Source organism: Colias croceus, chromosome 28, assembly GCF_905220415.1.
Source record: "Colias croceus chromosome 28, ilColCroc2.1".
In the NCBI taxonomy this organism is placed as follows: Eukaryota; Metazoa; Arthropoda; class Insecta; order Lepidoptera; family Pieridae; genus Colias; species Colias croceus.
In genome coordinates, this window is record NC_059564.1 from 2,665,128 (window position 1) to 2,953,485 (window position 288,358).

The 288,358-nt window shown below is 32.8% G+C and overlaps 10 protein-coding genes across 17 annotated transcripts in view; 4 read left to right on the plus strand and 6 right to left on the minus strand.

Moving 5' to 3' along the window:
* Positions 1-869: 869 nt before the first annotated feature.
* On the minus strand, positions 870-33,257 carry LOC123703985 (acyl-CoA-binding domain-containing protein 5). 2 transcript variants are annotated; one of them, XM_045652211.1, is made up of 9 exons: positions 32,910-33,257; positions 8,099-8,210; positions 5,655-5,736; positions 4,993-5,143; positions 3,708-3,805; positions 2,611-2,695; positions 2,102-2,202; positions 1,502-1,621; positions 870-1,095 (listed from the first exon to the last, which is right to left on the minus strand). In XM_045652211.1, the coding sequence occupies exons 1-8, from the start codon at positions 32,968-32,970 to the stop codon at positions 1,505-1,507; spliced, it is 807 nt and encodes a 268-aa protein (XP_045508167.1). In that variant the 5' UTR covers positions 32,971-33,257; the 3' UTR covers positions 870-1,095; positions 1,502-1,504. The 2 variants fall into 2 exon arrangements, with proteins under 2 accessions (XP_045508167.1, XP_045508166.1); XM_045652210.1 differs by having other exon boundaries at positions 3,690-3,805.
* A 398-nt stretch (positions 33,258-33,655) lies between these two features.
* On the plus strand, positions 33,656-38,111 carry LOC123704134 (nascent polypeptide-associated complex subunit alpha). Its single transcript, XM_045652427.1, has 6 exons — positions 33,656-33,758; positions 34,704-34,849; positions 35,683-35,804; positions 36,765-36,983; positions 37,392-37,553; positions 37,863-38,111. The coding sequence occupies exons 2-6, from the start codon at positions 34,732-34,734 to the stop codon at positions 37,875-37,877; spliced, it is 636 nt and encodes a 211-aa protein (XP_045508383.1). The 5' UTR covers positions 33,656-33,758; positions 34,704-34,731; the 3' UTR covers positions 37,878-38,111.
* A 2,243-nt stretch (positions 38,112-40,354) lies between these two features.
* On the plus strand, positions 40,355-51,038 carry LOC123703995 (T-complex protein 1 subunit epsilon). The gene is made up of 10 exons (XM_045652225.1): positions 40,355-40,582; positions 43,671-43,905; positions 44,917-45,149; positions 45,615-45,773; positions 46,698-46,844; positions 47,499-47,706; positions 48,048-48,202; positions 49,564-49,718; positions 50,223-50,314; positions 50,881-51,038. The coding sequence occupies exons 1-10, from the start codon at positions 40,475-40,477 to the stop codon at positions 51,015-51,017; spliced, it is 1,629 nt and encodes a 542-aa protein (XP_045508181.1). The 5' UTR covers positions 40,355-40,474; the 3' UTR covers positions 51,018-51,038.
* Positions 51,039-52,316: 1,278 nt separating this feature from the next.
* Positions 52,317-54,386, minus strand: LOC123703996 (actin-related protein 6). The gene is made up of 2 exons (XM_045652226.1): positions 53,497-54,386; positions 52,317-53,248 (listed from the first exon to the last, which is right to left on the minus strand). The coding sequence occupies exons 1-2, from the start codon at positions 54,176-54,178 to the stop codon at positions 52,749-52,751; spliced, it is 1,182 nt and encodes a 393-aa protein (XP_045508182.1). The 5' UTR covers positions 54,179-54,386; the 3' UTR covers positions 52,317-52,748.
* A 2,501-nt stretch (positions 54,387-56,887) lies between these two features.
* Positions 56,888-58,231, minus strand: LOC123703993 (cytochrome c oxidase subunit 7C, mitochondrial-like). Of its 3 annotated transcripts, XR_006753075.1 has the most exons (4): positions 58,039-58,231; positions 57,718-57,840; positions 57,216-57,264; positions 56,888-57,132 (listed from the first exon to the last, which is right to left on the minus strand). XR_006753075.1 is itself a non-coding variant. In XM_045652222.1 (3 exons), exons 1-2 carry the CDS (start codon positions 58,132-58,134, stop codon positions 57,721-57,723), a joined length of 216 nt encoding a protein of 71 aa, XP_045508178.1. In that variant the 5' UTR covers positions 58,135-58,231; the 3' UTR covers positions 56,888-56,972; positions 57,718-57,720. The 3 variants fall into 3 exon arrangements, 2 of the variants coding, with proteins under 2 accessions (XP_045508178.1, XP_045508179.1); XM_045652222.1 differs by lacking the exon at positions 57,216-57,264 and having other exon boundaries at positions 56,888-56,972; XM_045652223.1 differs by having other exon boundaries at positions 56,888-57,264.
* Positions 58,232-64,993: 6,762 nt separating this feature from the next.
* LOC123703992 (protein CDV3 homolog) lies at positions 64,994-70,305 on the plus strand. 2 transcript variants are annotated; one of them, XR_006753074.1, is made up of 6 exons: positions 64,994-65,332; positions 67,179-67,343; positions 68,095-68,235; positions 68,827-69,013; positions 69,157-69,207; positions 69,631-70,305. XR_006753074.1 is itself a non-coding variant. In XM_045652221.1 (5 exons), the coding sequence occupies exons 1-4, from the start codon at positions 65,156-65,158 to the stop codon at positions 69,007-69,009; spliced, it is 666 nt and encodes a 221-aa protein (XP_045508177.1). In that variant the 5' UTR covers positions 64,994-65,155; the 3' UTR covers positions 69,010-69,013; positions 69,631-70,305. The 2 variants fall into 2 exon arrangements, 1 of the variants encoding a protein (XP_045508177.1); XM_045652221.1 differs by lacking the exon at positions 69,157-69,207.
* A 5,581-nt stretch (positions 70,306-75,886) lies between these two features.
* LOC123703941 lies at positions 75,887-76,795 on the minus strand. The gene has a single exon (XM_045652152.1). It carries the CDS (start codon positions 76,793-76,795, stop codon positions 75,887-75,889), a length of 909 nt encoding a protein of 302 aa, XP_045508108.1.
* A 1,121-nt stretch (positions 76,796-77,916) lies between these two features.
* On the minus strand, positions 77,917-116,234 carry LOC123704014 (cullin-1). 4 transcript variants are annotated; one of them, XM_045652254.1, is made up of 21 exons: positions 115,991-116,234; positions 112,116-112,345; positions 95,114-95,196; positions 94,629-94,734; positions 93,575-93,670; positions 93,005-93,151; positions 92,424-92,570; positions 91,207-91,386; positions 90,286-90,420; positions 89,723-89,881; positions 88,397-88,526; positions 87,325-87,458; positions 86,600-86,707; positions 83,982-84,053; positions 83,393-83,545; positions 82,726-82,844; positions 81,709-81,829; positions 80,799-80,899; positions 79,694-79,799; positions 78,969-79,082; positions 77,917-78,035 (listed from the first exon to the last, which is right to left on the minus strand). In XM_045652254.1, exons 2-21 carry the CDS (start codon positions 112,176-112,178, stop codon positions 77,955-77,957), a joined length of 2,355 nt encoding a protein of 784 aa, XP_045508210.1. In that variant the 5' UTR covers positions 112,179-112,345; positions 115,991-116,234; the 3' UTR covers positions 77,917-77,954. The 4 variants fall into 4 exon arrangements, with proteins under 4 accessions (XP_045508210.1, XP_045508211.1, XP_045508212.1 ...); XM_045652255.1 differs by lacking the exon at positions 115,991-116,234 and adding an exon at positions 115,712-115,873; XM_045652256.1 differs by lacking the exon at positions 115,991-116,234 and adding an exon at positions 115,698-115,873.
* A 1,929-nt stretch (positions 116,235-118,163) lies between these two features.
* On the plus strand, positions 118,164-122,786 carry LOC123704055 (LHFPL tetraspan subfamily member 2a protein). Its single transcript, XM_045652314.1, has 5 exons — positions 118,164-118,454; positions 118,677-118,795; positions 119,206-119,316; positions 120,559-120,672; positions 122,252-122,786. The coding sequence occupies exons 1-5, from the start codon at positions 118,279-118,281 to the stop codon at positions 122,392-122,394; spliced, it is 663 nt and encodes a 220-aa protein (XP_045508270.1). The 5' UTR covers positions 118,164-118,278; the 3' UTR covers positions 122,395-122,786.
* An 86,725-nt stretch (positions 122,787-209,511) lies between these two features.
* The window catches only part of LOC123703990 (homeotic protein distal-less), an 87,630-nt gene continuing 8,783 nt past the window's right edge, over positions 209,512-288,358 (minus strand). The window contains exons 2-8 of the mRNA XM_045652216.1: positions 278,262-278,744; positions 266,391-266,578; positions 215,763-215,892; positions 214,928-215,115; positions 214,526-214,606; positions 211,840-211,976; positions 209,512-210,551 (exon numbers count right to left, since the gene is read on the minus strand). Coding sequence (XP_045508172.1) covers positions 210,533-210,551; positions 211,840-211,976; positions 214,526-214,606; positions 214,928-215,115; positions 215,763-215,892; positions 266,391-266,578; positions 278,262-278,586 — 1,068 coding nt within the window. The 5' untranslated portion in view covers positions 278,587-278,744 and the 3' untranslated portion in view covers positions 209,512-210,532. The remainder of the gene's footprint in view (positions 210,552-211,839; positions 211,977-214,525; positions 214,607-214,927; positions 215,116-215,762; positions 215,893-266,390; positions 266,579-278,261; positions 278,745-288,358) is intronic.

The following is a 288,358-nucleotide window of genomic DNA, read 5'->3' on the forward strand; positions in this document are numbered from 1 at the left end:
CGAAATTTATTGTTTTTTATTTATTTTGGGAATAAATGGAGATGTATAGCTGCAGCCCGTGCCGTTACTGTCAATAAAGGGCGGGAAACGAAACGTCACTTTATAACCTATATATCACAAAAATATAAAATTATCATAACCTAAAAACACTTATTTAAAATTTGAAAACTATATTATAACAGGTAACAGATAAACTCATCACTATGCTTGCAAAAAGGTACGAAATGAAACAATTATACATAATATATTATTTATAAGAGTAAATAAAAATAAAATAAAAGTTTTACAATTTATTTGTCCCAAATTAATGCGAGATTTTTATAATTAATTTTAAACCGTAAGCCCAATAAAATCCCTTTCACAAAAAAAATGCAATTTCATCACAACGGGTAGCAACATTTCACCGTTGTTATAAGATATTTTCATATTATAATCACAAATTATGTAACCTACATACAAATGCTTATTTATTTTACAAAAAAAGCACACTAAAGCTCCACAACATGGTTACTATCAATGTAAAGAATATTTTGAAGTGTTACAGTAAAGAATCGACTCGTATTACATAAATACATTAACAGTGAACACTTATAATTTAAGGCATATTTGTACTTATTAAGTGATTGAAAGAATAAAAACAGATACAATTTTCCTACGGATAGACGGAAAAATAAAAGGTTAGGTACAGAACAGAAACGCAATAATTTACTCTGAAGAAAAAAGGCACAATTGGTGCGATTTTTCATTCATTTTTTTTTTCATTTTTTTATGTCATAGCTACTGTCAAAATGACAGTTCACGCATAAGATCTCTTATTTTATATGCTACATAGAGCAAAATATAGGGAAGTGATTAAAAAAAATAATTAATAGCCACTACTTCAAAATTTACTTATTTCCAATTGACTTTTATACGATAATAATGAATAATGAGGTACGTCTTTTTGACAAGTTGGATAAAAACGGAATGTTGCTACTAATAGCCCTAACACAAGTATATTAGTTAAAATAGTATAAGGGCCTAAATAATGATATTTTTGATAATCCAAACAATGAGTTTAGCACGTATGAATCACATTATGGAATCCGTTGACACCTGTAAAGGGAAATTGATTATAATTAAAAAAATTATATATTTTCAACAAAAATAGGAGAAAATATTACTATTCAATTCTGACTCTTATCACATAAACATTAAGAGCGATTATCGTCCACACAAACCAAAACATTTTCATACAATTTTAAACCTTATTACATACTCACTAAGAGCTATTATCCTCTACAAAACATTTCTACACAATTTTGAACCTTAATACATAACAACTAAGAGCGACTTTGCTCTACACAAACCAAAAGATTTTCATTCAATTCTGACTCTTATTACTTGCTCACTAAGATCGAATATACTCCACACTTTTAAACCCTGTTGCATAGTAATTAAGAGCGATTTTGCTCCACACAAACCTAAACATTTTCATACAATTTTGAACCTTATTACATACCCACTAAGAGCGATTCTTCCTCGCCATAAAGCGATATGCGATAAACGGCCAAACGACGACCAAAAACAATGTAGGTGGGCTCAGCTCTTGCCACGGCCAACGCCAGCTGCTTGATACTTGCTGTAAATTTAATAAAAAGTAATATTAGTATGATAAACTCCACTATTTAATGGATGTCATTATACATATAAACCTTCCTCTTGAATCACTCTGTCTATTTAAAAAACCACCGTTGCGTAGTTTCAAAGATTTAAGCATACAAAGGGACATAGGGAAATAGGGACAGAGAAAGCGATTTTGTTTTGAATATTATAAAGAGGAAAGGTTTGTAATTATGTATGTATGTATGGTTTTCACGCATAAACTACTGGACCGATTTCAAAAATTCTTTCACCATTAGAAAGCTGTATCTTCACTGAACAACATAGGCTAGGTTTTATCCAGGAAATCCCATGGGAACGGGAACTATGCGGGTTTATCTTTGAAAACGCGGGCGAAGCCGCAGGCGGAAAGCTAGTATACTATATAGTGATGCTTAGATATTTTATTTAATATTTATCCTTATATGCGGCTTTTTGTATTACTTTTGTATATACTTACATCCAATATCCGCCTATCGCCTTCCACAGCTTTTCTCAACGCAGCTACATCAGCCTCCAACCGAGCGAGTGTACCCGGTAGTTGTTCTAGCACTTTTAGATCTGCAAATCGAGAAATATTTAAGAATTATGTGTAAATATATTATTTTGTACATGACATTTTATAGTTTGTCTGCTAAATTTGAAGTATAATCGCATTATCAACAGGTTATATGTGGGGTATGTATTTTGTTTAAGTGTGTATAATTTTTAAGACTTATACTTGCAATCTTATTATGATAAAAAAAATATACCGGCCGAATTGAGAACCTTCCCTTTTTTAAAGTCGGTTAATTAATAAGAAATAATTTTAACTCATTCTTCTACTACAAGTACATTATTTACATTATTTTTATTTTTACATAATACATTCGTGCAATTCGTTATTATTATTCGTTATTCGGTCTTTCCTGATAAATTATGACATTTGATCATGATATCATAACCAAAAATAATAAAATAAATACATACGTGTTAATTGCGAAGTGATTTGGTAAGCGTGTCCGTTGCTGAGTCTCGGCGCGCTGTGCGTTTGTATCGCTGGTTCGGGTTCCACCTGAGGGAAAAATATATTAATTTTATTATGCTGATGCAGTTAAAATAGTAGGTATTTCAGTTTTTTTTTTTGCAACATAGACATACAGTTTAGTGCAAGTGATATACAGATATTTTTAGTGTGTGATTTCTCTCCATAAAATCATTTGTATGAGAATGTATTAAAAAATCATTAATAAGTGTCGCACAGACATCAATTTACATCCTACTATAATATTATGCGAATGTTTGTGAAGATGGATGTATATGAATATGTATGTGTTTGTATGTTTGTTACTCTATCACGCAAATACTGAATCGACTTCAATGAAATTTAGCACACATATAGAGCAGGTAATTTGGATTAACAAATTGGTTTTATCCCGGAAAACCTATGAGAACGGAAACTATGTGGGTTTTTCTTTGAAAACGCGGACGATGCCGCAGGCGGAAAGCTAGTATACAATAACACACACATACACTCACACACACACAATAAAATACTAAAGGTGTGTAACATGTGACATGCATATATATATATTATATACATAAATTTATATTTACAACCATTCACACACACACACTCTCTTATTACATACACACTGTCCCTCCCACATACGCACACGTAACACATACGACACGGACACAGCGTGCGGCACACTAACATCGACGGTGTCAATGTACTCGTCCATCGACGTTCTCCATAGATTTTGAGATATTCGATGCAATACCAAAATATATCCCTAGACTTTGTTGATGTGTGTATTTCTAACTATTTATTATTAGTATTTTTTTGACGTGACAACGTTTTATAATTCGATAGAGCCGGCTGCACGCACGAAAAAACATGACTCATGCGGCGTTACCTCGCTCTGAGGCGTTCCATGTAAGGCTTGAAGTGCAAATGCATCTCCGATTTCCGAATTGTATGCTAAATAAATTAATAAATTATTCACACACACACACTCTCTCCCACACACACACACACACGCAACGTATACGACACGGACACGTACAGCGTGCGGCACACCAACATCGACGGTGTCAATGTACTCGTCCTCCGAGTCGTGTCGTGTCCGCGACGCCGTCTCCTCCGGGACGGGGGACGACGCGCCGCTCACTGAACGGGAATCTGGAATAAATTACGATATTACATTGAGATATACACTATGATATATAAAAGAGCTAGATACGTTACCCGCTCTCTATTTTGGCAAGAAAAAACTCAGGTAAGTGCCCGAGTTTCACTTAGTCACGCACCATTCAGCGTCGTGGCTGGACGTTCTTTTTGTATTTTAATCGGCAGTTGTTATTACGAAGTACATGAGTGAGACATGTATTATGTCTCGTGCGTGAGAGTGAAAGAGAGAACAACTGTATTGGTGATAATGCGTTAGTAAGTAGGTATGTATTAATTACGCTGTTTTTTAGTGCAATGATGTTGGCGTATGCCGCGTCTACTAGTATAATAGGTCATTGGATATACATATGGAGACGACACCGCCTACATCACTTATGTTCCGCTCAACATACGTCATATAGCGTAACTGCACGCTCATTTTTTATTTGTTTTAAAGTGAAACGCATCAAATATGCCTTCGTGTGTGTTACGATATTGCACAAATAATAAAAATAATACGGAAAAGTGCAAAGGAATAACTTTCATCGGTAAGTACCTACCTAGATAATAATTTTTAAAACTTAGTTAGAGCAAAAAAATGGCGCACAGATTTTCTTCGTGGTGTCTCCTCCATACGTAGTAATATTATCTCAATGGGATATTATGAATATTTTGTTATGTAGGCGTCAATTTTTTCCTTGTGGGATTTAAATTCCAAACGATTAGGTTACTCTGACAGAAAATTTTCATTTTTTTTTTAATTTACCTATATCCTTATAAATTTATAAAGAATAGAAATATTTCGATCACGAGGCGGGACTCGAACCCACATCCTTTCACGCCAATCCGGGGCGGATGCATAAACACATAAAATTAACATAAAACTGAAAGAATAGAATAAATTCGCTCTGGCGGGTCACGTGTGGCTAAGATGGTCAAGCATACGCCCCGGATTGGCGTGAAAGAATGCGGGTTCGAGTCCCGCCTCGTGATCGAATTTTTACTATTCTTTATAAATTTATATGGGAGGTTTTTTAATTTTGTACACGTTTTCGTGTTTTACATTATTTTATTATTGTAAATATATGTTGTTGATATTGTTTTGTAGATTGGTAGGAACGCGGCTTTTATAAATCATTTGAATGCCATAAAACCAAAAATATCAAATTTAAATCTCCCATAAACAAAAAGGAACTCACACATAGGCGAATTGTGTTGTGACTCGGATCTACATCTAGCCAGCACATCACCGGCTACCAACTGCAAATCAGCGCTGGGAAAGCCGTCGCCATCTTCGTTTATCGTGAGGAACGACGCTACGTCAGAGTTGTATGACATCGTTTCGATTATCTGTTGTAATAAGTAAAACGGTTAAATAATTGTTTGATTGTGGAAATTAATGATTGTTTCACACGTGAAGAGATGAACAGAATTGTTGTTATTATAAAAAAATACTTCTTCTTGAATGCGAAAAACGCTCCATGATGATGATGATGATGACGAAGTAAAAAATTATGGAAAGTATCAAGATTGTTCCTCACACGTGAAGAAAGTATCAAGATTGTTCCTCACACGTGAAAAAGTAGACGGAATTGGTGTTATTATGAAAAAAATGCATTATAAAATGATCAAAATTGTTTCTTGAATACGAAAAACTACAATAATTGTGGTTGTTATGAAAAAATTTCAGTTAAATTTTTTTTTTAATAGGTGACAAAGGTTCAAACTGCTCTTAAATATGTATAGGAAATTTCCTTGTTCGCGATGCCATAGTTTTTGTTTAGCCTTTCAAATCTTTTAAAACAGGTTTTATCAATTACAACTATGTTACAGTATAACAGAAAAACTCGACAAAACGCACCTTGTGTAATTCTTCCACATAAGCCTTCATTGCGTCTTCCTTTGACATGTTACCCAGTTTCATCCACGCCTCCCATTTTGCCCTGTAAAAATATATATAATATATCAATATATACAATATTGTATTATCCACTAGCTGTTAGCAGCGACTTCGCTCGTAATTTTTCTATAAAAGCTCGTCGTCAAAGGAAATTTGATCGAGAATGTGATTTTTCATAGCGTTAAAAAAAGCCTATAGCACTCTCTAGCTTCCAAAATATCTCCATGCATAATTCTAAATTCAAATCTATGTAAACCGTATCGTTCAAAATTGCCTTAAAGCGTATCTGCCTGCTATTTGAATCCTGCGGGCATTTCATAAGAGGATAGGCTCGAATAAAACGGCTGATTTAACTAGATAGCTGTGACATATAAACCATGTCAACAATCATATACTTTATGCATTTAAATACAAAACTTGTATAATCGCATTAGCTATACAAATATAATAACAGTGTGTTTATTCGTTTTATTGTTACAAAGTCGCTACAAATGTTAATTTTACCTTATAATATCATCTTATTATCTTGACTAATGAGTTATTATCAACAAATATCACAATGCCATTACATTATCATATTTTGAGAATGTCAATGTATATTTAGAATATCGTTATCTGTTAAAGTAAAAATACATGGTATTCCCTCATATTCATTTATAAAACAGACGATATTTTTAGTTTACAATAAATATACTGAGAAATATACCTATAATATATTTCTGATAATTCGATTCTAAGCGTTTATAATTCAAAACCACTGTTTATAAATACATTCTTTACCATAGGTATAATATTACAAAGCTGAAGAGTTTGTTTCTTTGTTTGAACGCGCTAATCTCAGGAAATACGGCCCGATTTGAAAAATTCTTTCGGTGTTAGATAGCCCATTTATCGAGGAAGGCTATAGGCTATATATCATCACGCTAAGACCAACAGGAGCGGAGCAATGCGGGTGAAACCGCGGAGCACAGCTAGTAATTCAATAAGATTATCCTAGCCACCTATTTCCTTAAAGAAAATCTTTGAAACTGATGTATTCATAATACATCTGCCCATTACCCTACTAGTAGTAGGGATTTTGGGATTTACTCGAGCGCGTCAGATTACTATTAGGGACGGTACCTTAGCTATTCATTAGTACCTCTAGTCAATATGAGCAGTTATGGTTGGTGGGTGCGCTCAGGGGCCCCGCTGGAAAATTTGAATAATCCATAATTCCCTAAGGTTGAGCTCGAATCGTCAGATTAGCGAAATGGGGACTTCTTATATTGTAATTAACCCCCCCAGATATTAATCTGACGCGCTCGAATAATATTACTTTAATTTTTTACCCTTTCTTCATAGCGATTAAATCGCCACTTTAATCGTCAGATTAACGTATACTTTTTTTCAGTGACGTCCTGGAGCATGCAAAATATCAATATCTAACGCGCTTGAGTATTTCCAAGCCATTTTTTTTCTTTTTTAAATTAAAAAAAATCAAAAAACCCTTCCCCACCGCTAAAAGTGAAAACATTATAGGACCTTTTTTTCTCGCTATGGTCTAATCTACCAATTCTAATAAGTTCCCGTGACGCTCGAGTAAATCCACATTTAGCATCCTGGGCTCCCCTACTATAGGGAACATCGGACGTCACTTTTATCTTCTATAATATAAAAATGAATCCCAAAATGTGTTGGTAAGCGCATAACTTTTTTATAATATTCCTTAAAGTTCGAGGATGGTTCTTATGTAGAGAAAACGTGAATATGTACCACGGGCGAAGCCGGGGCGGACCGCTAGTAATAATATAATATTATAAAGAGGAAAACTTTGTTTGTTTGATTGTAATGAATAGGCTCATAAACTAATGGACCGATTTTAAAAATTCTTTCAACATTCGAAAGCTACATTATCCACGAGTGATATAGGTTTTATCCAGGAAATCCCACGGGAATGGGAACTATGTGGGTTTTTCTTTGAAAACGCGGGCGAAGCCGCAGGCGGAAAGCTAGTTTGAAATGAAATGAATTACGTTTATTATGGATACGTAAAAAGATACAAATAAAATGAAACAGGAAACTTTAATCTAACTTAAATATATGTACATATGTCACAAAAGGCCTGCCACTCAGTGTAATACACTGATTTTCAGTGGTTGCCTTAGGATGCCTTGCTGACAGTGGATGTATTTTTTGCTCAACTGCAGTATACGGTTATTAAAAAAAAATATTATAATATATATGTATACTTAATAATAAAATTTATACTTACTTAGTGAATAAATAATATTACACCTTAACTTAGTATTTTTTATAATAAATAAACAAACAAGATTGGGGATCCCCACTCCCATCATCCCCATAGTCAACCTCCCCACTCCCATCCTCCCCACTCCCCACAGCCATCCAGTTTATATACATACCTGTTTATGACATCCCAAAAACCTGGCTTGGGCTTCGTGCATGTGCCCTCTGTGCCCTGTTTGAAGTAGCTGTAGAACTTTAGCATCATCTCATTGCTGGGCTGGTACGACCCTGAAAATAGAAACGACTTTTGTTATGTTTGATCTTCAGAGTCATGCCCTAGAATCTGATTATAGTCGGAAATGCTGATTTCAGAAGTACGAAAAAAACATGACAAGTTTGTAGTATACATATACAAATTATTATTTGCCACTTCATAATTTATTTTTTGGCTGAAAAACATTCTACATTTTGTGTATAGTTTGCCCATTATAAGTTTTTTCACAGGCCGTTTTTGGAATTCATGGTCGAAGCTTTACGTAGACTCCAGATATAAGTAAAATTATTAGTTTCCCGTCTGTTTTGACGTTATATTTCAATTAACCGATTAATTTACTAGCGTTTAAGAGCTAGCGCGCAAGAGCAACTTTTGTCTCCGCAACTATTTTGTCTCGCCCATCAACTCGTATGGGCTAGTAAGAAAGCGCGCGCACGTAGCGACGCAACTCCCCATAGAGTTGAGGAGAGAGACAAAATAGTTGCCGAGACAATAGCTCTAAAGCAACGGTTTGAAGCGATACTATTGGTTATTTATAAACACATTCCTCGCTACACATCCTCGCACATTATTGGTGAAAAAGCACCCTAAACGGTTGGTCAAAAATACCAGCTCTGATTCAATTATTATAGCAAAAGTTAATAAATTAAGATTACAAAAAGTTGAATACCCTATTGAGGTAGGTGATTATCCTAAACATGTTTTAACTACTTCTAATTGACGTCCATACTCTCGGGTTTTTTTATTTTACTCAATAAATTAGGCGCCAAATTTACTTGCAATGTAAATATAGTATGTATCCTATTAGTGGAGCAATAGCGTTTTAATGTGTATGTGAAATGTGCCACCAAGGTCGAATTACGTGTTCTAATGTTTTAGGTGAAGGCGGTATGGAACTTTCTAGATGTAAAATGAGGGTCTAGAATATAATAAAATGGAATAAATGTAGATGTAGCCGTCATCTGATTGAATCTGCTATTTGATTGAATTCTTGATTATACAAAGGGACATAGGGACAGAGAAAGCGACTTTGTTTTATACTAAGTGACGAAGGCGTTTTTCACTCATCATACAAGCAATTTCCATAAAAATGACAATCTTAATTAAAAGTATCTTAGATCTATATTGCAGCTGTCTCAATCAGCTGAGCATTGGCCACATAATAATCTAGGAATTTGATTACAGAAAAATAATTTATAGTACCTATTCAAAAAAATATTTTAATTTCTGTTCCTTAATAAAACTCAAAAGTAACGATGAGATTTTCTTTCCTACCTTCACTTTGCTTAACTTTTTCATGACATGATTATGTGATAACATAGTTAATCATATTATTAGTAACTTTCTTATTTTAATGTGTGGTAATATTTCTATGAATCAGATTATTTTTACCTATTTATTTGAAATCCTGCATCAAATAAATAGGTACAAAAATCATGACACGTGGGATACATTATAATTTAATGCCACAGCGAGATAGTAATTTATATTTTATATACGTGTTATGTATTGATAAGATCATTGCAAACATTGTTATGATGTAGTAAGTACAATTGCATCAATAATATTTTTGAGTTTTAACAACATCAAAGGTCAGACGGCAATCGATACAGGAGTGCAATCGATCAAGGGTTATCACCTGATTTACCAAGTCAATATAAAAGTGTGATTAAAAGTATGGACACAATATCTTTTAATCTATTCGTTTCGAAACATGTGTCACTTATAACGTCTTTGTTCCAAAAAACACAAGCAATTTATTAAAAAACTAGCGGTCCGCCCCGGCTTCGCCCGTGGTACATATTTCGCTATAAAACGTAGCCTATGTTCTTTCTCAGTGTCTAGAGATTGTCTGTGCCAAATTTCATCAAAATCGGTCCAGTAGTTTATGAGCCTATTCATTACAATCAAACAAACAAACAAATAAAGTTTTCCTCTTTATAATATTAGTGTAGATAACTTGAACATTAAAATATCAGATCAATAAAATAATTTGAATAAACAAGAAAAGATCTCTCGAACAAGAAATATTTATTTACCTAACAAGATCGTTGAACTAGAAAATATAAACAAACTCTCTTATCTTTGTATTTATACGAAGAAGTTTATTTGTTTAATTTCATCTTTATAATATAACTAGATTTCCGCCTGCGGCTTCGCCCGCGTTTTCAAAGAAAATGGATAAAAACTAGCCTATATTACTCGTGGATAATGTAGCTTTCGTATGGTGAAAGAATTTTTAAAATCGGTCCAGTAGTTTATGAGCCTATTCATTACAATCAAACAAACAAACAAAGTTTTCCTCTTTATAATATTAGTGTAGATGTAAATAAACATAGTGTACAATAATTACAAATCTTAAATTATGCATTTATCTATTCCATATTCTCTCTGAACAGTTAAAATGTTACGGATTAATCTCTGATGAATTTATTATTTTGTTCGATTAAAAATCAAAAGTGACAACCCTTAAACGTTAGCCTTTACGAATTACGTCCAATCTTGCGTCCAATGAATAATAAACAACTGCGAAATGATTTATATTGGAATGGAAGTCACATGACTGCCTTATAAATGCAACTATTGGCAGACTATTGGTAAACTCCAGTAGCAAGTTATTCATTCATTCCTTAATTGATCGACTTTTCGAACAATGTTATAGGGGGGATATAAGGATATATATAATAGAAAGAGTACGGGTATAATATACTCTGGCGCGTAAAAAGCTGGGGCCGTATTATGACCTCTTATTTCCAGACAGTTTACGCCGTGAATTGAACTGACTGGTAAATTCATATTACCTATAATATAATTAACCATGGCTGGTTATTGCGATCACAATATGATTTTGCCAATCAGTTCAATTCACGGCGTAAACTGTCTGGAAGTAAGAGGTCATAATACGGCTCCTGTTCATTATTATTTAGAACTGTAACGAAGTTTCTAGAAATGTTTAATGTTATGTGAATGCGGATGTATGTATAAACAATAGGCACGTTCACATAGATCCGGCGGCGCGGCCTCGCGAGGAAAATCCTTCGCGAGGCTGCTCTCTGTGTGGATCCGCCTAATGATGTTTATACACACAATTTAACTAAGTATTGTTATATGTATTTTAAAATTACATTACATTACCTTGAATAACAATCAACAAATATTTATTTTTAAATAAATAAATAAAACACCTTGTTATTCTCTTTACTCTTTATTGCAAACAATGCATCAAACCACAACGGTAATAAATTCGTTTATTATTTACTTGATCGTATGTCGAAAACAAACCATATAACATATTCGATTCGATGTACCTAATGAAATAACCTTAGATTATGAATTGGTCTCCGCGCGCGCGCTACGACTAGATACCGCTCCACAAAAACAATAGCTCCGTGAGTGCGGCAACTCAGTTCTGTAGTGTGTGTAAGGCGATTTGTAAGGACGCTAGTGTGTGTGAAGAATTGTACTGCCAGCTACATAAATTTTACCCCATAAATGGGAAATGGGCTATCTTGGAAAGAAGTTTGAAAAATATTTTTATTTCATTTTGGCCTTGCCGGGAATCGAACCCATGAACATTTTTTTTTTTTTTTTTTATTAATTGACATCTGCGATCAGTCAACGGACTATGAGCAGATATTTGGACAGAATAATTTGGCGATTTGAGAACTAGAACCAGTGCCCTAATTCCCCTTTCTAATGTAGCTCAACATCAACATTAGCTCTTTTCAGACGTTTCCTGGGGTTTAGTTTAAGCAATTGCTGGGAGAGTGGATTTGGATGCATTACAAGTCTTTGCTTATGCTTCTTGAGGTATTTAGTAGCTTCTTCCTTAATTGTAGGCATTTCTAAGTACTCATGAATTTCAGAGTTGCGAGTGAACCATGGAGCTGCTGTGAGCACTCTTAAGATTTTGTTTTGCACCCTTTGCATGCACATTAGGTTGGATTCGCTAGCGGAGGCCCAGAGTTGAATACCATATGTCCAAATAGGTTTTATTACTGCGCAGTACACTCTAAGTTTATTGCTTAGAGAAAGTGTGGATTGTCTACCTAAGAGCCAAAGTAAGTTTTTGAAGCGGAAGTTAACTTCTGTCTTCTTCTTCTTTATATGATCTTTCCAGGTGAGCCTACGATCCAAGTAGAAGCCGAGGTACTTCACGCAATTAGACTGTGGTAGAGTTTCTTGGCCCAAATGGACAGGCGGGCAGAGACCATGTCTAAGTGCAAATGTGATGTGATGTGATTTAGGCGCACTTGCTCTTATGCGCCACTTATCTAGCCAATCTTGGGTTTTATTTAGCTGATTTTGAAGAATATAGCTAGCTTTCTCTCGATCTGGATTGCATACTAGAAATGCGGCGTCATCGGCAAATGTTGCTATAGATACCCCTGGGTGTTGGGGAAGGTCGCTAGTGAAAATATTATATAAGACCGGGCCTAGTACAGATCCTTGAGGGACACCAGCTAAGCAAGCGAAGAGAGATGATCTGGCATCATGAACCTTAACCTGGAACATCCTTTCGCTGAGGTAAGATTCAAGAAGTAAGTAATAGGAGTGAGGTAAAAACAGTTTGATCTTGCATAGTAGACCCCTGTGCCACACTCGATCAAAAGCTTGCTGGACATCGAGGAAGGCGGCCGAACAGTATTCCTTATTTTCAAGACATTCCCTAATAATTTGGTAAACGCGATGAACCTGTTCTACCGTGGAGTGCTGGTCTCGGAATCCGTATTGATGGTCTGGAATCAACTGAACTTGCTGTAGATCTGTTTTCAATCTATGCAGAACTACTCTTTCCCATAGCTTGGATAAGATCGGAGTAAGGCTGATAGGACGATAAGATTGTGCTTCATTAGCTGGTTTCCCAGGTTTGGGAACCATTACAATTTGCGATATTTTCCAAAGAGCAGGAACGTACGATATTTTAAGAGAGCTATTTATGAGAATAGTGAGGAAGACGATTGCTTTTCGTGGGAGTTCTTTTAGGATCTTAGCGTTAATCAAGTCGAAGCCTGGAGCTTTTTTGGAGTCCATTATAGAGATAAATCTGGATAGCTCACGTGGCGTTGTTAGGCGCAGGGGTGGACAAAGTTGAACATCTTGCTTAAGGATGGTGTCTATTTCGGAATCCTCGGGTGTATTAGGTTCATTTGGTTTAAAGATGTTAGCTAGGTCCCATGAACATGCGACTCAAATCCACTTGCGATGCCACTATACTATCACAAAGGTTGTTTAAAAGTAAAAAAGCGGTAATAAATAAATAAATAACATATATATGAGTCAGTTAAACAAGGTTAAACAGAAATAAATTATTGTTATTATCATTTTTTTATAATGTGCGTTAGTAATAGTATTGAAAAAAAAAACATTATGAATAAAATAAGTTCAAATTAAAGTGTGTTTTTGGGATATGCAGTACGGCAACACTGAATGGCGTCGTATTTTCGTAAACAACATTTTCAAAGTACAGGTGAAATATCGAATAATACGATTATTCCTGATGGTACGTGATCCCAGTGTCTTTCTTATTATTTGTTGTATTTTTTTTAACAGTTTTATGGCACAAACAGGCATTTTACTTCAGGTTTTGTCCAAAATCTTTAGAAACTATCGGTACGCCCTCTCCACACAATGCTTGTGACACGACTGGCTCGGGTACGCCGATTTCGGCGTACTTTTAGTTGCCGCATTTTTCGAGTACGCCGGCGGTATCTAGTCGTAGCGGGCGCGCGGAGACCAATCCTTAATCTAAGGAAATAACATTTCATCAATATTCAAATTTGCCGCGCTTCGCGCGTTCTTGTTATCTCATATCTGTGGCACGGATTGACGTAGCGGTAAGAAAAAATGGCGAGAGAGGATTAAAGTATTGTGTGCTGGTGTGCAACGCATTTTTAGTAAAATTTAAAGATAGAAGGGATATAATTGGGGATTTATTATATGTGGACTTTAAATGTCGTTTCTTTGAATTTACAGAGAAACAAATTGGTTTTCTTGAAAATCCTCAATGATATCTTATCTTATCTTAATATATATTATAAATCTCGTGTCACAATGTTTGTCCTCAATGGACTCCTAAACCACTTAACCGATTGTAATAAAATTCGCACACCATGTGCAGTTCGATCCAACTTGAGAGATAGGATAGGTTTTATCCCGGAAATCCCTTGGGAACGGGAACTATGTGGATTTTTCTTTGAAAACGCGGGCGAAGCCGCGGGCGGAAAGCTAGTATCTTATATAAATATTTCCGTTACTATTTAAAATATGCATCAGCCATCGACCATAAATACCTAACTTATTAATACCTACTTATTAATCAAACAACACTTAAAACTTAAAAGTCATATCATATTATATTATGTACTTCGAAAACAACATCCTCAACTTCCTTTCACTGTGCAAGTTTCATATCATAGGTACAAGTACATACGAGTATATTTCTAACTACCAACATACAATTTTTGTTTTTCCCTAGTGTTGGTAGTTTCGGAAAAACACCACCGTCTCACCGAAACTCGGTCAATATCAACACGTCGGGGGTACTCAAATGTCAACTTTAATGACTAGTTATGCAAAGTTTGCCAGAGGCGCAGTTTTATTAGTTCCCTTGTCTTTGCTTATCCATGTATAAGAAAGGAAAATTTTCAAACGGCTTCAAGAAAAGGAACATTTTTTTTAAATATAGGTCACTCAAAGAGTTGCGGAAACACAGATTTTCAAACGGCTTCAAGAAAAGGAACATTTTTTTTAAATATAGGTCACTCAAAGAGTTGCGGAAACACAGATCTAGTTGTGCTAGATCTGTGTGCGGAAACATGCTCGAATTTACTACCATCTGTGCGCCGCGGTTTTACCCGCATTGATCCGCTCCTGTTGGACTTAGCGTGATAATATATAGCCTATAGTCTTCCTCGATAAATGGGCTATCTAACATCCGAAAGAATTTTTCAAATCGGACCAGTAGTTCCCAGTATCACATGATAAATAAAATTTATTACTTATACGTCTAAATAGTTATAGATACAAAACAGATATATATTTCATATCAACAATATAAAAGAAAACCTTTAACTCTCAAAGGATTTATATTAACAAAAAAGTGAAACAAATTAACCTTGAAGAAATAAAATAAAAATGTTAAACTGAAAAAATATTAACGAGGAAGCATAATTAAATACTCTGGGGTCATTGTAACATAAATATGTGCATTTAAAATTTTTATTTTCATGAAAATTTAAAATCTCCGTTTATTGCACGCCTCATAAGCGAAGCGTTGAGGTGGGTACTACTGTCACTTCGCGCAAAACATCTGATTTTTCAAACTTAAAATGTCTTTATGTATCATACATTGCACTTGTAAGATAATACATACACACACATATTAAGAAAAAACACTATTTTTAACATTCATGATATTTTTGATGTCATTTTTGTTATTTAAACTAGTAAAAAACAGTTTTAAAAAGTTCTGTCTTGGACGTCCGTGTGTCTGTACTCTGTATGTGCGGAGGATTTTCTTGTTAACACGATAGCGACCGAAATACTTTACTAATCGAGTCTTTTCTTTTTTATATATATTTATAGTGTACTCAAAATTCACCATTATAAACTCGATTCTTTATACTATAAGCCAAGGTTTAAAAAAATAAGTTGGTAGTCAGTCCCTTAAACCTGCGCAGTTTCACATCTAGGTGGGGCCACAAGAAAAATAGCTCAATTATTACGGTACCGCTTTCTTTACTTTTCCAACTGTTTTGAGACAGTACAAGAGCATTGGCACATGAGAACAAGTGTATCTACATACTTATATTATATACACCTTTATAAATAATCAATTTTATTGTAAAGGATGAGATTATGTGGCGTGCACTTTTGGATTTTCCAAACTTTTTTTTTTCAATACCTAATTTAGGTAAGTACCTACTTCAATAAGTCACAGCCTTGTATACAAAAGTAATTATGTAAAATTTTATTCCATTTCTAATGGGTGATTGTTTTCAACTGGATTTGAAGGTAGGTGGTAGGTTAATAATGTAGGAAAAAATCGAAAATATTTTTTGTTTCTTTGTAAGTGTTCGTAATAATATAATGTAATTACACTTCAAAATATCGTTAAGCCCATGTTAAGCCCTTTGAATATTTAGGCATTCGTAAGTTATAAACATTAATACATCCATCCGAACAACCAACTTCAGCATTTTGTGTCATGGATACAGAAATCTATAATGCTATATACATTTATAATGCTTCTTCTTTATAGTTTATTGTATACTAGCTTTCCACCCGCGGCTTCACCCGCGCAGTCAAAGAAAAACCCACATAGTCCCCGTTCCCGTGGGATTTCCGGGATAAAAGCTAGCCTATGTCCTGGGGTAAAAAGTAGCCTATGTCCTTTCTCGGGTATCAAAATATCCCTATACCAAATTTCATGCAAATTGGTTCAGTAGATAAGGTGATTGATTGATTGATTGAGTAACCGACCTATGTGAAGTTGGCAACTAACTGAATAAAAATGAGTGTTTCTCAATTCTATACGATTGTACTAGGTTTGTACCGGATTGTACCGCTTTTTATTTTGTTTGTACCCCAAAGAGGTGGGGAGAAACATAGGGTCGTAGTTATATAGTTCGCTGCTAACTGAATAAAAATGAGTGTTTCTCAATTCTATTCGATTGTACTAGGTTTGTACCGGATTGTACCGCTTTTTATTTCGTTTGTACCCCAAAGAGGTGGGGAGAAACATAGGGTCGTAGTTATATAGTTCGCTGCTAACTGAATAAAAATGAGTGTTTCTCAATTCTATTCGATTGTACTAGGTTTGTACCGGATTGTACCGCTTTTTATTTCGTTTGTACCCCAAAGAGGTGGGGAGAAACATAGGGTCGTAGTTATATAGTTCGCTGCTAACTGAATAAAAATGAGTGTTTCTCAATTCTATTCGATTGTACTAGGTTTGTACCAGAACGTACCGCTTTTTATTTCGTTTTTACCCCAAAGAGGTGGGGGGAAACATAGGGTCGTAGTATAACTACTATAAGTTCGCTGCCGACCTAGAAATACAGATTTTTTTTAAATGCTAACTCAAAGTGGTTGTGTGGTCGATGCTCAAAGCATTTCGTTTGTACCGGATTGTACCGTTATCAGAACCGAAAAAAAATATATTAAAAAACTAATATTCACGTTTATATAAATATACATGAAGATACTAAAGAAAATTCGACTAACTGAATAAAAATGAAAATTCGACTAACTGTGTAAAAATTTATTATGGCCATTTTCTCATTAGGTTAAGTACTTTCGATATCAGTTTAAAGTTTTTTTGATATCTGTAATAGTTACAGAATAATCGCCTGTGCACACTTAACGATTACACCCTGTATATCTGTCAACTGTGGTTGTAATCTTGTGGAATTACGAAAGTTTCCCAAGAATACATTCGTAATCGGTGGTTTTCTCTATTGGAAGAAGGTATGGAAGGTTTGCCCAGCGGTACAAACGATGAGAAACGGAACACTTATCGTAATATTCAATTATCACGTAATATAGTCGAAGTAGGTCGAAAATGAATTGTGGAAGTGGTGCTCTTGAGTGCTCAATGATGATTCAAAAATATTATGTGAATCAGCAAAGAATTAGCGACAATGTTTTTTTACAGAACTATATAACTACGACCCTATGTTTCTCCCCACCTCTTTGGAGTACAAACGAAATAAAAAGCGGTACGTTCTGGTACAAACCTAGTAAAATCGAATAGAATTGAGAAACACTCATTTTTATTCAGTTAGCAGCGAACTATATAACTACGACCCTATGTTTCTCCCCACCTCTTTGGGGTACAAACGAAATAAAAAGCGGTACATTCTGGTACAAACCTAGTACAATCGAATAGAATTGAGAAACACTCATTTTTATTCAGTTAGGCAAATTTTCTTTAGTTTCTTCATGTATATTTATATAAACGTGAATATTAGTTTTTTAATATATCTTTTTCGGTTCTGATAACGGCACAATCCGGTACAAACGATATGCTTTGAGTTAGCATTAAAAAAATGCTGTATTTCTAGGTCGGCAGCGAACTATATAACTACGACCCTATGTTTCCCCCCACCTCTTTGGAGTACAAACGAAATAAAAAGCGGTACGTTCTGGTACAAACCTAGTACAATCGAATAGAATTGAGAAACACTCATTTTTATTCAGTTAGCAGCGAACTATATAACTACGACCCTATGTTTCTCCCCACCTCTTTGGGGTACAAACGAAATAAAAAGCGGTACATTCTGGTACAAACCTAGTACAATCGAATAGAATTGAGAAACACTCATTTTTATTCAGTTAGCAGCGAACTATATAACTACGACCCTATGTTTCTCCCCACCTCTTTGGGGTACAAACGAAATAAAAAGCGGTACGTTCTGGTACAAACCTAGTACAATCGAATAGAATTGAGAAACACTCATTTTTATTCAGTTAGTCGAATTTTCTTTAGTATCTTCATGTATATTTATATAAACGTGAATATTAGTTTTTTTATATATTTTTTTCGGTTCTGATAACGGTACAATTCGGTACAAACGAAATGCTTTGAGTTAGCATAAAAAAATGCTGTATTTCTAGGTCGGCAGCAAACTATATAACTACGACCCTATGTTTCCCCCCACCTCTTTGGGGTACAAACGAAATAAAAAACGGTACGTTCTGGTACAAACCTAGTACAATCGAATAGAATTGAGAAACACTCATTTTTATTCAGTTAGTCGAATTTTCTTTAGTATCTTCATAAATATATGTATAAACGTGAATATTAGTTTTTTAATATATTTTTTTTTTCGGTTCTGATAACGGTTCAATCCGGTACAAACGAAATGCTCTGAGTTAGCATTTAAAAAAATGCTGTATTTCTAGGTCGGCAGCGAACTATATAACTACGACCCTATGTTTCTCCCCACTTTTTTGGGGTACAAACGAAATAAAAAGCGGTACAATCCGATACAAACCTAGTACAATCAAATAGAATTGAGAAACACTCATTTTTATTCAGTTAGTCGAATTTTCTTTAGTATCTTCATGTATATTTATATAAACGTGAATATTAGTTTTTTTATATATTTTTTTCGGTTCTGATAACGGTACAATCCGGTACAAACGAAATGCTTTGAGTTAGCATTTAAAAAAATGCTGTATTTCTAGGTCGGCAGCGAACTATATAACTACGACCCTATGTTTCTCCCCACCTCTTTGGGGTACAAACGAAATAAAAAGCGGTACAATCCGGTACAAACCTAGTACAATCGAATAGAATTGAGAAACACCCATTTTTATTCAGTTAGTCGAATTTTCTTTAGTATCTTCATGTATATTTATATAAACGTGAATATTAGTTTTTTTATATATTTTTTTCGGTTCTGATAACGGTACAATCCGGTACAAACGAAATGCTTTGAGTTAGCATTAAAAAAATGCTGTATTTCTAGGTCGGCAGCAAACTATATAACTACGATCCTATGTTCCCCCCCACCTCTTTGGGGTACAAACGAAATAAAAAGCGGTACGTTCTGGTACAAACCTAGTACAATCGAATAGAATTGAGAAACACTCATTTTTATTCAGTTAGCAGCGAACTATATAACTACGACCCTATGTTTCTCCCCACCTCTTTGGGGTACAAACGAAATAAAAAGCGGTACAATCCGGTACAAACCTAGTACAATCGTATAGAATTGAGAAACACTCATTTTTATTCAGTTAGTTGCCAACTTCACATAGGTGAGTAACCGACAGACAGACAGAGTTACTTTCGCATTTATAATATTAGTATGGATATTTCATTCACCTCGAAGATACAGCCTACAAACGCGTCCCAATGGAAAGATTTAACAAAAAGACCAAAAACCGATAGAAGCATACAATCTATGACGGTACTTTCACCGTCCAAACATTTCGTACAGGGCGACCATTCCTTTCACACAACCCAGAAACAAGATGTGGTAGACTATGTCAACATTCGGCTATTTCGGCACATACCGTATTGTATCATTTGTATCCACTGTTTCTGTGATTAGATAGTAACTTTAGATGGTATGTACATTGTACACTAATAATATAACTAGCTGCTCCGCGCGGTTTCACCCCCGTGGCTCCACCCCTGTTGGTCGTAGCGTGATCATATATAGCCTATAACCTTCCTCGATAAATGGGCTATCTAACACCGAAAGAATTTTTCAAATCGGACCAGTAGTTCCCGAGATTAACGCATTCAAACAAACAAACAAACTCTTCAGCTTTATAATTAGTATAATTAGTATAGATGGGTCAAAAATCAAAATCGATACAAACATACAGGTGAAGCCACGCTAATAAAGCCCTAGGCGTCTTAAACATATATGACATCTATCGTAGAATTTAGAAATTAATAATATCTGTATGTTCCTGACCTATATATTTGTATGATTAAAATGCAAATAGAGAGATTATAACCATATTATAACACTCGAAGGTTTTGTTAAAAGCATATGAATGCTCACACGATAACATATTTTTTGTGTGTCGTGCAGTCTAGTAGGTATCGTCCGGGATTTGCGAAATAGCTTTTTTTACTCGCTAATGCTTTAAAACGAAGCTTTCTAATGCTAACTAGAATTTTTGATATCGATCAATTAGTTTTTGAGCTAAATTATAATACACAAATTAACAAAAAATCCTCTTTAAATCCATACTAATATTATAAATGCGAAAGTAACTCTGTCTGTCTGTCTGTCTGTTACTCAATCACGCCTTAACTACTGAACCAATTTGCATGAAATTTGGTATAGAGATATTTTGATACCCAAGAAAGGACATAGGCTACTTTTTATCCCGGGAAAATGACGCAATCCCGGAAATCCCACGGGAACGGGAACTATACTGGTTTTTCTTTGACTGCGCGGGCGAAGCCGCGGGCGGAAACCTAGTTATTAATAAGGAAATGTAAATTAAAGAATGTAAATACCTACGTCAATGCGTGTAATTTGCGTCATGAAGTTGTTTTTATTTCAAAAAGTTATTTCTAGCATAGTAAAAGGAGAGTATTAAATGTATAAACAATTATTTAAAATATCAATGTGACAAGTGACAACCCTTTATCTGGCGCCTCGCGAGTTTTGGTACCGTGCGCTCCTAAACGCCGGGAGTTCGCCTACTTCTCTCTTTTTACTATGTTTTTATAGTTTGTAAATATAAGGGCATATAATTTACTTAATTTCTAAATAGTGTTAGTATGTACAATAATTCTTGTTTACCGATTTACAGATTTCTATCATCCACTAGAGTCTAGAGTCTAGACAGAGACCGTTAACAGTCCGAAAACTTCAAAACAAAATTTAGATTTTATTTGTCTACGTGTGTGTTTACACTTATACTTAAATACATAAATTATTATTCATAAATATCAACAAAACTATAAGGGAAATTGTTTATCTGTGTCCCGAAAGTTGCATGTTTTCATTACTATTCTACTAAAAATACAATAAGTAATAACTAGGTACTAAATGAATTATCCGTCATAATTAATTACAAGTTACTTAAACAAATCATTATCACGTTTTTACCACACAAACTTCATAATATAATTAATTTTTTATTTATGTTTTGCTTTTATGCTAACTACATACCTACTACCTAGTTTTCGTGACAAATAAATCATTTTTCTAATGTATTATACAACATAGTATTAACATAATATTATTAACATACTTGTGTAGAATTATATAATATGTTGAAGTTTGACCTTAATCTATCGACTCTCACGCGTTATTCTACACGCATCTCGATCCCTCAGCCCCCGGAATCACAGACACAATAGAAAATCTATTGTGTCGTGGTCTCATTGGGCCGCTCGGTGGTCAATGGGTTAATATGAATTTGTATTCTAACTAGCTGTGCCCCGCGGTTTTACCCGCATTGCTCCTCTCCTATTGGTCTTAGCGTGATGATACTAGGTACCTACCTAGCTCGATATGAAAAATTCAATGTTAGATTGAAATCTGTCCCGGAAGGCAATACACTATTTATCATTGGGCTACGACATATAGAAACGGCGCAATGCGGGTAAAACCACAGGGTACAATTACTAGTATCCTATTATCCTACTAATAATATAAATGGGAAAGTTTGTGAGGATGGATGGATGGGTGTGTGCTTGTTATTCTTTCACGTAAAAACTACTGAACCGATTACAATGAAATTTGGTATGTAGGTAGCTGAAGACGTAGGCCAATTTTTATCCCGGAAATCCCAGAGGAACGGGAACTATGCGGGGTTTTCTTTGAAAAGGCGTGCGTAGCCGCGGGCGGAAATCTAGTATAGCATATAGTACTTAGTAACTAGTATGTATAATAATAATTATTAATTAGTAAGGATGACCAGCTCTTAGCTAAATTAGTTAATTTCCCAAAACAAATTATTACGGCCCTATTAAATATTCACACATAATACAGCTTTAATTCTAACGAAGGTTGTGTGCGATCGACGACTCTAATTTACTAGAACGAGGTTAAATGATTAGGGAGCGTGCTTAGATCTACTTAGGTAAGTACTTGATTCTAATTCAGTAACTATATATTTAGTGGTAAACATGTTTAGATTATTGGCTAGATTTTCCGACACTCATTTTTGAAGTGAAACTTTGAGAGTAAAATTTCAAGGTCGCGTCATGGTAATACCGCCAGGTCATGGAGTAAGACGACAATTTTGGTATCTTTGAATCTTGCCAAAGAAGTTTCACGTCTGACACGTGTGCTCGGCTCACACTCTTTTTTTTCCTAACCTAACTAGGTATATTATTTTCTAACGGAGCAATCATTAAGATTAAATGATGTATTGATAGAGCTTCGTCAACTACTATAGACAAATTTATTTCACATCTGTATCAATCGAATGGAAATGTAATGAATTTGTCAGAATTATGGTTAAAAAGTTTTTATAAAATTTAATATTTATATCACGCCGCACAATTTGCCAGCAAATTGGCATACAAATGTTTTTCAATACACTATCCAAACACGTAGTCTGTCAGAAAGATTTACATAGAAAGTCAATCCCAGGGCATCTCTAGGAAAATGAACCTAGAACTGCTCACACAGTAACCTATGTGGGTACCTTACAAAGATTTTTATTAGTTAACGATTGCAAAAAAGAAAAGGTCTTAAGCCCCATCCACACGCTTGACAAACAATGGCAAACAGCCAACAGCAAACACGACGTTGGGTGTTTGTCATTGTTTGCCTGTTTGTGTCTGTGTTGGGCAGTGTTCGGCATCGGTGTCGGTTTATCTTGCCAGATCAAAGGATGCATGTTTGCCGATTCGGAATGTTATGAACGTTCGCCAAGCATGTGGATGGCTGTTTGTGTTGGGTGATTGTGGTTGGTGTTTGGGACTTCGTTTGCTGTTTGCGGTGTTTGTGACAAACAGCCAGCGTGTGGATGCCACTTTATTATTATTCGATATCTATGTATTTTGGGATAGCTTCAAATACAGTTTATTTACCAAATTACCACTTCAATTATATGGATTTTGTCTCGTCTGTGTGTTATTCAACTACAATAAATTGCACTAATTATGATAAACACATTAATGTCCTCTTATCAATAAATACGATAATAATTAGCCTGTACTCCGGACATATCTCGACTATAATAATAAAATGCAATATTATTAAATTACCCACAATCTCTTTGTTTTTCATACTTCTTGTATTCACATATTTATAATTATATTCATTATAAAATCTGTTACCTAGCCCTTCACTTTTATTTATATCTTGTTTCATATTTTCCGTGTGTATCGTTTCTTTGGGATTTTCCTTGTTTTTATAGCCACGTTATTAAAAATTCAAATTGGTCGTACAATCTTTTGTTAAGTTTAAAATTTAAAAGCCTTAAAAAAAAACTTTAAACAACAAATATCATTAAAAAAATAATTTCCATACCTAGGCAATATTAAATAAACTTCCTTGTTATGTCGGGATCGAAGCTCATGAAAGATTTATCACAATTTTTTGCATTAAAAATAATATAATTTAACTGATTTTCGAACTCGATGCATCGCAAAATAGGCACTAAAACCTTTATATTGTATTTAACTATTTACCTACATAAATAATTCGATCGAAAGTTTACACTGTTCATCTTTCTCTAATTACGTACCTACTTTGTAAATAAAAAAAAATTATAACTAATGAGCGTGAGCCTTAACCAAAAAAGATTTTTTATAGTTTTTGGTTGATCGGTCAAGACGTTTGTGGTTTTATTCATACATAGGGTTCAAAAAACTCAAAGAGCTCAAGGTTTTTTCTATAACCACTATAGACTTACCTTGCTGCTATTTTTTGTGCCAAACATGTTTTCTTACATTAATATTTTTGAATCAAATGCTTTTGCGCAAATCACAACAATAAATTGCTACACAATAACTTCACATCGAACTGTAATCGACTAATAAATCATAACAATAGTAGAAAAGGTTGTATAATTATTATTTTCAACCCACTTCAATAAAAGGTTCTTAATTCGCCTGTACTTATTTTTTTGGATTTGTTACCTCAGAAGGTCAGAACTTTCTTTGGGTGAATCAAACTCAAACTCAAACATTTATTTCTTCAATTAGACTTCTTCTAGAAGCACTATTGAATCGTCATTACATATTTTTAACATTTACCACCGATTCGGAAAGCAGTATCTACGATGCAATCTGCAAGAATAGTTGCTCGAAATCGATTTTGATGATTCATTTTTTATTTTGAAACTTGTTGGCCAGCCTTCCGGCATTACAATTTCGTCTATTTCTGACAATTTGATGGGCCCTCTACTCACACAATGGGCAGCGTGGGCCCAACAAATAATCATCGATGTTTGCCGCTATTGCGGCGATCTTGTGAAATCAATATGCGATCTAAAATGACGGCCGATCATAGATATTTAGGCCACTAGGCCCTCTACACTATCCTTAATAACTCAGGCCCCGGAACCACAGACACAATAGAAAATCTATTGTCTGGGACCGATCAGCCGCTTGGGGCTCAATGGGTTATTGCCTCTACTCAGCTGCCCATTGTGTAGAGGGCACATCAAGACAGTTTAGTATTTCGGTAAAAATAATAATTAATTAAATAAATATCATTCAAAGAAGTCTTGAGTCAAATAAAAGAAAGGCATTGGTCATTATCATACACTATATATTCACATAACCATAATGACTTCCTAACTTTAATATATCTTATATTTTATGTGAACAGCAGTTACATAAGACTGTTACACTATTGGAACACATAAGAGCATCTGACCAATATTCTCGGCTAGTTTTTGTGATCTCTACGACCTCGATATTAAGCGAATCGAGGAGAGTTCACAACTAAGCGCATAGTACAATTATGAGTATTTACTAACAGTTAGGAAAGGTAATTGCACTGCCCATCCATTCGAAAAAATATTCCGCGGTTTAAGTGTTAGAAATAGAAATTTTTTAGTCAGTAGTGGAACGAAAGCTTTCAAAATTACGTAAAACGTAGCTTTCCGCCCGCAACTTCACCCGTGTTGTCAAAGGAAATTTCCACGGGAATGACAGATTTTACCACGGTAACAAGTGATAACTGTGTTAAAAACAACCAACTTCAAACTTGCACTTGCAACATTTACAAACACAGACAAAAATGCTCATAAAATAAAAACTACTGGGCCTATCCGAATAACATTTTTATGGGACCAATTCGACACCATCCCGCATCGAACAAAAAAAGAATCACGTAAATCAGTTCAGAAACCTCTGAGTAATCGGTGTACATACATAAAAATAAAAAATAAAAAAACATACTGGCCGAATTGATAACCTCCTCCTTTTTTTGTAGTCGGTTAATTAGTTTTTTGAAATAAATAAATCCATTTATTGTGATAAGCGAGCGATTTTGACCCAATAAAGTAAGGAAATCTGTTAATTTTAGGATTTTTTAGAAGAGAAGATATATTGGCTATTGCTATAATCATTAGTTCATATGTTTCACTATCTATTATATAGTTCCCATGAAACTGTAATTATATATAAAAAGACATTAATCACATCAGAAAAATTAATAATATTACAACTAGTGGAGCTGGAGGAAGCGTGTGTAGCCTTACCACCCATGGACCCTGTTGTTGTCACAAGAGACGACATCAGCGCAGCAGTCCGAAAATGCCCGAACTGGAAAACTCCAGGGGTAGACGGACTTCAGACTTACTGGCTGAAAGGGTTCAACGCATGCCATGCTACCTTAGCCCGCCAATTTGGAGAAGCGATTGAGCACCGCTTGCTTCCAAACTTCCTCACTACTGGGGTCACTTATCTAGCTCCTAAATCCAACCGCTCCGCTGACCCGTCACAATACCGCCCAATTACGTGCCTACCTACCATCTGCGTGACGCCATTATCATAAATCTGCGTGACGCCGAGAAAATTGACGGAGTTGAATGTATGGAGAATTAACAATGGATTACAAAGAAAAAATTCTTCAAACTAATCTGAACCATTGTCGAAGGGCACAAGACTTATTTTTACAGTCAGTTGCGGAGTGGTCCATATCGTTGGCAATAATAGCAGAGCCATACAATATTCCAAACGACCCTCGGTGGTTTGGAGATACAACTAATACTGTAGCTGTATACTGGAATACTACCTCAGTCAATTCTGTGTGCTCATGCTTGGAGAGGGGCCGAGGCTTCATAACAGTTGAATGGGATTCGTTTGTAATCATAGGATGTTATGTGTCCCCGAACTGCAGCCTTGCAGATTATGAGGTTTACCTAGGTGAACTTGCTATCAGCATTCGCAGATATCCCAATCGCCCCATTCTGATTTTAGGTGATTTTAACGCTCGTTCTCGTTCGTGGGGTGATACAGTTGACAATCTGAGGGGAGCAGCGGTGGAATCGTGGGCTGCTGAGCTAAATCTGCAATTGCTTAACAGAGGATCTGTAAGCACCTGCGTGCGATGGCAAGGTGAATCAATTGTGGATCTCTCGTGGGCCTCTTATCCAGCAGCACCGCTGATTTCGGGATGGCGTGTGGCTGAGGAAGTGGTCTCGCTATCTGACCACAGACACATTTTCATTGAGATCACCAAACAGGTTGATCACAGGCATAGAGAGCAATCTCCAGCACGTTGGTCTCTTAAGCGACTAAACCGTGATCTTCTCGTCGCAGCAGCCAATATTATATGTTGGTCTGACTGGCAAGAGAATGATAACCCTGACGAAGAAGCAATGAACTGGAAAAACGTTATGACGAAGATCTGTGATATGTCAATGCCCAGAGCCAAAAAAATCATCAATCGAAGTGTGTATTGGTGGAGTGAAGATATAGCGAAGAAGCGCGAAGTTTGTTTAAGATTCCGGCGTCAGTATACAAGGACACGTAGACGCAGACGAGCAACGGCTGAAAAATTAGCATCAGCGTACGCTTCTTATAGAACTGCCACAATGAATCTTCAATCTGCTATTGCAGAAGCTAAGGAAAAAGCTTGGAATGAACTTCTAGATGGACTCAACCAGAATCCATGGGGCCGTCCTTACAAAATGGTCCTGGGGAAACTAAGGCCTTGGGTTCCCCCACTTACGGAAACTTTACGTCCTGAGTTCACTAGAAATGTAGTTGATGTTCTTTTTCCAGATAACCATAATTCAATAAACTTAATGTCTATCCCAGACCAAAACGACGTACCATGGACTCATGAATTGGATGTAACAGAAAGCGAGATGGACATGGCGATTAGACGACTAAGTGCCAGGAATTGTGTACCAGGGCCTGATGGAATTCCTGGTCGAGCTTGGGCTCTAGCATTAACGGTGCCGGAACTAAAACATAGATTAAGGAATTTCTTTAGTAAATGTCTTAAAGCTGGTATTTTTCCATTGAGTTGGAAGGAATCTAAATTGGTTCTTATTAAAAAACCTGATAGGCCTGAGGATTCCCCCTCTGCATACCGCCCTATATGTTTGTTAGACGAAGTAGGTAAATTGTTTGAAAGAATAATTGCCGCCCGTCTCTATGAACATTTATGCGGCTCTGGCCCTGATATTTCGGATAAACAATTTGGTTTCCGCAGACGACGCTCAACTGTAGATGCAATTTTACACGTACGCAGCATCGCAGAACGCGCAACTAACAGTGGGAGAGTTGCTTTGGCTGTAAGCCTAGATATTGTAAATGCTTTTAACTCGCTCCCCTGGGATACGATAAAGGACGGCCTTGCACACCATAACGTGCCCACTTATCTACGTAGAATTGTTGACGCTTATCTTCAGGACCGGTTTATCTGCTACGTGACGAGAGGCGGACAGAATCACAAAAGAAGAACAAGCTGCGGGGTTCCTCAAGGGTCGGTACTGGGCCCAATGTTGTGGAACTTTGCGTATGATGCTGTGTTACGAGTGGATCTGCCGAGAAGCGTCTCTGTAATTTGTTATGCAGACGACACTTTGCTCATTGCTGATGGTGAAAGTTACCGAGAAGCCACTAATTTTGCAGAACTTGGTATTTCACGGGTTGTAAACAAAATTCAAGATCTTGGCCTTAAAATAGCACCTCATAAAACTGAGGCGCTGTGGTTCCATAAGTTACCGAGAAGAATAGAGCCTCCAAGTTCAAGTCTTAGAGTGGGTAATACCAACGTCAATATAGGCCTATTTGTCAAATATCTCGGTCTCACTCTAGACGGGCGCTGGGACTTCGGGGAACATTTTAATAGACTGGTCCCAAAATTAAAAAGATTTGCAGGCTACTTGCAAAGGTTGCTGCCTAACTTAGGGGGGCCTAGCGAGGAAGTTCGTCGCCTCTATGCAGGTATTATCAGGTCAATGACCATCTACGGTGCACCTGTTTGGGCGAACAGACTTTTGCTACAACGTATAAGGCGAAAAGTCTATAGTGTACAGCGCATAATCTCCATAAGAGTAGTAAGGGGCTACCGTACAATCTCTTATGATGCATCTACGCTTCTTGCTCGATATCCTCCACTGGATATCCTAGCATTAATGGACGCAAGAATCTTCTGTGAGATTAGATCTGACTCCAACATTTCTGTTGATATAACGGATCTTCGAAGACAGGCTCATGCTGATGCGTAAGAGACCTGGCACTACCGCCTTACACAGCCAAAAAGCGCTAGACAGCGGGTGGTGGCGGCAATCTTACCGAATTTCCATTTATGGATTAAAAGACGCTGGGGGACAATTACTTTTAGGATGACCCAAATATTCACAGGACATGGATGTTTTGGTGAATATTTACATAGAATTGGACGGTCTTCGCAGGAAAATTGTCATCATTGCGATGCGATCTGTGACTCGGCTCAACATACACTCGAGGTATGTCCTGCTTGGGATATGCAAAGAATGGTACTAATCCAAAAAATTGGATCTGATCTATCTTTGTCAGCAGTAATTAATGCTATGCTAAGCAGTAGATCTGCATGGCAAAGCGTTCAAAATTTCTGTGAATGCATTATGATTCAAAAAGAGTCAGCGGAGAGAGCTAGAGAACGAGCTAATGCTGGACGACGTTCCAGGTGATATATCACGACCACTATCGTTGATAAGTTTGGATTGAATAACCGGAAAAGGTGCTTTCCTTCTCCGATTTTGCGCTATACACTTAACTACACTGGTAGTTTAGGACCGAGGGCGGTTCAAGGGGGTATTGAGCCGCTTATAACATCTTCCCGGTCCTGTGACTGTCCTACCCACTCTGGGTAGTTGATAATGAGGCAGGGAAGCCACATAGTCTGGCATATAGCTGCGGGAGCTCTGGTGCGTTCTACGAGAGATCCCGGAGTCCCCGCTACCATGCTTTGGGTTTGGCCATCGAAGAGGTTTTAGTGGGTAAGAATCCCACATGCTCTCTTTTTTCCCCAAAAGAGAGTATCTTTAGAAGATTTCCTCCCCGTTAAAAAAAAAAAAAAAAAAAAAAAAAACCTACCATCTACAAGGCATTGACATCTGTACTGGCGGCCAAAATTGCCAAGCATATAGATGGCAATAGAATTTTGGCAGATACACAGAATGGATGTCGGGCGGGTGGTCGCGGAACTAAGGAGCTTCTCCTGATCGACACGGTTATTGGTCAGCAGGTCAAGCGTAACAGACGCAACTTATCCGCTGCCTGGATTGACTATAAAAAAGCATTTGACTCGGTCCCCCATACATGGTTAACGAGAGTCCTGGAACTTTATAAGATCGATCCTTCGATCCGAGGGCTTCTCGGAACATGTATGGGGCAATGGAGTACAATGCTTTGTCTCCAAGGTAAGCGGCTGTCTGACGCGGAGGACCGAATAAAGATACGGCGGGGTATTTTCCAGGGCGATTGCCTGAGTCCTCTATGGTTTTGCCTGGCACTAAACCCTCTAAGCTATTTGCTTGAGAGATTAGGATCCGGATTTCAGCTTCGCAGGGGTGGCCTAAGACTTAACCATCTGCTCTACATGGATGATCTCAAATTATTTGCGCCTAATAGGTCTAGGTTAACGGAGCTGCTAAAAATCACGTGTGATTTTAGCAGCTCCATTGGCATGGAACTTGGGGTGGATAAGTGTGCGGTTATACATGTGGAGCGGGGTAAAGTAACCGCGTCTGATGACATAACACCATCTGGCGCGGCCCATCTTAGGGTACTTACAGAGGCTGAAACTTACCGATACTTGGGTATGTCACAGAATATATGTGTGGAGGGGGTGAGCGTGAAACAGGATGTTGCCGAGGTGTTTTGTGAACGCATGACAAAAGTTTTCAACAGCTATTTGTCGGGCGTGAACAAAATACGAGCGTTCAATACCTGGGTCATGCCCGTTCTCCTGTACACATTTGGCGTACTCAAGTGGACTCAGACCGAACTGAACGCCCTGGACCGGAAAGTCCGCACAACTATGACTCTGCATCGGTTGCATCACCCGAAATCGTCAGTGATGAGGCTGTATATCCCTAGAAGGTGCGGTGGTCGTGGCATGTTAAGTGCCCAATCGCTGCACAATCGGGAGATATGCAAACTCAGAGACTATTTCCTTGCAAAGGTTAGTCATGCAATCCATGCTGAAGTCATAGAATGTGACAAAGGACTCACTCCCCTATCCCTGGCCAAACAGGACTGGCAAAAGCCGGCGGTGCTCAGCATTTCCGACAGAGAGGCCATATGGAAAGAGAAAGAGCTACACGGTAGGTTTCACAGGATTCTGCATGAACCTCATGTAGATTTCTTGTCCTCCGTGCACTGGCTGCGTTTCGGTGACCTCTTTGGGGAAACCGAGGGTTTTGTCTGTGCGATACAGGATCAGGTGGTTAAGACGAACAATTATCGGAGGTACATCATAAAGGACGGGACCCAGGACTTATGTCGTATGTGTCACCGTCCTGGAGAAACTCTCCGACATGTTACTTCCGGTTGTTCCATGCTTGCCAACACTGAGTACTTGCACAGGCATAACCTAGCATCTAGGATTATCCACCAAGAGCTCGCTCTGAAGTATGGCCTTCTTGTCGGAAAAGTGCCTTATTACAAGTACGCGCCGGAGCCGGTCCTGGAAAATAACCGTGCCAAATTGTACTGGGATCAGCCCATCATCACAGACAGGACTATTCTAGCGAATAGACCTGATATTGTGGTGATGGACCTAGCAACTTCCAGGATTTTCTTGGTAGACATCACTATCCCACATGACGACAATCTTGTTAAGGCCGATTCAGATAAACGGCTCAAATATCTGGATCTGGCGCATGAGGTTGTCGAGATGTGGGGCGGTGTGTCTGCCGAGATAATCCCCATAGTTGTGTCCACCAATGGGCTGATTCCTTCCTCCTTAAAACAATATTTAAGGAGGTTGGATTTACCGGTAAAGCCCATGACAGTGGGGATACAGCGGGCAGTCCTGCTGGACAACGCTCGGATAGTCCGCAGGTTTCTCACTCAATCGCCCTAGGCTCCGGCCGTCTGGCCACTCAGCCGGAGTTGTTTAAAACACCGCCGCGAGGCGAGATACTTGCCCCCCACATTACAACTAGAAGATTTAAATAATTTAAACACATTACAAATACCTAGGTATGTGTATATACCTATTTAAAATCTGTATATTTGTTGATCATAAAATTCTCACATTTTTTTTGTTCATGCAAATGCAAGAAGGTCTGAGAAGTCATTTTTTTTAATTAGATTATAAATTAACTAACTTAAACAAGTTCCTTTAAGGAAAATTGTGTTCCTAAGCACTTGATTAATAAAATCTAAGTGAAGTTTTATTATCATTAATTTATTTACCATAATCTTAATCTACTTACTATAAAGAGCAAATATGTAATATCTAAATGCCTAATTTACATAAGAGTTGATAGACCTACTCAGAGTTCAAACACATTTATAATATTATTTAATTGAGCAAAATTATTATACAGTATTTATTCATCAGTAATTATTCCAAATCTATCAGAACATTAATTAATTCATAATTCAAATTTCAAAGGAACATTAAATTATAAATAATCAAAGTTTGTGAAAAAACAAATCATTAAAATGTATTTAGGTACCTTTAGGTACCTATTCAAATTTCAAGCCAGAACATTTAGAACGTTCCAAATACGAAATCGAATAGAACCACAGTACTTATTACACAATAAGTAAGTGGAGCTTTTGTTGTTTTTAAATTATTTTCATAACATACCAGTTTTGGGCAGACTCCTTATCACATTAACAGCTGCATGGAACTTCTCTTCTAAAGACATTTTTGCACAATCACTGAACTCAACGACACTAACGTACTTTGGACTTGAAAAATAAACTGTTTATTAATTCAACACTAGAGACACATCCATAATAATAGGCAGTAGTCACCATACGAAAATCGTCTAGTATTTATCTTGACCGATCGATTGCTAATATTCTATGGTGAAAACGTTAAATTTAGAAATTTAAACTCTAATCGCAGAACTTATTTATTATTTTTTTTGTATTTTAAATAAACAGGCTGCAGTATGTAGGCACGGGGTCGTACATAAATTGATAATTTTGATTGATTGCCGATTGGGTAATGTCTATTGTCATTGCCAAATGCCAATAGACACTTGACAGATAGGTAAAAGTATGTAGTGATGTTCTACTATATTAATAATATATTCAATAATTTTATTGACTAGGTATTGGGTGACTATTGGTATTTTAACAACAAATATTCTCTTGCTTGTTAAATAATTAATAAAGCTTGACCAGATGTTTAATTGAAAGCTTTTAAATGAATTATAAATCATTTAAATAAAATAATCGCAAATGATTTTTAATAGAAGTTCAAAACACGATTTTCTTATAACGAGTTCAATTTTTATCAATTCTTTAAGTTACTTAATGTAGTCTTGATAAATTCAGGATTTAAATTTGTTTTTTATTGTGATATTAATAATTAATAATCTACTATTTAAAACGGTCTATAGTCTATACGCAGGAGGTTTTTTATTCTTTCTTGTCAAAGTCAAATTGAAGTTTAGGCTCCTTTTGCGATATATTAATTTTTGTGAAGGTAAATAATCTGATTTTATTTAAAAAATCGCGTGAAAAATGTGAATTTATTTAATGCATAAGTGATTATTTGTGAATGAGTGCTATAAATGGTGGTTTATTTCTGAGAATATTGTCTAATGAAACATTATATCCCCCGCCCAATTAGCGGTATACCGCGGCTATACCGTATTAGATAGAATCGATATCCTTTTGTTTTACCAAAAAATACACAAGTATTTGTGAAAATTCTCGTTGCGAAAAAATACATATACAAGTCTTGCCTTCCATACAACTGTACTGTACATATAAACTAAAATAATATCTTGCACCTGCAGTCGATTTCAAAAGCATGGCAAATGGTTTCAAATTTAACTAATTACGTATGATAAAGATGCACTAGAGTTACATTACAACCGTTCATGTTGAAACCAGGTTATAAACAAGAGTTGGAAAAAATATTATACCTATATATATTCAATAAACACCGAAAGTACTGCATGAATACTACCTAATTCCGATAGCTCAAAATAGGTAGTAGGTAGAACTAATTTTTATAAAGTATAATAGTATATGAAGTTAACAAATACGTATTATGTAGTTATCATAATATTTCGAAGTTACCTTGATCTCTTGCACTAAATAATTTTTGCCTTCATAATACCCAGGTTATCATAATAAATTGGTCTATCTTTGTTTTAAGTTCGCGGTTTTCCTGTGATAATATTAAATGTGGTTTATATTTATCATAAAAATATATTATTCGAAGAAGTCACATACCTAACAATATTTTTTGTTTAAACAATTTTAATGAGTATAGTGTAAAATATATCGAAACAATCAGGTAGTACAAAAAATTTGGCTTATTATCAGGGCTATACCACTGTTTATTATTTACATTTTTACATACACACACTAAAATAGTGATCACAGATAATTTTATTTTACTTTTTTTTTAATATTACAGGACCATAGAAACCACAATCAGCACCAAAATGCCAGAACTCACAGAATTGGATAAGGCCACAGCATCCATGACTGAGAAGAGGAAGGAGGAAACCGCGTCTTCAGACAGTGACTCTGATGACACCATCCCAGAATTGGAGGATGCAGGTGATTGTGTAGTTCTTGTTATTTTACACAGAATTTGTTTAAAACGAAAGTCCTGTAAAGTGAAAAACTAATATACTGTTAAAGAAAAGAGCAGGCACTCCACAACATTAAAAATTTTAAGAAGGATTACATTACAACAAAAAAAAAATTAGGAAAATCCAATAATATTTCAGCAATACTAAGCTATTCATGACCAGTCTGAACAACTGAAAAAAATATAACTGTACTAATTCAAACATTTCATGCTGCTGCAACTGCTGGAATAATTAAAATATTAAATACTAAATAAATAATGTACTTTGTGTTTTTCTTTTATTTTTTTTTATTAATTGTATTAACTTCCATTACCTACATTAGATTATTTACCTACTTGTTAACTCTCTACTGTCCATAACATATGTATATATAACGCAAGAAGCGCAACTCAGGATCCCAAGACACAAGTATTTCACTTAGTTTGGGATCCACTGTCGTACTTTAATTGTAAAACATAAAATGGACAAATAAATTTATTTCATTTCATTTATTTCATTTCATTTCACTATCTTACCACCCGCGGCTTCGCCCGCTTGGTCTAAAACCTAATAAATTATATACTAAAACCTTGCTCTTAAATCACTCTATCTATTAAAAAAAACACATCAAAATTCGATGCGTAGTTTTAAAGATTTAAGCATACAAAGGGACATAGGGACAGGGAAAGCGACTTTGTTTTATACTATGTAGTGATATTAAATTTACAAAATTTGTTGATTTTTTTTTCTTGTATATTTTGTTTCAATAATTTACTACAATATGCAATTTTAATTAAATATGTCATTTCCATATTTCAGGTGCACCCGGCGCTGGTGGTATCACCAACCCCATCGCTGGCATTGACATTGTATCAAAGGCAAAGCAGTCTCGTGGTGAGAAGAAAGCCCGCAAAATCATGAGCAAGCTCGGACTTAAACCTGTAAGTTATAAGTCTTAAAATCTATACTAATTATTAAAATAGAGAGCCTATTACAGCATTAAAGAATATATGGAAGATTAAAAACCATGGAGGGTTGTCGCGTAAAAACCACAGGACAGTTCTTGGGCATATTATGATAGATAATATACTGTTACATATTTTGTAAAATTAAATTGTAATACTGAAATGATTTAAAAGAGCAACTATGGAGTTTCTTGCCGATTCTTCTCCATAGATACTGCTTTCTGAATCGGTGGTAAATGTTAAAATATGTATTGATGTTTCAAAAGTGCTTCTCAAAGAAGTCTAATAGAATAAATAATTGAGTTTTGAGTATGAATATTATATTGTATTAGCAGTTTCTTGCAGTTTACCCGTATTGCTCTGCTCCTATTAGTCATAGCTTTCTAAATAAATGGACCATCTTGTCAGCCACTGAAATGATTTTTCAAAACAGACCCATGGTTCCTGAGATTAGCGCATTCAAGTAAACAAACTTTAGCTATTGTAGGTTTTGGAAATCATACATTTTCCATTAAATAATGATTCAATTAATTATTGAAGATAAATTCTTAAAATCTGATGATACATAATTTGTTATCTTCAATATTGGAATAGATGATTAAGTTTATCATTTATATGTATGAACATTATAATATAGAACAACTAGCTTACCGCCCGCGGCATTGCCCGCTTTGTCGTAAACCTAATAAATTATTTACTAAAGCCTTCCTCTTGAATCACTCTTTTTTTTTTAAAAATCACATCAAAATCCATTGCGTAGTTTTAAGGATTAAAGCATACAAAGGGACATAGGGACAGAGAAAGTGACTTTGTTTTATACTATGTGGTGAAGCAGTAGTGGCAGAACTGACGATGGTGCTTTGGAGTTTAGTGCTATAATAAATAAATATAAAAATGATAAAGCATACTCTACAAATGTACCATGCTCCCTTTCAGGTACAAGGTGTGAACCGAGTGACAATCAGGAAGTCAAAGAACATCCTCTTTGTCATCAACTCGCCAGACGTATACAAGAACCCGCACTCGGACACGTACATTGTGTTCGGCGAGGCCAAGATTGAGGATCTGTCGCAGCAAGCCACTATGGCGGCGGCTGAAAGGTTCAAGGCACCGGAGAGCGCGGCGGCCGGTAATGACACTACTACTGCTGGCACGGTAAGTTTTATTATGTTAATGCATTGCTAACTTTGAACAAATTAAAATTCTTTATTGGTTTAAAATACATAAAATAAACAACTTAACATAAAAATCAACATTTGCCTCTGTTATTTATGTAAGCAAAATTGTCTGTCCATATTAGAAGAAAACCAATTGAGAAACAACAACAAAAATGCAGATACACTATTCAATAGCTAAAATAAGTTGGTACAACTTATAAATAATTAGGGATGCATTTGAAATGAGTGAAACATTCTGTGTAAATTTTAAGTTATGTTATCAAATATGCTATCTCTATTGACTAATTATACAGAGACTAATTAAAGTATCGTAAATTTGAGTAGCATCTATAAAATAGTCATTTTGAGCCTTTCCATTTTCTCAACATTTATTTAACCATTTCAGACGGTAGCACCGATCGCTGAAGAGGAAGACGAGGAAGGTGTGGACGAGACGGGCGTAGACGAAAAGGACGTGGAGATTGTGATGTCCCAAGCGAACGTGTCTCGAGCGAGAGCGGTGCGGGCGCTGCGGAACAACCAGTCGGATATCGTAAACGCTATAATGGTGAGTTTGTGCATTTGTCTATGGTAACATCAGCAATATAGAACCAGAAATAATAGATCATTTTAATAGAATTCCTTGTTTGTGTCATGCTAAATTTTGGGCAAAAGTTTTCCATAAATTTCCAGTAATAAGTTTTCTTAATTTTTGCCAATACATATGTCAACAATGTTAAAAAAGCATTTTTTTATGTATGCTTTTAATATTATTTGATTAACATAGTTTCACTAAACTGTTATATGTACGACTAAAGACCCCTTTAAATAAACTTGGAAGATCATTACGTCTTATCATTATTTTTTTCTGTTACAGGAGCTGACAATGTAAAGGAGTGCCGGATAGTCACAAGCGTTATTTTATATGTTCCTAGCTTTAAGTCTCATAATAATAACCAAATAAGGATAATATTATCATCCTTAATCTCGATGTCTATTATCAACAGAATTGTCTCTGGTCATTCAATATCTATGGCGCCACCCAGTTTAGGCTTTATGCCTCGTTTAGAAAGGTAACGGAAATGTACATAGCATACATTGAAATAAATTAAAATTAACAACTGTATTTTGTGTTTTCTTTTATAACCCATGTATCTTATTGTATAGTAGTGTACCTAGATAAAACTGGTAAAAATAAAGTATTGGGTAAATGTGAACCAGCCATAAGATTTGGCGAAAAAATAAAAAAAGATGGTGGCACTCAAGGACTGCCGCGGTAAAGCTATTGCATAGCATGCCTTCAAGCCACACCTCCGTGCCCGGCGGAGAGGGGAGAGTGAGGTTTTTTTCGTCACGGAATTTCTGGATTCGGTCCCCGCGCTCAAGGGGCAAATTTGTCTGCGGGCTCAAGGCCCGCGATAGAAGCTATGCAATAGCTTAAAAATGCCTTGTTTTTTTTCAGATAAACGCAAATCTGAAGGTTGTAGTTATGGCATGAGATGGTATCGAAACGAAAATTGAAAATAACATACCTAGCAAGATAGAAGTTACTACATTTAAAGAAAACTTACTTTCGCTTAAAAGCATCGCGTGGTATTATACAAAAGTTTCAAGAATGGATATCTGATATGCTGATTATTGTTATCACAAAAAATTATCGTCTTCGGTTAACATTCAATAGGTACCTACCACAATGGTACCTACGTTAAAGTTAAGCCCGTGTTCATACAGAAACCACACAAGTAAAATCATTGGTTGAGTCTGAGGCCTGAGAGGGACTGAGCTATAATAATTATTATTGTTATTTATAATGTAGGGTTGATGTACCACTAGTTGACCATTTAAGCGGTTTTATCTTTAGCTATATATAAAAAACGGGTTATTTGTTTTACGTTCAATGTTATTTTTGGGACACAGATAATTGAATAGTCACTGCAACTATTGTTCTTAGTATCAATTTGATAACCTTTAAAGGTTTTATGAAAACTACTCTGAAAGTTACTTCTGCTAAAAATACCATTACCTGACCACTGATCACCAATATCTGACCATCATTGCTCTAAAAGTTGACCATTTTCAAAATGGACAAAATGTCCTTCGAACATTAGTTTTGTTTAATAAATAAAAAAAGTCTGTATTTAAATAAGTTTTTTTTATTAAATGTTATAAATCATTCTTACAATACTGTTATTAATCCTTAATGACTATACCTACGTACCATACAATCTTTTCTTCTTTCTCTTTTTCCTTCGACACCCAGTAGTCTTGCCATTTCTTGGAAGTTGTAGCAAAGGGCAACCGCAAGCGTTCAGTCTTCTTTTTTAACGGAGAATCAGAAGGCCATATTAAATGTTTGCCAAAAGCTGGGCTTATTTGCTGTTGCTTTTTAGTTATTAAATCTACTAATTTGGGCGAAGGAGGTTCAAGGAAATGGCTGACTGAAGTTGATGTTGATTCGAGATGCATTGTTGGTGTTGGAATAGGACCTAGACGGCTTATATGGTTTGTTAAATTAGGTATAAGCACAAAACAAAGCAAATCTTTCTTAGCAAAATATAAAGAACCAAGAGCTGACCATACTGGTCAACAATAGGCGAAAAATTGGTTTCGTTGCTCCAAAAGATAACCAGGCCGCTAAAAATCATGATAAACTGTTCATGCCAAAAATGAAGCCGAAAGTCTATAACAGAATGGTTCAACATTATGCCTATAACAAGACATATAAAGAGTAATCGATTGCATTCAAGATAAATTAAGATTTCCCAATCAACTCCCGATAAAAAACTCTTAGTAAAAAATGTGATTACTTACGGGGCACCTACTTAATAACATCTTCGTGTTGAAAAAATGTCAATATTTCTGACCAATGGCACCAAGGTTTGTTTTTATTTTATAGATGATGTTGCTTTATAGAAAAAACAATAAACTATCATCTGGGGCTGCCGTATTTTCTTAATTGGCGCGTATATTTGAATTTTGGTCATGTATTGGTGCTTGGTCAGCTAGTGGTACATTGACCCTATTCTAAGAATGTATTTCATGACAATACTTAATTATGTTCGCATAAAACTCTTTAAAATGTAAACAAAAGGTTTGTGAGAAGGTAATAAACCTGTAAAATAACAAATTTTGATGGTGATACAGTGATGTAGCTTATGTACCAGAAAACATTATGCTATAGCCTGTAGAGTGTAGGAATACCAAGGAATACATACTTAATTTTGCTCAAGGCCGGGTGAAATCCCGCGGCACAGCTGATAGACCATGACCACAACCATGACCAACACGATGACCAATATTATTTACTCTGTTGTTATCAAAGAGAATTTTTTAGAATGTCATTGTCTCATATGATATCTGTCAATATTGAAGTTTTGTCTGTGGTTCGTTTGTTTTCTCGTTTCTCTTCTCTGATGTTTGTGAAATAAAGTGAATCCTGAAACTGAATCCGATTTAATCTTGAGTTTGTGTTATTGAAACTCCACCAAAATGTCCATGTTCCCAGGAACTGTGGCGTTTGACGAGTTCGGCCGTCCATTTATTATTTTAAGGGATCAAGATAGGCAGAAAAGGATAACCGGTATCGATGCACTGAAGGTAGCGATAATTTTAATAAATTGATATAAACTCCTATAATTCGTATTTAAACTAAAGTATATACTAAAAATTTTACATATGCATACATAATTACACATATTTTGTCTCATGAAATCACATAAATAATAGTAACCTTAAATAAAATCGAATATTTCGTCTTTTTACACAGAATTTCTTATTTCTATCGCTATAATTTGTCCTTAATTTATTATTTACCTTATAACTCATTCGGATAAACCCAAAAAACAGCTACTATCCCATAAAAAACTAACAAAAAACGATAAAAAAGATTCAGGTGTTTATGAAATGAGTCACATGATGGTGAAGAAATGTCAAATTTATGATGAAGTTTCCTTTATTTTCTTGATAGAATAATGACGAAAAATAGAAGACACATAACACGTACAACTAATTTGTATCATAATAATATTTTCTTATGAGTTAGGTTATATAGGTATTATTTGGTTCATGTAAAAACAATGGTCTAACTAAGCAATCAGGAAACTATGCTCAGAACACTTAACTTAAATAAAATTAGCACAAAAACAAAGATACCAATGATGTTTATAATAATTCCTACATAATGTGATGAATTTCATTGATATTATCCATATTTTATTCTGAGCCCAGCAAGCACAAAACACCATTATAACAAACTTATGATAGCACGAGTTCATGTACAAAGCATTATAACCAAATCGTATATCGGCTGTATTTCTTTTATACGACTCTTATAAGTAAAATTTGGGCCCCCCCTTTAGACAGCGTTGAGCTATACAAAGGCAATTTAATAGCATTATAATCATCGTATTAAATCATTAATTAAGTCAGTTATGAGCACATGAATAAACAAATGGCATTTTTTGCGACTTCATTACAGTTATTATATAGCTTTTAAAATTACAATCTGTTATTAAAATTTCATAACAATGCTAACTGTTGTAATTCCTTTGTAAAAAAGAAAATCTTATGATTTTAAAAATATATTGATCTGTTTTTGATCGTGCAACGTTATGTGGACTTGAAATATTTAAATGTGAAAATTAATATTGAATGATGGGTAAGTACCGCCTGTATTTCTGAATGTTTTGAGTGAAATTAGCTGCGCGCATCAGTTTGTCGGGTGAAATATACATGTTATTGAGAAAGAATACACGCGCCCTCGCTAATATACTTTATTAGTATATATTTTTTTTATATAATATAACCTATTTTAAACAAATATCACAAAATTTAGATTATAGCAATAGTTTTAACAATTAAAGTACCTTATAAAGGTATTGGTACAAAATACAAATGATTTCATTCCCTTTCTAGTCAGATCTTAGTAACTTGTATTATTTTTGTAAGATAGGAAAAGGAAAGCAAATGGCGACAAATGAAATTAAAGCTTTAGGCATTTGACGATAGCATAATAGTGCTGTTAATTTTAATATGGCTCGTCACAAAAATTAGAGCTCGTATAATAGTGTAATACAAGACACTTATTATGTTCAGCCATATGACAGCACTTCGGAAATATGTTATAATTATAGTCGAGCCAATTTAATAGGCAACATTTGACGTCTATCAATTTTATCTTCGAAGAGAGGTAACCTGCTTAAAAACATCGATTAAAGTGTATTAATCGATACGGATTTGAAACATTTGTCAATCGAATTTATTAATTTATGATGATTTTTATTCACAATTAATCAATGCATTCGATTCTAGATGTCAGATTTCGATTTTTAGAGTAACGTCTCTAGTATTTAAAAAGAAAAAAAGGTTTATTGACACAAAATTGTAGCGACGTCAGTTTTTTAATTCAGAAATTGTTTATTATGTTTAGGATGGTTTATCAGTAAAATGAAATCTTAAAATTACTTGTATCGGTCATTATTATTATAAATATGTAATTGTAATTGAAAAAAGTTAAGCAAATGTGCAGTTCTAACAAAACGAAATATCATGTTATTCTATGTCGTCGTTACTAGGTTACGTTGTTGAATTTTGTTGAACTGTCAGATGTTGCCTATTAAAATGGCTCTACTATAGTGACTGATTTTATCGAGCTTATCAGGGAACCGTAATTACTTGGTATAAAATAAATAAGCCAAGATTTTTAATTAAGCCATTTAAAAAACCAACTTGCTTGTTCTTTTCAGAACCAACATGCCCTGCAAAGTAAAGCGTTTCCCAACATAATATGAAGATGCCGATGAAGAAGCTTTTTTTGTTTACTACAATTATTATTAATAAAATTAGTATACTCCTTTTTAAGTTTTCATTTGAATCCGCCTGTTGTTTAGTTTTATTCAAAGCCTTTTTATCCATTAACCAAATTCAAATTACGATGTTATTAATACTCATAGTTCTAACAATACTTTTATTTCGATCAATATATAGCTATATACTGTAGAGATGAATAAATTTGAAAGAAAACGGAGCAAACGCATTAATTGTTATAAAGTCAATGTTAATATAGGATTAGCAATAAATTAACACAATAATGGACTATTATAAAGCTTTTATTCTTTAAAAAACCAACATACGTTCAAAGGCACTATAAAATAATTTATTTATGCTTATTTAGAGCGTAACGTTATTAAAATTACCAATATAAGATAATAGTCTTACTATAAGTTTGAAAGCTGTTTTAGAAGCTGTAATTTAGAATTATCCTACGTTTATTTAAGATTTTTGACATTGTAACAATTTTTTGGTAACCATTATATAACAGTTAGCATTATTTGATGAAGCAAATGCCTTTATAAAGTACTTATATTTGGATAGTGACGATTTAAATAATTAATATAACTTCAAGTCATAATTCTGTATATATTTTTGGTTAATATACAAGTTATGTGCTTGCTGGGAGGTATCTTAGGTATAGTTTTAATTGAATATTTCTAATTTACCCTAAAAGAAACAATGTGAAATATAAAAATGTTATTTAAAATATATATTATGCCATTATTATAATGCCATGTACATTTCATTGTTCTTTGTTCTAAAAATGCAGTAAGTTTTATTATTTTAATTTCAATGCTACATAACATTTAAGTATACATTCTTGTAGCAATATTAAATTATTCCAATGTTCCAGTCGCACATCCAAGCCTCTCGGCAGATCGCCACCATCCTCCGTACCTCCCTCGGTCCACGAGGCTTGGACAAGATGATGGTATCATCTGATGGTGAGGTGACAGTCACCAACGATGGTGCGACCATCCTGAAGCTGATGGATGTTGATCATCAGATTGGCAAGCTGATGGTGCAACTGGCCCAGAGTCAAGATGACGAGATTGGTGACGGTACCACTGGTGTTGTGGTGCTTGCTGGTGATTATTCAATGATTATTTCATGTTTTGTACAATTTATTTGCTAAAAATGTGGTTACACATATAAACAGAATATGTTATTAGATATCCTGTTATGATATATTTAATTTTTCAGTCCAAATCATCAATTTATTGGCATGCAAATATTAATAATGCTGTATCAATAAATAAAATGTCTATCATATTTGTAAACAACTTCATATTTGTATGAATTTTGTTAACGATAATTTGTACAACAATAAATTTGTGGATGTAACAATATGTATACAAAGGGGTTTGAAACTTTTTGTATGGACGCTGGCATATCGACCCGCCGCCATTTTTATTTTTTTTCAAAATCGCTGCGCACGATTAAAGTGGTATGTATGGATAGAGGACACATAGACGAACAAAAAATGTCTCATAACATAGTACCCTAAAGCGTCACATTACCGAGATATTTGGAGGTAAATATTCACTTATGAGTATGACAAACACTAAAAATAGACTTATTACGTGTCTATATGCATAATATTATCTCCAAATAATAACTCCCAGGTAGATTATTATTATTACAGGAAGAAAGTAGGTATTCATTACATTACTTACATTTTTATGTAATGTATGTATGTTTTTATGTAATGAATCTACCTACTTTCTTCCAATAAACTGATATTTACCTCCAAATATCTCGGTAATGTGACGCTTTAGGGTACTATGTTATTAGACATTTTTTGTTTGTCTATGTATCCTCTATCCATACATACCACTTTAATCGTGCGCCGCGATTTCGAAAAAAAAATCAAAATGGCGGCGGGTTTGATATGCCAGAAAGTTTCAATGCCCTTTCTCTTTATTTTAGTTTTTAGTTCTGTTATTAGTATACATATAATTAAAAATTATCGAAAACATATTTACAGACATCGTTACACTACGCCGCAATAGCTATAGTATCAAATCGTGCCTCTTGATTGACTTTTTACTATTCTATATTTTTTTTTCAAAATAACTAATAAACATTCAAAATTCCAGGTGCCCTCCTGGAGCAGGCCTCCAACCTTCTCGACAAGGGCATCCATCCGATCCGCATAGCCGACGGCTTCGAAATGGCCGCCGCAGCAGCGCTAGAACACTTGGACGGCATCAGCGAAGCGTTCCCCGTGAATAAGGATACGAGGGAGCATCTGATTAAGGTTGCCATGACGACGCTCGGCAGCAAGGTGGTTGTCAAGTGCCACAGGCTGATGGCGGAGATTGCTGTTGATGTAAGTTTTTAGTGGTAAATACTAAACAGAAATAAGTTTTGATTATTCTATTGTACTGTAATTATTGCAGAAATGTTGAGTAGAAAAGTAACGATCAATCATTATTAGAAGCATATGGAATCATTATTTTACAAATTAGTATAAAAATTCGTAAAAGTAATAGTTACGTAAAAAGACGCTTGTATTATGTTAGTAGTTATGATCAATTTACAGAAACAACATGATAAAATAGTGAATGTCATTTAAATTGTACCTAAATTTTCGCAATTTGTTTTATTTTAGCGCAAATTAATTAGTTTTTCTTCTTCCTGACAATTAAGAAATCATTAAAAAAAGAATTGTTGAAATCAGTTAAGTTGTTCATTTTTTAGGCATTGATAGGGATTAATTTTTATATACCTATAGAGATTATATTATTTTTATAGTCATTTTTGCCATTTTTCTTACGTAATTTGTACCTTTCAGGCGGTCCTCTCCGTAGCTGACTTGGAGAAGCGTGACGTTAACTTTGAGCTGATCAAGGTGGAAGGCAAAGTCGGCGGTCGCATGGAAGACTCTATGCTCGTGCGAGGAGTTGTTATTGACAAGACGATGAGCCACCCGCAGATGCCTAAAGTTTTGAAGGTGATTAATTGTATATTATGAAAAATATTATTTACTGTGCATTATTTAGCTGTGCAATAATTCAAGCAGAGATTGGCAACAAGGGATGTTTTTAGCACTCTTTCATACTAATATTATAGTATGAAAGAGTGCTAAAAACATCCCTTGTTATACGACGAATTATACGACAAATAGGCGAAACAAGTAGAGCAGTGGTGGCTCAGTGGTGAGACCTCGGACTTCGAATCGATAAGTCCGTGGTTCGAGACCAGGCGAGCGCGCAGGAAATAAATTGATTTTTCAATTTATCTGCGCATGTTGTAACATCACCACTGCTCGAACGGTGAAGGAAAACATCGTGAGGAAACCGACATGTCGAAGAATTAAAAAGTTCGACGACATGTGTCATCCGCCAACCCGCACTTGGCCAGCGTGGTGGATTATGGCCTGTACCCTCATAGGAGGCCCGTGTCCCAGCAGTGGGAACGTATATGGGCTGATGATGAATGATGAGGCGAAACAAAACACCGATGATGACTTCAATTTATTATAGTTTGTTGATAAATAATGATATCTTCCTTGGCTGTGTCTGAGGTGTTTGTTTCATTTGAAATAAGGACATTTGAAATTACATTAACAAAAAAAATCTAGTAATATTAAACATATTTTTTTATGTGACACAACCTTACAACAAATATCTTTTCTTCCAATTAATTTTTATTGAATAAAAAAAACTGAAATAAAATTTAAATAAAAATAAAAACACGTGTGTCACTCGGGGACTGCCGCGGTTGCGCTATTGCATGCTATGCCTTCAAGCCACACCTCCGCCCGTCGGAGTGGGGAGCGTGAGGTTTTTTCGTTACGGAATTTCTCGATTCGGTCCCCGCGCTCAAGGCCCTCGATAGAAGCTATGCAATAGCTTAACTACTCTATCATTTCCAGAACGCGAAACTAGCGATCCTCACCTGCCCGTTCGAGCCACCGAAGCCCAAGACCAAGCATAAGCTGCAAGTTGGCTCCGTGGAAGAGTACAGGGAGCTGCGGCAGTATGAACACGAGAAGTTCATTGAGATGGTGCGACGTGTTAAGGTGAATATACATTGTTTTTTCATTATTGAATTAAATGATAGAATTAAATTTTAAAGTTAAATAAATATTTTTATTTGAAGTTTTATTGTTAGATGAAATAAAAAATTCTACTTAACTTTGTAAGATTCTTCAGCGCAAGGTTTCGACTTATATTACTCGATAAAATTAAAACGAGTTTAAATTCTCGCGTGTACATTATTGTGAAATTAGTAATCTCAAATTCTGTAATCCTTCCTCTAATGTTTAAAATTTTTTAATTCAAGGACACAATGCAAGAATTTGGATACAAAATATGATTATTAACGTGTTATTACAAAAGCTTGCACACATCAATGATGATTCAAACTTTATGTTATATTATTGATACATAATGATATTTTCCTTGGCTGTGTCTGAGGTGTGTGCACGTTTAACAATTAAAGAGTATTTTCTTTGAAGAATTTTATTAGTACGTTTAGAAATCCGACTCGAAGGATCAATTGTTTTTAAACAAATCTAAGATAATAAAAAATATTGCCACAAGTGTTTGATTCATGTGAAAGTTCGTTTTGAAAAATATGTTAACTAAATTAACATTTTCCTACATGTAATACTTTGTTTGTAATAATAAGTAAATGCGGCAAAATTACCATGAAAAATAAAAATTTCTTACAGGACACAGGAGCGACCCTGGCTATTTGTCAATGGGGCTTTGACGACGAAGCGAATCATCTTCTCCTAGCTGAACAGCTTCCCGCAGTAAGATGGGTCGGTGGACCAGAAATGGAGCTCATTGCTATCGCAACTGGAGGCAGGATTGTGCCAAGGTTCGAAGAGCTGTCCGCTGACAAGCTGGGCAGCTGCGGTCTGGTGCGGGAACTGAGTGAGTTTTTGCTTATTTGATTTACTGTTATTGTGTAAATGGAACTGATGATGAGCAGAAATGTATAGAAAACATTTATGCCACTAGCTGACCCGACAGACGTTGTCCTGTCTTCGTGAAAATTCTTAAACCTGTTTGTGAAGTTTATTTTTCGGCTCTAAGTTATCGCATGTTCTCAATTTTTACCAGCAAATTTCTTGAAATTTTATTTCAGAAGATTGTAGCCGCTGACAATAATGAACACATTAAAATAAATCTTACTTGATGATGCTATGACTAACGGAAATAGAGATTATTTTTTATGTATAGAGATTATAAATTATATTATTTTTTTATTACAGCATTCGGCACGTCCAAAGACGAGATGCTTGTCATAGAAGAGTGCTCCAACTCACGTGCAGTGACCGTGCTCGTTCGCGGCGGGAACAGAATGATTGTGGAAGAAGCCAAGCGGAGCGTGCACGACGCGCTGTGTATCGTGCGCAGTTTGGTGCAGGTGCTGTATTCATATCCTACTAATATTATAAATTTATTAAGCTATTGCATAGCTTCTATCGCGGGCCTTTAGCGCGGGGACCGAATCGGAGAAATTCCGTAACGAAAAAAACCTCACGCTCCCCACTCCGACGGGTGGAGGTGTGGCTTGAAGACATAGCATGCAATAGCTTTACCGCGGCAGTCCCTGAGTGCCACACGTCGTTTTTTTTTTATTTATTTATAACACTTTATTGTCCAAACAAAAATTAGGACAGAATAACATTAAAATACAAAAGAAAGGCATAGTTTGTACAAGAGGCGGCATTATTGCTGAACAGCAATCTCTACCAGGCAACCTGATGGGAAAGGAAATAAATGCGAAAGTTTTTGAGGATGTGTGTGTGTGTGTTTGTTACTCTTTCACGCAAATACTACTGAAACGATTACAATGAATTTTAGCACACATATAGAGGGTAACTTGGATTAAAACATAGGATATGTTTTATCCCGGAAATCCCACGGGAACGAGTTTTTCTTTGAAAACGCGAGCGGAAAGCTAGTTTATTTATATTTGTATATTTATTACATTTAATTCAGCTGACAGACAATATATAACGACTAATGTACAGCCTATAGCTATAGGATTGTGGTCTACTAGCTGTAGACAAATTAATTTTTCAGGAAAAAATTAGATATTTTGATCAGATAAAAGAAGCCTATATCACACTCTACCTTACCAACTGTGTCTGGACACAAAAATCCTGCCATAAAATCGCTCTGTTGAGCTTTTATAAAATTACTCTTTTGAGCTTTAATAAAATCGCTCTGTTGAGCTTTTATAAAATTACTCTTTTGAGCTTTAATAAAATTGCCCTGTTGAGCTTTTATAAAATTGCTCTATTGAGCTTTTATAAAATTGCCCTGTTGAGCTTTTATAAAATTGCCCTGTTGAGCTTTTATAAAATTGCTCTATTGAACTTTTATAAAATTGCCCTGTTAAGCTTTTATAAAATTGCTCTGTTAAGCTTTTATAAAATTACTCTATTGAACTTTTATAAAATTGCTCTATTGAGCTTTTATAAAATTGCCCTGTTGAGCTTTTATAAAATTGCTCTATTGAGCTTTAATAAAATCGTGAAGAGCAGACGTCTCATTTCCATGTGATTTTGTTTCGACTAAGCAAGTAAAACACAGTTTTAGTGTAGGTATAAGAGAAAACACGTACGCTCGGCCAACGCCCAATGTGGGGGGCCTTTAATAATAGTTATTTAGGTGATAATGCTGCTCTGTACTGGTAAAATTTTATAGATATGTGTTTACAGAAACATTTATAGCTATGTGTTACAAGAATATGGCTAATAATATCTATAAATATTGCAGGACTCCCGCGTAGTGTACGGTGGGGGTGCTGCGGAGGTGTCCTGCTCGTTGGCAGTGGGCCGAGCTGCTGACAAGCTGTCTTCCCTGGACCAATACGCGTATAGAGCATTTGCTGATGCCCTAGAGGCTATTCCGATGGCTCTCGCTGAGAATAGGTGAGTTTTATTGTGTAAAATATATTTATTGCGTATATGTGGTTGTGTGTTGAAACATTTTTGTGGTTTGAGCATAAGATAGCCAAACATACGAAACATCACTGTATTATAAAGAGCAATTAACAATCTTTATAATAAAGAGCAATAATCAATTTATTAGACTTTAAATTAAATACTTATGGCCTTACTAATAAAATGTTACCCATTCGCTATGCAATGGATTAGTCATTGCAATAACCTGTCTTGTTTTTATGATTGACGTTTCACGTGAGCAAGAGCAGGACACAGCTATTGTATAAAATGGTAGAAATTTATCCATTGTTTAACTTTTTATTAGTAAGGCCGTTATATTTTTTTTATTTGAAGCAATAGAAAGTAAAAGTCGCCGTTTTATCCCGTCTTAGAATTTTATAAAACATAAATCTTTTGTTTAGTGTAGATTAACTCTTGCATTTAATGTTATATAGAGAAATTACATAATAAATAAAATGTATTCTATTCTAGCGGTCTATCGCCCATCGACACGCTGTCGCACGTGAAAGCGCGCCAAGCGGCTGAGAACAACAGCAATCTAGGTGTCGACTGTATGGGATTGGGTAAATATTATTGTTTTTTTTATAGATTGTATAGGTTTTTGTTTAAATAATATCGCCTTGTATATGTATATGTCGTGGCCATATAGTAGATTTGCTCACTTCATGAAATGATCGCATTGATGTGGGCAACACAGTTCGACCAGATCGTTAAATCGTCAATGTTTTAGGATTTTGTCATCCACATTTGGCCAGATCGTATAAAATATAGGGAGTCGATAAAATATTTAAAAAATTCGGAATATTAAAAGAATTTGCTTCTAATAAAAATTCTAATTGGGAATTAAGATGTTCCGAGCCGCCATTAAGTTTGAATCGTATTGTAGCTAGTGGTATATTTGAAGTGAAACTTCTTTATCGGGGTTGGAAAAAAATTTAGTGTAACATTTTTTCGTTACGCGCCATCTTTTTCTTTCCCTACCACGCGTGATTCTACGTATTTCTGTAAAGTTGCATAAAGTAAATTATTTTTTTTTAAATAAGGTCATAAAGAAGTTTCACTTCTTACGTGTGTACACTAGTACACGCACACATTTTTTTTTTGTTATTTATATATTATCTCTCCACAGATTCCAATGACATGAAAGCACTGAACGTGATCGAATCTTTACACTCAAAGAAGCAGCAGATCGCCTTAGCGACGCAACTCGTCAAGATGATACTTAAGATTGACGATGTACGCTCGCCCACGGATAATATGGAATAAATAATTATTTTATAACCTAAAGAGTTGTTTAAATATCAGACGTATGAATAATTATACTTTGGATTGGCTCGGTTGTATGGAATTGTGACCATTTTTAACACTAACCCATTGAGCCCCGAGCGACCCGCTCGGGCCACGACACAATAGATTTGTGATTATGAATAAGAAAGGCATGTAAATGCTGTCTTTTATGTTGAAAAATGGTTGTATAAAACTTTTGATAATTAGTTTTTAGCAATCAAATGCTTTGTAAACGAGAAATTTAAAAAAATCGAACCCGTGTCTTTCGCCGTATCGGGGCGAAAATTTCTCATTTCATATAAGAAGAAGGATTTTTCATTGTATAATTTTCTTATAGTATGGTGTTTTTAAGAAAAACTCGATTGGTTTAATATTCGTGGGAAGTATGTAAGGTTCCAATAGCTGGCGCTAGTAACACTGATGAAGGGGAAAGGTTATTTTTTTATTTATAATAAAATATAACCTCTTTTGATACAACTATGGTTTTTTTTGGAAGATGTAACTGGCTTTATGGAATTGTCTATGCCTGGATTCAAACGTTCTGAATTTAAATTCTGAATGCAAGGGGTAATTTTTTTTTATGAATGTCCAAGGTGTTTGTTATTCAATAAAATCGGTAATAATATCTTCAAAATGACTAAAATGTTGTATTTCTAGTTTTACTTAACATGTTATGTCACATACTTAGATGTACTGCGTATTATTTTATGTTTAATTTAATTATAATAAAAATATTTTAAACCAAGTATTGTTTTGCAATTTAACCTGACTAATGGCAGATTTTTCATTGGTCATCGAAATATCAGTGCTTTAAAAAAAACAAATAATTTTTAAACAATTTTTGCACAAAACTAAATACCCGCATAAGACAGTATAGGAATGTTAAATTCGTAAAATGCAATATAATAATATTTTGTGGTACTTGGCACCATTTAAATTTTTTATGACTGCTTGCATTTTTATATTAAGTTTGTGCATTTATGCAATGAATGGTGCGATTTGAACAAAGCCTTGAAGTGAATGCTTTATTGTCTTAATAAATTAATTAAATACTCGCCTGTGTTTTATTTCTTTACACTACTAGATATGCAACTAATACTGCTGTTCTTGAATTCAAATTTTGAATTGTTATAAATTATAATCTACTAGCTGCGCCTGTTGGTCTTATCGTGATTATGTATAGCTTTCCTCGATAAATGGGCTATCCAACACCGAAATAATTTGTGACATGTGTATAGGGTTTTGGTATGTGCTTGGTTGTCGTAAATAAAAACAGTCTTGTAAAAATATGTCATATCATTTTTATTACTTATGAATTATTATAGAACAACTAACTAGATACATATAATTAGTTATCTATTTTAAGTTTAGATATTTGATGACAACTGTAAAATTTAAATGTAATGCTGAATGCATACTAGTCACAAAAAAAGTAAAGATCGGCAAAAGCGGTAGAACAAAAAATTGCTAAATGGTTAATATTTTTAAATTATCTATTTTACTAGTACTGAAATTTTTAATTTCTCACAGTTTTTATAGTTCAGATAAAACATACATTCCACTTTCACTGCAATCAATAGAACTTGAGCCATTTACAGCATTCTTTCTTCTTCACAATGTTTTCCCGAATCCAACAATACAATATATTCAAACACCATGTTTAACGAGCGACAGCCTTCATTCTGAAGACTTCCTCGCTCGTTTCCTTCGTTATATATCGAATCTTTCAAACGCCAACGACTTCCCTTCCTCCTCATATTCCTCTTTCGTCATACAAAATGAATAGAAATCGGGATCTCGGAACAATAACTTTCCCCCCTCCCACGCGTAAGTAACAGGATTCTCCCCAATACGAACATTTACGTTAAAATGGTCCAACGCAAATGCACGCACTTCATTATACACCCTATCTCTAAAACCAGGGAATAACGTATTGCCTCCAAACAGAATTATATTTTCGAGCAAACTTTCCTTATTTTCTTCTGGACATGCATCTATAGAGTGCATAATAGCTTCTGATATTCCCATTTGAGGTATACCAACATCTGAAGGATGAAATAACAGTTCAGGAATACTGAATCGTTCATTGTTTAGCCGTAATGTTTGTTGTTCTAAGTCCTCGTCAGGTTTTACGACATCTCGGAGATAACCCCTCCGTAGAGTTGTATAATCAGGAAGTACATAATCTCTTACTATTGTATTTTCTGGAGCTGAAACAATTAATAGTTTTTAATATATCACAGCTTTACTACTACTAAGCTTAGCTTTACATGATACTATGAACATTTTAGATGTAAGGTACTGAAAAATTAAAGTTGTTCAGGTGTAGGGTCCATGATAAATATCAATATTAAGACTTAAAAAATGAGAGAAGAAAATTACAAAACAGTTTAAACTAAATTTACTGTCATAACATTCACTTGTTACACAGTACATACACTATTACCTACATATTTACCTTTCTTTCTTGCTATCTCCATATCTCCCATGAAATCCTGTGACACAAAACATGAGTCTTCTTTAACTTGGTTTATAACAAACCCTTCTTCCATTACATTCAACTGACGATATGACAAAATCTCTTTTAGATGATTTGTAAGAACTTTACCACCAACATCTATGCGTCTTATACCTTCCTTACACTTCTTGCCTTTTATATAAGGAACTATATATGTATTACTATAGCCAGAATCAACAACAACTGTACTTTCATTATTATGAAACTTTCTGTAATGATATTCAGCTAAATCAGTCGAATTTATACGCAATAGCGACTGGCATTCATACTCCTCGAAAAATATTTCAGTCATTGCCTCTTGTATAGAATAGAAATTGAATAAAGGTTCTGTAAGTATGAGAGGTGTTTCACTAAAATTAACTGGACAGCATTCTTTACTGAACATGTAATCCCAAACGTTTTTTTGCGTGTCCCAATTGATGAGGAAGCCTTTTTGAAATGGAAGAATGTAAAATAGTCCAGAGGCATCACGACATTCCTCGATTTGTGATCCGATAAAGGGTCTCCGTCGTTCAGACTTTGCTTTCATGATACAGTTAGGTACGATTTTTGGTTCCATCGAAGACAGACCAACCTTAGCTGTGTAAGCTCCATTGTCCAAGATGTAACACGCTTCACTCATCTTTTTGGTTACCGGCACAAACAGTAGGTACCTATGTGATTATTATGAATGTGGTTTGTTTTTCTGTATTAGATAGGTCGTAATTACATTCACATACTTTTTAGTCAATGCGTTATGCGATATATAATATTCTTAATAATAAGTAATCCACTCTAAAGAGATTTTCTCTAATCTTATTCACTGCTAGAAATCACAAAACACAAAATAAATAAAAGCATAATGTCAAAGTCAACCTATAATATAATACTTGCTCTGTGAAAGTCAAACTTTGCAATTGCAACCATAGAGTATTGCAACTAGAAATTACAATGATGAATGACATAAGCACAGACTACAGCTACAGAGCAAGTAATATGATATAAGCCATGGAACTATAGTCATACTGGAACCCAAACTCCTAAGAATAAATAAAAAACTGATAGAATGACCGCAAGTAACCCCTGTTTTCCCCATAGGGTAGCCAGTGTGATTGTAAATTTTTCCCCTATTGACGTGCATTAAAAATCGACTGTCAGTATAATAGGTCTATATGACAAAAATCATTAATAAAATCCACTAAAAAAATGAAATTTAAACGAGATTCATGCAAGTTTGCTTTTCCATTGAAATAACAAAGGTTTACAACTTTTAAAATGGATTGCTTATCGAGCACGCTCATAATTTTTTTCCCATATTTTGAATTATGTTATGAAAATCGTTGCGCGGCAGCCCCAATTCTAGGTGTCAAATAATGTTAACTGCAAAATGGCGGATGTTTATATTCATTTCGTGAGTTTGTTCTTGTATTTTGGAATTATTCTGAGCCAAAATTAATAGAAATGATTGTAAATATATTATGCGCGGTTGCAAAAGTGAGTGGCAGCCAGGATGTGATATTATATTTCATTCGTAAGTACAAAAAACCATCCATAAACTACGCTTCATGTAAAATTGTAGTTTAGTAATATTTCTACTTTAATTGTTGTTAAATCTGGAATAATAGATCGAAGTTGTGATTATAATGTTAATTTCGATTAGGTTTTTTCCATTTAACATCGTTATTTGCTTATTATTAAATGTTTCATGATTGTAGTAAATATTAGACTAGGGTGTCCATACTTTATAAAATTGTGTATATAATATATTTCGGTACGGTATTTTAAATGAGGTAAAATAAAAGGAGAAGTCTTTCTCCACTGGCTACGTCTTAATTGGCGTGACAGTTAATGGTATAAAAACGTTGTTTACTACTTTTATATAATGATATATTGTAAAATCAAAAACTCAAAGTACATAATATATAGTACCTACCTACTGAAATAGAAGCACTAGACAACAGCACAAATTTTGTGTTTTCTGTATCTAAATGACATTTTTTTATATTTTGCAAATAATCTTCTTTTCTCTTTACAGGTTTCCGTCCAATCTAGCGGAACGTAATACATGGCTAAATAGCTAAATATAGTAGAATTAAAAATATCCTGTTTTGAAAAAGCGAAGATATTATACAACATTCATTTTAAACCCGCACTTGGACAGTGCGGTGGATGTGGCCTGTAACCTCATAGGAGGCCATGTCCCAGCAGTGGGAACGTAATATATACGTCACGGGAAATAAAATGTATGGGAGGGTTTAAAGTTACATTTTAAGATATTTCTTGTTATATTAAAAAAAGTTATTATTGTTATTTTACTCATTAGGTACGTAAAGTTTCATATCGATATCAGTTTAAAGTTTTTTGATACCTGCAATAGTTACGGAATAATCACCTGTGTAATCGTTAAGTGTGCACTTAACGATTACACCCTGAATATAGCATATATTTTGTTTTTTATTGTATGATAGGGAAGCGCAAGACCACGATCTCATATTTCAAGTACTCTTAAAACTATTTAAATACTAAAGGCCCTAAAGGGTATGGAATAATAAAAATATTTTCAGTGAACCGATTTCGTTATTTTTTATTGTTATTGTATCTTATAATTTGCAAATTTGTAAAGGCAGTTGGCATTGTAATGATAAATAAATATTATTAAATTACATTGATCTTTTACTTCATTAATTCTTAAATCTAGTATTACAGTAAAATTTTAATACGAATAAAATTGATGTATCCATAATCTTTTCCTTAATATCCTGAATTTTTTATCTTTATACTCACCCCACGGAAATATAGCTATACTATATATATTTCCATGACTCATCCTAGCTAGAAAGAGACGGAGGGGAAACGATAATTTTCAAGGTCAAATTTCTTGACTGCACTTTTTCTTTGGGAGTGTGGGTTCCAGTATGTATATAGTTCCGTGGATATAAGCACATTATATGTCAAATAAATAGATAATAATAATTATTAAGGATTACACACAATTTTAACCATTACAAATTTAATCATTCAACAGCATTTCATCGTTTTTAGTTTCACCAAACGTAAAACGTCACATGGCCGCAAGGTCGAAGAATAAACTACCTGCAATAGGTACTTGGTAGCCTTCCTATATTACTTGCTCTGTGGTAGCCTTCTGAATCCATAATATTGCATGTTTTGGTAGTTAATACCATACTTTCAAATTTGAAACCATTCTTATTTATGTAGTGTGAACTAATAAGGGTTTTGTTGCTATTATAATATATTAAATTTTTTATCGATAAGAATGATATCTATAGGATTTGGTTTATTCATGTAGAAACACTTATTTTCTACTAGGTGAATAAATAAAACACATACATGATCTTCTAAATCATAATTTATTAAACATAATATACATTGTTCTAGCTTAACCTAAATACAACAGGAAATGTAGCTGCATCAATCTGAAAGGAAACAAAAAATAAATCAATAATAGTACCTATCTTAACAAATTGGTTTTTATTTGATTAGATTTTTGGGGAGTGGCTGGGGAGTGGATATGGCCACAATTGAATGCAATTTGTCTTGTTTTCCCACAGAATAGTTGAACTGTGCCAACTTAATAACTCAGCCCCCGGAATCATAGACACAATAGAAAATCTATTGTGTCGTGGTCCGATCGGTCCCTTGGGGCTCAATGGGTTAATTTGACTGCCTCCTCGGTGCAGTGGTTGACGGTCTAGAACCTCCTTGTCCCTAAGAAAATTATTGATCAGTGAAACAGATGTATGCATAATACATCTGCCTCTAACTCCACTTGGGGACATAGGACTACACTTCAATTTGACATCTAATTGTATGTGCGTTAATGTGCTGTTTTCTAATATTTATGGTTTATTTCTCAAAAAGTGTAAAAGACTTAGTTTTGTGCCCACATTTTCTTACTGAATTATCCAAAATTATCTTGTGAACAAGCATATTATCAATTACTTAAACTTTATTTTTAAAAAAAGCTTTGTAAATTTTTAAAATAAATAATTACTAGCAAGTGCTGGGGTATCCAAAGATACATTTAAAGAGGTAAAGAGTCAGCATTGTCTGCTACGGTGATATTATATAAAATATTATATTTAATAAGTCAAACAAACATACTAATTTCGTTTATTCTCATTCAAAAATCAATTTGAGACATTGATGCATTATACTTACAAATTAAGCCTTCTTAAGCAGTTGGTGGCGGGTGATGAGGAAGGGAGCTCCAAGACCGGATCCAATGAAGACGGTGAACAAAGCGGTCAGCTTGTATCGGTTGTTAATGTCGAATGGCAGATTCTAAGACAAAAATAAAAAGTAAAAATTTTAGGTTATTAAAAAGTTGACTGACAAAATTGGTTCGAAATATGAAATATATTTAACGATAGGTCTAATGAATGGCATTTAATTGATTGTCTAATTAATTATTAGACTGTATAAAACAAAAAATAAACAAGACAAATGACGATTATGTAATATTTTGAATTTAGAACTTACCTCGCCAGGGACACCTCCATGAGAATGGTTGCGGACAAAGTTGGTCATTACATTCCTACCAAGACGGTTAGCAACACGAGATAATGGAGCCTGCATTTTTATAGATTTACTGCCGTGAAGGTTTAACACACAACTTGGATCGAAATCAAATTTTCTATCTGCGTTCTGGACAAGAACTTTTTTTCTGAGAAACTACCATTGCGTTCAAAATTCTTTAACTCATGGTAGTTTTGGTTTCTATTAAAAACTTGAACGCATCCAAATGTAAAAGAAGCCGCGTGGACAAACAAATGAAACTAAACAATTTAATTTTTACTTTTTATTTACTTTGAGAAATTATATACATAATACTAAATAAGGATTTCTAATATATGTAAGTGTGCTGCACAGGTACCTGGAAAGAAAGTGAATAAAAATCATCAAAAGAATAATTACTGCGAAGAAGAAACGGCAATCACATCAGTTTTAATATTTAAAATCAAAATTGGCGATCGGAAAATTACATGAAATAGGTAAAACTATGAATTTTATGTTAATATTGCAGTTATTTACTAGTAAGTAAACCTATCAAATAAAATAATATTAACCAACAGTATTCTTAGCTAAATAAAAAGAAACTTTGACTATGTCGAGCGATTCCAAAACCCCCGTGAATCCCCCGTCCCCGTTAATATAGTCTTTAATGACGTCACATGTTGTAGTCTTTATAACATGTTTACCACACTTATTTTTTTAAGCTATTGCATAGCTTCTATCGTGGGCCTTGAGCGCGGGGACCGAATCAAGAAATTCCGTAACGAAAAAACCTCACGCTCCCCACTCCGACGGGCGGAGGTGTGGCTTGAAGGCATAGCATGCGCCATGCAATAGTTTTGCCGCGGCAGTCCCCGAGTGCCACACGTCGTTTTTAGTAATATAATTAATAATAAAAGATAAAGGTGTGATAAACTGTAAACATAAAACAGGCAACATTTACTATCTAACTACTACAACATCCTATGAACAATGGATCATAAAATTCATACATTAAATTGTATGCTAGCTCAAGGTTTATCTCCAACAGCATATTGGGTTTGTTCTATGTAATTTTAAAACCAGATAAAATAAAAGTTGGAAATAATAACTAAAAATACACAACCCATAAGTTGCGACTTTGTTTACATGGACCAAGATAGTAGGTAAAAAAAATTCATCACAATCCGTTCAGCCGGTTTATTGTGATCAAATAATCAATCTCAACTTGATTGTAGAATTATAGCGTGATGAGAAAGAATTTAAGTATTATCGTATCAATTTACTACGGACTGTCTGTTTTTAATATTGAAATAACCGATTTTTACTAAGTATTTCTCAAGTCAAAGTCTTAGTGTAAAAAGTAGAATAAATAGGTAATGATAAAAGGTGCTAAAAAAAACGGTTAGAAAACTTAATTATTGTTTCCTTATACGTGTTGGATCCGAATTGAATAGAGTACGAACTATATCGATTTTTCTTAGAGGACAAAAAGGTCAGACTGCCTAAAGATTGCATTTATACACGCCATAACGTTTGTATCGTAGTATTAATTAATTACAGTACAGCTATTAGAGTATGTAATTGCTATGTTTATACTTTATACGATAAAGTACCTATTATTGGCAAGTATAATATTTAGGTAGGTCAGTCCGTTCAACCGAGTCTGCTTGATTATAATAACTCTTGTGGAGTGGCAACGATGTTTGTATCTTTGAATCTAGCCAAAGAAATTTTACTTCTGACACGTATACTCGTGCGTTCTTTTTTAGTTTTATCGCGGTTCAACCTAGTCTTCATCCTGATTCACCAGGATTAGCGACTAGATAGTAAATTTAGAGAATGGATTTTGCGGTAAAATTAAATCTATTTTTGAAGTTTCTGAATTCGGCAAAGTAAGTTAGGATACAATTAAAAGCTATGATACAATAAAACATAACGACCCAATATACGATGAAGTTATTACTATGTCAACCAATTAACGTAATGGAAGTGAATACCTATAGTTAGACGCAAACATGTCAACAAGGATAAAAATACATTTTCCTTATAATTGAGCATCATATTGAGTCATCAAATAAAGCTTGGGTATTTCAGTTTTATGCCTATTGAGTGAGACTTGTATGAACCTAGCTTTTTCCCGTGTCTGCTTTTATTTGGTATATTATTGTTTTCAAATGTTTTTTGTGTCCAAACATTGTTATTGAGTTATTGTGTTGAATATTTGTTTATTGAGCTTTCCGCCCACGGCTTCGTACGCATAAACAAATGAAACTCTGCTTAGTTCCCATTCATGTGGGATTTCGGGTATAAAACCAGTTCTTAATAAAACTATCTTTGTAGCAAATTTAACCGAAATCAGTTCGGTAGTTAAGGCGTGAAGAAAAGACCGACAGAGCGATACCTAGATCGAATTACTTTCGCGATATTAATATTAATTAGGGGTTGCCGCACTTCTCTGTAGCTGTTTTTGGTTTGAAAAGAACATGAATGCTATAAAAAAAAGTAATAACTTACTCTTATTTATTCTTGTTCATTTGGTATGCGACGATGATGAAAGGAGCAGAAATACCAGTCAGCATGTAGAGGAAAAAGTTTGCAGTTAAGCGGTATTTGTTGTTAATATCGAATGGCAGATTCTGAAATGAGAAAAAAATATTTAAAAAAAGGTGAAAAAAGCGTGAGTTTGAGGGTTTGCTTGTTGCGTGATAGCTTTGTTGGTATTCCAATCTGGGACACTGATTTATGTAGTAACTTAAATCGATTGATAAGTAGGAGAAGATAACAAAATTGTTGAAAATTAAATGAAAATACATACTAAAAACTGTACTGTTTAGTGTGAACTGAAGTACCTACCTGAAAAAAAGAAATCGCAGTACCTACAATTATTTAATGCTATTTTATTTTAAATCGTGAATAAAGTAACTATTTCATGATAGTCCTAATAACTCAAAATTATTAATCATAATTATATATAACTAGCGGTCCGCAAATAAATACATATTTCGCAATAAAAGGTAGCCTATGTTCTTTCTCAAATCTCAGGGTCTAAAGATTATCTGTGCCAAATTTCATCAAAATCGGTCCAGTAGTTTATGCGTGAAAACCATACATACATAATTACAAACCTTCTTCTTTATAATATTAGTATAGACACGTGCGAGTTGGTTGAATTTTAAAATAATTTAAAATAATATTATAATACTAAAGTACATAAAATAATTGGTATTCAAGTTGAAGATTGGATAAGAATCCAGTCTACTTTATTTAATTTATGAATATATTATTTCATTATTAATAGTCCATAACAGTTAACTCTAAATTATAAATCAAAATTATTATATAACAAGAGTGTGAGTAAAAAGAATAGGTAGGTAGTTATCGTTACCGTCTATCATAACCCCCCTTAATTTCACATATCACTGAAAATTACGTAACAAACTTACCTCTCCAGGAACACCCCCATGGGATCCATTTCTGATGAAATTCCTCATAACATTCCTGCCAAGGAGCGTCGTTCTTGCCACGGTACCCAACATTTTAGCTTCAAATTTTTATTAAAAATGAGACCTTTACCAGGTAGATTAGATAAGGATATTGACTATCGACGGGTGTCGATACGAGCGGCCCGAGGTGTGGTGACTGATAAAGTAACTATAATCCGTTTGAATTCAATAGGTGATTTCATACTGAAATGTGAAGCCTGTTTACGCTTTTTCCTTAGTTGCCTTCCTGTATAGTTGGATTATTTTTCCTGTCCATCGTCAATGGATGGAATATTTATCTTTTTATTTATTAGTTACTGTTTATCTATTTATGTTCAATCAATATCATGAACCATTCTAAATAATACATGCTGATCATTCTATTTCAATAATAATATACTGTTTCCATTGATTTGATTTTAAGTTTCATACTTCTTTATTAATATTTCTTATATTGTTTTATGTACATTTTCAAATTTGTGTGAGTAATAGCTCAAGAAGATCCAATAAAACATATTTTGCCTCCCCTAAAATAATATATTTTATTCAATTTTTTTTATAAATACTTGTTATAATTATGATATTAAACGGATTTAAAACAAGATTTATTTTATGTTTATAGTTTGCTGTATCAGTGACTTAGGACATTTAAAAATTGAGCACAAAAAAACCAGTGCAAACTTAGCACCCCATCTATGGAATTTTGGGTCGAAAATGACCTTGATCGTTAGGTCCCCGTTAGGTCCTTTAAGGTCCCACAATTTTTTCGTTAGGTCCCCTTTAGTTTTTTTTTTTAATAATTTTTTAAATTTTAGGTATAAAAAAATGCAACTTTAGCACCCCATCCATAGAATTTTGGGTCAAAAATGACCTTAATCGATAGGTCTCCGTTAGGTCCTATAAGGTCCCACAATTTTCTCGTTAGGTCCCCTTTGGTTTTTTTTTAATAATTTTTTTTTTAATTTTAGGTATAAAAAAGTTACACTTTAGCACCTCATCCATAGCAAAATTGGCTAATTTTATCAAAATCGTATTCTTTACCGTTAGGTCCGTATAGGCTCATCATTGAAATTGTTGAATTATTTATTTTATTAAAATTATAAAATAATAAAAACCTGCGCATGCGCCTTAGAGCATTAAGGCATGCGCACATCATACATAAACAGCGCGAAATTTAAAATGGTATCGTTTCATTTATTAAATAAATCTATTGTTCTGAGAGTGCTTATTTATTAATATATACACCATAGATTGACACTACTTAATACACTAATAGTTATTTTAATTCTAGGTTGAAAAGTAGGTTTTACATAATACTTAGTACATTATTTTGATAAAACTCGTAGGGTTCAGCCTGCGTTTGCAATGTAAGCGGAAAACATGTAATTTTTTACGACATCACATTAGAAACCTCAAAAATAACAGTACTTCTCCACTATTTAATGGATGTTATTATACATATAAACCTTCCTCTTGAATCACTCTATCTATTAAAAAACCGCATCAAAATCCGTTGCGTAGTTTCAAAGATTTAAGCGTACAAAGGTCAAAGTGACATAGGGACAGAGAAAGCGACTTTGTTTTATACTATGTAGTGATACTGATAGAGTCCGGCTAACGAATGAAAAGGCGGCAAATTCAAAAAATCATCATATGGTAACTTAGGTTATAGTTGGAAATAAAGTTTTGATACTTTAATTTATTATTACGAGCTTTGTTTTTTTGAGAGATTAACAACATCTTCATCTATATAATATTATATATATGTAATCTGGTACAGTTATCTGATACAGATAAAAAAAGAACAGCTAGTGAAAGTAAGAAAAAACATAATAAAATACAATTAAATTTTGTTTAATCAATATAATCATATTAAATCTAAAAGCCGCGTTCAGCCGCGAATAAAGAATAAGAATCACTATCATTATCTCTGACATCATTAACTCTTCCATGTCTGCAGTTATTCCATCTTGTTTTTTTTTGTACTGCTCTTCAACATGAATAACCGTTTGGTCATAGAATAAATCTCGTCGAGATACTGATTTTGTGTCTTTAAACATTTTGAACGGACAGATCGTTCAATTTCATATTGTTGCTTGAATAGTTTTTAACTGGATTACTGGTATCATCCATGCAAAATAATAATAATAATATTAAACAAATCATACCTACTTATAATAATGTGCAATGCAATCAAGATGAAAAGCATCAAAATATCAAGTCACACTTAACAATGCATTGAGATATTTCTCATAAACACTCTTGTTTTTCCTTGAAAACTACATCTCTTTCAAATTGTTTCATTTTAAATTTATTAATCATAGTTTAAAGTTTTCGTCATGTTTTCAACTCAGTTTTCAAAAATATTTTTTTTTTAATTTTTTTTTTTAGAAATCACTAAAATCCTAAGCTAAAATCGCAGAAAAAAAAAATCACTTTGACAAGCTTTGACACATCAACAACTCAGGTTTTAATGACAGATAACTGTCAAGTGTTGCCAAATAAATTTTCGAAATAAAAAGCCAGTTTCATCTTTCGAACCAGACGTGACTAGTATAGACACAAGATTTATTTATTGATTTAAATTTAATAAATGAAACGATACCAATTTAAATTTCGCATTGTTTATGTATGATGTGCGCATGTCTTAATGCTCTAAGGCGCATGCGCAGGTTTCAATTATTTTATAACTAGTGGTCCGCCCCGTTTTCGCCCGTGGTACATATTTAGTATCCTATATCCTTCTCCTGGCTCTAAACTACCTCCCTGCCAATTTTCAGCTAAATTGGTTCAGCCGTTCTTGAGTTATAAGTGGAGTAACTAACACGACTTTCTTTTATTTAATATATAGATTTTAATAACATAAATAATTTAACAATTTCAATGATGGGCCTCTACGGACCTAACGGTAAAGAATACGATTTTGATAAAATTCGCCAATTTTGCTATGGATGGGGTGCTAAAGTGTAACTTTTTTATACCTAAAATTTAAAAAAAATATTAAAAAAAAAACTAAAGGGGACCTAACGAAATAATTGTGGGACCTTATAGGACCTAACGGAGACCTATCGATTAAGGTCATTTTTGACCCAAAATTCTATGGATGGGGTGCTAAAGTTGCATTTTTTTATACCTAAAATTTAAAAAATTATTAAAAAAAAAACTAAAGGGGACCTAACGAAAAAATTGTGGGACCTTAAAGGACCTAACGGGGACCTAACGATCAAGGTCATTTTCGACCCAAAATTCCATAGATGGGGTGCTAAGTTTGCACTGGTCACAAAAAAAGGATATTACCTAACCACATAATGCTATCATGTATTAACTAAATATTGATTTTATTTTTTAATATGAAATGTTATTTTAATTGAGAAAATAATATTGTGTGGGTGGTGTGGATAGTAGAATGTGGTAGAAATTTGTTTATTACAGTTGTCTATGCCATTAAAGATGGCAACTTATCATCCTGCCATTTAATTAAAAAAAAAGAAACAGTCGGCCACGCTTGCCACAAAAATCATTCCGGGGGATTAATCACATATTTCCCCCATTTATTTTATTCTAATATTGCTGTTTTTTACGTTATACACAAACATACACGTAGCGATTCAAAATTAAATATGGCTGATTTGGACGATTTCTTCGCGAAAAAAGATCGCAAGAAGTCAAAGTCGGTCAAAAAGTTTGCGACGGCAGATGAACTTACGAAAAAATTGGACGACGGCAAACAGAAAACGGATGTGAGACCTAAGAAGGAACGACCGGCACAAGAAGGCGAAGAGACTGGACGAGGACCGGTTAGTAGTCGTAAAAATTAAGTCTAAGTGTAAAATGTGATACGTCAAATGCAGGTGCTTAGTGCTTACTTGTAACTTATCTTCTGCCTGACTATAAAAGCTCGGATTATTTTCATACAAAAGCAAGCATTCTGAATGTCGACGGTGACTCAATACTTTTCGACCAGCTTCTCGCAGTGACACGACACTGACACTCCTTTGGCCTAAATTAAAGGTTAACAAGTGATCACGTAAATTGCTTTTGTTTCCTTCTACATAATAATATATTATTTAGTATTATTAAGTCTCACACCTTACTTCTAACAGTGTACAAACAACGAAAACTTGCAGGCAGTAAAGTGTATAGGAAATTCATCTTACTATAGAAAATCGTAAAATATATTAAAGATAATTTTGACCTACATACGCTTTCATTGTGCGCTCGTAACTGAAATTTCAAAGTCACGAAATATCTGATACTATCAGTAATATACATATTCAATACAAAGCTTGACTTACCATCAGATACTTCTTTGTTATTATAGAAGCTATGTAAAGAACATGTATATATGTTTACAATTTACATTTATAATAGCTTATATATAAATGATGTGTGTATGTATAATAACAAATACATGAGTCATGTGTTATCCCACTCCAAATATCTGGGACGGTAAAAACCTACACAACTATTTTTGAACTAATTTTCTATGAATTTTTTTCAAATTACCTATTAAGTGATAGATAAACCAATAACGCTAAAAAAATATATCATAAAATGAATTTGTGGTCGAAGACAGTTGTTTAATGTAAAGATGTAGAATGTAGTAAATAAATAAATTAAATTAAATGTTTGTGTTAAAAATTATCTTAATGCTCGGTAGTAATAAAATGACATTCGTTAATAATATGACTCAGATGTTAAGTGCTTAGTAACATTGTAATTTTATTTTATTTGATTGTATATTTTTTATTTATTACACAGAAGTAGCTTATAAATGCATTTAGCAGTGATTTCAAACTAGGGTCTCAAGATATGTGTCCAGGGTGGAACAAAATTTGTAATACACCTTTTTTTTAGTTAATATGACATCACATAAGTTATTTTAGTGTTTCAAATAATAATATTGTGATGTATTTATCTTAATAATAGGTATTATATAATCCTATCATATCATTATATGATAGGTATTAATTACGTCAATTATCTATACATATCTATACTATAAAGAGGAAAGGTTTGTATGTATGTATGTATGGTTTACACGCATAAACTACGGAACCGATTATAATGAAATTTAGCACACATAGAGGGTAACTTGGATTAACACATAGGTTATATCTCGGAAATCCCACGGGAACGGGAACTATGCGGGTTTTCCTTTGAAAACGTGGGCGAAGACGCGGGTGAAAAGCTAGTAAATTATAATTAAACTGTAGGAGATGGTCTGTTGTCAGTGTTTTGTGCAAAAAAAACTACTGGACATATTTTGAGGCTGATATAATACATTTTTAAGAATTTAATTTTCATTTCTATCTAAAGTAGGTATTAAGTTAAGAGTACTTTCCCTTCAACTGGTGCTATAAAATTTCATCCTGTACAATATAGCTCACTATATGCTACTTATATAAATGTGAAAGTTTGTAAATATGTTGCTCTTTCACTAAAAAATGGACTATGGATGGATTTCATGAAACTAAGTAATAACGGTAACATCAGTATAACACATGAGCTATAGAAATAGTGGATTTTGCTTGTGGGTTTGTCTGCAGGTGAAACTGCGCAGCACAGCATATTATCATAGCATCAATACTAGATTCATATAATGAGAATCTCAATAAAAAAATTTCTCTATTCAAAACGCAGGAAGAGGAAGAATGGAAGGAGTACGAGGAGCCAGTCAAGGACTACACAGGGCTCAAGATCCAAGTGCTGCAGGGCAGCGCGGGTGTGCAAGAGTCGGGAAGGGACTCCTCCGCAGAGGACTCAATGCCCGATAACCCTAAGAACAAGGGACCATGGAATAAACCTGTAAGTTATGATGAATTATGTAAATAACCTTTTTAAATAGGTTCTTATTAACTTTAAATGTAAAAAAATCTGTGTTAATTGAGGCTTATGTAATTTATGAATATTCTATTACTGAGCTAGTTTTACATGAATTATTAACAAATATTATATTTAATTGTTGCATTTTTGTTAATAACATAGGTATATTTATTTATTCAATATATTTATTAAATAGTAACTACTAAATATTAATTTCCGTAATTGTCGTTCAATGGCGACATTGAACTCAATATGGTCTAAGATCTGGGATAAGAAATATATAGCCTCATCTGTTAATTAAATGAAACAGTTTTTATAAATTCACAACATTGAAATCAGTGTATAATTTTTTTTTCATCTAATTAACATATTATGAGGGTATATTTTAATTAACATATTATGGCTTATAATCTTAGGCTAATATTACGTTTTGAAGCAACAATATATAAACACACAGTTTGTATTCCGCTGCCTAAACAACCTCCTTGGTACAGTGGTTGACGCGTGAGCGTAGCACCGAGGGGTCCTGGGTTCGATTCCCGGTGGAGACGAAGAAAAAAAAAATGTCTCGGTCTGGAAGGACACAGAAGGCTGATCACCTACTTGTCCCTCAAGAAAATCGATCAGTGAAACAGATATATAATGTATCTGCCCCTTACCCCACTAGGGGACATGGGACTTCACTTTTTTGCCTAAACAACACATTATAAATTTTCACCATTCCTCGCTCCAGCAAGTGGAAACGGAACAAGCGCCGGCCGCTAGGCCTCCGCCCCCGCCGGTGGAGGAGGTGAAGCCCCGCGCGCCCACCGCGTACGTGCCGCCCGTGGCGCGCAACCGGCCCTGCGACGGGCCCGTGCGTAGGACGCAGAACGTGAGTATTTTATTAACACTAGTTGTTTGGCCAGACTTCAGTAGATCCTAATACTAGTGTGTTCAAGAAACAAATAAACTTTTCAACTTTATATAGATTACTAGCTGTGTTCCGCGGTTTTACCCGCAGTCCTGTTGGTCTTAGCGAGATGATATATAACCTATAGTCTTCCTTGATAAATGGACTATCTAACACCGAAATTATTTTTCAAATTAGACCAGTAGTACCCGAGATTAGCATGTTCAAATAAACAAACTCTTCAGCTTTATTATACTGGTACAGATTATTACAGTTTATAGTTTTTGTTCGCTTTCTGAATAGAAGCGGTACACTTACCACAGAAGCATATGAATTGTGTTCTATATCTTTGGTTGTAAAAAATTTCATGTTACTTAGTACTAATGTAGTCTTTCATAATATTGTATTTTTTTTATAAAAGCAATCGGTTTTTCTTTTGAGTTTATTCCTTACAAATTTCCAATAAATAGTCGCTTTTCAAAACTTATTACACAACACGATTAACTTATGTACACAACACGATCGGTGTTAATTAATGTTAATTAATTCATTAATTCCATAATGCAATTGCAGAAGAACCCGCTGGACATCCACAACGAGGACTACTTCCCGGTGCTCGGCGCGGGGGCGAAGCGCGGCGGCGGCTGGAGCACCGCGGGCACGGGCGGCGCCGGCGGCACGCACACGCGCCCCGCAGCGCACGCGCAGCCCCTCGCGCTCGGCAACCGCTTCACCTCGCTGCAGGACGACAGCTAGCCAGGTGACACACACACGTCACGGACGAATTCTACAGGCTTGACGGAACACAGTGGGGTTTTGGTCGGTAGGAATCCGACATAACCCACGGCCCTTTCCCTGGAGGCCGTGGGTATCTATGCAAGATTTCCCCACTTAAAAAAAAAGGTGACACACACACCAACCGCTTCACCTCGCTGCAGGACGACAGCTAGCCAGGTGACATACACACACACACAAACATTAACATTTTATTTTTCCATTAATAAAAAAACACACATACACGGCATGTTGCAAAAGACAACGACAGATAATAGATTTGGACCAGGAGCGTAGCTAGCCAATCATATTTATAATATGCCTCTTACAAACAAACAAAAATACTTGTGCATTGTGTAATTCATGTATTTGTCTAATTTTGTATGATTTTATAACAAATCCCTCCAACAATAGCTACGCAGCCCACCACTGGGTTTATCGCCCTACACATTGTGTAATTCATGACTAATTTTGTATTTTTTAATCAAAGTGTATTGTTAAAAAATTCCCCGGATAACTTTCTCGAAGCATAAACCATGTAACAATACGAAACTAGTTTATTATTAGCATAAAACAAAATAATCAAATATTTTTCTTCCGCAGGTCACAGAAGGCAGTTCCGCAACGATAAATATTAAAGTGAAGTGTCATTATGGACTTTAAGCAAGCCTGGCATAGCGATTCCCACATTATACATAGCATACAAACTGCGCACTTCCAGTGTTATCAACTCTGTTAAATATATATCCTCGACGGTTGCTGACCTCATTTCCACCGTGCGACAGTTTTGTCACAAAAAAAAAAGAAAAAATACACGAAAGTCAGTGTGGGCTACGCCTCATTATTGCTCATATATTATCTGTGCAAAAATCGGCCAGTACCTATGTTCCAGTCATAGACAATAAATATTCCATATTCAGTGTTGCTAGCTAAAATATTAATAAAAATGGCGACTGTCAAAAAAAATCGAAAAACCCGAAAACGGAAGTGTGCCTTTAAGTTTGTTACTTTTTTATGTTTATATTTAAAAAGTAATTAATACAGTGTCATGATTGTTGCGTGGATGAGGGAATTTCGATGAATTATAAAATGGCGGATTTTTAGTGTTAAAGCGTGGGTCGACTGCGCGGAAATTGTTTGATAGAAAGATTGAAAATCCGATATATTATTATGAAATAGTTTGGTTGGCTACCTCTGTATGTTGAACAGTAAAAATGTTTATAAACTTGTCGGCAAATCATTCAGAACATGTACCATAGAAATAAATTATGTATTTAACTTTTTTGTGTTTCTTTTTTACCTTTAAGGTGGACTTCCGACCACCGCGGCTCCGGCGTCACTAACGCAGCGACAGTGACGCGGCGACAGAGCGATAGTATTATACAGTACGGAAATGTATGATGGAACGTTCGAGCGCAGCGTCACTGTCGCAGCGACAGTAACGCTGCGTCAGTGTCGCGCGGCCGTAGCGGCCGTGCTATGCTCGCGCAAGCACTGTCGCGTGGCAGGCTGCAAAAGCACGTTGATTTAGGTTATTATCGAGTTATTTTCGAAAGAATATCTAAAAAATGGACGTTAGTAACATATTTACGCACATTACGCACATTACATGCAATTTTGTACGATTTAAGTGAAACGGGCTACAAAAACCAGCCTAAAAATGATTCTATATTATTTTTTTTCTATATATCTATATTATTTATTCTATCTATATGATTCTAATAATATTTTTTTAATTTTTCGGTTCATTCCTACTGTACCGCACAACCGTCAGGTATGGACTAATAACTGTGACTGACGCCGGAGTCGCGCTGCTCGGAAGCCAATCTGCGTCTAAGCCGCTGCGACAGTGACGCAGCGGCTTAGACGCTGCGGCCGTTGCGATAGAGCCGCGCTGGTCGGAAGTCCACCTTTACCCTACACCTCTACACACAAACATGGGTATATTTTAAACTAGCTTACCGCCCGCGGCTTCGCCCGCTTTGACTTAAACCTAATTAATTGTATACTAAAACCTTCCTCTTGAATCACTCTCTCTCTCTCTCAATCTATTAAAAAAAACCGCATCAAAATCCGTTGCGTAGTTTGAAAGATTTAATTAAGCATACAAAGGGACATAGGGACAGAAAAAGCGACTTTGTTTTATACTATGTAGTGATATCTATACTTATTCTAGTAACCTGGCGGTTAGAAATATGCATTACTACCTATTGTGAAACCCCACAAACAAATAATTTTTAAAAAAACGGTCACTACCGTGCAAACACAAATTTACAAGAAGTAGATTTTTTAAACAGCATGTGCGTATAACATATTCGTTGCATATGCTTAATCAAACTACTGAGGATCACTAAAAGTATAAAGTATTTTAAAATATGTACTTAATTTGCCTGTAATATAATAATAATATAATATATAATATAATCTTTATTTATTTCTTCCTTTTACAATACATATTATACATACAGGCAACATATACAAGGTGTAGAAAGCTGGTGCCTGTGGTAGGTGTAAAACCTGTAATACAGGTCACCAGGTCTCCACCACTCGGATGAACAGAACATTAAAATTAAGCCAAAGAAAGAAACTATGTAGCTTAAAAATTAAATTACTTTAGTTACATTAGCAAAAAAATATAAAAAAAATAATACAAAAAAAAAATAATAATAATAAAATTAAACATGCAAAAGTCTACCCGGATGAAGTGTGAGTGATTGTGACGAGTGAGTGAGTGTGTAGTGTGAGTAAGTGTGAGTGAGTTTGAATGCGTGTGGTAAACATCTGAAATCTTAATTTGAACGAATTAGATAAATGAGTCTAAAAAGGTCTCAGTCTCAGCGTATGAAAGTCCCTGTAGCCAGTTATCAAGTAAAATTTTCAGTTTGTGATAGTTTAAAGAATGTACAGATAGAATATTTTGGAGTTTATTATAAATGTAAGGGCCAAGAAATAAAAAGAATCTGTGACTGAAAGAAGTATTTAGTCTAATTGTCGGAGCTAATAAATAATTGCGACGCTCAGTAAGGGGATTGTAAGGAGTAGAACTGTGTTGTTTTAACGCGATTTTAAGAATAAATAATTGGCGAACTGTTAGTACTTGAGATAGTTTGTATAATTCTGCTGTTGGATATAATCGAGGCTTATGAAAGCAAACCTTTAAAGCTGCCCTTTGGGCACGTTCAAGCTGAATTAGATAAGATTTATATGTACCACCCCAAGATTCAATTCCATACAATATAACAGACTGGCACAGCGCTATATATACCATTTTCATAATTGAAATGTCAGCTGATGAGCGTAGTTGCTTAAAAATGTACATAAGTTTTCGTATCCTATTACCAACAGTTTCTATATGCTCCTTAAAAGCTAGCGAAGAGTCAACAATGATGCCGAGATATTTGATAGATGATACTCTTTCGATAACAGCTGGACTCGATGGATTCATGATAGAAGGAACTAAAATTTGGAGGTGATTAATATCAGATTTGTCATTGCGTATTGCAAAATTTACTAATTTTGTCTTTTTGACATTTAAGGTCAGCACATTTTTATCTAACCAATGTAAAACAGAATTGAAGCCTTGCTGTGCAAGATTATAAGTTTCGAGCCAGGTTTTAGACGAGAAAGCCAATGCCGTATCATCTGCATAAGAGAATATAGCACCATTTTGCAATTTAATATCACACAAATCGTTCACATAAATTAAAAATAGACTCGGGCCGAGGATGCTGCCTTGTGGCACGCCATAAGAAATAGGGTGCTCGGAGCTTGTAAGAGATCCAATTTTAACACATTGAGTTCTGTTAGTGAGATACGACTCAAACAGCGATAATTGAAGATCTCTTATTCCAAGGGCCTCCAATTTCGTCAGTAAGATTGGGATCGAAACTGTGTCGAAGCTTTAGCAAGATCCAAAAACAAAACCATACATTTATTATTTTTGTCCATTTGTGAAACAAGGTGATTAACTAAGTTGTGAACGGCGTCTGTGGAAGACCGATTTTTACGAAAACCATATTGATTAGGCGAAAGAAGTTTGCGACATTCTAAATAATTTACGAGTCTATTGTTTATAATCTTTTCTAAAATTTTGGACATAGCTGGAAGAATGGAAATAGGTCTATAATTTTCGACACAGTTCCGGTCCCCAGACTTGAAAATCGGAAGCACAAGGGCTTTTTTGAAAGCGTTAGGGAAAGTACCGGTAGTAAGGCATAGATTGAAAATATGGGTAAGTGGGGCAAGAAGAACCTTAACATGTTTTTTTAAAAAAGCAGACGAGATACCATCCCATCCAGGGCAGGAGTCACTCTTGATACAATTTATGATATTCTGGACTTCATTGTCATCCGTCGCTAAGAGAACAAAAGATTCAGAGTGGTGAGCAGGAGCAACGTAGCTATGTTGAGAAGACGGGATTGCTTCCGCTAAGTTTTTTCCAACATTGGCAAAATAATTATTAATGGCGCAGATAGAGGTATATTCATTTTTAGATATTAGATTGTGAGCTGTAGGTTGCGGTTTATTAGAATCAATAACAGATTTAATGACCTTCCACAATTGTTTACAGTTTTTGCCTGCCTTAGCAAATTCAAGTTTCTCATAATCTATCTTAGCTTTACGTAATAACGCGTTACAAAAGTTGCGATATCTCTTATAGGTCAGCTTTAATAAATCATCATTTGGGGATTTTTTATGTTTTTTGAAAAGATTATCTCTATGACGCATGCATCTCAATAATCCTGGAGTTACCCACGGTTTGAGAGGCCTACGTCTACGGGGTAATGAAAGGACAATAGAGCAGGATAAAATAACAGAGGTGATAATTTCTATAAATACGTCTGCCGCCTGATTGGCATCTAAGGTAGAAAGAACAGGGTGAAAGTCAATTGAGTTTAGAGCAGAAGTTATTTTATCTTCATTTATTTTGGTGCAAAGAGAGTCATTCGCTACTTTCCGTTTTTTTTGTGATAAGCATAATACAATAGCAAAGTGGTCGGTAACCGTTGATTCCAAAACAAAGATCTTCGCCGGAGAACGGGTCTTAATGTTGGCATGGTCGAGGCACGTTAGTCCGTGAGTAGGAAAAGAGTGGCCCGGAATAAGACCGTGGTGTCCAAGAATTTCGAGGTAAGACGATGTGTGATTGGATGTATTATTAGGCCTAATATCAATGTTAATATCACCAATCAACACAATATTCCGATAAGATTTTAGGTCAGATAAAACTTTATCCAACGAGACTAGAAAATTTGAGGGATCTAGAAAAGCATAGGGTCTGTATAAAGCTAATATAACTAAATCACAGCCAATATATATAAGCAAACAGTTTGCTTCGTCAATATGAAATTCAACGATTTTTACATCTTTTATTGTGTTTTTATAATAAACTATAACCCCGTCGTTTTGATTAAAGTTACACGAAGTTGAATGGGAGCAGTAGCCATCCAGATTTGGAATAATAGGATTACAAGATAGCCAACATTCAGATAAAATAATAAGATCACACGATACTTTTACTCGTTCTAGTAAGGTTACAAGTCCCAAAAAATTCGCCTTGATGCTACGTATATTTTGTGATAATATTGTAAGGTTAAGATGATTATTATCAGAAGATAGTAAGTGGGAGCAATCCTCAGGGGAGCAAGATATAGCTTCACAAAAGGAGGTGTCGTCCAAATTATTTATGTAGTCATTAATCGCCGCGAATTTGAAATAAAAATATACACAATGTATCTACAACAAAAACCTCAAGCCAAGACGCAATAATTTTAATCAAAATAAATAATGTAAATCGATATACAATATAAGTTTTAGTTAGCGGTGTATTATAAATGGTTTTAATTTTACGATCCTTAAAAAATAATACTATATACGTTACATAAGTGTCAAACACAGTAAAAAAGCAGATGAGCATTAGGCCGGAATAAAAATTTGTCACCAGAAAACAATAATTAATCCTTAGTGAGTTTATGACGGAAATTTGGTAAAATGCAATTTGTGTGTCAAATAAATAATTTGGACATAAAATTAAGTTATTCGAGTAAGATGAATAAATACTCACAAACAGGTCCAATAACTTAGATCGATAGATTTTTAACATAAACTGTTTCAAGTTATAAGTATAGTTTAAGTCATTTTCTGGTACCAAAAATCTAGTGAAACGACATTTATCTTTATGTAACTGAGCTTTGAATAAAAAATGATAAATGAGGTTATAACTTGACTTACCAGAAATATCATGATTTATAAAATTAAATCTCAAGGCCCCGTAACCGTCGAACACACATGATGAAGATGACTGAATTTTAATTTCCACCAAACACAAAGCAATTGAAAAATCTATAATTATTGTATTTAGTATCAAATAAAAATCCATAATTAACTTCGTTGATTTTTTGCCAAACATATTATACCACAGTATTAGTGAAGAGACCGAAATCTGTTTTAGATGTTTAACAAACTGCAATTCAAATAAATGATTTAATAAGACTTTAGTGTAATATATATGTAATGTCACCACAAAACTATTGAAGGCTATAAAGGCTACAAATAATATTATAATGCACTCAAACTGTAATGTTAAACGCTTGTTTTGAATGATGAAGAAATTTATAATTTTACGATTTGTGTAGTTAAACATGGTAATTGTATCTTCTGTAATTGCAATAGGGTACGGAATGTAATAAGTAACTATGTGAGTTAGTGCGGGTAGACGTAAAATACTTTTACAATGTTGAAAGATTGTGGTAAGGATTTGGATACACTGAGAAAAGTACATTAAAAATATATCAAAGACTTTAAAATACATTATTGGAAAACTAAACACTACAAATGTAAATTGGCACAAGTGATATAGTCAGGTTGACTTTAACTTTAACAAATCAGAGTCCGTTTTAATTTCATAGCGAGGGTTACCTTCAGATTTACGCACAAAAATTCTTCCCTTATTAGTCCAACAGAATTTGAAACCTAATTCTTTACTTTTGTTACGCGCTACAGCAAATAGCCTTCTGTCTTTGTCTGTTAAACTCTCAGATACAAATATTGGTGAGCTTGGACCAGGTAGTCCTATAGACGAGGAGGTTAATTTTTGTGAGTTATCTTTGTTATACTGTTTCACTGCACTTAGAATGTTATTTCTAGTTAACACGGATGTAAAGTCTGCAATAATTGTTGAATTACCAGATTTTCCCTTAATTCGAAAGATATCCTTTATGTCATATTTTTGTAATTCGATATTTAATGCATTACTCATTCTTTGAACAATATCAAATAAATCTTGTTGTGTCTCAGACTTTATTTGTTGTGCTTGAGGTAAGTTACGAAACTCCAAAACTGTGAACTTCGCCTTTTTTTGCATATCATCAATTCTATTATCTAAAGTAGAAATGTGTAGCAATTGTTCACGCCTTTCTTTATCCATACAAGAGAGTTTTTCTTTGATATCTTCATACTGTTGTGACAAAAAATTGATAGACTTTTCTAATTCTATATTTTGGTTTTGTATTCCAGTTAACTGTTGTTTCAACTCAGCAATTTCAGTTCTCATAGCTTGGAATGTCGTATCTTGATCCTTTTTCCAAGTAGTAAGCATAGCAAGTAGTTCTTCTTTCAAAGATTTCTCCTCGGAGGAGTGAACATCGGTACGAAGCCTCTTTTGCCTTCTTCCAATTAAGGTATTTTCGGGATCAAGTCTAGTAATATCATTTTCAGACGAGACATGGTGCACTTTGTTTCCGGGTGGAGATCTTTGTACTTTAGACATTTTTGACAAAAGTCCGTAGTTTAAGTAGTCAAGGTAAACCGGTTTTATAGAAGCGGCGCAGCAAAATACACGTCTGAACACTAACACAATCCGAGCGGAAGAGAATCCTGAAATCTTTGAAACCGCTTTCTTAATATTTTAAATTTGTGCCATTTTGAAAGACTGATTTAGTAACTACATTATTCTTACATCTTAAACCTGAGTGTGATAGTTGTTCATTTCTTTTTCACGTCTTGTCTTAGCAAATGTATGGTATGATTTTCGTGTTTTGTTGTAGCCGATAAAACACCTTAATGGGGAGATTGTATTGGATTTTAAATTTACCAATTTACTCTCAATATTTTATTAATTCCGATAGATGGCGCTGTTAGGTTATTTCACACAATTTCTGCGTGGTTGCATACGATACAAAACCTTCGTCAACTATATAAAATATCCTCAATAGATGGCGCTTTATAAAAAGTACTAAGGTACCAAGGCTCAATCCATACTTTTTAATTTTTTTAATTGGAGTACCTAGTTGGAGTTTTTGATCTAAATATTATTTTGTTTCAATTCATAATACTTATGTAAGATTTACTACATTAGTTTACCAAAACTTGTTATTAGTCAATGCCTTTTAGCAACAGTAAATTTTATAGAAAAAGAGCCAGATTTTTAATGTGTGTAATATTTATTTTTTAACAATTTTTGAATAAAAAGTTATTTAAAAAAAATGAGCTATCTTTATAAACTAAATAGCGGTAGGTAACAAATTAAATCTCTTGTAAATACTGTTTCTACAGCCATAAAGGTGTGGTAACAAAATTAAACACAGTTTAAAATTTGCGATAGTTATAAACAAAAATGCGGTAGGTATCAAATTAGATCTCTTGTATAAGTAAGGACTAGTTCTTTAGCCATAAACAAAGTTAGGATAGGTAACACAATTAAACGCAGTTTAAAACTCGCAATAGCCCCTATTAAAGATGCGATAGGTAACAAATTAAATATTTTGTGCAACTTAGTACTATTTCTACAGCCATAAACAAAGAGATGTGGTAGGTAACAAAATTAAACGCAGTTTAAAACTTGCGATAGCTTTAAAAAAGGTTGTAGTAGGTAACAAATAAAACGCAAAATGATAATATTGTTACATTTATTCTGTTACAACGAGTGATCACGCGAGATAGCTGTACGTGTCCTTCTCGCCCTCCGTGCGCTCTAGGTACTCCTTCTCGATTAGTATGTCGATACATTTCTGGAACAAAACCATTATTTTATCAATTATACTAGACACAAATTATAAAATGTATTTATTATATACTAGCTTTCCGCCTGCGGCTTCGCCCGCGTTTTCAAAGAAAATCCCGCATAGTTCCCGTTCCCGTGGGATTTCCGGGATAAAACCTAGCCTATGTTGCTCAGTGAAGATGCAGCTTTCTAATGGTGAAAGAATTTTTGAAATCGGTCCAGTAGTTTATGCGTGAAAACCATACATACATACATACATAATTACAAACCTTTCCTCTTTATAATATTAGTATAGACAATACATAATATGTCAGAATGGATGTAAAAAAGGGATAAGCTGTAAGGAATCTATGTATGTAAAAATAAAATAAATAAATAAAATTTTCATTTTTTATTTTATAAAAGAAAATAAATTCTGTATTATTCAATACAAAACATGCTTATAATCCAAATATTGAGTTCTTTTCTATGCATATTGACTATTGTAATCGGTTTTACGTGCGCCTACAGATTTTCTGAATAACTTTTTCTCATGTCAAGTAATTTTATAAAAAATACTAGCTTTCCGACCGCGGCTTTGCACGCTTTGTCTAAAACCTAATAAATTATATACTAGAACCTTCCTCTTGAACCCTCCCTTTTATACCAAAAAAACAGCATCAAAATCCGTGTCGTAATTTTAAGCAATGTACTTCAAACAATGGGGGCCACTGAAAATCAGTGCTGTGCTGTTGATGGCACAGCTAAATACTGCTACCCTTTTTGCTAAAGGTCTGCCACACTTTTGTCTTTTCTCTGTTTTGTATTTTTACTCCTTCTTTTTATTATATCTGTTGTTGGCTTTTGGGAAAATAAATTATTCTTCCTTTTTTTCTTAAAGATAAGCATACATAGGGACAGAGAAAGCGACTTTGTTTTATACTATATAGTGAAACTTTACCTTTATAACGGGCACGCGCGGTTTAAACCGCGACGACAGTTGGTTCAACACTTCCACCACCAAGTGCTGGTGCTTTAGCGTCTTCCGCGTCTTCATTATACGGACTATGGCGGCCTGTTGACAAATATATTATTATTTATTATTAATAATTATAAAATGTAGGTAAAAACGTAGTTACTTAGAATAGAACAAAAAATCTAATTATATATGAAATAAAAAAATATATTAAAAAATCAATTCAATCCCACTAATAATATAAATGCGAAAGTTTGTATGTCTGTTTGTTACTCCACGCAAAAAACTACTGAACTGATTAGTCATTAAATTTGGCATATGCATAGAGGATAACTTAGATTAACACATAGGATAGTTTTTATCCCGCTAGCTTTTCGACTGCAGCTTCACCCGCTTTTTCAAAAAATAGTACCCGTTCCGGTGAGATTTCTGGGATCCAAGTTCACATTCATATGCGTTACAAATTTCATGAAAATCGGTTCAGCAGTTTTTACATGAAGGAATATCAAACAAACATACAAACTTTCGCATTAATAATATTAGTAATATAATAAGTAGTATAATACCTGTGTTGAGATTTCTGGGATCCAAGTTACCTTTTATATGTGTTACAAACATGAAATTCGGTTCAGCTGTTATTGCGTGAAGGATTAACAAACAAACATACAAACTTTCGCATTTATAATATTAGTAAATAAGTATATAAATACCTGTATGAGCATCTTCCTGTCCTCCTCAATGTGTTTGTGTGTCGCCTCTTGTTCCACCTTCAGTTCCGTTTTTAGCGGTATGTTTATGTTCACGCGCAGTTTTTTGCTGAAATTCATAATTATATTTTATTTATATGAATAAATATTAAATCTGATTATAATATACCGTTTTAAAGTTTATATTTATTTACACAATTAAAGATCAGTCTAAAGATCACAGTTTTGAATTATTTAGGATTGGATGTTATGGATAGAAACTATAAAACCCATAATACATACAATATATCAATAAACAACCAAATAAATAAGAATTATTATTTTCTATACTCTAAACACTTAAGATATAATATGTAAAAACAGTTTGCTATCTGGGTTTCACGCAAATTAGTCGGATATTTATGAAACTTTTCTTACATAGGCCCGTCGGTAAATTATAATCCATAATTTATTTTGAAGTGAAACTTCCTTAGGCGCGTTGAGAGCAAAATTTCAAAGTCGCGTCATGGCAATACAAATTTTGTCACCTTTGAATCTTGCCAAAGAAGTTTCACATCTGACACTTGTGCTCGGCACACGCGATTTTTTAAATTAAATCTATAATATAAAAATGAATCGCAAAATATGTTGGTAAGCGCATAACTCGATAACGGTTGAAGCGATTTCGTTAATTCTTTTTTTATAATATTCCTGCAATTAGTATGGATCTTATGGAGAGAAAACGTAAACATGTACCACGGGCGAAGCCGGGGCGGACAGCTAGTAAGTAATAAAAAAATGTGTGTGTACACACGTAAGAAGTGAAACTTCTTTATGACCTTATTTTTCAAAAAATAATTTGCTATATGCAACTGTACAGAAATACGTCAATCACGCGTGGTAGGGATAACAAAAAGATGGCGCGTAACGGGAAAATGTCACGCGTAACAAAGAAATACCCCGGGAAATAGGATAGGATAGGTTTTATCCCGGAAATCCCACGGGAACGGGAACTATGCGGGTTTTCTTTGACTGCGCGGGCGAAGCCGCGGGTGGAAAGCTAGTAAGTTTATAAACTACATTTTTTTCCAACTCCGATAAAGAGGTTTCACTTCAATAATATACTCACTTCTTATATCCTAAATACAGTTCAACAACCGACGACTCGGTTAGCTCCGACTCATCATCCGCGCACACCAGCAGTTTCGCTTTTAGAAGGATTTGTAACACCTGCAATTATTATATAAATAAATAAATTAAATACGTTTTTGGTATTTTGTCTGGATGTTGGCAACAATAAGCCAATACTGCCAACATCCAGAAAAATACTCCAATTAATAACTACAGAGAAATAGGTGGATGTAGTTCACGAATAGCAATTTTTGAATGAGGGTCAAGACGTATAACATATTAGTCTCCCCGTGACCACGTTAGCTGCAAAGTGTGCGAAATGCCGGGAATCCATACTAATATTATAAATGCGAAAGTAACTCTGTCTGTCTGTCTGTCTGTTACTCAATCACGCCTAAACTACTGAACCAATTTGCATGAAATTTGGTATAGATATATTTTGATACCCGAGAAAGGACATAGGATAGGTTTTATCCCGGAAATCCCACGGGAACGGGAACTATGCGGGTTTTACTTTGACTGCGCAGGCGATGCCGCGGGAAGAAAGCTAGTATAATATAAATAAATCGCTTTTAAAATCCGTTAAAATATTTAATTTCTAAACAAAATACGTTTTTGTATATTTAATATAAAAAGACAAAAAAAAAATGTACATGAAAATTTTTGGCCTTTGACAAAATAAATGATTTTTTCTTCTTTCTTTCCATTTTGTACACTATATTCCCAATCTAACCTGTATCAGATAATCCCCTTTGTTCCATCTTTACATACATTATCAAATATGTTATAATAAAAATATATCTTATATTTATAATGTTACTAAACACATTTTCAATACATTTCCAAACGAACCTGAATCAAAAGAACATAATATTTTCTACATAATAAGTACATATTTCCATACGAACCTGTATCAAAAAGTCCCCCTTGATACCAGTATGATGCTCCAACTGACGGACACTCCACGACGTGTTGTCGTTGTACTGCAGGAGTACAGCCATTTGGAACGTGCTCGCTTGTAGTGTGTATCTGTGTGATTAGTAAGTAATCTATAATATAAAAATGAATCCCAAAATGTGTTGGTAAGCGCATAACTTGAGAACGGCTTAACCGATTTCTAGTTTTTTTTAAAATAATATTCCTTGAAGTTCGAGGATGGTTCTTATTTAGAGAAAACGTGAATATGTACCACGGGCGAAGCCGGGGCGGACCGCTAGTAAGTCATAATAATTAACAATCTATTAAGTTATTTTGTTTTTACTCTAGATAGGGAAGCGCTTGACCACAATCTCGCCTGATGGAAAGCTAAGATGCGGTCTAAGATGGTACCCGCTTCCCTAGTAGGTACCGGTTCACTCTTCGCTTGAATAATTAATCTATTTATTATATTAAAAAGAACGCGAAACATTATTATGGCAGGGGAGAATGAGATTGACCTTCTTACCAATAGATCTGTGAAATAAATCTTCAAATTTCAAATTCAAATCGTTTATTTGTTCGAATTGTGGCAATACAGTACAATACAAAACGACGTCAATCTAGTTTTCTCTTAATAATTTCAAAATGTTTTATTTGATTTTGGCTATCTACCTACCCATTCGTCCCTATGAAACGGGATATAAACAAAAATAAATATATCTTACGCATCTCAGAACTAAGCTAAGCTCAGCAACACAACAGATTTCTATCGATGAAGGCGCTTTCCAAAATCAACAAAAATTAATTTTTACTGAAAAAACCAAACACAATAAAGATATAAAAAGTATCTATTTGTGATAGAACTTTTACACAAAGTACATTCCACAAAACACTTAGTGCAATTTCATACCTATTTTAATTAGTCTATTTTTTTGGTATTTATTATATTAGCCCTTTCATACCTATTTTTGATATTTTGTTAGGGTTGTCACAAAAGAAAAACACACCTGTTCTTAAAACAATTGGTGACAAGCTCGCCCTTGCTCATGTTATAGAGCCAGTTGAGCTTTCTGCCCGAGTGCTGAGACGAGTAGAACGTTGTGAAACGGTGCACTGAACGCTCCAACTGGAATATGTTACAAAAATTAATTAAATATATGCAGATATATTATGTATAAATTATTAAAGAATAGAAAAAAATTGATCACGAAGCGAGAATCGAACCCGCGTCTTCCGCCAATCCGGAACGACAATCACGCCTCGTGATTGATTTTTTTTATATTCCTTAAAATTTTATATGTATAAAGCATTGAATGCCATAAAAACCAAAATATACATTTCAGATATATTATATCGTTTTTTTAATTTTATAAAGTGAGGACATATTAGTATAGGGTACTTATGTATTATTACTAGTATACTAGAAGTTTTTGTGTTTCATCTAGTTATTTCTTCTTTTGATATAATATTTATGAAATTTTCGATTAGATGAACTTAAATGTGGACATTGATAATAAATAAATAATTTTTTTTTTTTTAAATATAATAGAAGGTCCATAAACTACGCTTTTAATGTTTCGAATGAGATACTATCTGTTTGACTATCTATCTGTGTGTGTGTGTTTGCGTATGTGATTTTCCAACAACGTGTTTATATGTTTGTCCATCGTATACCTCGGTGGGCAGCTGGAAGGAGGTGGACTGCTGGAAGGGCCACGAGCCGGAGGAGAGCACTTGTATGCTGAAGTCAATGTGCAGCGGCGCTTCGCTGCTGTTCGCTATGTGCTTGCGGAAGTTCTCGTTCAGATCCTTCGATACGCCTATGTCCTGTTATACATTAAAAATTATATTTAAAAAAAACCTTGCAAGTCGAATTGAAATGTTCGAAGTCTGTTAAAATAAGTACAAGAGTGCGCGCCACGAAAAAAGTCCCACGGCGAAGGTATGTACTAAATTTGACAAGTCAGTTTTTTTTTGCGCATAGAGCGCAATGTCTACGGGACTTCTTTCGTGGCACGCGTCTTCGGGACTTCTTTCGTGGCGCGTACTCAACGATTTAACATAAGATAGCGTTTTCTAAGATGGCGGCGTTAGTTCTGAATGCTCGTCATCGATGCAAATAATAATAATTAGCCGAAATATGTTTGATTAGTTTAACTACTAAGTGCACAAAAAAAAGGGAAAGTGGTCGATACATTTGGAAAACTTTATTGATTGAAAAATATCCATTAATGAAAAATAAAACATTTAAAACGTAACTTACCTGGAACATTCTTTGCAATTTGCTTGTGTATTCGAAACCGCACGCCTGTTTTAACTTTGAGATCATTGAAGCCTGTAAATAAAACATTTATTATTTTAGAATTACTGTAATAAATAAATAAAAGTATTCAGGACATTATATTTTTTTACTAGTGGGAAGCTACAGTATTCCTGATATATTTAATTTACAATTTAATGAATGGAAAAACATTCAGTATTGATGCGGATCGAATATGATTTTATAGTCTTTAAAATTTCCAAATATTTATATATTGCATCTAACGCGAACGTTATAAAAAACAAACATATTTTATTGAACATCTCGCACCCTTAAAACATAAATGGCACTAAACGAAAATGTTAATTTTACAGTACGGCCGTTTTAAGATTTTTTAAAAATTGAATTGGTGATATGGAACTAAAAAAATATAAATATAGACTTGTGATCGGATTAAAATAACAGTTTGACTAACGCTGTTTCAGTATCCAGTGGCAAACAATAAAATTATTGATTATTTATTAATGGAGAAGCATTTTAAAAAAATGTTTAGTATTGTGTCAGTTATAGTTTTCTAGTTATTCAAAACTTTTTGCTTAATGACCTCTAAAATGTTATTTTCCCTACATTGTAATAATAACAAATAGAGAAATAAAACAGTAGAATTACTAAAATAATAAAGAATTATATTTATTTGGCACATGCTCATAGTTTTCGGTCAAAATTACCACACATATTCATAATTAACAAGTCTGTTTGAATCTAGATAAAAGTATTGTCATAAATAACATTAACATTAAAATCTTGTTCTTACTACTTACTAATCAGTACAGTTATTAGAGGTATTTCAATTAATTTGCTAAGATCAAATTCTTTCCAAGTAGGAACTGTTAAAGTTACGTAAAAATCAGCGTATCAAAGGTTTAATTATCACGGGTCAGTAAAAATCTTGCAGTAACTTCGTTAACCTTCTTCGGTTTTCTATTAGAGTTAATCTTTTTATATATTTTATATCTGGACTTTATCTCTGTTAAGTTAAAAATAAGTTTTCGTGACTCTTCAGAAATTCTATCTGCGATTTTCAGACGACATGTACTTCCACAAGGTTGCTTAATCATTTTAGCTGGAAAAACGTTTTGAGTTTGAAACATATTTTTGCCTGTATTTATTAGTATCTTCACAATATTTGTAGTATGTAACGATCTTATTCTTTTTCGTTTTCTTGTAATTGCATCAACTGGCTGAGTTGGAGCTTCTTTTGCAGTATCGTTCATCGTTCCTGTGTCATTTGTATTAAAATGTATGATTTCGACGTTATCAGCAGGGTTGGAAGAGGCGACAAGATAACCATCATTCGGAGCAAGACTATTTTTAAGATTCGAATCAGCAGGAAGATGATCACTTATTTGATGATTATTAGAAACTTCAACAATCTGAGTGAAGGAAATGTCATCAATTTTTGCATTTGGTCATTCCTTTTACTTTACATTTTGGGTTCTCTGTTTCGTCATCCGGATTAGAAGGGTCGAAATTATTACGTGTGTCTATAGTACCTACTTTGAGTAATTTGTTGGGTTAGGTTATGGCCTTTGTATAGACAAAGCTGAAGCTGAACTGGATGATGTGCTTGAGGACGAAGATGAGAACGAGCTGGACGACGAAGACGATGACGACGAGTTTGAGTTTGATCTCCTGCATTTTTTATTTGATGGAAAGTTTGTTCTGTCATCGTCTCAGGCGAGAAAAAAGTTACCATCGTCAGTGTTAGTTTGGTTGTGATAAGAGCTTAAAGGATGAACTTCTCATGATGTTCAAATCGGACGCACTCATTGTTGAAAGCGGTTCAACAATATCGGAATTTCTTTTAGAAGCAGGCTTAGTAATTTGAGATCCATCATCGTCATCATTTTCTTTTTTTCTTTGATTGTTCTGAGTTGATAATTCTATTATACTTCTACATCTACTTCTTTTCGGATCCATGATAGTATAATACAAAAAGCCTTAAACAAAATGCCTTTTTTATTATTAAATTCGAATAAAAACAAAGTCCTAATTAAAGTTAACATAATATAACTGACACTAATGTAATTACGCACAGCGAAAATTTAAAAGCATATTTATTGATTAAATGGCTCTTTAAAGAAAATGCCCGTTATTGAATTTCGTATAAAAACAAAATCCACACTAAACTTATTAAATAACTGGCATTATATTCAAACTGCCACTTATGCATTTACTCACTGTAAATCATAGTTACTATACTCTTTGCTGTAAATATTCGAAAGCAAATTAATTAAATAAGTGGCACTTTACACAAAGTGCCAGTTTTTGACTCACCTCGACAAGGATTTCCACCGGAGACTTGACGCGAAATGGCATAGTGCCGGTTTATCAATTACCGACCGGACAAATTGTGACAAATTCATAAGTGACACTAGCGACATCTAGCAAAAATTTGACGCATTAGAGCTACCGGGATCTTTGCGTTAGGCGCGTTTCGTTTTATGCCTTTTGACTGCATACTTAACTCAAAAATGAATTTTTTTGTATAGTGCCACTTATGTTTTAAGTGTGCGATCTACATACTTATATATAAATATGTATATTTATTATTTATTTACCTCAGCGTCATCGCTAGCAGACATATGCTGCACAAGTCTCTTGGCCAGCATTTTACTGTAGAACTTTTGGAAAACGTCCTTGTCCTCTATGTATTTGAATACAACCATCTGGAAAGAAGAAATTTAATTTATATTTGTATGTAGAATAGAATGACTACTATTTAAAAATAACCTAATGTAAAAATCTTGTTCAAAAATTTAACTTTTACTTGTATTTATTATCAAGTATCTTATGTAAGTGACTGGCATAAACAATACAATATGAAATTTAAAATAATTTGATATTTTAAATAAATATTATAAGAAACAGTTATAAACATTTTGTGGATATCTATTTTTTTGCTGAGGCAGATTTATCACAATATCACTACATAGTAAAAAGCAAGGCCGCTATTTCCGTCCCTGTGTCCCTTTGTATGCTTAAATCTTTCAAACTATGCAACGGATTTTGATGCGGTTTCTTTGATAGATAGAGTGATTCAAGAAAGAGAGAGAAGAAGGTTTTAGTATTTAATTTATTAGATTTTATACAAAGCGGGCGAAGCCGCGGGCGGTAAGCTAGTTTATTATAAATAGAAAACCGACTTTAAGTAATGTGAAATTCCATACATATTTTACAACTTCAAAACATTTATAGGTCAAATAAGAGAATTACTCACTAATTGTAAGCTCATTTTTAAACTTAATTTTCAATAAATTAATAAATAAATACACTAATTACTAACCACTTGATTCAGCGTATCTTCCAATTCTGCTTCCTCTGGATTCTTGCTAGATTTCTTCAACAACAGATCGCAATATTTGGCCAATAGCTCCGGGCTTTTGGACGACGAATTCGCCGCTTTAGTCACTGCGTTGCCTGTGGGATTTTTTTTAGTAATTACAGTAAATATTTATTTTTAAATTTTTATTTTGCATTTTTAATGGTGACGTGTTGAAATAATAATTAATATAATATCCATACTAATATTATAAATGCGAAAGTCACTCTGTCTGTCTGTTACTCAATCACGCCTTAACTACTGAACCAATTTACATGAAATTTGGTATAGAGATAATTTGATACCCGAGAAAGGACATAGGCTACTTTTTACCGCGGGACATAAGGATAGGTTTTATTCCGGAAATCCCACGGGAACGGGAACTATGCGGGTTTTTCTTTGACTGCGCGGGCGATGCCGCGGGTGGAAAGCTAGTAATGAATATTTTTGTAGCAGCAACGGAAATAACTAATCAGTCATTAAAATAAGCTTATATTCATGGAATCGTCAGAACTAAACATACGCAAAATTGTTTATTATTTTTATTAAAATACTAGAGGTTTTAAAAATATTGCACGGATCATCAATCAATGAAATCCAACGAACATTTTTTATAGCTCCCATGATTTAAATTTCTTTCTATATCTCCTAAAATACAAGCTTGGAAAGATAAGTCGGTATGGCAATCATTGTCAAAAGCAGTAATAAAAGTTGAGCAGCTTTTCAGTTTATTCGTAACAAACAAAACATTCCTCATTATAAATCTAGTATAATCCATACTAATATTATAAATGCGAAAGTAACTCTGTCTGTCTGTTACTCAATCACACCTTAACTACTGAACCAATTTGCATGAAATTTGGTATAGAGATAATTTGATACCCGAGAAAGGACATAGGCTACTTTTTACCCCGGGACATAGGATAGGTTTTATTCCGGAAATCCCACGGGAACGGGAACTATGCGGGTTTTTCTTTGACAGCGCGGGCGAAGCTGCGAGTGGAAAGCTAGTATAGTATATATACACAATACTCACTGTTAATAAACCGTCCGCAAGCCTTGTCCAAAGCAGCTACGAAACCAGAGTCATTGTTGAACGCTACCAACACTAGCGCGTTATATTTCTTGTGCACTTCCAGTATAGTGGACACGTATACTTTGGGATCCTGGAACGGGAAATTATTATTAATTTTTATTGTATTTTTAAAATGGATTTAAAACATGGTTTACTTCATGTATTTTTATTTTTTTCATATATTTTGTAATGTACCCTGTTGTATTGTAATGTTATTGTTGCATTGTGGCATTTTGTGTTGTACTGTGTATTCTATGTTGTACTGCAGTATTCTGTGTTGTACTGTGTATTCTGTGTTGAACTGTGTATTCTATGTTGTACTGCAGTATTCTGTGTTGTACTGTGTATTCTATGTTGTACTGCAGTATTCTATGTTGTACTGCAGTATTCTGTGTTGTACTGTGTATTCTATGTTGTACTGCAGTATTCTGTGTTGTACTGTGTATTCTATGTTGTACTGTGTATTCTGTATTGTACTGCAGTATTCTGTGTTGTAATGTGTATTCTGTGTTGTACTGTGTATTCTATGTTGTACTGTGTATTCTGTATTGTACTGCAGTATTCTGTGTTGTACTGTGTATTCTATGTTTTAATGTGTATTCTGTGTTATTCTACTGTGTTATACTAGTGTCGTACCGTGTGCACGCTCTCGCCGAACGGCTGGTTTGTTTATGTATGTTTATCGCATGTTTTAGTATATTTATGGTGTATTTTGGTGAGTTTTTGATGTGTTTGGTGTTTATGGAGTGATTTTGGTGTTCATGGCGTATACTGATGGCACAGAATACATAATAGTAGCTAAACGCTACAGAACGGACACTCTCCGCCTCCCGCCAAAATTAAACACTTACCTCACCCCGCACGATCAGCCTAAAAATGGTCCGTATTTTTCTGCAAGGACGATACGCAACGAAGATTGACAACATTAATCAAATTGACTTAAAGTAATTTTATTATTTTGGATTTGCGATTATCGTTTTTCGTAGAAAATGGTTAGATATTGTGCTGTTTACGGATGTATTTCATCAGAAAACGCGAATTTTTTTTACGCTAGTCACAAATGTGCCAACCATAAAGCGTTAACACACACATTTGCAGTTTCTACAGTGTGACTGTCAAAACGATAATTTTGTATGGAGTGTCCGGAGTGTGCTGATGAGTTTATGGCGAGTTCCGGTATGATTTGATGTATTTGTTTTGGTGCTTTTGCGTGTTTATGGCATGTTTTATAATGTTTTTACATGTGTATACAAGATGTATTTTTCGGAGTTGTTGTACCGTACATACCGTATGAGCGCTCTCCCCGCACTTGTCGATCGCCTGCAGCCCCTGCGCGTGTATGTGCTGCTCGAGCAAACGCCGCAACTCACACAGACCGTCCGGTATACGAGCCACCAGGCTGTACATACGACCTAGGTCCGCGTTCTTGTCAGCGTCTAGGAGTTTCTGGAAGAAAATATATAGATAAGAATCAAAATTCGAACCGATAATAGTACGATTAAAAACGTGTTTCATAAGTTAAGATTATTGAACGAAGACGACCCGGCCAAACGTAGTTGTTAAAATCTTCACTCGGTATTAGGCTGGGTTTCCACCAGAGATGTGCGATGCGTAGCGTTCGTTTAGCGTTACCAGCGATACTAGGTATTGGTTTTTTACAAACTTTCTTATATTTGACTAGCTTACCGCCTGCGGCTTCGCCCGCTTTCTCTTAAACGATTTGAGATTTAAACTATCCTATCTCTCAAGTTGGATCGAACTGCACATGGTGTGCGAATTTTATTATAATCGGTTAAGTGGTTTAGGAGTCCATTGAGGACAAACATTGTGACACGAGATTTATATCTCACCTGGAACTCAGCGTGGAATATCTCCAGGTGTTTCTCGATGAGAACTCTGTCGCAGGTCTTGGCCAGTCTTTCCATGGTCGTTTCGTGGAGATACACTTGCACACGCCTCTGTTCCTCTTGTAACCTTTGTTCCGCCTGCAATGTGAGAAAGGGGTTAGTTTTTTTTGTATGGCTTTTTTGTTTGAAGTCATTGAGATATACATATGGAGACGACACCGCCTACATCACTTATGTTCCGCTCAACATACGCCATATGGCGTAACTGCACGCTCATTTTTTATTTGTTTTAAAGTGAAACGCATCAAATGTTTGTATACGCAGTGTGTGTTACGATATTGCACAAATAATACGGAAAAGTGCAAAGGAATAACTTTCATCGGTAAGTACCTTACTAGATAATATTTTTTAAAACTTAGAACAAAAAAATGGCGCACAGATTTTGTTCGTGGTGTCTCCTCCATACGTAGTATTATTATCTCAATGTTTGAAGTAGTGTTTGTTTTGTATGACAATGTGTTTTAGTTAGGCATTTATTATACAATTTTTTTTAAGAACATGATTTTGTTTGATTCCTTGTTGAGTTAATTGCTTTTCCGTGTTTCCCGCCTGGGATTTTTGTTTTAGTTAGGTAATTTAGTTTATTACGTGATGTTTGAGATCGACTTCTATGTATTTTAAGATTGTGTTTGAGTTGCTGCAGACTTTATTGCCTTTGTATGTAAAAACTAATGACGTTATGTAGATATATATGAAAAAAGAGAAATTTCTTTGTTATTGCTCCATTTCACATCCGATCTTTCGCTTTTACAAGTTATCACTATTACTTGTGTAATGCATGTGTAGAGGTCAAATAAAGATTTATTTTATTTTTATTATTTTTTTTTATTACACACTTTAATCATATTATCAATAAATTCCCACCTTAATCATATATTCAGTGACCGGATTGTTCCTCAGGAAATCCGTACTTTCTCTTGTATAGAATCTCTCCGTGTCCTCAAGGAAGATGGCTTCGAATGTCTCCTTATACACGGCGAGGTTCTGGCCTCGAGCTGATGGTTCCTCTTCGTTGAGGCCAAGGGCTACATAGCAGTTGATTACCTGAAATTGATAATGAGAAAGTTATAAAAGTGAAGTCCCGTGTCCCCGTAGTGGGGTAAGGGGCAGATGCATTATACATCTGTTTCACTGATCGATTTTCTTTAGGGACAAGTAGGTGATCAGCCTTCTGTGTCCTGCCAGACCGAGTCATTTTTTTTTCTTCGTCTCCACCGGGAATCGAACCCAGGACCCCTCGGTTCTACGCTCACGCGTCAACCACTGTACCAAGGAGGCGGTCAAGAGAAAGTTATAGCACTAAAATATATGTATAGAATAAATTATTAATGACCAAGTACTATTTAGTAGACACTAAATTGTATGGAAGAAAGGTATTGATTATATAAAAATCATTTTTCAAATACATTTACTACATGGACAGCTAATGTAAGGGATTGAAAATATGTGTTCTGTTTGTCTCTCGCTTACTTAAGATTTCTGTCAATAATCCAACGAAATATCACAGTTAGACAATTGAGCGACGCCATTTACAATACCTTTATTGAGTTATACAATGCAAGATTTTACAATTATAAATTTATAACACGAGAAATGTTAAATGGGAAGGAGTTCTGGATACAAACTGATGGAAAGACCATACCAATAGATCATACTAAATTATGAAAAAAAAATACATAAAAAAACAACAACAAAGGAACCAAAAAAATTGATGTAAACTTTTTATATCAAGCTGCATAATGTTTATCTTTTATTATAATGCTATTTCTTACAGTTATGATGAGAAATGTGTAGTGTGAACTATTTTATAAGCCTTCACATGTATCAAAGTATAATGAGGGACAATTTATCTTTGAACAAATCTATACTTATATTATAAAGCTGAAGAGTTTGTTTGTTTGTTTGAACGCGCTAATCTCGGGAACTACTGGTCCGATTTGAAAAATTCTTTGGGTGTTAGATAGCTCATTTATCGAGGAAGGCTATAGGCTATATATCATCACGCTACGACCAACAGGAGTGAACTAGTGAAGCCACGGGGTTGAAACCTCGCGGAGCAGCTAGAAACATATAAAACTCACCCCAGAAACGAGCCGAGTGTTGATCGTCTCTCCGTTCCGCTCGCGTTCAATCAATTTCAGCACAGCATTCGTCACCTGTTTGTTTAGGCACTTGAACAGATTGTCGCGCCACGTCACCAACGCAAGTTGATATATTTCGTATATACCCTGCGAAAAATAAAAAAATAACTTTTTAATGGTTTTAAATGAATAGAGGTTAGGTGAAACGAGTTTTTATCTAAGTCTGGTTATTGAAGAATATTTTTTCCATTGTTTAATACCATAGATGTCCGTGTCAATTTTTTTTTAGATATAAATTTAAGTCTGATTGCGTTTGGTAACTTGAAACAAGAATTTAAAATTGGGTTTTAAAAGCCTTTCAAATGGTTATCAATTGAATGTGGTAGGTTTGATTGTCTGTAAATAGTCAACAAAATTGATGAAAAAAGTAATTTAAAAAACTATCTTTAAATTTCAGGTTTTTATTGTATTTATGGTGTTGCCTTTATGTAATTTGTACTAAATATTTTATCTGAATATAGCATATGTGGAAAATGTCAAATTTTATTCGAATATATAGGCAACAAGTTCTTTAAGCATACCTTCCTGCCTTCTTCACACTCCCGCTTGACCCAATGCCTGTTAAGGTAGGAGCACACGCCGTTCAGTACGCGAGACGAGAACTGATACTCCTCCCACTGTTTAGTGTAGAAGGCTAGCACATCTTCGCCCATGAGGTCTGCGCCGTTCTGTTGTATACAATAACGTAATATAAACATCTAGTCGCCTATTGAAAGATCGTCAAGTATGTATTGTATATAACAAAGATTTATACATAGAAATTAACACCTTATTTCGTGGCTGTAATGTTCAAAGTATATTGTATCACTCATTTTAAAACTCTGCCTAAAGGACGCGTTAGCAGAGTTTTGCAAAGGACATTTTTTAAGCCCGATGGTGAGTCTGCGTAACTGCGCCATTCTATTGTTTATTTCAATTACAGTATTTAATAATGCAAATAATAGACGCAAATATCGGAAAATCTATGAAATAAAAACTGAACAAAAAAAGTGTTTTAAAATAACACAATGTTACATAATTAATTGATTCTCGAATTAGTAAACTATTCGAATAGTAAACTAGACGAATATTCAAAATGAATATTAACATACCTTCAACAAATTTATAAGATACATTCTTAGGAATTCCCTCAGCCTCTTGTAGAGTTCCAGTCCAACCAATTGCGCGCCGCCTGGCACTTGACCCGTCTGTAAGTAAAATAGACCTTAACGTTATTACAATAAGAATTAATTTGTTGTGAGATCTTATAAACTTCGTTTTGTTTCATGCATAGTGCATTATTGCAACAAAGAAATTTGTTTCTGCTTTTTATATAAAAAAAAAACTTTTAAATATATCGATGAATTCGTCGAGATGTTAAAAAGGCTCCTAAGACGGAACTTTTTCAGTCAAAGTATGTATGCTTAAACAAAATTCAGTATTAAACAAAGCAGACTTATCAAAACGACACAACGCAGAATCAACTAACATACTTATGCCGATATCATGTATATTTTCTTTGTATTACAATTTTAAATCAAATCATTATGTTTCGTCTATGGCCTAGGCCCTAAGTGCTCTTGCTTTAGTGTTCGAAGTCAGGTTAAATGAAACCATTTCACAAACACGTTTTCAGTTTTTCTTTAATTCTATAAAACTTGCATAAAGTGCAATCGAGGAATTCCAAATGTACCCCACAATTCGGAAAATTGTGAATTCAGAGCATCATATTATTGTGGGTATCGTTAAGGTATCGTATGAAAATGAAGGAGTTTGGCAATAATGGCATTCATATTCGAATATTTGTTCAATCAATCACTGGTTACGTATTTATTTAACATTATTAATTGACCCTGACATTCGGAATTACCCTATTAATGTAGCATACAGTGGTATGCTACATTAATACTTAGTGAAGCACAGGAATACTATGCACAGTGAGCTCTTTTCGTGCTTTATACTTGCTTTCCGCCCGCGGCTTCGCCCTCTTTGTCTGAAACCTAATAAATTATATACTTCAACCTTCCTCTTGAATCATTCTATTTATTAAAAAAAAAAAAAGAATTGAAATCCGTTGCGTAGTTTTAAAGATTTTAGCATACAAATGAATACAGGGACAGAGAAAGCGACTTTGTTTAATACTATGTAGTGACTGTGATTTGTTACCATTTTCTTGCCACTCCCAAACGGAAGTCTGCTCGAGGTGTTGCTACCCCTACTCACGGGCCCACCGCTCTGCTGATGTACGGACGTACAGTAGTTGTATACGTGCCTGTTTTTGTGTGTATAGGAAATTTCATTGTTTTTTTATTTCTACGTGAAGACAAAATGGCCAAAATTTTCACTAAGGTTTACAGTTAAAACCGGAATTTTCTTTTATAAAATTATAATTGCCTGTGTACTTTCTGCACTGCCAAATTTCAGTGCATTTATTAGTTCAGATATTAGTTCAGAATGTATGATCGGTATGTAAATTGTATTTGTATGATATTCGAAATCTTTCTCTCCAATCTTCTTTTAAATAGGAAAACATATTATTAGTTGACATAATTCTTAAAGTAGATAAAGTACATATTTTAGGTACCCTAAATCCCTATTGTATTTAGGCCAATGCTATACCATATGGCGTATATTTATATTAAAAAGGATACGTATATAATTCCATATATCTCAACTTTGACATGTGTTGCCTCTTGTATACTTGTTCGATGCCCTCTCGCAGGTCGCCCCATATCTGTAACAATATATATAAATGATTATTAATAATAATTATAAATAGCACATTTTAAAGTAAATTTTAGAAATATCTTTCTATTTATGTATTTGGATGAATCAGAGCTACAATTTAAGCGTTGAAAGTAACTATGATTTACCTGTGTTATTATTATTGCAAGTTATTTTGTCGTTATAATACATAGGTAAGAATAGAGAGGTGCGAAGGACGATAGAGTTTAATTTTGCCTAGAGCAAAGAGGATCCTAAATTGTTTATCTTTATTCTTCATTCATTTTTAATTGTTTTGGTCTCTTGTAAGAGATTCTTCGTATCTTTGATTTTAAGACTTTATTTCACCAAGGTCGAAATTTTGGTCGAGGCTCACCGCTCAATTGATGCATTATAATTCTCGTAAGGATTATTAATTCGTAGAGATCTTATAGAGGCTACTCCTTAGACAGAACTATTTCAGTCAAAGTATGCTTATTGCTAATTTGCTATATGACATTCAGTATTAAACAAAGCAGACTTATCAAAATAACACAACGCAGAATCAACTAACTAATTAATTATCCATTGTTTTCTTCAATAGAATAATTATTGTATTTCTTGAGAAATAAGTTTTCTACGCAACACTTCAATCTGGGTTAACTAATATTGTCTTGGCTAATTGATTTTTATGTGCATAAAGCATTAAAATACGTATTATTGCCGATATATTTTATGCAAGGAAGACATATAAGTGATCTGAATGCCGTTTAAACGATATCGTAATGACGTTTATAATAATAAACCAATTAATAGTATCTATGGCGATTTATTAAATTGGCTTTTATCTTTATATGCGTGTTAAGTATCCGTTGTTACAGTAGATTAGAATATAATGAATTCCATATGAAGTATTGGCGAAGGTTTTATATTGTAACTAGCTGCTCCGCGCGGTTTCACCCGCATTGCTCCACTCCTGTTGGTCGTAGCGTGATGATATATAGCCTATAGCCTTCCTCTATAAATGAGCTATCCAACATCGAAATAATTTTTCAAATCGGACCAGTAGTTCCAGAGATTAGCGCGTTCAAACAAACAAACTCTTCAGCCTCAATATTAGTATAGATAGTAACACGTTTCTTTATTATGTATTATTTTTTCTACAAATCATCTTAGTTCATAGCTTTATTAATAACCATTGTAACGTTAAAACATGTTTTCGTTAATCAGTTTATTACCTTGTAATTGATTGAATATTATTATCAAAAAAACATTAACTATTTTATATTTTCTAAAATATAGGATTAATCATACGTGTACAGTGATTATAACACTGTTCTATTATCTATATTCACTTATACACAACTATCTATTCATTTATTAAATAGTACATCCAGTGGGTATTATTCCTAACTTATCGTATACGTTTCACTAAGTCGTGTTTACACGAGTGCACATATCGCTTGCGGTTTATCGTTACGACATCGTGTAAACGACGCGCAATAGTGGGTTTATTATCTAAAAATAAGAAGTCGACCGATATATGTAGAATTTTTAATCATAATCCGTTAAGTTTCACTTGGCAATATTCCAGCGATGCATTAATAATAACATCGCATTGATATAATATTATAATGACTGCAGTTTTTATGTTATTTTGCGTTTTTCGTTTCTTCTGCTACGATATACGTGTTACTAATGTTAATCGTAAGTAGTTTTAGAATAAAGTGTTGATGATAAGTACCAACTGCCATTGCCACTGAGTGGTATAATTTAGACATCGATGGTGGTACGGTATATTACGATATATTTTTATGTCGGTTGATTTAAAATTAATCACAATACCTAAGACGTTATGTCCGACTTGTAATAACGTTAAAAATCTACTTTTAGTTTTAAAATTTACTTTTATTAACATGTGAAAATGATGAGAATGATGTGCATTATTATTTTCAATATTATGATAATAAATTTAATAATTTATCCTTACAAAACAAACAAACGATCCCAACATCCAACAAACAGCTGTTTGAATAATAATTTGCACGATTAACCTCATCTTTGTTCACCATACAGTAGATTTTATTGCAATACCTAATACCCACATACATATTTAAAAAAAAAACCTACATATCCATATAGATACATATCCATATATATAGATAGTAGATACGTTTTCAAACACGTCAAGCCAGTCCCTTTAAGGCAACGATCAAGATCAACACACGCTCGCGAAGCTAACGACCGATGATCAACAATGGTTGTTGTTTGATGAGTCTTTACAGGTTATAGTAGCTGTATGTCATAAAAAGTGAAGTCCCGTCACACCCCGGACACTCCATACAAAATTATCGTTTTGACAGTCACACTGTAGAGACTGCAAATGTGTGTGTTAACGCTTTATGGTTGGCACATTTGTGACTAGTGTAAAAAAAAATTCGCGTTTTTCTGATGAAATGCATCCGTAAACAGCACAATATTTAACCATTTTCTACGAAAAACGATAATCACAAATCCAAAATAATAAAATTACTTTAAGTCAATTTGATTAATGTTGTCAATCTTCGTTGCGTTTCGTCTAAGACGTCGTTGGTATCGTCCTTGCGGGAAATGGGTACCATAACATGGCTGATCGTGCGGGGTGAGGTAAGTGTTTAATTTTGGCGGGAGGCGGAGAGTGTCCGTTCTGTAGCGTTTAGCTACTATTATGTATTCTGTGGTCCCGTGTTCCCTAGTGGGGTTTGGGGCGGATGCATTATGCATACATCTGTTTCACTGATCGATTTTCTTCAGGGACAAGTAGATCGGCCTTCTGTGCCCTTCCAGACCATTACTTTTCTTCGTCTTCAGCGGGAATCAAACCCAGGACCTCTCGGTTCTTGTGCCAAGGATGCGGTTAGCGTACGTCAGTAGTTAAGTATGTACGAATATTGTAAACTTATAATGTATCTATACGAAAAGCTCAGCTTAGTCGCACAATTTATAACTGAAGAAAGGCCGAACGATTTTTTTTCTGGATTTGTGTTCGTTGCATGATGATTTTATTACCACAAAATCCCCAGCCTTTAAGCCTATTTATCAAAACGAACAAAATTTAACATTCGTAATGATTCTACCAATTATTGTTCTTCAAAAAATTATAAATTAGAAACGACTTCATTCAATTCATTGCATTCAAGGCCTACCTTACATTTATGATTTTAGTATAGATTTAATAGCTTCAGCTTCGTTGCAAACTTGCTTCACGACGGACAAAAATAATATTTTGAATGGAGTTATAAAAACGCATGAATGACGCATATATTCAATGTACGCACTTATCCAATGTATGTGAGATATTACATCAGATAATATATACTAATATTATCTGATAGTTTATTTGTGTGGTGTGAAGAAGTAAGTATGTTGGTTGCTCTTTTAAGCGGAAATCCGAAATTGCTGAACGGATTTGGCTGAAATTTCGTACGCTGCAGGGTCTGACTAATCTTTATTCGATAAATATCATACATATTATGTAGACAATAGGAAACTATACAAATAAAAATAATATAATGTTTGGAAATACAAAATAATTATTTTTTTAAATTGTAGTAAAAAAGAATCTGTGGAAATATTCCGGGAAATTACTGTAACGGCTAAACCTATTTTTATGAAACTTTCACAGACTATTTACAAATTCTTCAGTATTTAAAATTTACATATAAAAAAATATACCGGCCGAATTGAGAACCTTCTCCTTTTTTTTTGAAGTCAGTTAATTAAACGCGCGATACGACTGTTGTGCCCTGTTGTTTGTTGTCTGAGCTTTGATTTAAAATTTAAATTAATAAATTTATAAGTAAGTACCTAAATAATATCTTCATTACCAAATTATTATGATTAAATTTGGCTAGTATGTACGTACAAAATCTCATTTACCATAGTTAACCATGGCCGAGGTCAACAACTTTGCGTTTCGTTCCGGTCAATTTCTGGTAAAAACTTCCGGAAGACATAAAATTGTATGTGTTTTATATCTAAAATTTATTTTGCTCACAATTTAATATATTAGCACGTCGAAAAAATAGTACTCCCTTATTAACAACTAGCTTTCCGTTCGCGGCTTCGCCCGCTGTTCCAATAAATAATATACAAAAAACCTTCCTCTTGAATCATTCTATCTATTAAAAATCCATTGCGTAGTTTTAAAGATTTAAGCATACAAAGGGACATAGGGACAGAGAAAGCGACTTTGTTTTTTACTATGTATGATGATGATGTCTTGTTAGACGTTTGACGATATTTCACATAGAAATTACAATGCACATACAATTAGTTACATTGCACTAGTAATCTAATAAAAAATCGTTTAGATTTTAGAAAACTAACATGTCTACCAATTCAATAGAAAATCTGTCCCATTTTCTCTAAAAACAAACGCAAAATTTAAGACTACCCACACAATATCAACTACAATATATTATAACGAACATCCTGTTAATCATAAACTAGACATACATATTCTCGTCATTCGTAAGCGAAATTTATTAACGTAGAAAGTAAGTCCGTTATATTCCAACCTATAGGTTTACTTAACTTTACCGCTATTTCTAGCACTTAAACACTAGAAAAATACTTAAACACCTGTAGTAAGTTAAAAGACTTTTAACGGATTTAAAACACGATACATTCATGTTATTTATCCCGACGTTTCGAATACTTTACAGCAATAGTGTTCATGGGCAGACTGGTATAATAAAGTATAAAACAAAATCGCTTCAAGCTGTCTGTCAGTAGGTATGCTAGATCTTCAAAACTACGCAACGGATTTAGATGCTGTTTTTGTAAATGATTTTAGTTAGAGAAAGTTATTCTCGAGGAAGGCGTAGAACAATGAACAAATCATTATAAGTTTTAGAACAAGTTGGTGAAGCTAGTTATGAATAAATCGCGTTAAAATGTCTAAAATTCTTATACCTACTCTAAGGAGATTTTAGTGTACTTATAATTCGTTAAGTTTTATACAAAGCGTGCAAAGCTGCGGGCGGTAAGCTAGTGATAAATCCATACTAATATTATAAATGCGAAAGTAACTCTGTCTGTCTGTCTGTCTGTTACTCAATCACGCCTAAACTACTGAACCAATTTTCATAAAATTGGGTATGGAGATATTTTGATACCCGAGAAAGGACATAGGCTACTTTTTATCCCGGGAAAAATTATGCAAACCCGGAAATCCCACGGGAACGGGAACTATGCGGGTTCTTCTTTGACTGCGTGTGCGAAGCCGCGGGCGGAAACATAGTAATCAATAAAGCGCGTTAAAAGGTATTCAATATCTCAATCAAAACACCTGCGTGTAATATTGAAGCATAGTCTGAAGTCTAGACGTTATCGACACACGGCTAGCGTAGAATTAATTAAACTCAAATAAATCGATTTCCACCTATACCGATGACATTGACCCCGAATTCTAGTTCACTTTAGTGTTATATGTTATGTATACACTGGGCTGTGTCGAAATGATAACCTAGATAAGCCAAGTAACTATAACACTGTAAAGAGAAAAGATTTGTTTGTTAATCTATACTAATATTATAAAGCTGAAGAGTTTGTTTGTTTGTTTACACGCGCTAATCTAAGGAACGTATGGTCCGCTTTGAAAAAATATTTCGGTGTTAGATATCGGCCATGCTCGATAAATGGGCATTTATCGAGCATGGCACTAAGACCACATAAAAATATGTACATAAATACATAATATGTAATTATATTATACTAGCGGTCCGCCCCGGCTTCACCCGTGGTACATACTTCGCAATAAAAGGTATCCTATGTTCTTTCTCAGGGTCTAAAGACTGTCTGTGCACAATTTCATCAAAATCGGTCCAGTAGTTTATGCGTGAAAACCATACATACCTACATACATAATTACAAACCTTCCCTCTTTATAATATTAGTAATTTAGTATAGATTGTAAAGCATTAAGTGAAATTACTCAACTCAGAACCATTTAATGATATCCCAAAGATCAAAATTCCATTAGAATACCTATGTGGAATTAGGTATCTATTAGTTAATTACATAGTTAAATAGCTACTTTCTTTTTGTGGTAGTATGTTGTCTAATTAATAAAATCACTAACACAAACAATACTGCTTCAATTAATAAGCAGTTCTGTAGACTGTATGCAATTATGAAAATTTCACAATAACGTTTTGATTGTTTGACGCCCGATATTTTAATCCTTCGTTAAAACATCCATCGAATAAAGTATTATAACAATAGTAAAAATCGGACACTTTTAAAACGATTCTGTTACGAAATATATTTCGTATTCGTATATATACGAATATATATATATATATTAACGTTATTTCGTTGCGTGTGCGCCGAGTACATTGTCTGAAGTGAAACTTCTTTGGTAAGATTCAAATATATGGTATACCAAAATCGTCACCTTACTCCTTGACGTGACTGTATTGCCATGACGCTACCTTGTAATTTTACTCTAAACTCTCCTAAAGTTTGAAGTTTTGTTTCACTTCAATAAAAATGTAAAATGTAAATACGTGTTATTTTCTTTCTTTATCCCATACTATATCTAGGCTTTATTTACTTCGCAGTCTAGTCTTCAGTGTATATAGGTCACGCTCGTAGCGACGCAATTTACCAACCTCCGACTGCGAGACGATCACGATTGCCTACGCTGCGTCTTTAACGATTTCGCCTTGGATAAATTCAAATGCAGTTATTGCTTGAATAGTTGAACTATTTTAATAGCGAATCTTCAATAAAAAATACTATTGTTATTTTCCTTCGTAAGTTAGAGTACTTTTTTCTACCTAGATGGTCATTGACTCTCCTGGGAGGAGGTACCACTTCAAATTGTACCACATGAAAATATTTTTCGGGAACTTCGATTAAAATTAATTTTTTTTTTCTTTTATACAAGAGGAGGCAACAGAGCAGACGCGTCACCTGATGTTAAGTGCACTGCGTCGCCCATAGGCACCAGCAATGCCGGGGACATTATTAGTGCGTTGCCGGCCTTTAAGGTAGGAGTACGCTCTTTTCTTGAAGGTCCCTAAGTCGTAACCGTTTAGAAACACCGCATGAGGAAGTTCGTTCCATAAACTCGTTGTGCGCGGAAAGAAGCTTCTTTTGAAGCGCGCAGTCGTCGATCGCCAGGAGTCAAGGTGGTGTGGGTGATATTTTAGTTTGTGGCGTGCGGTACGATGATGGAACTCAGCGGCAGGTATTGTTCCAAACAGCAGCTAACAAAATATTTTTAAAACACTAAAAATAATTTCCTGCTGCATTGTTTGGATCCGCGTCTTTGAACATGCTTTTTTGTTTCACCTATATGTTATGTAGGTAACAGCCAGCCTTCTTTAGACTCGATTTTGAACCAAATAAATCTAAACAGACAGATTTAATTCGAACTTTGTATACTTATCAAGGATCGGTAACAATACAATATTCAGTGAGTTTTTTTTACTACATTTAATCATTTTTATAATAGACATATTTAAGACTACTACTCTAAAGCATCGAATATCTTCTATCCTCCTATATTAAGCGACTATACAGATTTAACCGGTACCACAGGTCACCAGTTCGTTGCTTCAGAAATCCGACACGATTGGAGGCTTGATCCCTGGCGTTCAAACGACAGGTGTTCTACGAGACAAAGAGATTTAACGTTCTACAGAGTAAAAATCCTACTACCGTTATGAACGCGAAGTTTATTATGGTTTATTTTTGTATTTATACGCAAATACGACTGTTATTTGAAAGAAATGCTGCTGAAACGCTGTTTATCTTGGTATCTACAAAAAGTGCTAGGTTGAAGCTAGTATAACAATTGATTATATTATATCAAACAATATAATATTAGAGTAGCGGCTTGATTTATTTAATTAAATTTCGATTGCTACAAAATTCCTTCATTCCTAAGGATGTAGGAATAGACATTTTAAATAAATGTAGACTTTGTAGTAAGACGTAGATTTCGGTTCGAATCAAGAAGTTTCGTGAGAGACAAATAGATATTTTTAATAATATTTTCGGGACAATATTCACACACGGCACGATCTGATCCCATACTAAGCTTTCGCTTGTGTTATGGAAACCAGATGGCTGATAAACATACATATACAATTTTAAATAAATACTTATATAGATAATTAACACCCAGACACAGAACAAACATCTATGTTCATCACACATGACACAAATATTTGTCCCGGGTGGGTAGCGAACCCACGACCAGTGGCTTGGAAGGCAGGGTCACTACCAACCAAGCCAACTAGCCAGTCAAAATCAGATCATTCATATAATCAATCTACGAATACGCTAATATTGTCTATAATATGAGTAAGCATTTATTAATTACATATCTGCTATGCATCAAACCCGTAACCGGGTTAAAGCAATCCACACGTAAACAAATTTCAAACAAAATTATAGGTAGGTACTTTCTCATACTTTTTAAGTACTTTAACCGTTTGCCGAGTTACTAGTATCGAATGATTGATCGTTTTATTAAAAAAAATTGTATTATCGAAATCGTATTGCAATTTTAACTTTAGTACTAGCTTACCGCCCGCAGGTTTTCCCGCTTTGTCTCAAACCTAATAAATTATAATATACTAAAACCTTCCTATTGAAGCACTCTATCTATTAAAAAAACGCACCAAAAACTGTTGCGTAGTTTTAAATATTTAATCATACAAAGGGACATAGGGACAGAGAAAGCGACTTTGTTTTATACTAACTATGTAGTGAAGTATGAAAAGGATATTTAATAATCTTCAAAAACATGAAACAATCGAATACTAATTATAAATTGTAATTTTCTGACATTGCAGTATTTAACGAGTAGCTGTGTTAAATACTTATGAATATGGATTAGATTACATAACATAACGTTGTGAATATAAAAGTTTTTGAATTAATTTGTATCAAATCTCAAATACGAATAACATTTAAACGAAATCATTGCAAATTACATCCTAATATTAAAGTATTAAGGTACTTTATCGCATAAACGTGTGCAGTCATGTGTATCGACATGAGATAAACAAAAGAGCGCTATAAAAGCTACTCCCGATGCAATGCAGTAAGCTTAGAGCTTATCGACACAGTATACATATAGAACAGTATGGAAACTCTATACAATACGTTCGATACGACTTAACTTTTATTTGTATAGTTACTTGATTTTTACAATTATATTATTTTGATTCCTTCAGAACTACAGAATATTATTGTAATAAAAAAAAATACCAATCGAATGGTCCGAAGTGTCATGACTGTAGTTAAATAAGTTATAATCAAAACGAATGTTCGCCCTGGCTTCGTTCGTGGTACATTTATATCGTTTATATTATTGGTACAGACATGTTTCCATGCGTAGCGTGTTTTTTTGCGGCGAGACATTTGAAAATCATCAAGCCCTTCGTAGTACTTAGGGCACTTTCCACCCGCAGTCTAACTAGCGTACACACCTCGTTATCTCAAGCCACTTATTCCCCATACAAATTCCATCCCCTATTTCACCCCCATTCAATTGTGTGTACCCGACAACAAAGAAAGCAAATGTTCTTCTAAAAAGAGCGTGTGTGCCGAGCACACGTGTCAGAAGTGAAACCTTCTTGGTAAGATTCAAAGATACCAAATTTATCGCCTTACTCCATGACGTGACGGTATTGCCATGACGCGACCTTGAAATTTTACTCTCAACGTTCACTTAAATGTGTTATTTAATATTCAGATACATACCTATAGAAAAGCGTTTAGAGGAAAAGATTTATGGAAAGAATTACAATTATTCGATTAATAATAAATGTCACAGTAACTATTTGTGATGGTATTTGGTATGAAAATAGTTGAAGATTCAGGGTCAAACTATAAGCATTGAAATAGGACATGCAATGCTACCTATGTACACCTTTTTACTTATAACATCATTGCGTAACACCGCGGGGTATAGCTTATAATAAAAAAAAGACGTGTGGCACTCGGGGACTGCCGCGGTAAAGCTATTGCATAGCATGCCTTCAAGCCACACCTCCAAGCCCGTCGGAGTGGGGAGCGTGAGGTTTTTTCGTTACGGAATTTCTCGATTCGGTCTCCGCGCTCAAGGCCCGCGATAGAAGCTATGCAATAGCTTAACAGAAATAAAACTATTTCACGAAAAAACAGATAAGGTGGTACTATCGCTACAAGCACATGTCTACATTTCACGAGGATGTAACAACTAACTATTCTTCCTATGATCCTAATTCCTATCCTATAGATATGGCGGAGCGCAGCGCTGAGAATTTTTCATTGTCAAAAGCGCAGCGCGCTACCTTTTTCGCATGTGACGTTTCGCTGCTCCTCGGCAATATTACATATTTTAAAGAGGACAATGTCGATAATAGTTTGACAATGAAAACTGCGCTCCGCCATATCTGCGCCAGCCCTTACCTAGTTACTATCGACACATCAATTGCTTTCATGGTATCCTACTAAATCCTACTAATATTATAAATGCGAAAGTTTGTGTGGATGGATGTATGTGTGTGTATGTTTGTAACTCTTTCACGCAAATACTACGGAACCGATTACAATAAAATTTAGCACACATATAGAGGGTAACTTAGATTAACACTTAGGATAGGTTTTATCCAAGAAATTCCACGGGAACGGGAACTATGCTGGTTTTTCTTTGAAAGCGCGGGCGAAGCCGTGGGCGGAAAGCTAGTATACTATATACTAAACATACTAAAGCCTGATTATAGAGCCACAATACATCTCCATCAAACCGACAAACCATACGTAATACATCAAACGAGTGACACGGCTCGGTCACACAACGGGATCCATCGCGGACGCATCAGTTGGAAATTGCTAGAAATTGAATTGTGCCCACATTGTATTCACATAATGGTTCTGTTCTGAATGAAAGCGACTGAATGAAGAAAAATCGACAGATTTATCAAAGTGCATAGTAATTTAACAGTTCTGTTTTGTTTGTCCAGTATATGAATAGTATGAATAGACAAGCTTGAGTATTCAAGAGCCTTTTTTTTTTTTAAGTGGGGAAATCTTGCATAGATACCCACGGCTTCCGGGGATAGGGCCGTGGGTTATGTCGGATTCCTACCGACCAAAACCCCACTGTATTCTGTCAAGCCGCATCAACGACGGGGCCACGGGTATAGGTAGATTTCGTCCGTGACCCCATCAGCAGCTGCCCGTCTCCAGGCCAACACGAGTATTCAAGAGCCTATATAAATTCTTCCCAGCTCTTCTGTGGACTTCTGTGTTCTTACGAAATAGACGTAAATTTTAATTTATGTTTGATGACTATGTAAATTCGTTTTTTTGTCAGAACCAATTACTTGTTAATTGTTATGTATATGTGTGTATTGGTCTCACGATTGATCCTATCAAAATGTCACAAAAATTAATTCTTTTGCAAATTTAATTTTTTTTTAATTCTTCATTTCTTTGGCAAGAAATATGATTTATCCCACTGAATCTTTTGCGTAAAGAATAACCCTCTTCTGCCTTCAGCCTTTGACGAAAGTGAAGGTGGGACTTTGAACTGAAGTAAAATGTTCAAAGAAAAATTATACCAAACATGTGGGCCATCAGTCGTATTGATTGCAAACCATGACATTCATGACCTATAGTTAATTTTAGAATTTTCGTGTAGGAAAAATCGATATTTTATTACTTGCTTAAAATAAGTGAACGAGCTTATCTCAGGAACTGTATTAAAATTCAAAAGTTGTTGTGGAGGATAGTAAATTTACCGAAAAAGGCTATGTTATAACATCACGCTACGAACAATTGGTGCAGCAAGGAGCAACAATGAAAAATGGGTCATCTAGTATTATATAGCTAGGGAACTATGCGGGTTTTTCTTTGAAAACGCGGGCGGAGCCGCGTGCGGAAAGCTAGTGGTATATATATGTATTATGCACATATTATGTACATCTGATATTATATAGTCTTCTGTTGAGAAATCCAATACCACCGGAAAGAAATCACGCACAAGACCGATAGATTTACGTGCTCTTCTGCGCGAGAATGTAATTGATGCTACTTCCTGATTGCGATTTGCTAATGATATTTTATATGTTTCGAAATCAAGAAACATAAAATCCATATTAATATTATAAATGCGAAAGTAACTCTGTCTGTCTGTCTGTTACTCAATCACGCCTTAACTACTGAACCAATTTGCATGAAATTTGGTATAGAGATATTTTGATACCCGAGAAAGGACATAGGCTACCTTTTATTGCGAAATATGTACCACGGGCGAAGCCGGGGCGGACCACTAGTATACGTATAAATGTGTAATGTATTGCTAAAGATTAGTAATTATTCAGCTTAATTGGGAACGATCTGGATATTTCATTATTTTAATAAGATTCTATTTCATGGTTTCAAAGTATTTCACGGTCCTCGATTAACACCGTACCGTGAGGCTTAACTATTTACGAAACATAACAAGGTAAATACTTACTATTTTTTATAATTTATTACCTAACTGCACTATCAGACATAATTTAAAAGGCTGATACGATGGAAATTGTAATTTTCGTATTTTCAATAATAAATTTTTCTTCAGAATAATTAATATAACGTCATGCCGGATAAACTCATCTCGAAGCTAGTTACCAAATCTACGTAATTCAGAACTCCAACAGTAATCTATACTAATATTATAAAGCTGAAGAGTTTCTTTGTTTGAACGCGCTAATCTCAGGAACTACTGGTCCGATTTGAAAATTTCTTTCGGTGTTAGATAGCCCATTTATCGAGGAAGGCTATAGGCTATAATATCATTTCGCTAAGACCAATAGGAGCGGAGCCACGCGTGTGAAACCGCGGAGCGCAGCTAGTTAATTATAACGTCCGTGCATGCCGGATAAACTCATCTCGAAGCTAGTTACCAAATCTACATAATTTAGAATTCCTATAGTAATAAGTATTATAATTATTTCGTTTCACGACACGAACATACAAATTCACACAACGGTTCATTTATCCCAAATTTGTTACTGAACACCGTTAATGGTCGTAACTGTAACTTTTTGTTTGAAACAATGAAACATTGTTAACAAGCTGTTAGCGCGGTTTTCATTGTTTTTCGAATGCAAATTAAAACTGATTTATTGGATTAATGTCGAAATTGGTTTTACAGTAGAGATTATTTTAAGATGAATTGAATTGTTTGGTACTAAAATAATATTTGTTATTATTTTTTTGGACAATTTATACTCCTATGTTTTGACTTTAGGTGCACTTTTAAAAATTGCGTAATTGAATATGTATACAGTTAGAGAAAGCTACAAATGTGCATTAAATTTTTTTTTATTGATTATATTATATAGCATTTATATTTTCTAAACATATATATGTATTTGTAAATATGTTTGGCTTTACTGTAATAACAGCACAGTCTCAGAACAAGATCCAAGTGAACGAAGTGGAACCACACGGGAAGAACCTACTTTTATCAAGATCGGTTCACCCGTTTCGACAGCTGTTCTGACGTAACAAACCAAAAAATACAGTCGACTTGCGCACCTCCTCATTTTTTAAAGTCAGTTGAAAACATTACAGATCTTCTATTACAGACATTCTATATCGATCAAGGTCCATTATAATTCACAGCCAGGTAGCGAGCTACGCGGGTCCCTGTTTAGTCGCAAGGCATGGCACGTGACCAGGTGTCTGAGACAGGTATCTTGAGAAGATTCGTATGGATTTTTACTACAACTAGCTGCGCTCCGCGGTTTCTCCCGCGTGGCTCCGCTCCTGTTGGTCTTAGCGTGACAATTTTATTATATTCTCTTTCTTCTAGACGGGAAATTTATGGTAATAACAATATGCAAATTCAAATTATAATTAATGTTATTTATGTTGGGTCATTACTTTTTTTACACCGCATTAATATTTTACATAATTATTATTTAAACGAAACAAAAAAAAAAATGGCTAGAAGAAGACATATTGTACTATTGTAGCATACCAAAATACCTACAACTCCTTTTTTGGAGTCTATCGGACTTGCTACTAATAATAAGGATACACATAAATAAATATTTATAAACACTTTTCCAGTTTGATTATTTACCGATATCGTATTACTACTTAAAAGCTTATCTACTCTAGAGATGACTGCTTCAATTTCCAATAAAAAAAGAAAACACCATACTTAATAAAATGAACCAACTAGTTACAGGGAATAAATAAATGTGTAAATAAAGATCTAGATTTCGATTCCTGAGGGAGATAGAGGGGAGAAATGTAGGTCTGGCACGGAAGGCTGATCACCTAGTTATTCGTAAAGAAAATCGATAACTAGATGATGCAATAGTGAAATATTTATAAAATGAAATGCATTTATCCTATATCTCACTAAAATACATATAAAACATAGGTGTAACAAAATATGTACACATAGATGAATTACAAAATACTACATGGGAAACTAAAGTTGAATTTTCACTAGTTTTAGAAGAAACTAATTAATGTCATAACCAAAATTTTGTTAATATTTTCATAGACTATAGGTACTTTGATATACAGTTCTCTTTAAATCTAAACTAGGTATCTGCTTTTTGAACTCCTTTTTATAAGTCGTATGATAATGATGAAATAGTATGAAAATATAAAGACATGCACGTAATTATCAATTTGTAGAAGCGACTAAAAATTGATTCAATATTTAACATTGAGTAACTCGAATACTTTCATTTTATGATGCAATTAATATTGCATAATTAGACGGCTTCTGTTTCTGCTTTTAATTATTAGAGTAATATTGTATGAAAAACTTTAATAAAATTCGCAAAATGACAATGTTTTGAATAGCAGTGACATAATAAGTTACTATTTTGTAAATAATTTAGATTTTTGAATTTTGACCGAAGTAATTTCGATTCAACTAATCTATGTTAATATTATAAAGCTGAGGAGTTTGTTTGTTTGGAGGCGCTAATCTCAGGAACTAGACGTCCGATTTGAAAAATTCTTTCGGTGTTAGATAGCCCATTTATCGAGGAAGGTTATAGGGTTTATATCATCACGCTATGACCATCAGGAGCGGAGCCACGCGGGTGAAATCGCGGGGCGCAGCTAGTACTTTTATATACGAAGTTTTTTAAAAGTATAATGACTTCATAACGGAACATTTGGCGTAATAATGCGTCATTTCATACCGTCAGATATACGTACGTCTGCATTATTTAAATCTCTGAGCATATTACACATTAATATTAGGATTTAAAAATATATGTCTGATGTAGGTAGTTGTATGTGTAACTAAACATAAGACCTTCTGTAAACTGTAAAATGTATGTGTCATGGAAATTGGGATGATTGTTTCCAAAACACGATTGGAAAAATTTTGCTCGATAAAAAAAATCCTGAAGTTACCTCTAAAATAGCAAATATCTATAATTAATAATTATATAATATGCTCATTACAACCGTATTTTACGAAAATAATTCGTATAAAATCACAATAGGTATTTACCTTCTCGATTTCGTGACTGTTTTAGATTTAGAAAATACTAAATGTTGAAAATACTTTATTGTAAAATTTTAATTTATTAGCCATTTATGCCGACTTGTTGAAATTAAGTTATTTATATTAGTTATTTTGTCCATAACCACGCTCACTAACTCATTTTTAAGGTACTTATTTAATGTTAAGTACCAATCCTACGTATTAATGAACATAGAAGAATACGTACATTAAACCATACAAACGAGCTCAAGAGATACACAAATAAATGTGACACGGCCACCGCCCACAAGCAGTGTATTAACCCGAGTCTTTTTATAAAGCGAATCAATTATGGCAACTTATTATTCATCCCTTTAATTAAAATGTTGTTAACTGTTATTCTTCTTACTAAGTATGTATGTTCGATAGTGGGGTTTGATAACATATCGAGTTAAGAATCAAGAAGTATCTACTAGGTACTACTATAGTACAGCAGCTTCGCTCGCGTAGGCAAAGGATTTTTTTGGAAATTAGTTCATCATGAACAGGCCACTACAGGGACATAAAGTTTGTTGCCGATTATTTTCGGTAGAAGCGATATTCCGGACAAAATCCACCATAACGCATATGGGCTTGGCAATTGTTACATTTTGTCATTTTTTTGGTCTGCCTACGATAGCGTTAGCTACTATTAAGTATTCAGTGCCTATGGCTTGCTGATTTCCTTCTTTCACCTATCTATGTAATGTTGTACATGTAAGGGCTAGCGCACAAGAGCAACTTTTGTCTCCGCAACTATTTTGTCCCTCCCATCAACTCTATGGGCTAGTAAGAAAGTGCGCGCACGTAGCGACGCAACTTCCTATAGAATTGATGGGAGAGACAAAATAGTGGCGGAGACAAAAGTTGCTCTTGCGCGCTAGCTCTAATGTGTTATGTGACCCATATCATATTTGTTACTTTCATGTTATAACAGAAACATGTACACGTCCATTTCAGTTTATAAAATTAAATCGATACTTAACTATTTTTATTAGAACCATAGTTATTGTTTTTACCTATAATAAATAAAATCTGCACGATACGAAACTCCTTATATAGCGATGTAGGTAATAACAATAAATAAAGTTTTGTCGTTTTGCGTGATTTAATAAAAAACAGATACCACACTTTCACTGTTCCACATTTTATATTACAAAATTGTCAAAAAAAATGGCAATCTTTTTGTCGTTATTTTTTGCGTTTTCCTTTAATTCTTGCACTCTATGTCTATACTTAAATATATATAAGATATATAATAATATATAATCAATTTACCAATCACTTTTACAATCCGTTAAATCAGATGCAATATATCGCATTTTTTATTATTTTTCTTTTTCATCAATAAGCTCTCTTATGTACCAGTTAGCAAAAAAATATTTAAATATTAAAAAAACGGCACTCACCTGGTCCAAATCGATTTGCCGCAAGGGCGGCGGCGGCACCGACATCCTAACGTTCGAGCTCATCGCTATATTATCATACACACGATTGCACCAATTTCACAAATCACAACTCGATTATTATTATCATGCGATTATATTACACTAATACGAGATCACGATCACTATATATATTTACAGTAGCATAATTTTGGGTCATTCAACGCCTGTCAGCTGGGTCGTGCTTGGAGATTCTGAAACAAGAAAATTTTTTTTGTGAGATTTTTTGATTTTTTTTCGCATATTCTGTGGAGTTGGTATCACATCACCATTGAAACATTGCATAATTGAAGATTACTACCTACTGCCGTTGATACTAAATGTTACATTTGAAAAAATAAGCTGGACCAATCTTGTGTACATATAAAAATCCGTACATTGTTTTGTGATAAATACAGTTGAAATCACATTTTTTTTTTATAAATACACAATACAGTTCTAAAACAGACTAATTTTTTTATATTGTCATTACTTATTTTTTTTTCTTATCAGCTGTTTAACAGATAGATTAACATGTAGGTATTTCTATTTATAAAAGAATGTGGACCTCATACCTGAGATAATCATGAACAACATAATGAATATTCAATTTGAATTTAATTCTATGTTAAAAGTCTGATAATTGACAATTTTAAAATAGTTATATTGTGTTTGAATAGACCAAGTTCCAAAGTGAAAGTTGAATCATTAGTCTTTTTTCTTTTATATTAAGAATCTTATTATGCTTGTAGCATAGTTAAATAATATCAATGGATAAATTGATAAAATGTTGAAAGAAACAATTTTGTGCCTATTATTAGGCTCTGCTCTCGTTGAATAAAAAATATGCTAAAAACACAAACTACAACCTTAATATTGCAATTTTAATGTAACCAATGAAATCAAGGAATAAACAAAATGGTAAAGTAGTGTTCATATTGAAAATGTAAATTCCTCTCTGTATTATAATTTTAAGTAGTGAAGTCCCATGTCCACAAGTGGGGTAGGGGGCAGATGCATTATGCATACATCTGTTTCATTGATTAATTTTCTTAAGGGACAAGTGGACAAGTGTCCTGCAAGACTGAGACTTGTTTTTTTTTTCTTGCCCAGTAATTGAACCCAGGACCTATCACTTTTACACTCATGTGTCAACTTTTGTACCATTGAGGTGGTTATTATAATGTACTTAAAATAATGATAAACAGAAAAATAAACACAAATGCTTCTACTTATGGATTAGAAATTAATTGCAACAGCGAGCATTATATAATTTCTTAGAAAATGCTGTATTTGGAGTAATGGAATATATTAATAACTGTTGTTGGATACATATATGTATACATCTAATATATAAAATTCCCATGTCACAATGTTAGTACTCCTCCAAAACGGGTGGACCAATTCTCATGAAATTTTCTGTGCATATCGGGTAGGTCTGAGAATCGGCCAACATCTATTTTTCATACCCCTAAGTGATGGGGGTGTTGATTGTTGATGTAGGAGTAAGGCAGAACAATGTTTGCCGGGAAAGCTAGTACTTGTATATAATTTTGACTGGATGCACTAAGGAAATGTGTTTTTATAGACATCATAAAACTAGTTAATCTGTAGACATAATCTGTAAGTTACTAGGCTTCATTATATGAACCCATTATATTACCCAAACACAGAAGACCTATAAAGCATCTATATTGGTATAACTATGTACCTAGGCTAGGCTAACTATGTCTCTAAAGCCTTGTTTCCACTTGAGCATGCTCAGGCGAATGAGCGGCTCATTTGGCCGAGCTGCTCAAGTGGAGACGCCTGAGCATGCTCGGGCCGCGCGTGCTCACCGATGAGCCGCTCATTCGCCTGAGCATGCTCAAGTGGAAACAAGGCTTAAAACTATGAGAATAAATTTATAATATTGTTGAAATTAATGATTTTAATTTTTTTATGTATGACACTGAAGATGGTTATAATTTTGACATGCTATGGGTATTTTTAAATTAGCTGATGATTCTCCTAAAATATAAATAACTAGATTTCCGCCCGCGGCTTCTCCCGCGTTTGCAAATGAAAACCCGCATAGTTCCCGTTCCCGTGAGATTTCCGGGATAAAACTATCCTATGTGTTAATCCAAGTTACCCTCTATATGTGTGCTAAATTTCATTGTAATCGGTTCAGTAGTTTTTACGTGAAAGAGTAACAAACATCCATACATCCATACTTACAAACTTTCGCCTTTATAATATATATTAAGAATTAAGATTTTGTGGAACTAACTTTTATTTATGTCTCCCAACTCTAGAAGGGCTGCATACAATTGGGACACTATCTTTTTTTATATATATAATAGAATGGGCTTGTGGAGCGCCTGATTATTAGCTTGTCCCACAACCATATTCATCTACAGAGGGTTCTGCAGATGCGTTGCTGACTTTTAGAGATGGATGAAATTTATTTATCTAGACTAAGCTGTATTATAAAGAGATAGCTCTATATGCTATAATATTGTTATCAATTTGTGTTTCTTACAATTCAACTCAAAAACTACAAGGAATATCAATTATCAATGTTTAACATCATTTTAGCATTACAAATGGTACATCTTTAAATCTATATCTATACTAATATTATAAAGAGGAAAGGTTTGTAATTATGTATGTATGGTTTTCACGCATAAACCTCTCAACCGATTTTGATGATATTTGGCACAGACAATCTTTAGATTCTGAGAAAGAACATAGGCTACCTTTTATTGCGAAGTATGTACCACGGGCGAAGCAGGGGCGGACCAGCTAGTATCAAGTAATTGAAGGGACATTTAATTCTTTGAAATAAGGTCAGTTATATTATTTAATAAGCACAATATATATTTTGATTTGTTTGTTATTATTTATGTATGTATAACAAAAAAACTATGCCTTCTCAGTGTTTACAGTAAAGACAAAGACACTATCTGACTGATAACAGATACAGATCTATAATTATCAGCTACTCAGATAAAAAATAAAACATATACAAAGGAATATATTATATGTACTAAGGTATTAAATAGGTACATCATATTTTTAAAAAGAAGACCCTCACACATCTTTCTAAAAAAAAGGAAGTGGAATATTAATTTAATAAAGATTGTGACACTAAAAGTATAGTTTGATATTTTCACACAATACATTCACATTACTTACATAAGAAATATCGATTTCTACCAAATAAAAGACATAATACGGCTGGATGCAAGTGAAAAAACTCGTCAAGATAGCAATCAGGTATAACTGCATTTGTAACTCATCAAACAACAGTTAAAGTCTTCACTCAAGCGTAAACTGTGTCATATTACCATATTGTTAACAACTACGCAAGAAAGTTAATTCTGCGACAGTCAAATACTCGAATCACACACCTAACTTATTCTATCTACCCGCGAAAATATAATTGCAAACTAGCGGGAAAATAACGTCACAGTATCACGAACAATGAACGTTGAAAAAGTAAAAGTGTATAACATTCGACAAAGGAAGAGATTTTGCAATCAACAAGGGCAAATCAAAACATGTTTTTTTTTTATTCCTTACCCGTCTAGACATACCTCTATTGTATAAAGATAGATCACTCTATATGGCACTGTTTTGGACACAAAATATACACTGACAACGTACAATTTATTAGAACAATTTCATATTTTATCAACAGATTTCGATCTCTCAACTTTTTCTGTAGATAGGTACACTGTAGACTTGTGCATCACCTGAATTTACCTTCTGTCAATTGTCAGTTTGATATAATACAACAGAATAAAATACGACTCCAAAGCTACAGCCTGCATGTATATTTCACGTAAATCTCAATTTGTTTAGATTATACTTACGTATCAAGCACCCGTTTTACACTGTCATCGACCACATTTCACTTTAGGATAATATAACACCAAGTACAAAAGTAATTTATTTAGATTACTCTACGTTATGTTGCAATATCTTCTTGTGAAGAATAAATTTGCATTACTGTGAAATGTTAATAAATAGGCCTTGTTTCAGTTAAACCATTTCACGTAGTCAAATCACCACAAATGAAAAGAAAAATACATGAAAGAGCAAGAAAATGCCAATGTTGAGAGAAGAATATATTGATTATGCATATCAACGATAGGTGGCGCTATTGACGAGTACATTTAAGGCTGCATTCAATATTTCATAATATGTCCTTATTTATAAAATAAATTTTGTCTAAATGTGTTTTTAAATTATTAATTTATTTGGTAACGCAAAAGTTAATATAATATTATAAATAAATAATAAACGTCCTTTAATTTTTTAGATATTTTTTTCAATCGGTGTGATAAACATATAATACACTGGAGATTGCACTATGACCATTAACTTGAAACAAGAAACTATGACATTCAATGACGTCAGTCATGTTATTTGTCTCTTTCTGTCGAGTGACCACGCTGGTTTGTAAATTCAGGATTTTTCAAAATAGAAAAAACTAAAAATCATGGTCTATAAATAACAACGACATATATTTTTAACAGTATTTATATTATAATATTATGGTCATACTTTATAGGTAGGTACATACAATTTTAATTGGTATAGAATGATAGTTATAAATAACTTTTGGCTACAAAGCTTGGATATGAACCGATATATAGCATTAACATCCTTTGTAAATAGAGGAAAGTTGTGTTTTGCATCAGATGCTGTTTACCAAATTGTTAACTACTCAGATCTTCTTTTTAAACGCGTTGCTTCGACGGGTCAATTTCAAGCCAGAATCAACAAAGAAAAACTGTTTATAGCAGCCTTGCACCAATTTCAGCTAACTTTACAAAGTTTATTTTTCAAAAGGTATTTTTTTCTGGGTCGTAATCCTCAGTAACCTTGATGGGCACATATATTTCTTTTTATTTTACTTTTTGGAAAGCTGAAATACGTAAAACAAAAAAATATGAGGTAAGTTAAAAAAGTAAAAATTTCAATGTAAAAACGAACAATCTTATAACTACATGTGAGTGCAATACCGATGTCATCTGTTGTTTCATTACTAGTAACAATCTTTAAAATGGTGTTCTAAATTTTCATCATAATATTGTTATTACAATATATTCTCTTCGCTATCCATAAAAACTCGTCATCATGGTTACCTTACTTGTTAAATCTGTTTATTGAAAACTTGTTGAAAAATGATAAAGTATTAGGGAAATAACAAATTTAACATGACTGCTTACTAAAATGATGCTAAATTAGACAATTTTTGCCATTGAAATGATTCTAAACAGGTAAATGCAGGAGTATTGAGGAATATTGTAAATAACGTAAATATACACTTGCCTGTGAAATTCTATGCCAGAATTTGGTGTCCAAACACTTCTGCAATTTTGCACAATACAATGCATTCTTTATATTCGGAAAATATTCATTAAATAAGCAACAATATTAACTTAAATATTCGAAGCGACGCAATTTTTTTGACACACATGCCATATTGACAAAGTGAGAGTTGCTACAATTTTATTATGGTGACTACCCATAATCAGGGAGTATCGCTTTTTAATAATTGGTCCAGATACTTAGTTTATTTAGCATAAATAATAATTGCCTCATCCAACAATTCTTCTGAATGACGTTGTTGGCAATTTATCAACAAACTCATGTACAAAAACTAACCTTTTGCACAGAATATTACAGCATACATAGTAGCCTTGGGAAAACTTCGTATTAACAGTGGCAATACCAAGTTAGGTGTGAAAGTGATAAAAAACATGAACTGGGCAATATTTTCTTGTTACACGTCAATGTTCATACCGAAATCTCCAGTGTATTAGATATAAGCTTCTTGTATAATACTATAAAGATTATGAAAAATGAATGGAAGTAGAGACTGAGAATATTTAATTTCTTTTTAAATCTTATAATTAACTTATTAATTTAGATCTGCATCTTTACAGAAAATATTATAGTCTGGCTGATACATAGATAACAAAGCGGGGCTATTGTTGATTGTTATTATGACAGATTTGACAGCTGATGTTTTGAAATTATGTGCATTGCAAGTGCAACAAGTAGGTAATAAAAAATTTCACATCTTAGTTAATGCATATAATAATAATAGAGTCGCTGACCCAAATCTAAGTATAATAATAATAACTAAACAATGTGTTACGTGATTATAACCGGCCGCAGTCTAGCATGGCTACTTATAAGTTTGGTTGCATTTATGCTAATTTTAACCGGTATTATGACGCCCAAGTGGTTAATGGGTCAGCCTATTGTGGTGAATGAAAACAACATAACAAGCTTCTATGTCCCTAGCGTAGGGATATACAATCGGTGAGTGCAGTTTTTGCTATTTCGTTACGTACCCGTTGTGCCCTATTTGAAACTACTTCCCGTCCTACATCCTTATTAAATCAATTCATGATAATAAGGTTATTATTAATGTATAACTTTCATCCTGGGACTTCAATAAAAGATATTCGTGACTACCTATGTGATTTAAATGCACTATGAATAAAAGTTCTATTTTTAAATTATTGATTTCTTTTTTTTCAGATGTATTCGTATGGCACACGACCCAAATAACTGTGCTCCGTTCTCATTTTATGGTCTGGCAACAGATTCCAATGTATATCCAACACCATGGAAGGCAGCTATGTTTTTCTTATCTTTATGTAAGTTTTATTGAAGTACCTATAGTTATATTTATTATATTTATATAGCTATATTTATTGAAAAGCTTAAATTATCTTAAGATATAGGAAGATACTAGTTTTTAAAGTTTATTACAAATGTATTAATTATTCTGTGATATGACTATATAAAATAATAATAATAAACAATATTTTATACTTATGTTATCTCAAACATGTTACACAGAATAGTTAAAAGAAAGTCTATGCCACACAGTTATTCTAAAGTTAACATAGCTAGAAGCTTGCTGCTGATAAAATATTTTTTTTAATTGGCCCAGTTTTGGAGCCTATTCAATACAAACAGACACACTTTCAAATCTTTCCTCATTATAATATTGTGTACTTAGAATATATTTATGTTTAGCATAGTGTATTCATGTCTTTTCTAGGTTCCGCCACACAATTTTCCACAGTGCTAGCCGGTGTGCTTGCATGTTGCGTTCAATCTGTGTTTAAGAAGAGTGTTATATCACTGGCTGGCGCTACACAGGCTCTTGGAGGTAATTTATTATAATATTATGTGTATTTTTACTGTAACATTGTAAACACAAAGATGATAACGTAACTTTTTGGATAGTGACTTGTTAAAATTTGTGTACAGGGTACGTAATTGTTAATTGTGCACACTGCAAAGGCGATTATTCCGTAACTATTACAGGTATCAAAAAACTAAACTGATATCGAAAGTACCTTACCTAATGAGTAAAATAACAATAAAAACTATTTAAAATATAAGGAAAAATTACGGAATAATCGCCTGTGCAAACTTAACGATTACACCCGGTATAAAAATGGAAATTATTCAATCCAAACATTTTATTTAGCTATGCATGTTTAGAGGTAATAGATTACAAGAATCTTGTTATGTGGGGATGGTGTAAATAAAAACGCCAAATTAGCCAAATTTTGTTTATTATCCATATACTGGTGAAAAAATACAATCGTCCATAAAGGTACAATTCCGAGACAGGCCGCAGACTGCAACCGCAGGCGACACTGTGGCTACCGGCTGCAGTTACCGCAATGCTGCCTGCGGTCGCTATTCCATCTGTGGCTGCATGCCGTGGCTGCACAATGCACAGAACCGTGTCTCAGTTGTTCCAATACGGTCTGCGGCCCGTCTTGGACTTGTACCTGTACTTTTACAACCAAAACACACAGTAATCTACCATAGATGATCTACAGACAACATATTCATAGATTCTTAATAGAAAAATACAGACTAAAAATAAACTAGTTATGAAATATTTATCTTATATTACTAATCTTAAATCTTAATTTAGATAATTAATCCTATTCCCACATATATTATGTATATGCCACAGATAACTGATAAAATCAGCCATTTCATGAATAACCTAGGTTGTGAATAAACAGTTTTATTTGATTTACTTTTTGAAATCCAGTGATAGAGCATTTGAAGAAAAATAATTTGTTTGTTGGTTGTAGATATAATTATGTATTGTTTGTGTTCAAAGTTAACAACATTATTCATACACTAGCGGTCCGCCCCGGCTTCGCCCGTGGTACATATTTCGCAATAAAAGGTAGCCTATGTTCTTTCTCAGGCTCTAAATATTATCTGTGCCAAATTTCATCAAAATCGGTCCAGTAGTTTATGCGTAAAAACCATACATACATACATACAAACCTTTCTTCTTTATAATATTAGTATAGATATACCTAGGTCAAAAACAACATTATAATATTTCTGATTCTATCACTATTTAAAATAATTCCAGGTCTATTTGGAGTCCTAGGGCTGCTACTATACCCATGGGGCTGGGGTGCTCCTCGCGTGAAAAGGCTTTGTGGAGAATACTCTGAACCGTATATACCTGGAGATTGTTCTATTGGTAAGTTATTTAAATAAATACAGTTAAAAAAGTTAAGAGTAAAAAAGTTTGGAAAATCCAAAAGTGCACGCCTCATAATCTCATCCTTTACAATAAAATTGATTATTTATAAAGGTGTATATAATATAAGTATGTAGATATTTATGTATATGGTGTAAATAAAGAATATATATACTAAAATTATGGAGAACAGTCGATATTTTTTTTTGTTTATTTAATAACAATTAAACCACATCGAATCAGACCCTGAAAAATGAAAGGGTTCTATTCCTGAGCATACTCAAGCGTAAGAGAAAAAAAAAGACTCGATTAGTAAAGTATTTCGGTCGCTATCGTGTTAACAAGAAAATCCTCCGCACATACAGACACACGGACGTCCAAGACAGAACTTTTTTAAACTGTTTTTTAACTAGTTTAAATAACAAAAATGACATCCAAAATATCATGAATGTTAAAAATAGTGTTTTTTCTTAATATGTGTGTGTATGTATTATCTTATAAGTGCAATGTATGATACATAAAGACATTTTAAGTTTAAAAAATCAGATGTTTTGCGCGAAGTGACAGTAGTACCCACCTCAACGCTTCGCTTATGAGGCGTGCAATAATAGTGACCGGCTCCTTGGTACAGTGGTTGACGCGTGAGCGCAACACCGAAGGGTCCTGGGTTCGATTTTCGGTGGAGACGAAAAAAAAAATGTATTGGACTGGTAGGACACAGAAGGCTGATCAGTGATCACCTACTTGCCCCTAAAGGAAATCGATCAGTGAAACAGATGTATGCATCTGCTCCTTACCCCACTAGGGGACATGGAACTTCGCTTAAAAGAATAGTAAAAATTATTTTAAACTGCGAGATTCGAATCCGCGTCTTTCGCCATTCCATTAAATAAATACAGTTAAAAAAATTCTTGACAATTGATTTTTGAAAGATTTTATCTCAATAACTTCCGATTTGTAGATTTAACTAACGATTAAGTACTAAAAACGTATATTTTTTCACTACTAACCTCTATGACCATTTATCAGTCATTTTTTACGTTATCGTTAGTAGTAAATGTAAAATCTTGGAATCGGAAATTTTGAGATAAAATGACACAAAAATCGATTTTTTCGATTATTATATCAGTCATATTAACGTGTAAACTTTATAGCAATCTATAGAAACAATCAAACACACACAAAATAGGTTTCACTACTTACTACATATATAGAAGTCTTTCAAATGAATACAAAAAATGTGAATTTTTTTAAAAGTCGGGTGCCAAGTTCACATATCCTACATTATTTTTTGTGGTTATAATAATACTAGCTTTCCGCCCGCGGCTTTCCGCGTTTTTGAAGAAACCCCGCATAGTTCCCGTTCCCGTGGGATTTCCGGGAGAAAAACTATCGTATGTGTTAATCCAAGTTACCCACTATATGTGTGCTAAATTTAATTGTAACCGGTTCTGTAGTATTTGCGTGAAAGAGTAACAAACATACATGCATATTACATACACATCCATCCTCACAAACTTTCGCATTTATAATATTAGTAGGAAATCACTGATTAAAATATTTTTTCTTTTTTTTTCAGGTTGGGCTCTCTATGTCACATCAATGGGTGTGGCCCTCGTATTCTTGGCAAGTGCTCTCTCAAAAACAGCGGATAAAGCAGCCAACTCTGATAAGGTACAATTCCAAATGGACGAAGGGAAACAACTTATATGCCTTGCGTAGAGAGTTTGGTAATTAGTGGTATGTGCTTTTGATAAACAAATAGGTTTTTTTACGAAATGATTTAGTTTTTATCAGTGTAATTTTTGTGGACTGATTTTTTACAATTTTAATTAGATCTGACTAGATTTTTTGTAAGTGTCCATGAGGTTCAATATAAAATATGTCCTGTATTTTGAGAATTTAGTTTGAAAATGAACAATAGAGTGAGAAAGAATAAGGTGTCTTCGAAAATTTTTTCTAATTTAAGAATCTCGTTAAAAATACCATGTATTTAATTTTATTCTTAAATCAGGGAGATTCTTACTTCCTCACTAGTATATTTCTAAGGAATAATAATAGTTTTAAAAAACTAAAAAACACGCTTTTTATAGAAAACCGAACTAAAAAATAGAAAATTTTATCAAATTAGTGTATTGTCATCGGTCCTCAATAAATCTACAAAGTTTGAACGAAATCTGGCCATTTAAAGTGGGTCAAAATCGCGCCCAAAGAAGTCGGTTACAAACATACAAACATACAGGTGAAGCTAATATAAAGCGTGTAAAAATCGTGTAGTGTTTGTGAATAGATACAGCTATACTAAATAAACAATGAAATAGACTGAAACAGGCTTCCATTTTGATATTTTGTGCATTTACAATATATATTTTTTTTATATAAAATAAAACTAATGTAATAGTTTTGTACTAAATATTTAAGATTTAATATGATAATACTCATGTTTTATGTCAGTGAACTTTAAATATAAGATACTAATTTATACAATATTTACTTGATATAATTTTTTTATATTATACTCTATAAGTAAATAGGTTTATTGTCTCAGTGTTTTGATTCCCGATATAAAAAATAATAATCTAGCATATTAAATAGATTCATATTGTTGGAACAAGTGATAACTGCGTTAAAAACAACCGACTTCAAACTTGCACTTGCAAAATTTACAAATACCTACAGACAAAAATGCTCATAAAATAAAAACTACAGGGCCTATCCGAATAAAATTTTTATGGGACCAATTCGACACCATCCCGCATCGAACAAAAAAAGAATCACGTAAATCGGTTCAGAAACCTCAGAGTAATCGGTGTACATACATAAAAAAAAACATACCGGCCGAATTGATAACCTCCTCCTTTTTTTTGAAGTCGGTTAAAAAATGTAAATGATTTCAATATTTACTTACAGTAACAGTGATAATCCGCCTTATATGTATTTAATTAATAAATACAATTTTCATTTATATACGAATTTTTAACGGATTTTAAACGTGATTTACTCATTTTATTTATTATCTATCTTGACGTGGAATTTTAAACCTATTTGATAAAAAACGGGATTACTCATTTTTTATTAGTTTAAACTCCGTAAAAAAGTATCTTAATATTATACAGGGTGACCTATAACAATAGGTGTAACAGTTTTAAAGGGGTGAAAGTACAGTTCATTTGGAGTAAAAAACGTATACATTACCCAGCCAAAAATTTACTAGTTTCATAAATATTTGACATTTTAAAATTTGCCAATTTTTTCGGGAAATACAAGGCACCCTGTATAATACTCGCGTAAAATCAAACACAAGTAATATATTAAGATTAACTCTTTTATAATCTGTGCCATTTATTTTAGTTTATTATTTATTATTAAATACATTTGAAAAGGTGCCTTTAAATATCTTTATATATTTTACTAACTAAGATGAAAAATTAAAACTATAAGTGCTGATTTACACAGGGTCAGTAACTGACTACAAATTCGAGGCAAATCAGTGCTGACCCGAAAAAAAAACCCTGTGTAAACAGATTTGAAGTCAGTACAGAGGCTAATAGTCTATGTAAACAGTTAAAGTCAGTCGCGGCGCCGAAATTCGGCGCCGCGACTGACTTGTCTACTGACCCTGTGTAAATCAGCACTTACATACATAATATTATGATATTTTAGAGTTGGATAACACACAGTGAGTGTATTTTTATAACTTAGTGGAAAAAGATACTATGAAATTTATCGACAGATTGTATTTTTCAATTTTCTACACCTATTTTTATATTAATTATAAAAAAGGATAGATACGAAAAATGAAAGCGTTTGATTTAATTTTTTATAATGGACTAACTTTACGAGTGATTTTGACATAATAAATGACATTTAGATATTTATATGGTCTGTGCTTTGTTACGTAGAAATAAAAAAAAGTGTGTATTTTTAATTTGACAGTATTATCTTTTGGTTGATAAAATTCGGTGTTTAAATTATCGAATATAGTTTTAAGAATGTATTGAAATTTATTTTGTGGCCGTATGATTCTATGGTGTTGCAAAAATGTAAAATAATAAGTGTGCATTTATAGTCTGTGAAAGTTGGATACAGATACAAAATAGTAATGCTTAATTAAGAAAATTACTAATCGAATAGTGTAACCTGTAACTTTTGATTTATTTTAACATGAAATATGTTTTTTTTTTTGCTATTAATACACTGACAAATTCTGCTAAAGCTCGGATTAAAATTTTTGTAATTTCAATAAATAACAATATGACATACTAAACAATATATTTCCTGTTATTTTTATTCAAAAGCTTAATAATAGTAGATTTTATCTTCTGCTATATGTAAAAAAACCATATGTGCCGAGCACAGGTGGCACAAGTGAAACTTCTTTGGAAAGATTCAATGATACCAAAATCGTCGCCTTACTCCATGACATGACGGAGAAAGCGCATGCGCATAAAGAAGATTCACTTCAATTATTATGTCAGTGTCATATTTTTTTAATCAACACAGGTTCCTTTATTTTGTGTTGCCTGTTGTGGCCATAGACAATTTTTTTTAATGTACACAAAATAACAAGGATTGTATCATGAAAAAAAAAACAATTATTTTTAGTTATTGCATTTATTAATCACAATGTTTATATATCTAGGTTAAGTTTATATACTTTTACATAATATTGATGTATTTTGCGACTGTTTTACAAGATATACAACTTATACACTAGTGTTTATAAAGAAATATACTTTTCAAACTGATTTCTTGTTTTATTTTGAACCCTAAGTTAAGGTTAGACTTTACCAGATACTAGCTGTGCTCAGCTCCTGTTGGTCTTAGCGTGATGATATGTAGCCTTTAGCCTTCCTCGATAAAATATGGGCTATCTAACACCGAAAGAATTTTTCAAATCGGACCAGTACCTAGTTCTTGAGATTAGCGCGTTCAAACAAATAAACTCTTCAGCTTTATAATATTAGTACCTATAGAATTTTCCAAGTAAATCAATACAACAAATATATACCTATTCGCAATCGTGTGGCTTATCATCGCTATTAACTTACATTGAATTATCGAAACAAATTTCGATACCTACTTATCTCTTTTACCATAAAATCACAATAAAACTCATAATTCTAATAAACTATGCATGAAGAAAATACATTTAACCACTCTTTAAACATATCATCTTCGGAGGCTCGCGGAATATGACAGTTGCCGAACAGTGACGAATTTTTCTATGTGCATTATTAGTTTGGGAGTACTGTACTGTACCTAGGGCGCGGTACAGCGGTTGCGGTCAAGCTATAGTTAGTAAGATCATGTAAGATACATAAAACATTTCAAATGTAGCTTCATACCGTCAAAGGGTTAAATAATAATACCAACTACCTACTACTTAACCTAATCAGTCAAAATATTAATAAAACTTCTTAGTTTAGGTAGGTACTTCTTATAGACTACTAATCAAACCACATAGGTAAATCAGGTATGGCTTAAATATTTCACGAAGCAGAAAATAACTATACTTTATACTAATAAAGCTGAAGAGTTTGTTTGCTTGTTTGTTTGAACGCGCTAATCTCGGGAACTACTGGTCCGATTTGAAAAATTCTTTCGGTGTTAGATAGCCCATTTATCGAGGAAAGTTATAGGCTATATATATCTTTACGCTACGGCCAACAGGAGTGGAGCCACGGGGGTGAAACCGCGCGGTGCAGCTAGTAGTACTATAATTGTACTAAAATAATTATCACACAACTATTCATTTGTCTATAATATAGTTAACTACCCTAAAATTAAAAAGATTCTTACATATCTCTACAATTTTCCCCTACATACGAACAAATCGTGTGAATTAACATAAGTTCCTATGCATATCTACCGACAGGCAATTGTTAAATAGCATACAATTATATGGGCGTTCGTAATTCCTTACCAATGTATTGGTTGTATTTCTAAGGGTCGTTCCTTCACTTGTCAAGTTTATATACTAAGGTACCTACCTAGCTTAGACTTAGATCGAATACCTACTTCGATAACAAAAAATTTAAATTATATTATTACAGGCCATCATTTAAGTATCCTAACATTTATATGTATGAAAAAGTAAACGTCCGTCAGGTGTTTTAAAGTAACATACCTAGCGCCTTAAAATAAGAGAAGGTTAATTTTCTACTTATACTCTTACACTACTACATATCCTTTACGGATGATTTCCGATTTCTCCGCTTACTGTAGTGTAGACCGAATAAAAAAAATACTCTTATCTTTATGTAGGTACTTTCTCTGTTGATTCCGTAGTCCAAAAAAAAATGAATTTCGATTTTACCGCCATGGCGCCATATCATGGACCCAATAAGAGTATGTTGGTCCATGGCCATATTCAACAAATTCTCGTTCTCACATTATTATAAATAGGTTTTAGTAGAAAGGATTTATAGGTATTAGAAGCTGATTCAATTAATAGGTATACATTTAGGTAGTTATATCTATATTTTCAAAGAAAAGCAATAAATTATTATTATTCCACAGTAAACAATATGTCAGAACCTAAACTCCACGTAGCTAAACTCTCATGCAGACTGCAGTTACAATACCTATGTCAGCACCTTAACTCCGTGTAGCTAAAACCCTCATGCAGTTACATTACCTACTGATTACCTCATAATTATAAAACATAACGACACTTATACATGCCTTGAATAATACACTAACAAGATAGATTACTTACTGTTACATAATTGTGAAATTTGTCGTGTACTAGCCGCGAAATGAGCTGGGGTTTGAATAATAAATTAATAAATTGCCCGCCGCCATATTGTGATTTTAAAGCGACATTTTGTAGTTCGATTTTTTAATTTAGAATTATTTATTAAGGCATGTAATAGGCTGTGGTAATAGGTATGTATTGACTTGATTAGAGGTAATATTATATAGTAGGTTATGAGTGGTTATGAGTGTAATGTGTATCTGCCCAACGTATATTTTCAATTAAATCTATTTTTCGTTTAACTACCTAAGTACTTAGAGTTAACTATTATATATATATTATATTTTTTTTAAGGAATGACCGTTACAAAAAAATGTGCCTATCGTACCTACCTAGTAGTGCTACGTATGAATCGTTTTTCCTAATATAATAAGTAAAAAGATATCCTAGGTTTTCATTATCTATATTACCTAAATTCGAAAATCAGATAGAGCAGATGTTCATGCGGTGTTCGGAGACTTGTCATAAGATCAATATGAAATTTTTATTTTTATTTAAATTTATCTTTGCACTGCAACTGCTACAATCTTTAGGATATTAGGTAGGTACTTGATCAAGAAATAAAAGTAAGTATATCTTATATTTATATATAGTTATATTTTTTTTTATGCAATAGGAAAGCAAACGAGCAGCAACTTCTCGGGAGCAACTTCTCGGGGGAGCCTGACCCCTAGAGAACGCGTCCCCAGGTGGCGGATAGGGGAATGCTCTGTAGATATGCAGGGTAGGAGGGAAATACCTCCCGCGGACCAACAGGCACAAATGTATTCTCTGCTAGGCCGATCTGACATATTCGGATTAAGGGTTAGTGGAGAGCAGCAGCACTAGGCAGGGTGTTGTGTAGAGGTCGGCGGCGGATGAACCTATGGAGGTCAACGGCGGCGTCCTAAGCCCCAGTTAGCAAGGGGGGTTACTGTCTTGGCGTCAGGTGGCAACCGGCCGTAAAACAAAAAGCCATTTTAAACTTCTCCTCATCATGAAAAGTAAAGTTAAAATTAAGTCGAGACAAAATGCTAGGGCGTACCCCCGAAGCGACGATAGAATTATGGGCGATGAAAATGCTAGGGCGTACCCCCAAAGCGACGGCACAGTCATGGATGTTCACAGACAGAGCAAAAAGATGCGTATAGCAACTTGGAACGTAGGCTCCATGACTGGACGCAGCGCAGAACTGAGCGAAGTACTTCTCAGACGCAAGGTTAATATTTGTTGTATACAGGAAACCAAGTGGAAGGGGTCGAAGGCGCGAAATATAGGAAATGGATATAAACTCATCTACCATGGCAGTACTTCTAAACAAAATGGCGTAGGCATCGTAATTGATTGTGACTTGCAAGAGCGTATAGTAGAAGTCAAGCGCGTGAACGACCGTATTATCTCAATAAAATTCGCATTAGACAAACAGCCCTGCATGAATATTGTATCAGCGTACGCACCACAAACAGCTTGTGGTGAAATGGAAAAACAAGTATTCTGGAATGACTTAAATGACCTGATGCAATCCTTCCCTCTAGGCGAAAGCAAATACATTGGAGGAGACTTAAACGGTCACGTCGGAACCATCTCGCTTCCCCACCAAAGAGTACATGGCGGTCAGGGCTATGGAAACCAGAATACTCAGGGTATCGATATCTTAGATTTCGCAATCACGCACGATATGGCCATAATTAATACATTCTTTAAGAAACCAGACAAGCATAAAATTACGTATCAAAGTGGAGGAGCAAGCACCCAAATTGATTATATCCTAGCTGACCGTTCTAGGTTACATATTTTTAGAGACTGCAAGGTGATTCTAGGGGAGCCTCTCACTTCACAGCACCGTCTGCTAATCGCCGATCTTTTAATGCCAAAAGCCACAAAAGTCTTCAAACAATGCACGCCTAAAATCCGATGGCATAAGCTATATGAAGTAGAAGGAGATAACCTTATAAAAGAAATGGTATACTATGTAGACAAGGAACTGGAGAGTAACAATCGAACAGCTGATATTATGTGGAGCAGCTTCCAAAATCACTGCTTGCAGAAAGCCTCAGAAATATTCGGAATTTCAAAGGGCCCTCTAAAGAATAACAAGCAAGCGCGGTGGTGGAAAGCAGAAGTAGAAGAAAAAGTCAAGACGAAGAAGAAATTATTTAAGATCTGGCAACTAAGTGGAAGTGAAGAAGATCGTAGTAATTATTGCATTGCGAAGAAAGCAGCTAAACGAGAAGTCGCCTGCGCAAGAGCTTATCACGACGAAGAGTTCTATGAAAAATTAGAAAGAGCTAAAGACGACAGGGAACTTTTTAGAATAGCTAGACAAAGAAGAGCCAATAATATGGACATTCGTAATACGAGATACATCAAAAATAAGAACGATCAACTATTGACCACTAACGCTCTTATAAACGCAAGATGGCATGAATATTACTCACAACTTCTGAATCAGACGTATCCATATGAAGAACCACCACACTTACCAGCTGTCGAGGGACCAATACAAGAAATTAGCCCAAATGAAGTTAAAATATCCATTGGAAAAATGTCTAACAGTAAAGCCATGGGGCCTGACGAAATACCCGCTGATCTATGGAAAAAGTTGGGTGAGAGAGGTGTTCTTTTCCTTACACAGCTTTTTAATAAAATCCTACGCGATGGAATCCCCACTGAATGGAGGAAAAGCTTCATAGTCCCTTTTTATAAAAACAAAGGTGACATAAGGCGATGTGAAAATTACCGTGCTATAAAACTCATGTCACACACACTAAAGATATGGGAGAGAGTCATTTACAACCGACTCCTGCAGCTGGTAAATATCACAGAAAATCAATGCGGCTTCACAGCGCAGAAATCAACCACTGATGCCCTGCACTGTGTGAGAATTTTACTAGAAAAGCACAGAGAAATGAAGAAAGACATTCACCTCGCATTTATAGATCTGGAAAAGGCTTTTGACCGAGTACCACGATATTTGATTTGGGAGTCTTTGCGTTCACAGAACGTTCCCGAGTACTATATCAATGTTGTTGCTAATATGTACCATAAGGCTACTACTAGGGTGAGAAGTCCAGCAGGGTTAAGCAAGGAATTTGAGGTGGCAGTGGGTGTCCATCAAGGGTCGGCGTTAAGTCCACTGCTTTTTAATGTCATCATGCATTATCTGACCGCAAACCTGCAAAGAGAACCTCCCTGGGATTTGTTATACGCAGACGATATTGTACTGATCAGAGACAGTGCCGAAGATCTTGAAAAAGCACTGGAGGACTGGAGATACGCCTTAGAGAATGCGGGTCTTAAGATCAATCGCCAAAAGACGGAATATATGCATTGCTGCTATGGGTCAATTGATCAAGATCGGACTATAAAAATTCAGAACCACCCACTTAACACCGTTGACCATTTTAAATACCTAGGCTCTGTTATATCTAACAACGGTACCATCGACGCAGACGTGACCAACCGCATCAACACTGGATGGATGAAGTGGAGGGAACTTTCAGGTGTACTCTGTGACAACAGGATGCCGGTGCGTGTGAAGGGAAAAGCATATAAAACAGCGATCCGCCCAGCTCTCATCTACGGTAGTGAATGCTGGCCCATAAAGCAGGCCCATACACAAAAAATACACACAGCGGAAATGAGGATGCTCAGATGGGCTGGAGGCGTTACCCTTGCCGACAGAGTGAGAAACACTTATATCCGAGGAAGCTTCAAAGTCAGATCAATTGAAGAGAAGCTTTCGGAAAGACGCCTCCAATGGTATGGCCACGTGATGAGAAGACCTGAAGAGCACATGACCAAGCGAGTCTTGGCCATAAACTCTGGCCCAAAAAAGCGAGGAAGACCTCAACAAACTTGGATGTCTGTTATCAACAAAGACCTGAAGAAGGCTCAAGTAAATGATTCGACGACCCGGAACCGATGTCTCTGGAGAAGAATGACGAGGAGAGCCGACCCCAAGTGAACTGGGATAAGGCTAGGCACAGTAGTAGTAGGAAAGCAAACGAGCAGGCGCGTCGCCTGATGTTATTTACATTACTGCCGGTTTTTCAGGTGCTTAAAGCCTTAAAGGCACTCTTTTTGAAAGTCTCCATGTTGTTTTTATTTTATTTTGTAGTTTTTACTATAAGGCTAGTTAAGTATGTACATCAGTAATTCTATATTGAAGGACGGTCTACGCAGGTAAGCAGTTGTAATATAGATATACTATATAGGTACATATTACAGATCAAAAATTCGCAATCTTTGCAATTGGTAGAAGACTAATGCCTAGCCTAGTGCATACAGAATACACTAACTATATTATTTTATAATACCCAACTGACGTCTATATTCAGTTTTCAAAACGAGTATATTTATTGCAAAAACAAAAAACACAGATGCGTGCGTGTTTTTTTGAGTTCAATTAAAAACATAATAATTAGCGGTCGAACGAAACAAAAGCCTGCGGTGTACCGACTTGCATATGCTGTGCAAATGTCACTGAAGATAATTATGTGCAGTTTTTGTAGGTAACACTTGGTATGACAAAAATTTTTGGTTTTCGTTATGGAAGTATTTTGGAATTATAAGTTCAGTTTAGATTTATCTTTGGATTATTCTGATTTGCGGTAAATTTGTTCTAATTAAAATGGTTGTCCCCCAAAAAATTGAAATTTATTTTTCAATTCATACGCATTACAACGAGGTAGGTATACCTATGCGTACGCGCACAATTCAGCTCTATAACAAAGTAGCACCATGTACCTAGCGGCTAGCACTAAGATTATGAAACATCCAGCGCTACGTTGTGTTAATACAATTATAACGTAATTAAATTTGATGTAAGATTCAGGCAAAAAGCGTTATAAAATTTAAAAAAAAGATATCTATCATTCTATGAAAAATGTCACAGATCTAGATGTGCTAGATCTGTGAAAAAATGTAAATCGTATTATCAAATGAGCTTTGACGTGTTTTGACACATTAAGGTCATAGAAAGGCGTTCCTATTTTTTATTCGGATCAAACAAGAAGCTTATATCTAAAACATATATAAAATAAATAAATAAATAAATAAATATTTCAGGACAATTTTCACACACGGCACGATTTGATCCCATACTAAGCTTTCGCTTGTGTTATGGAAACCAGATGACATATACATAATATATAGTAGGTACCTACCTACAGTTCCAACACGTATCCAGATACAAAAACACGTTAATATCTATACATTAAGTACTGATACACAAAACACTCGGCACACGCAATAAAACGATTTCTAAGAAATAACTCGCCGCAAAACCAAATAAAATCGTGATTGATGCCGATGAGGAGCCGCGGGCGACGTCGGGCGTAATCACTAGCTAGCATTGATTGATTTACTGGGCACTGCCTATGCATGTGTAAGCGTAAAAATGTTTATAAAATTATAAGGTAATGTAGAATATTATATTTAGCTAGCTCTACTACAGATTAGGGAATAGGTACTCTACTAATGGTCGAATATTTTAGCCAGTAACATTGTGAAGGTACAGCTAGGTACCTTCCGTAGTAGGTACTAGGTACCTATATTAGTTATTACAAGGCTACATCGGTACTGTGGTACCGATGTACATTATACATTACACAATATACCTAACTAGGTACATATTGTATGTAACATATTTTACACGAATTGATAAGATATTACCAATTTTTTACTTTAATTTCACTGAAAATTGTTTGATAGTTCAGATAATAATGCTTTATGGTTTACGTGAAAAGCCGTGTATTGAAAATAGCGTGTAAAAAGCGTGTGTGGCTTGTTGTAGGTATTTTTAATGGTCATTTTAGCTACCTAATTGTAGATGAAGGTGTTAATTGAATTGGATAAAGGCTAAGTATTGAATAATTGATAATATAGTCTCTATGAGTATGAATCATGCAAATAAAATAAAGGTTGACCTAGTTAGATAAGTCATTGTTTAAGTTCTTACTGAACCTTCCTTGTCTAGTTTGAGTTTGAGTTTAATTTCATTAATATTTTTCTATCGCTTGTTAAAAAGAAAAACCATAGACAACTCAGAGATATAAATAAGCGGTTAGTTAGGTTAGCGTTTAGCTACTATTATGTATTCTGTGGTTAGGTATTTAGGTACCAAAACATCTTTGTATTGGCTAAACACAAGCTAAACATTTAAGTATTTGAATATATTTAAGTCCAACCGCCAAGGCCATTGTAACAATGACAAATCGAACGCATGAATAATTTTCAAATATGGATACCAATCGTGACCCGCCGGCGGCGCGCTTGCTTCTCATTGGTCGAATGTGACATGCACCACAGATGGTGTAGGGTTTCTATTGTAGTTTGAGGTTTTATATAAATAATAATATATGGGAATATCGGATAACCTTATGTTATTTATCTAGAGGTATGAACGGCATAGCGTGTTATAAATGTGGAAGCTTATAGACTCTTCCTGAATACCTACAGAGCGATTGTGATTTTTGAATAAACATAGGTACATGATACATGTACCTAGTGGATATCTGGGTATTTCCATATTATGACACTAGCATCTGTAACAATAGAGCGAGATATCTAATATCTATGCCTATGTAAGGCCTATGTCATCATCACACACGCATCATGTGATTCATGTTTTTGCTTCCTCTATAGATAGGAAGGCGAGGTAGCTAAATGACGTAATTCAACGGCGTCGTCGAGACTTATCAAAATCGAAAGAGAAAATAATTTCGAAAAGAAAAGCTTCTATGGTAAAATCATTTTAGCGGTGGGTTTGGCGAGTACGGATTTTCAAAAATGTAAAAAAAACAGTTACTTGGGCATTCTCGAGCGCGTCAGATATTCATACTACGTATGCCCCAAGTCCCTCTGATAACAACGGTATACTAATCTGCCGGTTTGCGTGGTGGGGCTAGGCATATAAATTCGTCAAAAATGCACAAAAAAAAAATTTACTCGAGCGCGTCAGATTTTCGGAAGGGGTGTTAAGTAGGCCCCAAGGAAGCTCCCCTTAAAAAAACTGACGATTACGACATGACGATAAGTTATGATGAATTTTTGAAAATGCAGAAAAAAAGAGTCCTTTTGAAATACTCGAGCGCGTCAGATTTTCATAGGGGAGGTTTATCTCGGTATCCTGAAAGCATATTTTCTTAATCTGACAAAAATGTTGGTGGGTTCTCTTAATCTGACCGAAAAAGGTTTGTGGGTTTCTTTTTTTTAATCATCGTTATTTCATATCAATTTTTCTTAACTCCCTCAGTTTTCGAGATATACACAAAAAACCGGGAGTTTGACTTTTTACGATGCTTCAAGTAAAAAAAGTTTTAACTTTGGACAAAAATGAAAAGAGACCTTTTTTTGTAAAATAAAATTACCTTTTTTGTTTATTTAAACTTTTTTTTTGGAAAAAGTAAAGTTCGCGACTTATATGCTGCAACGCGTTTTTCGGAAGATGAAATGGCTCCTCCAGACTTCCGGTCATGCGGAAACCGGCAGATTTTGTATTTTTAGTAAGTTTTAGATTATATTCTTCAAAATAAAAATAAAAACAATCGCGCTCGAGAATGCCGGATTAACGTTTTTTTTTACAAGTTCGCGACCCTATAACTCGGCGGCGTCAAGGACTTATGGTCAGATTAGTTAAATTTAGTCTTAAAACACTAAAATCAACCCCCAATATCTTAATCTGACGCGCTCGAGTATTTCAGACTATCGATTTTTTTTTACTAATCTGATCGTCTATCCTAGGCGCGCGTCACTACATATAGAGCTAAATAGTTAACAAGGTAGTTCTATTAGGTCTAAGGTATCTCTCATATCTTAAACTGCCACGCTCGAGTATTACAGAAAATTCCCCTCTTCGCCTCCCTATCTACTAATAAAAAAGTCAAGAAAACAAGCTTAGTGGTTGTCACCCTACAATAAAAAAGAAACACTGAAAAAATCTTATTCTGCCTATTCGTGCATGATACGATAACATGACGATAATGCGTGGAAAGGGATCATTAATTAGGTCCTTAGTAAAAAGCTAAATTCTAAATAATTATATTATTTGTGTACGATCATGAGAACTAACCTAAGTAGGTACTACTTGGTAATTATTAGCTAATAATTACTTAGTTATCTAATAATTCCTTCTTTATACGATATGGGTCAATAATCCTTCAAAAAAAGTGCCTACGCATCATTGAAAGGCTGGCAAAATACATAATCGCAATGTTCCCGGACGTTGCAATTGCTTATGGACAGCAGTGATCACCTAACATCAAATGCCCCAGCAGCTCCAGCTTCATAAAAAAAACAAAATTAAAAATATTTTCTTTCATTGGATTCTATAAAAATGCTTTTACTATTAACACTTGATATCTATCATCACCTACTAATTCAATAATATTCCAACAACAACTGCTCGAGTTTAGGTACCTACGCATATAATTAGCAAATGAAGTTTAGGTAGAGGTCATTTTCAAACATAGGATAGTAGGTATATTACCACGAATAATATAATACAATTCTGTATAACAAAGACTAATGAAACGATAAATGTCACACATATATAAAACACCTTCTCCAATAAATGAGAAATGTGATGAGTACGATATTATCGCTACAGTTCAATAACTATGCAAATTTTATGGCTACCTGTTTGTCATACCATTATGAATATTTATTATATTTTGAGTATGACTTATACAAGAAGAAATAAATAAATAAAATCCACTGAAAAATCAGACAATAAGTGTGTAATTAAATGAATAGGTATAACAAAAATCATACGTTTTCAATTTTCGAAACCACAGACTGTCAAACACAATTATGTCAGCTGTCACTATAATTAAATTTTCTCTTGGCGGGAACGGGCATAGACAATTTTATTGACACAGAGTATAAAATCAAGCGGTTCAAAGCGTAGTATTTGATTACACGCGTAATATATAAACCAGTCCGTCTGTACGCTAATTGCGAAGCACCGATTGGTTGATTGCTGGGTTCTCGAGTTCTCACGGGTGTCTGATATATGGGTGTAATGTATGAATTTTGGTATATGGGAACTTAGATTGAAAACTATAGGTATGCGACTAGTGTTCCGACCGCGGCTTCGCTCCGTCGTTTCATATTTTTATCTTAAAAATTATTTTCCGCAACATTTTCTTCAACTTATAAAGGGTTGATTCATGACAAAAAAAATATTTCTATGATATAAATATGCAACATCAGTTCTATAGTAATTTATCTGAGTAGGTAGGAAATAGGATCACATTTTTACTCATAATCCTAGACTGTAGAGTGATAGAGTCTCATCTATACTAATATAATAAAGCTGAAGAGTTTGTTTGTTTGAACGCGCTAATCTCAGGAACTTTTGGTCTGATTTGAAAAATTCTTTTGGTGTTAGATAGATCATATATCGAGGAAGGCTATAGGCTATATAACATGACTCTAAGACCAACAGGAGTGGAGCCACGCGGGTGAAACCGCGCGGTTCATCTAGTGTTAGATACAGCGAAAGAAAGGAATGATCGGTGCAGACGAGGAAAGCCTTAGGTAAATACCTATTCTCAAACTCAAATATTTATTTATTCAATAAGACTTCTTATAGAAGCACTTTTGAATTGACATAACGTATTATATCAACCAATAACCACCTAATATTAGAATTAAAACTAGTTAAGGCACATTATTTGAAATTTCTAATTCCCTCTCAATATTATAAATGCAAAAGTATAGCCTTATCACGCCTAAGCTACTGAGCCGATTTTTATAATAGGTAATTGTTACAGATTATCATAAAAACTAAACAAAAAATACCCAATTTCCCTACCTTGATTTTATTACAAGAAGTAGGTAACCTACCCAAATGAATTTGACTACGTTTTGTAATAAAATCAAGGTTTAGTGAAATGAAAATAGATATCGTAAGTTTAAACTTTATCCTGCGAAAATAGCCAGGTTTGGTTTGTATAAAATTAAGTAAAAATACCAATACCAACAGGATTATAAACACGCATTTTTTATTGAAGACAGAACAAGTTATTAGACGATCTAATATTTTGGAAGAAAATTAAGTGATATGTTTTTTTTATAACTATAACTATTATCATAAAAAAACACTGTCAATATCACAATTAAGATAATATTATACCTACTAAAACGGTTCCCCACTATTTAAAAACCTCCGAAAAACATAAACCTCCTTGCCCTGTCAAAAAGGCAGATCAATTTCCAAACGTAGAAAGATTCACATAAAAAAAAACAAAAAGGCCAAGGGTTTTCGGAATGTACATTTAATTGCGGCTAATTCAGGGCCTGCGGTAACGATTACACGAGAATAGAACGCACGACCCGTATCATAATCATTCTTCTGTAAATCAGAATCGTCTGTGATTTATCGGTTAGAAAATCGGTGTTTAATCGGTGAAAAATTTTAAATGTCAGTTTTTAAATAATGGCGGGAGTTTTGATATCTAGTTAAATTTAATTTAATTTAGTTTTTAATTTTAATATCAAAAGGATTTTATGATTATTCTAAACCGCAATAAAATTAAAAGTATCTAATACAAATTATTAACGTCATTTTAATCATCATTCATCATTTTATTTAGACTCAAACTTTCAGTACCTTACCAGACCTTACCGAAGACCAGTAACTAAAAATTTCCTAATAAAAAAAAATAAAAAAACACCTAACTACCTAAGTATAATATTATGATGTATGAGCAAAAATAAGAGATATTATTATATTTATTATGATCCTTCATTGAATTGAATTGATAACTAAAATTAAAAACATTTTGTGAAAATTCTGCACTGTGAAAGTAAAAGTTCTGTCTATCCAATAATAGATGGCGCTGATACAAGTAAAAAATTAAATTTAAAATTACTTGCATAATTCATTTGTAAAAACTAACTATGGCAGTCCTGAATAAAAATATATTGTTTAGTATCTATTATATTGTATTCACGTAGAATCTATTAAAAAATATATATTTATTATATTATTTACTAGCTGCGCTCCGCGGTTTCACCCGCGTGGCTCCGCTACTGTTTGTCTTAGCGTGATGATATATTAAAGCCTATTATAGCCTTTCTCGATGAATGGGCTATCTAACACCGAAAGAATTTTTCAAATCGGACCAGTAGTTCCTGAGATTAGCGCGTTCAAACAAACAAACAAACTCTTCAGCTTTATAATATGATGATGTTTTTTCTTAATTGATTTTTTGTATTTTACTATCCTATCGGCTATCTGTGATATAATCACAGTTTTATTTCGGATAGGATGTATTACCATTTTTACGTGAAAACACACTTTACCTACATGGATTAATTACCTACGAGTTATAGTTCCTCTAGTTCCTGAGATTTCCGCATACAAACTAACAAACAAATTCTTCCGATTCATATTATAAATAATTTTTGATAAGTACTTATAGATTAACACATTTACTTTTCATTAAAAATTTCCGATAGCTTCATTCAATTATCACTACTAAGTCCATTTATTATCTAAATATCAAATACATCCTATCCAATTTTATATGTATACCTAATCATCATTTTAACATGATAATAATTTTACCAGATTTTTACTACGAAAACCACAGTATTCTAACCACAGACTAAACAATCTACAAATCAGATAATCAAAGCCGAGATTAACAGAGTATTGCGAAAAAAATCCCATTTCCCAGACCGTCACGCGAGTACAGATAAAACAAAGAATAAATAAAACAGAGAAATACGTAATTGGTTGGATACACGCTAAAGCCGCACGCAACAAGGCTTCGTTGTCACTCGGGTCACTCGTGTGTTGAAGTAAAAGCACATTTTTATATGTATTCCTTAGAGTAAATTGTAAAAAAATATATTCGTAAGGGATTAGAATGCATAATTTTTGGCAGGATATCATAACTTTTGCTATTGTTTAAAAGTTAAACTTTTAATCATGTAAACTTTTAAAATTTTAAGCTCAGATTTCAAATAAATATTTATTTATCGATTTGTTGTTCTTTTATTTATTTCGTTAAAGCAGCAAGCAGCTGTGTGATAATAGAGAGACACTCGTAAAGAAAAGAATGAAATCATGAATTTTTATTCAATTAGGTATTTTTATGCTTTGTATTTAAATGCTATAATATTGACATTATTTACATACTTCAAAGTTGCTGCAAGTTGCATCATCAATAAGCATCAATGTATCTAACCTCATCGATATTGCATTTAAAAACATTGTTAAAATTATGAAAAAATAACACGAAGCTAGATCAATAGATGTATTGTTGATAATTATACGTTAGCACCAATATATTGGGTTTAATAATACGTTATATTTATCAAGAAAAAAATTTAATTTATTACCCGAATCAGCTTGATTGATCGGTGATGAATCGATAGTACGAAAACTGTAGAGTCGCTATTGTGTTTAGAAAATAAAATTGGATTCGTTCATTTTAGTAACATATTCTTATATTATTTTTTATATTATGCTACTGATTCAAGTTAGTAGTTTTCATTGAATATAATATAGTCCAATAACTAATATAAAAAATTGACAATCTATAACTAAACAACTGTTATGTCGAGTGTTTTTAAACATTGCATAGGTACTATCTTGTATTATTACTTTAGCTCATATATTAACACACAAAGTATAATCAAAATAAGTTCAATGAAAAGAGTAAAACATACATACATCCATACTGACAAAATTTTACATTTATAATATTAGTAGGATTTAATGCTCTTAGGATGTTGTTTTTCTCGGCTTTCGATGCAAGATCTAAGTATGAATTTGATATTTGGTGGTCGACATTCGAAATTTCGAAATTTCGAAATTTCGAAAGTGGCAATGGGCTGGGCACATAGCCCGCAGAACCGATGGCCGTTGGGGCAGAAAGGTTCTCGAATGGAGACCACGTACTGGACGACGAAGCGTGGGACGACCACCCACAAGATGGACAGACGACCTGGTCCGAGTGGCAGGGAGCCGCTGGATGCAGGCCGCCGGTGACCGGTCGTGGTGGAAAACCCTGAGGGAGGCCTTTGTCCAGCAGTGGACGTCCCACGGCTGAAACGACGACGATTCGAAATTTGATAATCATATCAATCAATTTTAATGTTAATCATGGTATCGTTTTTTAACAGACGAAAATAAGCCTCAATGAAAGAAATAAAAGCATGCTCATTTGCTGCAGTACCTACCTAACATTGTAATTTCTTTAAAACTTAAAAATAATGTCTCAAAAATGTTATCAATACAACCTTTTAGCCTATTTACTCGCTCGCTGGTAAACTGCATTCTGCAACTTATTTTCTCATCTATTCTAATATTATAAAGCTGAAGAGTTTGTTTGTTTGTTTGTTTGAACGCACTAATATCGGGAACTACTGATCTGATTTGAAAAATTATTTCGGTGTTAGATAACCCATTTATCGTGGAAGGCTATATAGGCTATATATCATCACGCTAAGATCAACAGGAGCGGAGCCACGCGGGTAAAACCGCGAGGCACAGCTAGTAAAATATAAAGTTATAACAGCGACTCCACAGCACCTCCAGAACAAAGTTTAATTGACGCATCGTTTCCTTCATTCTTATTTTTCGACATATTAATGTTTCGAATAAAATTTCTGAATGCCTTTTGATTTAATGCCTCAAGCATATGACGTTATCGGCTATGAGTTATGGATACATTTTGTATTCGATCATATTTGATGCATATGCATTTGGTAAAGGAATTTGATAAAATATAGTTACTTGGAAAATGTAGCTATCTATGTATTCAAAGTAGTAAAGTCTCAAATTCTCGATACCTACTTAGTTCTCACTACTAACCTTTGGAACGTTTGGAATCAAAATTATTATTGCTTCAAAATTGCTGTTAAAAACATTCGAAAATTTGCAAATAGTTCATAATGTTTTTATATTCATATCATTACTTTACATTGAAACTATCGTTTCAGTGTAAAAATATACTCATACTGTGCATTTACATCAAACGAACATAGAGCTAGAGCTGAGAAATGTTTTAGTGAAAACGAAAACTCGTATTCAGTGTTTTTCAGTATAAGAACATTGCATAGAATCTTTTCGAACGCACTAAGAGCAACGAAATAATGCTCTACGCCCGTATATTGACATAGTGGGGTAAGAATGAGAATTCGCTCGTTTGATGTAAATGCACCGATACACATAAAGATCGAAATCGAATTATTATCTTAATATGTAAAAGCTCTACATCCAATTAGTAAGCCATCTATACTAGTTCAGGATACATCGCCCATTTTTGCAAGTGACTACTATCAAGCTGATTTTCCGTTTGTAGCTTTATTTTGATGAGACACCGAATAATTTCGTGTACGAAACTCTCGATTGTGGTAGCTAACAGAGATAACAAGGATAATTTTTTTTGATTTGATGGTTCTCAAATATTTATTACGCAATTTGTAGGACAATATGTCTGTTGAATTATATAAACATTAACTAAGTGAAAACAAAAAAATCAGCTTGTTAGTAATCATGTATGATGACCTCGTTATCGATACACTTTGGAAAGGGGGACTCTTTGAACAAACCATAGATTTTGTAGGACAAATATTTTTTCGAATAATTTAGGTAATTATCTTGAGATTGAACAAAAAAAATTCATTCAGTTGGTAATAAATATTTGAGAACCATCAAATCAAAATTTTTTATCCTTGTTATCTCTGTTAGCTACCACAATCGAAACTTTCGTACACGAAATTATTGGGCGTCTCATCAAAATAAAGCTACAAACGGAAAATTAGCTTGATAGTAGTCACTTGCAAAAATGGGCGATGTATCCTGAACTATACCTTTTACAGTAATTGTAAACTGGAAAATACATAGGATACCTAACTATCCATGAGCAAGTATAGAAAATAGTCTTTGATCTACATAAATTTAATTATTTCTTTAGTAAATTTATTGATTTATATTTATGTTGATGTCTCAATGCATTACAAAACGAATGTAAGCTTATTTTCTTTTCCTTCATTGCTTTCTTATGATTTTCTCTCTATTGTTGCATTTCCTTGAACTACTAATGGCATCTTAGCATTACTCATCGTATCAAATCCCGGGATTCTCAATAAAAACAGCAAAAGGCAGTATCTAATTTCCAAAAAACATCCCGTCGAGATATATTCACGATAAACTCATAATTGTCGGTTATACCGTACATTTATCAAATTAATCTATCGACTTTTGTGGAATCGACGTGCGTTGGCTTCCGATCGAATGTTTTAGCTTTTTTATACAATATATTACCTGTATAAGTATAGGTTATTTTATTATTGAAGTGAAACTTCTTTATCGGGGTTAGAAAAAAATTTAGTGTAACATTTTTTCTTTACGCGTGACATTTTTCCGTTACGCGCCATCTTTTTCTTATCCCGACCACGTGTGATTTGACGTATTTCTGTAAAGTTGCATATATAGTAAATTATTTTTTGAAAAATAAGGTCATAAAGAAGTTTCACTTCTTACGTGTGTACACTAGTACACGCACATAATTTTTTACTAGCGGTCCGCCCCGGCCTCGCCCGTGGTACATATTTCGCAATTAAAGGTAGCCTATGTTCTTTCTCACAGGGTCTAAAGATTATCTGGGCCAAATTTCATCATAATCGGTCCAGTAGTTTATGCGTGAAAACCATACATAGGCTCATACATACAAACCTTTCCTCTTTATAATATTAGTTTAGATTATAACAGGAATGTCGTACTATAAGAAATAAATTGGTGAATAGTGCACATGTTGGTTGGTTACGGAATAGTAGGAAGCCTGCAACTGCTTGAAAAATTCAGAAGTACCTATGGTGATTTGCTGTTGTAACTAGACTGTAAGTATCATTTTATTTTAGAAAAACTAAATAAATCTGCATGCTGTCATCTAATTTATCTATTAGGTATTAACATAAGATAATAGCATGTTAAATTAAATCCCGTAAAATAAGGTGTCAATACTAATATAGCTTTTCATTTTCATTGTTAGAAAATTTTACAAAAATTGGTTTTGTATTTTTTGTGTAGAAAAAGCAGTATTTCTTTTAATGAATATGATTTATCAAAAATACAGATTTAAGATCAGTAGTAGGTATGTTACATAGATATAAAGATGAAAAAGTGCTAGTGAGTACACACGTTAGAAGAGAAACTTCTTTATGACCTTATTTTTCAAAAAATAATTTACTATATGCAACTTTACAGAAATAATCGAATCACGCGTGTTAGGCATCAGAAAAAGATGGCGCGTAACGGAAAAATGTCACGCGTAAAGAAAAAATGTTGCACTAAATTTTTTTCCAACCCCGATAAAGAAGTTTCACTTCAAAAAGTATAGAAAGGCTACGACGGTCATAGTTAATTAAGTATTCTTTTTGAAGTCTTGAATGTAGAGGAAATAATTTTATTTTGTATAATTTTTTCAACAACATTTAACTTTACATTTTCATTCGGCGCGACTTTGCGGTCAAAGAGAATAAATTATTGCTTCGCTGTCGATATTTCAAAGCAAATTTACAGCAAAATCGACTCTACACTCTAGATATAGAGTTAAAAATAGTTTGAAATTAGCGATTAATATATTTCATTGGATTCCCTTATCATATTTCGAGTCGTGTCATCTTGTTCACTCCTGAAAAGGTGTAAGTAGGATTTTTCTACTTAATTTTCAACTTTATTCTAATGGAATAAGGTTAGTTTTAGATTTTTACTTAAAAAAGTGAGGTTAGGTTCGTACGCCTAAGGCGTTATGTACGGAGTAAGGAGTTATTGCAGGGACTTTGCGTGTTAAATTTTTTATCAGTTTTTATAGAAGAAAAAATATAATTATGTGGTTTTCTAAGTCATGCGTAATTTTATGGGAACGAACAACACGATGTAATGTAAAATGTAGTTATAAAATTAGTTTGCGGTTGTTCAATGAATTTTGTTACCTAGTTCTTTAAGTGACATGATCTAATAAAAGATGGGATGGAAGGATAGGTAAAAAGGTTAGGGTAAAATAAAACAATCAATTGTAAGTAATTTATAATTTTATTGAAAGTTTTGATAAAGGTAAGTACATAATATGTACCTATTTATCACATTCATACAAGTACCTAATATAAATTAATGAGCATGATTAATAAAAAATCATCACAGATTTTTATAACTGCTTAATTCATAATTTTTATACTTTATTCACATACCTACGTCTCTCCCAAAAAAAACGCAGCTCACACACATTACAGCAACATATACCTACTATTTTTAGTGGACAGTAAATTAATCCCTTAATTACATATTATAGAAAAAATAAAAATACAATTTAGTTCGATCGTTGACATAAGCACGATAGTTTAATCACACTTTTATTAGATACACCTGTATGTTTGTATGTAACCGACTCGTGCAGACTCGATTCTGACCCACTTTAAACGGACAGATTTAATTCGATATTTGTACATTATTAAGAGTCGATGATATTACAATAATTTCATGAGTTTAAGCATGTTTTTCATGTTTTAAACTATATTAATTATAATAAAACTATATTAATTACTAGCTGCTCCGCGCGGTTTCACCCCCGTGGCTCCCGTCCCGTTGGTCGTAGCGTGATGATATATAGCCTATAGCCTTCCTCGATAAATGAGCTACCTATCTAACACCGAAAGAATTTTTCAAATCGCACCAGTAGTTCCCGAAATTAGCGCGTTCAAACAAACAAACAAACAAACAAACAAACTCTTCAGCTTTATAATATTAGTATAGATTGGCTCACACTGCCGAAGTTATTAGGTATATTTTTATCCTCTACCCGACGGTTGCCTGGAAGAAATGGCTTATAGCCATAAGGCTGCCCATTGTATGCCGATTGTATATTTTATTTTGTGTTGTCTTCATTTTGTTTTTCCAATGAAGAATAAATAAATAAATAAAATAAAATAAATTTGAATTTACGAACTCTTGATTCTTCATTCCTGCAGGTACAATCTATATCTTGGTCTTAGAAATTACTTAACTTGGTAGATCGCTGTCAGTAACGACACCATAATTGAAGTGTAATTACTACCACTAGTTGCAGCCTGCGGCTTCGATCTTATATTAACAGATAAAGTAACTTTTCCTATTTTCAAATTCTTATATTTTGTGTTAAAATCATGTCAATTTGTTGTTGCATAAGAAATGTGGTAGCTTTTGGAAGAAAACTAATGGTAATAAATGGTATTAACTAATGGTATATTATCAAACATGGTAATTCATGAAGACCTTCCTCAATTAAAATTAACAGTATATACCTATTGAGTTATATGGCCCATATATATCCAGAATCTAAATATTCAGAAAAAGATTTTTGTGTTTTGCTCCTCATATACAAAGCATTTCCCTTTTAAACAGTATATTTACTTCATTCTTTTTAAATTCTTAATTCAAGTGACTCTTCTAGGAAAATATACCTACGTCCTACTTACATAGTTAACCTAGCTGATATAATATGTACGTTTATCCAAAAACGAAAATATTTAAGTAAATGAAACAGTTACTTATAGGTACCTACTTGAAATAGTTATCTCCATGGTTCTAGGAATCTATAGGTAGATACAATAAAAAAATCCATTAATTGGAAATACAGAAACAGACACTAAGATAATAATAGAAGAGGTAAGTATTATAATTAAGAACACGCTGTACTTATATCTTGAAACAAGAAAATTTTAAATAGAATACATTTTAATAGATTCATAGGAAGCAGTTACAAAATCCAAGTCTGGTTTACCCTTTTTATTCATAATAAGGTATCGCTTAGAGCAAAAATATCATTATAATATTCCATTGCCCAAACGGCAGGCGTGGTTTTACTGTAACTCCGGGAGTTTGTGGTACAGGGTGTTCAGAATTTTGTATTTTTGTAACTATTTACATAACACTTTAACACTAATAAGGTTGTACAAACAGGGGATCTTACACCTATTCACGGAAAAAGCCACAGTACAATTTAATTGGCGGTCTTATCACTTATTGGTGATGTCTTTCAGGCAACCAAGGCAAGAAGGTCACTACCTATAAATATCCAGTGAAAATAGGTAGAAGTTGTAGTTGTATTAATACAAAATCATCAAAGTTACTGTTTTTAACAATAGCTATGTCCTACTCGAAATCTGTACTAAATTAGTGAGCCGTTTTAGAATGAACGGATACTAGCCTAGCCACTATTTTTAGTTAACAACAACAACAACAACATTTGTTTTAATGTCTTGTCTTTAATCTTTTGCAAATGGTGTCTATTCTTAAATAATTAAAAAGCTTCTAAAATTATCTGTATTATTAAAACATTCAAATTGCCACCAGAAGAACCAAGATGTTCAATATACTTTTTTTTTTTTTTTTATTGGTAATAGGGAAGCGCTTGACCACAATCTCGCCTGATGTTAAGCTGAGATGCGGTCTAAGATGGAACGCGCTTCCCTAGAAGGTACCTGTTCACTCTACGCTTGAAGACCCCCATATTGTACTCGTCGGGGAACACAGACTCAGGAAGCATGTTCCAGTCCCTCGCGGTTCGGATAAAGAAAAGAAAATTACTCAACTCAAGTTCAATATACACATAGTACGGAGTACCTAATTATAAGAATAATTAAACCTTACCTTTGTACATTTCAGACAAAGGTATTACGTACTACATACATTACCTACGAACAGTTCTATGTAGTTTATCAGCTATATCACACACTAGCTGATGCAGCTCTATGTAGTTTATCACACACTAGCTGATGCAGTTCTATGTAGTTTATCAGCTATATCACACACTAGCAATGCGGGTGAAACCGCGGGGCGGTTTCACCCGCATTGCTCCGCTCCTGCAGTTGGTCTTAGCGTGATGATATATAGCCTTTTTATTTATTATCCTTCCTTTTCATTAGCCTTCGTCGATAAATGGGCTAACTAACACCGAAATAATTTTTCAAATCGGACCAGTAGTTCCCGAGATTAGCGCGTTCAAACAAATGACGACCATGACTGCTCATCTATAATATAAAAAATGCAAATCTCGAGAACAGCTGAATCGATTTCGTGAATTGTTTTTGTATAATACGTATTCCTTGAAGTACGAGGATGGTTCGTATGGAGAGAAAACGCTAACATGTACCACAGGCCAAGCCGGGGCGGACCGCTAGAAATTCATAAACATGCAATACATTTATGATACTTTTTCAATATTTTTCCTATAGAGCTCCCTGTATACCCCATAAGCAGTTACCCGCAGGCTCAGTGCGCACTGTATAATTATCAGACCTTTCGGGGAAGCTGGTCACAGCTACCGACCTTACTACCTTAGATCTTGCGATATTTCTTGGAAACATCCATGTTGAATATCTTAAATGTGTTTATGTTTGAGCTATGAGCTGTTTGACCGATTTTGAAAGTGAAATTCCGAAATAATCATATATTAAGCCACTAGATGACTAGAATATACAAATTTTAGTTCCATTCGCTTGCTGCTCGCGTAGACAAAATGAATTCCCCATGAGAATGATGTTTTATCGCGGTTCAAATTAGCCTAAGTTACTCTTTAATCTCTTAAAATATATCGTCAGACGCAATAAAAATCGCTCTTTTACTACGTGAAAGAAGCTAAAATACACTATTGCATTTATAATATCAGTAACTAGCTGTGCCTCGCGGTTTTACCCGCATTGTTCAGCTCCTGTTGGTCTTAGCGTGATGATATACATATAGCCTTCCTCGATAAATGGGCTTTCTAACACCGAATGAATTTTTCAAATCGGAACAAGTATTTCCTGAGATTAGTGCGTTCAAACAGACAAACTCTTCAGCTTTATAATATTAGTAAAGAATATAGATTGTTTCCATTGCAGGTACACAGGCCTCCTATGAGAAATAGTGCAGCAAGCTGGCCAAGTGCGGCTCGAATTCTGAAATAAGAAAGGAATCTGTAATTTATCTGGAATGTATCGGATAGTAAAAAGTATTGTAAAAAATTAGTTACTTGTATATAAGTCGTATGTCTCAGTTTATTGTTTCCTCCTCTTTTATAAAATAAACGTGAAACAGATCAACGGAGTTTTCTTTTACCTATTCACAATCTACAGCTTCAACACAACTTTTATGTTATTGTAATTATAATTCTCATATACCATTTATATACATTTAAACATACTATTTTACAAAAAATGTGTACTTATTAGTAGAATCGGAATTAATAGGTAAATCAATTTTACATTGTATAAATTATAATTAATGTTTATAAAATAATAAAAATTGTAAATATTTTAAAATCTTAATCTCTGGAATCTATTGTACAACCTTTGGTGCATAATAGTACAGAAAAATGTTAGTAGTATATAGGTAACAAATATGAAATCAATGTACCTAGTTGCCGTCCTGCAGCTTCGTGTGTTTCTTCACGCATTTCTCAGAAACGATTATATCAATTATCTTTGATGTTCTACATCAATTTCTTCAACTTAAAACGCATTAACGTGCAGTGTCAATAATATATAGTTTAAACGGAGTTAAAATAAACAATAATTTGATTTTAATTCATTTATTACCATTTTATTATCAACACTGCAGGTGTTAACAAACTTTTAAATTAGCTTATTGTTTTTACAACTTAATTGATGTTTATAGTTAGTTAATGGTATTTAATTTGGTTTAAGAAGTGCTATACTATTATAATTCGTAATGCATAATAACCTTTGCTGATGCACATATTGTTAGGCACATGTGCCTTCTACAAAATCGTATAACTGTTATAATATTTAATATAGGTATCTAATAAGTATATATATTATAAAGGCGAAATTTTGTAAGTATGGATGTATGGATGTTTGTTACTCTTTCACGTAAAAACTACTGAACCGATTACAATGAAATTTAGCACACATATAGAGGGTAACTTGGATTAACACATAGGATAGTTTTTATCCCGGAAATCCCACGGGAACGGGAACTATGCGGGTTTTCCATTGCAAACGCTGGCGAAGCCGCGGGCGGAAATCTAGTTCAATAGTGTGTAGTCGAAATTCGACCTTTTTCTCTCTATTGAAACGAACATGCAGAACACATTCACTTTGAAATACTTTAGATGTACATAATATGTTATATGATACCTATAATCTACATAAACTGCTTATGCTTATACGAATCAACTATTTTTTGAAGTGAAACTTCTTTATCTTCGAGGTTGGAAAAAAATTTTGTGTAACATTTTTTCGTTACGCGTGACATTTTTCCGTTACGCGCCATCTTTTTCTTATCCCTACCACGCGTGATTTGACGTATTTCTGTAAAGTTGCAAATAGTAAATTATTTTATGAAAAATAAGGTCATAAAGAAGTTTCACTTCTTACGTGTATACCACACTAGTACACGCACACATTTTTTATATGAGATATAAACTAATTTTATAGTAATTACAAATGGTACATTTTTCACACCATACATGAAAAAACAAATGAAATGCGTAAAAATAAATTTATTGGCCATATATATATCTTGTATTTAACTGTAGTCTGTAGATTGATTGTATATAACAAGAAATAAATAGTTTTACTGTGATTAATTCTCAAGTAAATTCTTCTATGAAGTGAATTTTGCATCAATTTACCAACACCTAACCTCGCCAAATATTTGATGTAAACAAAATGGACACGCGAGCCCAGTTAGGTATCTACGTGTGTTATGTCATAGAATGGATGTTACATTTTCGTTTGTGGAAATTGGGTTGGGTTTTTATTTAACTTATACGGAGTTAGAGATTTTACCTTTGTGTAAACAATAACTAACTTATGTACGTAACATATTACATACCTATCACTACATAGTATAAAACAAAATTGCTTTCTCTGTCCCTATGTCCCTATATCCATATGTATTTTTAAATCTATAAAACTACACAACGGATTTTGTTACGGTTTTTTTAATTGATAGAATGATTAAACAGGAAGAATTTATTTATTTAAATTTATTAAATATTAGATTATATTATTATTCATATGCAGAAACACACGAACTTTGATATTTAAGTGTATGAGTTATTTATACGGAAAAGTCATAGGTAGGTACCTACATAAATAATCAAATAGATACTTATTTTAGTGTTTTGGTACTATATTATTTTAAGATTCATTACATTTTGTTAACCGTTTTTTAGCATTTGACATCAAAACATTTGAACATTGTAATAAATATCATTATTTTAGATATTGTTATCCTCTTTTTTGCCGTAGGAACATATTATGTGTTGTGAGTTAAGCTTGGGAATTCTTTCATATTATATATATTGAACTGCTACATATATACTTTTACATTAGTATAGTAATAATACATTACAACAATAAACACACGATATTTTGCTTTGAATCAGTAAATTTAATTAATTTGTAAACATGTTCTATGGTAAAAAAACAAGATGGCGCCAGTCACACCTCATGACTTTCAAATTTTGAAAATTAGGGGAAGTAATGAAGATCTCCTAATATATTTACGTCCATACATAATATTACTTGATCGTTTAAATGTTAATTAATTTGATAATTGAAAACACAGTGTTGATGTCTTTATTATCCTAATGCTATTCTCTAATAAAAAGGAATAGAAGTGATTTTTTTGGCTAAAAAAAGTATACGTTTATCTAATTATTATAGCTTTGTTTTATTTGGTTTCAATAATACCTATTCTAAAGTTTTTAATAGATAATTTGGTTTTCTTGATAGGATTTTGTAAATGATGACGAGTAAAATATGTAAATTTTGTATAGTAAGAAGGTTAAGTCAAATACTGTTTTATACATATCTATTAATTAAATTATTTTATAGGAACATAGCAAAGCGAAATATTTAAAATGTACAAGCAAATGTAGTTCTCCCTACTCCCCAAGAGATGGCGCCACGAGTCATACAACGCGTTAATGAAAACGCACTAAATCATTTTAATTACTCAGTACAGCGAACAAATTGACAAATGCGAATTAATTTTTTGCCACCGCGATTCGTATTGTTATTATGTTATTAAAATTATACCGAGAAACGTTCAGAAATTAAATAATCGTGAGCAAATTAACACATCAGTATGGCATATCTTTTTATTGCGTGAAGTGATTGCGTTTTAATTGTAATACCTAGTTAATAATCATTTTATGTTTTTCTCACTTATTCATATGAGTGGATTGTTGTATTTTTCTTAATGAAATCTACAATTTATATGCAAAATAAATCATCTTGTATCATATTATAGGTAGTACAAACTGGTATAATTTTCAGACGACCTTAGGTTTGAAATCAATTTGTATATCCATACCAAAAATATATAAATCGTAGGTATTCATATAAGTTTTACAATTACGATTCGATTATTATTATATTATAAGTATCGGTCATAAACTGTTGCACTATTTATTTTTATTATCAAAGAGTACGCCCGGCAAACTTCTTGGCATTTTTCTTCTTCTTCGTAGCGTGGTGGGGGAAGTTAGCGCATCAAGTTTTAGCACATTTTTAGGCGCAAGCTTCCTCCACCGCGCTACTTTTTGGCCAAGAAGTTTGCCGGGTGCTATACCAGTGGAAAGTAAGACTCTACCTACTTATTTTGTTTTCAGCCATTTAAGGTCTAAATGGGTATGAAACAACTTTTATTATTCAGGATTCAAATCAAAAAGAATACAAATTATTATTCAAACTCAAACTGAAACATTTATTTATTCAATTAGACTTCTTCTAGAAGCACTTTAGAAACGTCATTACATATTTTTAACATTTACTACCGATTCGGAAAGCATCTACGGAGAAGAATCGGCAAGAAACTCCATAGTTGCTCTTTTAAATCATGTCAGTTTTACAATTTAATGTTACAAAATTATTATACCTAGTTATACCATATTGTGTAAAGTTATTTACTTTTAAGTTTGTATTCGTGTAAGTTGGCGAGTCGTAGGAGCAATATATCTATACAATTATACATATTTATTTTATTAGCTTCAGATCAAAGTTGTTTCCTTTTTTGCTAGATTAATTGCTAGATTAAATTGAACTTAATTCTATTTCCATGCCCTATCATCCAAAATACTTACGTCCAAAAAAAAAATAAGATTGCTCTTTATCTGAAAATGAACAATTTCAAATGAAAAACATTAGATCGTATAGGTTTTAACACTATGCGAAGCAATTAATTTATGATAATTTATGATTCTTTAAAATCATCCTACAATAGACCTCTGAAAAGTATTAAAAGTGAAGCCCCACGTCCCCTAATGGGGTATAGGGCAGATGATCAATTTTTCTTACAAGCCTGTTATTCTTCTGCGTCCAGCCAAACCGCGACATTTTTTTTCATAAGCCATAATTTTTTCATACCTGTAATGTAATTAATACTCACGTGTTAACTACAGTACCAAAGAGTTTTCTAAGAATCATTAATTATAAATGAAATTTTTACAGTACACTAATGAATAGGCCATAAAACGGTTAAATCAATGATATTTATTGTAATTAAATCTAGACAGTGCTAGTAATGGCGAGGATGTGTTTTTGTGACGGTGTATCAAAGGTCTAGAGTCTGGAAGATCTAGTATGTAGATCATAGATTATAGGATAGATGCGATAGGTTATGGTGTGAACATTATCGGAATTGTTGTGTTATCATTTAAATGTATTATTATGTTTTTAAAAAACTAAGACCAATATGAAATTGGGTTTTTCGTGTGTTTTTTTTACATAGGTACAACTAGTTGAATGTATTTTTTATTTTATAATTTTCCTTATGATTTAAACACAAGTCCATTATTCAATCAATATTATGATAGCATCTTAATTAGCGATGTTACTTACCTACTTTAAACTACGCAAAAACAAAGTAGGTAATAAAACTTGTTACTTTTATCCAACACCATTTGATGTTTCTTTATTGTAGATGCTCTATGAGGACAGCAATCGAAAACAAAATTAGTAGGTACCAATTTGTAAACATTTAGTGGTGTAAAAATAATTATACATAATTGTACAACAGTGCACCGATCCTTGTCAGATGAATTGGTATATCTAATTACTAATATAAATTGAAATTACAAGTTCAAAAATCTTAAGGTTTTTGATAGAGCTTTTCTCAAATAAATCGATGACATTCGATTTCAATGTGAGGAAAAATGTCTTTATACATAGTATTTTCTAGGGTTTGATTTTACGCGAGTATTATACATTTAGAAATTAAAGACTTTTTAAGCGTGACCACGCTCGCTGTAAAGTGTTCGAAACGTCGGGAAAATAATATAATGATTAAATCGCGTTTAAAATCCGTTAAAAAGTCTTTAATTTCTAAATGTCTTTATACATATAAATGATAAATAATATTTTAAATGATAAACTTTTAGATATGATTAATAGATACTTATTTATAACATTTTAATACACTACGATACTACGATACATGATGGAACTACAACTAATTTCGAGCCATTTTCCTTTGTACATATTTACTAAATACTGAATCATTATAAATAACACATCTATTTAATAATCTTTGCCCACCAAGCAATGCCCGGCGCGCTGTCCGCATATCTCGCTATCCCGCTCTCTTGCCTCTCACTCGCACCAGACGCGCCGCGCTTTTTGCACAGTTCATTGTCATTACTGTTCGATTGTACTTGCGTAGATCTGTGCTACTTTGAGAAGCTGTTGATCCGAATCCTACCTACTAATATTATAAATGCGAAAGTTTGTGAGGATGGATGTTTGTTACTCTTTCACGCAAATACTACTGAACTGATTACAATGAAACTTAGCACACATATAGAGGGTAACTTGGATAACATAGGATAGGTTTTTTCCCGGAAATCCTACGGGAACGGGAATTATGTGGGTTTTTCTTGGAAAACGCGGGCGAAGCTGCGGGCGGAAAGCTGGCATTATAAATGCGACAGTTTTGTGAGGATGCATGAATGGATGTTTGTTACTCTTTCATGCAAATACTACTGAACTTACAATAAAACTAACTTACATACTACAGTGAAATTTCGTATGTAGGTATAAGATATATGCGGGCTATATACTTTTTATCCCGGAAATCACACAGGAACGGGAACAATGCGGGTTTTTCATTAAAAACGCGGGCGAAACCGAGGGTTAATATGAGCCTTTTAATATTATAGATATGTTTTGTGAGGACGTATGTTTGTTAATCTTTTATGGGAAATTACTGAACGGATTGAACTAAACAGTAGTACTTACTTACTTAGTAGATGTAGCTTATATCAGAATAATACATGAGCTAAAGAAATACCTACCTACTTACTTTATTTTTTGGGTTCTTGCACAAATTCCTATGACACTTCCAAAACTATTAGCTGTCTATTGATAAATGAATTGTCAGCATTGGATCATTACTTCAGAAGGTAACCAGCTACAAACATACAAAATTAGAAACTTTACCTCTTTATAATAATCGTACAGAAATATAAAATATATTAAAGCAAAACATAAATAATTATTTTGTATAACGCTTCTAAGCATATTCCACTTCCCAAAAGTCTCTGCGAGATGAAAATTCTGGACCTGAAAGAATAATTTCTTTCGGTTAGTACCTTAGTAGGTACCTACCTATCTGAAACTCGTGATTTCATGACGTACGCCGTAAAAGTAGCCTATGTGCTAATCACGACTTATAATCTATCCTGCTTCTAAATTTATTGCGGATCTTATAAAGTTGCACATCTATAAAGATACTTTTAATTTTATAAAGTTGTAGAGTTTGTTTGTTTTAACGCGCTAATTTCAGGAACTACTGATCCGATTTGAAAAATTATTTCAGTGTTAGATAGCCCATTTATCGAGGAAGGCTATAGGCTTGGTCTGTTGGTCTTAGCGGGATGATATATCCCGCTAAGACCAACAGGAGAGAGCAATGCAGGTAAAACCGCGGGGCACAGCTAGTTTATTATGTAGGCAAGTACGGTAGTATCGTATTAATTAAATATTGTAAATAAATACAGCTTATGATGGAAAATACGAAGATGTAGCTTTTCATTGGCGAAAATCATTTGAAAATCGATTTTGTACTTCGAGAGATCAATTTTACATATTAAGTAAGTCGTATATTTACAAACTTGACTTCTTTATAAAAGTAAAGATAAATAAAATTAAGTAAAACAGGCAAGTGTTATTATAAAGGCTTACACGGTGACAGTTTATGCATTTTATTATCCTATTTTTACATAAAAAACCTTTAAAAGCTCGAAAATATCGTCATATAAATGATAAAGATGTTGTATTTTACTGTCATTAATTTATAATATCATAAACATCATTTAGACGGACATAATTAATTGTCTAGTCTACACTAATATTATAAAGAGGAAAACTTTGTTTGTTTGTTTGATTGTAATGAATAGGCTCATAAACTACTGGACCGATTTTAAAAATTCTTTCACCATTCGAAAGCTACATTATCTACGAGTAACATAGGCTAGGTTTTATCCCGGAAATCCCACGGGAACGGGAACTATGCGGGATTTTCTTTGAAAACGCGGGCGAAGCCGCAGGCGGAAAGCTAGTAAATTATATTTTGAGTTTTCTTCTTTAAAATACTGTCCACATAATATCTAAAAATATCTCCTACGAACTCAACATAAATATGAATACCGGAGTAATATAAATAATACCAAAGCTGCTCTTGAAGTCCGCTGAAATAAATTAATTAGGTACCCATTTTTGCCTAATTTTAAGGCGTAATTACAGCGTGACGTCACACGTGACGTCACAGACGGGCGAGCGTTTTGATTGGCCAATTGCCCCGATAGTCGATGCAGGGGTGTCTAGTGTTCCCAATGGGGTGATTTGGGGAATATTCTTATTGCTGATATGTTGAAATACGCCCAAAATTTTAAACTGAAAAAATAGTAATGTATGAAATGTTAATATCTATACCTACTAATCTATACTAATATTATAAAGCCAAAGAGTTTGTTTGTTTGAACGTGCTAATCTCAGGAACTACTGGTCCGATTTGCAAAATTCTTTCGGTGTTAGATAGCCCATTTATCGAGGAAGTTTATAGGCTCTATATCATCACCCTAAGATCAACAGGAGCGGAGCAATGCGGGTGAAACCGCGCGGCACAGCTAGTATTACATGTCTTGCTACTAAGCAACTACTTACTGCTTTGTGGTTTACTAAAACTACAAAGCCAGGCTCTTTGTAGAGACTGCTTTCTGAATCGGTGGTAAATATCAAATAGTTTTTTAACGATTTATTATCGCTTCAAGAAAAAGTCTACTTGATGAATAAATTATTGAATTTAAAAGCTTTTTTCATTCAATTTCACGTATTTTATCGCATGCGATATCAAATTGTTTAGTAATTTTAGCGGTATTAAAGAAAATCCACTTGAAAGATGAAGAAAGAAAATCTTTAATTTATTTACAAATTATGTAACAAAAATTGGTTTAAAATCAATTATATAATTGTATTCTGTAATGTATCTTAAACTTTTTTAAATGACGTAGGTAAGACTTTAGGACGGATTACAATGTATTTCACATGGCTAGACTAATTTATATACTGTGAAACACGAGTGAAACCGCGTGCTAAGCTATATTGACATTCTACAACAGTATACACTATATATATGTATAATAATAAAATAAATAAAAAAAACATTTATTGAACAATTTGTGGGTTAGGTACAAACATGTAACATAATATGGACCCCAAACTAGGACAGCCTGTATTTTGGGGTCCAACTTCCTTAATGACACAATACCTAATAACAGAACTATAGCATAATATTAAATTAAATAATGATTTAGGTAATTTAGCTATTTTTATACAAAAATATACAAAATAAAATTTTAATTATAGGTACATACAATACAAAAATTTTATTTTGCGTTTGTTTGTAATAAATTGTAAGTACATTACGGGTTAGTAAGTTTGAATTTTTCCCTAACCTACAAAAAAAATCGCAACAATGAGAACCATTAACATCAAAAACCCTATAACAATTGCATTATTAAAGAAAGATTGGTTAATCAAAATATAAAGTGTCAATGGTTCCGAATAGACAATTAGACGACACGTGCTTATAATAGGATCATTCCAATTGGTTAGGTGGGAAACGGGGGTCTATTATGGTTGCGTTTATTTTGCTATTAGAATAGGTACTATATAAAATAAGAGCGTGTCACGTGTCAGAAGTGAAACTTCTTTGGCAACATTCAAAGGTAACAAAATCGTCGCCTCACTCCATGAAGGGATTAGGGAAGTTATTGTAATAACGCGACCTTGAAATTTTACTCTCAACGCGCATAAAAAATATCACTTCAAAAATTCGCGTTGATTTCTTTTAAGGAGATTGGGAAAAGTCTTGATATTAAGTACAAGAAGTTGTTATTTTAATTATTTTTTAAAGAATTATGTATTCGGTAGGTAGGTACCTACATTATAATCTTTTGGAAATATTGAACTATATTAATTAAAATGCAGTTTTCATTCTTCATTCTTATTCTGGAAAATGTAAATACATAGTATACTAGCTTAACGCCCGCGGCTTCGCCCGCTTTCTCTAAAAAGATTTGAGATTTAAACTATCCTATCTCTCAAGTTGGATCGAACTGCACATGGTGTGCGAATATTATATTATAATTGGTTAAGTGGCTTAGGAGTCCATTGAGGACAAACATTGTGACACGAGATTTATATATATATTAAGATTGATTTTAACCACTGTTCTTAAAATCAATGAAGATCTTCATTTCGTTTCGTTTCTTTTTTAAATTAGATAAAAATAGTGTACCTACATTAGATTTGGCGTGGCATTTGTCATGTATTTAAATGTTATTATTTGTTATTAGGAAGCAGAAACTTGTAACATAGTTTTGTAGAGTTTTCCTCTAATAGGGTTTTCCTTTAGAAATAGTGTTGCCCAAATTCAGTCTTGGTCTTGCAGTCTTGGTCTTGCGTCTTGCGTTTTTGCAAGACCAAGACCAAGAACAAGACCGCGTATTTTTAGCAAGACCAAGACCAAGACTGACCGTGCAATACTTGAGCAAGAACAAGACATAGCCTGCAAGACTCTTGCGTCTTGCAGCTAGGACTTAGCGCTATTTCACTGAGTAGTTAGGTGTAACAGTTCGGTGTATAACTAGGTAGGTACGCTTAGGAATTCTATGAGACGCAAAAATTTATCAAAGAATATGAAAAACTGGACCTATGCGCATTACTAGTTATTTATTAATCTGCTTGATCTTTACTATGGCTATGTTAATTCAAGCTCACAATGTTCCAATTCTAATACGTTTTTCTAAGATTTAAAGTAAACTTTAATAAATAGTAATAGACTAATAGGTAATTGCAAGACTTGCAAGACTTGCAAGACTCTTGCTGCAAGACCAAGACCAAGACCAAGACTGGGAGCGCAAGACCAAGACCAAGACCAAGACCAGGTGTATTGGCGCAAGACCAAGACCAAGACCAAGACCAGATGTATTGGCGCAAGACCAAGACCAAGACTGGCTAAGTCTCGTCTTGTTCTTGCATTTGGGCAACACTATTTAGAAACCATATTAAAAATATTAATAAAATCGACTGTATCTTACCTATCGAAATTATTTGTCGTAAAATCGTAGATACTACACTACTTCAGTCTATAATTTCAAACCTTATTACGAACCCTCATTTATTCGCAGTTTAAAGTCTTTGTTTCAATTAGCTTATAAATATTATATATCTAACTTGTAAAGTGGATAACTTCCCTAAATGTTACTTAAATATAGGCTGTCAAATAATTGTTTAATAATAGGAAAAAATAATTATCTGTACTTTAATTTCGAAATTATATTAAGGGGTTGAATTGGAGAAAAATTGATTTGAGTGTATTTTGGATTAAAAGTTCTTTTCTTTTAAATGGGTTATTTGTACAATTAAGGACGTACTTAACAATTTAATCCTATCGTAAATTCAAACTACTTTTAACTACAGAACTAGAATACTACAGAACCGATTACAATGAAATTTAGCACACATATACCTAGATGGTAACTTGCATTAACACATAGGATAGGTTTTATTATATGTATGTATTCCGGAAATCCCACGGGAACGGAAACTATGCGGGTTTTTCTTTGAAAACGCGGGCGAAGCCGCGGACGGAAAGCTAGTAATCCACATTGTCGTAGGTATCTAGTAAATTTATCCACAAAAATATTTTAATTCATTGAAATTTTTCTGATAAGTTTTTACATTCCATCTTATTGGCCAGTGATTTATTTATTTATTTACACTTTATTGCTGGCAAACCAAGTTACATACATTCGACATAATATACCGGAAGGAACTGGAACCTCACCTTTTTCTGTCCCCTTGAAGTTTTTAAATCAGCAAAACTAACCACATCAATCCATCCTTGCTTCCTTTCTCAAAACGCAAATAGGATCAGAGGATACCGCCTAATCACAGTCGTAAAATTTTTATCCGTTCCGAAAAATGACGTTTCTCGAAGCGTATTTTTTTGTCTAAATGACACGGATACGGGAACAAAATACACGTTCACTATAATTTTCTATAATTCCACTTTTTTTTTGTTTGCGGATACGTAATTATGAACGGCCAGTATTTTTTATCAATGAATGTGTGTTGCTTTTTTTTGTGTCGCAGTGCTTTTTTTGTGAAAAAGTTTTTATGTTTGGTATGGTTAGGTACAGTAAGTTTTCTTTGTGCAGTGTGTACTGGTTAATTTATTAGTTTTATGTAAAGTAAAGATTATTAAATCTAAAGTAAAAATATTACCTACATTATTGTATCCTATTTCAAACATTTAATAATCAATATGAAATTAAATATTTTAGTTTTATCTATTACCAATATTTTAGTTTGTAAGTAGGTACCTACCTATTTTATATAGGTATTTTACTTTTGTGACCATTACGTTGAAGTAGTTACAGTTTATTATTTTATCAAATGAAACATCTCAAAGAATATTTTCATCATAATCCAATTAAAATCTAAAAGTTGTTAAGTAGGCACATACCTATTATTTATGTTATTTAATTATGTTATAGCGGTTTAATTATTTTATCGAGATTATTTTTTATTGATACAATTATTACAAAATTCCTTGCAATGAACAATGAGCAATTAAAAGATATTTACATAGTTATCTTACGCTACGCTACATGTGTATCTATAAATACGAAACGATTGAACCCCAATTGATGTAAACAATAGTGAGACCACAATAGCACTCCACGGAGTGGAGTACGCTCGAGCAATTTGCGATTCGTATTGATTGGAGGGAAAATGTTGCCAAGTCGGAGTTCTTTTTTAATCTGTGCGATTCGAGTGACGTTTGGTTTTCTTTTTTCGGTTGACAGTTCTTTTTTTGTAATTTTCAGTAAAGAGGTGTGTGGATTATTGGTTGTTATATTTTATAGTGATGATGAGAGTAACATTGAGATAGATTTGTCAAAATTTAACTTACAAATTTCAGGTATTCTTTTATTAACTAGCTTTCCACCCGCGGCTTCGACCGCTTTGTCTAAAATCTAATAAATTATATACTAAAGCCTTCCTCGAGAACCAATCAATCTATTTAAAAAAAAACGCATCAAAATTTGCGTTGCGTAGGTAGTTTAAAAAGATTTAAGCATAGGTTCATGCATGGGGACATAGGGTACCTATATAATAGAAAGCGACTTTGTTTTATACTATGTAAGTAGTGACTAGTGATAATATATCTGTACCTACCTATTGTTTATTCGTATTTGTGTTAGGTATAGTAAAAAAAGAACGTAAATATCCTTATATTTTTTCATCGTGTATTATTTGTTTTAACAATAATAGTGCCACTGAAAAGATATTTCCATTTGTCGGTATTTTTTACATCAACTATACCTAGGTACACTTTTACACGCAACACGTCCCTACATTTTCAATTTTTTTAGGCTTTCAAACCAATTCAATTAATAAATTATGTGTGCACTATGCATCTAAGATGTTGAAAATTATTTAAAAAATGCCATTGATTCTAACATCATATAAGAAGCAAATTGTCAGGAAAACCTTTATTTTCAACTTGCCTCATTTTACAACCCGTTCCCTGAACGAATAGTATAAAAAGGAAATTCTAATCGGGATTTTCTTTATGTTTCATTTAATTATAATTTAGCGTGATGATAAGACAGATTTATTCATTTTAGGTAGTCAATATTTTAATTTGTATTTCTGTAAATTTGAATTAGGTTTATGTTATACAACAGTAAAAAAGAACTTACTTTCAATCACTATTTTCGACTGCATTTTAAATCTTTTCTTCTTTCATTTAATACCACAAAATAAAACACAGTATCGAATAGACGTAGCAAATTGTTCGAGCACACTCAACACAGCAAGAGCCATTGTGGCCATTGTTTTTAAATTCAACCGCCATTCCACAGCGCGGGTTAATTACGCCATCTGTCATGTGACGTAATATTTTGGCGGGAGTTTTGTTTTTTCTTTTTTCTACAAATTTAAATATTGAATTGAATTTTTCTTTTTTTAAGAATGTGATACAGATTATAAAATATAAATTAAAAAATGTTGTGTGTCGCCTTCTAAATCACAGAAAAATATAGTCAAAAAGTGCTATTTAAGCTTTATTAAGCTGGTTTTTTTTTATCTAGACAATATTGAGCTAAAATAAAAAAAAAATATTGATCGAAACATTTATTTTCCATTATGAAATGGTCTATGAATGTTTTCACTTAAAAACATTTCTGTATTCTACATTTAAACTACTTACTTCTTTTAGAAGCAATTTTGAATCGTCATACATATTCGATAGATAGTTAGATACCTACGTACCTACATGTTTTGAATTATTTGTACATAAAGCAGTTCCTGTGCAGAAGAAGAGCAGGTATGTATTTCTTATATTTTCTTTCCTCATCACGTTTTTTTAAAGTAAATCGGTCTGACCGCCATAAACGCAGAAACTACCTACCTACTTGCTAATAAATTGAACGATCAATCATTGAACTTTGTTTTATGCGAATTAAATAATTTTCCAGTTGTATACTTTATCTAAATAATTTCCTACGAGATCATTAAATTTAAGCAATTTGTGTGTATTTCGAGCATTTATTTATTAAATAAGAACGCCAGTAAAATAGCAATAGAAAGAAAATTATACATAGGTAGATACGTAAGGCGGGAAATTTCATTTTTAACTCTCAAATCAAACCTTATTTTACAGTTTACACACATAAATTTTATAACCACTCAACAATTTCATAATATTTCTTACTTATGTACCTATACGTTTTACACATAAAGCAGTACAAACAAACATCTATTTAAATACATAAGTAAGTAAATTTAGAGCCTCCCTCAAATATATTCGTTATATTAAGGCGTCGTCGGCCCCTAGTAGGCGTTGCTATGGCAACCGACAGGGTGGAAACCACCAATGGGGGTGAGAGGGAAACTAGAATTTTATGTTCAATTTTAGTGAGTTTTTCTAATAAGTTTAGATATGCACTTCTTCATCACTAGATACATATTATAAAACAAAGTCGTTTTCTCTGTCCCTATGTCCCTTTCTATACTTAAATCTTTAAAACTACGCAACAGTTTTCGATGCGGATGCATTTAAATAGATAGAGTGATTCAATAGGAAGGTGTTAGTATATAATTGATTAGGTTTGAGACAAAGCGGGCGAAGCCGTGGGCGGTAATCTAGTTTATGTATAAATAACAACGAAAAATATTGTGTAAATTCGTGAAAAAGAGCCAACGTGCTATAGGTAATCTATCGTTGTGCTTGACTAACGAAATCACAATATATCAATTAGTACAAAAATTTCACCTCAATAATTCATCGTGGACATGTTCATCTCAAAAAGTGAGTCAGTTCATCAAATAAATATTGTTATGATCTAATTAAGATAGTTATTCTGGAAACAATATCAACCAAAGAAACAATCTTCATCATATTTAGGTAGATATTACCTACTTTTTAATCTCTATATATCTTAATATATATAAATCTCGTGTCACAATGTTTGTCCTTAATGGACTTCTAAACCACTTAACCGATTATAATAAAATTCGCACACCGTGTGCAGTCCGACCCAACTTGAGAGATAGGATAGTTTAAATCTAAAATCGTTCTAGAGAAAGCGGGCGAAGCCGCGGGCGGTAAGCTAGTTATTATATATAAAAGTGAATCCCTATTTCTCTTGATCACGGCATCACGCATGAACGGCTGGACCGATTCCGATAATTCTTATTTTTATGTGTTCGTTATTGTCAGCCGTCAGGGAATCTTATGTAAGAAAAACTCAAGAAATTGGCTACAATAAATTAAGAAAATGCGAAAACAACGGCCATATGGCATATAGTTAGGTACCTATAAACTTCAAGGATTTGACAATTTGCATGAGGACTGCAGGGCAACGTCTGTTAGGTCAACTAGAAAAATTTGAACCGTTCAAAAGACTGAAATCTGAATATTTTAGACTACCTGCGTTTTGTGGTTTCACCCGCGTGGCTCAGCTCATGTTGGTCTTAGCATAATGATATAATATAGCCTAGCCTTCCTCGATAAATGGGCTATCTAACACAGAAATAATTTTTCAAATCCAGTAGTTCCTGAGATTAGCGCGATCAAACAAACAAACTCTTCAGCTTTATAATATCATTAAGTACCTATATTAAGTAGGTATTGATGTAAGTACCGTATCGTACCGTACTACATATATACTTTTAGGTACAGGTAATAGATATCTACCATATTGAAGTTTTTCAGTAAAATGAATTTATCATTTTTCAAAGTCGGTTAACGTTCCCAGTTTCAACCCCATACACAACAAGCGTGTGTAAATGGGTACATTCAAAAGTGGAATAAACGCGTTTCCATTTTTATAATTTTCGATCCTACATTGTTTTAGTTTGTTTCGTGTTTGCAGTTTTTTTCATTGCAAAAAGAATTGGTTTAAACTTTTTGTTTTAAGAATAAGATTTAGTACCTAAAATAAAAATGTGTGCGTGTACTAGTGTACACACGTAAGAAGTGAAACTTCTTTATGACCTTATTTTTCAAAAAATAATTTACTATATGCAACTTTACAGAAATACGTAGAATCACGCGTGGTAGGGATAAGAAAAAGATGGCGCGTAACGGAAAAATGTCACGCGTAACGAAAAAATGTTACACTAAATTTTTTTCCAACCCCGATAAAGAAGTTTCACTTCAAAAAAAAAAGATCAGTTTGCTCTATGGTCTGTATGAAAAAAGAATGATGCATTTAAAATATTATAGGTATTCAAACGTCTTGTCTATTTCGTAGCAGGTATCTATTGTTTAATTCAAATTTCTTATCAATTATACACAAAAATATTATGTCCTTTTTACATAAACAATTGTAATATTCATTAGGTTATTCTTTTTAATAATTTATATATGGATTTTATAGTAAGTTATCTTCGAACACAAGCTAGATATGTTTTTGAATAAATATATTGTTTTATTTTGCATTCTATCTATCAATAATTCATCCAAAATTATTCAGCGTTTCAGGCATTTTGACATATAATATAAACAGTGTTTTTTCGCATTTTTCATAGATAGGCCCTTACTTGCTGATCCAACTGATACCTACATACTAGATACTAGATAGGTCCTTACTTGCTGATCCAATTACTGATGTTATTCTGTTTTACAATAGTTCAGATTAAAAGCCCATAAATAAATGATAAAAAACTTAATCGTGAAATTCTAATTTCATGCAAAACTCGCGCAATTTTAACCTAAACAAGAATCATCAAAGAAGATGAAAAGGGAAATGAAATCGGTAAATTCTTTCTTTAGTATGATCAAGGGAAAAATATAGCTTTCTGAGTTTCTGCCAGTGAATTAACTTCTCAAAATCGCTTAATTATTTACATTTATGTTACATATTGGTATTAAAAAATAAGATAACAATAAATATGTAGCAATATGTCCTCTTGTAATATTATTTTAACGATATTATACAAGACGCGTTGCGTTTTTTTTATTACTAGGTATATGTATCTAGATTGTAAATACCTAGTTAATTGATAATCTCTTAAATTAAAAATTTCAATTGTTTAGAAAGTAAAAAGTTCTGTACATACGATTTTCAAATGAAGTTTTCTCAATGCGAGTTAAAGTGAAAAAAACGCGAACGCATTTTAATTTTTAACCCTTTCATGCTCGTAGTAATGCAACAAAAATTCACATAATGAAGTCTCATATTTCAAATTAACTAACCGTCCTTTTCTTACATAATATTCGAAAATACTTAAAAACGAGACAACATTATTCCATCATTTCCCGCCACATCTGATAATCATATGCAACAGAAAATCGCCTTTCACGCTCTAACACATATTATAATATTGATTAAAGCGAGACAGATATACATTTATGAGTGTACAGTAGAATCGCATTAAAGCAATACCGACCATATTATTTTGAGCTCTTGTCGAGAAATTTTGTTTGTTTTTTTTATTAAACTTTTATAGAGCTAAAGGGGACGCGTGGTTCAAAAAATAATGGTTTTCTGTTCTTGAATAATTTTTCATGACTGCTACTAATCGCTCGAATATTATTTACGTTGAGTTGACAGGGAATTCTTGTAAATGTTGTTTTAATGGCGTCACTCTGAATGTGATTTATTATCGCCATTTGACTTCAATCGAATGTTACGGCATTGAGTTTCTTATGTTTTTTATTAGAATTATGTTCTTTATAATATCTATTGTTCGTTCATTAGCGCAGAGAGCTTTTTTTTACAGGGGTAGTGCGTATTTTAGGAACACATTTTAAGAAAAATATTAATATTAATTAATATAGCTAAATTAATTTCGTGTTTAATAAACTAAAATAGGGTCATATATATTCGACACGTAGCTGTAAAACATTCTTAAAAAGGTTTAGAAGACGTATTTTATAGAATATAGATGAATTGACTTTCTTTATGCTTATAAGTTACGTACCTATTACACTTTCAATATTATACTTAGTTTTGTCTCCGAAGTACCTAGGTACTGGAAAATTATTCAGGGTATAAGGAGGACTATTCAAAGCCTACAAACAAGGTTCTGAATTCGGTTTCCTAAAATTTTAGTACATACTTGTTTTCATGGTTATACGATTAAATAAAATAAATAGCATCCTATTTTATGTGATTGTCATTCATTTAAGTTACTTTTGGTTTTCACCTCTGAAAGCTAGATACTTATTCTTTAGTGACCTAGGTTATATTTGGATCAACCACAGCAAATTTTCTTAATTCTATATTTATATTTTATAATAAAACTGCATGTAGGTAGATATAAATTGTCACATAGTTAAAAATATATAAGAATGAAATGAAATATGCATGATACTCCGCTGCAATAATGTTTGTTTTTACAGGTGAAAGTTTTTACAAAATTGGTTAGGTAAATAGTTTTTAGATGTAATTTCTCCTTCATCTTGTAAGTTAAATAAATACACCTAGATAAATTCGATATGGGGACGTTAGAGTATATTTTCTATGATATAGTATCTAGTTTTAATTATTTTATATGCAGGTACCTTTTTATTCAGCTAAATTAAAATTTTCCTACAGCAAACCACAATATGTATATTTTTACAATAAACTCATTAGCCTACAACTATGAGATTTGTTTCTATTTGTAAAGAAGTTCAGTTAAAAATACAGCCCCACGTCCGCACCCCGCGGCCGCTTCCGAGCGACTGAGCGCGCACAATACAACTGATTCGCGACTACCCTCGCATTCCGAACAATAATAACCAAATTGGACGATGGGTCAATTTTACGATTCAAACTTGCGGAAAATTCGCTCCTTGCCTCTTTTGTGAGCCACTCGAATTTGTTGCGAATATTATTGCGATAAGCTCTTTGTGTTATGTATGTTCTGTACATATATACATGCATATTTAGATACAACTTCTTAAATTTTGTTCAGAGGAATAATTATTGTCATCTTAGCGTGGACAAGGAGAGGCCTTTCTCCAGGAGTAGACAAACAAAGGCTGGTGATGATGATGAGAATTGAAAGTTTTAACGGTAACCGCTATATTATAACAATATAGTGGTCACTTTTCCCGTTAAACGTGATAAGCTGTCGAATTCTATAAAATGTCGCCTTGCTGAGAAATGGGGTCGAATTCGTAGGAATTGTAACTTGATGCTCGAACATAATATTATACTAGCTTTCCGACCGCGGCTTCGACCACAAAGAAAAACTTTTCAAAGAAAAACCCGCATAGTTCTCGTTCCCGTGGGACTTCAGTGAAGTTCCCTCTATATGTGCTAATTTCATTGTAATCGGTTCAGTAGTATTTGCGTGAAAGAGTAACAAACATACATCCATCCTCACAAACTTTCGCATTTATAATATTAGTAGGATTCTGTGCTGTTGTTATTCACAGTTTGACCTAGTGTTGCCGAACTATCGATAGTTTGACTATCGATAGTTGACCTTGAAAATAAGTCAGAATATCGATAGCACTATCGATAGTATCGATATTATCGATACTATCGATACTATCGATAGCGTTAATCATGGAATACTATTGATGAACTGCAATAGTATCGATAAAATCGATAGTATTGATTGCCAATAGTTGCTATACTATCGATACTGTCGATAGTATCGATACTATTGCTACTGAATATTGCAACTACAATCGATACTATCGATAGTACTGATACTATCGATAGTTTTGAGCTATCGATAGTAGTAAATTGTGCAATAGTATTGTTCACGATTTCTTGGTATAATGGGTCAATTTAAATTAGAAGACACTAACTATGCACAAATGTACGTGGCTTATTAGATTACGAATTAACGAACTAAAAAAATGGATTGTACAAAGCTCCAATAGATAACTTGAAAAGTATTATAACCAAACATCTAACTAGTTCTCTGTCATCCACTATAATATTATTGATAAAGCAATACTATCGAGAAAAAGGTCACTATCGATGGGACGATATTATCGATAGTATCGACACTATCGATAGTATCGAAAGTTCGTTCGATATTGAGCTTCGATAGTATCGACACTATCGATAGTATCGATAGTTCGTTCGATATTGAGCTTCGATAGTATCGATACTATCGATGGTATTGCTATGTGTCGATAGTATTTACGCTTATAGAACTATCGATACTATCGATAGTATCGACACTATCGATAGTATCGATAGTGCTATCGATACTATTGCTTTTCCCCAACTATCGATAGTTAATCGATAGACTATCGATAGTGGACTATCGAGCGGCAACACTAGTTTGACCCAACTACCATCACTTTGTTAATAGTCTGTGACTGGCTGTCATTTGTTATCAACTGAATACACCAATTAGGCAGTTGTATAGAATCGCAGTGCATTCTACCTTCAAACTTAGGTATATTCTACGCCCTCCTTTTTATTCCTAACAATAATTTATTATAAGCTTTGTACTCGTTAGCACTTTATATTCTTTTCTATTAAAATATAAAGTTGTTTAAAAATCCTTTAGATACAAAATAATATGTCCATTTAAACAATTCTTATTTTCGATGAAAATTTAGTAACCCTCTCAGTTCATTATCAAGTTTGACAGGTCATATTTTCAACAGATTCGATTCGATACTCGCGAAGGTAAGCGATTTTTCGGAAAATTTTAATATCAGTTTTCTTGCTTTTATATATTAAAGCAATGTTTCTTTGATTAAAATTTTCTGGAGTACCTATTAAGAGTACTTTCCCTTCGGGTGGCATTTCAAAATTCCACCTGTAATATAATATAGAGGGGGGTATCAAATAATGAATTTTACACAGTAATTTATTGTAATGTAATGACAATAATAATTTTAATGAGTTTCGATGGTGGCCGGTGGGTGCTTAGTATTGCCTGCTTCGAAGAGACAAATTACCTATAGCTTATTTTTAAACATAAAACAAAAATATTTAAAGTACTTATTACTCATCCCAAATAAGACGAATATAACAACGTATAATGTTTGATCCTTATTATAATAAAATTAAGCGTAAAACGTTTTTAAATTATCCAAAGATCAGACAGTCTATGATACGTTTTTAATGGCTGCCAGGATCACCTTAAAGTCGGCTACTCACGTACCTGCAGCAGGGGCAATTTGACCCTTTATTGGCTCCTTGGACCCTTAATTGTGACGTGTATAAGTAAGCAGGGGCAATATAGAGAACAACTGAAATTGCCCCGACCGCCGACCAACCGAGATTGTTCCAATATTGCCCCTGCGGCAGGTACGTGTAACGTGAGTGTAAGTGTAAGTCCCATGTCCCCAAGTGGGGTAAGGGGCAGATGCATTATGCGTACATCTGTTTCACTGATCGATTTTTTTAGGGACATGTGTGATGTAGGTGATCAGCCTTCTGTGTCCTTCCACACCTAGACATTTTTTTTTCTTCGTCTCCACCGGGAATCGAACCCAGGACCCCTCGGTTATACGCTCACGCGTCAACCACTGTACCAAGGAGGCGGTCGAGGTACGTGAGTAGCCGGCTTTAAATTTTTGGAAAACGCGTAGGCGCCGCACGTCTGTCGCGACGGCGGTTGAAGTCATTTATTTGTGTGTAAATAAATAAATAAATAGGGGTTGTATTCTGTATGGGGTTGTTTGTGGTTACATAATGAACGGTGTCAATCAAATGTGGGAATCGATTTGCTTGCTGTATTATCGATTTTATCCAATATCTATTTATAGGTATAATATGTATATTTGTATTGTTGTTGCTATTGGATTTTCGATTATAATGCATTTCTTTCAAATCAAATTAATGATGAGTTTTTTTTATTGAAATTGTAAGTTAGAAAATATTAGTTTCTTACATAACCATGGTAAATTTTCACAGAAAATGCAGAATATTCGTTCTTAAATTTCTAAACTGCATCAAAAACCAACCTATACCTACCTAGTACCGTAATGTTATTAAGCGGAAAGATTAGATTTTTCGATTGTTTGTTTGTCACAATTTATTTTATAACCTACTCGATCGGAAAAATAATATCTTTTGGTCAATAAATGTAGATACCTATGTAGGTAATATAATATAATTGTGTTATAGGCTATAAATGACTAGCTGCGCCCCACGGTTTCACCCACGTAGCTCCGCTCGTGATGGTCTTAGCATGATGATATATAGTATATAGCCTTCCTCGATAAATGGGCTATCTAAATCTAATATCCAAAGAATTTTTTAAATCGAACCTGAGATTAGCGCGTTCAAACAAACAAACAAAAAACTCTTTAGCTTTATAATATTATAAGTATGTATTTATTTATTTATTTTACAATTAGAAAAACAACATCTAAGTATACCAAGTAAAACGTAGTATTTATTTAGTACTAGAGGTCCGCGCCGGCTTCGCCCGTGGTACATATTTCGCAATAAAAGGTAGCCTATGTCCTTTCTCGCGTATCAAAATATCTCCATACCAAATTTGATGCTAATTGGTTCAGTAGTTTAGGCGTGATTGAGTAACAGACAGACAGACAGAGTTACTTTCGCATTTATAATATTAGTGTGGATGAGGTAATCTGTGGTAACACAGGTTATATTTTTTATCTGTTTTCATCACAGATCAACTCAGACAAAGTCGGGACCCTTGACTAGTGACAAAGGTATATTATTAAACGTTAAACCTATTAGCATAATGTATCAAAATTAGGATAAAATAAAACTAGGACTCTATAATAGGTCAATTTGGTATTCATGAGTTTACCTGTTCCGTATATACGGAGAAACATTTAAATAAAATTTACTTTTTCTATTTTAAGCACTTCCTACTAATATTCTACTTCCTCCATACGTAATGAATGTGAAAGTAGGTAAGGATGGATGAATGTTTGCTACTCTTGTAAGAACGGCTGATCGAATCATGATAAATTTAGCTACGGAGATAGATGATATCAGAATTCAGAAGTTACTTTTATCCAGTTCCTAAGCGAGTACATTATTACCTAATATATAAAGCAAGTAACTATAGTATATTATTGTTGCTATATTCAAATTAAAATTAAAAGTAGGTACCTACGTGAAATTACCTATTAAACTCAAACTCAAACATTCATTTATTCAATTAGAGTACTATTTAGTAGCACTTTCGAATCGTCATTACATAGGTAAGTATTTTTAACATTTACCACCGATTCGGAAAGCAGTATCTATGGAGAAGAATCGGCAAGAAACTCCATAGTTGCTCTTTTAACATCATGTAAATATTACAATATATGAAACTTATATCTAACTACATAATATATCATAATATGCCAATGAACTGTCTTGTGGTTTTTACGCGACAACCCTCCATGGGTTTTTATCGTCCATATATTCCTGAATACTGTAGTACGCTCTTAGGTATATACCTACGCTATTGGAGAATATTATAATTAATAAAATCCACTTTAACTTAACGGATTTAAATCACGATATTTTCACTTCTACCGTCATTGGAAATACACAGATCAAAAATCACATGTTTCTCTACTTTTTTTACACACCAATTTCCCGAAACACACTTGTACAAAATCCCCGTAAAATTCCCGTTAAATTACAAATAAACCGGTTAAAATCGAACATGACCGTCATATTCGAAGGGCTGTATAGAACTACATTGTGCGACGATTACACTAAATTGGTTTCACAATTTGCGGTTATTATGATCATGATTATTTTTATTTGTTATTGGTTGGGGAGGTGTAATTGTACATATGTCGTGGTCATATCGTAGATTTGATCATTTCATGATATGAGTGGCCATTTCACGAAATGGTCGCATATCGTGAAATGGCCAATTTAGTTTGGCCACATCATGATGTGGTTTGGGCAGATCAATGATAAGAAATCGTTTCACGATATGGCCAATTAACGCACGGTTTTTTCATGAAATGATCAAAATTATTTGATCATATCGTAAAATAGTTACATTAATCGTTGGTAGAGGCGCTGCAAGATCTGTGTTTATGTGATAAGATGGCGGCCGCTGACAAAAATTAAATTATTCGCAGTTAAAAACTTCATAATTCGTTTGATAACAATATTATGAAGAAAGTCATAGCAAAGAATTTACGACGAAGAGGTACGAGTACTATGGAAAATTTGGATATCTTATATGTATTTAAGAAAAAATGCGACTTAAATAAAATAATTTAAGAAACTACTACTATATTATTATAATTGTTTGTTTTTTAAAAAGCGATCCGCTTCTGGCACTCGCCGGCCGCTGCCGCGGCACGCTCGCTTTGCTCGCTCGGCTCGTGCGTTGTTTATCAAAGTCTAACCTAACCTAACCTAACTGTTTTCTATTGCAAAAACTATTCGCTTCTGGCATTCGCCGGCCGCTGCCGCGGCACTAACTTAAATGACATTAAACAAGTTTTTAGAATATAGTTATCCTGAAATTTTTTAATATTTTATGGACTCTTCATATTTTATACGATCTGGCCAAATCTGGATGACCAAATCGTGAAACGTTGACGATTTAACGATCTGATCAAACTATGTTGGCCATTTCACGATATGCGACCATTTCGTGAAATGGCCACTCATATCATGAAATGATCAAATCTACGATATGACCACGACACATACATGTAGATTGATATAATGATCAATATACTTAGGCGAGACAACGATAATTAAACAATAGTTAAATATATTATCATCATCATCATCAGCCCATATACGTTCCAACTCCTGGGACGCGGGCCTCTTATGAGGTTAAACTCAAACTCAAACATTTATTTATTCAATGAGACTTCTTCTAGAAGCACTTTGAAGTTTGAATCGTCATTACATATTTTTAACATTTACCATCGATTCGAAAAGCAGTAGGTACCTAGTAGAAGAACTGGCAAGAAACTCCATATGTCAGAATTACAATTTTACAGAATATGTAACAGCATAATAATATAATATAATCATAACACGCCAAAGAACTGGCCATCATCCACCACGCTGGCCAAGTGCAGGTTGGCGGATGTCACATGTCGTCGAAATTTTTAATTCTTCGACATGTCGGTTTCCTCACGATGTTTTCCTTCACCGTTGGAGCAGTGGTGATGTTATCAACACGCACAGATAGACTGAAAAACCCATGAAGTCCTGCACGCTTTTCTGTGCTATAACTGTTGACTTAACTAGCTATGCCGCGCGGTTTCAGCCGCGATCGAAGCTTTAAAAACAAGTATATATTCTATAGCTTATGTATTATCTTAGTAAACATCCTATTTCATTGCTAAATATCATGAAAATACGTTCAATAGTTTTTGCCTGAAAGAGTAACAAACATACTCATACATTTTTATATATTTTCGCGTTTAAAGGTAGATAGGATAAAGTTCGATTATGATACTTTAGCAAAGTCTTTGTTATATTATAGCCTATATATGCGGAATGTTCCGAAGCTCTCTTTGATTATGATTTCAGCGGATATAGGTTCTTACTAAAATAAAAATTTAGAAAATTCGGTCAACGTGTTTCTGAGTATTTTTCGGATATTATTCATATTAATAAGGACGAACCATCTTGTTTGTGTCATAATGTTTTCATTTTTAATCAAGTGTACGACCTCAAAGTAATTTTCCATACATTAAAATTAAAGTATCCTAAAAATTCCTTCCCAGAGCCTTTTTGGGAATTTTAATTTAAAAGGATAAACCATGTCTGGTGGACAGATGGCTATCATTAGCCCGAATAAGCCGAAATCTAGCTTAGCCGTATTAACATAATGATAACTTAAGTTGCACAGAGTAATGTGGGTATAGACGCATTATTTAATAAATTATATTATAGTGGAATGTGTGATTTATATAGTGTGTCATGTGTGTATAGGTAATGTCTGATTTATGTGGATTATATTAGAATACTGACAATTGTATGTATTTTAAGTACCTATCTGAAAAGGTATGTCATTCATGTTTTCAAAATACGTGTGTGTTTTTTAATAATTAAGCTCCTAGAGAAATTATTTAAGTATGTACTAGGTTTTTACTTTTTAATTGATAGGACAAGACATAAGATGATTGAAATAATAAATAAAATGGCCATAAGTGGATTTCATTTCGATACACTTGTCATAAAAGCAAGCTTATTATAATACTCTATTAAAATCTAGATTTGATATCTATACTTTCGGCATTGCCTTAAAAGGATAACTAATATATTAGGTACATGTTATTTTAGTTTATAAAATAACTGAGTAGATAATACATTATTACAATTTATCATTTAATAGTCGTAGGATAGAACAAATTAAAGTTAAAAAGTGCCTCTTATCTATTGATAAAATAAACATTGTTTGTATTGCGAACTCTCTATATATTTATTACTCTATACTATCAATGTCAAAGTACACATAATGTATATAATATGAATATGTTCAAACATCACAAGATAATCACGTTTGATACAAAATTATGAATATTAACTCGCCGGTACAAGACGAATCTTGTTTTAATAATGTATTGGATTTTATAATATTTTGGATAAAGCTTGTAGTGTAGTGCTGTAAGCTATTAAAAGCTATGTTAGGAAAATAGCCCACGAGTCACAGTCGACTATGTGTTTAATGAAACTGCCCTCTGAAAGATTATTAATAATTTTTATGTTATCGTTTTCAGTATTTCATATAACAACAACAAATACGACTAACAAATGGATAATACAATAACTATGTCATTAGATTTATAAAATAGATATGGTATCCCTACTACTATACCTATAATAAATGCGAAAGTAACTCTGTCTGTCTGTCTGTTACGCTTTCCCGCTTAAACCTCTCAACCGATTTTGATGAAATTTGGCACAGACAATCTTTAGACCCGGAGAAAAACATAGGCTACCTTTGCGAAATATGTACCACGGGCGAAGCCGGGTGGGACCGCTAGTTGTTTATATAGTTAGTTGTTTATAGTGTTAACATTGCTCTTCTTTCAGGACACATATCCAACCATTTTGCTTAAAAATACATTATAAAATATATATTTTATGATAGTACTTATCACTTTGACTGTGGTACCTAATAAAAAGGAAATTGAGGTTGAATTTCTACAATAATTTGTGGAATGTAAAACAAATGATCTACCGGTGTATCGTTTATACAATTATTTGTTTTTTTATTGATTATTTATTTTGAAATAAAATAAAGTATAGCTTTTACTGGTAGCAAGGGGTGAATATAAAATTTCGATTTAAAATTACAATATTTCCGATATTGTATGGGAACTCAGAGATGTGGTTTTTAATATATTTTGACGTATTTTCAAATATGTTTTATAATGAAAGGGCTGAGTTGTCGTTTTAAGTTTTAATCATAGTTGAAATGTGTTGAGTGAATTTTTCTTTTATTGGTCATTTTAGCACGAAAAGTGTTTTAATAAGAATTTTATCCATGGTAGAGCGTGGTACCATATTTATTACTAAATACGAATAAATAATAGTCTCAGAATAGCAAGGGACGTGAGACCCTTTTCGAATAATTGTGCAACATTTTATCTTATAAACTGTATATATATAGGTATAAGGGTATATAAATTATCAATTACTAGGTATTTTATTGCTTTTACTGCTATTAACGTCTCGTAAGAAACTATAAAAGGCGTCGAAATGTTTTATTCTGTATCGTATATTTAAAATTATCAATATTTCAAAACACAAAATAAATAACGACTTGCTTTCGCATTTTCAATTTTCCGTTTTTAAAAATTAAAAAATATTCACTTGGAAATAAACCAATAGTTCTCAATATTGATAAACCAATAGTTCTCAGTATTTGTTCAATTAAAATCACAATTTAAAATAGTTCACACATCATTTACACTTGTTATGAAATATAACACATACAAAATTGTCAACTCGAATAGAATCGAATCGATACAAAATCGATATGCACTTAGATACAAACCCTAATCAATACGAAACCCCGCCATCTAGCGGCGAATAGCGGAACACTACACTAGCGCCACGACACGCTACGGTAGTTTCTGGAACTATTCAGCCACGCGCCATCGTAATTAGTAATTCGCTCCAAATTAACAAAATTTATTGGTCACTAAAGCTAAACGGCACTTAACTAAATTCAGTAATTGCTTATAATCACTGTAATAATTCTTTTTAAGTGTAATAGTTGAAATAAGAAGATTTATTGCATAGGTTTTCGTCTAAATTGTTATGTAAAACATTTTTTCCGTGATTATTTATTCAAACTGTCCGTGAATTGAAGATAATATGTTTATTAAATAGCGATTATTACATAGTTTGGATGTTTGCTGTACTGTTCAACACCAATTTGCAATAATAAATATATTAAATACTCTATTAGAAGCATTATTGAATCTGTATCTATTGCAATATTATTTATTTGTATTTAAATATTTATTGCTTCATATAATCCATACTAATATTATAATTGCGAAAGTAACTCTGTCTGTCTGTCTGTCTGTTACTCAATCACGCTTAAACTACTGAACCAATTTGCATGAAATTTGGTATGGAGATATTTTGATACCCGAGAAAGGACATAGGCTTTTTATCCCGGGAAAATGACGCAATCCCGGAAATCCCACGGGAACGGGAACTATGCGGGTTTTTCTTTGACGCGGGCGAAGCCGCGGGCGGAAACCTAGTTACCTATATTGTACCTAGTATGAATGAATAATGCAATATTTGGTAATAAATGATTCTTATTATCTAAATGTAAGTTTGTTATAATAGATATGTATAATATTATTGAGTATTTATTATCTATCACTGACACGGCTAACTTTGTTCAAAGTCTCAAACTCTCACATGTGTTAATAAAATAACTAGCGGTTCGCCTCGGCTTTGCCTGTGGTACATGTATAGCCTCAGACATTACGTAAATATCCAACAGTGTAAGAATTTTTGAAATCGGTTCAGCAGTTACTATAAAGATCAACGTGTTCAAACAAATACAAACGTTTCAGCTTTATACCATCTATAAGATTGTACGATATACCTAATATTATGAAGGACAAAAATGATTTACCAAAAACAGAAACTTCACGAAAATCGGTCAAGCCATTACGGAGGAGTATCGTTACAAATACTGACACGAGTTCCTATTGGAATGAGTCTAGTGGGAACAATTTTTCTTACTAGATAAGTAATAATAAATTGGAAAATAATAGATAGATGCTACTAGAAAAATTAAGATTTTAAGCGGCTGTAACAGCTGAATTTTTTATAGAAACAAATAAATACCTACATTTTTAACAAATATGGGTCTGGCCGTGCGGTCGCTTCACTCACGTGAAAGAAGCTTATGTATATCTAAATCCATAACATAATTGATGTAAATTTGGGTATATCCAAACAAGAACCATTTTCGAATCCTACAAAATTAAAAATAAAATATCATGCGTTTGAAAAAAGTAATATACTAAAAGAACATGCCTTTAGTTTATTAACACCATTCTTATTATAAAAATGTTATAGATTCCTAATTTAAGTGAAAAATATCATTATCAGTTTTATTTAGTGAAAGTTTATTTTAATAAATATACAAAAATGTAATATAATTATATTTATTAATTAACAAATAAAACACAATACTACCTTTTTACCGGAGCTTTAGTGGTAAGTTCTTGTGTTCTGAGTGAATATATCTCAAAAATGATTTTAAAATAAAATATGCTATTAAAATTCATCACAGAAGTAGGTACGATAAATTGTTCGTGGTAAATGCGTGAACAGACAAACAGTTGGCTTGTCATATAATATACCTACCTATATTTATTATGTTCCTACACTACATATATATTTTATTTTTCAACCAAGTACTTCGTCTTTAGTTTCATAATCATAATATTGAGTCAATATCGAGGTGGGATTTGAACCTGCGTCTTTCGCCTTACCGGGATTGTTTCTATTCTTAAAAAAAATTCGATTTATAAAGTATTTGAATGTTATAAAAACAAAATATCACATTTAATATATAACTTTGTCACGACATGAGCGACGCCAGCGGGCAAACATAGTGAAGTTGCTTAAAGAATGTCGAAGAACGAAATGTCGTGCGGACGCTTGTCAGAGACGGATTCGGAATTATTTAATTTATTAATTAATATAATCTAATTGAAAATCCAAATCGATTGTTTATGTTGTACTACGGACAGCCTTGGAATGATCTCTTTTCATATGGGATAGAAGGCTTTGATGCACTCTCTATTGTAAATAAGAAATATTTTTTTTCTAATATAATAGAATATTCGAACAGTATTAATTAATTAAGCTACTGTAATGTAATACTACAAAAGCTAAATTATAATAAGCTATTCAAATGAAGGTACTAAACTAAAACTCAAACTCAAACATTTATTTATTCAATTAGACTTCTTCTAGAAGCACTTTTGAAACGTCATAACATATTTTTAACATTTACCACCGATTCGGAAAGCAGTAGGTATCTACGGAGAAGAACCGGCAAGAAACTCCATAGTTACTCCTTAGTAACTCCATACTACTTAACTAAATCGTATTTTTATAATTTGAGAGGAGGTAAGATCTTCTTGATTGTTAAAAAGGTTTACGCTGTGTCAATTACAAATGTGTTAATGTAAATTTAAAAAATCTATCCAAATGTGCATTACAATGGTCATATTGAATTTGGAAAATAATGCAGTTGAACAATTCATAACTTAATTTTAACGCGTATTATATTATGTTGTTTATTACTACATACATAGATGAATAAATTTTTGGACTGTTGGAATTTGTTTTAAAAATTTCCCTGGACCATGGAGCGTATTGCTGTGAAAACGAAATTGCGAGCGTCATAGTTTATATTATGTAAATTTAGCAGTAAGCCGTTTATTACTATCTACTAAGGGCTGATTTTTCACACCTCGGTTAATTCGTCTAATAACGTATTAAACCACCATTTCAAAATGTATTCTTATTGCATACAATTGACAGTTTACAAGTGACATTTTAATATTATCGTGCAATACTTTATTGGACGGGTAACTTTTAACCAATGATAAAAAAATCGGCCCTTAATTCAATTAATTTACTTAGCATTTTATGCCAGTACGTATCTGTCTCGATGCCGTGGGATCTGCCATTTGACACACGCCATGCCGCCGCGACAGAGACAGCACATACATCCGTCTCTCTCACTTTACGTGTTAATAAATTGGAAAAACTTGAGAATTTTTTAAAAGCGAAATTTCATTCGTTATAGTTTTTTAATTATTTTATGGTAAGTTTTAATTATCATTAAAATGCTATTTCGCGGTAATTGGTCGGTATTCGGCGCGGTCTGTCGCATTGAAAACATTAAGAATAATGGTGTTTTTTAATTATTTTGACGTATGGTAACCACCTCTTTGAAGTATTATCTGCTATGTGAAAAGAATGCTATAAAATTGTATACTTTATTAAGATTTTTTTATGAAACAGTTCGGTTTAAATATGTGTTCGTTAAAACTATTGTTCTTTGTGTTTTCTAATTTGTACTTAGTATTTACATTCTCATTCATGGAGGTAGGTAAAATAAAAATACATAATATCTAAGTAGATAAAAATAATAAAGCTTAGGTAATTGTACCTATGTAGTTTCTAATGTTTGTAGAACTACCTATGTAGGTACCTATCGTATAATTTACCAAAAAATTATAAAAAGTTACCTGAACATTATAAATAGTATTGTTTATTAAATTCACTTCATTATATAAAACTACATACCCCTCCCGACCCCCTACATGACGTTATAAAATGAAGATAAATATAATTATAATACTGGTTATGTAGATAACATACCTAAACATAGGTACATAATTACAGATAGAAAAAAATATTATGAACGTTATAGAAATAGCATATACCATGTTACAAGTTTCTAAATTATTATTTAGTTAGACAGATATTACTAAGAATATAAAGTGAGGGTAGGTAATTTCTTTTTATCGATAAGACAATGTGCAAAGTGCAACTGGGGCGAATGCACAAAGATAAAAGATAGGACCTTTTTTCTTACTATTTTAGTGCATAGGTCATTGAAATCATCTTCTTTTGATATCATTTTTATTATTAACCCACAGGTACTTAGTAATAAAAATTGACCTATACATATTCTAGTTTTTTAAACATTAAAATTTTAAACCATGATAGCTATAATTATTATGTAACCAAAAAACTTATCTATACTTATATTATAACGCTGAAGAGTTTGTTTGTTTGTTTGAACGCGCTAATGTCGGGAATACCGAAAGAATTTTTCAAATCGGACCAGTAGGGTCCGATTTGAAAAATTCTTTCGGATAGCCCATTTATCGAGGAAGTCTATATTATATCATCACGCTAAGACGAATTACAGGAGCAGAGCCACGCGGGTGAAACCGCGCGACACAGCTAGTTTATTATAAAAGTTGTCTAAAAGAAATTGCATATAATAGCGATAGGTTTGTTTATATTTATACTAGATTTCCGCCCGCGGCTTCGCCCGCGTTTGCAAAGGAAAACCCGCATAGTTCCCGTTCCCGTGGGATTTCCGGGATAAAAACTATCCTATGTGTTAATCCAAGTTACCCTCTATATGTGTGCTAAATTTCATTGTAATCGGTTCAGTAGTTTTTACGTGAAAGAGTAACAAACATCCATACATCCATACTTACAAATTTTCGCCTTTATAATATGTATAAATATTAAGATATTAAGATTATTGGAGAGAGTACATTATTTGTCTGTAACTATAAATAAATAAATAATTCGGATAATAATTAGTAATCCTTAGTTAATTAAATTAGTTCAAGTATTCACCAATAGATGGCGCTAGTTGTAGTTTACAAAAGTAAGTTCTTGCTCATTTTGCGATTGTAGCGGCCCGCCCGGTTTCAAATTAAGATTTGTATTTACCCGTGTAAGACAAATATATATATATTTTTAACACCAGGGTTTTATAAGAATTACTTCTTGATGCAACATTATATTGTTGTTAAAAAGTTATTTGATAAATTAGCTAGCTGTGCTTCTTGAAATTGAAATATCTTAAAAACGAAAACGGAAACAGCTAGGTAAGTGTTTTCATTGACACTAAGTATTGTTTAAAAATTTGCTTTTAAGTCAGGTCAAACAACAATAATATCGTGTTATATTCAATTTTTAAATCCTCTAATTTAGACCCAACTGGAATGTTACAAATTCGCCATAAAGGACAAGAAAAATAATTGACTGAAGAGATAGCCATAAGTACCATATATTATCATGGCTTCAATTGCCTTACACCAGGATACTCATCCAGACTATAATCTATCTCTCTGCCACATTCCGTCTAGATCTGATCAGCCATTTTGGGATTAAATTACTTAATATTTATAACACATGCGTAGTAAGAAACTTATTATTAAACGAAATCTTGCCAAACTCTATCCTACATCTGGCCTTAGAATCCATACTAATATTATAAATGCGAAAGTAACTCTGTCTGTCTGTCCGTTACTCAATCACGCCTTAACTTCACTGAACCAATTTGCATGAAATTTGGTACAGAGATATTTTGATACCCGAGAAAGGACGTAGGCTACTTTTTACCCCGGGAAATAGGATAGGTTTTATCCCGGAAATCCCACGGGAACGTTCCGAACGGGCACTATGCGGGTTTTTCTTTGACTGCGCGGGTGAAGCTGCGGGTGGAAAGCTAGTAAAACAAATAAGACTCAGATTACAATACCAAACCTCCAAACTTACGTAATAAATTCTATAAAGAAATTAACCTGAATTTGTAACCTAATGTCAGCGGTATTCCAACCCGGGACCGTTTAAATTTGATTTACAGATCTATTTACAACAGTTGACAAACAGAACATCTTAATCGAATTAATTTGATTTGGTGCACCCCTGTTCCGTATCTAAGTCAAATAGGACAGCGAGAAACACAAAAGAAAATTAACCCTAGCAGTATGAAATAGAGTTCAAATTCCCTTACCAAAACTGACTTTGATAACTGGTTAGACGGAATTGAAAAGTAACATCCACCAGTTGTTATGTCTGCGAAAAGGAATTTTATGTTTTTGGTTATAAGGTTGAGATTTAAAAGACAGTGTATCAAGTGCAATGGAATTGAGAGGAAGATCCAATTACTGTCAATTCAGGCGATTTAGACAAGGAGTGGGATTTTTGGGACTCTTGGCTATCAAGGACGATGGACCTACTGGGGCATGGGGACAAATTGATAAAAAACATTAGTACCTATGTATGTCGTTTTATGCCCGCAGATATTCTAATGGGAGAATAGATGACTACTAGTTACTTTTTACTGGTTTTCACTGGAATGGTCGAACCTTAAATAAATATAAATAAATAAATATTATAGGACATTATTACACAAATCGAACTAGTCCCACAGTAAGCTCAATTAAGGCTTGTGTTGTGGGTACTAGGCGACGATAAACATAATATTTAATAAATACATATATAGATAATAACACCCAGACCCAAGAACAAATAATTGAGTTCATCACACAAATATTTGCCCTGACCGGGGATCGAACCCGGGACCGTCGGCTCAGTAGGCCTTAGGTCTTAGGTCACAATGTATGTGTAAGAAAGATAATTTATAAGATTTTGTACAGAGGAAACTGTCTAGATTTATTTAAATGACGATCTAGAAAAGTGTGAACCAAGTAGGTAATGATTGAAGCTCTGAATAAGTTACTAAGTTCAAAATGGATTATCTATTATGCAAAACATAGGATTTTATAAAATACTAGATGTAGATTTAATAAATATGTAGATTTAATAGTAAAGAAAAACATAATAGAAATATTTGCTCAAGCTAAAGTGTTACTAACAATTAACATTAACACTATTGGTCTTAGCGTATTGATATATAGCCTACTAGCGGTCCGCCCCGGCTTCGCCCGTGGTAAATATTTTCATCGCCTTTTTCGCAATAAAAGGTAGCCTATGTTCTTCCTCAGGGTCTAAAGATTGTCTGTGCCAAATTTCATCAAAATCGGTTGAGAGGTTTAAGCGGGAAAGCGTAACAGACAGACAGACAGAGTTACTTTCGCATTTGTAATATTAAGTAGGAAAAGTAGGATAGTTTTTCTCGATGGGCTTTCAAACACCGAAATAATTTTTCAAATCGGACCAGTAGTTCCTGAGAATAGCGCGTTCAAACAAACAAACTCTTCAGCCTTATAATATTAGTATAGATTAGTTTTGCATTAACTTCACTTCTATTTACGTCACCAATAAAAGAATAAACCAGTTCAATCAACCGGGGTATACTTCCAACCTCAAAACCCATCAATAAACGAACTAATTCTCTAACCAGCGATGAAAAAGAGGGTAATGTAACAATACAACCATCAAGTGCTCTTAGAGTCTTTCAATCGGAGTCAGCCCACTTAAAAATCAAACTCAAAATAGCTCTTATTCCGATTGTAATAAGGGTGTAATCTTGGCAGGTTTGAGTGCTCTTAAAAGTAGTTTCACATCTGTGACAGTAATATTAAGAGCTCTCGAAATTAAACAATACAAGTATTATATTGTGGGTTTGCGTTGTTTTGGTGAATTATGTGCTACTGGATTTAATATTTTCATTGTCAGTTTTGTCGTGTTTGTAAGGATATTCTTTATTCTCTTTTCCTTAAGATATAACATTTTTACTACCATTTCTGTCTATGTTTATTATCTGTGTATATTATAATGTATCTAAGCTGCATATATTTTTGTATAGTATATATACAATAAAATTATTGTTCTGGCACTTTTATTTATTTTGCACCACCATGTTATTGACTCATTTATATTTTCCTCGTCTTTTTCTGGGTTGCTTGGTAGAGATCGCTGCCAGCGATAAGGCCGCCTATTGTTAAGTTTGTCAAATATATTCTATAAGCCTATAAGGTGTAAGTATTTTTCATTCATTCATTTATTCATTCTGTCTACTATAAGGAGACTGGAATATTACTTCTTTTACAATTGCCGTAACTGAATATGAGCATAGCTTTCTGATACCAACATTAAATTGATGCCTGACCATTTTAATGTTTCTTTTGCCAGTTTGTGTCTAATTTTAGGTTCTTCAGTAGTTGACGATTATAATATAGGTAGGTAGGTATATTGTGTACTTGTTATCTTTGATATTTTTCTTTATCTGTGATTTTCTTGGACGCTTACTTTAATTATCTGGAAAAAATAATCTCATATTATACTATTGTTTAGGTAATATTCTGTATCTTTGTCTGTCTTATGAACACTAGATTAATTAGTAGAAGTATCGATTTTTGAGTTTCTATCGGTAATATTAATTCTTGTATTGTCTTTCAGTGTGCTGTTTAACTAAGGGCCGATTTTTCAATCCTTAGTTAAAATTTAACCATCCGTTAAAGTATTACAGAATAATATTAAAATGTCACCTTTAAACTGTCAAATACGGGCATTTGAAATACGTTTTGTAATGGCAGTTTATTATAGGTAAACCAGAATCTGATGGCAATTTGGGAAATCAAAATTTTGAGTGTGCAACCCTAGGGAAAATGGACTGAACGATCTTGATACTGCTTATTTTTAGTTTGTTCTCAATATCATTAGTCACATTACATAAGTGGACAATACTGTACCTACTTAATAATGAGATATCCACTTAATATTATGTAGGTACATACTTACATGTATAATATACATATGACTTTTACACAGGTGATACATATTATTATTTACATATACCTATATTTGTATGTTCATTATCATTATGCCATGTGAAAATATCGATGTTTTATCGATAGAAAACTAGACTGCTTATAATTTTTTATAAAATAAAATAAAAGTAAAATAAAACTAGGTATGTTTATTTTCGTAAGTATTAACAGATACACACATTATAAAATTGACTTGGACAGCTTGGACTTGACGAATAGCCGTATTGGAAACTCCTGTAATAAGTTTTCATAAAATTATATTCCAATCAACAAACAATATTATAGTTACCTACATATCATATTTTTTAATTAAAAGTATCAAAGCAGGTAAGTCCAATTTACCAATAAAATCTTCTAAATTGAAAATTGTGATGTGTTTGACCCTTCTTCATCAAATATTTTTCTATACACATTATAAACAACACCTCTTGCTTGTGATCACAGCGGATTTTTCGACATTTTCGAAGATTTTTTAGACAAAATCCTAAAAATTATTTATCAACTGCAAAAAAGACAAATAATTTGACAATCAATTTGATAGTTGTCAAATAAGTTGCCACATGAAAATCTTTTATTTCTTAAATATAAATATGCCATCAGATTCTGGTAGACCTATACCTACGTTATTCGACGAACAAGTTTGACCCAGGATTAAAAAATCGGTCCTTATTCGTAGGTAGGTAGTAGGTACTTAGGCTCTATCCTTGTTAATTGTTTCCTATTTGTTTGTTACATTGTTACATTGTAATATGTATGATTGTTTATAATTGTATACTTAGACGTATATAATTTTTTTACATTTCATAATCTATGTAATTTTTCCATGTTTCCTTGGATATTGAAACTACACTATCTAAAGGTAGAATTATATTTATATTGCTTCTATAATTACTGAATTTTATTATTTTACTTTTAACTATCTGTAATACTTCATTCCCCCATTTCATTAATAAATCTACCAAAATCGAAATTTCAAGCATACAAATTCGTCACTACAATAAACATTCTTCCTCCAATAGGATTCGTTGTAAATAAAAGTAGAGGCCATCTTTATTATGCACAGCCCATTCGCGTAAAATGAAATGCGACGTGGTCTTTTCAAACGATATTTACAAAATATTTGTTATACATTGTTGTTTGCCTTTGTCGATGTGTTTGATTCACACGGGGCGCTTTTTTATTTATTTTTATAGGAAATCTATTTAAGAACATTTTTAAAAGTTTATGTTAACTATCTGATCTTCTTGATTATCATCCTGATAATTTTCGCTCAGTTATCATTAAAATGATAACTCTCTCTCACTCTTTCGGAAATAATTCTTCGTTTTAGACAAATTAGCAAAGACAAACTACCTGATTGTTATTATGTTAAACTAGCTGTTCCCCGAAGTTTCACCCGCATTGCTCCGCCCCTGTTGGTCTTAGCGTGATGAAATATTTAGCCTATAGCCTTTCTCGATAAATGGGCTATCTAACACCGAAAGAATTTTTCAAATCGGACTAGTAGTTTCCGAGATTAGCGCGTTCAAACAAACAAACAAACTCTTCAGCTTTATAATATTAGTATAGATTAATTATTAGGAATACTTACCTACAAATACGTTACTTACTGTATGGATAATAGTAACTTCGTGAATTTTAAAGATAAAGGACCAGTTTCACTTCTTGCTAATTAAGCATCAGGGACAGGGATGTCTTTTTTTTTAACTCTTTGAACGTATGATTTCATAAATAATTGTTTGTAATTAGATTTCTACGGCTTTCTGCGTTTTCAAAGAAAAGTCCCGCATAGTGCCCGTTTCTGTAAGTATTTCTTTTTATATTTTTTGCTTTTCCAATCTTCATGCTATTAGTAGGTAAGTTCTATCAAAAATCACGTAGTGTGTACAATAAACACAGGTAGCAAGTACAGTCGAAGCGAGCAGCGCTCAGCGGCGCGGTATAAACCTATTGTTGAGTATAATGCTATGGTTACTGGTTAGTACACGGCCTAGTTCATTGTACAGTTGGGTGCAGAAGTGGTTTGATTATTTTTTTTTATATTTTACTTTGAAGTCAAACTTCTTTAGGCGCGTTGATAGTAAAATTTCAAGGTCATCATGGCACTACCATCATATCAAGGAGTAAGATGACGATTATGGTAAATTTGAATATTGCCAAGGAAGTTTCACTTCTGACACGAGTGCTCGGCACACACGCTCTTTTTTATTTTTAAATTCGTCCATTTGAAACGTTTTAGGCTTTGGGTATTATTGAGAATTTGAGACTTGTTTGGAAAAAAATTTATTTATTTCCTTAAAAAACAATGAAAAATATCAATTTAAATTATATGAAAACATACCATATACTGTTATATGAACATATTCTGAACAGCGATCCTCAACAGCGATCCTTTATATTTTCTTTATTACGACATGATATTATGTTTATTAAGAAAAAGGTACTGTAATTGTAACAATCGATTGCTCTTTTAAGAATTGAATTATTATTATATGACCTTGTAAGTAATTTATTTTTGTCCTTTTCAGATAAAACTTCCGTACACGACAGTACAGAGTTATAAAGTATGAACAGATTATGACGGATTTCGTAAAATAAATATAATCGTGTGGACATCTATTGTTATTTAACCCTTTATAGTTCCGACCCAATGTACCTATATATTATCAAAACTTAGAATATGAAATAAAACTGTTTAATTGTCCCGCCTCTCCTGATAGAACTATTTTGATGTATTTTGGTAAATGCACTCATGGGGTAAATCTTTGAGATTTTGTATCCCTGTAAATTATATGGTGTGAAACGAGGATGTATGCTAGAACAAAATATATATCCTTATAATATAGTAATACTAGCTTACCGCCCGCGACTTCGCCCGCTTTCTCTAAAACGATTTGAGATTTAAACTATCCTATCTCTCAAGTTGGATCGAACTGCACATGGTGTGCGAATTTTATTATAATCGGTTAAGTGGTTTAGGAGTCCATTGAGGACAAACATTGTGGCACGAGATTTATATATATTAAGATTGTATTTATTAATAATTTAACTATTAACGTATTTGTAAGTAAGGGTGGAGAAGAAGAGTCTTTATATGCATTTTTTTCATCATTATTTTGACCTTGTAGAATTTTATAGGCTGCACAATATTATATCCTGACATGTAAAAAAAAAATGTGTGCGTGTATTAGTGTACACACGTAAGAAGTGAAACTTCTTTATGACCTTATTTTTCAAAAAATAATTTACTATATGCAACTTTACAGAAATACGTCGAATCACGCGTGGTAAGGATAAGAAAACAATGACGTGTAATGGAAAAATGTCACGCGTAACGAAAAAATGTTACACTAAATGTTTTTCCAACCCCGATAAAGAAGTTTCACTTCAATAATATTCACTAGCTCCTTATCCCTCTTCATAATCTTGTCTGTCTTCCAAGCAGGAAACCCCATTCATTATCTAATAACTTTTTATCAAATTTTTGAACCTTTGATAGACAAGAAACGTTAGTTCATTTCCGATGAAGCAAATTCGCAAAATATAAACAAACGACACTTTATAATTAAAATGCGAAACATCAAAAACGTCGACCGGAATCACACATCAAATCAAAAATCACTGGATCCATTAAAATGTTACAGAAACACGCGCAAATCCATTGTTTCTTGTCGCTTACGATTCGTTTATATTGAATTTTGATAAAAAGCGACCTTACCGTGGTGTGTTCCACTTGGTACCGTGGCTCGGCCTTGAGGCATGTTTAATTGATGTTTCATAATATGTTTTGTATTAAGCTATTGCAAAGCTTCTATCGCGGGCCTTGAGCGCGGGGACCAAATCGAGAAATTCCGTAACGAAAAAACCTCACGCTCCCCACTCCGACGGGCAAAGGTGTGGCTTGAAGGCATAGCATGTAAAATTAGCTTTACCGCGGCAGTGCCCGAGTGACACACGTCGTTTTTTATATTTTTGTTTGAATTTGTATTCGTTGATAAGGTAGATGCTGGAAGACTAAAGATGGATTCATAATTTATTTCAGTACCTTTATATCTCCTAATTATCGTATGCGAAATTACATTTCGATAATACGGATACAACAAAGAAATAATAATAAAACTAAATTTCAGCAATTTGTAGCCAATTTGTAGATTCAGTCTTACCGCTTCCAAAAATAGTACATTTTCGCTCTATATATTTTTGTAATAAGTATAAAATAATAATTAATCTCAATTTAGTTAACGTCTTAAATTACTATCATGGGTAAAGTATAAACAAAAATATATATATATATTCATTCATAAACCGTCTATTTCTATTAAAAATAATTTTGCTTACAGGAATTATTGCCAAACAACGTGTTGAACCTCGATCGTCAAGTGTTTAAAAATATTGAAGACCCAAGTGGAACACGACCTTCGCTTCGTTTCGGCAACATTGGGCGCTGATAAAAAAGACATTTCTATATCAAAAGACCCATCAAAAGTAAATTAATGTGGCCATACACAAGCGGAAAGGATAGCGGCTTTTTATTTTTCGGATTTTGTACTCTGTGGCTAATATTTGCCATTGATTGTTTTACAGTGTTCATGATGGGATTGACACCTGTATCGGGTACCTATTGAATTTTAAGGTTTCAGATATTAGTGATAAATACCTTTCCAATTGGTTTGCTTTCGCGGAGATGTAAGTTTTAATAATATTATAAATGCGAAAGTAACTCTGTCTGTCTGTCTGTTACTCAATCACGCCTAAACTACTGAACCAATTTGCATGAAATTTGGTATGGAGATATTTTGATACCCGAGAAAGGACATAGGCTACCTTTTATTGCGAAATATGTACCACGGGCGAAGCCGGGGCGGACCGATAGTTATCTATAAATTAACAGTTTTTAAATATCTTCTGCATTTCACACGTGATTTTATTCACAGATATAATATAGAGTTAACAGATTTTATTTTATTAAACTTGTCCTCTAGGTATCAAATCGAGCTATTTATTTTAATGTAAAAAGCCTTCATATTTACTTGTTTGTTTCATAGCAATGCGTCAGAAAATAAACAGCTTTATTACCGGATATATTTTTTTTATTAGAGCATCTAGGATTAACAATATTTATCACTTAAGATAACTTGTTAACACTATCACATCTTAATATAATATAGTAGCTTAATAAATACAGATTAATTAAAACCCCATAACATACGGATCCCATAAGGCCCCATACACACAGTTCACAAAGAGACAGCGGGGCGCCAGCTTACTGCTAATGCGCTCAGCGGGTGACGTGTGAACAGGGGCTTATGTACCAAGGGAACGGATGAACCGATTTTGATTGAGTTTTGATGGTGGATAGCGGAAGTGGAGGTGAGTGTTGGTTGTAAGTGCAGATTTATTGCTAAATAATTTTTGTTTTTGAAGGTTTATTTGGTAAGTATTTGAAATCTATCTATCGGTGGTAAAATGTTAAAAATATGTAATGTTGAATCGAAAGTGCTTCTAAAAGAAGCCTAATTGAATAAAAAAATTTTTGAGTTTGAGTCTATATTGTGTATTTTTTAATAAAAAATTTTGTTGTTGTTATACCTACAGCTATCATGTCAAATCCGGCATTGTGATCAAAATTGGCGCAAATGGTATGTAATATCCCATGAGGTTGCTTAAACTAACCAAAAATATCCTATTTTTTATTTAATTGCGCAATTATATTAGAAAACTTCGAAAAGAAACAAAAAAATAATAATTTTATCCTCTAAAAATATATAACCAACATATACTTAGTATCATTTTACTATACTATATGTCATTAAAACTAAACTATACATTTCCAAACGCCTAATAAATAAATTTTCACATTATAACCTTCAAACCGCTACAGCCTATACCTTAAACGCTTACCGTTAGTCTTTTTGTGAGTATAATGCAGTGTCCCTAATGTCCTACTGTGTAAAGGTGCACATCATCCTGCTAATCCGGTAGTGTGAACGCGGCTTTATGTTTTTGTCATCGAGTAACATGTTTGTATGAAGTAAACAGAGATTCGATCTTTATAAGACTAGCTTCCCGCCCGCGGCTTCGTCCGCGTTCTCAAAGAAAAACCCGCATAGTTCCGGTTCCCGTGGGATTACCGGGATAAAACCTATCCTATGTGATAATCCAAGTTACCCTCTATATGTGTGCTAAATTTCATTGTTATCGGTTCAGTAGTTTTAGCGTGAAAGAGTAACAAACATATACACATACATACATCCATCCTCATAAACTTTCGCATTTATAATATGAGTAGAGTAGGTACCCTTGATTAATAGGATAGGATAGCATTGTTAGTAAATATATTGAGAAGAATAAATTATTGTTAACTTTTGTAAAGGCATAAGCTTTAAGCTTTAAAGTATCAAAATAATTAAGGAAAAGGTCACTGATCGTACGATTTTAATATTTTGATTTTTCTTATGAGTGATCTCAGTTTAAGTTTATCCATTCAAATGATGAGCTATAGTAATATCAATATTGTGTTTATCATTTTATAAAATACTAGCTTTCCACCCGCGGCATCGCCCGCGCAGTCAAAGAAAAACCCGCACAGTTCCCGTTCCCTTGGGATTTCCGGGATAAAACCTATCCTATGGGTATCAAAATATGTCTATACCAAATTTCATGCAAATTGTTTCCGCAGTTTAGGCGTGATTGAGTAACAGACAGACAGACAGACTTTCGCATTTATAATATTATAGTATGGATAAATTACATAAGGATTGCAATAATTCTCAGTCAGTCATTTTATTCCTTTCTCATTTGTTGATAAGTATAGCTCTACCTGGGCCATATTATGACGTCTTATTTCCAGACAGTTTACGCCGTAAATTGAACTGACTGGCAAAATATTTAACTAGCTGTTCCCCGCGGTTTCACCCGCATTGCTCCTTGGTCTTATTATTATATAAAGCCTTTAGCCTTCCTCGATAAATGGGCTATCTAACACCGAAATAATTTTTCAAATCGGACCTGATTCCTGAGACTAGCGAGTGCAAACAAACAAACAAACAAAAAATGAATTTGCCAGTCAGTTCAATTTACGGCGTAAACTGTCTGGAAATAAGAGGTCATAATACGGCCCCTGTATAACTATTTCATAAGACCTGTACAAATATTACAAGCTACCACAATAAATTTTAACAAGTAAAAACCGCCGATTATTTCTAGTATTACAATATAAAAGATCGATAAAACATCTCACTTCCTATCCGGAATAATATGGTAAAAAATTTCAAAGGCGTGGTCAGTAAAAAGCATTTTTAAAAGGACGTATTGTTATTTGCAACACGTGGTTCTATGTCCTGTACAATAAAGAATATAGTAGGAAACGTTTCTTTTATAATGAACTAGCAAACCGGGCGAACTCCGTTTCGCCACCAGAGACTCCTTTTCTTTGCTATAAACCTCACGGAGCCCGAGACCTTTCCAACGAATGCAAAACCGTGGAAATCGGTTCGTGCATTCTGGAGTTATAGCGTCAGGAAGGAAAACCCGACTTATTTTTATATTATAATAGATGAAAGATTAAAAAGAGATCAATGCCTGATAGATAGTTCTTAAGTATGTATTTATAGTGCTCTTCAGAATTTAAAGAATGAAAAACCATCACATCATCCTGACTTTTGTCATGATTATGTGATTTTTTTAAGTTGGAACCTAAATAAAGATGCCTACAAGAAGAAACGGACCTGAATAGGTTATGTATATTATAAAGAAATACCTAGAATACAATATAATTCTGAACATCATGTGAATTAGCTTAATTTACACTTTAAAATGTTTTTCTAAAGTTTATTTAAACTAAATCTGCAAACATTGCCATATAAAATAATTCATTAAAAGCCAGGTAGCAACAGATCGCGATTCCATAGCCATACAAACCAGCCACACCCAGGAAACAGAGGTTCGTATTACGCATTGTACTTCATTCGTAAGAAGTTTTTTGCCGTTTGGAATATGTGGGATATCCGAAATGAATACTTGTTGTGAAACAGTATTTGTAATTGTTAAATTAAAATGTCTTGTGAATGCTCTGTTTAATCCATACTTTTAATATTATAAATGCGAAAGTAACTCTGTCTGTCCGGCTGTTACTCAAACAGGCTTAAACGACTGAACCAATTTTCATGAAATTTGTTATGGAGATATTTTGATACCTGGGAAAGGCTACTTTTTATCCCGGGAAAATGACGCAATCTCGGAAATACTACGGGAACGGGAACTATGCGGATTTTTCTTTGACTGCGCGGGCGAAGCCGCGGGCGGAAACCTAGTGTTCCATAACTATGATTTTGATAAACAAGCTTAAAGCAAGATTTAGGAATTTTTTACAAGGATCAACCTTCTACTCTTTCGCAGACGAAAAACTTTATAATCCATCTCCAAAGGCGATCGTACCGGTTAATCTATTACGTTATAAAAGACTAGATGAAAAATTACTAATAAAAAATATTTAGCTAACTATGTATCTTTAAAGTTTAACTAAAGATATTCCAAGATTCAAGTGTCTCGAATACTCTTCGGTATAACAAAACGAACTTATTTAGGTCTGTTGCACTTGCAAATAGTTGTTTGACGTTAGAAGTTTGTTAATCTTATAAAATATAGATAGTAGAGTCACAGTATTGCAATATATTTGTACCTAGAGTTCTGAATTTTGGTTATATGCAATCTTGTAATATAAAAATGAATCGCAAAATGTATTGCTAAGCGCATAACTCCAACCGATTTCGATTTATAATATTCCTTGAAGTACGAGGATCTTATAGAGAGGAAACGTAAAAATGTACCTACCACGGGCGAAGCAGGAGCGCACCGCTAGTTTCAAGTAAAAATATATTTTTTAAGTTCTATAAAACTAAAATTTTACACATTCCAGATGTTATGCACATTTTTACATAAGAGCGAAACCTCCTTTAAACTCAAAGAGCAGTTTTCACATAAGCTTTAATAAGATTGAAAATATTAGTAGGTTTGAAATTTTCTGCAGATGTTTCCTTATAAAGTACCGTTAGTCCTTCAATAAAATAGCAATATTAATCTCCCTACAATATATAAATCGTCAAAGCACGAGCCAAAGCTTCCATCATTATTTGTAACTCAATACCATAAAATTAAACGCACTCACAAAACACGCGTCAGAACACGACACTAAAATTGGGCGCCATTTTGTTTTGGGTAATTGCGTACCTTGTGTTTTGAATCATAGAATTTGTTATATTTTTTATTTTTGAATTCTATTGTAACAGTATTTTCAGTTGGCACATTATAATCTACGATATATTTTTATTTACGTAAAATGGTAATCTAATCAATCATGACTTCAAATTATAATACCCTAAACTAACAAAATATAAATACATATTTTAATTGCAAGCTTTCGATCTAAAAGACAATTTATTTTTTAAATGAGTGCTGAAGAGGTTTTGGATGTAACATCTATTATGTACATCTATTAATAAAAATATAAAATAATATCTTCTTACTAGATGATTTCCAAAAAAAATTACTGTCCAAGAACATTCTTCTACAAAGAATGAAAAAACATAAAACTAATGACATCTAACTACATTTAAATTATGATTTGACCCCGAAAATATTTGATATCGATTCATTTAATTCTCATTGAAATAAATAAACAGACCCCCAACAAATTAGACACGAGTTGCCACGAGCGAAAAATAATAAATATGTTTTTTTAAATTGGACAATCAGGGTTGCAAGTGCATCATGCTGGGCCTGATTGGTAAATTACAATCATTTTCAACCCTGGCTACCCTCCCGTGGTTCTGCAAATAAGCTAATTTCATAAGTTTGTTTGGAATTGATTTAATTTAAATCTGGGTTTTATATGATAATATATTGTGTGTGATTGAAAGATGTTATAGAGACTCGACTTCATATAATTTAATATTATAATAGCTACCATCTTAATATTTGATACATCAATAAAATATTTTATTGATTGATGTACATTGATTTGTATTTAAACTGGAGTACGTGCAACTTAGACATCATGAATTATATACTTAAACATACCTCTTGAATCACTCTATCTATTAAAAAAAAACTCCATCAAAATCCATTGAGTAGTTTTAAAGATCTAAGCATACATACAGACAGACAGACGCGAGAAATTTGCTTTATACTATGTAGTGATAAAACTAAAACTATAATACCTATGCCTTATTCTATATCTGCGTGTCATAAAAGACACAAAACATTTTCCAATAAACTTAGTTTTACTATGTATCGGTTCTCTTTCTATTAATAATAATAGAAGGTTCCATATCTCACAAGGCATGTCATAGCTCGGTAAGTACAGGGTTACTAAGTTCTAGTACTTAATTTTAGGCCATGAGCAGAGGTATAAAATTTATTGTGACGTAAATATCAAGCAGAGAGGTGGTGAGAATGTGTGAAACTTGGATGTGCCATTTTTATTGAATAAACTAATATTTTATGTGAAATGTGTATTTATTAGTAATACGGTGTTTATTAATAATATTACGATGATTTAAGAGTTGCTCATTTCTACACCAGTTTCTTTATCCATTTGCTTATTTGCTCGACCATAGTAGATTGCATATATTGATACATATTATTTTAACAATGGCTCATGTTTATTGCTGATAACCACAAGAAACTGCTTCAACGAGTGCAGGAAAATGTCAAAAAGAAACCAGCAAGTTGTTTTAGGGCCGATTTTTCAATGCCCAGATAAACAGTCTAATAACTACCCCTCGAATAGATTTATTCAATTGCTTATCTAACTCATAACGGCTCGCCTATTTTTCAATCGTGATTTATTTGATGAATAACTATCTGACCAAATATTTCCATATTGGCAGCTCTGCTCTTGGAGTGGCGAAACAAACATATTAAATTAGTCAGGTTAGAGCGGGATAGAGTCAACTTGCAATATGTCAACAACCGTCATTATGACTCACGTCAGGAGTGCATTTTAAGTTTATCTTGTGTTCTATGATTGTTGATTATTGTTTTGATTCGAGTAAAGAGTTTTGATTAAATTTGTGTTAAAATTTATATATTTTACGATGGAAACGACATAAAGGCAGCGTCCGGCAAATTTTCAATGGCATGATCATCAGTAGGTACTATCAAAAACATCAATTTCAATATGATTTTAATTGATAATTATTTTATAGAAAGAGGCTTTATTGTAAAAATTCTACGCTCTATGTTATTACATACGAAAATATCCCAAATTTGACGCGTCAGTTGTCAACTCAAACGTCTAATCGTCGAATAGCACGCTATCTGGCCGTTGGAGCAGCAGATAGATTTATTCCTCAAATAACGTAGTTATTCGATAGATAAGTCCTATTCGTCTATTGAAAAATTGAATATTTTGTTAATTGAAGAATAAAGTCTATCTAGCTGTTTATCTGGGCATTGAAAAATCGGCCCTTACAAAAATCTACATGTGACATCTGCCAACCCGTACTTATAAGCGTAGTGGATAATGGCCTTAACCCTCATAGGAGGCCCGTATCACTGGAACATAATATTACCTATATTGACTGATGATGATGATCTTTTCTTACAGAGAAAATAAGCTTTCCTTTGGTCTATGTCGGTAAGTAGACGTAAAGGTTTGTAGAAAGAAAATAAAACAAATAAATACATCAAATAATTAATTCAAAAATATATATTTACAATATTGATGGTGTAATATACATATTTTACTATACACTATAGACACTTAAATTATATAATAGAACACTGTTTTGTCGGTAAGTATATAAGAAACATTACGAATGGATATTTTGATATTACTAATTACAAAATTAAAATAATAATAATACATTCTAATTAAATTAAGAAAACAGTTGAGCCTGAAAAAATATATTCGTAACCTTACATTACACCCAGATAATTTATTATAAACGTAAATAACAGGAGGCTCTCTTATTATCTCTCTCTTATAAATCGAAGGATTATATTTGTTTATAGCATTAATAAACTAAACTATATTTTACTTTTCAACTGTGTTTCCATACTAAGCTTTTCCAAATCTTATACAATTTGCCACATCCACACTCTCGCATTATCAGCTCTTGCATCCTGTTCGAGCACGCTTTGAGGTCGCCGCGCAAGTCTCAGTATTTCTCTGGTTTTTTACACTAAAATAATTCTTTCTTACGTCGCCCGGACAGGCATGCTGGCTTTTAGAGATCCGTCGGAGAGTGAGGGAAAGCCTTAAAACAGTTTTTTTTAACGGTTTCTAATTGCAAATTATTGGAGTGAACCTTCTTTAAACGCGTTGAGATTAAATTTCAAGGTCGCGTCATGGCAATACCGTGGAGTAAGGCGACGATTATAGTATCTTTGAATCTTGCCAAAGAAGTTTCATTTCTGACACGCGTGTTCACACACGCCCTTTTGTTAATATGTATTTTAATAACAGCTCGTGTTATGTTCGAAAAGTTATAGATAAAATTTTGCTTTAGTAACACAAATCATAAATCACAAACGACTGCACTGGTTTTCATGATATTTAATTTTGTAATATGATAATATTATATTAGAAATTACACGGGAGGCCGGGTTAAATATTAGTTTGAATGTAATAAGAATGTACTGCGATTCTGCACAACTGCTATGTTGGTTACCTAGCGTAAAATCGTAGTCTTGTGTTCGAAGAATAAATAATATATAAGTGACATGAAATACATATAAATAATAAATTATAATTTATAAGTGAACACTTATGAAGTATGATCTATTTCTTTTCTATAACAGAAAACTCTACTTTTTTATCTTCCTCATAACCTATCATAAAAATAGGACAATAATAAAATGCTCTTTTTGTTTCAGAGCACATACCGATTAAATCTAGATTAACTGTTTTCTACTATTTAAATGATTTTTACTATTTTAAATGCTGTCAAGGATAAATTAATACTATTAGTTAAATTATTCCCTAATTTGTAGTGTTCTTTGTAATAAAAATTTGATTTAAATCCTGAGGTTCATTATTATGAATATGTACTTATTTTGAATATTTGTTTTAGGGTAGAAACATTTAAACTCAAATTCAAACACTTAATTATACAGTTAGACTTATTCAAGAGCACTTTTGTATTGTCATAATATACTTTTAACATTTAAAACGATTCGGAATTTTTTATACAATACAATTAAATTTTAATAAAAAACGATGTGTTTATTAGCTATTATATTAGTATATTAGCTATTGCATGCTATGCCTTCAAGCCACACCTCCACCCGACGGAGTGGGGGGGCGTGAGGTTTTTTCGTTACGGAATTTCTCGATTCGGTCCCCGCGCTCAAGGCCCGCGATAGAAGCTATGCAATAGCTTAATAATCTGTACCACAGAATACTTAATAGTGGCTAACGCTATCTGTACATAAACAGAAAGAAAATATATCAGCATCTTTTATTACCATCAAACGGACACAGGCATACCTACTTACTAAGTCAAAGGAAAACCCGCATTATTTTCGTTATCATTGGATTTTCGGGATAAAAGCTATCCTATGCCTTAAACCAAACAACCATGTGTGGGCCAAATTTCATGAAAATCGGTTTAGCAGTTTTTACGTGAAGGAGTAACAAACAAACTTACGTATTTATAGATTGTACTAGCTTTCCGCGTTTTCAAAGAAAAATCCCGCGATACCGTAACCCTTAGGATTTCCGGGATAAAAACTGTATCCTAATTGTTAAACCAATTTACCCCTGTGTGTACCTACCAAATTTCATGAAAATCGGTTTTGCAGTTTTTGTATAAAGAAAGTAATAAACAAATATACAAACTTCGCATTTATAATATTAGTAGGATATAATCCATTACGCCAAGTGTGGGTTGTCAGACATAAAATTTAATTAATATAAAATTATTTGGTACAGGCTACTAGTTTTATTCACTGAACGAGCAACTATGGAGTTTCTTGCCGGTTCTTCTCCGTAGATACTGCTTTCCGAATCGGTGGTAAATGTTAAAAATATGTAATGACGTTTCAAAAGTGCTTCTAGAAGAAGTCTAATTGAATAAATAAATGTTTGAGTTTGAGTTACAGAGAGTTTGAGAACAAATGGCCGTAGATAAGCAAAAAGGATCCAACCCACAACATGACCGAAAATGAGTTAAATATACCAAACTGCTCGTCTAGGTCTATATTTTCGATTAGCAAAAACAATCCAAGTAAAATATGAATATTTTGACGTTAAATTGACACTGGGTACCAACCCACATGTATGGAGAAGCCATATTTTAGTTTCGTAAAAACGATCCATTCTTCTTGGATCATATTGTAAAACGCTCAGTCTAAGAAACTAACACAAAACTAAAATGTTTAAAAAAATCCAAAGCATGTGGATCCTTTTAGATATTTAATTTTTATGATATTATGATGCAATAGATAAATCACTAAAAAGATTCAGAAAGCATGGATCTCTTTTGTTAAACTGAATTTTGTAGAAATGTATACTGGTTTAATAACAAAAACGATTCAGAACATTTGGATAGACTGAATATTATGTATTTAAAGCTTGAGGCGTTAGGCATGCATTAAGTTCACACTCCAAGTATCTTGATCGGGTCACACATCTTTGCCTTTTTTATACCGATTTTTCTAAAATAGAGGCACTTTGAAAATACCTGAAAAAATTTACGAAGCTGACGAATATGTCGAAGTAACAACAAGTGATAACTGCGTTAAAAACAACCGACTTCAAACTTGCACTTGCAAAATTTACAAATACCTACAGACAAAAATGCTCATAAAATAAAAACTACTGGGCCTATCCGAATAAAATTTTTATGGGACCAATTCGACACTATCCCGCATCGAACAAAAAAAGAATCACGTAAATCGGTTCAGAAACCTCGGAGTAATCGGTGTACATACATAAAAAAAAAAAAAATATATACCGGCCGAATTGATAACCTCCTCCTTTTTTTTGAAGTCGGTTAAAAAAAAATTACTCACACAACTATCAATCACGCTCTCATGTGATCTTTATTACCTTCATTCAAGAATTGCCTATAGAAGACTGTAAGGTTTGTTGGGGATATAAATTATTAAGACTGAAATCGATTGAAATCGATTGTATGCGCACCTCCATCGACTAAACAGTTTAGTCATGTTGAATTCAAGAGGAGAATACAGCTCGACACATCAGTTTAGTCGCTGCAAAAGTTGATAATGATTTTCAATGACTATGGCCAAATGTTAAAGAAAAGCCCAATTAGACGATTTGGAGTCAATCTTTGACTATTTATCTAAATACTACCTGGATTTCTATAAATCAATCCAAGGGGGCAATCCAAGACTTCATGACGATGTAGATATGGCGATGAACCGGACTTCGCACACGAAGAAGAATAGTAAATCGGATAGAATTAATATGTTTTATATAAATAATGAAAAAAAAAAATTGAAAGTTAGTTGTTTTATTTATGAAATTAAAAAAAAATAAGGATCTTAGTAGCAATTAGCTACTTTGAATCGTTTTTGCGAAATGAAAATTCACTTATCATAATTGAAAATAGGTTTTATCAAAAAGGATCCTAACACACATTTAGCTGAATATTTCAAGAAATAAAACTAAATTCAATAAAATTTGTTTGTAAGAATAAAATATACATTGACACACACACTTTTCCTTAGGAAGCAATTAACACAAGCAAGTCTTTATATGAACAAACACAGGTTAAACTTCAAACTTCAATAACTCAAAAGTAACATTTTGTGGGTTGGATCCTTTTTGGTTATCTACGGCCAAATAAGCACTATTATGAAAGCAGCGTGGATGCAAACTATCTGAATATAGGTACATCTTAATTGTAAATATTTATTTAATAATTAATATTTCTTGGTTTTAAAAAAAAACAGAGACTATTTTCATTTCTTGGAGGTTTTTATTTTACTGTTTTTTTCGAATTCGTTTTTAAAAACACAGGTGAAACTGAATTTAATTTTATAAGGTGCACAAGGTATTTTAGTAGTATATAGTCCGTGTATTATTACAAAATAAGTGAAATGTTGTAATTTATGTTAGTAGTAAGTGACCTTGTCAATGGAGATTCTTGTGATCGATTCCGTTTGTTTAAGGGCCGATTTTTCAATCCTTGGTTAAAATTTATCCGTCCAATAAAGTGTTACACGAACATATTAAAATGTCACCTGTAAACTGGCAAATACGGACGATTACAATACATTTTTGAAATGGTAGAAAAAATTAATTAATTAATTCTCCGTGAGCTCGAAACGTCTGTTTTGGGTCTCATTTCACCTTAAACGTTATTCGATTTATATTAACTTCAAATACCTAGCGCATAATAGAGACTTATCGAGAAATTATCACTACATCGATCTTATTAGAAATTCCTTTCAGACAGCGTCGGGCACACACTAGTCAATAATCCAGTTTTGACGGTGATGATTTTTACACGTATCAATTTAAAAATTTTCAGCATAGCAATCGAATTAATGTTGCTATTAAATTAAAAATTAAAGGTAAAATATCTTAACTTGGAGAGCAGATGTCCAAATACGTTTTTTTTCTTTTGTACGAGCCCTTCGGAAGGGACTATTTTATTATTTTTTAAAGGGTTCCGTGGGCGTATACTTCCTGCGTTTCCATAGATTGGGGTTTCGATTCCCTTTTTTAATTTTTTTATTAGAATGTGACACTTTAGGCGACGGGGGCGTGCTTAGCATATGCTATGCTTTTTGACGTGGTTAATAAAAAGATTTTTAACAATGGTTTTTATGCAAAAAGTGATTTGAAGTCTGAGAAATTTAAAGCAAATTTGTTGTATCTATATATAAATATGCATCACGTATGAAATATTCATGAACCCTGTTAAAACATACGAACATCAGCGCTTTTTCTATCCGAATGAAATAACTACTTCAATTTCATAAAGCCTACAAAAAAATCACCTAAACATACAGTTTATCTTATTTCTTAAAAATACCAGACAATAATCCGAAAATACTGAATCTTAAATGCATAACTATTTTTACAAATTCTGATTAAAAAAATATTTTCAGCAATGTTCATTTTCCATTTTTGATTTAGAAAGGAGAACAACCACCACTATCCATAAACATTTGCCAAGATAGGGCTTCGGTAAAAAATTATTGTCAACGACAAAAAAAGTAAATTAATAGGAAATGGATGAAAAGGTTATAGCTAGAGGCCTACACTAGAACAATTATTTGTTTATTCATTTTCATCTTCATTTCCACTATTTAAAGTTGAAACTAAGGTTAAGAAAATGTAAAAGAAAAGCTGGACTCATATTCTGTTTAATAAAATTTCATATCTATACATATAATAAATCTGTAGAAGGGTCAATTCTGTACATTGAAAATATTGAAAAAATAAATACCAGGGGGTGTTACTGGATCGATACCAAACCCAAATATGTGATTAAAAAAATTTTTGTCTGTCTGTCTGTCTGTCTGTCTGTCTGTATGTGAAGGCATCACGTGAAAACTAACGGTTCGATTTCGATGAAACTTGGTATAATTATACCTTATTATCCTGGGCGTAAAATAGGATACTTTTTATCCTGGAAAAATACGTAGAAAAAAATTAATCTTAATTTTTCAGTTTTATCCATAGACGTTGTTCCGTAGAACCGCGAACACACGTTGCGTATTATTATAGGATTATAGCCATAGCCGTATTTGGGCCAATAGATTTATAAGATGTCATTTTCAGAGTTACTCAAAATGGAGAAATAAACCATCCACGCGAAGACCGACATCCGCGCGGACGGAGTCGCGGGCGGAAGCTAGTCTACAATATATCTTTAAAGTTACAATAAGAATTACATTGTCTCTCATAGTCATAAAACTAATACTACTATCCTAGTTCAGCCAAATAAATAAAAAAGAGCGAGTGTGCTGAGCACACGTGTCAGAAGTGAAACTTCTTTGGCAATATTCAAAGATACTAAAATCGTGAAAAATGACGTGACGGCATTACCATGACGCGATCTTGATATTTTACTCTCAACGCGTCTAAAGAAGTTTCACTTCAATAAAAGCGGCAAGATTTCGACAATACAATATATGTATTATTATGTACCTAATGTTTATGATATATTTAACCCCTATTAACGGAACGGCCTAATTTGATCGTCAATGTGTCATTTTTTTGATCAGCCAACACATATTTATTACTTATCGACCTTTATGAAACGAGTTGTATGTAATTACCACTTAATATCTACATAAACTTTTGACGTGGTGAAATTTTTGGCATTTTGTTATTTTATAATTGTCATAACTCTACGTAGTACGTGGTTAAATTTGCTCTTGATTTTTTCAATTTAGTGCTTCAGTTATAATAACAATTTAATCTAAACATTGGTGATAGAATATGCTTATATTTGAAGCTCTCTATCTTACCTATACTTTTGATCTGCTTGTATCTAACAGAAAACTAGTATCTAAATATATTAGAACAACTATATGTCAACATTATATTCTAAATTTAAAACAATAATAATTCGCGCTTAATTATAGCCCCCATATATTTTAATTGCGTTTAAAAAGCGACTAAACAATTTCCAAGCGCTAGCGAGTACCAACTCCGGAGTCACGTATGTCATTTGACAAACTAAGCCAACCAGCCTACAACGCGGCAAAAACAAAAATCCCTTTGCACTACGCCGCGATGTAAAAAACCTCCAACATCTGCGGGACGTTTCAATAAAGGCACATTATAATTGGCTGCTGATCGACATTTTAATTACACTACATTTTGCGCGGGACGCACCGCAATGGCGGACATCTTTCTGTCAATGTCATATTTTTTTTAAATCCAAATGTGGGCTAAGGCACGGCTGAGGCACTAAGTCATACTGGCTGTAACGACATGTGACATATCTTTTAATCGTTATAAAAAAAAGATTATTTGCATGTAAAAATGGTAAGCATCGTCGTCTATTTATTGGTCATAAAGCGACAAATGCAGCGCGCTAAACGCATTACAAGGATCATTAGCAGTTATATTGCTAAATATTTATTCACAACAAAACGAAGATTCCCAGTCTGTCTGTTTGTTTACCAATGAATATTTTCTATAATTGTTATGTTACCATTTAAGACATGATATTTAGCACACATTACAACAAACACCAGGCGAGTTGAACATTCTTTTTGATAATTGAAAAATAGCGAACAATCAAAATATTATGTACTTAATTAATGTTTGCGTTACTTCTTGGCATTAAACTATTACTTTGTGGTTTTTAAATAAATACTTTTACTGGTGTGTTTTATTTGAATTCCGACACTGCTATAAGTTACTTAGACTTTAGTATAAAAGTAACTGGAAAAATGCAAGTAGCAATGCAAAGCATATGACATATAGAGGTAATAGGTACCCTAGAATGCAAAGGCCGACTATACACTCTAATATTTGCAGATAAATAATCTAAATTATAGATGAGACATGATATTAATATTTTAAATAGTAGGTAACTTTTGGGGTTATCAAATGCTAGTAAGTAAAATTTTGTAAAATATAATCTCTATAAACAAATTTTGCACATTATATTTAAAAAATAAGCTTTTAACTACAAAATGATATATTAAATAAAAATGATTGTTTAAATACGTATAAATCAGTCAAGTTACTTCAGTTACAATGTTGCAGATATCAACACAAAGAATGGAAGGTGTCGGTGAGCCATTAACTTGAAGGATCTCTCTTTTTATATATCTGTGCACAGATATCAAATAAATATCTTTGTTTTTTTCTTAATCGCCTGAAACTTTGAAATGTTTATGTGTGAAGAATTGAAATTTAAAGTTCGAACAGTGAATACCTACATATTAGGTACAATTAATTGTTTGTTAATTTTACGCTAACTATTGGGAATACATACCTAAGCCTGGTAATTTACCCGGGAAAACAATGACAACAAATATGTTACTCAGTAATCATGTATAATGAAATTGTTTCTCTTAATGAAATTTGTATCTTTCCTATTCCAGGTTCATTAGAAGTAATTATCACCACCATTAAAAAGCTGAGGCACATTATATTAGGTAATAAGATGTAAAATTTCTAGATGGGACCTTACATTAAGATAGTTGCAGAGAGAATAAGAAAACTCTAGGACTCTACAATTCTACAAAGTTCGCGTGTTCGTCGGTTTGCGTGAACAGAACAACGGTAGTCGGGTCAGCTTATTATATTTATCTAATTCTACGCAGTTATAACAGCTAATTTTTACTTTCTAGCCGAGTCACGACACAATAGCAAGTACCTATTTTTATAGCTTGTGTTATTCTAAGCTACAAAAGCCTCATATTTGCCAAGTGTCATCATAATCCGTACAGTGGTTTTTCGTGTAAGAGTGTCCACCAAACAAATTGTTAACTAAAATCTTCCTCAAGAACCACTCTATCTATAAAAAACCTCATCAAAATCCGTTGCGCAGTTTTAAAGATTCAAACCTACATGGGGACGAAGAGACAGTGACATCGAGTTTGTTTTAACTTTTATACTACGTAGGTATACTAGCTTACCGCCCGCGGCTTCGCCCGCTTTGTCTTAAACCTAATAAATTATATACCTACTAAAACCTTCCTCTTGAATCACTCTATTAAAAAAACGCATCAAAATCCGTTGCGTAGTTTTAAAGATGCATACAAAGGGACATAGGGACATATTTATGTGAAAGAGTTATCCATCCATAGGTACTCTTAAAGGATAAAAGAAATCACGCAATTTTATTTAATTTAGTTGTTTATATTATGTACTACGAAAATTAATTGCATGAAATTAAAACTAGCTGGTTGATTGTTCGAAGGATTACTAGCTCGTTACAAGTTTGTTTACTGTATATCAAATTATTATTTACCGACCGCTTGATTGATTATTTAACAACAATTACCTACTAATTATATGTTTTACAATTACAATTAAACAGCCTTTTTTTGTTTTTGACCCACTTTAAACGGAGAGATTTAATTCAAACTCTGCACACTTATCGGTATATATACAATCGGTGACAATAATTTCATGAGTTTAAGCGTGTTTTTTTATGTTTGTAACTAAGTATATTATTTATGATTGATGATAAATGAAATCACTAATTGAGATTAATTGATTCGGATTAAGTTGACGTCTTAAAACAATAATTATGATATGTCACACGCAACTTCATCTGTTCTAAAAAGATAAATTTTCTCATTTATGCTACATGTCTTGTTGCAAGACGAATGTTATCCAATTTTTGACAAATTCTTCGGCAACATTAAGCATTACAGATTTCTTCTCTTTCGTGTGAAAGTAGGTACTTAATAACAATTTAAAAAAATACAATATTAGACTAATAAAGAAAAAAAAACAAACTCTTTTTTATTTATTATAGTCTGTGTCTAATAAAATAAAGTGCATTACTGTAAACAGCTTCCAAGTCCCAACCAATAAAAATTACCAGCTTGAAGAAATTTCTTTTGATCTATCTATTATTTAATTATTTGCAATTATAAGTGTGCCATAACAATAAAGTCAAGTAATTGTCATGCTTAAAAACAACTATTTTAATCATACAGCATTGATGTGCTTCTCGTAATTTGCATTTAAAACTTAAATGGATATGACAACACTTAGGCACGTAGTATGCAAAGTAGCAATTGACAGGATACAAAACTTTTTTTTTTCACATATCTTATGTAATTCCCTGTAATATGCAACTAGCCTTTGAATTTCTTTGCGTCTATGGTCTGTGCTGCAGCTGTCTGAAAAAAAAGAAACGTCACATTTGGCGGGAAAGTATGAAAATTTTCAAATGTCATCGACGGTTACTTTAACGGCCGTAAATTACATTAAAATAATTGGTCTTCAATTATCGAGAAAGCTAGACATATGTGTTTTATCTTTTTGAGAATATAATATAATGATGGTAATATTTATTTCTGCTCATTCTAAAAGTAAATCATTTCTAAACTAGGTACCTTTCGTAACTATGATTTTATTTAATTATTTCACCCGATTTTATAACAGACTAGCTCCACTGCACTTCTTCATTTTGAAACATACAAACAAACTTTCAGTTATATAATATGTAGGTATTCGATTGGTAATCTCTCCTAGAAAAGAACTCTCTCCTACATAATACGATACTAGCTTTCCAACCGCAGCTTCGCCCGCGCAGTCAAAGAAAAACCCGCATAGTTCCCGTTCCCGTGGGATTTCCAGGATAAAACCTATCCTATTTCCCGGGCCTAGTTCCTTTCTCGGGTATCAAGATATCTCTATACCAAATTGGTTCTGTAGTTATGGCGTGGTGAGTAACAGACAGAAAGAGTTACTTTCGCATTTATAATATTAGTATGGATTTTACTTTATATTATACTAGCTTACCGCCCGCGGCTTCGCCCATTTTGTCTAAAACCTAATAAATTATACACTAAAACCTTCCCCTTGAATCACTCTATCTATTAAAAAAAAAACCGCATCAAAATCCGTTGCGTATTTTTAAAGATTTAAGCATACAAAGGGACATAGGGAAATAGGGACTGAGAAAGCGACTTTGTTTTGTACTACCTATATGTAGTGATGTAGTGATTAGGTACGCTACCGCTTACTCTGTTGTTTTAAAAAAATTGTTACAACTAGCTCACATGATAATGAAAGTAATATTTTTCGACCAATAATTTGATAACTAGTGTAGGTAACTACTGTGAATTGCAACTTTGATAACCTTGTTTCATTTTTGTCTGTCTTTTTATAAATAAAATGAAACCGAATGTTTTAATTTCATTATGGGATGATTTTTCAATCCTTGTGTAAAACTTATTCGTAAAATAACGTATTAAACTACCATTTATGAAATGTATTCTAATTGCCAGTATTTGACAGTTTACGGGTGACATTTTAATATTATCGAGTAATACTTTATTGGACGGGTAGGTTTTATCCATGGATTGAAAAATCGGCCCTTAAGCCTAGTGAATGTATTCGATTTTCATCTATTGCGATGTATTGTAAACGTCGAATTATATACATAAATTTCTATGAAAAGCGGGATTCTAAAAATGTAGAGTCGACATATTTGCCTCAGGTATAACGTACTTATGTATTTGGTAAAATATTGTTATACATAATGTAGGTAGGTATGTATGATAAAATTATTAAAATAAATGCTTAGTTTACCATTGCTGTACATAAGTAGTATCAGAATCTATGTAGTTCCTTTTTTCATGTTTTACTAATTAAGGCACCTAACTAGGTTACTCTCCGCTTTTAAGACAAGGAAATACAATATTTTATTACTAATAGGTCAAACATTAAGTTTTAACGATTATAATTGAAGAAAAATAAAGTTCGATAGGTACCTAGGTTCGTATTTTTACCACATATGTACTTACTTCTCTATTAAGTTACAAAATCTTGTTATTTTCTTCTTACCTTACTTTACTTACTGTTATTTTCTTATCCAAATAGACTTTTCTAGCCTTCTTCTAGCTCTCTGCATGCAAACTTCCTTGGAATGTTCTTCAGAAAATCAATATACCTACCTATGTATGTATAATGTATAAAATGTACCTATAATATGTTCTGTGCCTATTAGTTGTATTGAACTCATTAGCTGAAATTAATCTCTATACATACTATGATACGGTAATAAAATGCCTCTGGGTCTCGTTTTAAGATATCTTTTTAGACTTGTTTCTGTGTGCCAACATAATAAAATGTAAATAAAAAACAAAATGTGTTTTATTTCTTCGATGAAAATGTGTTTTATTTCGCAATTGCTTAGTATTCATTTTATAATAAATATTGTTCAAAATTGACTGTACATTTTACTGCCATATGTTTGCAATATTATGTACATATACAATTATAAAGAGACAGTTCGCTGAAATAAGTAACCATAATAGGTAGGTGCATTTAGATCAAACGAACAGAGCTAGAGCAAGTGCAAGAGCATTCCTTCGTGTTTTTTAGTGTAAACGAAAACTCGTATTCAGTGTTGTTCAGTATTAGAACATTGCATAGAATCTTTTCGAACGCACTATAAAGAACATAAAAGAATGCTCTACGCCTGTTTACACTAAGTAAAATAATTTGACTTAGTGGGGTTAGAATGAGCATTCGCTCGTTTGATTTAAATGCACCGTAGAATAATCAAAATTAGTTCAGTCTTTCTTGAGTTTGAAATGAGTTGAATAACTACGTACTAAGTATAATGAAACCTCTAAATAAAAATATTTTTTATATTTTAATATTCATCGATATATTATATCTATTGGAAGATAGTGTAAATAAAATACAAGGGTAATAAAATGAAAACACAGCATAATCTTTTCCATTTTTATTTGACAAAAGAATTAATTCACTTTCCTCTTAGTTCCACTTTCCTTATTATACATTGAAATTATGAAGTAATTAATCTATCTATATTTATATGTATATTATTTTCTATATTTTACAAAACATATGTACAAATCATCCCGTAAAGACCCTTATATTCTGAAATCAATTTAACGGACTTTCAACCAAAATAATTATATTATATCAATTATTTATACTAAGTAATTCACAACTAATAGGTCAAAAATTTAAAATTTAAACGGTTCAAAATCCGTTAAATTGATTAAAGAATTAAAATAGATAGAAATATGAAAGTACATTCGTTATAAATACAAATTTATGCGTCCATTTTTGCACATGCCACGTTACTCGAAGTATTTTCTACATAAAAAACAAAAAAAAAAATCTTAAAATTATTTATCACAACAGAAAGGTTTGTTTTCCCGTTTTACTAAATAAATAGATAATGGTTTTAAAGCTTAAATTATTAATTTTCATATAGTAAGGTTAACGTTTTAAAAATAAATTATCTATAGCGTATACGCCACAGATTATAAAACTGTTTGACGTTGACAGTTTGCTTTTTTTATTAGAAAGTGGCAATGTTATACAGTACAATAAAATAAAATTTGGAAATCATTTATCCATTTTTACATAAGTTGAACACTGGGACTTGATATAATATTATGTACATTATTGCACGCCTAATAAAAAATAAAATATCTATACAAATATTAAGACATTGCCAAATTTGTATACGCATAAGATTACAATGGCATACACAACTCAATGCCAAGATGGCGACAGCGAAATTATCTGTGGCAACTTTAACGCGTGTACATTAAAATAACCTATAAAATAGCTAAAAATTTACATTTTTTAATTGTTAAATATATCTTAATATTAAAGTTGGTTGTGTCGTGTTTTCCACAAACGCGAGAGGGGATTATTTTTTAATATTATTATATAAATTTACTTCCTTTTATTATTTTCTGTAAACCCAACGGTGTTACACGGCCGGCCAGACCCTGTTGACAAATAATTTTTTGTATTAATGATTTTTTAACAATAAAATAGGAAGTAATTTGATGGTATTCATATATAAAACATCCGGCCAGATACAATAAAATGTATTTTTGGGAAAATTTAAATAATTAGATGTGAAATGAATGTAAAAACTTAATGATTTTAATTCATTTATATTGAATGTGACGACGGCCAACACCTTGTTATCTAGGTAATATTTATTGAATTTTTTTTTTAAATTGACTGTATTAAAAATAAAAATAAGAGACTTTTTTGTAAATGGTCAATAACAAAAACAAATTTCATTTGAATTTTGAATAAAACAGTTAAGTTTTAACTTGAAAGTCTGGCCTTTTAAATACTGAAAAATAAACCCCCATTCATGATTATGTGTGCCATTGTAAAATTAAGCGAATGTACATATAAAAAAAAACAAAGATGAAATATCATAAAACGCGCGTGTGCATGTAATATTGAAAAATTGCTGTTTTTTTACAAAAAAAATTGTGAAAAATACATTAAAACTAAGCAGATCTTCAGCTATCGTAATTTTGTTCATTTGGTCCTAAAAATTGACTCCGTAAACCCATTCGATGGAACAAGGCTAGGCCGTTTTCACTGCAAATAATAAATAAAAATTGATAAGTATTTATTTTTATAAGCTATAAAGTACATAAAACAAAGATATAATAAAATGCTTGTTGTTAGAAACACATAAATCTTAAAAAATTATATTTATAATAAACTTAGTAGTAGAAGCTTTATGTAGAGTCCTTGTAGAGGCAGTTGAAGTGGCACTAATACATGATATAAATATGTACATAATATGATGTAGGTATTATTTCATTAATTGACCGATTGCTGAATGACAAATGCATAAGGTACCTAATGTGAGTTCGATTCCATAAGTCCAAAATGTAATGCAACACCCAAAAGCAATTCTATAGTAGAACGTTCCGTCATTTTGCCAAGCCTCCATTTTTATTGCTTTCCCTTCCTTTTTCCCTCTTTTCCTTCTCCATCTATACTTACGATAGTATTTCCTGTTTACCATTTATTTTGTCCAAAATACTCACATCAAAAGCTCCAATTACTGCTACAACTAAGTTAGTCACAGCAGCGGAGCCACTAGCCCTTTTTTGTCCCCCCTTTTATTCTCTTAATTTCCCCATACAGATACTTACGTCAACAGGCCCGTGGTCACCTCAGCTTTTAACCATCTATATTTTTCCCTATTTCTCGCGCTCCCCCCACCTTCCCCCACTTTTATAGCTCCTTTTAGATACTCACGTTAGCAATCCAGGGTTGGCCTCCGTCTGATACCACGAGTACTGCGGCACGTAGGGCGGGTGCGGCTGTGGCGCGCCCTGGTGGTGCAGCGCGTGCGCGTGTGCGCCCTTCATGTCCCATGGCCCGGGGGGCGCGCCCTGAGAGAGAAATGTGTTATTTACTTATTTATCTTTGGGAAACAATACAATATTCCTTATAAATAAGAGAAACTAAATATATAAAAAATACTTTATCTTAATATATATAAATCTTGTGTCACAATGTTTGTCCTCAATGGACACCTAAACCACTTAACCGATTATAATAAAATTCGCACACCATGTGCAGTTCGATCCAACTTGAGAGATAGGATAGTTTAAATCTCAAATCGTTTTAGAGAAAGCGGGCGAAGCCGCGGGCGGTAAGCTAGTCTATAATATAAAAATGAATCCCAAAATGTGTTGGTAAGCGCATAACTTTAGAACAGCTGAACCGATTTCTTTTATTCTTTTTTTATTATATTCCTGGAAGTACGAGGATGGTTCTTATGTAGAGAAAACGTGAATATGTACCAGGGGCGAAGCCGGGGCGGACCGCTAGTTTGTTATATACATGTGTTCTATGATATACAGACTATACAGTTTATGTTATAGAATAATTTTGAAAGTAAAATGTAAAAGGATATGTGTTATATACGTGTCTTATTCTGTTGTTATATACATATTGTTGAATTAAAAATTAATCACCTACACATTATAAGAATAAGTGTTTTATTTATAATCTTACTTGAGGACGTGTAAGAAAGACATACTAATAAAAAGATTAATTACAATACCTACGCTAATAGTATACCTAAGCTTAAAGTCGGCTTGTAACTTTCAAAATTAGTTTTGCTGATATGTAGGTACTTATTATACAGACTGTGTACAAATAATTTGTATTTGATTTTTCATCATATTTTTTCGATGCTCTACAAATTTAATATCAGAAACATTATTGATAAAGAGCAAATAACATAGAAAATCATCCTTACACATTCGTCATAATCATTCTCACTAACTAATATTAACTATCTCAGACCCCCGACTTTCCCAGAAACAATCAAACCACTGATCCACTCTCCCTAATAAAACATAGTGCTATGTAATTATCTATATAAACAACGCGTATTGCGTGATCTACGTACAATTTACCATGCTAGGTGTGGAACCGCACCTCTATTGCTACTCTGTTTAATAACTTTTATCTAGTGGTAATTGTTATTGTGTTAATTCATTATACGCATATAATATAGGAAAGTTTTTCTCTACAAACACATCTTCATATGACGATGTTAGTGAAATAAATATTATATTAACGTAAAATTAGTTATGTAAGTATATTTATTTCTATTGAAAAAGCGTTTTATACAATACTAGCTTTCCACCTACGGCTTCGCCCGCTTTGTATAAAACCTAATAAATTGTATACTAAAACCTTCCTCTTGAATCACTCTATCTATTAAAAAAAACCGCATCAAAATCCGTTGCGTAGTTTTAAAGGTTTAAGCATACAAAGGGACATGGGACAGAGAAATAAGCGACTTTATTTTATACTGTGTAGTGATTCATAGATAAAGCTTGTATTATATAGATTGTAGAATAATTTATAAGATATATTTAGCAGGAGCAAAATTTTGTTTATGAAAACAAAACAATAATAGTATGTTAATTATATTCCCCAGGAAATATAATGAAAGAATTATGAAAATCGGTTCAGTCTTAAAATTTTCAAAATCATAGTTTACATCATCATCATCACTACATAGTATAAAACAAAGTCGCTTTCTCTGTCCCTAAGTCCCTATTTCCCTTTGTATGCTTAAATCTTTAAAACTACGCAACGGATTTTGATGCGGTTTTTTTAATAGACAGAGTGATTCAAGAGGAAGGTTTTAGTAGGTATATAATTTATTAGGTTTTAGACAAAGCGGGCGAAGCCCCGGTAAGCTAGTTTTATGATAAGTCAAAATGAACCTTCTAATTCTTATAAAATTTAAATTGTGTTTAAAAGTATAAACGTCAACCCTGCTTCAATTCTTACACAAAAGAAAAAAAGGTGTTAACCACTAAAAAGAAAAAGTTCTCATGCTAAAATAGTAACACCGCCCTCGACGTCCTAGATCTTGGAGAGCCCTTTCTCTTACATTGTTGAATTCTACCACTTTACCACATTTGAGTGATGTAATATACGGTAGTTGGTAAAATTTTTGACATTTCGAATACTTATTTGATTTTACACGAATTTAAAGTTAAAACTCTAGTTTGAAATATTTGTGAAGTTGTTTCACTTTTAGGTGAATTTTCGAAAGATTTTGTATGCAGATAGATGTCATATTCATGGTAATAATTTTATAATGTTATAGTATTTTTTAGAAATGCCATTTTCTAAAGTTATACAACTACAAAAGACAATCTATTGAAGCAGCGTTTTGGTGAAGGTATATTGTCACGAAATCATACAAAGTCTTTTCAAATTAATATTTGAAAAGACGTCCTATTACATTATTTATCTTTCGAAAAAGCTCCATAAAAATTAATTGTCTTGTGTATAATGCAAAATAGACGCAAAAAGGGACTGTTTTTATTATTGCAAAGTTAATATTGTATATTAAAATAAATAACATCTTACATATACAATCTTATATAACAATTTTATAAATACTTACGTATCCAACCCTGGGATCCCACGACTGCTGATGAGGTTTAACATCACATGAGGTACCGTCAGGCGATCGTCCTGCGTTTGGCTGTAACAAACATATTTATAAGATTTTTTTATTTATGCATTGTTTAATTAGTTACTAACAAAAAATTTTATGTTTTTAATAGAGTCATTGCATTATTTTAAAGTTAAAGTGAAATCTAAATCTAATCGAATTATTCAAAAACATCCTATTTAGGTACCTACTTATGACGGCAATTTTCACTAAACAATTTATCGATCATGCGATTTAACTAAGAAGGATAGGTAGTCCTTAAAGAATCGATAACAATAGGTCTTATTAGGTTCTATATTAAACTCAATTTTCTCTAAATATATTGTTTAAATCTTCAAAATATCCTCTTACATATCCAACCTTCACATCCCAAGACTGTTGGGGCGGCTGCTTCACATCCCAGGGTGTCCCCGTGGGGGACAGGCCCGGGGACAGTTCTGATACGGGCGTGGAGCTGGGCGTGGGACTGTGGGCTTGTGTGGGCCCACTCTGGTACGCGGAGGGGGAGTGCTGGGACCCGCTAGAGCTTCCGCCACCACCTGGGAGCAAAGAGCTATATGTAACTACACATTTTAAACAAAAAATGATCTGAAAAATTCATTAGGAATTGAAATTATTTCTCCTTATGTAATCAAAAACAAGCGTGTGTGCCGAGTGCACGTGGCAGAAGTGAAACTTCTTTGGCAAGATTCAAAGATACCAAAATCGTCACTTTCCGCTACGCTAGGACGTATACGGACTACGGACTACGCGAATAAAAAAGTTTCACTTCAAAAATGAAATGAAAATAAGTGCGAGAAATTCAGGAGCTTGTTCATTTTTTGAACGTCGGTTTATTAAATATCTCTATCCATCTTTGTGTTTGGGAATAAATAAATATACTATAACTAAAGAACACGCTTTTGATAAACTCTCGAAATTATTATTGTACCTATTGTCACCTTTATATGAGTCAAAGTATGAATTAATTGTTAACTATGTATAGAGCTTAAAGGAGTCAGTTTCATAAAAACATACAAAATCCATACTAATATTATTATAAATGCGAAAGTAACTCTGTCTGTCTGTCTGTTACTCAATCACGCCTAAACTACTGAACCAATTTTCATGAAATTTGATATGGAGATATCTTAATACCGTTTCTTTTCTGGAAATTACAAGCAAAAGTACTAATTCAATAACTTACCATGTAACAATTGATTATTATTCGGCGGACTTCCAGGGGGGAGGCCTAAGCTGGGGGGCGGCGCGCCCACTTGGGCGGCTTTCATCATCTTCTTGTATTTGCTTCTACGGTTTTGGAACCAGATCTTCACCTGTGGAGTAAATTGTTTGTTAGATATTGATTATTATATGTTATTATGTAGTATTTACAAAGAGGATACATTTTAAATAGTAAATACAGCAGTCGTTGCGTAAAACTTTACTAAAAAGATTAAAGACGCTAGGGAATATGCAAAGATTTGTATTGGTTGGTAAATGATGGCTGCAGATACGATGATGATTTAAGAACTAGGGAATGGAATTTATAATTCAGTTTGTATACAATGTCCTGTTTATATTAATTTATGTAGCTTCTATATTAGAAAACTAGCTTCCGCCCACGACTTTGTACGTGCATCCCCGTTTTTCCCCGTTCCCGCAAGAATTTCGGGAAATCCTTTCTTAGGGGACGCCTACGTTATAACATCTACCTGCATGCCAAATTTAAGCCCGATACGTCCAGTGGTTTGGGCTGTGCGTTGATAGATCACTATATCAGTCACCTTTGAGTTTTATATATTTATATATAGATTTAGTAGAATAAGATATAGTTTAAAATTAAGCTCGAGAAAGCCAATAAATTAAAAAACTATACCCCTTTTATCAACCGAAAACCTTCATATCCTAATTTCTATCTATTCAGAGGTTCTATAGTTTACATATAGTAAAATTTTCTCTATCCAACAAAAACAACTTTCCGTATTACATAATACAGTGTTATTACCGCGACCTCGCCCGTTTTTGCGTGTATAATTGTTTGAGGAAAAAATAATCATAGCCGATGTACCGTGCTAGTAATTATATTGATACTTCTGCTTCATAGAATGTGAAATAATAATATATTTTTCAATGGCGGCAAATGCATCCGGGTGATTATTATTTTAGATACATAATGTAATATTTTATTCCGTCAAGAAAATTGTATTAGATAAAACATGCTTAACTATCTTGAAGTACAAACTACAATCGTGGTTTGATGACAACCAGATTTAAAATCTTAAGAGCCTATTTAATTCAGATAGGCCTTTTTTCATAAAAGAGTAACAAACAAGATTCGTGAAACCAAATGATAAATATTGTATTTTTCCCTTATAAATTTTACATCGCGTCTATAATAGCAGTAGGATATCATCAGACATATCTTATAACCTTTTCTACTATAAATAATAATAATAAATAAATATTTCGGGACAATTTTTCATACACGGCACGATCTGATCCCATACTAAGCTTTCGCTTGTGTTATGGAAACCAGATAAACATACATATATAATTTTAAATAAATACTTATATATATAATTAACACCCAGACACAGATTTGCCCCGGGTGGGAATCGAACCCACGACCTCTGGCTTGGAAGGCAGGGCCACTACCAACCAAGCCAACCAGTCAGTCAACCAACTATAATATTTATAAATCATAAGAATTTTTATTTTAACTCACAAATAAGCTAGAAAGAACATATCCAGAATGATTGAATAAAGGATTTGGAAGGATGGACTATTAAGTAATTAAAAAATATATAAGTACATTGCTTTTACGTACAGTACTGAAAATATTAAAAGTTACCAAGAATTAAATCTAGTATATTCACACACAAGCGAAGTCGCGTGCTTAACATAAGCTAACCAAACTTACAATGGCTCTAAATTCTCCGAACCACCCCTACGCATAGTGATGTACTATATTTATAGATGTCATGTACGAGGGCGGAGCTTGGCAGTCGTTACACCGTTAGTGACGTGACTGTGTCGATATTATTTGTCGATAATTAATTTTATCGATGTAAAACAAATTAGTTGATTAATTTGTGTATTCTATTAGTGAGAACACGATTCAATTAGTATTATGGTATCGATTATAATCATTGATGGAGAGATAAAATATTAATTTATTAAAAGTGAACGTTTTCTTTAACATAGAAACTGGTATTTGTTCTTAATTGAGCATATATACAATATTTTATGTTTTGAATACATTTAATCATTTATTATATTCTTACTATATTAGTTATAATAATTTTAATGATTTTACTTATAAAAATTAATATGCAGTCCCGTTCTTTTATATAATAAACCACAGTATTAAAATTTTACATACTAAAACGATCCTTATAGTCAAAAGATCCGAGGAGACAGTAATAACTTTCTTAATAACCCTTCAATCATAATTAATAACCAATGATCAGCATAATATATTTAATAAAACTTAAATAAGACCTTTTCCCAATCAAAGAACGAAAAAACACTATTTGTATACCTTTAATTACCCACCATAACCGGTTTACTTCAAAAGTCGCGACACGTTAAAATAAACACTTTAACCGTATTTAAAAATAATAATTATCTTAATTAAGTGCACCATCAAAAACATTCATTCGCTCGTAAGGCGCGATGACAGTCATTATAAAATGAAATCTTATTAACGGTACGCAAAAACGTGATAAAAATAACAATTCAACCAAGATTCGTGGTTATAATTATGTATTACGTAACCTGAAACTAGTATTGAGGTATTTTAATCAATGGATATAAATTTCACGTAGTAAATATTGGCTTATATATCTTTATTGACGATTCATTCTTAAAAAAGTCAAGGCTTGTATCGTATCGATAGAATCTAGAAGCTTATTTAGTATTTGGTTCGCAGTGACAGTTTTTTGTGATAATTATATATTATTTTTTCTGTCAAGGTTATTTTTAAAGTATTATGACGGGTTTTCTTATAATCACTTCATTACCTGTCAAAATATTATTGATGGTGTTTTTCTTAAATTTCATTCTACATAATTCTATTCAATTTTTATGCACGTTTCGAAGTAAAAAACAAAGACATAAGAGGGTTGTTAATTAAATTTCACTATATGTAGTAAAAATATTTCAGTTGTATGCCATTTACCTCAAGTGTAATTAATAAATTTTCGATAATCAAGTATCAAGTACATGATTAAGACACTGTATACATGTTACATTAGCTGTATGAAATAAACATTTATTAGATTTATGAAGTCCATTTGAAAATCAATTGATTCTATTCAATGTTACATACCAATTGGTGTCAAATTGATTATTGAACTTATGGCTTTAGTCATAATATTTAATGGCTTTTTAAATGACGCCAAATATAGTTGTTGCTATTTGGAATATTACCAGATTGCTCTTTATGTTTATTTATATTGTTATTAAGTATCATATATTTTTTTTAAATTTTACCCTTTAAGTTTGGAGATATAAATACCTACCTATAGAGTCATTTATGAATAAAAAACAAATCAAATATATCAAATTTCCCTTTTACTAAGTTATGTACGAATAACGTATACGTAATTAAAATTTATTAATGTAAATGCTAAATCTAAGTAAATTAATCTAAGTAAAGTTACTTATTAATATACGTAAACTATACCAGTCACCAAATAGTTAGTAAAGCAAATTATATCGACAATAATATTTTATCAAACATTTATCGATATAAATGACACATCCCTACGCGTGACCCCACCCCTATTACGCAGGTCAATCTACGCGTTAACCTCGATACCTATCTTATTCTATTGGTTATAGCTTTTATTACGTAAGCTTTTTATTAAGGGATACAACACATTAGCAACTAATTTAAAATATTTATTAGTGTAGTGGTCGGTCACCTTTAATTTAGCGTAAGAGGGATATTCGTCATTGAGAAAAAATAGTCATACCAAAAAAGGGTCTGCAAATATTCGTGAATTCGTACATACTGTCCTATTTGGCAACAATAAAATTATATCATGGAGCGACATATTTAATTTTCGGGTACCAAATGTCATAAGAAAACTGTGGGCTCTGTACTTTTGCAATAATTTTTAACACCGTTCCACTACTTTTGGGTCTTATTTCGTTCAAATAAACGAGCAGACATAAGAGAGCGAGGAATTGAATTTTCCTATAAGATAAAGTTCCCAATTTTGTATCAAACCTAGGCTTTGTACTTTTTACAAGTATTTTTCAAATCAATCTTTTAGAGCTTATTTCGTACAAACAAAACTTTTCTCTCATTACTACCCATAATACCTATTTAATACAACTCTCGTTAGTTGTTTACCATATTAGATATAAGAAGCTTATATCTAATACACTGGAGATTTCAGTATGAACATTTAACTTGTAACAAGAAAATATGACATTGAATGACGCCTGTATGTTTTTTATCCCTTTCACACCTAACTTGGTCACCCCCACAGAAAGAGATAAAAAAACATACAGGCGTCATTCAAGGTCACATTTTCTTGTTACAAGTTAATGTTCATACTGAAATCTCCAGTGATAAAAGCTTCTTGACTCTTACCAAGTATAGTATTATATTATCTGTGCTCTAACTACACGTATACACCGCTACTAAAAAGCCAGCACATTCAAGCACTAAGTCTTCCCACATTTCGTCACTGGACGACGGTATGCAATCCGCGGCAGCATACCTACAGTCGGCGAGTATAAAGCGGCACCGACATAGACCGCATAGCACTCAGAACTTCGGATACAGCTATTCGAACACTCGGGATGTGGTTATGCGAGAGGGAATTTAAATCGTGGTAAAATGTATTTGTCACTACATATAGTAATGTTGATTGAATTAGTTGTTTAATTTAGTTAGAACTAGCTTTCCGCGCGCAGTTTCGCTCGCTTTGCCTAAAACCTAACAAATTATAAACCAATGGTATAGTACTTGATCGAAAATCTCTCTATCCATTAAAAAGAAAAACTGCATCAAAATTCGTTGTGTATTTTTAAAGATCTAAGCTTACAGACACACAGACGGCGGAAAGCGACTTTGTTATATACTCGACTGTAGTGATGGTTAAAATGTAAATTTATGTTATCTGTTTTAGAGGAGTGTCAAATTGTGTTTGCGGTAAATTAGCAACCAAACCAAAGTAATGTTCATTTCTTTAGTTGTGTTCGATTTCGAATTGTTGGTTATATATTTAATTTTGAGATAATATAGATACAGTTTCGGAATGTATTTTTATATCCTGTCAAAATATTACTCAGAACAAGCCTTGTAACGTAGTTTTACGAAAATAAGCTTTGGTAATCGATTCTACGCAAACATTTAGCCAATTTTGTTAGAATCTACCACAATGATAAGTATAAAATTTTTATTATAAATAGGTATGTAATACAAATGAACAAAAAACAATTTGCCTAGTATTTTTTGGTTCAACTAACTGTTAATGGTGGTTTAATTAAACTTTGGATAACAAACTGTTGTATGAACAAGTTATGCATAAGACATAAAAACACGAAGTTAAATGACCTTAATGGTTACCCATCGTTAAACTAACAGTGCTGTTGCTTAACCTGTAAATTACTTATCAATCATTTAGTGCAATCAGCCATTTTATCCATAGTATTCGTTGCTAGTTACTATCTCAAATTGTACATCCATTGCGTACCTACACACTACCATACAAACAAACATATGAATAAATCTATCAGTCTATCACAACTCAATTTGTGAATGGCAGCGGAATAAATAATTAATAATATATTAATATTAATGCGTGCTCGATCGTGCATAACGCGGTTCTTTAGTTTTTTGTAGAAAAAAACAGTAGCTACAAAACTGCATGCCATGGACGTTGAGTGGCATGGAGTGGATTTATGCTTAAAATTAAATTTGCAATGAAAACAAACAATGGAGTTGCTTACGCACTATTTGTGGAATTACATAAATTATTATAGTTTTAATGATGATTGGAATATACATTGTATGAAACCATTTTAAATTTTAAGTCAGTTTTTATTGGCGGTGTTTCCTACGTTATTAATTTATTTAGGAAAACTTTTCGGCGATATATAAATGTTTTTAATTAAACACACAATCTATTCACAGTTTAATTATACAATAAACAATTGCAAAAATTAATTGCACATAAAACAAAGCACTTCAAAACACTACCGTTGAAAACCATAAACGTTTTTATTTACATAACAGCTGTCAAATTAGTGTAACTTACATAATACGAAAAAAGATAATCTCGTTCAATTTTTTCCGACCATAGACACGGGGCATTTACATGCTAACCATTCATAGACAACCTACAATTGTTTATGCTAATACATCCCGTGACTAAATGTAATACAATGTCTAATAGTATGTTCTGACAAGAACTACTGTTTTTAGTTTCCCAGTTTTATAATAAATGCAAATAAAAAAATGCTGCGCAAGAAACGAATTAGCATGATTCGACTTCTCACGAAGATAGCTTGATATGTAAAACTGTGTATTTATTTATAGTTTTTTAAATTGTAAACGATGGTTTATGTGATAGATTGATTTGTTTCGTATACACACCAAGAGATGGCGTTATAGGTGTATGAAAAGGTTAGATATGTACCAATCTATATTTCTACGACATGTTAGGAAGAAAGGTTCTGGATACGCTAAATTTAATGAAAAGGATATTTTTATTGTCACTAAAATATGTAATACACAAGCATGAAAATAACAACAACTCTTATCATTTTCCCATAACGCCATAATTTCTAAATCAATAGTCATCCCTTGAAATCTAAATACATTATTGCATATTAAAATATTTAGCACCAAATTACTTAAATCAAACTCAAGAAACTACAATTGCAATACCAATTCACTATGTCTCACAACACTTCTTAAAAAAGTAAAATTCCCAACACAAAAAGTCATGGAGTCGCAAAAAATAAGTATGTCACAGAGGTAAAATTAGCATGTCGATAAAGCAACTTGACACTAGCCAGTAAACTAGATAACGAGCCGTCAGTTTTATGCGCGATGTAAACATTGATATAATAATATAAATATGCATGAATTAGTACTAACTTGCGGTTAAGATAACGCGGCACGTTTGTCATTATATATTTTCATTTATAATTACGGATGGATTAATGTTTTGCTAAAGGGATTGCTTCATTTGAAAGGAGGTAGAGTTGTCTTTGGATTGCTACAAAGATGTTTTATTTGAAAATCATTAGACTAAACAAAATAATGATTCAGTGTATAATATAAGTAGCATGAAATGAATGACTAAATAAGGGTACATTATACATTTGCTAACATTTCTTTTCTTATTCAATAGGTATATAGTTATATAATATATACCTTGTTTAACAACATTTAAAATTAAAAAATTGACTCAAATATAATCGCTCTATCGCAAATACTTCTCTATTTAAAAAAAATCTCGCAAATATTATGGAAACATAATCCAACAAATAATAATTATAATTAGCAGGAAACTCCAAGTATTTCTGTGTCCATTTGGCACAAATACGTCAAGTGGCCTACGACGGTCACACTGGCTCGACTCTACTTGAATTTGTCTTCAATAATAATATAATTTATTAATAAAATAATTATTGCATTCGTTATAGCAATTTAAGTACGATTTAACAGAATACATTGGTTAATTTTAATGTATTTATTTGTTAAAATACAGACTGGTTATGCCCGCAGTTCGTATTAAAAAATAATTTTTCATAATCAAAAGAAAATGAAGAATGCATTCACTGATAACGTTATCTATAACTGAAGGCTATTTGAAAACTGCAGCAATAGTTGTAATTTTTTAAATAGTGTAGAAATAACTCTATTTCAAAAAATATGCTAGTTGTTTGAAAGAATCTCTGGAGATACTGAACCGTTTTTGACTATTCATTCACCATTAGTAAGCTAAATTACTATAAAATATCACAGGTGATTTTTTGACAGTTTTTAATTTTTATTCAGGACTAAGTTGAGTAGAGTCGGTAAGGAAATTTATAGTGGTCAAGTTCATAATTTATCACTTAATATAATACCACATAGTTATGGGCTAAGTATTCTTATTCTTATCCAACCGAAGTGAAGTCAACTTTATTCTATTACCGTTTTTATCTCACTAGACTTTTCACAATTATTGCTCGACGCACACAACAATTAATAAAACGCATCGTAAAATATTTTTTGCAACGTCACTTGTCAAACATACACACCACAGTGTCACAGATAACATAAATTATTCATTAACGACTCAATAGTGTAAAATGGATCATTCATTCATTGCTAATAACTCGGTAGGTATATCGATGTCGATGTTTTTCTAACGCGCGTCACTAATGGATCAAATGAATGGTGATCTGTTAGTTCTTTTGTATAGGACTTTAGATGGGATGGATTCGAATGGGATACTATTTTTGTTGAGGTATTTGACCTGCGTATATCGTTGTAAACGACCTAGACTTTTTGTCAAGGGCATGGCTTCTATTTGCCTTTATTGAGGATGTATTGTTTTACAAATTTGTGTTGAATTCTTTTATTGGTAGATTACCTTCAATACAATTTTATTTTTATTTCTTCGAGCTTCTACCGGCACTATTAAACTCAGTATTTGGTGCAATTATAAATAATAATGTCTTCTATAATATGTATATTCTTGCTCTTGCTTATACAGGAAACGTAAAATTCTAATCATCGTTCACATTACCTATATTTACTCTGACGTATTATAAGAGAAGCAATGTTTTATCTGATTCAGAAAGAAATTCATACACTTACAAACAGTGCAGTCATAAAACATCGACAGTCGACAACATCACACGCGCACCGAGCGCTCAAATCGCTACACGCGCTCATTTAGAATTTCACAAATCCCGCTGTAAGAATCGCAGTTCCCAACAAAAACGAACCGCCTTTTTGCGGCCGGTGAAAGCCCGCTCGCATCTCCCGCAATGTCTTTATATTCGCCGACGCCGGTTTATTTGCGATGCGCGGGCATGTCACTTTTTCCGGCACCCCGTTTTATCGATAAAAAGCGCTCGGGGCTCGCACATCACTAGATTTCGTTGCGTTTTGACACCTGCCCTGCCTGTTAGCTTGGTTATTAATATTTATCGCGTTGATAGGTCGGGCTTTTTTGACCAGTTTAAAACGTGTCTTATTTCGTGCTCTTTGGAAAAAATGAAGAAAATTTTCTTGTAAAGCTCGACTAGAATGTTCTTTGGATGTCGATCGAGAGAAAAGTAGTAAACAATTTGGTAAAACGGATATATTGAAAGTTCATTACAAACTCCGGAAAAATCGCTTCTAGAGCCTCATTTATAGCACAACCACCCACTCAGAATAAAAAGCACTACCAAAACAGGAAAGTCACATCAAAATCGATATTCCTAAGTTGCAATATAACCACACGCAAAAGTTTGTTGTACTTACTCTAATATATATCGCATTTAAAGTCTCGAAAATCAATAATAATTCATTATTAATAGTAAGCTGTACTCTAATAGAGCTTCCAAAGTTACGTATATTAATAATTATTAATAGTGCATTTCATTCTTACAACCGAACTTACCCGAACAACCCACCATCAGATAAATTTAATTAGTCAATGAATATGTACAGAGCAATACCACAGCCAAATTGAAGAGTAAATAATTTTTTGCAGCTATCTCGTATTGACACTAAAGATGAGCAAAACCGATTTCATGAATTATTCAATGTATTATGTTTACGCACTGTGCGACGACACGCGGCTTGTGAAGGTTTTAAAATAATGAGTAAATCATGTGACATATTATTATGGTATTTATTGAGGTTTTTGTGTATTTTATTTTTCATTTTAATCAAGATAGGCTATTATATAACAATTCAAATTGAATTTTTCAATAAATACAAAATGCTTAACTATAAATGAAGGCAGAATAATGTACGTATTACACAAGAAACTAGATGACCCTTTTACAATATCTACCTCATTCTTCTTATAAGTTTAAACCTTTCTCTATGAACATTTAATAAATACACACATCCACACAACAATCAGTTTCGAAACAAGATCTCGATGACTTTCATTGGTATCGACCGACGTTTGCCCAGTGCGTAAGCGTTCCAGGATCCTTACCATTTTAGGACAGTAATTGAACTTTTTACTGCGATATATATATCATTCCCGTCACGGTTAAAATTAATATAAGAATAAATATAATTATGGGCACGTGCCGCTCGTCAGAGCATTTAAGGAGGAATGAGGAAATTCAAATTCGAAATGATTGCGTATTTAGTACCTTCATTCAAATTTTGGTTTTGAGTCCCTAAGTCTCTGTTTTTAAAGTTTTATATAGGTTCGCTATAGCAGTTTTTGATATATTTTAAAAAGATATGCCTTTGCCCTTTCCTCTCATCTATTTCGTGTTGTGACTTTTCTTTTGGTTTCTAAATAAAATTATTTTGAAATAATAAATACCTAATCTGTTATTTTACTCAAACTTTAGAGGTAGATATCCTCACCCCATTAAAATCATCTCAAACCAGACAATGATGATTTGATTAGCCCCAAGGGCTGTCGCGAATAATGCTATCAGCTAATTGTAATTATAAAGGGAGTTTTCGCAACCCTAGCGTAGTTAGAGACCAGATAATTTAGACATATGGTTGAAATTTGAAAGGGCCTAATTGGACTCAATTTTATCTGTACAAATTATGGGGTTAGATTTTACGTTTCGCGTTTGATTTAACTTTAGACTGCTTTCTTTAATTATTGAAGGATATTGAATAAGTGGCTTTGGATATGGAAGATTTATATAAAAAGGTTAAAGTGAATAATCCATACTAAGTATGTATACTAATATTATAAATGCGAAAGTAACTCTGTCTGTCTGTCTGTTACTCAATCACGCCTAAACTATGAACTAATTTTCATGAAATTTGGTATGGAGATATTTTGATACCCGAGAAAGGACATAGGCTACTTTTTATCCCGGGAAAATGAATTGTATGATAAATTAATATTAGATGGAATAGATTTTAGAGTGAAATTGAACAATAGAGATATTTAGTTAAGACATACAGAGAACTTATAGATATAGACTCTATATTACAGAGTATGTAAATTTATTATAAAATTAATTGTACAGAATTTAAATACAGATTCATTTATATGCTTAATATGTATCTAAGCTCTTTTTAGTGTCAGAAATAATATTAATGCTATAAAATTTAAAGAAATTACTATTAGGTACCGTAATCCGCGCCCAATGAAAGTAATGTTTCCAAAACTAGAGCAAAAATAATAGATAAATATCTACATATTATGTACTGCATAGATAATTGACAAAACATTTATTGTAAATATTTTCTTTACCAAAAAACATACGTTAAACATTAAACGAACGAACGGTTCACCCGATATAGGTAACCCACCCCAAGGGATCGGATCGCAAAATAACGAGGCCACTTGATCTCGCTCGGGTTAATTGTATACAATATGAGACCTTCATCAGCTTATTAACATTATTGACTAAATTGTTTTAGATAATTTTGTAATATTATGTGTTTGTTTGTCTTTCTTTCACGCTGCAATGGAGCGACATTATATTAAAATTAGAGACTAGTGTCGATTTCCGCCCGAAGCTTCGCTCGCGTTTTCAAAGACGCATAGTTCCTGTTCCTGTGGAATTACCGGGATAAAAATTAGCCTATGTCTTATTCTGTGTCTTCAGCTACCTACATACCAAATTTCATTCATAATAAATAAATAGACACATTTATTTAAAAGGGTTAAATTACAATGAGTGAATATAATACTAATAGCTACACATATCTATTTATTGTAGTCGGTTCAGTAGTATTTGCGTGATATAGTAAAATACATTAATCCTCACAAACTTTCGCATTTATAATAATATTATTAGTAGGATTGTATGAAGCAAAGTAGCTTTACAATGTCTTAGAATTTTAAAACTACATAACGGTTTCGAAGCAGGTTTTTTAATAGATAGAGTAATTCAGGAAAGTATATATGTATATAAAATGCATAATTGCTCCCGGGGTGGGTGACTTTATAAACTTGCTTTCCGCCTGTAAAGGAAATTTCTTGTGGAAATGAGATGTTACACCCCGGTAAAATTATATAGCCTATAATATTCTCTAGCCTCCGCCTCCTGTCTTTAAATACAAAAATCATACTATTAAATCTTTCTGGATCGACGTGAAAGAAACACAAACAGGCTATATTTTTTTTCTATACCTACCTATCTACTCGGCGAATTCAGGATAATTTTTGCTTATGTGTATAACAATTAACAAATGAGTTGCAATAAGTACCTAAGTATAACTTTATAACCTGTACCTACCTATATAATATAATTGTTTATGCAAACTATATTATGATCACTTTTTATTTCTGGGAGATCTCTATTCCAAGTTCGTACTTTTATATAGTAAGACAAATCATTTTCTGTTTATTTTTCATTTTTTATTTCGTTGAAAAAAAATTTATTTCATGTCCATTTCACTATTTGAATGGAAAATTTGCGGGATTATGTATTAGATTGTTATATACAAGTTCGTTTAATAAATCCAACATAACCTCAGCATTACGATATCCAAAACTGAGAATGACAGCAATTTTTTATTTGGACACAAGAGTCACGCGATCGATTCAAAAACAAGTTCACACGGAGAGAAACGGTATTTCCCAAGCGATTTTCAATCTTAAACACAATTTGAAATATTTAAAATAAATCGCGTGTGAAATGGTACTTTGCTTTGTTGGATTTTTGGTGTGGATAAGGTCGAAAATTGTGTGTGCAAGCTACTTATATTTTTTCGGCATTGTTTCTATGAAACACGCAAGCGGACGATTGTGTTTTTTTTCATGGCGGAAGTGGCTAGCCACAATTATATTCGAATTAGTCACAATTCTAAGATTTCGTTGCTGTCTGTACTTAGTTGTGTCGTGTGAAACTCATCGTGCTGGAAAATTGGGGTGCATTAGGTTTTTTTTTTGTCTAAATTGCATTAGGAAGTAGGTTAGAAATTGAAAAGTAACAATTTTTTTGAGACATTTTTATTACTTTCTTTTACTTGTGTTTGTGCAACGATATTTTTCTAGAGCCTTATTGCAGAAGAGGCAAGAGCTGATGTGAATAATATGCAAGTAAATTACAATTTTAGTTCAGTTTTTGCACAATCCAACCTGCGTCTTTTATTGAAGTCAAAGCTCTATGATAAAAACTTTAAATAGATAGCTTGTTCTATCTTACATAATTAAGATTAAAGTGGATTCAAATAATTAATTGACCATCTTTAATAAACTCGAGGTCGATTCCTTATCACTCATTAATATTATCTCAATAATATATATTCTGTATCTTTCTTTTATAAAGTACGGTGTGAGATGGTACATATTTAGTTATCTTTAAAATATTAGTCAACTAGCTTTCCGCCCGCGGTTTCGTCCGCTTTGTCTAAATCCTAATAAATTATATACTAAAACCTTCCTCTTGAATCACTCTATCTATTACAAAAAGCGCATCAAAATCCGTTGCGTAGTTTTAAAGATTTAAGCATACATAGGGACAGAAAAAGCGACTTTGTTTTATACTATGTAATGATAAGTTAGTCCTTGTATATTATAAATCATACTATAGGCATGTTAAATGTAGAACTATCTGAATATATGTATTTGAAAGAATTCTATTGTACCTATTTGTAGATTGAAGATTTTTTTTAGTGGAAATAAAACTTGAAGATATTTCATGTAGGAAAAAACGGAAAGCTCTCTTTGACAAGAAATACTCAAGCGAAGTCGCAGATAGGAAACCAGCTTATAAATTATGGTATTAAAGATCTTATTATATGTCATAGGGTTCGTAAATACGCCTATAAAATGGCTTGAACGATTTCTATGAAATATGTGTATTCGCTAGAATAACGTTTTTCGAGTCAATTATTGGATCAAGTTCATTTTTTAGGTATAGGATCATTATAATAAAACGATGTCCTAAGTTGAAATAATCAATTTTTAAATGTAACTTAATCCTTTTTCGATTACAAAACTGTAAAATAAACGCTAGTATTTAATAGATACGTTATAAACTTTAATCGTAAACTTAGGTACGTAGTATTTGCGCATAATAACGTGAGAAAATGTTGTGATCTAATAAACGGGACCTTGAGTTTACAGTGTACCTACTTACAATGCAATAATTCTTTGTAATAATAGTCCTGTATATCCTAATAGTTAAGTTATCTGATGGATTAAGATGGCTATTGATTAAATAGATTGAAATAATAATTCATGTTCTGTGAAAAGTATGTTGATTTTCAATTTATCAACATACTATCGGCTACCTCTTTTCAAAGTATGTAGTTTAAATGATTCGTCTTCCAAAGGCTTTAGGTATAGTAGGTACCTAACGCACAGTATGGGCGCTATGAAATAAAAAAATAATAATCAGGTACTTATTTTTATCTTACACATTATCACACCCCGGACACTCCATACAAAATTATTGTTTTGACAGTCACACTGTAGAGACTGCAAATGTGTGTGTTAACGCTTTATGGTTGGCACATTTGTGACTAGCGTAAAAAAAAATTCGCGTTTTTTCTGATGAAATACATCCGTAAACAGCACAATATTTAACCATTTTCTACGAAAAACGATAATCACAAATCCAAAATAATAAAATTACTTTAAGTCAATTTGATTAATGTTGTCAATCTTCGTTGCGTTTCGTCTAAGACGTCGTTGGTATCGTCTTTGCGGGGAAATGGGTACCAAAACATGTCTGATCGTGCGGGGTGAGGTAAGTGTTTAATTTTGGCGGGAGGCGGAGAGTGTCCGTTCTGTAGCGTTTAGCTACTATTATGTATTCTGTGACATTATGCCAAATAAATATAGGGATGGAACAATTTAAATTGTCACTATTTAACTTAATAAAAGGACAATAATCTAGGTACCTAGCTATAACAATTTTGTAGGCACTTTAACCTATTATTATATACCTCAGCAATTTGTATGTTTGTACACGTATCACGCAAAAACTACTGAAACGAATTTGATGAAGTATTTGCCGATGTATTACAAGAATATTAACTAAGTATAATAATATAACCTCTATATTTGGCACATGAAATAGGGCTTGTTGTAAGAAGCTAGTCTTCTTTCTATCCATTTTAATTATCTATTTTGGTAGAATTTATTGCAGTATTCCGACTCGCACTTGACTGGTTTTATTTTTTATAGATCGCGGAAAACGGCCGGTCCATCTCCAATACCTTATGCGCGCCTGGTACTTCGTCAGATGCGAGATAATATTTAAATTTTTGTAATTTATTACCGATTCTTATCTTTTCCTTGAATTATTATGATGTATGCGTCAAGTTATTATTTTTATGTAATTATATTAGACATAATGTATAACAAATAAAATAGTTTCTGTCTGTTTCAAACATTAAATATCCTATATATTTTCTTCAGTGACACAGGCTTCGTATGAGGTTTCAGGAGGTTACCATGATGGCTTAAAGCAGTATTATTTCCAGCATGGAAAAATTTTACATCAGAGATGGTACCTATATGGCAACCATCTAGGACGCTCGCCAAGTGCGGGTTCTTGGACATGTCATGCCTATTTCGTAACGATGGTTACCGATGGTAAATGTTAAAAATATGTAATGACGATTCGAAAGTGCTTCTAAAAGAAGTCTAATTGAATAAATAAATGTTTGAGTTTGAGTTTTACCTATTTCTGAGTTTTTAACAATATGCTTTATTAGGCATATTTTGCCTTCAAAAGTAGACGGAGCTGGGAAAAGCGGCTAGTCTTACATATAAATTAATTAAATAGTCCGCTTATTTCATAACGATGTATCAACAAAAAATAGATTTTGAAAACGAAAGTCTTGCATAGATGGTTTAGATAAGAATGTAATTATTTTGTTCAAAGTAATGTTTCTTTACCGTTTGCGTAATTGCTTTCCTAGTTCATAATCTCGTTAGTTAGATATGTGTGATATGTGTATCTTGTATTGAATCTTGGGTTTTAACGGATTTAAAACGGGTTTGATTTGTGTTATGGAATATATTTATGTTTGTTACGACGTTAAATCGTGATTTAAAACTTTTAATTTCCAAATATATTAACCTAAAACAAATAAAATAGAGCAATGAAAGCTTTTACGCTCCTTTTTGTTTTTATATGATAAACGGCATTGAAAAATTCGTTCGTATATTGAAATTGTGATTGAGTCTAGGTAATTGAATAGTAGGTTTCTATACTAGAGGTCGCCATATTAGATTTTGAGTGATCTGACATAGCTTAAAGCTCATTTAAACTTATTTTAATTAAAAGCTTTGTGTATTGTTAAATTCTGATCACTTATACTTTCATGCCATGTCACTAGCAGGCTGTATGCAATATGAATTAATAATAATCAGACTACTTCTTCTTAAAATCTATACTAATATTATAAAGCTGAAGAGTTTGTTTGTTTGTTTGAACGCGCTAATCTCAGGAAATATTTTTTCAAATCGGACCAGTAGGGACCGATTTGAAAAATACTTTCGGTGTTAGGTAGCCCATTTATCGAGGAAGGCTTATAGACTATAAAATCATTACGCTGAGACCAACAGGAGCGGGTGAAACCGCGAAGCGCAGCTAGTATTTGATAAAAAATCGCTGACATTTCTCTCGAAGCTCCTAGACATCTTGGATTTGTTATGACGATTCACATCCCATACATTTTGAAACCCTATACATATTATGTATAGTTTTTAAATGCTATATGGTTATAAGGTCGATTTTCGCGCCATTTACAAGCACAGATAAAGTATGCACGTACCCGATCTGTCATTACAGTGATAACAGTCTGTCTACGTGAGAGCTGGTAGTGTTGTGGTTATCGGTAATGGTGAATCGATAAAAAAATTCGAATCGATTTTTTCGTGATTATTTTTTTTTTCAGTTTTGAGTAAATGGAAATGTAGATTGTAGAGGTTAAGTTTAAGGCTGTTATCTGTTTAAAGTTCATTTCATAGCGATGTTTTTTTAACAGTATATTTATTAGCCGCACTCGTTTGTTTTTTGCTGCATATTTTATTAATTGTCATTTATTTAATTATTAAATGAATACATTAGAATTAGTTGTATTATAGGTTAATTCAAACAAATTTTTATTTGCAAGTGCAACCCTAGTGCAAGCCTAGTGCAAGACTACCAAAATACAACCATATATACTTTCTATGTATCTATAAATCGATGCTGATTTAACACAACCAAATTAACCGCCAAATTTCTCATCGATAATTACAAACATCGATCAACAGCACATCCCTACTCACTACGGTAAAGGTACAATGTGTTTGTAAACATATAATTACTTGGTAAGTTGATGCATATCATTTTTTTATGTGTGCGTTTGTGATTACGTTGTTTGCATGTGTGTGTTAACGTGTATGTGTGAGAAACTAGTTCTGCGAGAATATGAGTGATTGTAGCATGGTTTAATTTTGCCGACCACACAGCTTAGCATGTTTATTTAATTAATTTGTTTATTGTTTTACAATATTTATGTTTATTAATGATTTTAAAATTTGTTGCGTAAATATGCGATAGTTTTGGAGACGTGAGATAGTATTTTGGTAGAGGCAAATAACAATTCGATTACGTTATAGATGTATCCTTGCTTTTCCGTTAATATAGAGCTTTATGATTGTAACCATACATATTAGTATTACTACATGCAAAAATTGTTTTAAGTGTTTTAAAAGTTTGTTTAATATATTTCTTTACTCAATAGCTCTAATCAGCTAAATAAATATACAACAATATGCACAGAGGTAACCTAAAATCAAGAAATAAGCGTGCAATTCATAAAAATGGCGGGAAAATTAATCGAAAGTGACAGAACACAGCGCGGATATCATAGACAATAAAAAAATAATAACAAGAGTTGCCAGTTGCGAAACAAATGAAAGACTTTAACAATTTAATGGCCGCGATTATTGTGTATCAGATTTTAATCAGCTTTTAGTGTAATTGTGTTAAATTACTGTTTTTATGCGTTTAGCAAACTTTGCATAACTAACGGCCCATGTAATAGTTTTTTTGTTTGCTTTTCGGAAACCATTTTTGGCAAGTTTGACATGTGATCTGTTATATTTTCATGGACACTATGTAAGTAATTAAAATTCGATTATTTTCGTTACTTACGTACTCTCTAGTATTTTATTGTATATTAGACATTCAATTAAATATTATAAAGTAACTAATGTTTCGCTTAGTGTCGTAATTAAATATACCTATATATGGAGATAATTCATGTAGTCACATGAGCAGAATACGTCAAAACTTTGTAATTTTTATATTACAGTATAATTAATGTTTTTAGATATAAAGTAGGTAGGTACGAGCAGAGTATTCTCTCGTATGATACCTTTGAAGAGTATCTAGCATTCAGAATCAATCTGTTTCCATTCCATACATACTTGAGCACGTGTTTTTTCCTAAAAATTAACAATGTTCCTTCCATTCTCACAAACTTCCGACATTAAAAATAACTCATTTGAAAAATCATAAAAAAACGCTACAAAACTCCGTCGTTTTGGCAATGTCGGTTAAAAATGCACACCAAGTTGTGCAACGAATTAACATTTAAGAGTGTTCTTAAGATTTAAGATATAACAGTATCTAAAAATCGTGAATGCATGAATTTTGTGTATGTCAGTGACCCACTCTTTGGTGTTGAATTTGTAGGTTAGTAAAAGGGTTCCCAACTGTTGTATTTCACATTTATTTAGGTTTAGGTTAAGTTCAACCTGGTTAAAATGATTATATGATTGATGATTTTAGCTATAACAAAGGCTTAGCTATCCAAATACAAATTATAACTAACAATGACTATAACTAGCTGCGTGCCTTATGAAAAGTTCAGTAGTTTTTTCGGTAACTTACAAGTTTTTTTTTTTTTATAATTACCACTTGGATATTTTCTCGGTATAGAGACTAAAATCCAAGACCTCTTTAATCAATGTACCAAGAAGTCATTCAAATATATTATGTACAAAGATTTACACTACACTTAAAAACAAAAAAAAGATCACTACACGTACAATATTCAGGAATGTCATTTCCAATATACAGGATGTTTTTTTTCGCAAAATTTCTCGCTACCACATTTTATAAACGTGTGATTTTTGTAAATAACCTTTAAAGTCTCGTTATCCTCACGATACTTGACCTCCGAATCGCCCTCAGACAGAGTCGGTTCCGCGCGGTGCTTTTTTAATTGATGTTCATATACATGCCGTTGTGTACAGGGTGTTGTTTTTTTTTTTAAATTAAGTTGTGATGCAATGTGATTTTGTTTTATTTTTAACCTTGACCACTTTTATTAAATGTGTATTTGCATAGTTCCATGCTTATATACGCCTTTGCTTTTTCTATTTAATTATAATATACCTACGCGATTGGTCTGTCTGATTGATGTTTGTCGACGAAATTTGCCATTAATTTAGTGTTTGAAAATGCATGTCTAAGTAATCTATAGCTCCTTAGCTATTAACTATATTATGTCATAAGTTTAAAAGTCCATTAATTTCTCCAAGAGCTTTAAAGTTTCAATTTCAAGTTTTGAATCGTATTCAATGCAATTTATAAATATATGACTGATTTAATTTAAAGCCTTATTTTCATATACTCTTTATATATCAAAGATATTTTTTATCAGTTTTCTGGAAACATCGAAATTTAGAAAGCCCAAAAGCAATATCCCATCATCCTATATATGCACACTGACAGTGAACTCAGCAGTGCGTAAATAAATTTTGTACGGACAAAACTGTTATTTTAAAATAATAATTGATGTGTAGTCACATTGTGTTCGTCCGGATCTGTATTGTCATTTTTTTGCTTTTGTGGTAAACGTTATTATAGCTTGAATGCAGGGGAAAATTATTTTCCGTTCTCCACCCCAAGGCCTGCAGCACAATGATGTTCTCACATATATTATTATTACATGTCATTCCAAGCAAGAATATTATCTATGCTCGCTGCTGGCATAGACAACCGCACGCTATTTATCATTGTTTTTGAGTCTATGATTTGACGTTTGCGATTTGGCTGTATGCGGCGCGACCTTTGCCTCGTACTGACGATTCCAATAATTGCATTATGGTTTGCGTAATGTGTTTTTAAAAATATGTTAATTCCATTGAGCATCTGTGCGAATTTTAAAAGCATAAACACGTTTGCACTTTGCATATAAAACTTTAATGCATGCACACTTTGTATTTTATAACTATTTAACCTTTTATGTGGATATTTGTAATTCTTACGGCGTCTTTTAAAAATATTAAAATGGAAATGGAGTATTAATAGCGAGTTTAAAAACAAATTGCATCTTAATTTTTATTATGACTTTATTCGTATTACGATACTGACTGGAAAGTAAGACATTAATTTGTCGTAAATTTGAATTGATCGACATTTAAACAGAGGCGTTCCGGAAGACTTTTTAAGGGTACAAATTTGTTAAGAAAATATCAAAAACGCAAATTAAATTAATATAATGAAAGTTTCATAATACCTAACCATGTTTTTTCAATAAAGATGTCTACAATAATTCAATTAAAAAAGACGTTTTCTTTTGTAGTACGTCAATAGAATAAAAACTACAAACAAGCATACTAAATAAGATATTCCATACGATAAAGTTATCTTGTAGTTCTACAAGTTCATTAAAAATTACAAAATTTCACAAAAACCTCCACTTGTCTAGCTGTTAATATAACATAATATTTTCGTTATTGAATTAAGTACAACCAATATGTTAGTCTCATTAAAAACGCATAAATAAATAACATGATACATCTGTTCGATGTTCCCTTTAATCGTAGAGTTTAGCAAATTTAGACATGCCACTTGTAATAAAATAATATATTTTAAATTGTTTGCAATGTGATGATTGTATTATTGGAACATACATGTTGTTTATAATTATGAAATAGCATGTGATTGTTATCACAAATATCTTTGCGAATGCAAGTAATAGTTATTTACTTGAGTAACGTGTATTAAGTAGGTAAGGACGAATACAAAGTTATAACTGTACTAAACTTTAAAAAGAATACCTAAAATTGCTAGAAAACAACGTAGTAATTAATAAATAGCTACTTAGATCACGATTTTTTATTTTCAGTTATTCAATATCATTTCTACGGTCTGCCTGCCTTTTGAGCAAACCAATGTACCGAAGGAAAAATTAACACCTGTCTAAAACTTGTTATATCTATATATGTTATTTCATGTTATTGCAAGGTGTTGATCAGGGTCCAGAATAAAATAACACACGTGTTTATACAAGAACATGATTCGGAAATTAATTGTATCCAATATGTATTACAAAAAGCATATGAATTGAGTCCACATGTCATGCGATTGTAGCTACGTTCTAGAATTTCTATTTTGGTATTCTAAATTTGAAAATGTTATTTTTAGCGCGATTTTTTTCTTTTTTGTGTTTAGTTTTTTCTTGTTGCCAGTTCACGAAAATGCTTTGTAGGTGTCAAACATCAAAACTCTTACGAGTAAAATTTTTGATACATAGAGCCCTAGAGAAATGGCGTAGTAATTATTATTTATTATTGTATTGAAAATAAAATATGTAAGTACATTATTCTAAGATTTACACTATTAACTAACAAAAATATTACAATGTAACAGCGAACACGAATTCTTTGGTTTTAGAATGACACTTCAATTACAACGGGTAATTTATGAACAGTTTTAAAAACTAAATAAAGTTTTATACATTAATCAAGCCACGCTTCGGGTAACATGTGAACAATTCCCCCTCTCACTAAGAAATAAGTGATTCATAAGCGATTTCATAACGAAAGTGAACAAGTTTCTTAAAAAAATGAGAACATTTTTGTGAAACTCAACGTTTCGAGGCAAAGGGCTATGTGGCATACAGACAAGATCGTTTGACATTTATGTTATGTCAGGGAAAGGTTTTATTTTTAAAAACAATAATTGGAGCATTGATAATATTATATAATCGAAAGTGCATTGGAATCGCATAGGGAGTGTTGAAAGAACTTGAAAATTGCAAATGTGATGAGGAAAATCATTATAGTTTTATTTTTCTTAGGAATTACGGCTTCGTCTTTTATATCATATATTTAAGTAAGAAAAATGTATGACATGTACACAGTAATTATTGTTAACTTTGTCTATGGAATTTATATTTCTATTTTAAATCTGTTGACGTCCAACCTAAGGCCAAGTTCGCAACAGCGCGGATGCACATAAGGCCGATGCCATACTTAAGATAAAACTACCATTACTGTGTTTGTCACCCGTGACGCCGCCATTTTGTCTATTATCTATGGTATACAGCGTAATAGTGGGAAAATATGGCGAAACAGAAAAATTGGATTCACATTTTTATTCTTCGTTGTCAGATTTATTATAAAGCCGCCGAAATTAATTTCAGATTGCGTCACTACCATTTCTTAATGTATGTCATTTGGCTTTTCAGGTATAATTATTAGTAGACTAAATCCAAACAAACCTTTTTGGGGACTCCTCAAAAACCACATACCTGTAACAAATTGAAAACACGATGAGCATTATGCAATCAATCCAACAGAACAAATAAAAAATCTAATTAAGTTACTGAACTGACATTTGGCGGCAAAACAGACGCGGGCCGTCATAAATTCTAGTCTAATAAAAAAGCAATTTAAAAAACATTCAAATTCGAGAACTATTTTATTCGGCCAGCTTTTCTTAGACTCTGGTTGAGGGAAACGTGACTTTATTACGTAAGGAATAGAGGTTAGTTCGGGAAAACGCGGGTCGTGTTAAAATGGACGCATGGCCAGGCAAGCGTGACGTCATTGCTCGGTAACCACGCTGGATGCACAAGCGTTATAACTTTACTATCACGAGATTATCGATAAACTGTACTTTTATTTCGCATAAAACTTTTATTTATGCTTTACTCATTTCCATTGTAACTGACAGATTATATAGGAAAAAGTAATATAGGTACATTTTGTGCGTTAACGTGACTCTACTTTTATATACATAATTCGTTTAGAATTGGTCTGCTATAGAAATAGACTTTATATAGGTACTCAACTATTGTTACCAACTAAACTTTTAAACTCAAATATTAACCTTTCTTCGAATTAATAAAATATGAAAGTAAAATATAGAGCATACGTAAAAAGTATCAACCATGACATTTTGACCAATGACATATTTTGTTTTTTAAAGTCACTAATTAATCGTGGCTATGGCCGCACGTCAATTTATATACAGATAACGTAATTGAGTGTCAGTAAGGTGTTATTTCCGAATGCAAATCGCGCCAATATATCTTCTATAAGTACTCGCATTTATGGAAACAAGATCAAACGACAATTCCTTGCCTTTTTTAATAAAAAATGATTAAGACATTATCTATTTAAAGATACTTGCACTTAGACTTTACACAAAGTAGGTATTGAATCCATTATGACATCATTTATTCCCGCTTCTTTTACCACAGATTATGTCTTAAAAATTTGAACGTAGAATTAAATAATTCGGTAACAGAACGAGCACCGTTAAACACGAAAAAAAAAACTGTATTTTGATTCAAAACATTCATTAAAAATAAGTAACGCCTTGGCGCATGACGGGATCTCAAAATGACGTTTTTGACACATCCGGTTCCTATGGAGTATGGACAGACAGACAGACTGTTTTACAATTTTATTGCTTAAGAACGGGACTAAGGAAATTAGTTTTTTGCTTTGGATTGTTATTTTGGATTTGTAGGTAACTTGATTTATATTAATTTCAATTTTAATGGAATTATAAATGTACTGATAGATAAATTTAAACTCTATTCTAGAGCATAGGTAGGGCTATTTTTTAAGCATCTACAATAATTTTAACTCTATTCTGCTAGACCAAATTTATTTCCATAGTATTTCGTAAGATATTAAAATGAAATAAATGAAAGAAGAAAATAATATGTTATGGTAATTTTTAGATAAAACTAGAGCCTTGAAAACGTTTGATGACAACTTTATTTTATCCAATTACGAAGATATTATTAGTTTAAAACAAATAATACGCTAATAAGAACCATTCCAAATGAATTCATAGAGAAACAAATTATCATGACATAAACCATCATTAAAACTTAAAACACACATTAAAATAGTTAATACGAATTATTACAAGTCTAATTTATTTAAATATATTACGTGTTAATCTTATCTGTGCCCGTAACAAAAGGCGCGATATTCAAATTTCGAATTATGAATGGTCAGCCATTTTTTATCCAATTCTTTTTTAATAGAGAATGATTGATAGCCCGTGGCTTTTTTGTAATGTCATTAGTAGTTAATTAGATATGGACTAGATCATTTGTAATCTTTGTTTGTCGGAAGCTAGGAAAGGGAACGTTTTTATGTCAATGCGGGTGTTTTTTATCGTTAAGGCTTTGACGTGAAATTGGCTGTTGAAATAACGGTAGCAATAGATAGAAAAAATGAGTCGTTGCAATTTTAATAATATATTGTTTAAACGTAAAATTATTATATAATTATTACAGTTTCGCAAAACCGCCTTCTACAAACTCAATTTTTAATTTGAACCCCTTAATATTAACTGTATTTTATTCACAAAACAATTTAACCTTAACATTGTAAAAATATAATTGAAAAATGTAAAAAAAATGCAAAAAATAATGCGCCGTCCACACAGATTGCCACAATTAACTTCTACTTGAGTTTGATTAATGGTTTACTTCATGTGAATGGTAACAGCGAATAACCAACAAGTTAATCCAGATATCAGTGCCCTTGCTATTTGATTTATTACTGGTAAGTATTTGAAAAAGTATTTCGTAATATTCGTAATATAGTTTAGGTACTTAGTAACCATGAACTCATGAACTGAAGACTAAGATTTTTGTTAGCGTTCTAATCATTGAGTAGCTATTTATTATCTGTGGCATTGTGTAGGTTGATTAGTTACTATGTTTTTTGATGGCAATTTTATACTTAACTTCAGATGTAAGACGATGCATGTTTGTAAGGAGGTAAAATAATGCCCTATGACGATAAAATACAAAAGAGAATTTCCTAACAAGAATACAGAGACAACAGTTTCTATGTATACGAAATTTAATAGACTCTTTTGTTAAAAGATTTTATACGACCGATATACTATTTTATTTTTACATTTGTATCAGAAAATTGGGAAAATTCAAACTACCTTCATCGAGCAATGCCAATAGCAATGTTTTCTTTCGCTTATAAGCGTCCTATCCCTATACCCCTATAGGTACGAGTGAAACCAATGAAGGGCGTATTTTATTATAAACTAGCTAAAGATAATTCCCTCGCATTGAAAAGCCAACAGACACGCATCAGTGCAAATCATTCCATTACATAACAAATCAAAGAGAAAATATTCGGATGAGCAGTCGAGGTCACGATTTTGACGCAAAGTTACAACACCGACAAAGTCTATAACCTAACCTACAAACACCAGAACACGGCAACCGTCTTGGGCAAGCATCCGGTGTATCAATCGAGCCAATATACCGGCTAGATTAGCTTGACCTCTCCTACAACAGCGTCATACCCCGAACACATCCACCAGGCATACAGAAACGCGGGGAGGTACAGCCCAACATAAGCTGGTTCAGTTAACTGTTCGTATCAAACGAATCTACCGACCGGTCTAAGATGACCCCTGCTATAGTACCGAGCTGTCCCTCTAACGTCCAACTCTGAAGGTGACAGCGGGGAGGTGAGGGTCAAACTATACTAGCACTTGTTTAACAACGAGAGAACGTCACTTGAGCACATTATGGGTTTAATCGGGACTTCCTACTTATGCCCCGAGCGCGTCGCACTGAGATTTGTTCCAATTTCACATTTGTTTATTCGATTTAAGCCGGTTCGAACGCACTTATAATAAGATTAAACGAAGATTATTGACTAATGAAGGTAAAAAAGTAACAGAAAAACAACTCATTGTTTCCACTCTAACAATGCAAAGACAAAACGAATAATTCAGATGTGTCTATAAAAAGGTATTTATGTTTATGCAACGCATATTTATGTAGTCATGACATTAAAGTTATAAAAGCAATTAAAACTACCGGGTTTTGAATGATACGTAGCCGTTATTGCGAGAAGAAATCGAAAAGTTAATAAAATTTATTCGATGCAAGAGTTCATAGATTATAAATATGAAGCATATTAATTTATTGTCTATGGAGAATTGAGTTCTATTTTTTATCTGTGCTTGAGAATGCGATTGGCGCGTTCTTTCTTTTCCGCTGTTGGATGCATTGTTTTATAAATTGTGAAGTTTTTAATGAAAGATAAAGACATTATGCATGAGAAAATTAATGGTGCATGCATTGTGACATGTTTAATCTATTTCTACGAATGCGATAAAATGTTATTGTTTATATAATATTTGTAATTTGAGAAATATGAATTACCGACGTATAAGTATTGTAGTTCGTTGATTTTTGAACTAAGTTAAAATAGGAAGTACTTAATCAACAATAGAACTATTATTAATAAAAATCTGTCCAAATATTAACTTATGAGAGTACCGACATAATTTATAATGACAGATCCTTGGTTTTAAATGTACTTAATACATACGTTTAAAAGTTAAACCGCCTTTAGAGCTGTTATCCAATTTGGTCCTTACCTTCATGCACTTAACACACTCATCTAAACCCTAGGCAAAACTATCATTTAATCTCCCATCCTCATCTATAAACAAATAATAAACTCCGATTACGAAACTTTATTATATTTACATCACTTCGATTAACCCTTAGCAGGTATCGTGGGTCAAATTTGACCCAGAAGCGCACATTTTGGGTTATAATTCTTTAAATATTTATGCAACGACTGTGCGCTTCTAAGTATTCTCAGTGCGTCGCTAGCTGCAGCGGGGGGTGGATGTGCAGGACCGTGACTATCTTAGGAGTGGAGGTATGTAGCTTTCTGGGTCACGTTCGACCCACGACACCAAATAAGTAACTTTTTTCACTGAGTGTAATTACTTACTTTTTTGTTTTATTGTTTATTTGTACTACATTGGAGGGCTTTTTGAACGACAGACAAATCGAGGAGTTGATGGACGACTTAAGTGATGATTTGGAATTGAAAAATGAAAGAATACCAAATGTAAACCAACTTTGTGACGACGAAATCATCAGCGATCGAGACAATCCCTAATCTGTTAGTTGCTCAGAAGACAGTGTACTTGGAGTAAGTTCTGACGACAGTGAAAACGAAGAAGAGATACGAGAATAATAGAAAATATACGTGGAACGAAAATACGAGAGATGAGAGTGATGAAGATGAGGATGATATTTGATGGTAGAAGTCATTTTGGTTTTGGTTGTCATTTTTTTTATTTTATGCTGATTTCAGAAGCAATTTATTTTTTTGTTATAATAAAGATATGAGAAGTGCCATAAATATATTTTAGTTAAAGTTTTTCTAATATTTATATTTTTTTTTTATGTTTTAAGTTCACACTAACCAAAAAGTGCCATAAAATAAGGTTAATTACAAATCCGTGTAAAACATGATATTTTTTATATATTCTAAAATTAAATAAAGTTAATTTTGTAAAAAAATATTTTTTTATTTCTTATCTTACCATATTTTATACAAATAATAAAAAATCTACGTTCTACAACAGATTGTTTGGTATGGGTAGAATTTGACCCACGATACCGGTAGTGTTGCCAAAAAAGGCGATACCAGCTAAGGGTTAAATTACCCACGTTATATAACATAATTTCTTCCGTCATATTTCGCGAAACTGTCATTGCATTATGTCAAAGTGACATTTCTGAAACGAAAAACTTAAAAGGTCACTTACGGCGGCAAAAAGTCACAAGCCATGTTGTAACTGACTTACAATTACAGTATAGGCCCCCACATATAGTTGATTATAATCCTATAATGACATTATTGAAGTTAACAAAAACTACATTAAGATATACACCCTACCCCGACGTTTATTAAATTGTTACACGGGGAAGTGTCCTTTAAAACTATGGGTGTTGGTTTCAATTTGCCATGCGCATATTGGGTACGGAAAAAATGTGATAGACTATTAATAATGCAGTTAAAGTAGTACGACAGATGCGTTTTCAAGATGCTATCTTGTTTTCTATTAAGCTTCGGGTTAAAAAATAGGTTTTTAATATAAAACTTATACTAGACCGCTTCTCTTTTTTATTTTGCGACAATTTCATTTAGGAAATCTTGTTTTTATACGTTTTACGCGGATTATATTACAGATAAGTAATTTATCATATCGTATGGTTATAATGTTGCCATAGAGAAAAGGTTATAGGTACTAGTTACTTAAGTTGGCTTAAGTAGACATAATAGAAAAGTCGGATAAAAGGATTATGTATTTTGAGTGTATGTTTATTTTTCACACCTTATAGCTTTCCGGAAATAACTACCAAAAATAACATATAGGTATGTACGTAGTATATATCTGTCAACTGTGATACCTATATAGGTTTGAGTTGAATACCAACTTGCAACAGTTTGAGTTCCTTAATCCTACTCTAGATACTAGGTAATAGATAACATTTATAATAATATTATGTACCTACATATATTTTTTTTAATAAAAATGTATGCGTTTGTTTCCCTTTCACAGATCTTAATGAAATTTGACATAGAGATAGATTATACTTTGGAGAGCACATTGGCTACTTTATACATGTAACACACGAGTAAAACCACAGGCTTAACCTAGTTCCTTGTATAACCTGATTTCTTATATGAAATATTAGCATGATTCTCTCGTAAAAGATCTTATTTATATTTTTTATATAAAAGTGAAGTATGACTAACAATGCATAATAATTATTAAACTAATTAATATTACTTATGACAGGGAACCTGATCTATTACGCACTATGTTTATGTTGATTGTTTTTTTTTTACAATAACATAGTAACATTGTAAAGAATTTCATAATATTTAGAAATAGTAACACATTTAATACATTTTATTCAAATAAATATTCATCTTAGGCTTGGTATGCGTTCTAAAACCCATATTAATATGTTTTAATCTTAAAAAAATTGGCTTCTTAGTTCCTAAAAATATAACCTACTAAAAGCTCTAACATCTAAGTACTTAGATACAATTATATTTGCAGTCTGTTAAAATAATATTTATTACTAGCGGTCCGCCCCGGCTTCGCCCGTGGTACATATGAAAAATAGATGTTGGCCGATTCTCAGACTTACCCGATATGCACAGAAAATTTCATGAGAATCGGTCCAGCCGTTTCGGAGGAGTATGCAGACTAACATTGTGACACGAGAATTTTATATATAAGATTTACTCCAAAAATAGATATCAAACCACGTTATCTTATTAAGAATTTAGAACTATAATCGCGTGATTAAAAATGAAAATAGTGTTAAATTCTTACCGAGAAGTTATGTCAGGTTTGATTCATTATGATGAATTTATTTGAACGTAAATATATTAAGTATGTTTTTTTTTAATAATGTTATTTTTATGAAACGTACGAATTTTTCCGAGGAAACCGACGCGGTTTGCGAGTGTGGCATTTTATTAAAGGATGTAAAAATGCATTTTCAACGAAAATTCCCGAATACAAAAAATGTTTGATAAACAATGCGTTTTCAATATGAAAATTCCTGATTTTGTTTAATACCATTCAATCTTAACACACTTTTTGTTTGTGAAAATAAGCATAACCTGCCCCCCTAGACAAGTGGCTTTCTGTTAGCATAAAGTTTGGTAGAATAGATTGTGAATGTATGAGATTGACGTAAGCTGGAGATACGTTTATCTACAGCTTACGTCAATCTCATACATTCGTAGTCTATTCTATTGAACTTTACGCTAATAGAAAGCCACTTGTCTAGGGGGGCTGAAAATGTATGGAAATTTTTGACTGGGTACTAAATATTTGTGTGCGTATTCTTAGTTCTTACTGCATCATAAATATATTTACCTCCTATTATAAGCTCCATGACAGTCTTTTACACTATAACTATAATCAAGACTTCACTTTGACGATGAGATTTCGTAGGATTTGTCGTACATCGTAAATGTTATCAGTAGAAAAAGTAAAAAATGTTCCGTAAAATAATAATGCGTGGCTGCATTTATCATATCGTTTTTTGGTAAGGAATAAAAAATATTTTTCGAAAAAAGAACCATGTGGGAAATATTATCCCTTTGCCTTATTAAGGGTTAAAGACTTAAAGTACCTAGTTAAATCAAATGATATATAGGTAACTAGATTTCCGCCCGCGGCTTCGCCCGCGTTTGCAAAGGAAAACCCGCATAGTTCCCGTTCCCGTGGGATTTCCGGGATAAAAACTATCCTATCCAAGTTACCCTCTATATGTGTGCTAAATTTCATTGTAATCGGTTCCGTAGTTTTTACGTGAAAGAGTAACAAACATCCATACATCCATACTTACAAACTTTCGCCTTTATAATATATATTAGATATATCATCGATTATTTGAACAATACTCCATACTATCCGACAACGGGTTTCCATTCATAGGTACCAATCCCAAATTTGGCGCCAACAGAACCTCCTAAATAAAGTTGTAGTTATACACAAAAACGTTTTCTAAGAATCGGTGCAAAAATTAAAACGAAGCTATGCTGGTTTCTCAGTAATTTTTATGCAATGCTTTTTATATAAAAACAAGTTTGTACACTCGCTATGTTTTACTTCGTGTTACACATGGTGGGTTCCATTTTTTATTTGAAGAAATATCTTTTCACTGCTATTCGTTGTTTTAAGTAATTGCTGTTTTATTAAGTTAATATTTTACAACGCGGATTTATTGTTTATTGTAGTGTATTTTTTATGCGTAAAACTGTTCTTTTTCGACGAAATCACGAAATTAACTTGCACTTTGCAGGTCATTATTTGTAAGAATATCGTAATTTATTGATTGCGAAGACACACACACACACTAATAAATCAAAACTCACACTAACGAACATCACAAACTCAAACTTACAAAAATAAAAGCAATAAACAACAGTGACACCACCACTACCATAAAGAAAATTCCTCTTTAACCATTTTTATTAGACAAATTTTGCATAAATACCACCCCCGGGGAAAAGGCCGTGGGTTATGTTAGAATCCTACAGAAAACCCCGCTCCCGTCGAGCCGCTAACACAGCGCTACAATAACGCAGTGACATAACAACTACAATAAAGCACAGCCTCTTAAACTTTTTTTTTGACAAATTTTGCTTAAATACGACCCCCGGGGAAGAAGCTGTGGGTTATATCGAACACAGCGCTACAATGCGCAAATTCCTCTTTAAACTATTACAATCGAATAATTAGCTTACTGCATAATCCCCTTACTATTATTAAGGTCACGTGTCAATAAAGAGCTCATTCCATCCCGATAGATGGGAAATTGTTAAGCAATTGTTACATTATATTATGGGGTTGTTGTGACAGAGGGATTATGACGTCATAACATGGGATTTGTCATTTGGTGTATTGTTAGCTTTTGATTCCCTGCTTCGCTGTCTTTATAAGAGGTGTGTTAGTTTCATAAAGATTTATAAAAAGGATGTAATTATGTAATTTTTGTTTATTCGCGAAGTACCTATTTAATGATTGTATATTTTCTTATCTATTATTAAATTATGTTAATTAATAAGAATTTAAAGACGTGTATCTATAGCATAATAACCTAAAATGTTTTTGTAAAATCTATTTTCGCGCTTACATTATGCTACGTCTAGTCCCTTTTAATTAGTCTTAACTCTTACCACAGACTAATAATAATGTACCTACTACGTATACAAGTCTTACAGAAAAATCTACGCATTTTTCGTATTCCAATACTTGTGTATATCTTATAGCAAAGATTCTTCACATCATAAACCTAAGAACAGCGAACTTTATTCATTACTTTGGAACGCAAGAGAATGACGGAGGCGGGTCCTTTGTCCCCGTTAGCTAGGGCTGTCACTCCCTAATTTATTCGGGCATTTAGAGCTTTGACACCCCTGATTTTTCCTTTACACACCCCTAGCTTGTGCTATATGATTAGTCTGTGATTAGTTATTTTCATTGACGTTATGGTAGAATGAATGTGAATTAATTTTTGAATATAAGGGTCGATCAACTTTTATTGGTCCGACGGTACACGCATCATGTCCCTGAACGATAATTAATAAACATGAAATCATAAAGAGTTAAATTGGTTTTAATTATATTCCTTTTAATATTTTCTAACATTATTGCGAACAATATTTTACTTGTTTTATTAATTTGTGCGTAGTTTCATGGTTGTCCAGAGACTAAATGCAATTTTCCAGTACTAACACATTTGTCCCCAAGCCACTATGCATTAACAAACTTCGCATCACAAACACATACTATCACGACCATAAATACCAAATACACTCCTTGTTTCAGTACATAATTATTGACATAAAAACATACAAACAATTTTTTTTTATTGGATATAATACGATTTTCAGGCATTTTACTTTTGTCCCTATAAATCATCTACATGGCACAGGTCTCACAGACAACCATAATTTAGTTATGAAACCAAAACACAGATGGCACGGTAGATTCCTAAACAACAAGCTTAACACTATAATTAACTGTCGGGCTCAAACGCCATTTTGATTTGTATAAAATCACGGCAACAGTCATCCGAGCGACGTTGGTGAGTGTGGGGTGGCTTTTTTGTCAGTCCGTCAGACAACTGTGATTAAAACGTAAGAACTTGATGCATTGTTATCAATTATACTACACGGGATGCGCTTTCATCTATATTTTAGTGTGAGCTGAGATTAATATATAAAATTATATAAAATAACAATAGTATTTGCTTGGCGGCTCAAAATTTTAAAAATGTCCCGCGGACAACCAGTCACTTGGTCAACCAAAGTGGTTGTACCATGGACAATTTGGTTGTCCCTAGGACAATTATTATATAAAACTTATACTTTAACAGTTCATGTTTTGTTTATTACTCGGCTGTTTCGGGAACACATTTTTATTACGCGTTTTTATGTCTAGTTTAATTGTAATTTTAACATTTCAAAAATCAAGACGCTACTACTACAACTAAGATGTCCCCATATGAAAATCACATTAAACTTCTTTCATTCAGTTTTATCGAGAATCAGTTCATTTTAATTAAGTAAAATCAATACGATACGTAACAACCTCGCCTTAATAGTTTTTTTGTAAAAAATATCACTATTTCCGCTTTACTGAAACTTTTTTATATATGAAACATTATTTGGTTGTTCAAAAGACATCATTCGTTTCAATTTTAATAAAAATATTTCGTATTTTGGGTGTAAATAGAACAAATATCAAAATATTATTTATTATTTAATATTAGAAGAATTTGTTTTAATTCTTAAGGGAATTTAACATTTAAAAAAGTACTATTGTGTAAGTTGTCCAAAGGACATTATTTCCCGTGAATAGATCGATTCGTGAAGTTAAATCCACAAATGTATTTAATCAACATCACTGCTGCTTATATAATCTTAATCTACGAAGAATTATCTTCTAAATGAAATAGTAAAATGCTGAAAATTAAGTAAAAAAAAAAAATACGAGAAAATTATGATCGGGACCTTTAAAAATTGATTGACCCATAAACGTTAATAAATAATGAATATATTTCAATTCAAATAGATATTTCATAACTACCTAATAAATTTATTGTTAAGTCTTTATTTACAAAATAAAACAAACATATATAACAAAAAGACGGAACTATGTATTTGCAAGCGTAAAGTACCTAGGTATTAATACCTAGCACTATTAACACTTTTCTACATATTAGATATGTCATGTATTGCCATATAATATCTGTAAATTAAATACAGATAAATTACTAACACAAGTAAATAATTAAATAATTATTAGATATGACAACCCTTAAACACAGCTGTAAACACGCTCTGGCTGCAAGTTAAAATGTTATAAAATTAATATATAGTTTATTGAGGCCTTTGGTGCATCGATCACTAATTGAAGTTACTTTTCAAAACTCTATAAAACATCTGCGTTATAATAATACTAAATACTGGAAAATAGAAAAAATAGCTGATGGCACTCAGGAATAATGCAGCTTTCCACTGATGAAAGAATTTTCAAAATCGGTTTCGCAGTTCGCGAGTTTGCCCGTAAGAAACAAACTTACAAAAATTAAATCACTTCACAATTTTAGTATTGTATTATTTAAAATAAATATGTGTAAAAGTCGACCATAACGAACAAAATTGAAATAATTTTGCATTCCTTGGTTCCACAATAGCACAGACAATAGTTTAATTTGACGACAAGCATAATTAAGCGCAATAAAATGCAAAATCAAAAGAAATATAATATACAAACGAAGACTTTTATATAAAAATAATATAAACTATAAAATTATGCAATTAAAATCATCGCTCTATCATAAAAGAAATGCTAAAAACTGAAATAACTTAATCTAACAAATTAAAACATTATAAAAGTAATAAATACACAACTAAATCAGTATCTTATTAATTAAAGAACTGTATCTGTTATCTGTTCTTTAGCGTAAAGCTTAGCTGTTTGTTTGTTTGAACGCGATAATCTCAGGAACCACGGGTCCGATTTGAAAAATTATTTCACATAGATAGCAAATTTATCGAGGAAGGCTATAAGGCTATCATCACGTTAAGACCAATAGGACCGTAGCAAGCAGGTATAACCGCGGAGCACAGCTAGCCCTATCCTATCCTATCCTACTTATCCTACTAATATAATATTGTACGAGTATAAACAAACAATCAAACAAACAAACAAACTCTTCAGCTTTATAATATTAGTATAGATTTGTTTATTGAATTATGGATCCCTAAAAACCTTTACCTTTATAATAATATGTCAATTAAGAAGTCAATGTCAGGTGGTCACTGGTCACCTACATAACTTTCTCTTGAAGTTGCGAAATTTTATCGCGAACTTGTAAAATATGTTATAATAAAATGAAAGTACCTAAATGAACTTTAATGATTTAAAAACAAATGAATTGATCAATAAATGAGTTTATATAATACATAATTATAGTGAAGCAAAGTTTAAATAAATTATTTGAATTTATAAGGAACCTAAAACTATTATGACATATTTGTTTATAAATAAGTATAATTTTGTTATTAAAATATCATATCTAATTAAGTCTAATGGTATTTGCAGTACATGCTTTAATAAGACGGATATTTAATAATATCTAGATTTTTGTCATTAAGGGCCACTGAAAATCAGTGGCACGAATGGTTTTATTATCATTCGTGCCGAATACTGAGTTGGTCCCTTTTATCAACATGAAAATGCGCAGTACCTACCTTCCCACATTATATGAATACATATTTCGATGATAGTAAATTACTTATTGATGATAAATTTAATGTGTGTATATGTGTGTGTGTACATATTTATATTATTGTGTAAAATCTCATGCTCTGGTGTATTTGTGTTATGTTGACAATAAACGTTTATTTATTTATTTATTTATTTTGAGTTATCTATGTGCAATGAACTCCTCTTAAACTGATCAGCCATTTCAGCGTAACTAGACAGAAACAAATATCCATGTACCTATTCTCTAGCTCTATTCAATCATTTTCGCGCCTAGCAACAGAGACAAAAAAACAAAAAATAAATAAAATATATTTAAACAATTTTACACAACACGGTACTGACCTTTCATCGAATCGCAGCAATATTTCATACGTTGTACAATTCTCTGGTTCCTTCATATCTACTCAATCGGTTTAAGGCGTAGCACTCATTGCGTTGTTACTGTTATAGATATTGTATGTGGATTTAACGGGTTTAAAACGTGGTTTATTCATTGCTTTATGCTGCTGTATTAAAATATATCGTATAAGTATTTAATTTATGAATTAGGTAGGTATCACTGTAGGTAGCTTCAGATTAGATTCGGTAATTTAAAATTTATGTCACTTTATTTTTAGTATCTATCGGACTCCATTTTAAGGGGGGTTAGGCGGTCAGCGAAAATTCAGCTATTCGGGCCTGAGGTAAGCGGTGAGGGGGTCCGCGTTTAGTATGGAATCAACGTGCTCGAAACTAAAAATCGTAAGCGCCATTCACATTTTTATCAAAAAGTGAATGAAAATATTTAGTATTTTCTAAATCTAAAACAGTCACGAAATCGAGAAGGTAAATGCCTATGTACTTGTGATTTAATACGAATTATTATCGTAAAATACGGTTGTAATGAGCATTTATATGATATTTTAGAGGTAACTTCAGGATTTTTTTTTATCCAGCAAAATTTTTCCAATCGTGTTTTGGAAACAGTCATCCCATCACACATACGTTCTGTAATACATATTAGAAATTTCAGTGCGAAAAAACCTCAATATTTTCAATTATAGCTCATAGAAAACAGTCCATTTTTCCGTGTTCACCTACTAAGGGCCCTTAAGTCAAAACGCTTCTTATTTATGAAAATAATTTGACATAAAAGTTGACTTCATCAAGCTCTTGTTATGTGGAGACATGTTATGTGTTATGTTTATGCAGTTAATTACTGTACCGATTTGAAATTTCATATGCAAATATATTTTTTTCCTTAATAAGGTGGAACAAATATATCAATGGAGAGGCACATTTAATTGTTCTTATGTTTGAAGTGTATGCGTATAAAAGCTCTTTTGACCTATTACATACCTTTTCATATAAGTGCACATATTTTTGAGTCTTAGTCATAAAAATAACATTAAATTTACGAATTAATTATAAATGAGCGCCGTTCCTTACTTGCTCATAAAGCGAGGCCGATTTTTTACCGGCCAGTGAAATTTTATTTATAGCTATATTACGAATATGTTCTTATTTCAAGAATTTTGTGTTCTATAAAGTTATTTTATTTTGTTGACATACTTAAAGACGGCTACTCACGTACCTGCAAAGGGGCAATATTGGAATTGCACCCTTAAATGCCTCCTTAATTGTGAGGTGTATAGGCAAGCAGGGGGCAATTCAGAGAACAACTGAAATTGCTCCAACCGCCGCGCCGTGCAACCGAGATTGTTCCAATATTGCCCCTGCGGCTGGAACGTGTGTAGCCAGCTTTACTCTGTACCGTTATCATGTTAAAACTGATGGATTGATATTGATTGCATTCAGTTTTTTGGTAGAAATGCGATATCAGGGCAGTCGGTTATTAACATTATCGTGGGTTTATTTTTATTTTCACAATGAAGTCGTCGAGCACACCTCCATTAAAATTGCGTTTATGTCAGATTCACACCGAATATTTGAAAAATATGATAATTGTATTTATTTTTATTCTCTATGAAATCTTGACGACGCGGTTGGCGCAGTGGTAAAGTACCTAACTGCCTACTGAGCCGACGGTCCCGGGTTCGATCCCCGGTCAGGGCAAATATTTATGTGATGAACTCAATTATTTGTTCTTGGGTCTGGGTGTTATCTAATATATAAAAATCAATGCCACTTTTCGTTGTAATTCCATAACTCGAGAACGGCTGAACCGATTTCGATAATTCTTTTTTTATTATATTCCTTGAAGTACGAGGATGGTTCTTATGTAGAGAAAACGTTAATATGTACCACGGGCGAAGCCGGGGCGGACCGCTAGTTATCTATATATGTATGTATTTATTAAATATTATATTTATCGTCGCCTAGTACCCACAACACAAGCCTTAGGTAATTGAGCTTAGGTACTGTGGGACTAGGTCGATTTGTGTAATAATGTCCTATAATATTTATTTATATTTATTTATTTAATCTGAAAGTAAATAGAATGCGAAAATTTTATTAATAATATTTGAACGCTCTATATTTATGAGCTCTACAGCTAAAATAATTTAAAGTAGTATGTACCTATTGTTTTTTTTTACAAATCTTCATATATTCGGTAGCCGATCCAATGATTTATATTATGTATGTTATGTTTAGCATAACTAGGTCTGCTTAAAAATATTTTTAGAGTCGTTTTAGAGTCAAAAATATTATTTTTTATTTTAAATTTATAATATCAAAGTTCGTTACGGTGTGAATGAGGACAGAGGGTGTGTATAAATGCAATGCGTCTTCGATTATGAGATGTTAAAAACTAATTATCTAAATATAATTAGGTTTCGTATGAAGAAAGGTGCTTTATGTTATTTTGTGTCGTATAAAGTTAATAGGAACGTTTTATATTGTATTAATTAGTATTAAGTTCTTTTATGTTGAATTGAGTAGTTTTTAAATTAAAATAAAATTAATAAAATAAACATAACAATTAGTAGCGGTGTAATTTTCGAATTTAAAGTGAAATAATTAAAAAAAGGTCTATTTTAAATTAAAGGGGATCAAAATATAAGGACAGCCATATTTTATTGTTCTATCTATATCTATTGTTAATTTACATAATTGATTAACATTATTTTTATTTGTTTTTAATAAATAGAAATAAAAAAAAAACAAGGATAAATTCTCCTCTTAAAGGATTTTATTAAAACGAAGTACTAGGCTAGCATAAACGAAAAGAATAACCTCATATACTTGGAAATCAAGAAAACAAAACTGTTCTCAACACTCGACACAGAGTCACCGTGTGCAAACACAGTGCATACTACTATGGAGATTTGTAAAGAGATATCGGCACAGTGCTCTTGTTGGAAAACCTGCGGCAAGTAAACGTTGATTGCCTTGAAGCACTAAGGTGATAAACCTGTCTTGCTCCAACACACTGTATATCGTATCTCGATCTCTGTCTACCATCTGTTACGCAAAACAAGGCATTATAAAGAATGCTGGAACGTGTTTGTAGATTGATGGCTGTTTAAAAAAATATATTTTATCGTATAATTAAAAATTCTTATGGAAATAATATATTTTTAGTAACATTGAATTTTTTGCGATGACATTTTATGAATATTCACTGTGTGCTGACTGTACAAAGGTTTTGTTTTTTTTTCAATGTTTGTACATCTTAGTGGTTAGTGTTGCATAGAGACGATGTCCTCCGATGAGATATGAGTCCACGAGTTTGAATCCTCGAAATGCAAATACCTATTAAGTAAGGGCTAGTCTAAATAACTACTAGGTACACAAAAAAAAAAATATAATAAATCCTATAAAGTTCCTTGACCCATTGTGACGGCTGCGTTTGTCATAAAATTTTGAAAAATGAAAATAATAATCTTGAAACTTTCGCTGTCTCTTTTAATTTTCCAACTACCCACATTCTTTTATCGAAATGAAACAAAACATTACCCTCATTTCCGCACAGTCGGTTAAACATATAAATTTGTATTCAACAGCCTACAGTAAAACGTGAATCATGGCTGACCCAGATTTTAGCTCAGATTTATTTGAGCACTAACATTTTCCTATATTTTGTTTTTACAAAGGAATAAAAATACATTTTGATTCTGAAAGGTTTTTCCTCTTAAATACTATAGTTTATACCTATTTTTTTTTCATAATAAAACTGAAGTACGAAATGGCTTGACCGATTTTGATGGAATTTTGTGTAAATTCAGGAGTTCTAATAAATTAGTAAATGATACAGGAATTTTCGAAGAAAAAAAACTTGCAGAGTGATCTAATATAATACATAGTATAGAAATAACTACATAATATAGGAAGCTCTACAATGCTATGGCACTAGGAAAATGTCAAAGTAAACTATGATTTTTTAAATTTATTTCCTTGTCAATATTAATTAATTTTCATCTAAGTTTTTCCCGCTACTTTCCTGTGAAAATCATAGACAATATTTTTCTTTTATTTTTCTTCTACTCTCTATAGTAGGTAATGTGAATTTATAGTAACTTTTTAAATTTAAAAGCTTAAGAGCAGTGATGTTAATCTCTCTGTCAGATGAATATTGGATTCATCTGACAGAGAGTGATGTTAATCACTGCTCGAACGGTGAAGGAAAACATCGTGAGGAAACCGACATGTCGAATCAAAAGTTCGACGACATGTGACATCCGGCAACCCGCACTTGGCCAGAAAATATAAATTTTCATGGTACAAACTTTCATCCCCTATTTTATCCCGTTGGGGGTAGAATTGCCTACGTCTTAACATTTACCTGCATACCAAATTTCAGCCCTATCCGTCCATTGGTTTGGGCTGTGCGTTGATAGATCACTATGTTAGTCAGTCAGTCACCTTTGAGGTATATTAATATATATATTTAGATTTATATTATCTACGTAAAAACCTTAACATTATTAACGTGAATTCAATACAAAAAGAATTCCTTTTGACTTAATACAATACAATCATAATAAAGTAATAAATAAATGTACTTTAGTCAAGTTATAGGAAAACAGAGAGGAAGTGACGTCACACTGACCTATATATCTTTTATATTAATACATATATAACAGGTTCGATATTATAAGCAGTTTTAATTGCAGGAAGCACACATAGAGCGGCTTACGCACACTATGAAATCACGGGTACGGATGGCAAATATGTCATTTGTTGATTAATTTCCGTTTTTATTACGTATAAGTTCAACGATATAAATTAAATTAACTAGGCAAAATAGACATCATTTATACAAAGAAGATAAATCATTTTATGCCGTTTTAAGAGGTTGAAATACTCAGAGGGTCGAGAAAGGTCCTTTACTTAGATTGTGAACTATTTTTTTATATATTACCTACTTTTCTAGGCTATTTACGAAATATTCTAATACAGATTATGTGTACTAAATGAATACCTTATAAAATACTGGGGTAGGTAATATTATACTATGGATATTACTATATTATGGAACTATTATGATAATTAATCATTCTGGAAATACACTCTACTCTGTCACATAATAACTGATTGTTCGATATAAACAGTTCAATATCTCTCAATGAAACAAATAATTCCAGTATTTACCTTTTAAACATAAGCGTAATAACTTCATACAAATATACTATTGTTAGAAACAAATCCCCAACTGGCAACCCAAACCGAGGAGGTAGTTATAAAAATGAGTTGAACAGCGGATTTGACAGTTGACACTTTGCATTTGGCTCTCGGATGTAACGTTCGTTTTGGTTGTGTTTAGTCGTGTTTATTATTATTTTTAGTCGATTATTATTTTATTGTTGAAGGTAGACATATAAAATCATTTTGTAAGGAATAAACCTTAGGTTGAATTTAAAATCCCTAAGACTGTATACTGTCAAAAATGACACATAAATAAACGTAAAAATCGCTATCTCTCTGCTGACCTTACCCCGTTTAAATAATGACATGCATCTAGATCCAACTTGACTTACAAGATACGCTGAGCCGCGTGATACACACATAAAATATTATAATACATGTACAATAGATAAATCATAGATTCTGAGTTATTTGTTGTATTATAAAGTGGAATAAATTTAAAGTTATTACGATTTAATCAATGCACTTGTTAGTAAGTGACTCATAAATATAAAATTGAGTGCAGATCTTGTTTTTAAAGAAGTAAAAACGTAAATTCAATTACCGATCATGTAAAAAATTATTCGTCAGTTCTGCCAAAACCGTCAAAGTTGCTGAACAGATTTTTATGAATATTGGTGGAAAGATAGATATAGTTGAAGGCAGTCATTACTGCGGGTACAATACCTACTAATATTATTATAAAAATATTAAAAAGAAAATGGAAATAACTGCACTATACTGTACTATGAACGCGTGTTAAGCTTGGATATTATCCCAATCCAGCCCAATTCCAATATACATGATCTCATGGTACTTTCAGATACAGAGTTTAGAGGTTAGGAGTTTCTTAACAGTTTTTTAACGTCTATGGACAGATAACGCAGATTATAAAATCGAGCAGTCCATTATAAATTCCCTTGGTCTTAGTGCCGTAGTATTGTCAAAATCTAATGCAGAAGATGCACACACACAATGCAACACATCAGAAAGCAGAGGTACAAGGGTCACTTCTCTAACTTCAAGGGTAGATATTTCTAGATTATAAGAGATCGGGTCACTAACAGTACCTTCAAGGGCACGAACAGAAGCAAGACAATGTCTTTGTTGCAAGCACGTCATAATTGTGACAGCAGGAAATGTTAACAAAAAACTCGAAACGCTCCGCTGCAAACGCGTCAAAACAGTTGCTATCAATTCGTGGCATCGCATCAGGTGCGGAATTTGAGAAATTGTGCAGTTAGATGATTGTAATGTTAGTTCAATGTCTTATAATTTAGAAAAGACTTTTGACGGGTTTTAAGCGTGATTCATCCAGTTGTTTCGACCATTTTCAAAAGATGTGGTCACTGCGGGAGATGTCTTGACTGTCATAGAAGTATTTGATGAAAATCTTTTAAAAAGACTTGATAATTAATTCGTCTTTAGTTAAATCGTTTTATAAGTTTCCCGCAGCTTTGCATATACATTACAGGGATGGATAGTTAAACAATATTTTGTCATGGATGACTATCATCCAGAGACTCCACCGTTTTTGTGAAATAGTAGGTAACAAACGTGCATTCTAAAATATTTTTAGGTTTTGCAGAATTGAAGTATTAATGTTTTATTACTAAGAAAAATTCGTATAATCCAACGATTGTAGTAGAACTAAAGTTTTCCCTTGGCACCGAGTCAGCCATTTTTTACAATGTATCTACCTACTAAATCATGCAGCGAAACGTGTAGGTTGCATCAACGTTCATGTAAATATGGACTGATTAAATTATAAATTGCTTTGTGTAACGAGGTTTGGAATAATCTCGAATCGGTTCAGAAAGTAGGGGTTAGTTGTGTATTAGACCCTTTTGCATAAATAGTACCATGGGTCCATTATGAAAAAAGCTATTTTTAATCGAAGTGTTAAAAAATTGACGTAGTTCGGATAATTTTAGTAAGTACTAGTGGTCCGCCCCGGCTTCACCCGTGATACATATTTACGTTTTCTCTACATAAGAACCATCCTCGTACTTCAAGGAATACATTAAAAAAAGAATTATCGAAATCGGTTCAGCCGTTCGCACGTGATGCCGTGACAACGCAAAACGGGTTTCATTTGTTTATATATTACTAGCGGTCCGCCCCGGCTTCGCCCGTGGTACATATTCACGTTTTCTCTACATAAGAACCATCCTCGTACTTCAACTCTTCAAGGAATATAATAAAAAAAAAATTAAAGAAATCGGTTCAGCTGATCTAAAGTTATGCGCTTACCAACACATTTTGGGGTTCATTTTTATATTATAGATAATGTTAATCATTTTATCTGTTGACTATTATCATACTTTTGACCTACTTTTTACGTAATTTTGAAAACAATAAACAAATCAATACCAATACCATAACAACATAGAAATAAACCAAACGTCAAAATCAAAATTATCCACCAACAACACAAAAAAACGGTCACCGATTCGCGATTAGTCCCATTACTACACTAGTGTGGTCACCCTACGTTATCTAGATATTACCATACAATGGACTGTGTCCTTGGCTCTCCACCTTCCTCTTACAAGTGGTGAACATTTAGGGTTCCGTAGATAAGAAGATACGGAAGATTAAGATTAGAATTAGTTATTTTTATGTTAAAACAAAAAGGATCTAAGTAAATGAGGCATTAGATGGATAGAATTCTCGTGTTATAGTGCTTGTAACTTCTTCCAAACAGATTGACCGATATTTATGTTTTATTGTAGATATGTACATTCAATAGGTCTGAAAAATAAAAAAGGTTGTAAATACATATATTACTTGTACCCTTAAGGGATAAGTTTAAGTATATCTATAATAAATAGTACCGCACACTCTTAAATTATGTACCTAATTTCTAGAAATTTTATATTTTATCCATAATAATAACCATAACCTAGAAAGTATTAAAAAGCAATATTTCCTATCAAACTTTGACTAACAATTCCAAAGAGAAGTCACGCGTAAAATGTAATCAACGTATTCCTCATAATAAGGGCTTGATATGAAAACATGCGGGCGGAGCCGGGGGGCGAGCCTAGCTATTAAAATAAAGGTCAATAGATTGTATCGTATTAATAACGGCTCTAAAACGCGATCTTCTCGTTATTTAACCCGTTTAAATGGTGAAAGATGTTATGGCTAGAGCTACTTCATGCGTATATAGTTGCCTGGAAGAAATTGCTCGTAGCGACAAAGTCGAACCGTGACGAAAAAGCTTATTGAAAATGCTAAAAGAAGTAACAAAACGTATGCCAAATAAATATTTTAAACATAAATCGTAGTAAGAAAACTCATAGTAACTGACTAACATAGTGAAGGAAAACGCTAGTAAAAACTAGCCTAAAATTAGTTGAAACAGTCGTATATTCAAAATAATAATTTTCAGGTTCTTTCACAAAACTTCATAAACTCGGTTAAAATTTATAAACCTACTTTGTAAAGTAATTAACACCAATTAACTATAGTTAATAAGTTACATAGTTAAAGTTATAATGCACTTCGAGCTAAGTTAGGTAAAGTTTTAAAGTTACATCTAAGTTACTCGTAACTTCAATAGTGTGTGTACTTAAATATGTATTTCTATTACATTGAATAGTTTATATTTAATTTATTCGGAATTTAATAATTATAGGTAAAAATAAAAACATTGGTATTAAAATATGTATCTACTTAATTATAATGACAAATAGCGAATTAAAAGAGCTTAAAAAGTATAGTTGAATAAATAAATATTTGAATTTAAATTGGAAACAATAACATATACCTATTGTAAAAATACCTATCTATCTCATTATCTATTACTAACTGATTTTTTTTTTCTAATAATCTACGCATATTTAAGTTGACTATAATTTACTATACTTACTAAAAGTCATTAAACTACAGTTAAAATTTAAACATACATACATTATAACTTTTTATCACAAAGCGAAGAAAATCTGTCCCAAAACCTAATCCTTCACAATACCTACACCCCGTACCCCACTAATAACATACAACTTTTCATTTCCATAGACAACAAAAAACATACTCGTGCAACTTATCTCATAATCAATATTAAATCTCTTGAATTCCTTGCGATTCATAGAAACAGCGCATTTCTTACATTTATGCATTACATTTGCATATATTCAGTATACATGTGTTTCATTTGGTTTTTTCTCTTCGCTATATGCCGTGAGTAACGTTCTCCTTGGAAATAATTACGCAATAAAAACTTTCCATTAAATACTTTTTTTTTATTGTCTATGACATAGATGATTAAAAAAGTAACTGTCAATGTTTTGGCGGGTTTTTATGTGCGTGATATGAACTATGGAACTATGTGTTATTGTTTTTTTTGTATGATATAAACTTATTCATGTTTTATGTAAATAATATGCATTATCTAAGAGAAATTGTGTTTTTAATTATGTTTAAAATTAATAATATGTAAAGCATTGTTGGTTTAAAAAGCTTTTGAGCATGAAATAAATATTTTGAAACATCATGGAAATATATGATCAAATGCTTTTTTCCTTTTCGGCCAAAACTGTAACCCATTTTCAAAATCCTAATTGTCTGTCAACGTGCATCGTATTTATAACAATTACGCCAATTTGTTGTTAATTGTTTACAATTGAAAACAATTTTCCAATTTGCCGCCTTTTGTTTATTGTCTGTCGAAGTGGGTTACAAATTAAATAGAACGTTTTGTTAAAAACAAATTCGAATTAGGAATGGCGGGTTGTTTGACGTTTTAATTTTTTATTTGTTGATAAAGGGCTTTGTATTTAATTATTATTGTGTAATCTCAGTGAGAATATTGCGTCACGCGTTTTTCTTTATGCTCATACTACTGCTACCTACTTATGTATCTATTTATAATATTATAAGGTGTTATGACTAAAAAACTCTATCTTTTTGGAATATGTATTAATAAAATTTATCTAGTATTGAATAAAATATGATACAGAAAAATGTTTAATGCATAAAAGAAGCATATAATAGCTCTACTTATAAGGCGGTAGCTACAAAACGAATGGATATTTCACATATAAAATACAAGTACATTTATACATAAGGTGCAAAGATAGTGCAAAGTCATCTTCACTGTTAGGAAAGATGACTTTCCAATTTCAAAATCGAGTCCCTGATTGGCCGTCAATACCAACCGTTCGACCAATGGCAGCTCGTCAAAATGAATGACGAAGCACTTCAAAGACAATTGTTGAAAAAATTAAGACAAAAAATATCGGCTTCTGTTAAAGTGGCATGCTTTTTGTCCGGCTTTGTGACTCACTGACAGTGCTCTACGTATTTTTTACAGCCTTTGTTCGTGAAAACGTATCTTTTTTATTCTCTTTTAACGCATTGTAATTGTATGTTTTCCCATATACCTCTAGCGTACTACATCGAAATGTCAAAAGACGCGCTCATTTCGAAAATGGAACGTCGAAGCCATAGAGTAAAAAAGAAAAAGCAACAACAAAGCGGCCCGCGAAGTCAAGTGTCAACAAAAAAAAAGCTCATTTGATCGGTGGACGTCAGAACGAAATGATGATGGATGAACACAGCTACCGTTCCTTAATTCGTATTGGAATGAGGTTCTGTGACGAATCCGAGAGCCTTAACTTATTTCTAGTAACGCACCCTGTGTATATGGCATTACACACATCCGAAGTTATACGCGTAAAAGTTTGTGAAGATTTAGATATGTAAGTTTACTCTTTTACAGGAAAACCACTGAACGGTTATTGATAATAATCTTCTCAGTGATGTAGCTTATGTACTGAATAACACATAAGTTATATAACTATTGCTTTTGACCACGGATGAAACCTTTATGTTATGTTTTAAAACGTACTTATTTCTTACTAGCTGCTCCCCGCGGGAGCTACCCCCGTGGCTCCACTCCTGTTGGTCGTAGCGTGATGATACATAGCCTATAGCCTTCCTCGATAAATGGGCTATCTAACACCGAAATAATTTTTCAAATCGGACCAGCAGTTCCTGGTATTAGCGCGTTCAAACAAACAAACTCTTCAGCTGTATAATATTAGGTACTATAGATTTATTCACTACGCAAATAGATCGACCATTTTATCATAACAACAATACAAAATGACACATTTATTATAGTAACAAAAACAATGAGTTTGTTACATATTGTTGAATGGGAATTCATAACAAAGGATTGGAAATAAGATAACATATCTATAGATACCTACATATAATAAATCTGTAGAAGGGTCAATTCTGTACATTGAAAATATTGAAAAAATAAATACCAGGTGGTGTTACTGGATCAATACCAAACCCAAATATGTGTTTAAAAAAATTTTTGTCTGTCAACCTGTATGTTCAGGCATCACGTGAAAACTAACGGTTCGATTTCGATGAAACTTGGTATAATTATACCTTATTATCCTGGGCGTAAAATAGGATACTTTTTATCCTGAAAAAATACCTACGTAGAAAAAAATTAATCTTAATTTTTCAGTATTATTCATAGACGTTGTTCTGTAGAACCGCGAACACACGTTGCGTATTAATATAGGCCTAGCCGTATTTGGGTCCAATAGATATTTATAAGATATAATTGTCAGAGTTAGTTACTCAAAATGGAGAAATAAAGTATAAACCATCCACGCGAAGACCGACATCCGCGCGGACGGAGTCGCGGGCGGAAGCTAGTCTCTAATAAAACAATTATATTATTATTAGTTTATCGAAGAAATATTTCTTTTAAATATTGTTAAAAATTAAAATGCTTAATAGTTAAAGTTGATTTATTACATTTTATTACTTAGCAAGGAGCGTATTTATATGTAAATATTAAATTAATTATTTGTTATTTATATAGTCAATAGACCTCCCCCCCTGACTATAATCATTTTTTGTGAACTAAGTAGATAATAATATAGCTACTTGTTATATTTTTAAATATAATATGGAGCGATCAATTAAATGAATATTGTTGTTTTGTTGTGTTTGAAAGTCATTAAAAAAGTGAAGTTCCTATGAATTTTATTAAATCTTCACACGATAAAAAGTTTCAAATAGGATATATGAAAAAAGAACCGGGAAATAGAACATTATTTTGTAATGTTACAATTTAAAATAAAAAATGTTGCAAACGGCTTGACCTTTGCATTATTGCCACAGATTACTAAGAACTGTTTGCATTTGAACAATAGATCATAAACAGTACCAGAGACAAACTCTATGAAATATTATATCCATATTGCCAATGGTATAAAGTCTGTTTTATAGTTATGGGATTGATGGATGTGGGAAAGAGATGGGGTGATGTGTATCCCATTTTTTGTTTAATGAGGAATCGAATCGAGGAATAGGAAATGGTGTTAGTGTTGTTTTTGATGTCGATTGTTTTTATACATTTGATTTGTGGTGAAAGTTATTTACAGGTGATTAATGTATGGCATCTTGTATTGGTTACTTATTTAATTATAATGTAGATTAGACGATATTACAAAATAAATTCTTGCAGTTTGTATAATTGTTGACATTTACGATAAATTATGTTATAAAATAATATCGGATATTTAAATATATTATTATAAATTTTGATATTAGGTAGCTACTTTATTAAGATAGTATTAAATATTTTTTTCATTTATGTAACCAAAAGTAGGTATGTAATATCCAAACACTGATGTAAAATCACATTGATAAAAAAAATTGTTTATATATTTTATCGATACTATTCTCTACGACATACATCACTATCATATCGACGCGGGCTCATCAAAGTGCGGCGTACAACTTCAGACAATAACTGAGAAATATTAAATTATAATAAAATTATCTTGAGATTACTTTTTATGCTTCAAGATTGAAGTATAAAGAAATAGACAGGACAGTAGGAAAATCATTGTTTATTTTTTAGTATTGGTAAATCATACTTTCATAATAAAACGGATAATAACCTAGTTTATGTATTACCTACAATTAAATTTTATGCAAATATTTATGTACATTGTAACAAGCTTAGTAAGTACTATCGATTTAAGTAGGTATTATATTTTATACTTTATAATTAAACATTATTATTGATTACTAATAATATTTCAAACTGTTTACTATAATGATCAATAACTTAAGATAGGTAATACAAACGAACATAAAACATTAGGTACTCTATTTTGAGAGATATATTTAAAGCCTACTTGTGTAATTTTAGTAAGCAGTGAACTTAATGTAATAAAGCTAATTAAAGCTTTTTTTTAAAAGCACAATAAGAAAATATACCTATAGGTAGTATTTTATCTCGACTTTATACTCATTTATAGGTAGGTCATATTAGCGCTAATTTAAGTAGGCATATTAATTTTAAAACAAAACTATTTTAATAAAATATTAATTAGTATAAAAATCCATAGATGTTAAAGTAAAACAAAGTAAAAATGAAGTTCGTATATTTATAACAGGTCCGCTCTACAAGTCACAAAGTCTACAAGAATCACACGAATTATTCATTCTACACGGCGACACATGACGAATCAATCGGCCACGATCGGCCGCGCTCTCTGCTGAAAACTACTCTATATGTCTTGTCTATGGATGTCATAACAAATTGGAATGTGGTCTATGGGAAGATGAGTTTTTTGTTTTTTTTTAAGGATTTGGATTGGTACTGGCTGGTGATATGTTTTTATTGTCTTTGATTCATTTTTTCGATGTATCTATGGAAATGTGTGTAGGTACTGTGTCTATAATCTATACAAAAGTAAATTTGATACGTAATTACTGGCCTATTAAATATTTGAGTAAGACAACGAATTCTTATAATAATGTAGGTGTAGCTACCTACATTTTCTAGTGGTCAATAAATGTCAGCTCTTATTTTCACAACCATGAAGATATTCCTAAATATTGACGTGATCTAGAACTGACATTAAACATAGGTACTTCTACTCATTTTTTCGCGTTAAAGCCACACATTTAATATAATTATTAAAACAAAATAAAAGGATTTATCATCATCAAACAATATTCCCGCCAAAACGCAAAAGTATTGCAGCAACAAAAAAGTAAATAGCTACTACGACTCTACGAAACCGCACTGTCACAGATAACAAAAACTTGTAATTATACCTCTCTAATCTTTACTACTGCATGTAAGCAACATCTACAATCGATTTTAAATCTTATTACAAGCAAATAAGGTTATATTTTCCACGTTAGCACAGATAATAAACAAGTGAACGCTACATAGAGTTAATTATTAGTTTTGTGACATAATTACTATGTAGCCGCGTTGTCTATGTTTTTTTACGTTTGAAATATCTGGTCACGTTGATAAAAGAAAGCTTACTTATTGTTAGTGTTAAATAAAATGAACAGTCATTCTGTATGCGAATAAAATGTACGGATGCATAAATTTATATGAATTATTACATAACTTATAACCGACGTTACGTATTTTATTCAGTAACATAATATTACTATTCATTTCAATACGTTAATAAATGAAACATTTCATCTACCGTGAAAAAAATCACAGCGCTATAGGTCGTCTAGCGCCATCATTTGCACATACTGGATATAACACTGCTTTAAGACGTCTTCATCGTTCTTGTCGCGTTAAAAAAACCTCCTGTCTTATGTTAGTTAATCAAGTGATAGTAGAAAATTTTCTACTATTCAACTAAGAACTACCACGATTCTACAAAAATGTATCAGCATTCTACCAAAATCTACCACTCACCTGTGTCTGCGTCAATCCCAAGCTTGCCGCCAACTCGGCTCGCTCCGGCAGCGCGAGGTACTGAGTTCTCTGGAACCTTCTATTTAGCTGCTGCAGTTGTAGGCTAGAATATATCGTCCTTGGTTTCCTCATCTTTTTGCCTTTCCCGTTCACTCGGAGACCCGGGTCGTCGGAGAGACCACATTTTTCTGTCAACACATACATTTAAATGAATAATAACATTGAAAACATGAAAACATAAGTCTTGGAAAGTATTTATTACTTAAATTTTGATATATGGAATACATGAAAAGTTATTACGACAAATTTGAATTCTATAGATAGTAAATATTTTTAATAAGGCAACATTGTAAATAAGGGTAAATTGACGAGCATCCGGCCAATAAAAATTGCTAATGTTTATTGCGAATTTAAATGCAAAATAATTTTAATTTATAGATTGTTAAATATCAAACTATAAAGCTGTTTTATGTATAAGTAAGTATTTACTATTAAAACTTCATAATAATATTGTAATAAACTAAAATCGTATGCGTTCATGTAAAAATAAATGACTGTATTTATTGTTTTTATGTTTTGCGAATATTCATAAACATCCAATTGGCCCTAATACACGAATTGAAACTCAAAATGTGTAATGTAAACGAATCCGCCATAAATCAGTGCAAGCGAAACGATGCAATAAATTCACAATATAAATACGAATGCACCGTAAAATATATGAAAGGCGCTCGCTACTTGATAATAGTCAGTGGTAAGTAGTAATTATCGATATCAGATCGCCCGAGAGACCGACACTAACGCACATTAATATATCGATAACTTGAAAGTTGAAGGACGCCCTCCAAAATTTGAATATGGAATACGGTCAATTCCATATTCAAATTTTGGAGGGCTTTCACAGATCATTGAGTTTTTTTTTACTAAAGGAGGTTGTATAATATGTTTTAAATTGACATTTAGAATGTTTATAACGTAAACATTTATATTTAAAGTATTGTTTTAATGTGCGTGAAATAAACAGTCGTTAAAAGTTCAATTTTATTACATCCGTATTTGTTCTTTATTGGCAAATACGCGCGTATTTCTAATCAATTTGACAGGTGACGGGTTTTACATCCAAGGGTACATTGTTTTATTTTTATTTACAATTGTAATGTGTTTTATGAATAAGGGTTTTAATACATTCAGTGAGGCAATTTATTGATTGCGAATAATTTAAGATAGAAATTATGAAGGACTTCAATTTCTGTCTACACCTTTGTGGAATTTTTTACCATTTCATCATTTATTACTTATTTTTTATATTTTCTATTTATTTAAGTTAAGTTTCATACTTATAATATTAATTGACTTATTTTAGATTCTCTTCTATAAGAATATACAAACTGACCATCAGTTTTGTACTAACTACTACAATACAAACAAACATCTATGACTATCAATAAATATCATGATATCATCTGAAATACGAGTCAAGTCATAAATTTAGTCAATTAATTGCACCCTCTAAAACTGTGTTTATCCGCTACCAGTATACAGTGATGTATCGTCTTTAAACAAAATTTAATTTATTACCAAGTGAGCGTTGTTTGTGGTATTTACCCTATAAGAAATAGTTCTGAAATAAAGAGCTATAATCTTTTTGACGGGACATTTTTGATTTCAATACATGAACCGAGTTTGTAGGTAGCTTACCTCAATTTTTTGTGGGTACATCTCGATTCTCGGTCTATAAAATGTCAATACCATGTTATGTAAGATTTTTCTAACAGTTATAATATGTCTACTGTATTTAATGGTACTACAACGAAAAATTAGATATTAAATTTTCGTCAGGTTAAAAATTTTAATTTTTTTCATATTCGGCTTTACGCAAAGTAATGTAGTTTTATCGATAAAATATATCGATATTTTTAATCAAACGAGGATGGAACATAAATCAATCTAAGACTTCCAAATGGTTTCCCATGCATACATACATATCAAGACGCTCGGACAGACGGACGGACAAAACAATGCGAGGCCTGAGGTACGGACACACCCCTGCACTAGTGATGTACAAATTGTCGATATTTTTAATAGTAAGTACTTATCTTAGACATTGATAATGTACTTTTATATGTTCATAAGTAGATTGAAGGTATGATGATTGTCTCTAGTTAATATTTATTAAAAATATCGAAAAATACGTCACTGCTGAATGCAAAAGGTTATTCTATTTACTACTCGATCACAAAATAAAATTACATTAGATGTACACTTGCAGAAAAACATAGACGATCAAGATTCAAGGCGGGTGAAGGCTGGACTATATTTTAATTATTTTAAAAAAGGTCTGGCTTCGAAGTTATCATAAAGTTTTTGAAAGGAAGTTATAAAGTGAATTGTTTGCTAAACATTACAACTTTAGTGACAGACATATTACCATTATGTGAACTTTTATTTACACCCAGGAAAAAAACATCCAAGCTATTTAAAATCTATTCTTCGTTTAATGAGATTCGATTACAAAATCGTGATGTTTTTTTCACTTAACAATAAAACGCGTGTATATAAAACATTTATATCCATTCAAGTGTCAACCGGTTATAAAAACGTATGTTATAAATCTAATTAGTTGAAATTATGTAGTAAATTTTAATGAATTATTCATTCAAAATGCAATTCATTATAAAGAAGATAAATTATTCAATGTGTTTGTTTGTAACCATTCAAATGGTGACCTTTATAAAAATATTTATGAGTAAATCATTGAATAGTAGTAAAATGTATAATTATATTGGTAACTGAGATTAAATTATATTGCTTGTTATTATAAACGTATACATATTTTTATTCAAAGCGTTTAAAGAATTCATAATCATACCTATAAAACCTATCACTATTCCGATTTCCCTAGACATTTACATCGCAAATTCAACAAATCTTCTCAGATATATATTTGGGTCAATCAATTTTTAAAGGTCCCGATCATAATTTTCACGTATTTTTTTTTTTTACTTAATTTTCAGCATTTTACTATTTCATTTAGAAGATAATTCTTCGTAGATTATGATTATATAAGCAGCAGTGATGTTGATTAAATACATTTGTGGATTTAACTTCACGAACCGATCTATTCACGGGAAATAATGTCCTTTGGACAACTTACACAATAGTACTTTTTTAAATGTTAAATTCCCTTAAGAATTAAAACAAATTCTTCTTATATTAAATAATAAATAATATTTTGATATTTGTTCTATTTACACCGAAAATACGAAATATTTTTATTAAAATTGAAACGAATGATGTCTTTTGAACAACCAAATAATGTTTCATATATAAAAAAGTTTCAGTAAAGCGGAAATAGTGATATTTTTTACAAAAAAACTATTAAGGCGAGGTTGTTACGTATCGTATTATTGATTTTACTTAATTAAAATGAACTGATTCTCGATAAAACTGAATGAATGAAGTATAATGTGATTTTCATATGGGGACATCTTAGTTGTAGTAGTAGCGTCTTGATTTTTGAAATGTTAAAATTACAATTAAACTAGACATAAAATCGCGTAATAAAAATGTGTTCCCGAAACAGCCGAGTAATAAACAAAACATGAACTATTTAACTGTTAAAGTATAAGTTTTATATAATTATTGTCCCAGGGACAACCAAATTGTCCATGGTACAACCACTTTGGTTGACCAAGTGACTGGTTGTCCGCGGGACATTTTTTAAATTTTGAGCCGCCAAGCAAATACTATTGTTATTTTATATATTAATCTCAGCTCACACTAAAATATAGACGAAAGCGCATCTCGTGTAGTATAATTGATAACAATGCATCAAGTACTTACGTTTTAATCAAAGTTGTCTGACGGACTGACAAAAAAGCCACCCCACACTCACCAACAACGCTCGGACGACTGTTGCCGTGATTTTATACAAATCAAAGTGGCGTTTGAGCCCGACAGTTAATTATTGTGTTTAGCTTGTTTTTTAGGAATCTACCGCGCCATAGGTGTTTTGGTTTCATAACTAAATTACGGTTGTCTGTGAGACCTGTGTCATGTAGGTGATTTATGGGGACAAAAGTAAAATGCCTGAAAATCGTATTATATCCAATAAAAAACAAATGGTTTGTATGTTTGGATGTCAATAATTATGTACTGAAACAAGGAGTGTATTTGGTATTTATGGTCGTGATAGTATGTGTTCGTGATGCGAAGTTTGTTAATGCATTGTGGCATGGGGACAAATGTGATAGTACTGGAAAATTGCATTTAGTCCCTCGACAACCATGAAACAACGCACAAATTAATAAAACAAGTAAAATATTGTTCGCAATAATGCTAGAAAATATTAAAAGGAATATAATTAAAACGAATTTAACTCTTTATGATTTCATGTTTATTAATTATCCTTCAGGGACATGATCCGTACACGTCGGACCAATAAAAGTTGATCGACCCATTTGTAAAATAAACTTAATCTTGAACATTTCTTAATTCTGTTAATGTATTTAATTGATAGGAGGGGAACCAAGGATCTAAATATAGACTTAAAGAATTTACCTTCAATGCGTTTTACCCGTTCTTGTCATACTAATCTATATTTCTGCAACATCACATTTTCCTCTCCAAATACCTCAACGATTTCCCAAACACCATTAATCAAAATTAAAAAACATCGACAACACAGCACATCACTAGCTTGCGTCGAAATAGTACCGCCCACTCGCCCGCCTACCGAAAATGTTAAGATAAAACGGGCCTTTAAAAATAATAAAACCCTAACCCAAAAACATTTAACCCTAAACAAAAACACTTTAATGTGATCTCTGTTCGCGATTACGGTTAAGCGAAGTTACGCGCGGTCAGCACTTGGATGGGTAAGTTTTAGTAATATGTACATTATTTGCCTAAAACCTCTATCAATTGCAATATTTGATATGTATGACGTCATAACTTATAAGCCAATTCCAGTTAAAACGAATGCTATACTTTACTATAGGCACCTATCTAAGCCTTCATCTATCTATATACAGTGGTGGTCACATAATTAAAGACACCCCCTAATTGACCATAAAAGATTTACATTAGGAACTACAATTATCTGAAAAATGTATTGAATCTAGTATTATTTTTATTAAACCATACAAGACAATGTGTTCTTTAAAATGAGTGACAAAAAATAGTTATATTCCTTGTTAGTTTCGACACTTGCTCTCTGTGGGAATGTAACACAAACTTTGTGTACGTACGTGTAGCTGGCCACTTAATTAAAGACAACAAGAAATGAGTTATAATTTTTTATAAATAAAAAGAAACAGCATTGAGCTTTTCTTCGTTTTGCGCATAATTTCATAAATCGTTTACACTCCATAATTTTTTTGAGCATTTTTAACTTTTAAAATTAAAATTCATATGTTTAATTGTTTTAATATCAATTATTATGGTTAAAAACAAGAGTTGCGACTCGTCCATAAGAAAAATTAATTTTAACTTCCTTGATAATTTAAATGTTCAAAGGATATGGTTATGAATGCTATAAAACATGTCAAGATGTTTCACACGATCGAAAATTTACTCAGAAAAGCAAAACCAAGTGAAACTACTCGGCCGAAAGATTAAAAAATGGTGTTGTTGGCTAAAAAAGATCCATTTAAAGGGTCGGAACTGATACAGTTCAGACTTGTATGGTGCAGCAGGCTTGAAGGGGGTGTCTGCAAGAACAATTAGACGGATACTATGTGAGGAAAACTTGCACTGAAGAGTATCTCGGAAAGTAACCACTTTTGAAAAAACAAAATGTGAAGGCAAGATTTCACTTTACTACAAAATACGAACACTGGACTGAACGAGAGTGGAAACATGTGCTGTTTCTGCATGAAACTAAGATTAATATTATTAATTCTGTCAGAAAACAATATGTAAGACGCCATCTCAATAAGGAAATGGATCCAAAATACTCTAAAAAGTAGTCATACATGGGGGTGGAAATATCAAAGTGTGGCGCTGTTTTTCTGGACTTGGTGTTGGACCTGTCAAAAAGACAGAAGGCAACATGGATAAATTCCAGTACAAGTATACTTTAAAGCAATCCATGCTGCCCTAAGCAGAGGAAAATTTACTTGTTGTTTGAACTTTTCAACACGATAATGATCCCAAGCACACAGCAAAAGTAGTGAAGTGCTTGTTAAGGAACCAATCTGTAACTGTTTCGGATTTGCCTCCTCACAGTCCGGATTCAAATCCGATCGAAAACTTATGATATCAAGAAAGAAAGAAGTCGCGGCAAAGCGATCATCAAACGTCGACTAACTTTGCAAAACATTTTCGAAGAATGGAACCAATTTAGTGATGCAACTTGAACAAAATTAGTTGCTTCCATGCCCAAGAGATGTAAACCGTCATTACTGCCAAAGGACATGCAACCAAATATTGAAAAGTGTACAAATGTTTTGTAAATACGTCAGGTATTTTGTGTTGTAAAAATAATCTCATTAAAATAATATTTTTTTTATATTTCTTATAAGCGAGTCTAATGTCTTTAATTATATGGCCAGACCTTTGCTAGGTTAAAACTGCTAGTAGTAAGGATGAACCGATTAAAATCTAACAAACCGACAAGTTCTGTTGATAAAATTTAGTTTAGCATTAGACAACACATACCTGAATATTTTAAAATTATTTAACAAGTTCCAATGGTAGTGTAAAAAAAATGTTGATAGAAGTGTCTTGGGTAGTATAAAATGCTCTTAGTGTCTTTAATTATGTGACCACCACTGTATATGTCAAAATTTTATTAAAACAAGACGTGATAACTGCGTTAAAAACAACCGACTTCAAACTTGCACTTGCAAAATTTACAAATACCTACAGACAAAAATGCTCATAAAATAAAAACTACTGGGCCTATCCGAATAAAATTTTTATGGGACCAATTCGACACCATCCCGCATCGAACAAAAAAAGAATCACGTAAATCGGTTCAGAAACCTCGGAGTAATCGGTGTACATACATAAAAAAAAAAAAATACCGGCCGAATTGATAACCTCCTCCTTTTTTTGAAGTCGGTTAATAAATATAGTCGTCAAAACGTGACACACAAACACAGTTTAATATTTATCTACGAACTATGCTATTAAAAATATTGATTTAATTATATTAATTACCATTCCTTTATCTAGATTCAAGATAGATTAAGAATTTATAACTGCGTCTACATACTGAGGTAAAAACTATATCACACGACACATCTAAAACTAAGACAGGTTTAAAAAGATAAAAGATAAAGATTCGTAGTAAGGATAACCTGGGGCTAAACTGGGCTAAGGCAGTAGGACCATGTACAGTTAGAGACAAAAGTCGTTAGGAAATAATACTTTGTACTTTTTGAAACTATAACCCAAATAGGATATTATTGTACCTAATATCTTTATGAATAACAAAGTATCTGAGCAATATTTTTGTCAAAATCTTCTGGCCTTTTTCTTCGCATATTTCTATGGTAATAATAGCATTAAAAAGAAATATTTACAGAAAGTATAAGAGGAAATATAGAAAGTTTGATATGATCAAATTAAGTGAAATCGAATGAAACTATAAACACTTAGCAATTATAAACAAAATGTACTAGAAACACAAGTTCTCACTAACTACTACCTACTTTAACTATTGTATTATGTGACTATGATTTTAAATCAAGTACATTCAAGTCAAACTCATCAAATCATCAAGTACAATAACGAAAAAATAGTTTTAAATTAAATATTAAACACTTTCGTACACGACAGTCTCTACCAACACGCGTGCGTAGCTTCTTCGAAAAACCTCAAAAACTGTAAGTAACAATTAAAAATATCTATAATGATGGCATTCGCTGTGTTATTAGAAATATTAGAATATTTTTTATCGGCAATGCTTCGGGCCAGCAGATGTATGACGCGAGGGTTCCGGGTTGGACTCTCTAATTATGACGTGTCACAGTTCCCTATTTTAAATATTAGATATTTTATATTTTTGTGTATTTTCCTATGTAAGCTTTTTTGATTCGCGACAAAGTTTTTTATTGAGAAGTAGTGCGATGTAAAAATTGATTTAGTTGATTTTTACCTACGGTACTATAGATATTTTAATAAATATGTAGTAAATCATAGCAAATTCCTACTATATATCAGAAGGAATACGAAATAGACTTAAATCTAAAAAATAATCAAGACGAAGTAAATACCTAAAGAAACTACTAACTAACTCACTACTAAATAATTAACATTTGCCTTTGCTCTTGGCAAAAAATAGCATAGACTTAAGTCTATTTAAGTACATGCAAATTTGATTATAAAGGTTCCATTTTTAATACTATGTCTACTTAAGTTCAGTATTAACTATTAATATAATTAGATGGCTAATATTTTAATTAAATTAAGGCTGATTTTTCAATCCTTGGTTAAGATATTCATCGAATAACTTATTAAACTACCATTTCAAAAATGTATTCTAATTGTCCGTATTTGACAGTTTACAGGTGACATTTTAAAATGTTCGTTTAATACTTTATTGGACGGATAAATTTTAACCAAGGATTGAAAAATCTGCCCTTAATGTAATAAATCAACAATATTTAATTAAGATTTATATCAATTAATAGTTTGGCAAATTGGGTCGAAATTTGACCGACATTACTACCATAAGTGTATAATATCCTAGTGTCTGATTTAATGTCCCATGTCCCCTAGAGGGGAATGGGGTAGCAATATACAATTACGGCCTTACTAATAAAAAGATAAACAATGGATAAATTTCTACCATTTTCTACCATGTGTCCTGCTCTTGCTCACATGAAACGTCAATCATAAAAACAAGACAGGCATATTGCAATAACTAATTCATTGCATAGCGAATGGGTAACATTTTATTAATAAGACTATTAATACATATTTCCCAGATCGATTTTCTTTATAAGAAAGTGATTAGATGTTTATAGCTTACTAGCTATCCGCTCGAGGCTTCAACCATAGGTACTCAAACCTTCCTCTAGGAACACTCCATCTTTTAGTAGTACTTTAAAAGATCTAAGAATACTTACATAGAGACGGACAGACTAACTTAATTTATCGGGAACCGAATAGGAAACAATGCTTTACGTTAATAAGTGGTTGAGTTTGCATGTCTGTCTATCAATCACGACTGACTAAACAGTAATAAGTTTTGATATCAAGAAAAATAAAAGACGTTAAATAAAATATACCACACAGAAATGTAAATAAATAAAAAATTAAACAATAATTTAAAAACAATAAACTCGATTGATTGATATCTTAATTCACAATTTGTTGGATAATTGCCGTTATTAAGCCTTAATTAGTGTGAAACAACTTTATAAAAGAATTGCTATTTTAAATTAATAAAACTTAAATTTATTTTCTTTTTGTCATCTCACATTAATTGACGATATTATTGATTATTGACTTTAAGAAATGAGGTTATTGTTACAATTAGGGACTTACTGAGTACGACTCTATATCCTATGACCTATCCTACTAATATTATAAATGCGAAAGTTTGTGAGGATGGATGTATACCTATTGTATGCGTGTGTAGGTATGTATGTTTGTTACTCTTTCACGCAAATACTATTGAGCCGATTACAATGAAATTTAGCACACATATAGAGGGTAACTTGGATAGGTTTTTTCTCAGAAATCCCACGGGATCAGGAACTGTGCGGGTTTTTTTAAACGCGGGCGAAGCCGCGGGCGGAAAGCTGGTATAATAAGTAAGTAGGCACATATTTGCCAGCGTCAAGTAAAACTAATAACAGTTATTTATCTTACTTGAAATAACATCTGAGTCTTGCTTCTGTTATATAATGAAACAAAAGAATAAAAAAACAACACATTGCATTACAGTTGAGTCATTTTGTGTTGCAAATCTATATTATGCAATAAAAAACTTAGATACTAATACCGGATAATCCTCACCTTGAAAATAGGAAGGTGAATAGAAATCACGAAATATGAAAACTGTTGTAATGGAAAATCGACCTTGATAGTACAACCGGTCGCTTAGAAAATGTACGTCGGAAAATATCAATTACGGATCAATATCCTTTGGTGTTTTTTATCTGTGGAAAAATACATTATGTAACCGTGATACCTTTGTTGTTGAAGTTATAATTATAAATATTATAATGAAAAATTGTTTGGTATATTTTTATACAGAATTGTTATGTTTACAATTATAATAGATAATATGTAGCGAATATTAAGAATTTCAGGTAGCTGCTACTACTTGACTACTACCTACTTGAGTAAAAATTTGCACTGTTTAGAAAAAAGCATTTAGGTATGTCTATAAAAATCATTTATGTAGTTTCAAAGAATACACTAACAATCTAAAAATCTATTCAAACAGCAACAGTTATTATTACCGTATTATTAATAGATAATATCAAACACGATTAATTTATGTATAGAATATAATGTGACTTATCAAGCAAATAGTGATTTATAAGATCAGAATAATTACTCAATCACTCACACATTAATTAATCTATAATTTATTATCTATATCAAATGTCACCATAAATGTCAAACTCAATGTGACATCGAACAGTGGCGGGAAACGATTTATAAAATTAACAGAAAGCCTCAGAAAGCCAATTTAATCGTGGCACAGATTATTAAATATTCATTCGGCGGTAAACCGCCTTGGTGACATTATTTTGACGTTTGATTGACCGTTTATACGATACGACTACGATATGTCGTTAACGGTATCATGACCTAACCATTAGCTTATGAATAATACAATGTATTAACGATTGTTTCCGAGACAATGCATCAATAAGAAAGAAGTCATATTTATGGGGAAATTAATTTAAATTGAATTAAACAGATGTAAGAGACGGTCAAGCAATAAATGATTATTGCCTTATGTGGTCGTCTTGCGCTTTTTATACGGAGATAATAAACAAACAGAGTAGGTACGATATAAGCATATGAGGAATATACAAATACGGTTATCATACTCGATTGTCTCTTAAATGTACTAGTTAGTCAGTAATGTGTGACATAACTGAATAACTAACGAAAAGCCGCGGCCCACGGTAGTATTGTAGTAAAATTATACTGAATTCTATAAATATATAAATAAACTTTCCTTTGTTGTTGTTTATTTACTAATTATAAATGTCACATAAGTATTTTATAAAAAATGTAATTTACACACATTATCATTTATATTTTTATTTTTTTTATTAGTTATGTCTTGTTTGTGACTTTCTTTGCATACAATAACTGACCATTTGGTAAGATGGCAAAGTTTTTATAATCGTAACGTCGAATCGTCAGCTATAAAGTCACTTTCATAGTAATATTTTATAAGGAAAAAACCGTCCTTTTAGCCGGCCTCGCCGCCATAAGAATCATTGTTTTAAATACATTTAATATTACCACAATTTTAACTTATCCAACACCTCTAATAAAGTAAAATAAAAATAGTAGTACTTAACGAAATTATAGAGGTGACGTAATTTAAATTGTATGTAATATGAATATATAGACCGTAGTAAGTGTAGGCTGTTATTATAAGTGACACTTTTAGATATTTGAGGTGTAATTTTTTGTTACTTACCTTTGGACTTTGGAGATATAGGTATTTTATTCTTACTATTGTTTTAATTTTTTTGCTTCTATATTTTTATTTATACTAATACTGACTTCGTTCTCGATTTATTTAATGTCGTGTAGTTTGTGTTAAGAATTCCAAATTTGAATTTACTTTAATTATTAAAAAAGTTATATTATAACCAGCCAGTGTGCTTAAGCTTTTTTAGTGACCCAATTAAAAATAATGCTGTAAATAAAAAAAAAACTTACCATCTTTAGGCGGACTGGCGCACTGCGGTGCATAGGAACCTAAATGATAACCATAGGTATTTTGGTGCATTGGGGGGAAGGGATACCCTAACGACCTAGGACTCGGGAAGCCAGACGCCTCGTGAGGGTTCTGCTGACCACCCGGACTACCAAAATGGTGCGGATGCTGATATCCGCCTTTGAAACCGTACCCGTGTTGCTGTAACTCTATGAACGCGGATTTAGAAGATACATTAGTTGGTGTAGAGTTATTCGAGTTCGATATATCGTGGGGTGTCTGCGTACCCCCCAAATGGTGGTGATGGTCTAGTTCCTGGGTGGTCATGGCCGGCTGGGGTGTGGATGGGCCCCCCCCGTCCGTGGACTGAGGAGGCCCGAACGGATCTGAGAAACTCAGGGTGTTGGTTTTTGTGTTCGGGGATTGAATTCGGGTAATTTTGATGGATTTCCGATGCTCGCTGGTTATTTTGCCGCTGGGTTAGCCTGGAAAGAAAGAAAATATTCGTTAAAAATTACATTTACAGCAAATGAATAGAGTTCTAACGGGTTTATTTTTAATATCATTAAAGTATAACTAATAAAAATAATTAGATATGGGAGGTGAAGGTGAATGTTATTTTCGCTATACTTAGGTAATTCAAAAGGTTTAATTTCATGACACGTTCTTTATTTCTAACCTACATATTTTTAGAAGTTTTTAAATTTACATTTTCTTAATAATTCTCGTTAATTTGTGCAGTCTATGGTCATGACGTCACAATTCAAAATTGGAACGTATTTAAGCTACATTCACACACCACTCAAGCGAATCGGTTAAGAAATTATAGAAATACGAACCGCCCACGGGTCAGGGGTTCGAGCTTTCTGGAAAACAATTTAGACGCCGACACGGTCAATTGATGCATCGGCTGAACCGGTCTTTGTCTTTTGATAAATTAAAAAAAAAGTTGTCTATGTGGAATTGTGTGTGGTGGCCTCCTTGGTAGAACATACATACCTACTTAGGCCTTTTAAAGTTTAGTGCACTTCAAGTGATTGAGAAATCAAAAGAAGAAATAATTTGTTTCTGCCTATGAGACTATTTTCGATACAGATGGTAAGCTAAGTAACTTTTACCTCAATGGTAATTCATTTCTTTAAAATGTGACAGTAATAAATAAGCATTAGATAAAATCTATTATCAAATTCTAAATCTCCTTACGACCTAATATCTTGACTATGAAGACCTAAAGAAACAAAACTGATTTAAATTCAGAAATAAACTAATTGACTATTGAGTACTATCATCATCTTATTGCAAACAGAAATGCATACTTTAATTTATATTAATTTCATCACCACTACAATATAGTCATCATCTAGTTATCTTTGAAACCATTAAAACTAATTGGTTCGAAACAAAACTTTCAAAACAACATTTCTCATAAAGCGAGAAAACCTCAAAACAAATGACCCGAAGAATTGGTATAAAAACCCTTTCAAATAGGGTAACCCTATTCAGACTATAACTTGATTTGAGATATCACATATACATACACATACATATATCGCACCTTCGGTAGAACAAGGGCACAATTACAGTTTTTGCAATTTTACAGGAGAGCCATTTTAAGATATTTGTAGTACTTAATGTGGTCTAGCTATGATAATAATTTTTTTATGGTTGTTCTGCTTTGTATGACATAAACTATATACTATATTCTTTTAGGTGTATCGTTTACAAATATTAAAAACTGCTAGTTTTTTTTATATAATATTTTTTTCTTAAGTAGGTGTACATTTGTGCCCTTGTTCCACCAACAAGAAAATTAATTTGTAAATATGGCCATATCTAAAGCTTTAAGTTAATAATTTTGGAATGATAATAACGTGTTTTTTTGTATAAATGTTTTATTTTCTTAAACACTTTAGAAAGCCGCAGTACTTTATCACAAAAATAGAGATCAAAACTTACTAATCAGCCATTACACATCTTCAACAATCTGAAACTATTATGTTTCCTAGCAAAATTCTTTGGAATCGCTTTAAAAATTGGAATAATATTATATTAAGATAACAGAACAAGAAAGAATCATAATTCAATTCCTTGACATTAAATATTTCCTCCTTTTTCGTGGCATTTTTTATAAGGCTTATGTATTCTGCCGGAGTGCATATTGATATTGGGCCAGCTTTTTTTGCACGTTTTACATTCCAGAATGGACGGCATCGGCTTTATGCTGGGTCCACTAATTTATGTATGATCGATTTTATAGGCAATGTGTTCACAGCAAAATAATACATTCCAAAAACAAATTTGAAAAAGAAAAATAATTATTTACGAATAAATATCTTACTAATATTATTATTTATTATGTAAACTCGAAAGTTTTTGAGGATAGATTTGTGGGTGTGAGGGTATGTTTGTTGTATTTTGATTGGCAGTCCTATCGTTTAAATTTCTAAAAAACTAACTTGTTTTTTTGCTCTCTACAGCAATTATCGGAATAAAATGTTACTTTTAAGACCATGGAGTATAACAAATCTTGGACAGACAAGGGCACAATTGTCTGAACGACTTTGTCCTCCCAATTTTTAAATCGTAAACTAGGCATAAGTGAGACAGATATGGCCTTGTCGTTCCAGAAATCAAAAACATTATAGGGCATATTTACATAAACGACGTTAGCGCTCCAAGTGACAGCTAGCTCAGTCCCCGCCGATGGCACAACTAACCAATGAGACTTTGTCTCGCCAAGAGAGAAACAAAATAGCGCCAAAATGACAACGCCACTATTTCAATCTGGCTGTTTTTTGTAGGAATTAAACGAATGTCTTTGTCCCTCCAGTTGAAACGGCCTTTTTAAAGCATTTCTGCATATTTAAGTCATTTTGGCAATTTATGACAATTATGCCCTTGTTCTACCGAAGGTGCGATATATTATAGACAGCTTATTAATAAATAATTATAATATGTGTGAAAATACTATTTTATATGAAATCATATAAATATAATAATAGTTATGTTATCGTAGGTACGTGAAAAAGTAAAAGACTATGTTTCCTCTTTCCACTACATAATAGGCACTGATCTTTTTATATCAACAGTAATCGACTTCTGAAACTATATATTCTTATGCCAAATACAATGTTATTCCAGAGTATTAAATTTTCATCTTTGTTAATTATTTATCTGACTGCAAAGCACATGAGACGAGTTGCTTTTATCCTATCAGGAGCCATAACAAAATAGATTGCATAGTTTGATTAAAAAAATATTTTTTGAGAGATCGCAAAATTTTCCTATATATATACCTATCTTAATTTACATCTGACGTATAGAAACAAATCCCGTTAAATCCACATCATGGTATCCCTATTTTCGGCAAGTTTTAATTACACCTTCCATCCTTGTCTAACACGCATAAATCACATACATCCATCTCACTTCGTTTGTTCTTGCCGGCGCCTAGGTCGGGTCAATTTTTTTTTTATCTGTCCGTTGATTACTCATGTAGTAATAACAATGTTTAGGAACAGCTAATTGGTGTAAATTTTTATTGAAAATTATCACTGCCGTTATTTGTGAATCAATTTATTATTGTAATTTGTTTGATATGTTGTTTGTTTAACATAGCTTTGGTGTTAAAATGATTATATGATAACTGGTTTGAAGCAATTATGATAATCAAGAATGTATAAATCATTTTCATGTAAAATACCTACTGAATTGACATTTATTTTTAATCTGGCAATGTATTCCATGCCGTAGGGCGTAGAGAAATAAAAAACAAAACCATAGTACCTTAGAGTATATATTACAATAGTATAGAGCGAGTGTATTGCACAAATTGCATAGTGCGCATCGTAGGCAGATGAGATATAGATACTATATAGATGTGTGTGTGACAAATAGGGATGGGTAGATATCAATTGCGTGTTGAACTATCGATGAATGATATGATATGAATGATAAATATGTATCATAAGTAAATTTTATGTTCAATAAGTTATTAAAGGAAAAATATATGAATAAAGTATAAATATGTAATTTTAAATTTGTTTACCAACTGAATAACGTTTGTTTATTCCATTTGAATATTAAATATTATATAAGAAATTTTCTTGTATTAATTATAAGTACTTTAAAAAAATATGTTTGATTGGAATATCAGAAAAACGTGAGTACTTTTTAAATAATAAAGTTAATAAAATAAAAGATCGGGTTTAGTGCTATTTATTTAATAATAAATCAAACAATAATAATAATGTTTTAAAAATGGTAAAAAATATTAAGGAATAATTAATAATTTTAAATTATAATATAATAAATAATATTAATAATTTTTTTTATTTAATTTTATCCATTCTACTATCAAAATCTTCAATATCAATTTAGCGGTTCAGAAAATATATCGTAACATTACATACTTTACATTTACACTATAATACATTCGCATTCATAATTTAGAAAGTGTATCATACAAAACACACCACAGAGAGTTTTAATTTTAAAGTTAAATAAATAATTTGTTAAAATATAGTTCTTCTAGTAAACTTTATATCGAGTACAGCGTTGGTCAGGTCACATCACTACGATCACGTGGCGGCAGTGAGGCGCGCGAGCGAGCCTGCGCGTGTCCGCCTCCCACCTACTCTTCACCCCCGCGATGCTAGATTTATTTTCATAAAATGATGTATAACAATCGACTGACTGATGAAATGTGATAGTGGATTTCAATTTTGTGTATTCTCTAGTATCGTTTTTGCAAGATAGAACTGCACATTTCACCACGTTTATTCGTAAATATGAAAAAAATCCAGAGCAACGCACTTCGTGAGCACTCAACCACGACTGCGAGCGCTCGCGGCTGGAGCGTCGTGTTGTTCCCACCTGTGCCTACTGTTCCCACTTGGTTGTTCGCACTCTATAGATAGTATATATACTCTAAGCATAGTACCTACCAAGTAATTCGAAATAAGAATCAACGTCTGAGATTCGCGTGTTTGTCGATGGTCATGCAAAGATAACCAAATAGCACAAGGTGACGCATCATAATCTATGTGGGCTTTATTCTTGAAACATTGTCTTTAGCCATAGACAATCTTGAATATAGAATATGGTGACCTTTTTTGGTGTTACCTAGTATTCTTGAATTGTCTTTGGTTGTAATTTGAATAACGAATAGGGTTGAGCATTTTTGATCGCAACTTGATTATTATAAGAATTTTTGACTTCAAATCGTTTTTCAACAAACTATAAGTATAATATTATATTGAATAACGTTTAATTTCTACTAAGCGACGAATATCAGGATATAAATGGAGCAGATATGAAAATGTGGAATAACCATTTACAATGGTAAGCTAATAATACTCTAATATCTATCTTACATGTCTTCTGCTGTCATCCTGAATACTAATACTATTTCTACTTCTTTATACCTTTGCTGCATAAATCTGTCCACATTTTACTATTAATTACCTATATTATCTTTCGCTTCAAAGAAAAAAAAACGATTTTCCAAGGGACAGTCAATAATTTTTTGTGTTCCACCTTACTTTTTGTAAAAAATATTTTTGTGTAATTCAATTTTTATGGTCATCTTTCAAAATTTGTTCACAATGTATAGTCCAGTTATGCCTTTCCTTTCTAAATGCCTATGTTAAATGGTCCTTGACTATAAATATTTGAACCTCATTACATTTGCTTGGGGCACTTGTTCCCATGGGCTCAGGATTCGGATGATTGCACCTGATTCAATAGTATTTACGATTGTTATAAATTTTACTTAACTGTTACAAGTTGACTAAGTTTCGACAAGATAATATTTCGCTGCAGAATTGTTGAAATATAAAAAGGCGACCTTCTATTCTATTATAGAAAATTAAATGCAGTTCCCAGTTCCTATCTGACTAAGAATTGATTCGCTAGTAACGTGAAAGTTTGTGTATGTATTTCTATTTTGTTCTCGAAAAATGAGGGATCAGTTGTGATACAATGAAATTCAAACATCAATTTGAAAAATCGAACTACATAAAAGTAAGTTGCTGTTGTTGAAGAGCCGACAAAAAATTTGTAGTAATAAAATATGTATTTAAAAAAAATACTCTAAACTCATAAAATTATTGTATTGTGGCCAATCCTTGATAATCCGTCAAAATCGAACCTAAAGGAGTCGGTTACATGATACATATATACAAAATTACAAATATACAGGTGAACGTAATAAAAGCGTGCATTATGTAAAAATGGTGAAAATTTTATGCATCTTGGTTGATGGTTGAATACTATAACGAAACTTTAAGACGTAACGTAAGTTAAAATATTTAAAAACTTCGGTGTCTTCATTACTTTCTAGTTAATCAATAAAAAAATTCTTATTACAAAGCACTGAAGAAATATAATAGCAAGCTTATAAAAGGTTCAAACGTGCGGGTATAATTACGTATGCAGTGACATTTTAGATTATTAGTACCTTTGGTTATTTTTTCTAATGCATGTTGTGACAATTTTTATATTCACAAAGAAATTTCTTGATACACAAGAAAGTTATTAGAAGGTGCATAATTTGTAAGTAGATAATTTTAACAAAGAGAATATCGTCAGTGCATAAAACTTTGACATTTTATTAATTTAATATTTCGGTTTTGCAATGTCAAACAATCTTACCTTTTTTATTAGATTACGTATCTTTCTAGTATCCTATCTTCTTATCTATACGGCTATACCTACCTACTACCTAATTTTATGAAGCTGAAAAGTTTCTTTGTTTGAACTACTGGGCCGATTTGTAAAATTATTTCGGTGTTATAGATAGCCCATTTACCGAGGAAGGCTATATTATATCATCACGTTAAGAACAACAGGAGCGGAGCCACGCGGATGAAACCGCGGGGCGCAGCTAGTAAATAATAAAATAGACTCGACATTGTAACTTTTGAAAATGCTATTCAGATACATACATTATTTTGATTCATGCGTATTTTGTTTATAGTCAAAAAATCATTACCAAACCACAAACAATTCTGTCAATATCGCAAACGTAAAAAGCGTGTCATTAAAATATGATCGCATGTTTCTTAATTCCCGCATTAATTAACAAAGATAATAAAAATACAAATTAATATTTTTTCCAAAACGTTCGCGTGCTATTCACTTTACGATCGAATATATAGAATTTGATACGCTATTACTAATCTGTGAGAGTACCGCTAGGCGGGATGTTTGATCTTTTAGAAAAATTTAATTTGATTACACATATTCATTAGTTGTGTTCGATTTACTATCTATGGTTTTTATTCGAAATTCGAAAAGGGCGCGATGTTGTGCGTTTTTTTTTCTTTATTTAGGACAAGATGTTTCTGTGTGCCATTGACAAGATGAATGTTTTAGTTCATAATATAAAAAAAAACTACCAACTTGATTTATAAAAAAAATAAAATCAAACTTTACAATAATTAACAGTCTTTAAAATAAAATGCGAACGTCTTAAAGATAGTTTAGATAGATTTTGCAACATTTATTTAATGTGACATTTATAATTTTTTTACAGTGTATATACATAAGTATTAATGAATACAGATAATTTACATAAATACGTCTACATATTTACCAACTATACTTAATAATTTCTCCGCCGTTACATTACAAACATATAATTTGAATGGGTTAATTATAATCTATAGCTAATATTAGTAAACACTGGCATGTCGGTGTCGCATGTCACTGGCGGCCATTTTGAATTTCTATCGAATCTATGATTGACAGGTCTATTGTAATGGCGACTACTTGGCGCGAAGTCAAAACAATGTCTATTACAACAAAGTTTTATTTTTTGTTTCTTTTAACCATTGTCAGTTATGTAACGGTGAAGAATAATTGAATTGATAATAAAATGGAACATCATTTTAGTGCAATTTATGAAGAGGTAGGTAAGTTTTAGCCTTGTTATTACAAATTTAACCAAAATTTAGATTATTTTATGAGTTATGAGACTTATCTACCTACAATAAAGTACCAATCAATAATTCATTTGATATCCTATTTAATTACTAGGTATAAAGAAATATCATCTTTTATGTAAATACAACTTAATAAACTTTTTCAGACTATGAATACAATACTATTATTGTTAAAGGTGACACAATAAAAATAAAGACGTCCACAGACATTTTTCTATTATCCACTTTTTTGCTTTGCAATAAGTACACTCAATACCGTTTTAATACTGTAACATCTTCTAGGCTATAAAATTTGCCGTATTTGGCAGATTACTCAGTAAGTATGCAGTATAATATAGGTAGATCTTATTTATATCTTAATTATGGTATCAATCATAAGCATATTAATGCAATTAAACTATAAAAATAAGATTATCAAAGTATGAGTTAAAAGCATAGATTAATAATTAAATTACAATGTATGTGAAGGCAGATATTGCCTTCTTTGTTGCGCAGGTGCATCTTGAAAAACATCGGTATTTCGAAAATCGATAATTTACGATATTTTGACGCAAAAAATCGCCATCAAAAGGTAATTTTAGATTATACGACGGCACAACATTATGACAAGCGAACTTTTTATAAAGCAAAGGACACATTTGTGTTTTATTTCGTTTTTAGTGTTGACATAAAACAGCAGTTGCAATTTGTTTTGATTGTTAATTTGTGCGCCTTTTTTAACCATTCAGTTGACAGTTGACACATCTTTCGTTTGACGTTTGGTTTGAAATAAAAAAGTTTAGTCGAATCAATTAAAAGTTGTAATGTAACAAATTAGAATTTTTATTTAGGTTGTAGGTATTGTTGTTTATTGTTTTAAATTAGTATTTGTGAATAGTGACTTTTTCTTGTGATAGCTTAAACAGTTGTGGATACAAATGTGTATTTTTAATATCGGCTCAAGTACCTACCTAATTACATTTAGATAATTTACATAAATCAAGAAATTGTAGGTATGTAGATTATTATACTGCTCTTAATTCAAAATCAATATTCGTCAATAAAAAAATAAACATAAAAAATAAATCCAAGGAACATTTCTTTTAACAATTTCAGAATTTTATTTATTTGTATTGTGTTTTAGTCCAAACATATTAAAGGCTTATGATTCGATATCAATCTCCCATCAAAATATCTGCTTTTCTGACAAACATTCCCCGTAATTCAACGCACAGATAACGAAATTACAATTAGCAAAAATTATTTCAAGTTTCCAAATTCCAACCTTTAAGCAATAATTATCCTTTAATCGTGACATCTGAAACACCTGACCTGAGCAATTTGAAATTAATATAATATTTTAACATTTTTTTAGTGACATTCGCCGACGATAAAAACTTAATGAGTATAGCAACAGTTTTTGCCTGTCTGGCAAAGTGATTGCTATCTCACGCAACGAAAATCTAAGAAATTAAACAGTTACACTAGTAGCCTGGGTATTAATGAAAGTGAATAACGGACAGCTATCTGTGCAATGAGAAAACGTTTATGCATTCGGAAAAACGGTGCCAAATCGTTTTCATGTGTCAACTTGACATTTGTGACATTATAATATTTGGCTGTATGCATTAAGACCTTTGCCTCTGTATATAATAAGTGGCGACGAAATCAAAAAAATGATGACGAAATGACGACGCATACCTATATAGATACCTATTCAGCCCTTGACTAAATCTTAGCAAGTATCGCTCGCTTACCCAAATCTATAGCGGTATGTATTTGCACTTCTCTTTGTAACAATTAACATCGAAGTATGAGGAAATTCCTCACTTATCTATATACATAATTTGAATTGACATTAAAATATCTACCGCCTCCACTCAAAGGGTTTTATTGGCGGTGTCGCGTGCCGCTGCAAATTTGTTGTCACATATAGCCAATGCAACAATTTATTTTCGCTCCGACTTCTTTATTATTATGACATGACTCCTATAGACGGGGAATATGTATGATACCAACATACACGCAATAACTCCAAGCCACACGTCAATCGATAACCGATCGAAATCATTCACGACTTACCCATGACATTTATGTGTTGTGCCGCAAAAAAATTGCTTTTATTTATTTGACATAATTATCAATTTGTGGGTCAACAAAGAAAGCGCCGAGCA

Coding starts and splice junctions, on each gene's coding strand:
- LOC123704014 (XM_045652254.1), bottom strand. CDS start 112,178: ATGAGCTCGAACGTTAGGATGTCGGTGCCGCCGCCGCCCTTGCGGCAA. Junction 83,546..83,981: donor AATTGCAAAGAATGTTCCAG/GTAAGTTACGTT, acceptor AATGTATAACAG/GACATAGGCGTATCGAAGGA. Junction 81,830..82,725: donor ACCAATTGTTTTAAGAACAG/GTGTGTTTTTCT, acceptor CTAATCACACAG/ATACACACTACAAGCGAGCA.
- LOC123703985 (XM_045652210.1), bottom strand. CDS start 32,970: ATGTCTTTAGAAGAGAAGTTCCATGCAGCTGTTAATGTGATAAGGAGT. Junction 8,211..32,909: donor AAGGAGTCTGCCCAAAACTG/GTATGTTATGAA, acceptor TTCTATTTTCAG/GGTCGTACCAGCCCAGCAAT. Junction 2,203..2,610: donor AATCACTTCGCAATTAACAC/GTATGTATTTAT, acceptor CTCGATTTGCAG/ATCTAAAAGTGCTAGAACAA.
- LOC123704134 (XM_045652427.1), top strand. CDS start 34,732: ATGCCAGAACTCACAGAATTGGATAAGGCCACAGCATCCATGACTGAG. Junction 35,805..36,764: donor GCAAGCTCGGACTTAAACCT/GTAAGTTATAAG, acceptor GCTCCCTTTCAG/GTACAAGGTGTGAACCGAGT. Junction 36,984..37,391: donor ACACTACTACTGCTGGCACG/GTAAGTTTTATT, acceptor TAACCATTTCAG/ACGGTAGCACCGATCGCTGA.
- LOC123703992 (XM_045652221.1), top strand. CDS start 65,156: ATGGCTGATTTGGACGATTTCTTCGCGAAAAAAGATCGCAAGAAGTCA. Junction 65,333..67,178: donor AAGAGACTGGACGAGGACCG/GTTAGTAGTCGT, acceptor TTCAAAACGCAG/GAAGAGGAAGAATGGAAGGA. Junction 68,236..68,826: donor CCGTGCGTAGGACGCAGAAC/GTGAGTATTTTA, acceptor ATGCAATTGCAG/AAGAACCCGCTGGACATCCA.
- LOC123703996 (XM_045652226.1), bottom strand. CDS start 54,178: ATGAGTGAAGCGTGTTACATCTTGGACAATGGAGCTTACACAGCTAAG. Junction 53,249..53,496: donor GGAGATAGCAAGAAAGAAAG/GTAAATATGTAG, acceptor TAATTGTTTCAG/CTCCAGAAAATACAATAGTA.
- LOC123703995 (XM_045652225.1), top strand. CDS start 40,475: ATGTCCATGTTCCCAGGAACTGTGGCGTTTGACGAGTTCGGCCGTCCA. Junction 46,845..47,498: donor AGATGGTGCGACGTGTTAAG/GTGAATATACAT, acceptor AATTTCTTACAG/GACACAGGAGCGACCCTGGC. Junction 49,719..50,222: donor ATGGCTCTCGCTGAGAATAG/GTGAGTTTTATT, acceptor ATTCTATTCTAG/CGGTCTATCGCCCATCGACA.
- LOC123703993 (XM_045652222.1), bottom strand. CDS start 58,134: ATGCAGGCTCCATTATCTCGTGTTGCTAACCGTCTTGGTAGGAATGTA. Junction 57,841..58,038: donor ATGGAGGTGTCCCTGGCGAG/GTAAGTTCTAAA, acceptor TTTTTGTCTTAG/AATCTGCCATTCGACATTAA.
- LOC123703941 (XM_045652152.1), bottom strand. CDS start 76,795: ATGTCTAAAGTACAAAGATCTCCACCCGGAAACAAAGTGCACCATGTC.
- LOC123704055 (XM_045652314.1), top strand. CDS start 118,279: ATGTGTTACGTGATTATAACCGGCCGCAGTCTAGCATGGCTACTTATA. Junction 118,455..118,676: donor AGCGTAGGGATATACAATCG/GTGAGTGCAGTT, acceptor CTTTTTTTTCAG/ATGTATTCGTATGGCACACG. Junction 118,796..119,205: donor TATGTTTTTCTTATCTTTAT/GTAAGTTTTATT, acceptor TGTCTTTTCTAG/GTTCCGCCACACAATTTTCC.